Genomic DNA, 288,358 nt, shown 5'->3' on the forward strand with positions numbered 1-288,358 from the left:
CAAGTTTGAAGCTGTTATCGAACCGGTTTACCCCCATCAGGGTTCTGCCTTTGGCTAAGCAGAATGTGAACCTGTCTACGGTGATGTTTTTGTAGCGCATGGAATTGTGATCATCCCCAAAGCCAGAACAATTGAGTCACTGTAAGCTTGAATAGTGTCTGTTGCAGGAGTGAGAGAAGTTGGGAAGAATAACAATGGTAGAGTTCGTGGCTCAATATGGATGCTTTTGCATTCCTATCCATGAGAACTGACACTGAGATACCTATAAACTTTTCAGAGCATTCCTTTTTCCGTGATGGTATACATGTGTCGTACCTAACTCTTAGGAAGAGACTCCTCCATGTGTCAAACCGATGAAGTCCTCTCCTTTGACAACCTGCACACCTTTGTGAAGTGATTCCCATTTAAGCATGAGTTACCCTTTTTCCTTTGAACTGGACATAATATTGTGAATCCATGGGTACCCCCACAATTTGGGCACACTTTTGAGGGTATCTGATCATGATGGGCTCCCTAGCATCTCTGGGGAAATGTACATCATTCAATCATTATGGTTTTCTTTGACCCAGAGTATTTTTGAGAGCACCTATTACTGTATCAAAAGTAGATGTATCCTCAGTGAATTGCTCGAATGTTCGCTGGCCTTATACCCTGAGGCAATGCATGAGTAACACCTTGCAGGTTGCTGCTACATCCGGACTGTCCATCCCTGTAGCGAACAAGTAGGTCCTGAATGCGAGAATCCACAGCGTGAGTGGATCTCCCGGTGAAGGAGTGAAAGGTGAAAGATTAGTTTAAACTATTCTCTGTCTTCATCACCAATTGTTGTGTTTTAAGTGCTAGAGTAATGCAGAGAAGATACACCAGTTTCTATATCAAAACAGGAGTTTTAAGTGCCCTTAAAACATCTGCTTTCATTGTTACAGCTTCTTGCTTCAGTTTCATTTCTCTTCCTCAGTAACCACTGGACTGCAGTGGTTCAAGAAGTTGGCTCACCACCACTTTCTCAAGAGCAATTAGGGATGGGCAACAAATGCTGGCCTAGCCAGCGGCACCCACATCCTGTGAAAGAATAATTTTTTTAAAAAACCCAGGTTTGGCTAACATCACACAAAACAGAGAAGGAGTCACAGACAAACGTAATCAAACACCGAACGATTTAACAATTGAACACAACAGGCCCCAAGTTTGAGACTGAAACCGAATGACAGTTGCTGTAATTGGGGCATGTCACACATGTTTGTCAGTCTTGTGTCTGTTATAGGGAGGGGCTGTTCTCTGCTGTGGGTGGGGCCGGTGGGGGGGTGGGTGATACATCTGTGAGGCTATGGGCAGAATCGTCCCAGATTTGCACTAAGTGCATAGCAGGCGAGAAAAAGGACATTTTACCCACTGGCCCCAATGGCAGGTTTTCACGCCGTATCGTCTCAATCCCGCCCATTAATTATGCATTACCGGGAAACACACCGGGTCAATGCCGGGGCATCCTCTGATTCGCCTGCCCCGCTGTCCTTCAGTAAACTGGGTGCCGTATTTAAAGGCCGCCCCTGCAAAGAGCTAACATTCTTCAAGGATTAGGCAGCTGCTGTGAACTGATGGCTGCCAAATGAAGAAAACATGTTTCCCCCAGATTTAGCGACACCTCCCTCGAGTGCCTGCTGGACACAGCGGAGGCCTGCCACAATGTCCTCCAGCCCCGCTCTGGGCGAAGATCAGCAAGCAAGGTCACCAATTCAGTATGGGAGGCGGTGGCAGCGGTGGTCAGCCTTGCAAAAGAGGACAGCCATTCAATGCAAAAAGAGGATGAATGGTCTTATCTGTTCTGCCAGGGTAAATCACTCTTCTCATCACTCTCAACTCACACACTCAGAAACCCATCACACATCCACGAGGATTTCACACCTCAAGGGGCAACACCACTAACTTTCACACACACCCTCACATCTCCATCAGGCTCATATCCTCTGGAGCTTGGATCCTCATCCTGTCCATGACACAACTCACCACACAAACATTCCACTCAGTGCCATGCATCTTGCTCACACTCTCTCCATTTGCTTTCATGCAAGAGAAGGTGGCTCACAGCAGCAAGGAGAGGTCCCAGACCAGGGGGGTGGAGTGGCCCACATTAGGCCCCTCACTCACTTTGCGGAATGTGTCATTGCGCTGACTGGTGAGGACGTGAACCGTGCCTGTGGCAACTGTGAGGTCGGCGGCGAACACCCATGTGAGGATCCTGCACTACATCATCCCTCTCTCAATATAACTGTGAGTGCTCTCTCTCCTGCTTTTGACTCTGCTGCCATGCACTAATCATCTTTACTTTGGTTCACAGGGAGTTCTGCCAAGTGACTGACACCCTCAGCCAGCCAGTCCCTCAGCTCCATCTGGGTCCTCATCTCCAGCCAAGAGGACACCCTCTCCATTGAAGATCTGGAAATAAGCAGCCTAGAAGACCCATCACAGCGCTTACCCACACTGTCCACCAGCACAGAGACACACACCTCAATGGATCTAGATCTGGAGCAGGCTTGTGTTCACAATCTGGTGGTTATTGCACAGACTCCTGTTTGCAGCAGGAGGAGGCAGGTTCAGCTGAGCCCCCCGGCACTTGGAGGACTGCTGGGGAAGAGGCACCTGTGAGGTCTGAGTCAGATGACGAGCTTCTGGATTTGACCTTCCAACTCATCATGGAGTGTCAGCAGAAGGCAGAAGAACATCACACAGAGCTGTTGGAAGCCCTCAACAGAGTAGCACATGAGTTGGAGGAGTGCGTCCGCCTGCTCTCTGATGAAGTGGTGCCCACATGTGCGCATATGGAGGTCTCCATGGGATGTATGATGGACACCATGGAGACCCTAGTACAGCAGAACATGAGGACGCATTCAGACCTGCACTCCATCCTGGTAGACTTGGGTATGTTCCTGCAGTGATAATCCGAGATGGAAATGGGTCACCTTGACATCACTCCAGGTGCTCCTTTCCCTCAAGGAGTCAGGCCGGGCCCTCGGTCACCTGAAGGGAGGAGGAGTGGCAGCTGGACACCCCTGGATCATCCACTCAGGAATCTCAGAGGCTATCCTCTGCTTCTGACTCCCCTTCGCCGATGGATCCTCCTCATCCTCTGTCACCGCATAGAGAGCAATGGGCACACAAGAGAACAGCCAAAGCAAGCTCGGACCCTCAAGGCCTTGGCTCTCCAGAGGATCTATGCTGAAGTCATCAGAGGCAACAGGGCCAACCATTGCACAGGCTGTCACCACCCCTGCTCCGGATGTCAGGGCAGCACCTAGAAGAAGTGACAAGCCTAGAAAAGTTAAGAATTCCTGATCACAAGTGGTTGCACATTTGTCACTTTATAATTGGAAAACATATTCACTTTCACTGAGTACTGTGTAGTGGTGCCTTTCAGCTTCATTTACAGGCTTCGTAAGTCCTCTTAGCAGTTCAGCTGCACACAGACAGCCCACAAATGATTCTGGAGGGAGAGGTATGCATACATGACAGGGCCTTTTGGAACCTCGTGCAAACACTCTCCCACGCATGTGGATCCTTCCTCCATTACACTCATCTCAATGTCCTGTGCATTTTCAGTACTGCCTGTTGGGGTTCTCTTTCAGCTGCCCATCTGAGCTGACCTGTATCTCCGCCCACCCACCGATCATGCTCCCATGCAACCCCTGTTCCCACCCACCATGAGGCTCCTTTCACTTTCAGTTTTGCAAGATAGTTGTAGTGAAGTATGTCTTCAGCTTCCCCATCCTTTCCCCTCCCCCAGTCACCCATTTCCTCTCCCCATCACTGTTGACACCCCTGGCACCATCTTCCAACTCCCCACCGTCACCTACCAGATGTATAGGATGTCCAGGTGAACATGCACATTCCCTACCTTCCCAAGAATCCCACCCTCATCCTCATTGACCTCCCCAACTTCCTCCTTCCCACTCCCAGGGTGTGTGTCTGCCTCCGAGTCCCCACCATCCACCCTTATAGACCCTACTACTGCTATCGTCGCACCCTCACCCTCTGCTCCCTCACTTTGCCCTCTCTCACTCTCACTATTCCCTCCCACCACACAAGCCCTCATTTCGCTCCACAGGAGGCAGTCATTGACTCCACAGACCTCTCACTTGCATGTCCACCTGGACAAGCCACCCCCGCTCCTTCCTCCATGCTTACTCCTTCCTCCCCCCTTACTCCTTCCTCCTCCCAGATTCCTTCCTCCCCCGGACTCCTTCCCCCTGCGAACTCTTTTCTCCCCTGTGGACTTCTTCCCCTCTTCAAACTCCTTCCTCCTCGTGAAGTCATGCCCCCCTCCGAGCTCCTTCCTCCACCTAAAGTCCTTCCCCCTCCAAATTCCTTCCCCTGAACTCCTTCCCTTATACCTTCTACCTTCCTCCCCCTTATACCTATCTCTTCAGTTGCCACATTCTCCCCGTTACACCCTCCTCCACCCATGCTCCCTTTCCACTACCAACCTCATCACCCCCCCCCAGCAACATCATTATCCCCTTCCCAACCTCACAACCCCCTGACACCATCGTTCCCACCCCACCTCCCAACCTCCCCCTGCCCCCCCCCTTGCCCCCAGACACCATCGTTCCCCCCCTCTCCCAACTTCACCCCTCCCCCAGATATCATCATTTCCACCCCCACCCTCCCAACTCACTGCCCGGTACAGCTTCCTCTCCCAGTCAAACCTAGAACTTCTCCTCCCACTGCCCCCCATTCCCACCGGTACACCTTCCTCTCCCACTCACAGCAGGACCTTCATCTCCATCCCCTCAATGATCATCCATAGCAGACCGTGGCCAGGACACTGATGTCACGAAGTAGGCCCTCAGCAGTGACCATCCACCTTCCATGAGTTGCTTCGCGGTAAAGCCATATCCATCCACCCAGCATGCGATGCATGTGTTCCTATAGGATCCATTTGCTGTAGGGCTCCAGCATATTCTGCTCCGCAGATCTCCGCAATGTGAGCAAGGCTCTTTTGGTAAGTCCAGACTTCTGCATGTCACACTTTTCAAGACATGTTCTGCCCAGGCGCGTTTTCCCGCTGATATGGGTGGTAAATTTGATGTGGTGGGATGATTCTGGTGAGCAGGGCTTATAATGATATGCAGATGTATTGAAATGATGTTCCCAAAGATGGTGCGAAACCAATTTTTGGTCTTGCCGCCATATTGTCTGCTCATGCCCAACGCCAATGGGGACGGAAAATTCCGCCCTATATTTCCCACGCACTTTATCATTGATACTGCCGGAATTCAGCAGTTACATTATTTATTTAATGCGCAGAATATCGGGTAGTAGCCTATCTTTAGATGGTATTGTGCTGTTGCCTTAGCAAAGTATTTTATCTGAAACTTTCTTTTGTGTTCTTTGGATTAGGTTCAAGGTTTAAAATGAGCAACATTTTGATCTTTTTTTTGATCTAATATGTTCATTTTCTCCTGCTGTTTAAGCCAGATCACAGTTGGAGTATTGTGTGCAGTTCTGGGCAGCCAGTTACAACAAGGGTATCAGACCCATGGAGGGGGGCAGATTCACTCGGGCGATATCAGGGCCGAGGGGATGATATTTATAAAGAGAAGTCCCAAGCCTGCTCCAAATTCCAGATGACATTGAAACATTAAATAGCAATATACCATACTGGTGCCCTAGCTGCTCTCCCTCCATTCTGGCCTCTTGTGTATCCCCAATTTTAATCACTCCATCACTGGCCATGCCTTCAGCTACCTAGTCCCTAAGCTTTGGAATTCCCTCTCTGAAGCTCTTTGAAACTCCGCCTCTCTCTCTCCTCCTTTCTTGAAATGTACCTATTTGACCAAGCTTTTTGTCATCATTTTGTCCTGTTTTCTCCCTATGTGGTTTGGTGTTAAATTTTGTTTGATAATCGCTCCTGTGAAGCATCTTGGAATGTTTTACTTCATTAAAGGCGCTATTTAAGTACAAGTTGCCGTACTCTTAACCCAGTTGTAGGAAAAAGCCCTGAATAAGCTGACAGAACTGGTTCTGTCTATTTACCACCAATTTAGAGCTAATGGAGGCAGTTTCTTTATTCATTCATGGAATGTGGATGTCTCTGGCAATGCTGATATTCATTGTGCATCCCTAGTTGGCGCCTGTCCCACGGCGGGCCACCTTCCTGAATCGCTGAGATATAAATAAGATTGAAGTGACTCAATGACAATAGTATGGGAAATACACCGGTGTCACATTCTTGATCAAAGATTTGGAATGGGAATCACTACAGCAAAAGAGGGAAAAAAAATAGACCGTGTTCTATAAAATACAGAATGGACTGGTGGGAATTGACAGAAACAAGTACCTGGTATCCTCCAGCAATGACAAAACATAAGGTAGCCATCCGCACAAACTACAAAGACCATTTGTTTCCAAGACAGCGTATCAACAATCGTTCTTCCCAGATCAATCCCACAATAGAACAAGCTGCCAAAGGAAATAGTCACAGTCCCAATGCCCGAAATCTTCAAGACCCATCTTTAGATTATTTCCATTTAAAAGTTTTCATTATCAGAATTGCCTTTTCAGTAATTCATGCCTGGTTTAGCAAGCACCACCCACATAAATGTTGGCAGAATATGAATATTAGTCTGTGATGCAACTGAAGCAGAAGCAGAAGGAGCAGTTTGTCATGATTTGTTACAGTTTTTATACAACCGATTGGATCGCCGGACCACTTCAGAGGATGGTTAAGATTGGTGTGAGTCCAGAGTCACATATAGGCCCAGACCCGATAAGGATAGCAGATTGCCTTCCCTAAAGCGACATTAGTGATATAGTGGGGGTATTTTTATCTCACAATCTGACAACTTGTTGGTCATTTTTACTGATCCCAGATTTTATTTCAGAATTTTTATTTTCAGCTGAACTTAACTTCTCAAACTGCCATGGTGGGATTTGAACTCACATTTGCTGGATTACTGGTCCGGTAATATGATCATTGTCTAGCCACCTTCAAGCAACAGCAAAATATGGAATCCAGAAGCAATGAACAGAACAAACTTGTCCAAACTGCAGAAGAAATTTAATTAAGTAGAAAATATGGTTATTTGGAGTTGCCAGCACGTGTGTGAGCCGAAACTAGATGCAATCCTTTGGTAAGCAAGCTGAGAGCCTGGGGTCTATCAGAATGGACTAAAACTCTTCTCCCTTTTAGAGTCATGTATTCTCATCTTACTCGTTCCATGATAGATTCTTATTTTCATTTTTATAATGGTAACTCCCTATGTAAACTTGTCATTTGTCACGCTGTAATTATGCTCCTGCCAGTTCACACAGGCAATGTGCATTATAAATATAGGCATAGGAATCTATAATGGAAAAAAATTGCATGGGAGTGTATGCAGATTTTTCATACATTATAGATACATTAAATTTCTATTGAAGGATGTGTTAAAAGCAGTTTTATGATGATTTATGGGAAAAAAATGAAGGAAAAGGATGACCTGAGGAATAAAGAAATGACAGGAAGATTAGAATCTACTTAGGATCTTGCCTGTTTGCAGCTGTGACCCTTTACCTGTAAGAAATCTTTCCATGAGTTAGCTTTGTGCAACCAACTCACTACTAGTTAAGAGCAAAAAGATAATGGTCGGAATTGTCCCAGATTTGCACTAAGCGCAGTAGCAGGTGGGAAGAAGGACATTTTACCCGCTGGCTGCAATGGTGTGTTTTCATGTCAGATTGTCCCAATCCTGCCTCATTAATTTTGCATTCCCGGGAAACACGCCAGATCCCTGGCAGTGTGTCCTCTGATTCGCCAGCCTAGCTATCACCTCGGGCCTTCAGTAAATCAGGTGCCATATTTAAAGGCCGCCCTGCACAGCGCTAGCACTGTTCAAAGGATAGGAAGCTGCTGAGAACTGATGGCTGTCAAAGGGAGGACATATGATACCCCTAGATTTAGCAATGCCTCCCTCCCTGCAGATCGTGTCCCCATCCCATCCATGGCACCACTCACCACCCACACACATGCCAGGCATTCTTATCAATTGGCCTGGCAGGCATCCTACTTAAATTCTCTCCATCTGTGTTCTTGCAGGACAAGCTGGTACACAACCAAAGGGAGGGTCGCAGATGGTGGAGGAATGCCATGCCTGAAATTAAAGTCCTCACAGACTTTGAAAATAGAGTCATCCAGCTGGCCAGTGAGGATCTGGACCATTCCTGTGCTGACAGTGAGGTCGGCGGTGCTCAACCAAGTGAGGATCCAGCAGTGTAACGTCCATCAGACAGCCATACTGTGAGTCACTTCTCCTGTTCCGCAGCCCCCTGCCATGCACTAATTATCTCTCCTTGCTTGCAGAGACACACTTGGACAACAGTCGAGGGTCCATGACCCATGATCCAGAACTCAAGCCCCAAAAAACCTCAGAAGAAGAATCTGATGACACCTACATTAAAGACCCATCACAGCGCTCATCCACACCCTCCACCAGCACAGAGACACACACTTCGGTGCGACCCGGCTTTAGAGGAGCCTCTGGGGTCACAATCTAATGAGCACATCGCATAGTCTGATCCATAGCAGGTTGTGGCAGGGACTTCTCAGGTTTCTGCCATTCGGAGGAATGCTGGAAATCAGAAATCTGCTGAGTCCAAGTCTGATGGCAAGCCCCTGGACTCAATCATAGCTCAGTTGCTGAAGGTTATCCCTTCCTGATGTTCCCAACTTAAAGTCTAATGATGACCATGAAACCATTGCCGATTGTCGTAAAAACCCAACTGGTTTACTAATGTCCTTTAGGGAAGAAAATCAGCCATCCTTACCTGGACTGGCCAACGTGTGACTCCAGACCCATAGCAATGTGGTTGACTCTTCAATGCCCTCTGATCAAGGGTAGTTAGGGATGGGCAATAAATGCTGACCTAACCAGCGACACCCACATCCCATGACTGGATGAAAAAAAGGCTGCAAAGGCAAACTCGGGAACAACTGGTATGCATGTCCGCTGCATTCCTCAGATTGCAAAGCACAATGGAGGAGTCTGTCCACCTTCAGTCTGAGGTGATAGTACTGGCATGCTAATGCATCGAGGTGAACACTGGTAGGATGGCGGCCGTCACAGAGACTTTGGTTCAGGATATCGGTCCTGCACTGCTGCGCGGGCTGAACTCCATCGCTGATGCCACTGTTGGCCTCCAATAGTGTCAACAAGAGAGAAGTGCTGGGCGGCTCGATCTCACTCCAGCTTCCCCTTCTCCTCAAGGGGTCAGCCAAGGGCCCTTGGGCACCCATAGGGGAGGAGGACCAGCTAGTGCACACCCCGGGGTCATCCACCCAGGTGACTCCGGGAGTGTCCGGCCCATCTGAATCCCCACTTCCTGTGACCCCAGCAGCTCCACAGGCCAAGGAGGGTGCCACTGTCACACAGAAGGACCTCGAAAGCAGGCTGGGGCCCTCCAAGTCTCGACCCTCCATAGGAAGCTCGCTAAGGTAATCACAGACAGGGCATTGCAGTCAGCAGGCTGCCTCCACCTCTGCTGTTGATGTCGGAGGAGCACCAAGACATAGCAGCAGGGTTAGGAAGGTTAAGAAGATGTAGTTGCACAGCCAGGGCATGGGTGTTAATCACTTGTGCATAATGTTCACTATTGTAAATAAACTGCCCTGAATGTCTCCTTGCTAATGGCTCCGTGTTATGATGAACAGTGCTCATGTCACTCAGATGTGAAACCTTGGTCCCTGCACGAGATAAAGGCAGGTGTCTCAACCCAGGGCCTCTACACTGTGCTTTGTGCAACCTTCCCAGCACAATGATGGTGCACTTTCACAATCACTAGGCACATCAGTCATGCCTGCTCCTCAGTGGTGCTTATCATTGCTGCCAGGATGTCCTGGGTCAGTGGCACAGAGTTCCATCATACCTTCTGTGTGCTCCCACCCAGCACCTTTGAGGTGCAGCTGGCCCCCCATCTCAGACATTCACACAAACTATGTCCAGGGAACTGGTCGGTCATATCTGTCACCTGCTGCAGGATTTGGCCCCACGAGGATATGGAGGGCATCCAGTGTCAGCGGATGGTTCACAGTCATCTGCAGGAATGAAAGGCAGTGTCTATAGAACCAGGGTCTAGCGAGGCGCCTACGAGTGTTGGCTCGCTTGGCTCTTCAGTGGCGTGTGCTGGAGCCCCAGCTGCCCCTTCTTCTTGAGGGTGCTGCCCCTCCCTCTGCGCAGCCAGGCACCTCAGTCGCTCTTTTCTCCTTCGTTTCTCCTCTCTGTACGCCATGAGGCATACAGCTAGGTCACCAGGCTCCATGCTCCTGATGTTGTACTCCTAAAGGATGAAAGAGAAAGATGTGTGGGTTAGCTCGGGTGTACTAAGAATCTCTCTTGGTTAAGTCTGAAGGCCCCTTAACGCATGCCAGAGAGTGCTGGCCACCACTTGGATGGCTAGAGTTTAGTGCGTTGCATGGCTGCCCAAAACCCCAAACCTCCCCCCATTCCACCAGACCGATTGGCAGCAGCTTCACCCACTTGACTGCATCTGTGCTCTCAGCCCATGCGCAGGCACAGGCATTCTCCTAACCCATATTGCAAGGCTGCACTGTTAGCTTGAACCATGAGGGAGGCTGGTACAAACCTGAATAATAATATTGCAAGGGGCTGTGAGTACCTCCACCAGTGACTGTTCCATGACCAGCTTTCACAAAGAGATAGTACAACTTGCTTAGTCATCCAATTGTTCGCAGTCCACTAAAACGCTCAATAGTTTGCAGTCTGTGCCCAAGGGTTGAAAAGCTCAGGAGCAATTGGTGGCACTTTCATGCCTCTGCATTGCTTGAGTGGGCAGATAAGGTAGAGGCCCGACTCCAATCATGTCAATATGGCTGCATCTGAACTGTCTCAGCTGCGGAGGAATAGTCACTTTATACAAGGTTTCCCTAATATGTGGCCAATTCCCTCCCCAACACCCACCCCGGCATGTGCTTGTGCACTATCAGACCGGGCTGCCTTGCCTCACCACACCCCCCAAATCGTCTCAGATGCAATACAGACCTTGCCCACCACCCCCCCCCCCCACCCCCCACAACTTGCCTCAGATACAGTGCAGCCATTGCTGCCCCCCCCCCCTCAAACTTGCTTCACAGCATGCTGCCTTCTCCCCTCCAACTCACCTACACAGCAGTGCAGCCCCTGCCCCGGCATCACACTGTCAGCCAGCTGGGGAAAAGCGACTTGCCTGTGCCCTCGCCTGAATGCGTGGTGCCTCTTCCTTGAAGTCGAACAGGGGACCCTCTCAAGTGCTGCGCAACGTAAGCATGCACTCACCTCTGAGTTCCCTCCGAAGTTCAGCTCGCCAGGTGCACGCCTTTTAAATACTTTTGTGAAACTCATCAGTGTGCAATCCTGCCAACTTGCCCGGTAATCCAGTGTAGGGGGAGGATTCCGGTGGGCAGGGATTATAATTATATGCGGATGTATTAACATGCTGTTCCCGATGTCCAGGGGCGGGAAGCGCGGCCCACCATTGACGGGTGGAGCAGACAATCACAAACTGGTTTCGTGACGTCATCAAACCAATTTTTGGCCTTCCAGCCATATTGTCTGCTCATGCCCCCCATGTTCAAGGAAATGCCTTGTAATTGTAGTCATTGGGACATTAGACCATTTGAAATGGTAATTTTGAAATAGTTTCCTGGAAGGATTTAATTAGTTATTACTGACAAAGGAATCAATGGGATATAGTTTGCATCATTTCAGCGTAAACAGTTGCAGTCGTTTGGCCAGCTGAGTTTGCTCCTTTGATTTATCAGCAATCAGGTTTACCAATTCTGAATTTAAAGATTGTTGTCCCAATGTATACAATTTCCATGAAGCAATCTTCACAGTCCGAGGATACTGCTGAAGGAGTTAGTTAGGGTGGAATCATTAGGACAACAATCCTCGGCTGTTTCATCAATGACCTCCCCTCCATTATGGGGTCAGAAGTGGGGCTGTTCATTGACGATTCATGGTGTTCAGTTCCATTCACAGATTGTCCAATAACGAAGTAGCCCATGCCAGTCTAAATAGCATGACATGAGCAACACCCAGACTTGGGCTTGATAGGTAGCATTCACAACACAACAGTGCCGGAGCAATGGTCATCTTCAACAGGAGAAAACTCAGCTATTGCCTTCTGACATGGAATGGCACTACTGTCAACATCTCCGGGAGAGGGCCACACCATTCTCCTGGAACTCGCGAGATAGCTCCATTGCAAAAGTTGAACTGGACCAGACATCTCAAGTATGTCTCCAAGGGTAAAGCTTGGGCTATGTATTTTGCAATGAATGATGAACCTCAGAACTTTTCAAAGCCTTTGTACCATCTATAGGACACAAGTCAGAAGTGTGATGAAATACTCTCCACTTGCCTGGATGACTGCAGCTCCAACAATACTCAAGAAACTGAACATCATCCAGGACAAAGAAGCCTACTTGATTATGATCCCATCCAGTGCCTTAAACATTCGCTCCCTCCACTACCAGCACACAGTACCAGCAGTGTGCACCATCTACAAGATGCACTGCAGTAATTTGCCAAGACTCCTTTGACAGCACCTTCTAATCCTTACACTGAGAGGAACGAGGACGGCAGATGGACAGGACCACCACCACCTCCAAGTTTCCCTCCAATCCTCACACACCATCCTGACTTAGAAACATATCATTATTCCTTCATCACACTTATTCTACACAGACTGCAGAAACTCAAGAAGGCAGCTCATCACCACCTTCTGAAGTGCAATTAGGGATGCGTAATAAATGTTGGACTTGCCAATGATGCCCACATTCCGAGAATTGATTAGAAAAATAAAAGTCTCAGAGAAGCAGAATATGAGCTTGGCTGCTGTTCATGGGAGACATTTAGCAACAAACCCTAAATGCTTTGAACACTTTGATTTCTCCACTATACTGCAAGCCATTCTAATATTATGCAATAATTTCTGATAAACTATATGAGCAAGAGTAGGCTGCTTGATGCATCCAGCCTCTGGCACTATTTTGTTTGTCATGGTCACTCTTTACCTTTTATTTTATTTATTCATTCATGTGATGTGGGTATTGCTGGCAAAGCCAGCATTCATTACCCATCCCTAATTGCCCTTGAAACGGAAGTGGTGAGCCATCTTTGAACTGCTGCAGTTTATTCTTAATCCCAATTCTCTTCCCCTTTCTCCATTCCCATTTTTCTTTGCTGAATTCACTTTTAACTTGTTTGTCTTGAACTCTGAACTTTATGTCCCTTAATATTAGATATATCTGCTGCAGGATGCTACCAATGCTGCTGATAACTTGTACTAATGGTTGTAGCATGGTTTAGTCATTCTCTTGGAACGTTGCTTATTGCAATGGCTGGAAATAAACCATGACTATAAGTTTGCTGTATTTAAATAAACAATTGCATTTCTACAGAGCCTTCCATTGCCTCAGGAAGTTCAAAAATGTTTTACAGCCAATCAAGTACTTTTGAAGTGCAGTCACTGGTGTAACGTTGGAAAGTAGCAGCCGATTTACACACTGCAATATCTCACAAATAATGGGATAAGTAACTGGATAATCTGTTTTAATGACATTGGTTGAGGGATAAATATTCACCCAAACAGCAGAGAAAACTCCTCTGCTCTTCTTCAAAATAGTGTCATGGGATCTTTTACATCCACCTGAGAGGGCAGGTGGGCCTCACTCGGTTTAATGAATCATCTAAGAGGCAATGAATAGGAGAATAAAAATGGAATTCAATACTTGGTCTGCTAGCAATGGTTCAGAAAATGGGATAAATTGTTTAGTGGCTAATTTCAGTTTTACTTATATTAACCTGGTGATACCTGGGCTCCAAGGTTAAACTACAAGCAGAAATTATACAAACTAGGGTTGTATTCCCTAAAATTTAAAAGGTTAAGAAGTGATTTGATTGAAACTTTCAAGATATTAAGGGGAACTGATGGAGTAGATAGACAGAAACTATTTCAGCTGGTTGGGGAGATTAGGACTAGAGAGCACAGCGTTATGAGGATGTGCTTTTTAAAGATACAATTTCTAACTTTTCTTCTTCTGGCTAAAAAATGGGACCCTCTAACAACAATGGAAACTGCCCAGACAGCCACAATACACACAATTTTGCATTCTACCAAATGGGATTAAAAAAAACACAGTCACTCAGCACCCCATGGGGAGCATGAAAGACCCCATCCCATGTTGGCTTCACACCATCCTGAGACTTTTCAAATGTTTCTAAGATGAGACATCAAAAGGCAATTCCTTGTTCTGAAACAATTACTGCAGCAGACATGAGAAAATAGAACTCCTCTGGAATATACCACAAGCAAGGTCCTTACCAAGCAGGAGGGAGAGAACAAAAGCCAATGCTGTATTGAACACAGGCTGTCTGAAGCTGTGTACCCTCTCTGCCTCTCTCTCTCTCTCTCTCTCGGAAGTGCTGCCAGGTTCACAAAGTAACCATCCTGAGAAAAGAAATTTGCTGTGAATGGAGACCTTTTGGAAAAAATGTGGAAATCTGTTCCATACAACTACACGCAGGAAGACAACAGAACAAAAGAGCCACAACCATAGAATCACCACACTGAGAGCATCCAAGGAACAGTTCACTGTATTTTATTTATTTATTTATTTAGCCTGTTTAATTTTTCATAAACTGTAAAAATCTTATAAACCTATCCTCTTACTCTGCCATCTGTACTGGTGCTTTCACCCCTCCTCATGTAGTTGTAACAATAGTCCAAAAATTAGAGCCAGGCCTTTCAAGAGTGAAATTAGAGAATGCTTCTACACACAAAGGGTGGTGGAAGTTTGGAATTCTCTTCTGCAAATGCCAGTTGATGCTGAATCAATTACTTATTTTAAATCTGAGATTGATTGATTTTTGTTAACCAAGGGTATTAAGGATATGGAGCAAGGGCAGGTATATGGAGTTAAGTTGTAGATCAGCCCTGATTTAATTGAATGAGGAAATATGTGTGAGGCCTCCTCCAGTTCCTTATCAAATCCCTCAGCATTTTCTAAAGCTCTATAATTTTGAAATAAAGGAACCAAACAGATTCTCTCAAAGGCTAAGGAAAACATTTCTTCACATGGTCGTCTAAATGCTACAAATTCATCCCATCAAATTGAGCATACTGTAAATGCTCAAATTGTAGAATCCACCTTCAGCTGATAGAGTTACAGTTCTGGGCAGAAAAATTACGATGAAGCCACAGCTTTTGGGAAAAGGCTGAGGCCTTCAAATAATTAAGTTAATCAAAAGCACAAGAGTCAAATTGATGTTTAAATTGAATCATACAATTCTAAAACACGTATTCTTTGGTTCTTTTTAATTTTGCTTAAAACCTATTTGGACAAGAGAAATTTCAGTTACTGAGATTACTTTTTTTGTTTCTGATTTGTCAATGTCATGCCGAGAAGGCGTGAAGACAAAAAAAACCTTTAAAAATTGTTTCTCTTGTGTATTCTCTTGTTTAAATTCTGTTTTTAAAAATGGAGAAAGGCTAACTCATCAACTTCCTGGACTGTGACACCCCTTGCATTGTATGAACATGCCAGTGAAGCCAACACAAAGGACTAGTAAATGAGACATCTGCCCCAGCCAGCTCTGGACAAAGGCAGAGCTATTGTGACTCTTCATCTCCAACTTTGTGCTAATGGTTCTACAGTTATCTGCTCAAAATAAAGTACATCATTAACGGAATGGCTCAACTCCGAAACCACTCTGTCACATGACCGAGATTTGAGCTGTTTGAATTGCTTTACTTATACAACTTTTGGATTCTGTCTTCAGTTGTGGTTTAACCTCAGAAGAGTAAACCTGCTTCTGACCTCCATCTGTCTCAAAGTTGAATCTCCAGAAAAATCCTGTATTTCGCCTACAAAGTGAACTAATTTCCAGAATTCAAGAATACTTTGCTGCATCTTCAACTGCCTCAACTGAGCTCTTGGACCAAGACCAGGAATTCTGCCAGGCAAAGCCAACTGAAAGAGCCTTCATTGGACATTGACTTACTGATCTCTACTCATGTAAATTAATGTTAATATCTTTTTGATTTTCTTTTTAAGTAACACACAGTTGGTAACTTCTTTCCCTTTCTTTCTCTGCCTTTCTACCTTGTATGCTCATGAGTGTAAATGTGTGCCGCGATCCATCCAATGGGTTTTGAATGTGTTAATAATTCTAACTTTGTTTCACCTTAAAGAATTCGCTGTGGTGTTACTTTTAACATTTGACCTCATAAACCAGGATTTGGGAAACACACCACAGCTCATTTCAACAAGGGAAAGGATACTAAGGAAAACAAATTAAATCAGAAATTAAAAACACTGCTGTCACAGACAGAAGAAGGAACATAATAATTATTCAGTTCACCTCTTCCTTGTGTTCGTAACAGTCGAGTATTTCACTTTAAGTGTGAGAATGACGGTGTGACATCAAAATTGATGATAATACAATATGACAACAGGAAGTAGGGTGACAAGCAAGAAGTGCAAACTTGATCCAATATTTCTGATATGTACATGAATTGATACGTTCATTTTTATTCATTCACGGAATGCTGGCAAGGCCAGCATTTATTGTCGTCCCTAATTGCCATAGAGAAGGTGTTGATGAGCTACCTTCTTAAATATAAATGGCTTACGAGGCTATTTCAGAGAGCATTTAAGAGTCAGCTACTTTGCTGTGGGTCTGGAGTCACATACAGGTCAGACTGGGTAAGGATGGCAGATTACCTTCCTTAAAGGACATTAGTGAACCAGATGGGTTTTTAGGACAATCCAATAGTTTCATGGTCAGCATTATTATTCCAGATATATTTAATAGAATTTAAATACCCCAGCTGCTGTGGGGAGTCATGTGTCTCTGCATCATTAATCCCGGAATCTGGATTGCTAGTCCAGGAACAGAACTACTTGCTGTGTGAAAATTGGTGGAGGCAGGTTCTATTGAAGCATTCAAGAGGGCATCGGATGATAATTTAATTAGAAGCAATGTGCAGGGTTACAGGGAAAAGGCAGGAGAATGGCATTAAGTTAAAAAGTTCAGAGAGCTGGTGCAGATACGATGGGATGAATGGCCTCCCCCTAAACCATAACAATTCTGCGATTCTGTGATAACCACTATACTACTGTACCAGTATGTGTTACATTCAATTTTCCTTATTCTTTCTCAAACAAAAATAAAATCTACTGTTGGTTTGATGGATATATGTTGTAAAGTCTGATAACTCTTCACTGTGATCTAGGCAATGGAACCTCATCGCTCTGCTGTACCCAATATCCAGCACGGCTCAGGAATGCATCTTGAGAAACAACAAAATTGCTCAGGCTCTAAAGAGAACATTGTGGATGGTAAGAAAATCAGTAACAGCAAAACCTCTTTAAACAGCGAGTTTTAGGCACCCCAGCATTTTTCTCCCTTTTCTTGGCTTTTTTACAGAGGAGAGTTTTATTGTAGCAACGTGAATGCCAAGCTTAATCTCCACATGTAGTTTGAATTTCAGAAGCTTCTTACTGTAGTTATCGAATCGGAATGGAACATTGTAGGAAAATGTAAATAAAATGGCAAGCTTGGGAAAAATCACTTCTCAAAAAATAGAGAAGGCACTTTATTCCACTTGTATAGTAATAAGGGCATTATCACTGGTGATACCACGTAGGCCCTGCAAACATAACATTGATGTAGGTCTCACCTCTGAGTCAAAGTTATGAGTTCAAGTTCCACTCAGACTTAAGCACATAATCCAAGCTGACACTCCAAGAGCATCTCTGAGGGCTGTTGGAGGTGCTGTCATTTGAATGAACCCTCTCAGGTGGATGTTCAAGATCCCATAGGCACTAACCCAAAGAAGAGCACAAGAATTCTCCCCAGTGCCCTGACCATTATTCATCCCTCCAACAACATCACAAAAACAGATTTTCTGGTCATTATCATTTTGCTGTTTGTGGGACCTTGCTATGCAAAAATTGGCAGCTGCATTCCTTACATTACGACAGTGCTTACATTTCAAAATTACTTCATTGACTGTCAAGCACTTTGAGACTGCCCGAGGCTGTGAAAGGTGCTATATAACTGCAAGGTCTTTCTTTATTAATGCATGTGAACAACACCACTTTTGGTTACTACAGGATTTATCTTCAGAAACTCCAGTGAAGTAGATGAAGGTGGATGATTGGGAGACATCCAGTGAAAATTCAACTCCCCAATTTACTGTTGAGTTTACTGAATTTGTTGAGTGCTTACCAGCAAATAAAGCGTCAGCCATTGTGACAGCCATAAAACTAGTTTTTCAAATTTTTAGTCCACCTCCAATTGCCCTAGTAACACTGGATGCCAGAGGTGTGTAGGCACCCCCTGTGTGTAGCATTGCAAGGGCAAAACTGGTGGGAAACGAGTTGGAGAATGGATTATTCTTATTTGTGCAGCATTAGTATAACACCTATCCCACTTCCATGGGAATTTCTTAAGGGGCCAGATAGGATGAAACTTGGCATGAGGTCACGTCCCAAATTCTCTGCCCACTCCACACCCCATAACAACAACTTATATTTATAACGCCCTTTAATGTAATGAAATGTCCTAAGGTGTTTCACAGGAGCATTACAAAACAAAGCATGACACCAAACCTTATATGGAGATACTAAGTCAACTGACCAAAAACTTGGTTAAAGAGGTAGGTTTTAAGGAGCATTTTAAAGGAGAGGTTTAGGGTGGGAATTCCAGAGCTTAGGGCCCTGGGGGCAGAGGCATGGCCACCAATGGTGAAGTGATTAAGATTGGGAATGCATAAGAGGCAAGAATTAGAGAAGATACCAAAAATACATTTGTTTTCCAGTCCCAGCGGAATTTAGGGATTGAAGTGATTCTGTTTTTGTTGTAACTTAATTTTTCTGACATGTATTTTGCGCTAATCTGTCAAACCTTACAAGAGTGATGCACTGAATTATCAGTGCGTCATTTCACCTCACCCTCATGTCTTACTTCAAGTACAAGGACCATCATTCCAGAAATAACCACATTCATGAGAAGAAAAATCTCTTAGGTTGTGATTGGGTTAGATTGTGGAACATAAAACATCTGCTGCAAAAGGGCAACAGACTTCAGAGGATTAAAGAATGTGCCTACAGTTTTAGGTCAGTAAGGAAATGATGAAAGGATGAAATCCAGTTTAACCCATTGTTGTCATCAACCTGAATGTTCAGAACTTGAATCATCCTAAATCCACATCATCAATCCAAGTCCAGTTCACTCATCAGCCTCTGTGCTTGTAGACCTATGTGACCTATCTGACCTCACTATGGTCTTGTCCCTCCCTATCTCTGTAAATTCCTCCAGTGTCAAATTATGTTTGGTAATGATTGTGTGAAGTGCCTTGAGACATTTTACTACGTTAAAGGTGATATATAAATGAAGATTATTAATTCTGTATTGCTGAAAAAAGAGACATGCTGTTGAATCATTTTATCTTGCACTCGCTGGGACAGACAAAAGAATGCAAATTTTAAAGGGAGCAATAATTTATACTGCATTAGAAAAGGATGCTGATTGGTTGGCAAGTCAACTCTGGTCGAGGCATTGTCATGGAGAATGCAACAGGGAACTATTGTCCACTATGCTTTTGTTTAAATCAAAAAAGGCCCAATGCTTGGACATATTCCTTTTGCCTACAGAGGACCTGTCCCTGCATATGAATATTTGTAGTTCCTAGCAAGTATAAGTAAACCATGTTGTGAGCCTGACCAATAATCTTAAATTGGTTGTTAGTGTGATTCTTAGCAGACTTGGGACTGTTCAGCAAGTGCTATCCAATCGCGGGACAACCAATTTAAGATTATCAGTCAGGGTCTCAATATGGTTCACTTACGCTTGCTAGAAACAACATATATTCATACGCAGGAAAGTGTCCTCTGCAGGCAAATGGAACATGTCCAGGCATTGCATCCTTTTTGAATTAAACAAAGCATGGTGGACAATAGTTCCCTGGTGTATTCTCCATGGCAACACCTCTATCAATCAGATTTGAATTGCTAACCAGTCAGCACACTTTTCTCATGCAGGATAAATTGTTGGCCTTTGAAATTTGGTATTCTTGTGTCTGTCCTGATGGGCGGTAGATGAAAAGCTTCAACAGCATGTCTCTTTGTTTCAGCAATACTCAAATTCTGTGCAACCAAGCAACTATGATTATTACTTCTGTTTTGTAGCTGGTGGGTTTTGTGCTCATTGATATTAGTCCTGAGGATTGGAACATCTTTCCCACTTGGTGTTAGCACCAAGTCATTATATGGGTTGAATGAGGACTGGAGACCCCCCCTATTCAACCCATAGCCATGTAAGAAAGACTTACATCTATAAAACACCTATCATATTTCTCAATGTGACTCATGCAAGCTTGATATACACCCACTGTTGTTCTGTTGGAAAAGGTGGCAGCCAATTTGTGTATAGTAAGATCCCATAAACCAGAAAAGAATGACCAGTTAATCTGTTTTTCTGTTGTTCTTGGTTAAGGGGGGAATTTTTGCCAGGACACCCAGAGAACACTCTTGCTCTTCTTCAAATGAAACAACTCCAGTATGGTTACAACACATGACTACCAGGATGGTAGAAAGCAAACTAGAATAACCTTGGTTATTAAGGAAATCCTTGGGATCTTTCTGGTCCACCTGAACAGTTATACAGCCAGACTGATACAGTCAGGTGGTGCTTTTTGTGACAATCACTGTTTTTGGCAGATTTGTAGAAAAGTTGCATTTTTTTTGTTGCACATATGAGTAGTCAGGAAACCGGAAGTTTACATTAGTTGATTTTTAAGCAATTGGTACACTGCTGTAAGGAGGAATAACAGCAGATGCTCGAGAGATGAGTTGAGTTCATGCTGGGCAGGTTCTTTAGTATATTTTGTAACAGAATTACAACTTTTTATCAAATGGAGTTATAATGGAATTCAATAGTGGAGATACTGAGAGACTAATTATTATGGTGGGGAATACATACCTCGGGGCATAATCTTATAATTAGAGGTAGACTGTTCGGTGAAGATGTCAGATAGCTCTTCTTCATACAAGGGGCAGTGGAAATCTGGAACACTCTCCTGCAAAAAGCTATTGAGGCTGGGAGTCAATTGAACAATTTTTGACTCAGATTGGTAGAATTTTATTAGATTAGGGTAATGAGGATGAACAAAGAGTGGAGAAAAGGTGGTTAAATTGAGTTGAGGTTCAGATCGACTGAATGGTGGAATAGACTCGAGAAGTTAAATCGCCTCCTCCTGTTACGATATTCCCAGGAGTGTGTCAGTATTTACAGTGGTTTCCCGGGAATGTGTTAGCATTTACAGTGGGTCCCCAGGAGTGTGTCACTATTTACAGGGTTTCTCGGAGTGTGTCAGCATTTACAGGAACTGTGCTGGTTTTTACAGGGGTTTCCTGGGACTGTGTCAGCAATTGCAGTGTGCACGCAAGAGTGTCCCAGTATTTACAGGGGTTTCTTGGAGTGTGTCCCCTTCAATGTGCCAGTATTTACTTGGGTCCCCTGGGAGTGTGTCAATATTTACAGGGCATTCCCGGGGAGTGCATCGTTATTTACAGGGAGTTCCTATGAGTGTGTCGGTCTTTACAGGGGGTCCTCAGGAGTATGCCAATATTTACAGGGCGTTATGGGAATGTGGCAGTATTTACAGGGGTTTCCGACAAAGTAAAGTTTGAAATCCTCTGAGGGAAGTGCCAATTCATATATACAACTTTAAATTTTTAATGGCACAAATGGCGAGGGTTGATATTTAAAGGTACTGGATCAGGATTATCGATTTTCGGCTTAGAGTATGTGTGTGATCTTGAATTATGCAATTCATTTCTACACAAAAGACTGTTGATTAAAATCCTGGGCCTTTGTACACTGAGACTTACTGACATACAAGTGAAACTCTAAAGAAAGATCTCATCGTTGATAGAACTCAAGATCAAAAGCAAATTTATTAGAAACACGTCAATGGTAGAAACTGAATGGCCCTTGCTTTCTAAAGTACTAATTGCAGACCATTTAAAGAAGGATCAAAGTTAGCAGGCAAATTGTTAATGTACAGCTGACATATTTCTGAATAATTTTCCATGCCTAAAGAAGCTGAGATATCAGGCCTTGTAGAAATGTAACAGATGTTTGTCATTACCAGACGAGATACCATGGCCGTGTCTGGTTAATTAGCATCCCTTTGAGTGGCTCCATGCAGCGATTCAGTTGCCTGGTGATTGTTGCTGTGAGTTATACATGGTGCCAAGTGATGAGAATTAATATGGAGGTTCATGTGACTGATGTATTCACACATCAGATGATTTCCCCTTTCTCCCCAAGTACATTAACATCTTCAGATTTCTCTTCACTCCAGCCTGGCTGTAGATTTTGATAATTTCAATGCGGGTGACGATCTTTGTGGCTTGGCGTGTTGTTAACGTGGAGTCTGATTTGTACAGGGGGAGCTGAAGCAACACAACAGGAAGTGTCTAAAGAAGTGAATGATGACAGCAAGACTAAGGTAAGATCGCTTCATAAAACAATAAGATGAGGGCTTCAGCAAAAGTTTCAAATGCGCATAGGAATATGCTGCGCAATGTTTATTGACCCAGATTTTCCTGTCACGATTACAGTGAGGCTAATGGTGTTCATTTACTTATGCATGAACAGTACAGCAGCTTCAGGCAAGAGGTAGATTTGCTGTTAAACACGGAACTCCAAACGTCACTGTTCAAGGTCTGCCATTGCACCATTTTGCAAAAATAGCATCTTGTTGACTGCCTCAGCATTGAAAATTTTTGGATGGTGTGAAGTTGATCCATTTATGTGGTGAATACAAACTAAGCACAGAAAGTAAAGTCTTGCCTGTTTCCCGTTTAATGTACCGTTTAATATGATAAGTGTTAATCGACCTTTCTGGCAATGAAAATTAAGCGTGGAGTATTATCACTTCAGATTTTAATTGTGGTTGGAGATTTTTAAAAAATGTTTATTTATTCTTTCGCAGGATGTGGCATAGCTACCTAGGCCAACATTTATTGCCATCCCTAATTGCGCTTGAGAAGGTGGTGGCGAGCTGCCTTCTTGGACCACTAGAGTCCATGTGGTGTAGGTACACCCACAGTGCTGATAGGAAGGGAGTTCCAGGATTTTGACCGGCAACAGTGAAGGAATGGCGATATATTTCCAAATCAGAATGATGTGGCTTGCAGGTGGCAGTGTTCCCATGGACCTGCTGCCCTTGTCCTTCTAGACATCACAGGTTTGGAAGGTGCTGTTGAAGGAGCCTTGGTGAGTTACTGCAGTGCATCTTGCAGATGGTACACATTGCTGTCAATGTGCATCAATGGTGGAGGGAGTGAATTTTGAAGATGGTGGATGGTGTGCCAATCAAGTAAGCTGCTTTGGCCTGGATGGTGTCGAGCTTCTTGAGTGCAGTTGGAGCTGCACTCATCCAAGCAAGTGGAGAGTATTCTGTCACACTCCTGACTTGTGCCTTGTAGATGATGGACAGGCTTTGGGGAGTCAGGAGGTGAGTTACTCTCCACAGGATTCCGAACCTCTGACCTGCTCTTGCGGCCACAATACTTATATGGCTGGTCCAGTTCAATTTCTGGTCAATGGTAACCCACAGGATGTTGATATTGGGGGATTCAGCAATGGTAATTCCATCATGTCAAGGGGAGATGGTTAGATTCTCTCTTGTTGGAAATGGTCATTCCCTGGCACTTTTGTGGCACGTATGTTACTTGCCACTTATCAGCTCAAGCCTGAATGTTCTCCGGGTCTTGCTGAATGCAGACACTGACTGCTTCAGCAGAGTCACAAATGGTGCTGAACATTGTACAGTTATCAGCAAACATCCCCATTTATGACCTTATGATGGAGAGAAGTTGATGAACCAACTGAGGATGATTGGGCCTACAATCAAAATGTGAATTAAAAATACAAACCCTTCTTCTTCTTGTCTCTCTTTTTTGCTCTCTGTCAGTCCCATTTAATTTTCACTCTCTTTGGGCAGGATTTTCCAGTCCCACCTGCCACAGGACTCAAAATTCCTTCGCAAAGTCAATGGACCTTTTGCTGGTCCATCAAATAATCCATCCTGCAACTGCAATCCCATGGCATGCGGGACCATAAAATTTAGGCCTTTGTTTCTTTTTCTGTACCTGATTTGTTTGGGACTAGAGTCACATATAAGCCGAGACTGGGTGAGTTTTACTTCCCTAAAGAACATTAGTTGATTTTTCACCACAATCTGACAGTTTCTTGGTTACTTTTACTGAATTCAAATTCTCAAAGCGCCAGGGTGAGATTTGAACCCAAATTCTCTGGATTACAGGTCCAGTAACATAATCCACGATAACAACTTGCATTTATATGGCCCCTTTAATGGAATAACATGTCCCAAGGTGCTTTCCAGGAATAAAATTTGATACCGAGCCACAATAAGGAGAAATTCAGGCTGATGGCCAAAAGCTCCATCAAATAGGTAGGTTTTAAGGAGGGTCTTAAAGAAGGAAATAGAGGAAGAGAGGCTGAGAGGTTCAGGGAGAAAATTGCAGAACCTGGGAGCTGAAGGCACAGCCAGCAATGCTGGAGTGATTAATATCAGGAATGCACAAGATGCCACAAACACCAGAGTGCAGAGATCTGTTTGGAAATACACTAAGAAAGATGAACTGTCCAGAGTTATGTTATATGGTCATAGATTTTTTTCAGCACCATTTTTATGAATCCCTTTTCTTTCCAGTTTGAGATCTGAATAAATAGAATATCTAGAGGCCTGTTCTACTTTGAACACCCTTGTAAACAGTCTCTTAGCACCCGATTAACTAGCCCAGTTCCTTATTCTTTATCAATATTCTTTTTCTCTGGTGAGATTTGATGACGTTTTTGGGATTGTGATGGATTGGATGACTAACCTAATTTCACAAAGATGTGAGTATTGGCACACTGGCTTTTCCAACTCATGATCAAAGCAAGAAAGAATTGTCTATCACAATCTCAGAATATCTCAAAGTGCATTACAGCAAGTAGAGAAGAAGGGTGAGGTGGAGAGGAAGGAACAGTGAACAGGGTGAGGATAGGAGTGGAGCAGTGAAAGAGAGCTTACCTCCCTGGCACACAGAGGCTCCTCTTCCTGACCACTAACCAGACCTGCACCACTTCCTGTAACCTAAGGGATGTGACTCCTCCTGGATCAAACTATCCAGGTAACTCTTTCTCATCCCTGATGCCCCATAATGTCTGTACCTGTTTCACTCCTCTGCAGCACTTATCTGGGATTGGCAGTGAGTGTGGTGTGCCTCAACTGCAGCATGTTGGAGTTTGTGCTTCAAATATGAGTTTGTTTTCAAGGCAGGCCACAGTGTTTTTTAAAAAATATCCTTGTAGTGCTTCCTTTGACCACTATGACAATGCACCCCAGACACAAGCTCTCCACAGAAGATGCACTTTGGTAAGCAAGAGTCAGGCATTTTGACCAGCTCAACACAGTTGTGACTGTCTCGATATGGTGTGGATGCATGGCATGCTAGCTCAGGTGAGCAGCTCAGTGTCTGGTATTTTGTCCTGCCATCTGATCTTCAGCAGCTTCTGAAAATAGCTCAAGTGAAAGTGGTTGAGCTTCTTGGCATGACACTGATAAACAGTCCAAACCTTGCATGCGTAGAGCAGTGTAGGCAGGTCTATTGCTCTATAAACTTTCAATTGGGTAGGCTGACTTACTCCTCTTTGTTCCCAGACTAATATTCAAAATCTGTCAAATGGTACATTTGCTTTGGTAATTCTTGCATGTGTCTTGTAGTCAGTATAGACAGTTCAAGAGTGTACTGCTGAGATAAATGAACTTATTTACTGCTGACAGGTTTTGGTCATGGGCTGAAACCTTAGGCTTGAGATAGGGCTTTCCTGAAGCAGGCTAGTAAACTACTTCAGTTTTCTTTGTGCTGATCATAATGCCAAAGTTGTTGCGTGCATTAGAGAACAAGCCCATGCTACAATGCATGTCTAGCTCTGAACTGGCAGCTAGTGCACAGTCACTGGCAAACAGGAAATTATGAAGCATATCCTTGGAGACCTTGGTCCTTACACGGGGTCATTTCAGATTGAGCAGTTACCTATCCATGCGATATCTGATTTCAATGCCAGGATCACCATCATGGGAGGCATCGAAGAGCATGGCAGAGAAAAATATGCTAAAGAGGATTATCACACAGCCCTGTTTAACTCCATTAGTGAGTGGAGGCCTAACATTGTGGTAGGGAAAATACTAGAGTCTTAGGACACTTCAAAAATATCAACAGGATTAGACAAAGTCAACATGGATTTATGAAAGGGGAATCATGTTTGACCAACTTATTAGAATTTTTTGAGGACATAACTAGAAGAATAGATAAGGGAGAACCAGTGGATGTGGTATATTTGGGTTTTCAGAAAGCTTTTGATAAAGTCCCACATAAGAGGTCAGTGTGCAAAATTAAAGCGCATAGGATTGGGTGTAATATATTGGCATGGATTGAGAATTGGTTAGCAGACAGAAAACAGAGAGTAGGAATAAATGGGTCTTTTTTGGAATGGCAGGCGGTGACTAGTGGGGTAGTGCAGGGATCAGTGCTTGGGCCCCAGCTATTTACAATATATATCAATGATTTGGATGAGGGAACCAAATGTGACATTTCCAAGTTTGTTGACAACATGAAACTTGGTGGGAATGTGAATGGTGAGAAGGATGTTAAGAGGCTTCAAGAAAATTTAGACAAGTTGAGTGAGTGGGCAAATAAATGGCAAATGCAGTATAACATGGAGAAGTGTGAAGTTATCCATGTTGGTAGGAAAAATAGTAATATTTAAATGGTGATAGATTGGGAAATGTTGATGTACAAAGGGAGCTAGGTGTCCTTGTATACCAATCACTAAAAGCAAGCATGCAGGTGCAGCAAGCAGTTAAAAATGATATGTTGGCCTTCATTACGAGGGAACTTGAGTACAAGTATGTCTTACTGCAGCTGTACAGGGCCTTGGTGAGATCACACCTGGAGTATTGTGTGAAATTTTTGTCTCCTTACCTAAGAAAGAATATACTTGCCATAGAGGAAGTGCAGTGCAAGTTCACCAGACTGATTCTTGGGCTGGCAGGATTGACATATGAGGGGAGATTGAGTCGACTAGGTCTGTATTCATTGGAGTTTAGAAGAATGAGAGGGGATAACATTGAAATGTATAAAATTCTGACAGGGCTGGACAGAATGGATGCAGGAATGATACTTCTTTTGGCTGGGGGGTCCAGAACAAGGAGTCACGGTCTCAGGATAGAGGGTAGGCCATTTGGGACTGAGATGAGGAGAAACTCCTTCACTCAGAGGGTAGTGAAACTGTAGAATTCTCTACCACAGAGAGCTGTGGAGGCCAAGTCACTGAATATATTTAAGAAGGAAATAGATTTCTAGACTCTAAAGGCATCAGTGGGGTATGGGGAGAGAGTGGGAGTATGGCGTTGAGGCAGAGGATCAGCCGTGATCATGTTGAATGGTAAAGCAGGCTTGAAGGGCTGAATGACCTGCTCCTGCTTCTATTTTCTATGTTTCTATGGAAGTGGATCAGAAGACACACCATCATCCAAGATACATGTGAGCATGCTGTCATGAAACTGTTGAACCATTGTGATAGGACAGCCGAATTTCTCCATTACCTTCCAAAGGCCTTCTCATAAACTGTGAGGGTAAACTAGCAAGTAATGGACAGTAAAAGCTTCTTTAAATATATAAAAAGGAAGAGAGAGGTCAAAGTCAATATATGCCCCTTAGAGAATGAGGCTGGGGAAATAGTAATGGGGAACCAAGAAATGGCAGAGGAGTGAATAAATACTTTGCATCAGTCTTCACGGTAGAAGACACTAATAGCATTCCAAAAATACTAAATAATCATGGGAAAAAAGAAGGGGAGGAAATAAATACAATAACTGTCACTAGAGAAAAAGTACCAGGGAAACTAATGGGGCTAAAGGCTGATGGGTTGCATCCTAGGAAATAGCTGCAGAGACAGTGGATGCACTGGTAGTAATCTTCCAAGAGTCCTTAGATTCTGGAAAAGTCACAGAGGATTGGAAAACTGCCAATGTAACACCCTCATTCAAAAAGGGAGGGAGATAAAAAAACAGGTAACTATAGGCCACTTAGCTTCACATCTTTCACTGGGAAAATGTTAGAGTCTATTATAAAGGATGTAATAGCAGGGCATTTAGAAATACATAATATAATCAAGCAGAGTCAGCATGACTTCATGAAGAGGAAATCATGTCTGACAAATTTATTAGAATTCTTTGAGGCGGTAACAAACAGGTTAAATAAAGGTTAACCTGTAGATGTAATATATTTGGATTTCCAAAAGGCATTCGATAAGTTACCACACATAAGGATACTTAATAGGATAAGAGCCCATGGTGTTGGGTGTAGTATATTAGCATGGATAGAGGACTGGCTAACTAATAGATTACGGAGACTTGTGATACAGGGGGCATTTTCAGGATGGCTACCTGTAACTAGTGGAGTGTCACAGCAATCAGTGCTGGGGGCACAATTATTTACTATATATATTAATGACTTGGATGAGGGAAATTAATGTACTATCGCCAAGTTTGTGAATGACACAAAAATTGGTGGGAAGGCAAGTGGTGAGGGTGACACAAAGAGTCTACAGAAGGATATAGACAGGTTAAGTGAAAGGGCCAAAATGTGGCAGATGGAATATAATGTGGGAAAGTGTAAGGTTATGCACTTTGGCAGGAAGAATAAAGGAGATGAATATGACTTAAATGAAGAAATACTAAAGAAAGCTGCAGAAGGATTTGGGAGTCCTCATTTATGAATCCCAAAAAGCTGGCATACAAGTTAATCACGTAATTTGTAAGGCAAATGGAATGTTGGCCTTTATTTCAAAGGGAATGGAATATAAAAATAGGGAAGTCTTGCTAAAACTAAAGGCACCAGTTAGACCACACCTAGAAAATTGTGAACAGTTTTGGTCCCCTTATCTAAGGAAAGATATACTGGCATTGGAGGCAGCCCAGAGAAGGTTCACTAGGTTGATCCTGGGGATGGAGGGATTTTCTTATGAGGAGAGGCTGAGTCGGCTGTGCCTGAACTCATTGGAGCTTAGAAGAATGAGAGGTGACCTTATTGAAACATATAAGATTTTTAGGGGGCTTGACAAGGTAGATGCTGAGAGGTTGTTTCCCCTTGAAGGAGAGTCTAGGACCAGAGGGCGCAATCTCAGCGCAAGGGTGCATCTATTTAAAACAGAGATGAGGAGGAACTTCTTCTCTCAGAGGGTAGTCAATCTGTGGAATTCTTTGACGCAGAGGGCTGTAGAAGCTGTGTTGTTAATATATTTAAGACTGAGATAGACAGATTTTTAATCAGTAAGGGAATCAAGGGTTTTGGGGGAAAAGGCAGGAAAATGGAATTGAGGATTATCAGATCAGCCATGATGTCATTGAACAGCGAAGCAGACTCGATGGGCCGAATGGCCTACTTCTGCTCCTACATCTTATGGTCACACCTGACTATGAAGGGTACACTGAGATGTGCTACACTGTTGGAGGTGCCGTCTTCTGGATGGGGCATTAAACCAAGGCCCCATCTGACCTCTCGGGTGGATGTAAAAGATCCCATGTCACTATTTTGAAGAAGACAGGAGAGCTACCCTGGTGACTGGCCAATATTTCTCCCTCATCACAAAAACAGATTGTCCAGTCATGACTATATTGCTGTTTGTGGGAGCACGCTGTGCGCAAATTGGTTGCCATGTTTCCTAAATTACAGCAGTAACTACATTTCAAAAGTGGTCGTTTGGTAGTACAGAACTTGGATGTTGCTGGAAAAAGAGACATGTCTAAGCTTTTCATCCTGCATTCATCAGGACACTTGCAAGAATACCAATATAAAGGGAAAACAACAATTTATAGTGTATGTGAAGAGCGTGATGATTGGTTGGCAAGTGGTGTTGCCACGGAGAATGATGGACTGCCGGTTAACTGTCAAGCGTTGTTTGAAATTTAAACCAGGCAGCTTGACCCTGATTGGTCAAGGCATTGCCCTGAGGAATGAGTCAGCGAATGGCTTCACTTATTTTGTTTAGCTGAAGCAGGCGCAATGTATGTACGTGTACTTTTTGTCTGCAAAAAGGGCCCTGTGTATTAATATATATAGCTTCCAAAACACACAAATGCGCCACATTGTGAGCCAGAATGACAATCTTAAATTGGTTGACAGCGTAATTCTTAGCACACTGAGGATTAATCCTCAGTCGGGGGGGGGAATGCCAGGAGGTTGAGTGGGGGGATGGCAGGGTCAGACCTCCAGGGGATTGGGGAGAGTCAGGCCTCAGTGGGATGGGGGGAGTTGGGCCATGGGGGTGCGAGGGATCGGATCTTTGTGCAGCGGAGGGTCAGGGGTGTGGGGGGAGTGGAGTGGTCAGGCCTCGGGGGTGGGGAGGCGGGTTGGTGGGAGTGGGGATGGGGGGAGGTCATGCATGGGGAAGGTTGGGCTTCAGGGGCGTGGTGATGGGGCCTTGGGAGGGTGACTCGGGGATGGGGGTATGGCTGCGTAGGGGTGGGGAATTGGACCTCAGGAGGTTGGAGGATCAGGCCTTGGAGGGTATTGGGTCTCGGGAGTGGATGAATCCGGCCTCAGCGGGGCTGCCATGCCTTGAGGGGATGTGGGTGGGGTTGGGCCTCAGGGGTCTGTCAAGCCTTGGGAGGGGATGGACCTCAGGTGGGTGGGGGATTTGGCCTTGGGGGGGTGGGGATCGTGCCTTAGGAGTGTGGGGGATTCAGAATTTGTTGGGGGTATGGGAGAGGCGGGAGGGTCAGCCCTTAATAGGTCGGCCCTCAGAGAGACTGGGGGGGTGTTGGGCCTCTGCAGGGGGGTGGGGGGTGCGCCCCGCTACAGGGAGCTGGGAATCAGGCCTCGGGGCCTGTTGGGTCTTAGGGGAGGTTAGATCTTGGAGGGGTGTCGGGCCTCGGACATGGTGGGGGGCATCAGGTCTCAGTGGTGTGGTGGTGGGTGTTGGGCCTTGGAGGAGTGGGGGTTGAATCTCGAAGGAGGTGGGGTTAGGCCTCAGGGGTGGGGGGCATGGGTGGGGTGAGAGTTGGGCCTGGTGGGGGTGGGGGAAGAGCCTCCGTGAGGGTTGAGGAATCCCATGGGGGTGGGGGTAGTTGGCAGGGGCGTGGAGGCAGATGCCTAGGGTATCGGAGAGAGTGGGGAAGTTTGGTGGGGGTGCTGGGGTGAGTGCCCTGGGGGTTTGTGGGTGTGGGGGGATGTCCTGTGGGTAGGTCGGTGTGGCTATTTTCAATAGATACCCAGAAGTTAGAAGATGTTTTAATTCTTCTTAACATGGGTGATGTGGGGGTGTGGTCAGGCCATAGGGGAGAAACCGGGCCTCGGGGATTGGGAGGGCGGGGGGGGTGGGTGCTGGTTCGGGGAGTTGGACCTTGGTGGGGGCATGGTGGTTTGGGGGGTGTGAGGGGAGTGGGGTGGTCGGACCTTGAGGTTTGTGGAGGGGTAGGACCTCGGGAGGCATTGGGGCTTTGGGGATTATCGGGCCCTGCAGGGTGGGGCATCAGGCCTCGGGCAGTTGGAGGATCATGCTTCAGGGGGTTGGGGGGGTTGGGCCTCGGGGGATATCGAGTCTTGGGGAGCGTTCAGGCCTCATGGGGATGTCAGGCCTCTGACGTGGTGGGGGCTGTCAGGCCTCAGCAGGGGCGTGGTGTCTTGCCTCGGGGGGATGAGTGGGGGTTGGATCTCTGGGGAGTTGGACAGATTTGTGTAACTTGGCGTAACTCAGTTGGAACCATCTGAAGTTTGCAATTTTCGGATGGTTCCCAGTGCAGGGCAATTGCCCAGGGGAAGTTTGCACTTCTGGGAAATTGCTGAGCAAACCTTACCTGGGAACATACCGAAGGGAATTTTTGGAATATCATCCCCCCAATGTGATGCTAGGGCACTCAGAATTTACAGCCCAGACTGTTAGGCCACACTTTCTGGCTGCAGCACTTCCCAGACACTGTTATGTTGTTTGTTTGTGCAGTGAGATTAACGCATTTGGATCCATGAGTCTCCAGTGTAATACACAATAATTGTCAGTGACGTCGTCCTGTTTTATTCCAGATGATAGGTTTTTTTTCTCTCTGCCCTTTGTAATCTTTAGTTTCTCATTGATTTGTGAGATTGGATATTTTGCTCAGAAAGTGCTTGAAGCACTGTTACAGATTCTTAAAACTAAATTCTGAGCCATCTCAGGGTTACAGGTCAAAGGGGACTTGAGCTGATGATTTTATGTCAGCCTGTTTACAAAGAAGAAGTTTTGAGTCCGATTCCTTCGTATCTTGTAGATGAGTGACTCAGATGTGTCATGTTTCTCACCACATCACTTGGCATCCCTAACCACAACTTTTTATCAACTTTTAAACAGCTTGTGAAATACTTTCCAAGTGCTTACACAATAAAATATACATATAGTCAAAAAGCTAAAAATAAAAGACTGCCTTTCAGCTTCCCTCATCGTTCAGTGGGTTAATGGCCAGTGTGGTACAGAAGCATACCTGTTCAACCCTTGGCCTGCAATGAGCTAGGAGGCCTCTTCTTCCAATAGTGCTCATAGGATCTTTTACATCCAGATGAGAGTGCAGATGAAACCTTGGTTTAACATCTCATCTGAAAGACAGCACCAGTTGTAATCCAGCGCACATTCAAAAGTACAGCACTCCATTAACTACTGAGCCTCCAACAGTGCAAATCTCCCAGTACTGCCCGTGACAGTGCAGTGTTTTCTTAGTACTGCTCCTCTGAAATGCAGCACTCCCCTCAGTCCTGACCTTCTGACAGTGCAGCACTCCCTCAGTACTGACCCTCTGACAGTGCAGCACTTCCTTGTTACAGCTCCTCCAACAGTGCAGCATTCGAGCGGGACTGCCCCTCCAACAGTTTGTTCCTCAGTTCTGAGCCTCTAACAATGCAGTACTTCCTTAATACTGCTTATGACAATGCAGTACTTCCTCAGTACTGACTTTCCGATAGTGCTGTACTCCCTTAGTTCTGTCCCTCCAACAGTGCAGCACTTCCTCGGTACTGCCCCTCTGACAGTGTAGCACTTCCTCAGTACTGCGCCTCTGACAATATAACACTCCCTCAATATTGATTTCAACATTGCTGCACACCCTCAGTGCTGACTGACAGTGTAGTACTCCTGGTACTGACCCTTTGGTAGTGCACTTTATTAGTACCGATCCTCCGGCTGTTCAGCTTTCTCTCAGTACTGCCCCTCTGAACTCCAGAGGTGAAGTGAGAGTACCTGCCCTTGACTTCAAGGCAGCATTTGACCAAGTGTGGCATCAAGGAGTCCTACCAAAATGGAAGTCAATGGGAATCAGTGGGAAAGCTCTCCGCTGGCTGGAGTCATACCTAGCACAAAGGGAGATGGTTGAGGCTGTTGGAAGTCAATTATCTCAGTTCTAGGACGTCACTGCAGGAGTTCCTCAGGGTAGTGTCCTAGATCCAACATTCTTCATCAATGACCTTTCTTCCAGCATAAGATCAGAAGTGTGGATATTCACTGATGATTGCACAATGTTCAGTCCATTCGCGACTCCTCAGACACTGAAGCAGTCCATGTCCAAATGCAGCAAGACCTGGAAAATATCCAGATTTGGGCTGACAAATGTCAAGTAACATTCACGCCACTTAACTGCCAGGCGACCGTCTCCAACAAGAGAGAATCTAACCATCGCTCTTGACATTCAATGGCATTACCATCAGTGAATCCCGCACCATCAACATCCTGGGGGGTTAGCATTGACTAGAAACTGAACTGGGCTAGCCATATAAGTACTGTGGCTACAAGAGCAGGTCAGAGGCTAGGAATTCTGTGGTGTGTAAGTCAAGTCCTGACTCCCCAAAGTCTGTCCACCATTTACAAGGCACAAGTCAGGAGTGTTATGGAATATTCTCCACTTGCCTGGATGAGTGCAGCTTCAACAACACTCAAGAAGCTCAGGACCATCCAGGACAAAGCAGCCTGCTTGATAGGCACCCTTTCCACAAACATTGACTCCCTCCACCACTGCCGAACAGTGGTAGCAGTGTGTACCATCTACAAGATACACTGTAGGAGCTCACCAAGGCTCCATAGACAGCACCTCCCAAACACACGCCCACTACCATCTAGAAGGACAAGGGCAGCAGACACATGGGAACACCACTGCCTGGAAGTTCCACACTAAGCCACTCACCATCCTGACTTGGAAATATATCGCTGTTCCTTCACTGTTGCTGGGTCAAAATCCTGGAACTCCCTTCCTAACAGCACTATGGGTGTACCTACACCACATGGTTCAAGAAGGCAGCTCACCACCACCTTCTCAAGGGCAATTAGGGATAGGCAATAAATGCTGGCCTAGCCAGTGAAGTCCAAATCCCATGAATGAATTTTTTAAAATTGCAACCCTCCTTTAATACTGCCCCTCCAATGGTGAATAACTGCCTCGGTACTTTAATTGGCTGTAATTTCCTAATTACAAAAGTGACTGCACTTTAAAAAGTAATTCATTGTCTGGCCTTTTTCCCTTTCTGTCCTTCCTTTGCTGACAGCAAGCACACAACAATAAGTCTGAGTGTGCATGGGATAGTGTGGATGCAGCAAAGAGCCCAGGATCATGCTGCTGGTGGTTTTCTTGTGTTTTCTGTCAGAGGGTGCACATGATGCCAAGAACAGGCTGGGCAGTCCCACCCCATTCAACGTGTTTTTAACCCAGTCCCATGCCAGAAGATTGGGCACTGGGGGGATTGTGGCTCACGCTTGTGGGATTGAACCCTGGGGCAGTTTGAGCCCTCAGGAGAGAAAAGCACAACTGAACTCATTCCTTTCAGCGAACATAGCTTCAGTTAAAAAAAAAGGATGTGAACATTCTAAATTATGGCACATTATTTTTGTCTTCAAAGAGAAACAGATTTGCTGCTGCATAAACTTTTAACAATTTTTCTTCAGGTAGTTTTGTTTGAGCGGCCAAGAGAGAGAGAGGGAGAGTGAGAGGAACCGGGAAATGCAGGGAGAGGGTGAGGGGGTGGAAGGGAGAGACAGAGAGACAGGCACAATGAGCGAGAGTGACAGAGGATAGACAGTGTCAGGGGGCAGAGAGAGAGACACACAGACAGAAAAAGTGTGTGTGAGACAAAGAAAGAGAGAACCACAGGGGAGAGACAGTGAGAGGGAGAATCGGAGAAAGGAAGAGGGAGGGACAGGGAGGGGAATGAAAGAGAGATGTTTGGGGGGAACAGAGAGAGAGAGGTAAAGAGAGGGACAGATACAGGGAGAAGGAGCAAGGGAGTTAGAGACAGAGACAGAGGGACAAGGAGAGGGGAGACACAGACTGAAACAGCAAGAGGGACCGAGGGAAAGAGAGAGAGAGAGCGAGCCAGCAAGACCAGATGGAACATTGACCTTAAATGGTAAAAGCTCCCAGGAGTGAGAGAGAGGCTGGGCTCAGAATAGCAAGAATTAGTCTGCCACTCAGTTGTGTATACGTAGGGATATCCAAATAACCGGGATCTGAGGGGTTTGATTCCGCCGACAGTGAGCAGACTCGAGCTTCTTGTGTCATTTGCCGCTGACAAGGTATAGTACCTTTACCAGGAGTTTGAAAAAATAAATTGAAAGCAGCGTTCAGCTTTTAAAGATAAGATCTTGGTGATGGAATTAATTAGCTACATGTAATAGTTAAGCTGTTTTGAAAAAAAAGTCGTTACACTTTTTCATGTAGTTTAGTAGCTGTATGCGTTGTCGAGTGTGTTGCAATCCTCTGGGGGTCTTTGTGTAGCTTGTTGCTGTGTGTCAATGAAGAGAGACAGCAGGAATCAAACAGTAAAGGTTGTTCTTTATAGAGACTTGCAGGTACTGCTCTCTGCAATATAACCACACTGTGAACTGTAAGCGGATTGTACAAGAATGCAAACAGGGGCAAAACATATGGAGATTGGTTGCCTCTCAGCTGGATTGTGTGTTACCTATTCAGGATTCCCTGTCTTTTTAGTGGCACCTAGTTCAGTGCAAGGGCTCATCTCTGTATCCAAGAATTTACAACAAAGGATTGCAATGTTAACATGGGGATATTCACTAGTATCAAAATCTTGTGGCAATGTACTGCTCCCAAGTCCTGATGGCTCAGTGGGTTCATCCAGTGAATGGCTGAGCCATACGCAACCTGGAAGGTACCAGGTTGGGTCGCTGGTTTGTACAGAACCATTGGATCAGCAGTAAGTGTTGGGGCTTTTTGATGGGTAAGGGAGAACAATCCAAGGATTCCTCTGGCTACTCAGCGGCTGTGTTCAGACGCTCAAAGTTTATTCGTGTGCCGGGTAAGTTCTACATTCCTGTCTTCTCATGTATTTCCCTGAACTTTCTGGCATACTTGCTAGCAAGTTGCAAAAAATGAGGATCATAGAATCTTACAGCATAGGCAGAGGCTATTCAGCCCATCATGTCTGCACTGGTTCTTTGAAAGAGCTATTCAATAGGTCCCACTCCCCTACTCTTTCTCCATTACGCCCACAATGTTTTTCACTGCAAATGTTTATCCAATTCCTTTCTGAAAGTTACAGAAATAAATCTTTGCTGCAATGGATTCCTGCATTATCCTTTCAAAATCCATCCAGTTGAACAGAGTTAAAAAATCAGACCCATAATATGTTTCAGATGTTTGGACAGAGTATTACCAATGACAAGCTTTCCCTTATGCATCAATGGTTGTGGGCAGACCCATCAAAAATCAAGTGTCAAAAGCACTATCATCAGCAAACTTTTGACCTTATGATGGAGAAAAGATCATTGATAAAGCAGCTGAAGATGGTTGCCTATGAGGAACTCCTGCAGCAATGTCCTGGAGCTGAGATGATTGTTCTTCAACAAGCACAACTATCTTCCTTTGTGTTACATATGACTCCAACCATTGGAGTTTTGTTTTCCTGATTCACGTTGATTTCAGTTTTACTAGGGTTCCTTGATGCCACTCTCAATCAAATGCTGTTTTGATGTCAAAGACAATCACTCTCACCTCATCTCTGAAATTCAACTCTTTAGTCCACGTTTGGACCAAGGCTGTAATGAAATCTGGAGCCAAGTAGCCCTGCCGGGATCCAAACTGAGCATCAGTGAGCAGGTTATTGCTGTGTAACTGCTGCTTGATAGCATAAAACCTTCCATCACTTTGTTGATGATTGGGAGTAGACTGATGGAGCTGTAATAGGCCAGATTGGATTTTCCTGCTTTTTATGGGTGTGCATACCTGGACAGTTATATTGGAACAGCTTGGCTAAAGGTGCAGTTTGTTTCTGGAGCACAAGTCTTCAGCATTACACGTGGATGGTGTCAGGATCGGTGCTGGGACCCCAGCTATTTACAATATATATTAATGATTTAGATAAGAGAACTAAATGTAATATCTCCAAATTTGCAGATGACACAAAGCTGGGTGGGAGGGTGAGCTGTGAGGAGGATGCAGAGATGCTTCAGTGTGATTTGAACAAGCTGAGTGAGTGGGCAAATGCATGGCAGATGCAGTACAATGTAGATAAATGTGAGGTTATTCACTTTGGTAGCAAAAACAGGAAGGCAGATTATTATCTGAATGGCTATAAATTGTGAGAGGGGAATGTGCAATGAGACCTGGGTGTCCTCGTACACCAGTCGCTAAAGGTAAGCATGCAGATGCAGCAGGCGGTAAAGAAGACAAATGATATATTGACCTTCGTAGCGAGAGGATTCGAGTACAGGAGCAGGGATGTCTTGCTGTAATTATACAGGGCCTTGGTGAGACCACATCTGGAATATTGTGTGCAGTTTTGGTTTCCTTATCTGAGGAAGGATGTTCTTGCTATACAGGGAGTGTAGTGAAGGTTTACCAGACTGATTCCTGGGATGGCGGGACTGACATATGAGGAGAGATTGAGTCGGTTAGGATTATATTCTCCGGAGTGCAGAAGAATGAAGGGGGATCTCATAGAAACCTATGAAATTCTAACAGGACTAGACAGGGTAGATGCAGGAGGGATGTTCCCGATGGTGGGGGAGTCCAGAACCAGGGGTCACAGTCTGAGGATACAGGGTAGACCATTTAGGACTGAAATGAAGAGAAATTTCTTCACCCAGAGAGTGGTGAGTCTGTGGAATTTGCTTCCACAGAAAATAGTTGAGGCCAAAACATTGTATGTTTTCAGGAAGGAGTTAGATATAGCTCCTGAGGCAAAAGGGATCAAAGGATATGGGGAGAAAGCAGGAGCAGACTATTGAGCTGGATGATCAGCCATGATCATAATGAATGGTGGAGCAGGCTTCAAGGGCCGAATGGCCTACTCCTGCTCCTGTTTTCTATGTTTCTATAACCTTTGCAGTATCCAGTGCCTTCAGCCATTTCTTGATATCACATGAATTGAATTGGCTCAGGACTGGCATCTGTGATGCGGAGGACCTCAGGTGGAGGCCAAGATGGATCATCCACTTGGCATTTCTGGCTGAAGTTGGTTGCATCTGCTCCATCACTGATAATGAGGATTTTTGTGAAGCCTGCTCCTCCTGTTGGTTGTTTAATTGTTCACCACCATTCACAACTGGATGTGACAAAAAATTGATCTGACCTGTTGGTTATGGTATCACTTTGCTATCTATAACATCCTTCTTCAGCTGTTTAGCATACATGTAGTCACCAGGTTGGCACCTAATTTTTAGGTATGGCTGGTCTGCTCCTGGCATGCTCTCCTGCACTCGTTATTGAATCAGGGTTGATTTCCTGACTTGATGATAATGAGGGATATGCTGGACCATGAGGTTATAGATTGTGATTGAATACAATTCTGCAGCTGCTGTTGGCACAGTGCCTCATGGATGCCCAGTTTATAGATGCTTGATGTGTTCTGAATCTATCCCATTTAGCACAGTAGAGGGTATCCACAGGGTGAAGTCGGGACTTTGTCTTCGAATGGATTGTGTGGTGGTCACTCCTACAATATTGTCATGAAAAATGCACCTGCAAAAGTTAGGTTGTTGAGAACGAGGTCAAGTAGGTTGTTCCCTCTTGTTGGTTCCCTCACCACCTGCTGCAGGCTCTGTCTGGCAGATATACCCTTCAGGACTTAGCTAGTTCATTCAGAAATAGTGCTACCAAACCCCTTTTAATGATGGATTTTGAAGTACACCATCTAGAGTCCATTCTGTATCCTTGCTGCCCTCAGTGCTCCTTCCAAGTGGTGTTCAACATGGAAGAGCACTGATTCATTTGCTGAGGGGGAGCAGTGGGTGGTAATCAGCAGGAGGTTTCCTTGCTGATCTTTGACCTGATGCCATGAGACATCATAGGGTCTGGAGTCAATGTTGAGAACTCCAGAGCCACTCCCTCCCACCTGTGTAGCACTGTGCCGCCACCTTTTGTGGGCCTGTCCTGCTGTTGGGACAGGACATATACGGAGATGATGAGTGAAGAGTCTGGGACATTGGCTGCAGAGTATGATTTGGTGAGTATGACTATGTCATGCCCATGGGACAGCTCTCCCAATTTTAGCACAAGTTCCCAGACTTTAGTGAGGAGGACATTGCAGAGTCGGCTATTTGTGCTCTCATCGGGTCCTATTCCGTGCCTTGCATCCAAGGGGTCCGTCTAGTTTTATACTTTTGTTGATTTCTAGTGGTTTTGAAACAAATGGTTTGCTCAACTGGTTTCTCCTTCCTTCTGTGTAATAGTGAGATTTAGCTGTAGGTAGTTCATAGAATCAAATATGGAATTATATCAGATTAACAGAACAAAAAGAGGCCATTTAGATTAATGGGTTCATGCCTGTGCTTATGCTTCACATGAGCCTCTTCCCTCCTAACTTCATCACACCCTATCAGCATATCCTTTTATTGCCTTCCCCCTAATGTGCTTATCTAGCTTCCTCTTAAATATACTTAAATATATCAATGTTATTTGCCTCAACCACTCCATGTGATAGCAAGTTCCACATTCTCACCACTCTTTGAGCAAAGAGCTTTGTTTTGAATTACCTATTGGAGAACATGTAGCTTTCGAATATGTTCAGACATGACCTGGTAACACCATAATAGAGCAAAGAGGATTGTGCCCTGACAAAGTGTGCTCATAATTTTATTGGCAGAATTTAGCCCTTGTTGGGAGGGCTTGGTGAGGGCAGTTGGGAAGCTGACTGCTGCCTGCGATCGAGGCCGGACGGTGATTTCAAGTTGGCGGGCCAATTAAGGTGAAATGCGAGTGTCAGCGCTCAGCAGTGCCTGAGGGCAGGGGGAGGAGGGCAAGCGGGGCGATCATGAATTTCACGCATGTGCGCGCTTCAGATGAAAGAAAAAAATAAAGAAGTGAAAATGTAATAAAACATGTCCCTTCATGTGACTCTGTCACATGAGCAGGGACATGTTATTAATTAAATTTTACAAGTTTTATTTTATTTTTATTTGCTTTAGGAAACCTCATCCCACCTGTGGATGAGGTTTCCTAAAAAGTGCAAAGGCCGCTTGGCCTTTTCACCAGCCCGCCAACTGTAAAGTCGGATGGGCAGCGAAAAATGTCAGTCAATTGATACTTTAATGGCCTTAACAGGCCTTTTAATTGTTGGCGGGAGTGCTGCAGACTCCAGCACGCGCCTGCCAACCGAAATATTGTGTGATTGTGTGTTGACGTGGGGACGCTTGCCCAAGCAGGCGTGTGCCCACCCGCTGAACTAAAAGTTTTGCCCTATGTTATGGAATTAAGTAGAAATAAATAGCAATGGTGGTAGTGCTGGTTAGCTCAGTTGGGGAGATGGCTAGAGTGTGGTTCAGAATAACACCAGGGTTCAATGCTCATTTTGGCTGAGGTAGACTTGGGGCCTGCCCCCTTGGCCTGCCCGTGGTAAAATCTCAATGTAAGTCATGGTTCAATGACCCTTGAATAATCGAGGATGCTACCAAGGGAGGAAGAAACAGCAGTTACAACACAGAAAGAGGCTATTCAGCCCATCCAGTTCATGTTGGCCTTTACCTTCCAAGTGAGCAAATAGTTCTAATCACATTTATTTGTCCTGTTCCCATATCCCTCTAACCTTTTCTGTTCATCCACCTCTTCAATGTAATGCTGAATATTGACAGTAATTTCTGTCTCAAACGCAAACCCTGGAAGCTAATTCCACATCCTCATAACTCCCTGTGTGAAAATGTTTCTCATATCATGTCAGCCATGGCTCAGTTTATAGCCTCTTGAATCAAATCATTCTAGGTTCAAGTCCCAGTTCAGGACTTGAGCACAAAAATCAAGATCGACACTCCAGTGCAGTACTAAAGGAAGCTGCACTGTTGGAGGTGCCGTCCTCCAGATAAGGCGTTAAACTGAGCTGCATTTAAGAACATAAGAACTAGGAGCAGGAGTAGGCAATTCAGCCCCTCAAGCCTGCCCCGCCATTTAATACGGTCATGACTTATCTCATTTCGGCCTCAACTCCAATTTCCCATCCTCTCCCCATAGCCTTTCAACTCGTTATTAATTAAAAATCTGTCTATCTTCTCCTTAAATTTATTCAGCGTCTCGGCATCCACTGCACTCTGAGGTAGTGAATTCCAGAGATTCACGACCCTTTGGGAAAAGTAATTCCTCCTCATCTCTGATTTAAATCTACCACCCCTTAGCCTAAAACTATGGCCCCTCGTTCTAGAATGCCCCACAAGGGGAAACATCTGCTCCATGTCTACTTAGTCTATCCCCTGTGGCATTTTATGTACCTCAATTAGATCTCCTCTCAACCTTCTAAACTCCATTGAGTATAGGCCTAAACTGCTCAATCTCTCTTCATAAGTCAAGCCCTGCATCTCTGGAATCAATCTAATGAACCTCCTCTGAACTGCCTCCAATGCAACTACATCCTTCCTCAAGTGAGGGGACCAAAACTGTGCACAGTACTCCAGGTGCGGTCTCACCAATGCCTTGTACAGTTGCAACAATACTTTCCTATTTTTATACTCTATTCCTTTAGCAATAAATGCCAAAATTCCATTTGTTTTCCTTATTACCTGCTGTACCTGCATACTAGCTTTCAGTGATTTATGCATGAGGACACCCAGATCTCTCTGCACTGAAGCATTCTGAAGTTTCTCTCCATTTAAATAATATGTCGCCTTTTTATTCTTCTGACCATAAAGGATAACGTCACACTTATCCATGTTAAACTCCATCTGCCAAATTTTGGCCCATTCATCTAACTTGTCCATATCCATTTGTAAATGTCATATTTCTTCATTGCAACTTACTTTCCCACCATCTGCAAATTTAGCTATATTATATCACTAAATTATTATTATTTAGCTATATTATATATTATTATATTTAGCCATATTTCCTACATTACAACAGTGACTATACTTCTGAAGTATGCCATTAGCTGTAAAACACTTTGGGATGTCCTGAGGTCACGCTGTAGAAATGGAATTCCTTTCTCTTTTCTTCTACGCTTAAACATTTAATCTAGTATCAATGGCTCCTCATTGTTGACCCCTCAACTGAAAACAGTCTGCTTCTATCTACCTTGTTCTATTCTTTCATAGGACTGATCTTAACCTTCAGCTTTGGCTTCCTGTTATGTGTCAAATCTTTAATTGAAGTCAAACATAGGAACAAGAGGAGACCATTCAGCCGTTTGAGCCTGCTGCGCTATTCAGTATTATCATGGCTGACTTGTATTTTGACTCCACCTAATTGCCTTTGTTCCATAAACCTTAATACCCTTAAATAACAAAAATTTATCAATCTCAGTTTTAACATTTTTAATTGACCCCCAGCCTCAGCAGTGTTTTGGGGGACAGAGTTCCAGTTTTCCACTACCCTTTGTGTGAAGAAACGCTTCCTGACATCACCCCTGAACAGCTTAGTTCTAATTTTAAGATTATACCCTCTTGTTCTTGACCCTCCCATCAGAGGAAATTGTTTATCGTTATGCACACTATCCAATCCTTTAATATTTTTAAAGACCTTAATTAGATCATCCCTTAATCTTCCGTATTCAAGGAAATTCAGGCTTACACTATGCAACCTATCCTCGTTGCAACCTCATTAGTATTGCAACCCAGCAATGCTGCTAATATATGTCCTTCCTGGTTGAAAAGCAGAATGCTGCGGATGCTGGAAATCTGAAATAAAAACAGAAAATGCTGGAAATATGCAGCAGGTCAGGCAACATCCGCAGAGAGCGAAAGAGAGTTAATGTTTCAGGTTGGTGACTTGTTCTGATGAAGGGTCATCGACCTGAAATGTCTGTTTCTTTTTCCACAGATGCTGCCTGACCTGTTGATTATTTCCAGCATTTTCTGTTTTCATGTCCTTCCTGATGTTTGGTGCCCAATAGTCAATGCAATACTCCAGATTAGGTCTAATCAAAGCTTTATATAACTGTTACAAGAAGAGAAACAATTAACCTTGATGTTAAACAGTTTTGAATAAAATTTACAGCACAACTTGCTTTTATGTAGCACCTTTAATGTAGTAAATTGTTCCAAGATGGTGCACAGGCAAGTTAATTATATCTAAATTTGTCACTGAGCCACATATGGAGATATTAGGGCAGGCTAAAAAAGCTTGGTCAAATAAATATTTTTTAAGGATCACCTGAAAGGATGAATCATGGAGCAGGGGTGGGAATGACAGAGAGGCAGGGACGCTTAGGGAGAAAATTCCAGAGTTTATGACCTTGGCATAGGAATATAAGAAATAGGAGCAGGATTAGGACATACTCATTAGTCAATACTCATGACTGAACTTCAACATTTACTCCAGTTTCACCCCATCTCCATATCTCTTGGTTCAGCTGGTGCCCAAAGATTTATTGTTCTCAGTTCTGAATATACTCAACAACTGAGCGTCCGTAGCTCTCTGGGGTGGAGAATTCACAACCCTTGGAATTAAGATATTTCTCCTCATCTCAGTCCTAGTTGGCCAACCCTTTATTCTGAGACTGTGCACCATGTCCTAGATTCCCAGCCAGGGAAAACATCTTCACAGCAACTACCCTGTCAAGCTCCCTAAGAATTTTCTACATTTCAACATGATCATTTTGCTAAACTCCAGAGATTATAGGCCCATTCTACTCATTCCTGATAGAACAGAGGTCTTGTCCCAGAAATCCAACTGTGAGTCTACTTTACATGATCATCTAGGACAAATATATCCTTCTTTAGGTAAGGAGACCACACAGAACTCCAGGGGTGGACTCACCAAGGCCCTATATAATTACAGCAAGACTTCCTTACTTTTATACTCCAAATCTCTTGCTTTCTGTTCCTGCATGTTGACTATCTGTAATTCATGTACAAGGAACCCATTATCTCTGAATCCCAACATTTACTCATCTTTTAAAAGATATATTGCTTTTCTATTCTTCCTACTACGCATTCCTAAATTCACATTCACATTTCCCTACATTTTACTCCATCACTGTTTGCCCATTTTATCCCAATCACATAACTGGTTCGTTCCCTTTTGCTGCTTCTTTGCGTCTTTCTCGCGGTTTACTTTCTCAATGGAGTTTAGGAGAATGAGAGGCAACCTTATTGAAACATATAAGATTCTTAGGGGGCTTGACAGGGTAGATGCTGTGAGGTTGTTTCTCCTTGTAGGAGAGTCTAGGACGAGTGCGTAATCTCAGAGTAAGGGGTTGCCCATTTAAAACAGAGATGAAGAAGAATTTCTTCTCTCAGAGTGTAATTAATCTGTGTAATTCCTTACTGCAGAGGGCAGTAGAAGCTGGGTCGTTAAGTATATTCAAGGCTGAGATAGACAGATTTTTCATCAGTAAGGGAATCAAGGGTTATGGAGAAAAGGCAGGAAAGTGGAGTTAAGGATTATCAGATCAGCCATGATCTCATTGAATGGTGGAGCAGACTCGATGGGCCAAATGGCCTACTTCTGCTCCTACATCTTATGGTCTTATCTAGCCCTGTGTCATCAACAAAGTTGGATACATTACTCTCAGTCCCCTCATTTAATTCATTGATATGGATTGTAAATAACTGAAGTCCAAGTAGTGATCCTTGTGGCATCCAACTATTTACACATTGTCCTCTTGAAATGAGCCATTTATTCCTACTTTTATTTGTTAATTAACCAATACTCAATCCATGCAAATACTTTATCTCATTTGATGAACCTTAACCTTGCAAACCAACCTCTTGTGTGGCACCTCATTGAATGCCTTCTGAAAATGCAAATACACTGCATCCACCGGTTTCCCCTATCAGTGCTCTTCATACATCCTTTAAAAACTCCCAATAGATTTGTCAAAAACAATTTCCCTTTCATAAAAACATGTTGACTCTGCATAATCATATTGTGAATTTTCAAATGCCCTGTTACCATGCCCTTAATAAGAGATTCTAGTATGTTCCCTAATACTGATATCAGGCTGATTGGCCTAAAGTTCCAGAGGTCAGCATTGGAGGAATGGAGTGTTCTTGGAGGGTTGTAGGGCTGGAAGAAGTTACAAAGATAGGGAGGGGTGATTGTTCGGATCATTCCATCTGGGAAAGTTGATGGGAATGCAGCCTCAGAACTTTTGTGAGGTCAGATGAGATCATCTGCTGCACTTGTTTGATGGCTGAACAGACCAATCCTGGAAAGGTAAAGCCTGCCTCAAGTGCCACATGTGAAGTTGTCCCTTGCTGGTGATGCAGGATGGCTTCTGCTGATACACTGTTTTTCAGGGTTGGCATCTGCTTTAGAGCTTCTGAAACCACATGTTGTTATAGTGGTAAACTCCTGCTGGTGTCACCATTTACATTGATAGAGTTTCTCACTTGTGATTGATGTTTAAGGCTTTCATGGCTCTTTTGATAGCATCTTTGGATGTGAGCTTTGGGCATCATATTGGTCTTTTGACACAGGCTACCTCCCCATGTAGCATACCCTGGGGGATGTGGCCATTTTCATCCTGTGCACATGCCCAAGACAGCAAAGGGAGGGGTAAGGATGAGAATTTTAAATTGGAAATGTTGCTGTATTTATTTTGCTGAACTGGTGTCCACATTCCCAACAACACAACCTTGAAATCACAGTCACAGAACCTTTACAGTACAGAAGGAAGCCATTCAGCCTATCCAGTCTGCACTGCCTCTCTGAAAGAGCATTCTACCTAGTCCAATTCCCCTGCCTTATCCTGTAAGGCACATTCTTTCCTTTCAGATAGAAATCCAATTCCCTTTAGAATACCTCTCTTAGGTAGTTTGTCAGATTCCAACCACTCTTTGGGTGAAAACGTTTTTCCACATATCACTGTTACTCCTTTCGCAAATTATTTTGAATCTGTGCCCTCTAGTTCTTGATACTCTCTTGAGTGAGAACAGTTTCTCACTATTTACCCTGTCTATACCCCTCAGGATCTTGAATACCTCTATCAAGTCTCCTCTCTGCCTCTTTTCTCCAAGGAAAACAGTCCCAACCTCTCCAATCTATCCTCATAGCTACAGTTCTTTATCCCTGGAATCATTATTGTGAAACTCCCCTGTACATCCTTTCTCAAGTATGGTACCCAGACTTGGACACAGTACTCCAGATGAGGCCTAATTAGTGCCTTATACATGTTCAACATCACCTCCTTACTCTTGCACTCAATGCCCCAATTAATAATATCTAAGATAGTATATGCTTTATTAACTGCTCTCAACATGGCCTACCACCTTCAATGACTTATATACATATACACCGAGGCCCCTCTATCCCCACACCTCCTTTAGAAGCTCTCCCTTTATTTTATACTGTCCCTCCATATTCTTCCTGACAAAATGAATCACCTCACACTTCTCTGCATTGAACCTTATCTGCCACTTGTCTGTCCAATCCACCAATATGTCTATGTCCTTTTGAAGTTCAAGTCTATCCTCATCACAATTTTAGTATCATCTGCAAAGTTTGAAATCATGCCCTGAACACCACAGTCCAGGTCATTAACATATATCAGTAGGAGCAAGAGTCCCAACACTGACCCCTGTGGAACTCCACTACAAACCTCCCTCCAATCAAAAAAAAAGCACCCATTTATCACTGCTCTCTGTTTCCTGTCTCTCAGCCAATTTCTTATCCAAGTGCCTACTTTCCCTTTTATTCCATGAGTTAGAATTTTGCTCACAAGTCTGTTGTGTGGCACGGTATCAAATGTCTTTTGAAAATGCATAAATACCACAAGAACAGCATTGCCCTTATCAACCTTCTCTGTTACCTCCTCAAAAAACTCCAGCAAGTTAGTTAAACTTGATTTTCCCTTAATGAATCCATACTGGCTTTCCTTAATTATCCTGCACTTGTCTAAGTGATTATTGATTTTGTCCCAGACTACAGTTTCCATAAGTTTCCCTACCATCGAAGTCTGACTGGTCTGGCGTTGCTGGCTTTATCCTTGTACCCCTTTTTGAACAAGGATGTAACATTAACAATTCTCCTGTCCTCTGGCACTACCCCTGTGTCTAAAGAAGACTGGAAGATTATCACTAGTGCCTCTGCAATCTCCACCCTCACTTTCCTCAGTACCCTTGGATGCATCTCATCTGGTCCTGGTAACTTAGCTATTTTAGGTAAAGATAGCCTTTCTAACACCTCCTCCTTCTTAATTGTAAATTCTTCGAGTGTATCAGTTACCTCCTCTCTCACCTTGACTTGGGTAGCATCTTGTTCCTTTGTAAAGACAGATGCAAAGTAATCGTTTAATTCCTCCACTATTTCTCCTGCCTCCATGTGCAAGTCCCTTTTTTTAACACCAATCAGCATACTTTTTCTTTTACCACCCTTTTATTATTCATATGCTTATTTAATTTACAAATAAATACATGCAATTTTCAAGTTGCTTTTCTAAAGAGTGAATTTGAATTTGAAGAAGACGTGATTAAAAATAGACGCGGGACAGTATCCATCTCCTTGGACCTTTTGCATGTGTTTGTGCTTCTCTCGGAAGAGGTCATGTCTGAAGATTGAATTGTTAGCTCCCTTGATAGTGCTCATTTAATGCAATAGTTTCAGGGCTTGTTTCCAAATCAGTGGTCCGTGGGTTTGATTCCCAGGACTGCTTGTCAGAGTTGAAATCAAATACGTCACTTCTTGACCTTGCTTTTAGGTTGAAGGGACAGTGATCATGGAGCTTTTCACCTTGGGGGATAGAAAAATTGGACAGCTCCCACTTCCCCAACTCCTCCCCTCATCCTCACCCCTCCACATCCTCCCTCTAGAATCAAGCTCTTTTGCCAACATTACTCAGGAAGATGACATGCTGGGGGAAGGGAATCTGTGAAAGGTCAATAAGAATATAAACACATACAATTCAACCAAGAATTACATACAATAAAGCAGATGTTGCAATATGCATTTCCTGGTCTGTAATCATAAAATGTAACCTCAAAAATGCTCACACAAGACTGAGTGGCATTAGAACAGGGAGAAGAGAACTGGTCCCTTTGTGCTTTAATAGGAATGGTAATGTGCCAAGCCTCAAAACATTGCTCCTGTCTTATTTGACCCTAATCTGAGCTTCTGACCGAATATTAATGTCATCACTAAGACCACGTACCTGCACTTCCATAACATCACCCAACTCCACCCCTGCCTCAGGTCATAAGCTGCTGGAGTCCTCAATCATGGCTTTGTTACCTCCGGCTTTGACTATTCCAACACATTCCTGGCCGGCCTCCCAGCTATCATCCTCCTTAAACTTCAGGTCATCCAAAACTCTGCTGCCCATATACTAATGCACACCAAGTAACATTCATTTGTCACCCCTGCACCCGCTGACCTATACCAGCTCCTGGTCCAGCAATGCTCTGATTTTAAAATCCTCACGTTTGTTTTCATGGCCTCACCCCTCCCTATCTCTGTTTAACCCAGGAAAAAACACACAGAACACACAAAGGTTCCAGCTCAGGGATCCTTTATTCCACAGGTACCAAACATTGAAGTACATTCATGAAAAAGCTTATCCCAAAGAAACAAACTCCTTACCACAAAATACAGAAAAACGATTGGGAGCTCAACTCTTCTTCTTGAATCAGCAGTGTTTCATACTTGTTAGTTAAATCATGGGAGCCAAAATGCCTTAAGTTCAGCAGGGGTGCGGGTGGTGATCCTGAACACTTTTTCTTTCAACTCCTATCACTGCTCTTCAAATGGGCTTGGGCTTAAATCTGGACTCAAAATGCAGCAGAGAAACTAAGCTGAGAGCCAGCATGTGTGTATCATGCTATTGCTATTCCCCTCTGCCATGTAAGCCAAAATTACCTTGGCATCCAGACCACAAACAGTATCTACAACTTCTCTGGGCTCCTCAGACTCGGCAATTCTGTGTTGTCGAGACCATCCTCCTCGGTCCCTATATTGGCTGGCTGTCTGCTCCAGTTCCTCTCACCTGGTCTCCAGGCCCTGGATAGGTCTCAGGCCAATCTCTCTGGCTCCTGCTCCTTCCGCCCACGCTCCAGCCTGCTGCTTGTGGCCTCTGTCTGTGCCCCCACAATCCTGCTAATGACACCACTCCCTCCACCAAAGGGCCCATAGGGGCGAAACACTTCCCATATCCAGCACACACCCCTGCCATCACCACCTGCCGGCAGCGACCCAGCTTAAAGTCACCACAGCAACCATGGGGTCCAGTGTGAGACAGGGAGTCAACAGGTAAGTCAGGGAGACAGTGCATCCTTCCCATTATATCTGTAATCTCCTCCAGTGCCAGAATCCTCTGCAATTTTTGCGCTCCTCCAATTTTGACCTCACGTGCATTCCAATTTTAATCATTCTATCATTGGTGGCCATGCCTTCAGCTGTCTAGGCCCTAAGCTCTGGAATTCCCTCCCCAAACCTCTCAACCTCTCCATCTCTCTCTCTTCTTCTTTAAGACACTCCTTAAAACTTACCTCTTTGACGAAGCTTTATATGCCACCTAACATCTCCTTATGCAGTTCAGTGTCAAATTTTGACTGCTAGTGCACTTGTGTATCTTGGAAGCATGTGGGACAATTTACTATGTTAAGCTGTATAAATTATTGTTCAGTACTGCATTTTCAGATAGCTGAATTAATTGGGTCTATTTTGACCCAGTGAAGTGATGCCAAATGATTTTGATGCCCTGACCTGATTTAAATCTGCCTGGGAGCAAAACAGGCTACTCAAGTGAAACTTGCTGGATTGAGGCCTCAAGATTGAGCAGGACAGCTGACAGCAAAGTAGGATGTGTGGTGCAGAGTAGCAGGGGGTGCGAGGATTGGGTGTTCCATGGGTCTTGGAGGTTCCTTGTAGTAATTATGGTTTGATTAAGTGTGTAATGTACCTTTAAGAATAATACGTGTTAAGAAAGATCACATGATCTGTAGTAACCAATAGGAGGGTAGCACAGGCTACCTCAGCAGACAGTATAGAGATGGAGTTGGAGTTGAAAGCACACATGCAGTTTCTGCTGAGTATATTGTAAATGAACTTAATGTTTCCATCCGAGAGGTGTCTGCAGATCAACTCTATCAATAGTAGCAACTTGGCCACCACTCACAACAAACTCGTGATGAGGATAAAACAGGATTGAACAGGATAAATCAAGCCAGGAAGAAATTGGCACTGTACCTCACTGTACATCACTGTAAGTAGCAAGCTCCATTAGAAGTGAAGAAGTTATCCCGTCTCAAAATGCCACAATTTTGGAGAATTGATCCTTTTAAACCAGCCACAGACGATTGTTCTCATTACATAGAATATTCACATTCTTTTTTCAAGCAAATGAGATTACGGAGGAAGAGAAGAGGCCAGCGATCCTCTTAAGTACTTGTGGGAGCAAAACCTATGGTTTGATTCGAGTCTGATGGCACCCAGTGCCTCAGATTTGAAAAATTTCGATGAATTGGTGGACCACTTGAAGGTTCATTTCCAACCAGAGCCCTCAGTCATGATGCAGACGTTCGGGTTTAATTCACAAAATAGAGCCCTGGGCAAGACAATTGCATGCAAAGTGGCAAATTTGAAGCAGCTGGCGGAACATTGTGAGTTTGGTATGTTTCTAAACATCATGAGATCGTTTAGTGTGCGGTCTGAATGAGGACACTATTCAGCAAAGATTATTGTCTGAAGTGAATTTGGATTTCAAGAAGGCACTACGGATGGCACTGGCCATGGAAAGCACAGTAAGAGATTCAAAGGCAATGTAGGGTGTGCAAAATGGTGCCGACCTCCACATCAGGCAAGAAACCTCAGACGAGAAGGGAGTGAAAATGCAAGACTCTGCCGAGAAATGGGAAATAGCCCCTGCTAGCTGAAGAATAAAGAAAAATAACTTAGCAGCAAAGTCGTAGAATAATTTTAATTAAGGTGGAAACAAGCAGCCTTTTAGCAAATGGCAGTTTAAAAATATCGAATGCTACTATTGTCACAGAAATAGACATATGATGAGGCAGTGCAAGGAAAGATTTAAGCAGGTTTGTGTACAAAAGAAGAAGCCCAATGAAATCTACAATGTAGAAGAGCCTGAAACAACAAATTGAGATATTTACTCATTGTTTAACCTGAAAGTTGGAAAGACAGAACCAATATTTGTCACAGTGAAAGTAAATGGCAAACCTGTTAGAATGGAAGTGGACAAGGGAGCTTCCACTACAGTAATATACCTTCAGAACATACCTTCAAATATCTGACTACTGGTGAGTATCAATTAAGTTTAGAAGAAACAGCTGCCAAGCTCAAAACATATACGGGTGAAGACATTCACGTAAAGAGCATAAGCAGGGTAACTGTCCATTATGGAAGCCATTCGGCAAAGTTACCGTGGATGGTAGTAGCGGGTGAAAGGCCAAGCTTCCTGGGGTGAAATTGGTTAAAGGAGATTAAGTTAGAATGGGCTGAAATTTTCCAGTTGAGACCAAGTGGGCTACCAGAGCTACGTCGAGAGTACACCACCGCCTTCAAGGACGAACTGGAGAAAATCCAGGGCCTGCAGGCAAAAATTCATGTGGATCCAGAAGCAACCCCTTGCTTCATGAAGGCAAGACCGGTGCCATACGCACTGCGAGAAAAAGTCGACACCGAACTGCACAGACTAGAGAAACTGGGCGTAATAGAACCTGTGCAGTTCTCAGAGTGGGCAGCACCCGTAGGGCAACATCTTCCAGTCCCACGTCGTTTAGATTTTCAGTTCGGCCTATTAAGGCCATTAAAAAAGTAATTAACCTGAGTGATGGACCTGCCCGTCTAACCTTAAGGTTGGTGGGCAGGCCAGGAGCCCAGGCGGGCCTCAGAAAAAGCATGAAACCTCATCCATGAACGGTATTGGGTATTTACATTTTTATTAAAGGTTTCAATAAGAGTTATGGACATGTCCCAACTCATGTCACATGAAGGAACAAGGCAGGGAAATTTTTTAAATACCTTTATTCAAGGTTTCAAATCAGAGACGATCTCCCTGAGGCAGCACTTTGCCTCAGGAAGATCTATGTGTTTTTTCGCACGCATGGGCAAACGAGCGCACTCCTGGCTGAGGGAATCCCTCCCACCGCCCACACAGGGAGCGCATAGCACTTCCTGGGCAGACATCACGCTGGGTGGGCCTTAATTGGCCCGCCCACGCAAAATGATGGCCCCACCCGACTGGGGGCACTGATCGGAAGGCACTCCCGCACTTCCCCCCAACGGAGGGGCAATGTTGCCCATAGTCCCCGTCCTTAAACCCAACCAAAGCATCCAAATTTGTGGAGAGTTGACAGTTAATAAAGTAGCTAAGCTAGACAGGCACCCCATTCCAAAAATCGATGACCTGTATGCCAAGCTGGCAGGAGGGACAACCTACACAAAGCTTGACATGAGTCATGCTTATCAACAGCCTGAGTTAGATAATGCCTCCTGAGAATTTGTCATAATTAATACCCACAAAGGGTTGTACTAATATACACAATTGCCTTTCAGTGTCTCCTTAGCTTGCACCATCTTTCAGAGAACAATGGAAAGCTTACTTCAGGGACTGCCCCAGGTTGTGGTCTATTTAGACGATATATTGGTGACAGGATTCACTGAAAAAGAGCACTTTACAAACTTTCAGAAGACATCTGAAAACGTTTCTTGCAAGCTGGAGTGTGTTTCAAAAAAGAAAAGTGCACGTACCAAGCAAGGGAGGTAATCTCTTTGAGTCACTGGGTAGATACACAGGGCCTCCACTCGGTTGAGGAGAAAGTGAGAGCCATAAGAGAGGCACCTGCACCAAAGGACAACTCAGAGCTCAAATCATTCCTAGGAATGATCAATTATTGGGTGGTTCGTACCTAATTTGTCTACAGTGCTAGCCCCCCCTGCATTCGCTACTCAAAAAGAACCAATGTTGGTCTTGGGAGGCACCCCAGAAAGAAGCTTTCATAAAGGGGAAACATTTGTTGCACTTGTCCAATCTATTAGTGCATTATGACCAGATGAAACAATTGGTGCTGACATGTGACGCATCTCCCTACGGAGTGGGAGCAGTGCTCTCTCATCGGATGGACGATGACACAGAACGGCCAATAGGTTACATATCAAGAATGCTCACCATAGCGGAAAAGGGATACTCGCAGATAGAGAAAGGCCTGACAATCATCTTTGGTGTCAAGAAATTTCACCAGTACATACATGGCCACCATTTTACAATCGTTTCAGACCACAGACCATTGCTAGGATTGTTTAGTGAAGACAAGGCTATACCACCCGTAGCCTCAGCAAGAATACAATGATGGGCTTTAATTCTGGCAGCATACGAATATAGTTTCATACATAAGCTTGGTAATCCAATCGCACTCACTCAACTCCTTAGTTGTTTGCCTTTACTAGAAAATGATGAGCACGTCTCAGTTCCGCAGGAACTTGTTTTATTGTTAAATTTCTCAGATTCCTCGCCGGTGTGTGCTCGACAGATCAGAAACTGGACAGTTTGGGACTCAGTCCCATCTCAAGTCCAAGAACAAGTGCTGCATGGTTGGTCACTGGAGCCCGTATCTGAGGAAGTGAAACTGTACTTCAACAGAACATGAAATAACCAGCCAGGATGGCATCATATTGTGGGGATATGAGTGATAGTTCCTCCAAAGGGAATGGAGCCACTTTTAATTGAACTACACAGTGCACATCCCGGAATTTCCCGAATGAAGACCATAGCACACAACTATCTATGGTGGCCTGAGATGGATGGTGAAATAGAGGGCTAAATTTTCCCCCCATCGGTGGGGGGATGTTGATGGGCTGGCACGTGCAGGCGCGCTTCCAATTGGCGCCCTCGATCGGAGGCACGGCGCCATTTTACATGGGCGGGCCAATTAAGGCCTGCCCAGCGTGACATCCGCACAGAAGCGCTATGCTCTCACTGTGCGGGCAGGGGGGAGCCCCTAAAATTGAGAGTGCACTCTTTCGCGCACACACACGATAGAGTGCGCATCTCCTTGAGGCTAAGTGCTGCCTCAGGGAGATCGCCTCTACTTTCAAAAATATTAAAAATAGAAAAAAAAATCCCTTCCATGTCCCCTCATGTGACAATGAGTTGGGACATGTTCATAATTTCCAAAAAAACTTTATTAAAATTTTTAAAACCCTACATGAAACCTCATCCCGCCTGTGGATGAGGTTTCATGTTTTTTTTCTGCTTCCCGCCAGGGCTCATGACCTGCCTGCCAACCTTAAGGTTGGATGGGCAGGTCCACTAATTACTTTAATTGCTCTATCAATGGCCTCAATTGGCCATTGACATGTCGGCGGGTGTGCAGCTGATTTTGCTGCGCCCCCGCCTTCCTGAAAATTTAAATGGGGCTGGGTGATGTCAAGAGTTCCGCCCAATGTCACCGCGCGTCATTTTGCATGTTGACGAGCAGGCCCCGTGCCTGCTCGCCGACGGTAAAATCCAGCCCAGAGAGTCTAGTGAAGCACTGTGTGCAATGTCAGCAATTGCAAAATTTGCCAACAACAGCTCCGTTACACCCTTGGGAGTGTACGCCATTGCCTATGTTGGACCTTTCCTGGGAACAATGGTTCTGCTCATTGTTGATGCCCATTCAAAATGGCTGGGCATATGTGAGCTGAAGTCACCAATGTTGGCCACTACAATTGAGAAACTACGTCAAAGTTTTGCCATTCATGGAATACCAGAACTAGTCGTTCCCAATGATGGCACAGCATTTACAAGTGCTGAGTTTCAATGGTTTATCAGCCTCAACAGTATCGCTCGTGAAAACTGCACCATACCACCCTTCCTCAAATGGACTGGCCGAAAGGGTGGCTTCAAGATAGGCATGAAAAAGCTAACTGGCGGCTCCTTAGCAACCAAACTAGCAGTCTTTCTCTCACACAACAACAGGTGTCACACCCGTGGAGTTATTGATGAAACGCCATCTCAGGACGAGATTGAGCTTAATAATTCTAAATTTAGAGGGGAAGGTGGAAAGGAGTCAGGGAAGTCAGAAAGCTAGGCACAACTGGCAGTCATGAGAGGAAATTTATCATGGGTGAGCCGGTATACATGAAGAACTTGGGAGAAGGACCAAAGTGGTTACCAGGTGAAATAATTGCAGTGACTGGACCTCTATCTTACCACATAGAAGTGGAAGGCTGGATCATACGGAAACATGTGGACCATTTAAGAAAGAGAGAGATAAATCACCAAGATTTGGTTCCACCAGTGATCATAACCAGGTCTGTGTTTCCTGTTGAGGATACTTAACCCAGGACTGACATGTCTAATGTTCCTGTAAGAGTTGAGGATACAGAATTGCAAGTGCCCACCGAAGCACCTGATGTTCAGGCAACTCCAGTAAAGGAGGTTCCTGACAAAGAATCTGAAGTTGTGGAGCTGCAACGTTCCACACATACCAGGAAACCACCTGAAAGACTGAACTTGTAAATTCCTTACCCGGTGTAAATATTATGGTCTTGAAAAATATGTACTTGTAAATATAATAAGACAGCCAAATTAAAGGGAGAGTAACTATGATTTTATTTAGTGTATAATGTACCTTTAAGAATAATACTTGTTAAGAAAGATCACATGATCTGTAGCAACCAAAAGGAGGGTAGCGCGGGCTACCTCAGCAGAGTATATAGCGACAGAGATGGAGTTGAAAGCACACGTGTAGTTGCTGCTAAGCACATTCCTTTGGCCTCTCTACCTTTTGGCTAAGATCAAGTGTAGTTGTGAAGCACTGGATATAACCTGTCGAGCCCCACACCATGGGGTACGTAATACCGTTAGGGTGGCGGTGAAGGACAATGAAGGACGAGCACCCATGGATCGTGCCTTCTTCATCAAGCGAATCCTGTTGAAGTTGTGTGGATTTGAAGCTGCAAAGATCTATTGCCTGCAAGACTTCCTCAGCGCTGGATATTTCGACGTGACCTTCAGGAGTGTGGCTGCTTGCGTCAAGTTCCTGAAGGTGTTCAAGGAGAAGAGAGACCAGCCGCAGATGAAGATCCTGACGGTGGAGTCGCTCTTTGCTCTGCCATTGCAAAGGGACCGTGTGGTGACTGTGCACCTCTACAACCCCCATGTCCCTGTCGCCGATGTGCTCACCTTCCTCGCCAGGTACTTCGACAAGGTTGGGAGCTGCACCGAGGTTAAAGATGCCTTCGGGATTTGGACAAGCAAACGCCAGGTCAAGGTCACGCTCAAGGCCGATGGTAAGGGAGCCATCTTCCACCCTCCTTCCAGCTTCGCTATCAAGGGAAGCCATAGCTACCTTGTCTACGGTGGGCAGCTCCAACTTTGTTGCTCATGTGGCAAGTCTGGTCATGTGGTGGCCAACTGCAGTGCCATCCTCTGCAAGAACTGCAAACAAGAAGGGCACCAGACAAAGGACTGCAAACGGACTAAGTGCTGCAACCTGTGTGGCGAGGCAGGCCACCTCTACAGGACCTGTCCCAAAAGCTGCATCACTTATGCAGAGGCAGGCAAAACCAATGAGGGGGAAGCTGATGAAAGACTTTGTGTCTCTACTACCAAGGACACTTGCAACCCTCCAACCACCAAGGCCCCCAATGAGAACAATGAGACAAAGGAGGACATGGAGAGAGACAAGACGGAGGAAAAGATTGAGGCAGCAGACAGCCAATCAACTGCACTGCCCCCTGAAACTCCCACTCCTCAGGAGAGCAAATCAATGGAGGAGGAAGCAGCAGAAAATCAGCAGGGGGAGTGGCAGCTGGTAAAGAGACCCAAAAAGAATAACGGGCTAAGAAGGGACCAAGCCACTTCCCAGACAAGTGGCAAGAGGCATCTCCCATCTGACATGGATGAAAAGGGCAGCTGCTCTTCGGATGAAGAAGAGCAAGGGCGGCACCTACAGAAGAAGCGGCAAAGCTCTAGGGAGTTGGAGGACGAGACACCCAACCTCCAGAACATTGGAGACAATGAGGAGACCAGCGCACCCCAACTTTGCCTCAACTCGAAGAGGCCAGCGCACCACAGCCCCAGGAATCTCGGATCAGTGAAGCGCTCAGTGCACCCCAGCTCCGGGAAGCCGGGAGCAGTGATGCCCCAGAGGGGGAGAGGATCGGAGAGACTTCTTCAACAGAGAACAATTCAAAGCTCATTCCTTGCACGAACCCCCAGATGCCCCCTGAGCGGAACATCTCCAACGGGGTGGTTCAGGACAGTTTCCTCAGCCCATCCAAAGTGAGACAATTTGTGAACACTATGGGTATGTAGGAGCAGACCAAAGGTCTGGAATTCTCAAAGACAACAGGTTTGGTAAGCGATAAAATACTTTAAAATGGGTGTAAAGATTGTATCCATAAATGTGCATAACACTAAATCTACTACGCGATGTGTTGTGATGTTGGACTACCTTGCCGAGGTCAAAGCTGACCTGTAGTTTCTGCAGGAGTGTGCGATACCGCACCTCAGCTCCTACAGGCAGTGGTCACGATGGTGGTCCCATGGGCCATCGATCTGGTCGGGCGGAAACAACTCTTGTTCCTCCGGCCTGGGTATTCTGCTGCGGGAGGCAGCTTCACCGTCTCCGAGGTTAAGGAGGTGGTGGGCGGGCGCCTCCTCATAGCAGACATAATGTCCAAGAATGCTCCACTCTGGTTAATTAACGTGTATGCCCTGGCACAAAAGAATGAGCGGCTGGCGGTCTTTCAGCAGCTCCCACTGCTGCTGGTGACCTCCAGGCCAGTCATTCTGGGCGGTGACTTCAACTGCATCATCGATGCGGCTGGACGATCTGGCAGGGCCGACAGCAGATTGGACACTACATCCAGATCCCTGATGCAAACAGTTAAGGATGCCAAGCTGCACGATGTCTTCAGCAACCTGCAGACAGAGCGCTGCATAGGTACACCTGGTTGCGGCCTGACGGGTCCATCTGTTCCAGGATAGACTTCTTGTTTGTGTCCCGTGCGTTCGCGGTCAGATCCACCGACGTCAAGCCGATGTTCTTCTCTGACCATTACCTGCTTCTGGCTGACTGTCACTTAGAGGAAGACCAGAGAGTTGGCAGGGGGGCATGGAAGCTGAAGATTCAACTGCTGACCCCAGGGAACATTGAGGAGCTTGAGTGATTACAAAGATTGGAGAACCGTGAAACCCCTCTTTGAGTCCCTGACACACTGGTGGGAAGCGATCAACCATAAGACATAGGAGCAGAAATTAGGCCATTTGGCCCATCGAGTCTGCTCCGCCATTCAATCATGGCTGATAAGTTTCTCAACCCCATTCTTCCGCCTTCTCCCCGTAACCTTTGATCCCCATACCAATCAAGAACCTATCTATCTCGGTCTTAAATACACTCAATGACCTGGCCTCCACAGCCCTCTGTGGCAATGAATTCCATAGATTCACCACTCTCTGGCTAAAGAAGTTTCTCCTCATCTCTGTTCTAAAAGGTCTTCCCTTTACTCTGATGCTGTGCCCTCGGGTCCTATTCTCTCCTACTAATGGAAACATCTGCCCCACGTCCACTCTATCCAGGCCTTTCAGTATTCTGTAAGTTTCAATCAGATCCCCCCTCATCCTTCTAAACTCCATCAAGTATAGACCTAGAGTCCTCAAACGTTCCTCATATGTTAAGCCTTTCATTCCTGGGATCGTTCTCGTGAACGTCCTCTGGACCCTCTTCAGGGCCAGCACATCCTTCCTGACATACAGGGCCCAAAATTGCTCACAGTATTCTAAATGTGGTCTGACCAGAGCCTTATTAAGCCTCAGCAGCACATCCCTGCTTTTATATTCTAGTCTTCTCGAAATAAATGCCAACATTGCATTTGCCTTCCTAACTACCGACTCAACCTGCAAGTTAACCTTAAGAGAATCCTGGACTAGGACTCCCAAGTCCCTTTGCACTCCATATTTCTGAATCAAGGAAAACATCAAGAGGTTTTTCATCCTCAAAGGCATCCAGAAAGCTAGAAAGGAACAGAGGGAAATGTCCCAACTCCAGAAAAACATGCAGAACCTGCTCCGGCTGCAGTTGATGGGGGTCGATGTCAAGGAGGACCTCCAAGAGGTGAAGAGCCAGCAAGCCTCGCTCTTTGCTTCGGAGGCCTCCAAGATCATCTTCCGGTCCAGAGTCTGCTCCATGGAGCAGGATGAGACATGCTCATATTTCTTCTTCCAAAGGTACGCAGAGAGAGCTCTGTGATCAGCAGCCTGAAGGAAGAAGACGGCTCAGTAAAGTCATCGCAATCTGACATTTTGAGGATCAGCAAATCCTTTTATGCCGGATTGTATGACATGAAACCCATAGCACGGCCTCCCAGTCCTTCCTGTCCTGTATCATGGAGATCATCGATGACAGTACACTGGAGAGCCTGGACAAACCGCTAACTCCTGATGAACTGACTAAGGCCCTTGAGTGCTTTGAGAAGAGTAAGACTTCCGAAAGCGACGGCTTGCTGGCTGAGTTGTATTCGGCTCAGTGGGACTAGATCGGCCCAGACCTGCTAGAAGTGTACGAGAGTATGCTTCTGGCTGGCAGCATGTCGGAATCCATGAGGAAAGGCATCATCACCCTCATCTACAAGCACAAGGGGGAAATGGAGGAAATTAGAAATTGACAACCCATTTCACTGTTGAATGTGGACTATAAGATTCTGTCCAAGGTCATCGCCAATCGAGTCAAGTCCGCTCTGGAATTGGTGATCCACCCTGACCAGACCTGCACTGTGCCCGGCACGAAGATCTCTGACAGCTTTGCGCTACTCAGGGATATGATTGCCTATGTGCAGGACAGGGATGTGGACACCTGCCTCATCAGCCTGGATCAGGAGAAGGACTTTGACAGAATATCGCACACCTACATGATGGATGTGCTCTCCAAAATGGGGTTTGGGGAGAGAATTCACAACTGGATCCAACTGCTTTACACTAACATCAGTAGCGCGGTCTCAGTCAATGGGTAGGAATCAGATAGCTTTCCAATTAAATCTGGAGTCAGACAGGGCTGCCCTCTCTCCCCTGTCCTGTTTATGTGTTGCATAGAACCCTTTGCTGAGTCCATCAGGAAGGATCCGGGCATAAGAGGAGTGATGATCCCAGGCAGTGGAGGCTCTCAGTTCAAAGCCTTCCTTACATGGATGATGTTGCTATCTTCTGCTTGGATCCGCTGTCAGTGCGCAGATTGATCTACATCCACGAGCAGTTCGAACTGGCCTCGGGAGCCAAGGTAAATCATGGGAAGAGCGAGGCCATGTTCTTTGGGAACTGCGCTAACCGATCCTTTGTCCCCTTCACTGTCAGGGCTGAAGGTGCTGGGGATATGGTTCAGAGGGACCGGGGCAAGCATTAGAAACTGGAAAGAGCAAGTGTCTATGGTGCAAAGAAAACTGGGCATGTGGGAACGATGCCCTCTCCATTGTGAGTAAGAACCTGGTCATCAAGTGTGAGGCACTCTCGCTGTTGCTGTGCGTGGCGCAGGTCTGGCCCATTCCAGACTCCTGCGCGATGGCAATCACCCAAGCCATCTTTCGCTTTATCTGGAGGTCGAAAATGGATCGTGTCTGCAGGGACGCGATGTACAAGCCTCTAGATAAAGGGAGAAAAAACGTGCCCAACATCGTCCTCATGGCCACCTTTGTGTGCGGCTGCATCAAGCTGTGCGTAGACCCTCGGTATGCAAACACCAAGTGTCACTATGTGTTGAGGTTCTACCTGTCCCCAGTGTTGCGAAGGATGGGTCTGGCCATGCTGCCGTGGAACGCTCCAAGTAGTTGGACCATGCCGAACCACTTGTCCCTCGTGGAAAATTTATGCAGAGAAACACCTTTGACCACAAGTCCATCAGGCAATGGTCGGCACATAACATCCTAGAGGCACTGCGGGAAAAGGAGAGGGTGGATCCTGTGGGATGGTTCCCCGAGCAGACTGTCAAAGTCATTTGGCAGGATGCCTCATCACCAGAACTTTCCAACAAGCAACAAGATGTAGCTTGGCTGGTGGTGAGAAAGGTCCTCCCCATCAGATCCTTCCAACACGCCAGGAGTCTCACCCCTTCTGCACGTTGCCCTCGAGATGGCTGTGGTGGGGACGAGACCACTGTTCACCTTCTTGTGGATTGTGCCTTTGCAAAGAAGGTCTGGAGAGAGATGCAGTGGTTTCTGTCGAGGTTCATCCCGAGCAGTTCTGTGACACAGGACTCTGTGCTCTACGGGCTGTTCCCAGGGACACACACCGAGACAAACATCAACTGCAACTAGAGGATCATCAACTCGGTGAAAGACATTCTTTGGTCTGCCTGAGACTTGTTGGTCTTCCAGTGCAAAGAGTTGTCCCCGACCAAGTGTCGCAGACTGGCACATTCCAAGGTCCAGGACTATGTGCTGAGGGACGCACTAAAGCTTGGGGCAGCCGCCGCAAAGGCACAATGGGGAAAGGTCGCTGTCTAAGACCTTTCAGCCATAGTGCACCGAGGGGTTGGGAATTGTATGGACCCGTCAGGCTGTACAGCTCAAAATGAATATGTGCATGGAATACTAATTGTATTATAATTGTATTGAAGCCCCCCAGAGTGCAACATGATGTATGTTGATAGCTCCAATACCAATGCACTGTTTGTAATGACCATATTGAAATGATTGTAATATTCACTGATTGTATTGAAGCACCTGGTGATCCATGTGTAAAAGTTGAATCTGATTGTACTTTTTGTGATGGTGATTTAGAAATGTTTTGTAATGTTCTTCTAGATATTTTGTGAATAAAGTATATTTTTCAAAAAAAATATATCGTAAATAAACTTAGGCCTGAATCTTCTGGTCAGCATATGGGGGCAGGCCCCACTTGCCGACATGTAAAATGACGTGCGGTGATGTCAGGCATGCGTCCCAATGTTGCTGCGCTGCCAAACAGACCTTCAGTTTGGCAGGCACACACTGGAGTCAGCTGTGCGCCCACTGAACTGTCGAAGACCTATCCACGGACAGGATGAGGTTTTGTGAAGTGTTTATTAATTGAATAAAAATTTTTATTAAAATTCATTGATATCTCCCAGCTCATGTGACACTGTCACATGAGGGGACATGTCTAAATAATTTTTTTTTCTTTAATTTAGTTCTTCATAATTAAAATAATCTCCCTGAGGTAGCTCTGAGCCTCAGGGAGATTCCTGTGCTCTGTCGCGCGCAGGCCCCGACTCAGCCTCCTCCCCTGCCCGCACAGGGAGCACTCAGCATTTCTGGGTGCCTTAATTTGCCCGCTCACGTAAAATGGTGGCGCGCAGCCATGCCCGCTCCCGCTCAGCCCCCCCTGACGGGGAGAAAATTCTCCCCTTAATGTTTTCACCTAAGAAGTGTCTGCAGATCAACTCTATCAATAGTAGCAGCTTGGCCACCTTCACAACATTCCTCTTCCTCTATGGTCCACAAAAATTATGCAACACTTTACTCTGGCTGGGTCCCTTTGATCCCCCTGCTAGACAGTGTTTCTAATCAGAGCCCACATGGCACAGGTGACAAACAATGCAGATCTAAAGTGGCAATCAGGGCCTCATTACTTCATAAGACAATACAATTCAAAATACCAAACTTCCATGGTGGAAATTGAACTCACCTTCCCTGGAATATTAGTCCAAGCCTCTGAAATATTAGGCCAATAATATGACCAAGCTGCGGGGTTCATTTCTCAAAGGATATTATAAGAAAGATATAGAGACACTGGAGAAGGTGCAAAAAGGATTTACAAAAACAGTACCAAATTTGAGAAGCTATAGCTATTAGGAAAATTGAACAGGCTTGGGCTCTTTTCCCAGAATAGAGAAGGCTGAGCGAGGTGACCTGAAAGAGGTCTCGAAGGTTAGGATAGGATTTGATGAGACAGATGGAGAGAAGATGTTTCCACTTGTTGGAGGGACCAGAACTAGGAGCCATCAGAAAGTCACTAATAAATCCAAAAGGGAATTCAGGAGAAACTTCTTTACCCAGAGAGCAGTAAGAATGCAAAACTCGTTAGTTTAAGGAGTAGTTGATATGAAAAGCATAATGACATTTAACAGGAAGCTCGATAAATGAATGAGGGTGGAAGAAATAAAAGAATATGCTGACTGGGTTAGATGAAGTAGGATGGGAGGAGGTTCATGTGGAGCATAAATATTGGCATGGACTAGTGGGCTGCATGGCCTGTTTCTGTGCTGTAAATAACCACCACACTCTGCTTACTTGTGTGCATAGTTTTATATAGTTTTAAAAAACATGTATCCATTCCAATATTAAGTGCCAGTAATTAAAAGTGTTGGTAAATTGATACGGTGTGACAAATAAATAAACTTAATTTGTTGGCACCTTGTAAACCAAGGAAGGAGGCAGGAATTTGGCCTTCTGCCAATTTGATGCAAATTTAATTGGATTTAGCTCCAGGAGTGCTGAAACTGCAGAGGCATTGTGATATTGAAGAACTTCCCTGCTCTTCTTTGAAATAGTGTCATAAGACATAGGAGCAGAAATTGGCCATTCGGCCATCGAGTCTGCTCTGCTATTCATTCATGGCTGATAAGTTTCTCAACCCCATTCTCCAGCCTTCTCCCCGTAACCTTTGATCCCCTTACCAATCAAGAACCTATCTATCTCGGTCTTAAATACACTCAATGACCTGGCCTGCACAGCCTTCTGTGGCAATGAGTTCCATAGATTCACCACGCTCTGGCTAAAGAAATTTCTCATCTCTGATCTAAAAGGTCTTCCCTTTACTCTGATGCTGTGCCCTCAGGTCCTAGTCTCTCCTACTAATGGAAACATCTGCCCCACGTCCACTCTATCCAGGCCTTTCAGTATTCTGTAAGTTTCAATTAGATCCCCCCTCATCCTTCTAAACTCCATCGAGTATAGACCCAGAGTCCTCAAACGTTCCTCATATGTTAAGCCTTTCATTCCTGGGATCATTCTCGTGACCGTCCTCTGGACCCATTGGGATCTTTTAGGTAGATGGGACCTTGATTTAACAACTCATCTGAAAGACAGTACCTCTGACAATGTAGCACTCCCTCAGTACTGCAAAGAGAGTGTCAGCCTAGATTCTGTGCACAAGTCTTTAGAGTGGGACCCACACCTTCTGACTCAGAGGTGAGAGTGCTACCAATTGAGCCACGGCTTACACTTGGTTAAGCAGGAAGTAGGTTTGATTTTATAAACACTGTAATGTGAAATAGGGGCACCGGTTAGCTCAGTTGGCTAGACAGCTAGCATGTGGCTCAGAATAATGTCAACAGTGCAGGATTTGATCCCCATTCCATCAGAGGTAGACTTGAGGCCTGCCTCCTCACCTTGTACCATAATAAAATCACAGCATAAGCTGTGGTTTGGCAACCCTTGGATAATCAAGGACGCTATCTAATTTATTGCCCATCCCTAGTTACCTCTTGAGAAGGTGGTGGTAGATGTTTGTCTTGAGCCACTACCGTCGACATGGTGACATGGTGAAAGTGTCCCACAGTGCTGCTAGATCAGAAGTTCCAGGAGTTTGATCTCTATGCAGAGACTGGTGAGAATGTGGAACTCTCTACTACAAGGAGCAGGTGAGGCGAATAACCTAGTTACATTTAAGAGGAAGCTAGATAAAGTGGAAGGAATAGAAGGATTTGTTAATAGAGTGAGATGAAGAAGGGTGAGAGGAGGTTGTATGAAGCGTAAACATCTTTCCAAGTCTGAATAATGTGTGTGAGACTTGTAGGGAACTTGCAGATTGTGATGTTCCCATCGTTGCCATTTGGAATTAAAAGGTGACCATATTACACCCAGAAAATATAAATAAACAGAAAGATAAAAAAGCAGCACAGAATATTCAAACAGCAGCTGAACATGATGGGGGAGTAAGAAATAACAACATAAAAGTAATCCTTAGCACAGCAGAGCCAAGTGTTGATAATATCAGCTTGGCTCAATTGGTAACAATCTCACCCCCGACTCACTAGATTGTCAGTTTAAACCCCACTTCATATAATCCAGATACTGATAGATTTAGTGAGCCACTGGACAATTACAGAGTCCTTCACTTTGAGAAAAAAAAATTGCTTGAGGGGCTGTCTTTCAAATAAGGTGTTAAACTGAGGCCACGTCTGCCAATTCTTTGCTTTGCTGTGTCCCTCTTTGAAGATGCATGCTGGGATTCAGTTCCACTGGAATCAACTCTAGTGTACTTCCTGGGGTCTGTAGTTCATGTGTGGGCTGAGTCCCAACGAGGCCAAGCATCTCACTCTAATTTTGTCCTGCCAGTCTGCAGCACTATGTGTATGAAAAATAGAATTTGCATTTACATAGTGTTTCTCACATCCACAGCGTGTTCCAAAATGCTTCACAGGCAATCAGTTTTTGAAACGCATGCAGCCACTCTTAGCATGGAAATCTGTGAGATGAATTATCTTGTTTTTCACTAAATGACTACCAGATTTACTTATATCAATATTTCTGTTAAACTGTAGAGCCTTGATTGGGACACACTTGGAGGAGTGTGCATGGTTCTGATCTCCATTTTAAAAAGGATTTTTTTTATTCATTCATGGGATGTGAGCATCACTGGCAAGGCCAGAATTTGTTGCTGATCCCAAATTTTCCTTGAGAAAAGACGATGGTGAGCCATCTTTTTAAACCTCTGCAGTTCATGTGGTGTAGGTACACCCACAGTGCTGAAGAGATAGGCACTGGAGAAGATGCAGAATGATTTACAAGTTGGATAACAGAACTGAGAGGCTAGGCCCTTTTCTCCAGAAAAGACAGGCTGAGGGGTGACTTGTAGAGGTCTTTAAAACTATGAAAGGTGTTTGATAGGGTAGATGAAGAGGAGATGCTTCTACTTGCTGGAGAGACCAGACAGAACCAGGGGCAATAACTATAAGATAATTAGTAATATATCCAATAGAGAATTCAGAAGAAACATCTTTACTCAGGGATTAGTGGGGATATGGAACTTGATACCTCAGGGTGTGGCTGAGATGAATAGTATAGATGCATTTAAGGGGAAATTAGACAAACACATGGGGTGGAAAGGAATAGAAGGATGTGCTGATAGGGTGAAATGAAGTAGGGTGGGAGAGTGCTCATGTAGGGCATAAACAGTGGCTTTTCCAGTTGGGCGAATGGCCAGTTTCTGTGCTGTAAATTTGACGTAATAACAAAAGTGGCTGCATTTTATATGAGGAACGTGGGGCATTTCTGAGAGATGTGAAAAGGCTTCAAATAAATTGGAGTATTCCTTATAAAGTAACAAATTATGTAATAGTGGACAATGTGTAGTGTTAATGTCTAATTGTTGGAGCTTTGTTGATCTTAATCATTGCACAGAGTGAACCCTGGACCTTTGTAACTCACAATTGTGTATCCATGATTCTCTAATGGGTCACACGTACCATGAAACAATTTGTTTTAACGCAGCAGCCCATGGCAGAAATAAATGTAAAATAAGAAGCACATAGTTAGAGTTGCAACAGAAATTGATCAAGTTTGATCTCAGCTTTATCTTTATCCCTCCTAGAGGAATGGGCTTGTATCTCTAGAATCCGGTGCATTGGGTATCTGCTTTGAATTGTCAGTCACCATTCAAACTAACTGATTTCAGTCTGATGGCAGGTCATTCTTCTTCATTGAAGAGTGATCATCACTTGGGATCACCTCAAGGTCTGGCATAGGAGGCAAAAGAGAAATGTGGCGTTATCACTTAATAGCCAGGTTGTAAATTTCAGTCTTCAGGTCAGTGACTGTTTTTCTTTATTTAAAAACTATGTTTTTTACATTAGAAACACAATATAAATGCAAATTGTTATAGCAACTGAAGTGTGATGGAGATCTACTAGATGCAAGATTTTAGTGGCAGTCAACAGACTGGGATTAGATAATCAGTAGACTGGGAGTAGATTGACTTTACAAGAAAGAAGATTGAATTTTTATAGCAACTTTCACAACCTTGGGATGTTCCAAAGAGTTTTTCAGCTAAGTACTTTTCAAGTGTAGTCACTGTTGTAAATGTAGGAAACTCAGCAGCCAGTTTGTACAAAGCAAGGTCCCAAAAACAGCCATCTGGTAATGATTGGCTAACCTGTTTTAGTGCTGTCAGTTGATGGATAAGTATTGACTAGGATGTAGTGTTCAAATTGTTCTATTTGATTATGTGAATCTGTTTACAATTGATGCTCACTGTGCTTGATTGGCTAAGCCTAGGTGTGGACTCAGAGAAAAAGTAAATCAACTATAGAAAGAGCTGGAAGCTGGAGCTGAAGCATGGAGTAGATATTTTGAAGTGCTGTGAATAAAATCTGTTGTACACATAGAAACTTGTGTCATCTCTGCATAGCTCTGAAATATAAAATATACAACACAGGACACCAGTAAGAACTCCCCTGCTTCTTTCATTAGTTCTACAGAATCTTCTTCGTCCACCTTACAGAATAGATGGGACATCAGCTTAATGTCTCATTCAAAAGACAACCCCTCCAATAGTGCAGCACTCTCTCAAGACTGCACTAGGAGTGTCAGCCTAGATTATGTACTCAAGCTTCTGGACACAGCGGACTGGGAGAAATCCTTATAGACAGAGAGAAAACAGTCGGTAAACTGGAGGTAGACAAATGGTAGACTGACAGTAGACAGACTGGGAGGTGACTGACTTGTTTTCTCATTCTCAATCAGAGACACACCAGCTTGCTAAACAGTTTTATTTTCAGGGTTAAACTTTATTTTTGGAAGAACTATAATTAAGTTAAGATGTCATTGTGAATCATGCAGCTGTAATGTACCAAAATATTGCATTAAAAGCCAATTAATATAACAATAAATTTAGCTTTTTTTTAAAACACCCTATAAAAGTGACATTACCACTTGGATATATGAAACGTTTGTGTAAAGTTTCACTGGGCTGTGGGTCAGGCATGATTCCTTTCTTATGCTCTTGCAGGCAGATCTCCTGAGGTGTTGCTGATAGATGGAGTGTTCTTTTAACATTTCCTCATTCTGAGCTGGTGAACAGCACACAGTAGAGATAAAAGCAAAGAACTGCGGATGCTGGAAATCCAAAACAAAAACAGAAACAGAAATACCTGGAAAAACTCAGCAAGTCTGGCAGCATTGGTGGAGAAGAGCACAGTTGACGTTTCGAGTCTTCATGACCCTTCAACAACACACAGTAGAGGGTGTGGCTAGGTTATTGGAGCTCAGTAGAGTTGGGGAAGATGAATGAGGAGAGCTGAGGAGCTTAGAGGGTTGGTATAACTGGGAAAAGGATCTGAGCAAGCCGGGGTGGGGTGGGGTGGGGGGGAGAAAGGAACAGAGTGGGCAGTAAGGGTTGCTATGGGAGAGGAGAGCAGAAATTTAACATTAAAACCATCAGACATTGAGAAACATAGGGGCTTTCCTGTAACAACTGATAATGCTCACTCCAATTGCATATACAATGGCCCAGTCCTACCACTGTTTAAAGTAGATAGTACAGGCTGTGGATCTAATCTGAGCACCTCCGCAATCTGTATGGCTCCGTACTCAGGTTTCAGAAACATGGTGCAGGATTTTCAGATCGTCGGGCAGGCACGATAGCTGAGCCCAGGCGCGGCCGGGAAACAAAATTGCGCGTGATGACGCTGGGCGAGCATCCCGACGTCATCGCGCACTTGCGCGATATTTCGGTCGGTGGGCAGTGTGAGTCAGCAGCATGCCCACCAACAATTAAGAGGCTTGTTAAGGCCATTAAAGTGTTAATTAAGAGACCGCAATTTCACACTGGCAGACCAGCCAGCATGACACGCGTGCTGGAAGGCTCAGCACAGTGGGGATGGGGATGGGAGGAGGGCGAGCTGAATAATTTTAAAATTAAAATTAAAATTTAAAATGAAGATTTGGAAAATCTGAAAAAAATGTCCCCACATTGGACTCACTCACATGAACATATACATAATAAAAATTATGTCAAAACATTTTTTTTTAAATTAATGCCAGAAATCTCATCCTGCCCGTGGATGAGGCTTCTGGCCAATTTGCCTGTTCACCAACCGTAAGGTTGGACGGGCAGCGAAAAATCTCTCTTAATTAACACTTTAATGGCCTTAATAAGCCTCTTAATTGTTGGTGGGCACACTGCTGACTCACACTGCCCACCAACCGAAATATCTCGCAAATGCGCGATGACATCGGGATGCTCGCCCAACGTCATCATGTGCAATTTTACCCCCCGATCGGATCAGGCATCCGCTTGCCCGCGGGTCGTAAAATTCTGCCATGGTTTCATGGACTGGCTACCCAGGGAGGTCAAATGCTGCCATGGCCAGTTTGTAGAATCACAGAATGATAAAGCATGGATAGAGGCCATTCAACCCATCAGGCCTACTGCCAGCCTTTTGAAAGAGCTGTCCAATTAGTCTCACAACTTCCTGCTGCTTTCCCCAAAAGCTCTGTAAACTTTCTCCCCTTCCAAGTATTTATCCACTTGCCTTTTGTAAGTTATTTATGTACCTGCTTGCACCGTGCTTTCAGGCAGCACATTTCAGATCACAGCTCGCTGCTTTAAAAAAGAATTCTCATATTCTTCTCCTGGTTCTTTTAGCAGTTGTGAAAATGAAGTCAATACATGTGGTAATCTACAGGCCTGCACCAATAAAAAGTGGCCATGGAAAGCTTCAGGTTTGTTGCAAAAACCCACCTGCTCACTAACATAATGTCATCAGCTCCATATGACTCCTGTCCCACAATTCAAATTTTACTCAACGCTGCCTCTAAAACAGGTGAGGAAAACTCAAACTTACAAGTGAGTCTGGTCCAATATCCTGGCACTTGGTGTGGGCTGCATTCAAACAAAGTTAATTGGACACATTGGGGTAGAAGTCGGTTTACATTTTATCTTTTTTTGGCCATAAAATGGGCTCAATGTTAACCAATTTCTGAACAAGAGTTCCTGCATCTGATCCCTGGTAGCTGGATGAATTTAAAAATGTGAAGAAGGTCCACGTGCCAATTTCAGCAGCCAGAAGCAAAGCTTCTTCTCTAGTCAGGTGACACAGGACTGACGTATACATAAGATTAAAAGCCAAGTCTATTAACCACATTAGGAATTTGTAAAAGCTTCTCCTTCCACCTCAGCAGGAATTGCTGGTCCCTGCATGAACTCTGGCTCTCCCCCTGAAACCGAATTCCCCAATTCATAATCTGTAGCTTTCTCTCTCTCCATCCAAACTCCACTTTCCCAAACTTCCAAACTCCCTCTCCTTCTCCCATCCTGCCCCCAATCCCCCTGATCCCCAGTTTGCCTCTCGCTGTCTGCCTAAATCCAAATCTCCAACCACTAATCTGTCTCTCCTTCCTTGCCAAACCCCAAATCCCCGGAATCCATTCTCTAATCTCTCCCTCTACTCCCCAGCCCCATTTCACAGTCTCTTTCCCCTGAACTTCCATTTCCCTTCATCCTCTCCCTCTCTCTCTCTCTCTCCCCCTTCCCCAGGCCCCAATCTCCTGACCCCAAGTCACTAATTGGGGCAGATGTGGTATGACAGAGAGGGGCGCAGGGAGATGGGGTGGAGGGAGAGGGGGTGCAGGGAGAGGAGGAGCAGGGGCACAGATGTCTGCGATTTGAATGGTTCAGTTCAGCATTTCCACAGAATTAGATAGTTCCATGGGCAGTATGTTTTTCTCCCTGTTCCCAGGCCAGGCAGTGTTGGCCACATCTCAAGATACCAAAATATTCAGGAACGTGTTTACTCTGCTTGATATAGAAGCACACACCTTGCTTATTTTGATTGGAGGTTGGCATCAGTATTTCAGTATTCCCAGTATTTGGATACAGGACAGTGTAAACTATCCTTCAAAATAACACCTATTCCACACTGGGCAACCCCAGCCCTGCTAACAATCACTGAGGAAGATTGGCTAATGTGAATAAGATGCATAGAGAAATAGAAGCATTAAAAAGAAACATAGGAACATGAAGAGGCCATTCAGCCCTTGAGATGCTTCTGCCATTCAGTTAGATTATGGTTGATCAGTATCTTGATCCCATCTACCCGCCTTTGTTCCGAAACCCTTAATACCCTTGTGTAACAAAAATCTATCAAACTCAAGTTTTAAAATCTTCGATTCACCCCCAGCTCAACAGCTTTTAGGGGGAACAAGTTACAGATTTCCACTACCCTTGGTGGGGTTGAATGCCGCACCATCAACATCCTGGGGGTTACCATTGACCAGAAATTTAACAGGGCCTTCACATCACTCCAGAACAGCCAAGTTCTAATTTTAAGGTTATGCCCCAATGTAATGTTTTTGAAAATACAGTTACAATATTCATTCTTATACTGCAAATATATTTTTGGCGCATTTTATGAAACTGAATGTCAAAGTGACATTTTTGCTTCACTTCTAAGGACTTTGCCCCAACCTTTTGCGATCACCAGTAAACTAATACATTGATGGAATGTTTTAGTCTTAAGTAGCTGAGAGAATGTGTTCATGGCCCCTACAAATGAAAGAGTAATTTTATTGATGTTCTATTTCACCAAACGTGGCCTACAGCTTATGATTGTAAGAGTAAGAAAGAAAGACTTGCATTTATATAGCACATTTCATGGCATCATCCCAAGGCCCTTAACAGCCAACAAATTATTTTTTGAAATGTAGTCACTGTTGTAATGTAGGAAATATGGCAGCAAAATTTGCTGGCAGGCTGGTGTGTACCATTGCTATAAGTATAACCTTTAAAACGTCTGGAAAACTGGCCCTGCCACAAGTCACAGCAAAGTTCTACAAACATCAGTACCATAAATGACCAGGTAATCTGGTATTTGTGATATTGGTTGAGGGATAAATATTGGCATGAAGCACTGGGGAGAACTTCCCTGCTCTTCTTTGAAATTATGCCATGGGGTCTTCTACATCCACCTGAGTGGAGAGATAGGACCTCTGGTTTAATGTCTCATCCAAAAGACAACACCTCTCTCAGTGTTGCATTAGGAATGTTGCCATAGGTTATGGGCTCAAGTCTATGAAGTGAGACTTGAACCCATGACTTTCTCACTGGGAGGCAAGAGCATTACCCACTGTGCCAGTGTAAATGCCTAAAAAAGCTGTAGATCAAGAACACAAAACTCTGGCATATAGCCAAGTATTTGGTTATTACACAACTCAAAATATAAGTTCAAATTAGGACACTAGGTTCTTGACTCACAGCCCATGAATATAAATCCAAATCTTGAATGAGCTTTGCTTTAGATTTAAAAGATGAGCTTTGATCTGCATTGGAATGAATGAATGGACTTTGATGTGAATTGGATCTAATGATTTTTTTTTTATAATTATTAAGAGATGTGGATGTCAATGGCAAGGCCAGCATTTATTACACATCCTTGATCACCCTTGTGAAGGTGGTGGTGAACTGCATCCATGTAGAGTAGGATGCTCACAGTGCTGTTAGACTGAAATTTCCAAGATTTTGACTCGGCGACAATGAAGAGGTGACAACATAGTTCCAAGAGAGGATGGTACATGGCTTGGAGGGGAACTTGAAGCTGGTAGTGTTCACATGCATCTGCTGCATACGCCCTTCTAGGTGGTAGAGGCCACAAGTTTGAAAAGCATTGTTTAAAAAGCCTTGGCGAGTTACTGCAATCCATCTTATAGATGGTACAAACTGCTGCCTCTGTGTGCAGTACGAGTGGATATTTGAGGTTGTAAACGTAGTGTCAATCAAATGGCAGCTTTGTCTCAGATGGTGTCAAGCTACTTGAGTGTTGTTGGATCCGCACTTATCCAGACAAGCGGAGAGTATTCCATTATTATCCAGACTTGTGCCTTGTAGATGGTGGACAGGCTTTCGGGAGTCAGAAGGCAAATTATTCACTACTATTCACAGCTCTGAAGAAGATTCATATGGACTTAAAATGTTAACCCTGTTTCTCTCTCCACAGATGCTGTCAGACTTGCTGAGTTTTTCCAGCATTTTCTGTTTTTATTTCATATTTCCAGCATCTGCGGTATTTTACTTTTATTCACTGTAGAATTCCCAGTCTTTGACCTGCTCTTGTCATCACAGTATTTATATGACTGGTCCAGTTAAATTTCTAGTCAATGGTAGCCCCTGGGATGTTGACGGTGGGAGATTCAGTGATGGTAATATCACTGAATGTCAAGGGGAGGTGATTACAGTAGACTTTCTGATTGGAGATGGTCATGGCCCACCACTTGTGTGACGCAAATGTTACTTGCCAATTATCACCCCAAGTCTGATGTTATCCAATTCTTGCTACCTTCAAATATCTATTTACCTAATAAACTCCTCACTAATATCATTTCCTGGATGGTCATATCCTAATATTTAACTTCCACCAACTGTCAACTCAACTGTTGGAGTTTCCTCACTAGATATACTATGGTTATATGCCTTCGGTATGGTAGATAGATACAAGAACAACTTCCATTTATATAGCACCTTTAATATTGTAAAACATTCCAAGGCACTTCAAAGAAGTATTACCAAACTAAATTAGTCATCAAACCTCATCAGTCAATATTAAGGCAGGTGAATAAAAGCTTGGCCAAAGACGTAGATTTTAAGGATTGTCGATAAGAAGAAGGGACAGGTGGATTGAGGCAGATGTTTAGGGAGGGAATTCTAGAGCTTAGTGCCAAGGCAACCGAAGGCAAAGGCGCCAATGCTGAAGCAATAAAAATAAGGGATGTGCCAGAGAACAAAATGGAGTGGCACAGAGATTTCAGAGTTTGTAGGACAGAAGGCCCTGACTATAGATTGTGGGTTCAAGTCCCACTCCAGAGACCTAAGCACATAAATACAGGTTGACATTCCTAGTGCAGTACTGAGGGAGAGCTGCATTGATGAGATGTTAATCCAAGACCCCAACTGCACTTTCAGGTGAATGTAAAAGATACGATGGCACTATTTTGAAAAAGAGCAGGAGAATTCTCCCCAGTGTTTCAGCCAATATTTATCCCTTAAACAACACCTAAAAGACAGATTATCTGGTAATAATAATATTGCTGTTTGCAGGAGCTACCTTGCGCAATTTGGATGTTGCGTTTCCAACATTACAATGGTGACTACATTCCAAAAGTAATTCATTGGTTCTAAGCGGCTTTGAGCCACTCTGAGACAATGAAATGTGCTATAAAAATGCAAATCTTTCTGTCTTTTTCTGCACTGGTATTCATGTGGTCTAACTAAGGTAGGTGGAGACCAGAACTGGCAACAGTACTCCAAATCTGGACAAGCCCAGGTGTATGAAATCAGAACTATGCACAGTGCTCCAAGTGTGTCTGACCAAGGTACAACACATGTTTAACACAAACTCGGCTGTGACCACGTTTGGAAGAGGATAGTCATGAAAGGAAATGGTGATCACAGCAACAAGAGTGACTGAAACACTGGCAGCAGGAGACAAAACAGAGAAGGCAGAGAGATGATTCAAGTTCAAGAGAGTCGTGAAATATGTTGAAAGACATTACATGTAGTTTGGTAGGTCTCATGAAAAGGTTATGGTTCTTGTATAGTTAAACAGTAAATGTTTATGAACGACTTATAACTATATTATGTATATATAAAGGTCTAAGCTAGGAGCTATCTCCATGCTTGCCTCTACACACATCTGTCCAGTACAAGACTACCCTGTAGACCATATGGCCATAAGATGTAAGATCAGAAGTAGGCCACTTGGCCCATCGAGTTCGCTCTGCCATTCAATGAGATCATGGCTGATCTGATAATCCTCAATTCCACTTTCCTGCCTTTTCCCTTGATTCCCTTACTGATTAAAAATCTGTCTATCTCAGTCTTGAATATATTTAACGACCTAGCCGCTACACCCTCAGCGGTAAATAATTCAGGTCATGTGTTCCTTTACTTCACACTGTGAGTGGTGCAGTACCCAGTCCCACGTTAACTTTTTCTATGCCAGACCCTGATGCTACACCTCCCCCCAAGTCTTTATCCAATGTATTTACAATGCATTGCTGTTTACCCAACCTATTTACATTACTTCTACCAAGCCTTCCCCTCCCCACCGCCCCGAAGTCTCTATGTTTACAGCTTCAGGCGGTCTGGAGGCTTTATCATTTTCCCAGATCTTGTCTTTACAACATTTGGAGGAGTGATAGACTCTGTAGTACTGGGTAAACCTTGATAAATAGCAGGTTGCTTTGAATGTAGTTGTTCTAGCGTTTCGTGGGTTGATCTTAATTCTCTTTTTTTATTCTTTGTAGTTGAACTGCTCCTTTTCATCTCCTCATCTGGTGTTATTTATGGCCATTGGTTTATCCCATTCCTTACGAGGAGGACGAACTCACAGCTTGTCTATAGTGTTCATTCTGTTTTTCTTTCCACATGTGATTCACCGTGATGTACGTTAGGATGGAAGATGTCTCTTCCTATTGTGTAGGTGTGACTTACCAATGGGCTAGCCTTGCAGTTTAGCTTTCTGTGTAACAAAGTTCTCATTGATTTGCTCCTTTGCCACAATGAGATGTGCTGTGTTAGGTTGATGGCTGCTTCTCTGATTCAACATCATTTAGCTAATGGTTGTACTGGGAAGAGGTTTCAGCGTCCATGTCGTAGTGTCTTGAGGTATCTTGCCAACAGGTGTCAGAGTCAGAGGTTCAGGCTCTTCTTGCTGCTCGTTCATCTCTTGGCTATCTTCCTTTGAGGTGTCGTGGTAACCCTTTGAGTGATTGGCTGGTCTGACCAACGAGGATCTTCTGGCACCTGCAAAGAAAATGGACAAACCGGCTCTGCAAAGAGTGAGGACAATTCAGAGCTAAAGTCCCAGTTAAGAGTATCTTTTCTGTTGGTGTTATCAGGAACGTGCAGTTCTGTGTAATTGAAGACAGAGGTTGATTTGACGTCTTCTACTGTTTTAAGAAAGTTCAGGCATCTCTGCTCAGAAGAGAGAAAGACTGGTTATGGATGATATACATGACTTCAAAGAATTGTTTGCCTCCATAACTTAATGATTCCAGAATTATACCTGCAACCAGAAGTCAGATTCCCCCAGGCCCATAGAGTGATGTGAAAACAGAAAATGCTGGAAAAATTCAGCAGTCTGACAGCATCTGTGGAGAGAGAAACAGAATTAACATTTCGAGTCCATGTGACTCTTCCTTAGAGCTAAATAGAACTCTTCTCCCACGTTAACCCTTTCTATGCCAGATCCTTATACTACAAAATAAGCAACAACTGGAAAGAAAATAACCTGTACAGATAATTTAAAAAAACTACTGTTCCACTATTCAGCTTGTCATGCTCTACATTATCTCTAGCCCTGTTAGAATCCTGAAAACAGCAATTGTATCAACTTGCAACCTTCTCTTTTCCAATGAAACATGGCCAAACTACACAATCACTCCTCATAATCTAATTCCTCTTCCTTTAATCATTCTGGTTACTCTCTTCTAGTTGCAATCCTTTTTGAACTATGATGCACACAATATTGTAAGTCTAGTCACACCAATGATTTGTGAAGTATCAGAATTACCTCATTATTTTGACTAAATATTGACTTTTTAACACTTCCCAAATATTTGATTTGCATCACTCATTGCCAGTGAGTATTTTGGGACAGCTTTTCTTTCAGGATCTCAAACCAGGGGACAAGGCCTACGTTTAAAAGAGAGGAATTCAAAACTAATCTATGGAAAGAACATTTCAGTGACTGAATAGTCAATCTAAGGAACAAACCCTGGGGAAGACGGTAGAAGAAGAGAATGTCGATTCATTCCAATGCAACTTAGAGAGATTTCTTAAATTTATCAGTAATTTGGGACATGTAATGAGTGTTGTGTGACTTAGGAGGAATGACTTTGGGCCTATGGTTCCCAAAGTTCTCCATCACTGGGAGTTTTCCTCACTTCATGTCTGGGTCTGTTGTAGAAGAGATTGATCTCTGAGATTAGTCAGTGGCTCCATTATTGTTGGATCATGTGACTATCAGGATGGAAGAAAGTGAACCAGGTGAATCCTGGGTATGCATGTAGCAATTCCGAAATTTCCTGTATTTAGTAATTCAGGAGTGACGCTATATAATGTACATTTAAGAACGTGAGCAGTTTTATATACAAAATAAGACCCTCGGCAAGCTACAAAATAGTACAGCACAGTCATGTCAATTTTGCAGAACAGGATTTACACATTCTCCGAACAGTCCTCTCTGTTGCTCTAAGTTAAATTATTTGAAAAACTGAATTAACTTTATTTTTATATTAAATTTACAATCAATTCTCTTTTTGCTATACAGAAACAGGAAACAGATGTGTGGCCTTTATCTCAGGAGATCCTTGTCCAATTGCATCAACAGTCCCTTGATATCCACACTGGACTGTATATAGATCATGGCAGCTGGGGACTGCACACACCCCTTCTAGGTAAATAGAAATAACTTGCAATTCTAATGCACCTTTTGTAAATGCAGGACAGCCCAAAGAGCTTTCAGGCTGCAGGGCAACCTGGACTCTCCCCCAATTTTTCAGCAGGACCACTGCTCCACATAAAATTCAAGCCCATGTTCCTGAAGTGGGGTTTGACCCTACAGCTTCCTGATTCAGAGGTGAGAGGGAGTAAGAGCTACAGCTGAATGTCCTTGCTCATCCTTATTATTCCTGTGGTTTTGCAGATATCAGTAATCAGAGAAAAAATTGAGTCTAAGGTGTCCTTAGAAAGTAAGTAAGATCCAGAAGCCATGTACTGCTGTCTTTCTGATAGCTATCTCAACACGCCGATAGAGACACCTCTCAATCAGAGCACAGGATTAATTTCTGTTGTGCTTAATATCGCAGATGCCCTTAATCTAGAACATTTCTGGAGTTGTCACCAATTTGGAAGGTTAAAGTCTTTAAGACCGTTATCACTGGGTCAAAGTCAATTGGAAGGAGAGAATCTTTCACCACCAAAGGATCTTTTAACTGAAGAGACAGATACAGAGGTCACAAGCAGGTGAGACCAGAATTACATGTTAATTGCAGCTTATCCAAATCAGAATAAACAATGCCAGACAATGAAGTAGGCTATAATTGAAATGCTGTGGAAACACTAAAGCTTCCAATATCGAGCATGTTGCATTGAAGCAGCCACATTACCTCAGTACCACACCTTGGATAGTGCAGCACTCCCTCAGTATGACTTTTCAACAGTGCAGTGCTCCTTCAGCACTGACTCTCCAACGGTGCTGCATCCCCTCAGTACTGCTGCTCTGTCCCTCAGTAATGACCCTCCAACAGTGCGCTCCCTCAGTACTGCCCCCCTGACAATGCAGTGCTCCCTCAGTACTGCCCTGTGCAATGCTCCTTCAGCAGTGCAGCCCACCCTCAGTCCTGTACTGAGTGTCAGCCTGGGTTGTGTGTTCAAGTCTCTGGAGTAGGATTTGAAACAGAGGCAAGAGTGCTATACACTGTGTCATGATTGGACACTGTGCTGATTGGATTGGAGCCTAACAAAGGACGCTGGTTATTACAAAAATAATGTTATTTTGCTCAACAAAATCAGAGACAGAAATACCTGGAAAAACTCAGCAGGTCTGGCAGCATTGGCGGAGAAGAGCATAGTTGACGTTTCGAGTACTCATGACCCTTCAACAGAACTAAGTAAAAATAGGAAAGGGATGAAATATAAGCTGGTTTAAGGAGGAGGTGGGGGGGGGGTCGCTGTTAGGACAAGCAGACAGTAATATGTGGAGATAACCAAAAAATGTCACAGACAAAAGGACAAAGAGGTGTTGAAGGTGGTGATATTATCTAAAGGAATGTGCTAATTAAGAGCAGAAAACAGGACAGACAAGGTACAGATAACTCTAGTGGGGGTGGGGTGAAATAATACTAAAAGGGGCATAAAAGGTAGAGATAAACAATGGGTGGAAATATATTTAAAAATAATGGAAATAGGTGGGAAAAGAAAAATCTATATAAATTATTGGAAAAAACAAAAAGGAAGGAGAAGAAACGGAAAGGGGGTGGAGATGGAGGAGAGAGTTCAAGATCTAAAATTGTTAAACTCAATATTCAGTCCGGAAGCTGTAAAGTGCCTAGTCGGAAGATGAGGTGCTGTTCCTCCAGTTTGCGTTGAGCTTCACTGGAACAATGCAGCAAGCCAAGGATAGACATGTGGGCATGAGTGCAGGGTGGAGTGTTAAAATGGCAAGCGACAGGGAGGTCTGGGTAATGCTTGCGGTCAGACCAAAGGTGTTCTGCAAAGTAGTCACCCAGTCTGCGTTTGGTCTCTCCAATGTAGAGGAAACTGCATTGGGAGCAGCAAATGCAGTAGACTAAGTTGAGAGAAGTGCAAGTAAAATGCTGCTTCACTTGAAAGGAGTGTTTGGGACATTGGACGGTGAGGAGAGAGGAAGTGAAGGGACAGGTGGTGCATCTTCTGCGTTTGCATGGGAAGGTGCTGTGGGAGGGGGTTAAGGAGTAGGGGTGATGAAGGACTGGACAAGGGTATCCTGGAGGGAACGATCCCTGCGGAATGCCGCCGGGGTGGTGAAGGGAAGATGTGTTTGGTGGTGGCATCATGCTGGAGTTGGCGGAAATGGCAGAGAATGATCCTTTGATTGCTGAGGCTGGTAGGGCGATAAATGAGGACAAGAGGGACCGTATCATGTTTCTGGGAGGGAGGAGAAGGCGTAAGGGCAGATGCGCGGGAGATGGGCCGGACAGGGTTGAGGGCCCTGTCAACTACCGTGGGTGGAAAACCTCAGTTAAGGAAGAGGAGGACATGTCAGAGGAACTGTTTTTGAAAGTGGCATCATCAGAACAGATGCGACAGAGGCGAAGGAACTGAGAGAATGGGATGGAGTCCTTACAGGAAGCGGGGTGTGAGGAGCTGTAGTCGAGGTAGCTTTGGGAGTCGCTAGGCTTGCAATGGATATTGGTGGACAGTCTATCACCAGAAATTGAGACAGAGAGGTCAAGGAAGGGAAGAGAAGTGTCAGAGATGGACCATGTGAAAATGATGGAGGGGTAGAAATTGGAAGCAAAATTAATAAATTTTTCCAGGTCCCGACGAGAGCATGAAGCAGCACCAAAGTAATCATCGATGTACCGGAGAAAGAGTTGTGGGAGGGGGCCGGAGTAGGACTGGAACAAGGAATGTTCTACATACCCCATAAAGAGACAGGCATAGCTGGGGCCCATGCGGGTACCCATAGCCACACCTTTTATTTGGAGGAAGTGAGAGGAGTTGAAGGAGAAATTGTTCAGTGTGAGAACAAGTTCAACCAGACTGAGGAGAGTAGTGGTGGATGGGGATTGTTCGGGCCTCTGTTCGAGGAAGAAGCTGAGAGCCCTCAGACCATCTGGTGGACGATGGAGGTGTAGAAAGATTTATCTCTCTTTTGCCTTGTTTACCTTCATTGCTTTCCATTTCCCTCCTAGTGTTTGACAAGGTGTTTACTAAAACCCGCTTTCTCAGTGACTGTCTCCGTCTCCGACTTACCCCACGTGGATTTCAACTGAAATTCCATCCCTCATGTTTCGAACCCACCCGGATTACAGGTTTCTGCAGGACATACAACGTTCCTCGGATTGCTATTCCCATCACATTCTGAGATCCAGACTCAGTGCCATGCGCCGCCATATGAACACACTCGACCTCTCCTTCCAGCAGCACCGCCGTACCCTTTTTCAAAGCTGCGCGTGCCCCAGTCTCATTTTATTCTTCGTCTCATCCGACGCCTCAACAAGAAACTTTTTCTCTTTCTCTCAAGTGCTAAGGAACGCAAGCTCCAACAACTCATCGATACGTACACCCATCCAGGACCCTCCACCCCTGCCTGTCCCTCTGTCCCCATCCCGTCTTCCAATCCCAGCCCCAGCCGTGTATTCACTATACCCCCTGACCTTCCCCTCTCCGACACTGAACGTTCAGTGCTCAGCAAAGGATTTCGTTTCATACCTTTACGCCCTCATCTCAATGAATTTCGGGCTCGGCACGATGCTGAGCTCTTCCTCCGCCGCCTTCGTCTCCGTGCTCACTTCTTTGGGCAGGAGTCCTATCCCCATTCAACGGATCCTTTTACCCACCTCCAATATTCTCCCTCCACCTGGACCCCTCCCTCTGGATTCTTACCTTCTCTTGATCTTTTCATTGAGAACTGTCGGCGTGACATTAGTCGTCTCAATTTCTCTGCTCCTCTCACCCATTCTAACCTATCTCTCTCTGAACTTACTGCACTCCATTCTCTCAGGTCCAACCCTGACATTGTCATCAAACCCGCTGACAAGGATGGTGCTGTTGTTGTCTGGTGCACTGACCTCTACCTCGCGGAGGCTGAGCGTCAACTCGCAGACACTTCCTCCTACCTCTCCCTGGACCATGACCCCACCACTGAACATCAAGCCATTGTTTCCAGGACTGTCACTAACCTCATCTCCTCTGGAGATCTTCCTTCCACAGCTTCCAACCTGAGAGTCGCCCAACCTCGGACGGCCCGCTTCTATCTCCTACCCAAAATCCACAAACAGAACTGCCCCGGTAGACCGATCGTCTCAGCTTGCTCCTGCCCCACAGAACTCATTTCTCGTTATCTTGACTCCCTTCTCTCTCCCCTTGTCCAGTCCCTTCCCACCTATATCCGTGATTCCTCTGACACCTTACGTCACATCAACAATTTCCAGTTCCCTGGCCCCAGTCGCCTCCTCTTCACCATGGACGTCCAATCCCTCTACACCTCCATCCCCCTCCAGGATGGTCTGAGGGCCCTTAGCTTCTTCCTCGAACAGAGGCCCAAACAATCCCCATCCACCACTACTCTCCTCCTGGCTGAACTTGTTCTCACACTGAACAATTTCTCCTTCAACTCCTCTCACTTCCTCCAAATAAAAGGTGTGGCTATGGGTACCCGCATGGGCCCCAGCTATGCCTGTCTCTTTATGGGGTATGTAGAACATTCCTTGTTCCAGTCCTACTCCGGCCCCCTTCCTCAACTCTTTCTCCGGTACATCGATGATTACTTTGGTGCTGCTTCATGCTCTCGTCGGGACCTGGAAAAATTTATTAGTTTTGCTTCCAATCTCCACCCCTCCATCATTTTCACATGGTCCATCTCTGACACTTCCCTTCCCTTCCTTGACCTCTCTGTCTCAATTTCTGGTGATAGACTGTCCACCAATATCCATTACAAGCCTACTGACTCCCACAGCTACCTCGACTACAGCTCCTCACACCCCGCTTTCTGTAAGGACTCCATCCCATTCTCTCAGTTCCTTCGACTCTGTCGCATCTGTTCTGATGATGCCACTTTCAAAAACAGTTCCTCTGACATGTCCTCCTTCCTCCTTAACCGAAGTTTTCCACCCATGGGAGTTGACAGGGCCCTCAACCCTGTCCGGCCCATCTCCCACGCATCCGCCCTCACGCCTTCTCCTCACTCCCAGAAACATGATAGGGTCCCTCTTGTCCTCACTTATCACCCCACCAGCCTCCGCATTCAAAGGATCATTCTCTGCCATTTCCGCCAACTCCAGCATGATGCCACCACCAAACACATCTTCCCTTCACCCCCCTGGCAGCATTCCATAGGGATCGTTCCCTCCGTGACACCCTGGTCCATTCCTCCATCATCCCCTACTCCTCAACCCCCTCCCACGGCACTTTCCCGTGCAAACGCATAAGATGCAACACCTGCCCCTTCACTTCCTCTCCTTACTGTCCAAGGGCTCAAACACTCTTTCAAGTGAAGCAGCATTTCACTTGCACTTCCCTCAACTTAGTCTTCTGCATTTGTTGCTCCCAATGCGGTTTCTTCTACTTTGGAGAGACCAAATGCAGACTGGGTGACCGCTTTGCAGAACACCTTCGGTCTGTCCGCAAGCAATACCCAGACCTCCCTGTCGTTTGCTATTTCAACACTCCGCCCTGCTCTCATGTCTACATGTCTGTCCTTGGCTTGCTGTATTGTTCCAGTGAAGCTCAACGCAAACTGGAGGAACAGCACCTCATCTTCCAACTAGGCACTTTACAGCCTTCTGGACTGAATATTGAGTTCAACAATTTTAGATCTTGAACTCTCTCCTCCATCCCCACACCCTTTCCATTTATTCCCCCTCCTTTTTGTTTTTTCCAATAATTGATATAGTTTTTTTCTTTTCCCACCTACTTCCATTATTTTTAAATATATTTCCACCCATTGTTAATCTCTACCTTTTATGCCCTTATGGTATTATTTCACCCCACCCCCCCCCCCCCCAAGGCTACCTGTACCTTGTCTGTCCTGTTTTCTGCTCTTAATTAGCACATTCCTTTAGATAATATCACCACCTTCAACACCTCCTTGTCCTTTTGTCTGTGACATCTTTGGTTATCTCCACCTACTACTGTCTGCTTGTCCTAACAACCCCACCCCCACCCTTAAACCAGCTTACATTTCACCCCTTTCCTATTTTTACTTAGTTCTGTTGAAGGGTCATGAGTACTCGAAACATCAACTGTGCTCTTCTCCGCCGATGCTGCCAGACCTGCAGAGTTTTTCCAGGTATTTCTTTCTCTGTTTTTCTTTTGGATTTCCAGCATCCACAGTTTTTTGCTTTTATCTCAATGTTATTTTGCTGTTTGGAACTTGTAGGAGTAGTTGTCAAATTTGTTCTTTATGTAATTGTTACTTTTTGCTAATGTTAAGGAACAACTCGGACAGAACCCCATCCCAGGAGCTAGTTGAGGAGCAAAGATTGAGCCCAGATTCTGAAGCACAGCCTCCAGCACCCGCAGTGAGTCTGGAGTTTCCTGATCTCTTCCTCAAAAGTATAGATGATTACCAGCAACTTGATATAAATTCAGAATCTTTCAAATACTTCATCCATGTTTGGAATATGGCCCCTGTGACCATCAGTTCTTGGAGACTACATTCTGAATTCCACAGGGACGGGAGCAGTTTATTTAATTCACTGATCTTTACCTGATAGCATACTTTAGCTTGATCATCACCCACTGATCTTCATCGGTGCCTTTTACACTAATAACCCAAACATAACCAAATGCTTTAATGACACAATCGTATGTTGAAGCATTGTTAGAATCATAGATTCAAACAGTGCCAAACAAGGCCGTTCAGCCCATTGTTACTGTACTAGCTCTTTTAAACAGCTAGCCAATTAGGCCCACTCATCTACTCTTTCCCAATAGTCCTGCAAAACTTTTTTCAAGCGTTTACCCAATTCCAGTTTGAAAGTTATTGTTCAATCTGCCTCCATTGTCCTTACAGGCAGCACATTCAAAATTCACAACAACTCACTGCAGAAAAAAGAATTCTTTTCACTTTCACTTTGGTTCTTTTGCCAATTACCTTAATACTACGCACAAAAACAGAATTACCTGGAAAAACTCAGCAGGTCTGGCAGCATCGGCGGAGAAGAAAAGAGTTGACATTTCGAGTCCTCATGACCCTTCAACAGAACTGGGTGAATCCAAGGAGAGGGGTGAAATATAAGCTGGTTTAAGGTGGGGGAGTGGGGGGGGGCGGTGTTGGGTGGGGGGAGAGAAGTGGAGGGGGATGGTGTGGTTGTAGGGACAAGCAAGCAGTGATAGGAGTTAGTGAAACACTGTCTCCATCTGTTTAAAATCTTGAATTCAGTTGGGCTGGTGACTGGGGTATGATTTACACAAACAACAAAGGGTGGGTTGAGAACACAACCACATTTATAGTTTTTATCTGCCCCTATCACTGCTTGCTTGTCCCTACAACCACACCACCCCCCTCCACTTCTCTCCCCCCAACCAATACCACCCCCCCACCTTAAACCAGCTTATATTTCACCCCTCTCCTTGGATTCACCCAGTTCTGTTGAAGGGTCATGAAGACTCGAAGCGTCAACTCTTTTCTTCTCCGTCGATGCTGCCAGACATGCTGAGTTTTTCCAGGTAATTCTGTTTTTGTTTTGGATTTCCAGCATCCGCAGTTTTTTGTTTTTATACCTTAATACTACCTCAATTTTCTGCAGACAGTTTTTTTGTATGGAACATAAGGTTGGAAAGACATTTCTGCGGAGCCTGTAATTGGTCCGAAGTTGGTGAACTCATTCCTCCTGTAGCTTATTGATTTATGAAACACCGTCTCCATCTGTTTAAAATCTTGAATTCAGTTGGGCTGGTGACTGGGGTATGATTTACATAAACAACAAAGGGTGGGTTGAGAACACAACCACACTTATAGTCAACATATCAGATTTGCTGCTACCTATTGGATTGGATACCTTGTTACTAGGCAGATAGTTATTTTTTTCTTTCCTGGGACTAAATGGATGTCAGATTCTGACAGCCCTGGCTGAGGATGCTGTAAGAGTTACAGGTCCTTGGGAAACCACTTCTACTTTATTCTCAAACGGCTTGTTTTATTCCCCTATTTTTCGTCAACTTTCTAACCATACAATTCATCATTCCCAGCACGAGGAGGCAAGTAGCAGATTTGCACGAAGTTATGGATTGAGGGATCTGGTATTGGAAAAGAGGGGCCAGCTGAGAGTCATTCCCTGCCCTTGTTGCCAACCCTCACCTCTCCCCTGTGACCCTCTTCCCACCATCACACACCTGTGCCTAGGTCCCTCCTCGATCCAAGACCTCAGGTGGATGTAGTACCAGAAGCAGCCACCACCTCCTCAGTGAGTACAGATGAGTTGCTGGCCTCTGATTGGCCAGCAGTTCCTGGTGGGTGGGACCTCTGACACCCCCAGGGGCCTTCATCCTGGGGAAAGGCCCACTGTTGGCCTTTGAGGTGCCTGAGTGGCACAAGATGCAGCAGCTCTTCTTGAAAACAGGCACATCAGGGTCATATCAGCTTTCCATCCAATGGCTGAGACCCCTGTCACCTCCATGATATTCTGCCATGATGTGTGATATGTAGTTCACAATGTGTGTAATCAGACTGATCAGCTTTATTAACTGTAGAGGATACACAGATTCTGATACAAGGTGCCCTATATAAGGAGTTTATAGCTTTGGGATTTTATTTTACATCACAATCTCCATAAGTATCTGCATCAACCTTAGGGACTGCATCTCCAGGCTCTCCCAGTCTTGCTCGCTGTTTGTTTCTCTTTTCCCTTCCTTGTTTGTCTGTCTATACCTGTTGCTGTCTGCCTTACTGTCCATCTCTTTGTGTCATGGTCTCTCTGTAAAAACTTTCTTCTGCATTTTTAAAAATTAATTTACAGGATGGGGGGCCTAGACAGAGTCGATAGGAAGGACCCATTTTTCTTAGCAGAGTGGGCAATAACAAGGGAGCGTAGTAATTGGTAGAAGGGTTAGAGGGGAATTAAGGGGTAAATTTTGCACCCAGAGGCTGATGAAAGTTTGGAAATCACAGCCTGAAAGAGTGACCGAGGCAGAAGCTCTCATCACATTTAAAAACCACTTCAATATCCATCTGAGGTACTATAACTACAGGGCAATGTACCAAGAGCTGGAAGGTGGGATTAGGCTGGATAATTCTTTCTCATAGCACAGACACATTGGGCCAAATGGCTTCACTCTGTGCGGTAAATTTTTCAATGTTAATGTTCTGGGCACCGCAACATTGGCCTTGGAGCGGGTGTAGCACACAGTGACCAGATTATGGGGAGTAATTACATGGTTTGGGAATATAGGGGGTGATTTGATTGGGTGATTTTAAGATTTTGAAAGGAATTGAGGTGTAGCTCAGGACAAATGATTCCAGTGGGGATTCTAGGACAATGGACTTTACATTAAAATCACAGGAGGGTAGTTGGGGAACCCTTCTTCATACAAAAGATTGGTATAAGTCTGGAACACTCTTCCACAAAAATGCAGTAGGTGAATTCAATTGATCATTTAAAATCTGAGAATGATAGATTTTTGCTAGACAAGGGTGCAAAAAGATATGGAACCAAGGCAGGTGGATGGAGCTAAGAAGCAGATCAGCCATGATGTCATTGAATAGGAATTGAATGACTCAAAGAACTGAATGGTCCATTCCTGTTCCAATGTTCTGCAGCAGCGTACCTGGCCTGGCTTGAAATGACTCTCCCTAGGTCTTCCTCTCTCTCTGGCTTGTGCTCTTCACCTCCTTTATGACCACATTGTTGGAACATAGGAACAGGAGGAGAACACTCAGCCCACGAGTCTGTTCTGCCATTTACTTAGATCATGGCAGATCTGTATCTTAACTCCATTGACGTGCTTTGGTCCTGCAACCCTTAATACCCTTACCCAACAAAAACATATCAGTCTCAGTCTTAAAGATTCCAATTACTCCAGCCTCAACTGCTTTTTGGCGGAGGAGAGTTCCAGAGTTCCACTCCTTTTTGTGTGAAGAAGTCATGACATCACTCCTGAATGGCTTCTAATGTTGATGTTCTGCTCCATTCTTCTAGACTCCCAAAGGCAAAAATAGTTTCTCTCAATCGACCTGATCAACTTCTTTAATCATGTTAACCACCTCAACTTTTGAACACCCTTTAACCACCTATTGTTACAGGAGAAGGTCACTTCCTAGTTTGTCTTCTACCATTCACATGGTATAGTAGTAATAGAGCTGTTGACAAGGGCAAGTTCAGAAAATGACTGAGTAATCAAAGCGGGAGCTTAAAAAAAAGGATACTCAGAAATCGTATTCCCATTCTGTTTATTTTAATTGGAACTTGAAGCCTGGAATATATCTTCAGCCATGGTGCTTTAGTGTTCGAACAGCATGCTTTAACCTGAGTTTGACAGGCCTTCCCTTTTATATATACACAGCTATCAGAAGACGAAGATTTCACTCCGTGCTCCTCCCTTCGAACATTGCTGAGCTGTTTTGCATTGCCAAGGCCAGACCCGTCTTGCCCTTCTTTTGGCCCTCTGACTCGCAGTCCACATTGCATTGTAGCCCCCACCATGCCCACCTTACCTGAAGAAGAAGAAGGAAGTGAGGACCAGGACAGAATGCAGAATTTTTCACCCACTGTAAGAAACAATATACTGCAGAACTCTACCTATCTTTTTTCAGTTGTTGCTTCCAGGTTTGAATACATTACATAAGACGGCTGGCTAATCATCTGGCTAGGAAATGTGCTGAGATTAGAAGGATAAATACCGAGAGAGAGATAAAGGGGGGAAGGTGAAATGATTTTAACCTAGAGCAGCCTGTCCAGGAGCGGTATAGACCTCAAACATGTACAAGTAGCAAGAAGTGGTGCAAAGTCAGATAATTGAAGAGACAGAGACATGGAATATTTTTGAAGTGCCACTGTTGTAATGTGGAAAGCATGTCAGCCAATTTGTTTACACCAGGCCCCACAAACAATAACAAAATACATGACCAGCTAATCTGTTTCAGCAATATTGGTTAAAGGATAAATATTGGCCCAGAACAAGGTGAATAACTCCCTTGCTCTTCTTCGAAATAGTAACTGTGGGATCTTTTACACTGCTCAAAAGGGCAGACAAGGACTTGGATCATCTAAAAGATGGCACCTTCTACAATGCTGCACTCCTTCAATACTTCCCTGGAGTGTCAGATTGGGTTATGTGTACTCAAGTCTCTGAAGTAAACCGTGACCTTCTGACTGAAAGGTCAGAGTGCTACCAGTGAGCTTAGACTGACACTAGGTTATAGGTTTGTGATGACTTTAGTGTTACAGTTTGAATACTTTTGTACCAAACACACATTGCCTTCCTCCAGACCTGACTGACCACCCACGTGCCTGACATGCATTGGGAGAAGGCCATTTATCATTGGAAGTAGGTTTATCAGTTTCATATCTGATCGGCATATTTCAATGCTCACTAAAACCACATCTAAATTGCGCATTTCCTTTGAGAATGTGCAGTGTGATTATAGAGCTTGGTACTACTCAGCAAGCAGTCTCTACTTTAACCCAGGAATGCACTTTGTGAAAAAAGGTGCCCAGTATGTTGATTTCAACAGGCAGCTAAGGCTGTTAACTCTCCAATTGCCAGGATGAGTGCAGCTCCAACATTACTCAAGAACCTCAATGCCATACAGGACCACCACTTCCTCCACCACTGGCACATTGTGGCTGCAGTGTTGTATATTGTTGTATTATCTGTAAATATCCGTAAACAACTAGGAACTACTTAGCTAGGTATTTTTTGGGCAGAATTTTCACGTCGGCGTGCGGGGGCGGGCCCCACACACCGGCACGTAAAATGACGCGCGGTGACGTCATGCATGTGTCCCGATGTCACCACGTGCCGTCGCAATATTTTGGTGGGCAGGCCCGCAATGATCTCTGATGCGCACTTGCCATTAATTAACAGGCCACCTAATTGACGGCGATTCTTCAGGGCTCATGCGATCTTCAGGTCATCGCACGGGTGCAATGGGCAGGCAGGTAGGCCACATTTTTATAAACCTCATTCACGGGTGGGTTGAGGGGTGAGTGCAGTCGCAAGTGTTATTTCTCACTCATTTAATGCTTAAACTCACTGCTACTTGCCTGTAAATGTAGGAATACTTAAAACTCTTCACAGACACTTGGACAGGAGTGACAGTCTTCAGGTCAGGACTCTGGAGTAATCATCATTTTTGAGGCCTTTCTGGTTTCAGGAAGCCTTCCCTTAGCTTGGAAATGGGAGTTGTGCTCTCCATTGGAGGGACCTCCTCTGAGGAGGAAGGGAGGGCCAGAAGGGGGCGGAGGCCAGGAGTCCACATTCAGCCTCCAGGGGAGCCACCTTTGGGAGGACAGGTGCAGGCACAAGGGGCGCAGGGCCAACAGGAAGTCCAAGGTGGAAGGGACCACAGAAGACGCTCATGATGCCCCACTGCCATCCAAGAACAGAGGCCGAGCAGTGATACAATAGGAGCCATGCCTCCACAAGGGCTGTGGTAGAGAGAACCATCGGTCTTCTCAAGATGCACTTCCAATGCCTGGACCATTCAGGGGGCGCACTCTAATACCCCCAGATCATGTATCGCTGACAGTGATTGCATGCTGCGTGCTCCACAATCTGGCGCTGGAAAGGGGGAATGCTGTAGAGGAAGAAGATGTAGATGCAGGTACTCTGGCTGCACTTGATGAGTACAGTAGTGAGTCCGAGGATGAGCATGCACAGGAGAACGCTGAGGGGATAGACACTGTTCCGGGAGGCAGGGACACCCGGGAGGCTTTAATCCAATAAACCTTCAGCTAGCCCACCACAGATGGGCCTCCAACACAAGCCAGGGCTGCAGGCTCCATACTCGATACCTGAGAGCAACATCTGCCTGCTATGGAGCATTAACTATGTGCCTTGTCAATATAGCTCAAAGATAAACAAGCTACTCATTACATCATGGGTTCCCTTCCGCTGCAGAAGTAAGGAATCACCCTGAGCCATGCTCACATTTAAACATTTAATGAACTAACAAAATAAAGCAGAAAATAAACTGAATGCAAAGGTGTTCAGCATCACACTAGTTTGTCATCAACTCACAGCAGGGCAACATAAAACCATTAGTGAGAAGCCCATGCTGTCCCTAAGGTGCCTTAAGTTTACGTTTCCGGGTGCTACGTCTGGATGTTCCCCCCTCACTGGAACTGGCATTTGAGAAAGCCTGCTCACTCTACTGTCCTGTTGGCCTCAATGACTTTGGCGGGCATCCCCTGGCCCATGGAGCCTTTGATAGTCCCACCTGGGAGGGAGCGGCCAGTTCAATGGCTGGCATCTCCCCAGTCGCCGCAGCCTAATCAGATCCCATGGTCACTGGCAGAGTGGCGGAGAAGCTACTACCCTCGTCTGGAGTGCCTTGAGAGGAGTCCTCAGAGATGACAAGCAGCTACTGCGCCGATGTGAGGTCGCTTTGGACCTCCCTGCTCACCATTGATGGGTGGACACCGAGCTGGGATACTTGGTGCCCAATCTATCTCCCACATTGGCACTGACCAGCTGAGGCCAATGCTGCTGTGAGGGCTTGCAGGCCTGAACGCATTCCCAGGAGGCCCTGATTGTTCTCCTGGAAGAGCCTCTTCACGAGAGTCGCCACTCTCTCCATGGAGGAAGCATGCCATTCTGCCATGAGGCTCATTGCATTGGTGATGCTCCACGTGGATACCTCCAGTACAGAGACAATGCCACGCATAGCCTCATGTATCTTCTCCAGATCCTCCTGCATACCCTGCTGGACTTCCAGCTTCTGCTGCCTCAGGGACGACTCCAGAGGTACATCATCAGCCACTGACTGAGCTTGTGCCTGGTCCCCTGCAGTCCTCCAACTGCTGGCACCATGGGCGCTCTCTCTCTCCACCCGTACCTCAAGCAAGTGTGAAGTCCCCCCACTGCTGCAGAGCACTCGGACATGAGGCTCATTGCTTCGGTGATAGTCCGCTTAGACCCCTCCACCATGGACACCAAGCCAAGCACAGCCTCATGCATCTCCCCCAGATGCTACCAGGCACCAACTGAGCATGTGCCTTGTCCTCCTACTGCTGGCACCATGGGCACTCTCTGTCTCTGCGACTGTGAAGTGCCCTCACTGCTGTGCCCCAGGACACTAGCTGATGTTCTAATTCCCACTGAGGTGCTAGTATCTGCGCTGGTGCCTGCCTGGCAGAAATGGTGTCCCGCTGGTGAGTCTAATTGTTCAGAGCCCTCAAGTGTTAGAGGTGGCTCCTCCACCTCCTCCTCCCCGGCCTTGCTCTGGTGATGGTGAAAGGAAAAACAAGGACATTTGAATGGTTCAAGTGGAGACAATGTCAATGTGCATGCCTGGCCCCTGGATCAGTATGCGCTCATCCTTCCATAATCAATGGTCAACCCATGATGGAAGCATAAATCACTGAACATTCAACAGTGGGGTGGCTGCTGCTGAATCACACATGGTGACCTCAGTGCACGGCAATCTTACCTCCCCTTGGCACCCCAGCCTCACCGCCGCCGGTCGACCTGGGCGCATGGCGTGTATCCAGCTCCATCACCTCTTGCTCGTATCTGGTGATTATGGTCAACTGGGCCTGGCCTCCGTCAGTCCGCATCCGCTTGGCAGCATTGTGTGTGGTATTCTCCTGAAAAGGAGAGAGGAGCATTGATTAGTCCACCCTGTACCTGGATTGCCATCACATCCCTGCCACCCCCACCTGAGTGGGACATTGCAGGGCTCCAGTGAATTGTCACCCCACAGCTGCTGCACACTCACACCAAGTGCCAGGCCTGACCCCCCTTGCCCACATGCAGCCCCCATCACATTTGTCACCATACAGTTTAACCTTCCAAAGCCATGACGCACAAGCACGTGGAACACCAAGGGCAGCAGATGGATCAGTGCCCAGCCACCTGGAAGCTCCCCTCCCAGCATGTCAGCAGCCTGACTTGGACATGTTTCGTAGTTCCAGCACCACGCCTAGGTGCAGATCCTTGAGGTAGCCCCCAAAACAGTACTCTGGGTGTCAGTCTACCACATGCTGCTGGTGCAGAACCCATCTCAGCACAACCCTCTCAGGGTGAACTAGGCATGGGCAATATCTGCTGGCCCACTCAGCGAGGGTCACATGCTGTGAATTATTCAATGCTGTAACTGCACTCAGAGTTGGCGGGGGGTGGGGGTCAGGGGGGAAAACCTACCTGCTGTGTTAAGTGACCAATGCTGACATGGTACTCAGCCTACCCGAGTGCAAGAGGTCGTTGAAACACTTGCGGCACTGGACCCAGGTGCATTGCACCACATTGTGGGAGCTAACTATGTCTGCCACCTCCTCCCAGGCACGTTTGGTCATGGGGGGGGCGCCTCCTCCTCCCATCCCACAGAACAAAGACCTCCCGCTGTGCTGCCACCTCCTCGAGGAGGGCAGCTAGATACTCGTCAGAAAAGCGAGGGGCATAGTGCCCCACTGACCTACCCTCCTGCCTGGCCTGCTCACCAGCAGCACTCTGGGGAGCCCTTCTGTTTGCCATCATTCACAGCCTTTGCAAGGCTGCAGGAGTGCTACTTAAACAGGCCACCGGGTCGCCATTGGACCCAGCAGTCATTGCAGAGCCGCCACCACCCACCCACTCCCACTGTCCTCGGGAGCCACATTTCACACTGGGCAGGCCTTCGCCCGCTGCCGAACGGCCTGCCCAACAGGGAGAAAATTCTCCCCTTTATGTGTAAGTGTTCCAGGGGTCCACAGTACACAGCGGCACGAGAGGTGAAATGACGTGTACATAACCAGTTCAGTCTGGTTCTTCTTTTCAACCAGACAGCATGGCAAAATTAAACATAAAGAGCTTCTGATCTTTACAAACTTAAACTGTGATTATTAACCACACCTGGGAACGAAAATACAACAAGAACACATGGCATGGTGGCAGCAAGTGCCTGTGAGTAAACCTAAAGCATTTCAAATTAATTTGGTGCTGATTTGGAAAATTGACCCACATTAGTGCCAGGAGAAAAACTTAGTAACTGTGTGAAGACAAATGAAATGTTGACCGGCACAAAATGAATGCACTGTTACAGCCCACAATGAATTGGGAAGCTGATGATGGCATTTGCGAAATTTAAACAAGTAAGTGCAGATTGACATTCAGTAGATTTCTAAAAGACACAAAAGAGATGGTCAGCTACATCCTTCTGTGGGCAAGGGATATAGGATTGAATTTATTTAACAGCTGGGAGCTTACTGAAGAGGACAGCAAAGACCCAGACAATATTTTTGATAAATTTAGCACCCACTCCAGTCAAAATCAAATCATCGGATCTACCTGTATGAATTTTAAGGCCTCAGAAAGGAATTAGGCCAGCTGACTGATAGCTTTGTAACAAGATTAAAAAATGCAGCTAGAAAATGTAAGTTTAAGGACACAGATGGATCAACTAGTTTGGGGATCTGTACATCCTGAAGTACAGAAAGTCCTAATTGGGAAGGACGAGCTCACAATATCACATGCAGGCTGTAGACACTGCTAGAGCCACAAGCAGAGAGATGAAGACACTGACTACCCAAACAGCTAGAGAAAGGCAGCAGGGTCCATGCAGTGCAGCAGCAACAAAGTGAAGTACACCAAACAGAGAAAAGGATAGCTGTGGGTGAACGGGACTGAATTTTTCAAATGGTGAGATCTCACTTGCAGCCATCCGAAGAGTCGGTGGGGAACACATCCCCGTGGACTCTGAGTGCCCCGTGGCCATTTTACACTCGGATGAGTGTTTGGTGGCTGCAGGTGGGACTTCCGCCCATTACTCGGAAGGAAGTCCTGCCTTAGAGTGCCAGCCAATCTGATTAGCCAGCAGCTGTCCGGTCCCTGCAGCGAGAAGAGCTGAAGTGGACTGGTAAGAAAATGCAGGAGGATGCCTGAGACTGGGTCCGGACACCAGAGGCTAAGTAAGTTCAAGAGGGGTCCCAGGATGGGGCAGGTAGGGAAGGACTGGGGTAAGGGCAAGAAGGGGGCGATCGGGGTCTCGGGTGAGAGCCCTGGGGGAGGGAGGTCTGGAGGCTACTGGACTGATTTCAGATGGAGGTGCCCACCCCGCCCCCCTCCCCCCCCAACGCCCCCCTGCCCGAGACCTAACTCCATTGACTTTCGGGCCTCCCCCACGCAAGGTCAATCTCCCGCCAGCCTAAAAATTGAGGCTGGGTGGGAAGCAGCCCTCAAGCGGCCAATAATTGGGGCAAGGGCGGGCATGCCATCTGAGGCTTTCCCCGCCCCAGAGTAAAATTGCTGTATGGTCAGGGAGGACGGGAACTCAGAGGGAATCCCACCCCTTCAATTTCATGCTCCCCCCAACTAGGGGGGAGTGTAAAATTTTGGCCATGAATTCACAGACAAATGGAAATGAATCAACCTGCAGAGCTTGTGGGAACCAAAAGACAACAAGAACACATAGCACGTACCACCTACAAGATTCACTGCAGCAGCTCGCCAAAGTTCCTTTGACAGCACCTTCCATACCTGCGGCCCCTACCTTCACTGTTGTTGGATCAAAATCTTGAAATTCCACCCCTAACCGCGCTGTGGGTGCACCTACACCACATGGACTGCAGCAGTTCAAGAAAGCAGCTCACCACCACTTTCTCAGGGATATTTAGGAATGGGCTATAAATGCTGGCTGTGTCAGCGATGCCCATTTTTAAAAAAAGCCAGATCAGGGTCATGACCAGAACAAGAGCACAGTTAGAACAGTCAGTGTTTGTTTATAGCAGAGTCTTCCAGCATTGTTGCTTGTATGCTTCCTAGGTTTGGGGTAAATATGTCAATCAAGCAACACTCTCCGGAAACTGTGCTAAGAATGTTGTGTAGATAGTCCTCTTAACTTTCCGGAGCTTTATCAGTGAATAAGGATCAATGTTGTGCATGGCAGTTATTAAAGGGGATGATTACATCCTCAGTGTAAAGGTTTGGTACTTATCTTATTTTGTTTCACTACATGAAAGCACAGTATAAAGTCATTTACAACCTAAGGATGTCCCAAAGTGCTTTACAGTCAATGAAGTACTTTTGAAGTGTAGTCACTGTTGTAATATAGCAAACACCACAACTATTTTGCGCACAGCAAAATCCAACAAATTGCAATGTAATAATGTTTTACCTTTTACTGATGTTAGTTAAAGGATAAATATTTGCCCTGATCTTCTTTCATTTGTCACTACGGAATCTTTTATGTCCAGCTCAGAAGGCAGACTGGGCCTCGTCTTAAGTCTAGGAAAAGGTCCCTTGGACAGTGGCGCGCTCCTTCAGTACTTCACCGCTCTCCTCTGGTGAATCAAGCAAAGAGATCACATGGGTCAAGTGTTATCTACAAGGACACTTACCTTTTATATAATGGGATCTTCCCAGTCAGGAACAGGTCCACTTCCCTCTTGAAGGCACACAGGAGTAAGTACCTACCACACCAGCTGGCGACACATTCCACTGGCTCACTACTCTCTGGGAAATGAAAACCTGCCCAAGATCCAGTCTATTCACACTCTTCATTTTTACTGATATCCCCAGTCCTCCCCAATCTGTCAAATTGAAATAATCAGTAGGGACACTATCCAGCCATTTCATTGTGGTATAGACCTGTATCAGGTGACCTAAGCCTATATTGCTCTAAAGTAAACAGATAAAGCCTATACTGCTCTAAAGTAATCCTGGATAAAAGTTAAATACTGCGGATGCTGGAAATCTGAAACAAAAACAGAAAATGCTGGAAACACTCAGCAGGTCTAACAGCATTTGAGAAGAGAAAGACAGAGTTAACGTTTCAAGTCCGTATGGCTCTTCTTCAGAGCTAAAGAAAAGGTCCTGGAGACTATTTGAATAGCTGATATTCTTTAAGGTGGAAATCATTGTCTGTCTCTTCTGAACTCCTATGCAACACTGACCCTTGTTAGTGTGCTAAAAGCCCTGTACTGACCATGGAACTAATTGGCCCTGAACTTAAGGATGTAGCTCTCTCCTTTCAAGTCTGGTTTTATTATAAGATCCTGACTTTGTATTACTTGGTCCCTCTATTTGTTGTATTTTTAATCAGAACAGGTAGCCAAGAGATTGACCTCTGACCTAGGTTGCGGGGAGTTGGCAACTGGTTGTCGAATAAAGGTATCTGGCATAGCAAGGGTTAATGAGAGACTGGGAAATAGTACCACCCACAGTTTGATATAAATAGACACATGACCTGAGATTAGAGTCAGCTCTGGACTAGACAGAGACCTTTGTAGAAGCATGCATGAAGTTAGCTCATAGTTTGGGCTATACCCTATATATATGTATGTAGTTATGTGAAACAATAAACACTTATTGTTCAACCATACTAGACTCAGAACCTGATTTGATACATACTGAACATACAGCAGTGGTGTTCCCATTTATCTGCCACCCTTGTCCTTCTAGGTGCTGGAGGTCATGGGTTTGGAAGGTGCTGTCAAAAGAGGCTTGGTGAGTTGCCGCAGTGCATCTTGTATATGGTACACACTGCTGCCACTGTGGGCTGATAGTGGAGGGTGTGCATGTTTAAGGTGGTGGATGGGGTGCCAGTCAAGGAGGTGGCTTTGTCTGATCTGATTGAATAAAAACATGACGTGAGATATAGGAGCAGGGTAGAGCAAACAGCCCCTCAAGCCTCCTCTAATACTCAATATGATCATGACTGATCTTTGGCGTCAACTTCACTTTCACAACCACTGCTCATATCCCTTGATTCCCTGAGACCAAAAGTCTGTCTATCTCAGCCTTAAATATATTTAACAGTGGAGCATTCGCAAACCTCTGGGGTAGAGAAATCCAAAGATCCACAACCCTCTGAGTGAAGAAGTTTCTTCCCCTTCTCAAGGGCAATTAGGGATGGGCAATAAATGCTGGCCTAGCCAGTGGACACCCACATCCCATGAACTAATTTTTAAAAATCACCTCGGTCCCAAATGATTGTCCACTTACCCTGAAACTGTACCCTGTGTTCTAGATTCCCCAGCTCAGAAAAACAACCTCCCAGTTTACCCCATCTATAAGTAACCTCCTAACCATACTGAGCATGAGTGATCAGGGCCATTCCAACACTTCACATGTGAATCTTTACTGCGATGAGACCTGAAAGCCACCATAAGTCCAACAATTAGGATACACAATAGATCGGAATATTAATCAGCATCCCCCAGCTTATATAAGCTTGTCAACTTAAAATAAAGTATACTAAGTTAAATGAAATACTTTTGCGTTCAAATAGGTCTGAAATCCTGAAACACAAGTCAGAACCTAAAACTGCATCCGTTTGAATATCAAGCTCTTTCCTGTATCCTTACCAATAACGGTGCCTTGCTGGAAAGTTTGGAGTTATTGAGAGGAGGATAAATGTTTGGCCTGAGACCAGGCTTCTTGGAGGCAGTGGTAAGACTGAAGGAGAATTAATTTGAGATCCAGAGAGATAGCAAGCCAAAGACTGATGACTGTGAACAGTTTGTACTAGCTGGGAGATTTCATCACCACAGAACTGTGTGTTCTGGGAAGGGTGAAAAGTCACCAATTTAGCGACCTTTGTGCTTTCTTGTTTTTAAACTTTATTCTAAAATTTGAATGCATTAAAATTTGCAGGACTATGTGGGAAAGAGGGAGGGAGCAGGACTAATTGGATAGATGTTTTAAAGAGCCAGCAGAAGCATGATGGTCCAGATGGCCTTCTCTTCACTATAAATCTAAATGCTTTCCAAACTGCATGATTGTAAAGGCAGGGACATATTGGATAGATGTGACTATCACGAGTGAATGGTTTGGTTTACTTAATTGTGATTGGGTCTGGAGTTCTTCTGCACCATAAGCTCCCTCAAGCAAGGGCACATTCATTCAAATCTCATTGCACCAGTATCCAGCCCATGTCCTCACTGTGTTTATCACATTCTGACATTTTACCTGGATGAAAAAAATATGTCTTGGCAGTGAATTTTTAAATAACACCAGCTGTAAAATTGCAGGAACTATGTTTTTGAATGTTTGTTTTGCAAGAATCTGCTGTGACTCAGTAGGAAACACTCAACACATCTGAGTCAGTAGGTTATGGGTTCAAGTCCCATTCCAGAGACTTAGCACAGAATCTAGAATCTACACAGCTGGGCAGCACTGCTAAGGGAAGCATTGAAGGAGTATTGCATTGTCAGATTGGCAGTACCAAGGGATTGTTGCATTGTTGGAGAGACAGTACGTTTAGATGAGACATTAAATCAAGGCCCTGTCTGCTCTCTCTCAAGTGGATGTCTCTCAAGTGGATGTAAAAGATCCCACGACATTACTTTAAAGAAATATAGGGAGATTCCCCGGTGACCTGGCCAATATTCATCCTCAATCAACATCACTAAAAACAGATTATCTGGTCATTGATCTTATTGATATTTCTGGGATACCGCTCTGTATAAATTGTCTGCAACTTTTCCAAGATTGCAACAGTGACTACACTTCAGAAACTAATCAATTGACTGTAAATGATTTGAGACATTCTGCAGTGTGAAAGGTGCTGTATAAACTAAAGTCTTTGTTTTTCACAATCATGTTTGGCGGTGCAGTGTTATTGAGAGGATCAATAGTTAGTGGGAAAGTCTGGAGAGAGCAGTAATCTCAGAAACTCTGCGTTTTGGCATTTGCATTTTTATTGGTGTAAAAGGAGATTTCAGGCTATGAAAAATAAATCTAATTCCAGGATTTGCAGAGGCCATTTAAGGTTTTATTTGGATTTGTTTTGTTACTGGGGTGGAGAGAGTTAAATCTTATTTCTTTGAAGATTAATTATCTGTGTATTGAATCTGATTGCAGGTTGTGGGAGTTGATCCCAGGGTGATTGCGACACCAGCAATTGTCCTACCAGATGTCACCAGCTCTCCAGACAGGGAATTTGACCAAACAACACAGATAAGGTAAGCAACATGGAACCGGATATCTGTGGAGATTCTCCTAATTGATCACTGCAACAAATGGGGGGAAGCCCTAGATAAATGGCATAAATGGTGGATAATCTGGGAGGAACTCCCCAGAAATTAACAACCTGTTTGCTTGTCCCTCTCCTTCCCTGAAGGCAATGATTGTTGTTCAGGTCTAGTACGAGGGCTGTCGGAACTAGTTCAGTAACCAGCCTAAACTTCAGCTCATCATTGCACTCTCACCTCTGAGTCAGAAAGTCATGTTTTGGATTTCAATTCAGACACTTGAACACATAACCCAGGCTGACACTTGTGTTGTTATGATGATATAATCACCAATCACTCATAAGGGATTGGATAAATACGTTGTGGGTTCATTTATTAAGTCTAGGCACACGAGAACAGTTATACACAGGTATAGAGCTTGAAGACAACAGAGCTGTATGTATGTGCTCTGCTCAAAGCAAAAGTGAAACTAAGACTGGATAGCATGATAGTTTTCCTTCTTGTGATGTCATGCTGATATCCCTTATTGGCATATTACAACATCCCTTTTTCTTTTTAAAGATACTCCCCCACTTCCAAAGAAGAGTAACTATTTACAATACATGTTCACGTTTAATTGCTATTACATAAGTGCATAGAACTGATGAATCCTAAAGCATTAAAGTAATCTGCTTGAACGCCCAGATCTTGTAATGGTAATCTTATCTGGAGGTTTCTTTGATTGCTCACAGTCATCTGTGAGATTGTCATTCCTTGATGTTATTCCTGGTTGCATTTGGGATCTTGTCCTAATTGCAACACGATTGTACAGTGGTTGAGGAGCTGAAACAAATCTGATTTGTCCTCGGGTACACCTCACCTTTGTGCGCAGTGATTCGTAGGAACTTGGCTCTGAACAAATCCTTGTCAACTCGGCTGGTTGCAATGTACCTTCTGTGGGACCTTGGATGTGAACTTATTGTCCCAACTGTAAACTTGGCAATTCCGTACCCATATTTTTATCGAGCACATTGGTCTTCTTTTCTTGTAGATTGAAAAGTTGCTGTCTAGTTTCTGAGAGAGTAGAATGGGTAAGAGTAGGTAAATTGGTACTTACTGCTCTACCAAACATGAGCTCTGCCAGTAATGGAATAGCTGCACTTAAAAGTGTTGCTCTCAGATGTAACATTGCAATGTGTCGATCTCGCTTGGTCTGTCTACATTTGAGAATTAGGGATTTCACCATGTGAATCATCTGTTCGGCTAGGCTGTAAAATCTAGGGTAATGAGGAGAAGAAGTAGTGTGATCGATATTCCACTTCTCAGACAGGATGTGAAATGGCTTACCAATGAATTGTGAACTGTTATCCTTAATGATCTTTCTAGGCACACCAAATAAGTTGAAAATAGTACTTAGAGTGTGTGCAGCAGTTGTGCTTAATGTATTATGCAATTGTCAAATAATGGAGTACTTGGCAAGTAGTCAACTATGATGTTGAAGTCTGTCCATGCACAGGAAAGAGATCGGATGCGATTTTGGACCAAGGGTGGTTAGGAACTTCATGTGCAATTAATGGTGCTTTGAGCTGACTTGGCATTTGCTCTTGAAGTGCCTTGCATTTCTTGACGATGACTTCAATGTCATTGTTCATACCCGGCCAACAGACTGTCTCTCTTGTGAGTCTTCCTGTCCGATTGATGCCCAAATGTGAGCGATGAAGTTGTTGAAGAGCATCAGGCTGCAAAGATTCCATTATGATGACCTGCCTGCCTTTAAAAGTGATTCCCAGGGAATGCTTAGCTCGTCCCAATAAGGCCAAAATAGTCTCACGTGTCCGTGGACATGCTGAATTGAATCAGGCCATCCTACAATAATGGGTGTCCCCAGTTTCTGTAGTGTAGACTATTTCACCATTTCTTCTTGTAGCTGCTGGAATTTGCATTGCGCAAAATGTACTAGATCAATTTGGAGAACACCTTCAAGTTCAATGTCAATAAAGTCAACTTGTAAATCTAAGGCTATATCTTTTGTTTTCGTTGGGTTAAGCAATCTGCTTGGCTCCAATGTGATCATCAAGTTACCTGGCTTGTACCTAAGCTCACAGTTTTAACCATGAATCTTTATCAAGGGACATTGCAATCTTGGCGGTGCACTGCTTAGTGGTTTTCGCCAAATCATCTCTAGTGGATTGTGGTTGGTCTCTACCACAAATCTTTTGCCAAATTAAATTGCATGATTCCAAACACAAAAGCTAATGTTTCCTGCTCGATGTTGGAGTAGTTGAAATGATTACAGACAGGGATTTTGAAGCAAATGCAACTGGTTTGCTTTTTTGTAGCATGCATGCTCCCAGACCTTTCCTCCTTTCTGGAGAAGTTGGCACAGCCTTAATGTCCTCTATTTTACTTGGATCGAGACATATGCCAGCACTGGAATTAATAGAAACAAAGAAATTGATCTGCTCCACATTGATGGCACATTTCAGACTTTTGAACGCCAATCCTTCATTACATGCTGCTTGCATTAATAAATGCAGGATATGGTCATGTTCTTGCTTTGTTCTTCATGGTAAAATCGGGCAAAGTCAGCATGGTTTCATCAAGGGGAGGTCATGCCTGACAAATCTGTTAGAATTCTTTGAGGAGATAATGAGTAGGTTAGACAAAGGAGAGCCAATGGATGTTATCTACTTGGACTTCCAGAAGGCCTTTGACAAGGTGCCGCACAAGAGGCTGCTCAGTAAGATAAGAGCCCATGGTGTTAGAGGCAAGGTACTAGGCATGGATAGAAGATTGGCTGTCTGGAAGGAGGCAGAGAGTGGGGATAAGGGGGTCCTTCTCAGGATGACAGCCGGTGACTAGTGGAGTTCCGCAGGGGTCAGTGTTGGCACCACAACTTTTCACTTTATACATTAATGATCTAGATGAAGGAACTGAGGGCATCCTGGCTAAGTTTGCAGATGGTACAAAGATAGGTGGAGGGACAGGTAGTATTGAGGAGCCGGGGAGGCTGCAGTAGGATTTGGACAGGTTAGGAGATTGGGCAAAGAAGTGGCAGATGGAATACAACGTGGGGAAGTGTGAGGTCATGCACTTTGTTAGGAAGAATAGAGGCATAGACTATTTTCTAAATGGGGAGAGAATTCAGAAATCTGGAGTGCAAAGGGACTTGGGAGTTCTAGTCCAGGATTCTATTAAGGTTAACTTGCAGGTTGACGCAGTAGTTAGGAAGGCAAATGCAATGTTGGTATTTATTTCGAGAGGATTAGAATATAAAAGCAAGGATGTGCTGCTGAGGCTTTATAAGGCTCTGGTCAGACCACATTTAGAATATTGTGAGCAATTTTGGGCCCCGTACCTCCGGAAGGATGTGCTGGAGAGGGTCCAGAGGAGGTTCATGAGAATGATCCCAGGAATGAAAGGCTTAACATATGAGGAACGTTTGAGGACTCTGGGTCTATACTCGATGGAGTTTAGAAGGATGAGGGGGGATCTGGTTGAAACTTACAGAATACTGAAAGGCCCGGATAGAATGGACATGAGGAAGATGTTTCCATTAGTAGGAGAGACTAGGACCCGAGGGCACAGCCTCAGAGTAAAGGGAAAACCTTTTAGAACAGAGATGAGGAGAAACTTCTTCAGCCAGAGAGTGGTGAATCTATTGAATTCATTGCCACAGAAGGCTGTGGAGGCCAGGTCATTGAGTGTATTTAAGACCAAGATAGATAAGTTCTTGATTGGTATGGGGATCAAAGGTTACGGGGAGAAGGCGGGAGAATGGGGTTGAGAAATTTATCAGCCATGATTGAATGGCGGAGCAGACTTGATGGGCCGATTGGCCTAATTTCTGCTCTTATGTCTTTTGGTCTTCTTCTCACAACAGTTGTTTCAACTGCGATATAGATGTATCCTGGTACATATAATACAGTCCATGTGAGTTTGAAAGAGATCCTGGCTAACAGATAGCCGGAAAGGAAGTCATTGAAAACAGTATTGTCCAAATAGGGTATGAAATGCGGTGAACTCTTGGGATTTCTCCACAAGATGTAACTATGCTTGGCATCAAACTTCAAGAAAAATTTTGCACCTGAAAATCTCAGATTTAACTCTTCTAATGTGGGTATTTTATAAAAACAATGTTTCAAAGCTGTGTTTAAAAGTCATGGATCAAGCCATATTCTCAATGATCCATCCTTCTTTATGACAGATGTGATCAAGCTGTACCAATCTGTGTGCTCTTGTACTCATCTAATTATTCCGTCTTTCTCCATTTGTTCAGTTCATCCTTCAATTTGTCTTGTAAGTGGATGTTGCATTTAAATGGTGGATCAATTGGTGGACTTCCATTCCACCTGCAAGCTTCCTTGAAACTGCCTATTTTGTTGAAAAATTCTGGATATTTCGATGTTAGGTCATGAACTGAGGTGATAGGAGTAGTTTCTGAGGTTGATCTGCCTTGTGATGTCTGACAGATTCCATGATGTAGAACATCTATGATACTCAGGAGGATTGATTATCTTACACTCCAGGACTAGGGATCCCGCACATGGAATTAGTGAACCATTGTACACTGAAACTTGCATGGCAGTAGGTTTCACCGTGGCCCTCCACATACGTGGATACATGTCTTTTAGAATTAGCAGAGGTAGTATTTAGCACTTGCCCCTGTGTCAACCTTGCCAAAAATGAATAATTACTCATTTCTTTAGAGCAGATAATTTGAATCTTGGCAAATACTTTGGACGGTGTGTTGGCATCTATGTTTTTGTTGAGACTGATGAAACATGTGTTCACTGCTCTTTGTCTCATTATGCACGTCATTGTCATTTTCTAGTTTGTCAGTCACCTCATGTATATGTTTCTACTGGACCGGATGCTCATTCTTATCGCTTGAAGGTACCCATTGTGTACGGTCTGTTTGGATCAGCGCACGGCTCTTTGTAGTTGCATCAGCTTTTGCTCCAGTGAACTGCTGCTGCCAATGGCTCATTCTGCAGAATTGGTGAAAAGCTGGGCATTCCCTCAGTACATGCAGAAGGCCACATCTTCCACATGCCTTGCTAGGTTTGGGCGTTCTAGTGATTACGTCAACAATTAGGACCTGTAAGCTTGTTGACCTGCGAGGATCACTTCTTGTTTATGTCCAGCCTTGAATGGCTCTTCAATTCTATAAGTTTTGGGCTTGTCTAACAGATTTTTCTGTAAAGCTTCCATGGGAGTGGATGCGATTCAACAATTCTGTCTGCTAGCTTTATTTGAAAAATCACAGTATGTATTCCTTTCTCTGCAACTGCCGATGGTGCTGTATGGATTCTGTAGGCTGTTGTCGAAATGACATGAACTTTCGTCGATGAATATGGAAGTTTAACCTGATTCTGAATTGGTCTTCCAATGTAGTCCATATCTTTTGGGGATTCTTTAGCTCTTCTTCTGTTAATCCCGACGTGATCAGCCTATGTAGACCTTCATTCCCAATTGCTAGGTGAATTTTTATGGCTTGCTTGTCTAGTTCAGGCACACCTGAATCAAGGAACTATAGCTTGCATGATGTTTAAACATTTTGATTTTGGATAGCGGGCCAGCTGCATCCCAATTCAAACTGGGGAACTTTGCGGACATTCTGACAATGCCCTTTTGACCTTCCTTCTTCTGTAGTATCTGGGCTGAGATATGTTCTAACTGATTTTGCATGTTTTTCTGAAGCTCCGCCTGCGAAGATGAGTCATGGCGGGAATGTACCAAGGAGTAATGGCGTCTTTGCTTTTTATTCAAGTTATTGTTCAGCAATTCCTGAAGCCACTATTATAATCGTAACCTTCTTTGGCCCAATTTCTATGACCGTTATTTTTTTGTTTGACTCTCCCTTGCTCGCTATCGATCTGGCCCACAGCCTGGTCACTCGCCTTTCCTGGCTGAGCTAACCCAGTGCTAGCCTGCTTGACCGATGGAACTGGTAGGTTATGCAATGCAATCCCACAAAAAAGGATCTGTCTGCTTAACAGCTCTTTAATTGAGCACTAGCTCAGCACTGTGTATTCAAAGCTTTCCTTCTCAGTCAGCATACTGTGTTTTCAACAACTTTGTTGCAGTCTGAGCAAACCGTCAAGGGTCTTCTTATACCATGCAGCATGATCTAAGGCTGTACAGCATGTCATAACTGTGCTTAATCCTCCTGCCAGGCTGTTTGAACACCGCTGATCACCATGTCATGTTGTTATAAAGGTATAATCACCAATCGCTCATAAGGGATTGGGTAAGCACTTTGTGGGTTCATTTATTAAGAGAAGGCACATGAGAACAATTATACGTAGGTATAAGGCTTGTGTGTGTCTGTTCTCTGCTCAAAGCAAAAGTAAAACTAAAACTGTTCTGCTCATATGCCTCAAAGGCATATTACAGCCACACTCACCATACTGAGGGAGCTGCAAAGGCAGTACTGAGGGTGTGGTGCACTGTTGGAAAGGCAGTACTGAGGCTGTGCCGCACTGTTGGAGGGGCAGTACTGATGGAGCACTGCACTGTCAGAGGGGCAGCACTGAGGGAACACTGCACGGTCAGAGGGATAGTACTGAGAGGGGGCTGCACTGTTGGAAATGCAGTACTGTGGGTCTGCTACACCTTCAGAGGGGCAGTGCTGGTGGTCTGATGAACCGTTAGAGGAACAGTCTTTTGGATGAGATGTTAAATTGAGGCCCTATCAGCCCCCTCAGGTGTAAAAGATCCAACTGTACAACTTCAAAGAACAACAGGGGAGTTTTCCCCAGTATCCTGGCCAATATTTATCCCTCAACCAACATCTAAAACACATTATGTGGTCTTTTATTTCATTACTGTGTGGTTCAATTTGGTGGTGCCCTCAGCTGAGTCACAATACTGTGGGTTCTAGTCTCACTCCAGGACACGAGCAGACAACCTAGGTTGACACTGCATTGCAGTACTGAAGGAGTGTTGCATTAGTCAGTCATTGTTTGAACAAAATGTTTTTGCATGTTCAAGTGGACTAATCCAAGAGCAGTGTGTTCTCCAGACATCCTTCCAACATGCCCCCTTCACATATATATATAAAAACAAAAAACTGCGGATGTTGGAAATCTAAAACAAAAACAGAATTACCTGGAAAAACTCAGCAGGTCTGGCAGCATCGGCGGCGAAGAAAAGAGTTGACGTTTTGAGTCCTCATGACCCTTCAACAGAACTAGGTGAATCCAGGGAGAGGGGTGAAATATAAGCTGGTTTAAGGTGGGGGGTGGGGGGGTGGGGTGGGGGGGGGGGGGGGGGTGGGTGGGGTGTTGGGTGGGGGGAGAGAAGTGGAGGGGGGGTGTGGCTTTAGGAACAAGCAAGCAGTGATAGGAGCAGATAATCAAACGATGTCACAGACAAAAGAACAAAAGAACACAGAGGTGTTGAAGTTGGTGATATTATCTAAACGAATGTGCTAACTAAGAATAGATGGTAGGGCACTCAAGGTATAGCTCTAGTGGGGGTGGGGGGCATAAAAGATTTAAAAATAATGGAAATAGGTGGGAAAAGAAAAATCTATATAATTTATTGGAAAAAACAAAAGGAAGGGGGAAGAAACAGAAAGGGGGTGGGGATGGAGGAGGGAGTTCATGGTCTAAAGTTGTTGAATTTAATATTCAGTCTGGAAGGCTGTAAAGTGCCTAGTCGGAAGATGAGGTGCTGTTCCTCCAGTTTGCGTTGGGCTTCACTAGAACAATGCAGCAAGCCAAGGACAGACATGTGGGCAAGAGAGCAGGGTGGAGTGTTGAAATGGCAAGCGACCGGGAGGTTTGGGTCATTCTTGCGGACAGACCGCAGGTGTTCTGCAAAGCGGTCGCCCAGTTTATGTTTGGTCTCTCCAATGTAGAGGAGACCGCATTGGGAGCAACGAATGTAGTAGACTAAGTTGGGGGAAATGCAAGTGAAATGCTGCTTCACTTGAAAGGAGTGTTTGGGCCCTTAGACGGTGAGGAGAGAGTAAGTGAAGGGGCAGGTGTTACATCTTTTCGTGGGCATGGGGAGGTGCTATAGGTGGGGGTTGAGGAGTAGGGGGTGATGGAGGAGTGGACCAGGGTGTCCCAGAGGGAACGATCCCTATGGAATGCCGCCAGGGGGGGTGAAGGGAAGATGTGTTTGGTGGTAGCATCATGCTGGAGTTGGCAGAAATGGCGGAGGATGATCCTTTGAATGCGGTGGCTGGTGGGGTGATAAGTGAGGACAAGGGGGACCCCATCATGTTTCTGGGAGGGAGGAGAAGGCGTGAGGGCGGATGCGCGGGAGATGGGCTGGACACGGTTGAGGGACCCTATGACACGTTGATTGATCATTCATCACGTTTGTTGGGAGCTTGTTGTGCACAAAATGACTGCCATGTTCCCTATATTACAAAGTGACTAAATTTAAAAAAATACTCTGGTGGCTGTGAAGTGCTTTGGTTTATCCTAAGGTCATGAAAGATGCTATGGGAATGCAAGTCATTGTTCTCACTTCCTAAGTTGCCTTCAAAAACCACTTCTTCCTCCTGGGAGCAGTTTTGCTGCAACTGAGTGGTTTGCTGGCCACTTTAGGGACAGTTAAGAGTCACATGTCAGCCAAATTGTGTTAAACACATATGTTTCCTTCCTCAAAGGATACTATGAGCTAAATGAAGTTTTGACAACATTCACTAATGCCAGTTTTTAAATGTCCAGAATATTTTAAACTGAATGCACGTTCTCAAGTGCCCATGATGAGATTTAAAGTTATGTTTTCTGGATTATTAGCCCAGTGACACAACCCCTCCAAGTTTGCTATAAATTGATGTAAATGAGAAACAGTTGTGGTTCCAGTGCAGTGTCCTTTGGGGACCCCCGTTGGTTCCCACCATTCCTACACAACTCCTGTAACAAATACCAGCTGTGATCTGATCCAATCCCAAAGTTTACATGAAATTCCCAATTTCAAGCTCAATTAACAGCCTTTCATGCAGAACTTTGTTAAAGGCCATTAGGAAGGCTCTGTACACTATATCATCAGCTCAACTATTGTCCAATTGCATGTCGACACCTCAGAATAACCATGAAAAATAAATCATCAAACAGTAAGCATTCATGGGAATTTAATCTCACACGTACACACATTCATGCTCACACACATTAGGCAGAATTTTCCCGTTTGTGTGCGAGGGTGGGCCCCACATGCACGTGCGTAAAATGACGCGCGGTGACGTCAGGCGAGCGTCTCAACGTCATTGTGTGCCATTGCGATATTTCTTTGGGTGGGCACACATTGATCTCCGATGCGCGTCCACCATTAATTAACCAGCCATTTAAGGCCCTTGAGGCATCAATCGACAGCGATTTTTCAGCGTCTGTGCAATCTTCAGGTCAGCGCATGGGCGCAATGGGCAGGCGGGTAGGACACATTTGTATAAATCTCATCCATGGGTGGGATAAGAGGGCTCAGTGGGGTCGCGAGTGTTCTCTGTCAAATATTGATGTTTCAAAGTTACTGATACTTGCCTGTGTGATCTGTAATACTTCAAAACACATTCCAGCTGCTTGTTCTGGACTCATAACCTTCAGGTCTGCACTCTGCAGTGAAGAATATTTTTGGAGCCTGCATGTTTCAGGAAGCCTTCCCTTTGCCTGGGAATGGGAGCTGAACTCTCCACTGGAGGCACCTCCTCTGAGGAGGAAGGGAGGGCTAGAAGGGGGAGGAAGCCAGGAGTGCACATGCAGCCTCCAGGGGAGCCACCTTTGGGAGGTCAGGCGCAGGCACAAGAGGTGCAGGGCCAAGAGGTAGTCCAAAGCGGAAGGGGCCGCAGAAGGCGCCATTATCCTGCTGCCAGGGTATACAGGTGGCGAAACAGCTACCTCAATATGGCTGAGGTGCAGTGCCGAAGGAAGCTCCATTTCTCAAGGGAGACAGTCAACTATGTCTGTCAGATGATTGGGCCTGAGATCTCCGTGAACTGTGTGGGTGGACACCCCATGCCAGTGGCTCTAAAGATCACAGCTGCCCTCAATTTCTATGCCTCTGGCTTCTTCCAGGGCTCGGTGGGTGATCTTTGCAGTGTCTCCCAATCAGCTGTCTACACTTGTGTCAAGAAGGTTACAGCCACTCTGTTCAGGCGTGCATTGACCTTCATCCACTACCGTTGGGACCAGGCAAGCCAGACACAGCGAGCCAGAGGCTTCTCGGCCATTGCTGGCTTCCCCCTTCCAGGGTGCAATAGACTGCACACATGTGGCCATCAAGATGCCAGCAGGTGAGCTCGGTGCCTTCATCAACAGGAAGGGCTTCCAATCCATGAACGTGCAGATAGTGTGTGATCACAGGATGCAGATTGTACAAGTCTGTGCAAGGTACCCAGGCAGTTCCCCCGACGCCTACGTCCTTAGATACTCCCAAGCGCTGGGTCTCTTCGTGCTCTGGCCCGGCTAGATGGCTGGCTGCTGGGTGACAAGGGCTATCCCCTCAGAAGGTGGCTCATGACGCCTCTCCGTCATCCAAGAACAAAAGCTGAGCAGCGGTACAATAGGAGCCAGGCCTCCACAAGGGCTGTGGTGGAGAGAGCCATTGGTCTCCTCAAGATATGCTTCCGATACCTGTACCACTCAGGGGGCGCACTCCACAGATCGTGTGTCGCTGATAGTGGTTGCATGCTGCGCTGTCCACAATCTTACGCTGAAAAAGGGGGACGCTGTGGATGATGAAGATGTCGACGCAGTGACTGCAGCTGCACATGATGATTCCAGCAGTGAATCTGAGGATGAGAATGCACAGGGAAATGCTACGGGGGTAGACACTGACCTGGGCATACTCCAAGGAGGCAGGGAAACCCAGGAGGCTTTAATCCAACGAACCTTCAGCTAGCACACCACAAATGGACCTCCAGGACAAGCCTGGGCTGCATGCTCCATACTCGATACCTAAGCGCAAAATTTGCCTGGTTGGGAATGTTAACTAAGGTCCTTGTTGATAAAGTTGAATGTCCCACAAAACACTCATTACATTATTGGAAACCGTCCACCTGCAGAAGAAAAGAGGCACTCTCAGCCATGGTGACATGTCTGAATTTAATAATGCAACCAAAGAAATTTAATGAAACAAAATGACAAAGGTTCAAAATCACACCAACTCATAAAGGCCTCACTGCGGGCCAACACAAAAGCACTAGTGATAAACCTGAGGTGTGCCTAAGGTGCCTTATGTTAACATTTTCGGGTGCTCCGTCTTGGTGCTGACCCCTCGCTGCAAGTGGCATCTGAGACAGCCTGCTGACACTGCTGTCCTGTTGGCCTCGATGACCTTGGCAGTTGTCCTCTGGCCCGTGGAGCCTGCGCTGGCCTCACCTGGGAAGGAGCTGCCAGTTCCACAGCTGGCATCTCCCCAGTCGTCGCAGCCTCACCGGATGCAACGGTCACTGGCAGAGGGGCAGAAGAGCTGCCACCCTCATCCGGAGCGCCCTGAGAGGAGCCCACAGTGACGACAGGCAGCTGCTGTGCCGACGTGAGGTCGCTTCGAACCTCCCTGCTCACCGTAGATGGATGGACACTGAGCTGGAAAACTTGGTGCCCGGACTATCTCCCACACTGGCACTGACCAGCTGAGGTCAATGCCGATGCGAGGGCTTGCTGGTCAGAGCACATCCCCAGGAAGCCCTGATGGATCTCCTGGAGGAGCCTCTCCACGAGAGTCGCCACTCTTTCCATGGAGGATGCATAGCACTTGGACATGAGGCTCATTGCTTCGGCGATAGTCCGCGTAGACTTCTCCACCATGGACACCAAGCCAAGCATAGCTTCATGTATCTGCCCCAGATGCTCCCAGGCACCGACTGAGCATATGCCTGGTCCCCCTACTGCTGGCACCATGGGCACTCTCTGTCTCTGCCAGCTCGTCCAGCAACTGTGAAGTGCCCTCACCACTGTGCCCCAGGACACTAGCTGATGTTCTAATTCCCACTGAGGTGCTAGTATCTGTGCTGGTGCCTGCCTGGCAGAGATGGTGTGATGCTGGCGAGACTTCAGTGCCCTCAGGTGTGAGAGGGGGCCTCTGCTGCTCCTCCTCCTGGCCCTGCTCTACTGATGCTGAAAGGAAGAACAAGAACATTGGGTCAGTTAACGTGGAGACAATGTCTACCTGCTGGGTTAAGTGACCAATGCCAGCAAGGTACTCACCCTTCCTGAATACAACAGGTTGTTGAAGCACTTGCGGCACTGGATCCAGGTGCACCCCACCACATTGCGGGAGCTCGCCACCTCTGCCACCTCCTCCCAGGCACATTTGGTCATGTGAGGGGGCCACCTCCTCCCATCCTAGGGTACCAGGGCCTCCCGCTGTGCTGCCACCTCCTCGAGGAGGGCAGCATGGCAATCATCAGAAAAACGAGGGGCACAATGCCTCCCTACCCTACCCTCCCGCCTGGCCTGCTCAGCAGCAGTGCTCTGGGGAGCCCTTCCACTGACCATGATTTACAGCCTTTGAAAGGCTGCAGCAGCTTTTTAAAACAGGCCACCGGGCTGCCTTTGGACTCATCGGTCATTGCAGACCCACTGCCACCCGCCCACTCCCACTGTCCGCGGGAGCTGCGATTCACGCTGGGCGGGACTTAATTGGCCCACCCGCGTAAAATGGCGGCGCGGACCCGATCACGGGCAACGATTAGGTCTGTGCCCACCCGTGCCTACTCCTCACCCCCCACCAGCCAGAAAATTCTGCCCATTCAATAACAACAATTTGCATTTATAAAGTGCCTTTAAGGTAATAAAACATTCAAAGACACTCCACAGAAGCATTATAAAACAAAATTTGATGCTGAACCATGTAAGAAGATATTAGCACAGGTGACCCAAAGTTTGGTAAAAGAGGTAGGTTTTAATGAACAAGAAGAAAGCGAAAACAAAAACAGAATTACCTGGAAAAATTCAGCAGGTCTGGCAGCATCGGCGGAGAAGAAAAGAGTTGACGTTTCGAGTCCTCATGACCCTTCGACAGAACTAGGTGAATCCCCTCAGAAGAAAGCGAGGTAGAGAGATGAAGCTAAGGGCCTAAACAGCTGAAGGCATAGAGCAAATAAAATCAGGGATGTTCAAGAGGTCGGAATTAGAGGAACACAGATATCTCAGAGGCTTCTGAGGCTAATGGAGGTTACAGAGATAGGGAGAGGCGAGGCCATGGAGGGATTTGAAAACAAGGATGACAATTTTAAAATCAAGGTATTGTTTAGGTGAGCCAATAGCAAGCACAGAGGTGATAAGGTGCAAGTTAGGACACAGGCAGAAGAGTTTTGGATGGCCTCAAGTTTACAGAGGGCAGAATGTAGAGGACAGCCAGGAGTTGACATATTCAAGTCTAGAGGTAACAAAGGCATGAATGTAGGTTTCATCATCAAACAGCTGAGGCAGGGACGAAGTCAGGTGATGTTACAGATGTAGATATAAGCTGTGAATATAAGTGTGGCTGAAAGCTCATCTCTAGGTCAAGCAGCAAGGTTGTGAACAGTCTGATTCTGCCTGAGACAGAGAGGGATGGTGTAGGTGGCTCAGGAACGGAGTTTGTGATGGGGTGATGGGGACTGAAGACAATGACTTTAGTCTTCCCAATATTTAATTGAAGGAAACACTCACACACTTATACACCCACCACACACTCACCATTCCCTCGTGTTTATTTTCTCCTGCCCTCTACTGGCATTTATTCGCCCTCCCCTGATATTTATTCCCCCTCCCCAGGTGTTTATTCTTCTCTCCTAGTGCTTATTCCCCCTCCCTTCTATGTTTGTTCCTCCCTCCCCAGGTGTTGATTCCCCACCCCAACTGTTTATTCCCCTATCCCTGGTCTTTGTTCCCCCTCCCCAGTGTTTATTCCACCCCCCCATGGTGTTTATACCCCCCCCTCCACCCCCACCCCGGTGTTTGGATACTCTTTCCTCAAATGGGGAACAGGTCCCCATTAGATGTACGCTGCATGAATTTATTTAGTTTCTGATTGTGTTTGAACTTTTCTGTTGTTTTTTGCAGATCTCACAGTCCTATCCAGCGACGGTCCAGCAGGAACTCCAGAACCTCCTTGTCCTCAACAAGTTCCTTAACCTCTGTTGGTAAAATATTGTTTATATCATACTCACTGTCTTCAGTTATTAATGTTGCAATTGATTTTTCTATGTTAATTTATCATACTGATACAGCAGGGTTTTCTGACACTGTTTCTGTTTCTTTCAGTTTTCTCTCACCCTCTGTCTCTATCCTATCTCTCCTCTCTGTCTATGCCTCTAACTTTTTCCCTATCTCTCTGTCTATCTCTATCTTTCTGTTTCTTTTTCCATTCCAAGAGGACATGCACTTTTGGAGCTGGTTCTGAGGAATGAGTTGGCCCAAGTGGATCAAATATCAGTGGGAGAGCCTGAGGGGGACAGTGACCATTGTATCATAAGGTTTAGGCTAATCATGAAAGGACAGAGAACAATTCAGAGCAGGGATAGTTAATTGGGGGAAAGCCAACTTCGATGGGATGAGAATGCATCTGAGTTGAGTGAGTTGGAATCAAATGTTGGCAGAAAAGACAGTGGCTGAACAATATGGTGAGATATGGTGGGATATGGTGAGACAGTATAAAATAAAGGGAGAGCCTCTAAAGGACGTTCAGGAACAGAGGGACCTTGCTGTATACATACATAGGGCATCGAAGATAGTAGGGCACATTGAGAGAGCAGTTAATAAAGCATATAGTTTCTTAGGCTTTATTAATAAAGGTATTGAGTACAAGAGTAAGGAGGTGATGTTGAACTTGTATAAGACACTAGTTAGGCCTCACCTGGAAAACTGTGTCCAGTTCTGGGTGCCATACTTGAGGAAGGGTGTAAAGGCATTGGAGAGAGTACAGAGGAGATTCACAAGAATGATTCCGGAAATGAAGAACTGTAGCTATGAAGATAGATTGGAGAGGTTGGGATTATTTTCCTTGGAGAAAAAAAGGCAAAGAGGAGACTTGATAGAGGTATTCAAGGTCCTGAGGGGTATGGACAGGGTAAATAGTGAGAAATTGTTCCCACTCAAGAGAACGTCAAGAACTAGAGGGCACAGATTCAAAATAATTGAGAAAAGGAGTAAATGTGATGGAGGAAAAAAAAATTCACCCAGAGAGTGGTTGGTGCCTGGAACAAACTTCCTGAAAGGGTGGTGGAGGCAGGTTTGATTTTGGTATTCAAAAGTGAATTGGATTGCTACCTGAAAAGAGAGAATATGCAACGTTACGGGGGTAAGGCAGGGGAATGGGACTAGATGGAAAGCTCTTTCAGAGAGCCAGTGCAGACTCGATGGGCCAAATGGTCTCCTTCTGCACTGTGAAGATACTGCAGTACTGTAATTTACCCTTATCTGTCTCTCTGAGTTTCCTTTACTTTCCATCTCGTCTCTCTGACAATCTAATTCTCTGCATCTCTCTTTGCCCTCCTGTTGCTCTGTGTCTCAATTTCACTCTCCCTCTGATAGAAAATGAGACATAGACATCTCTTTTTCCTTTTCATGCTTTAACTCATAAATTATATAAATCTGAAGGACAATAGTATTAATCACAGCGATTCCTTCAATGATCCTTTAAACAAGGACAGACAAATAATAATAGGCAGGATTTTATTGGGCCAGTGGGGGGGATCTCAGCCACCAGGCTGGGTGTCAGTTCTGTGAGGGAGACCCAAAAGAATCAAATGCCCTCTGGGCACTTAATTGGCTGCCATCAGGCAAAGCACCAATGACATGACAATTGGGAAGATTGAAACCATTGTCTTCAGTCCCTGCCACAAACTCTGTTCCACCCCCTTGCAACTGTCTGAGGCTGATTTTAATAGGATCCAAGCTAGTTGGTAAAGCTGAAACCAAGACACAGAGCTACTTTTTATTGAGAGAGTTTATTGTCTTGTTGAGTCTCACAGCTCCCCTCCCTCACAACCCAGTGTCCCAGCTATCCCCTATTTGTATATTCTTATAATTACCAGTAAAATAAGGAATGAAACCAGATGGACCACTGGGCATCGACTTAGACACTGGAAACAACAGCAGCAAATCAAGCCTGGTTGACCCTGCAAGGTCTTCCCTACTAACATCTGGGGGCTTGTGCCAAAATTGGGAGAGCTGTCAACAGCCTGACATAGTGATACAGAATCATACCTTACAGATCTTGTCCCAGATATCAACATCACTATCCCAGGTTATGTCCTGTCCCACCAGCAGGACAGACCCAGCAGAGGTGGTGGCACAATGGTATACAGTCGGGAGGGAGTTGCCCTGGGAGCCCTCAACATCGACTCCGGACCCCATGAAGTCTCATGGCAACAGGTCAAACATGGGCAAGGAAACCTCCTGATGCTTACCAGGTACCGTTCACTCAGCTGATAAATCAGTACTCCTCCTTGTTGAACATCAATTGGAGGAAGCACCGATGGTGGTAAGGGTGCAGAATGTACTCTGGGTGGGGCTCGGTAGCACCACCACAGACCGAGCTGGCCGAATCCCAAAGGACATAGCTGCTAGACTGGCTCTGTGGCAGGTGGTGAGGGAACCAAGAAGAGTGAACCTGCCCGACACAAATACATAAGACATAGGAGCAGAAATTAGGCCAATCGGCCCTTCAAGTCTGCTCCGCCATTCAATCATGGCTGATAAGTTTCTCAACCCCATTCTCCCGCCTTCTCCCCGTAACCTTTTATCCCTTTACCAATCAAGAACCTATCTATCTCGGTCTTAAATACACTCAATGACCTGGCCTCCACAGCCTTCTGTGGCAATGAATTCCATAGATTCACCACTCTCTGGCTAAAGAAGTTTCTCCTCATCTCTGTTCTAAAAGGTCTTCCCTTTACTCTGAGGCTGTGCCCTCAGGTCCTAGTCTCACCTACTAATGGAAACATCTTCCCCACGTCCATTCTATCCAGGCCTTTCAGTATTCTGTAAGTTTCAATCAGATCCCCCCTCATCCTTCTAAACTCCATCGAGTATAGACCCAGAGTCCTCAAATGTTTCTCATATGTTAAGGCTTTCATTCCTGGGATCATTCTCGTGAACCTCCTCTGGACCCTCTCCAGGGCCAGCACATCCTTCCTGACATACAGGGCCAAAAATTGCTCACAATATTCTAAATGTGGTCTGACCAGAGCCTTATAAAGCCTCAGCAGCACATCCCTGCTTTTATATTCTAGTCTTCTCAAAATAAATGCCAACATTGCATTTGCCTTCCTAACTACCACATCAACCTGCAAGCTAACCTTAAGAGAATCCTGGACTAGGACTCCCAAGTCCCTTTGCACTCCAGATTTCTGAATTCTCTCCCCATTTAGAAGATAGTCTATGCCTCTATTCTTCCTAACAAAGTGCATGACCTCACACTTCCCCACGTTGTATTCCATCTGCCACTTCTTTGCCTATTCTCCTAACCTGTCCAAATCCTTCTGCAACCTCCCCGCCTCCTCAATACTACCTGTCCCTCCACCTATCTTTGTATCATCTGCTAACTTAGCCAGGATGCCCTCAATTCCTTCATCTAGATCATTAATGTATAAAGTGAAAAGTTGTGGTGCCAACACTGACCCCTGCGGAACTCCACTAGTCACCGGCCGCCATCCTGAGAAGGACCCCCTTATCCCCACTCTCTGCCTCCTTCCAGACAGCCAATCTTCTATCCATGCTAATACCTTGTCTCTAACATCATGGGCTCTTATCTTACTGAGCAGCCTCCTGTGCGGCACCTTGTCAAAGGCCTTCTGGAAGTCCAATGGCTCTCCTTTATCTAACCTACTCGTTACCTCCTCAAAAAATTCTAACAGATTTGTCAGACATGACCTCCCCTTGATGAAACCATGCTGACTTTGCCCTATTTTACCATGCACTTCCAAGTATTCTGACATCTCATCCTTAATAATGAACTCTAAAATCTTACCAACGACCAAGGTCAGGCTAATCAGCCTGTAATTTCCCATCTTTTGCCTCACTCCCTTCTTAAACAGGGAGGTTACATTAGCGATTTTCCAGTCCTCTGGGACCCTCCCTGACTCCAGTGATCCTGAAAGATCACCACTAACACCTCCACTATCTCTTCAGCTATCTCCTTCAGAACTCTGGGGTGTAATCCATCTGGTCCAGGTGATTTATCCACCTTCAGACCTTTCAGTTTTCCATCTGTCTATGACAGTATCAATAGGAGTGACCACTGCACAGTCATTGTGGAGATGAAGACCCATCTTCACATTAAGGATACCTTCCATCCTGTTGTGTGGCATTAGCAGCGTGCTAAATGATCTAGCAACTCAAGGCTGGGCATCCATGAAGCACTTTGAACCATCAGCAACAGCAGAATTGTACTCACCTACAATCTGTAACCTCATGGCCTAGAACATGCCCCACTCTACCATTACCATCAAGCCAGGGATCAACCCTGGTTCAATGAAGAGTGCAGGAGAGTATGCCAGGAGCAGCATCAGGCATACCTAAAAATGAGGAGTCAACCTGTGAAGCTAAAACATTAGACTACTTGCATGCTAAACAGCATAAGCAGCAAGTGATAGACAGAGATAAGCGATTCCACAACCAACGGATCAGATCTAATTTCCGCGGTCCTGCCACATCCAGTCGTGAATGGTGGTGGACAATTAAACAACACAGAGGAGGAGGTGGCTCCACAAATATCCCCATCCTCATTGATGGAGGAGCCCAGCACATCAGTGCAAAAGATAAGATAAAAGATTTGCAACAACCTTCAGCCGGAAGTGCTGAGTGAATGATCCCCATCCTCATTGATGGAGGAGCCCAGCACATCAGTGCAAAAGATAAGATAAAAGATTTGCAACAACCTTCAGCCGGAAGTGCTGAGTGAATGATCCATCTGGGCCTCCTCCGGAGATCCCCAGCATCACAGATGCCAGTCTTTATCCAATTCAATTCACTCCACATGATATCAAGAACCAGCTGAAGGCCCGACTGGATACTGCAAAGGCTATGGGCCCAGACAATATTCCAGCAATCATACTGAAGACTTGTGCTCAAGAACTTGCCGCACCCCTAGCCAAGCTGTTCCAGTACAGCTACAATACTGGTATCTACCCAGCTATGTGAAAAATTGCCCAGGTACACCCTGTACACAAAAAGCAGGACAAATCCAACACGGCCAAATACCACCCCATCTGTCTATTCTTGATCATCAGTAAAGTGATGTAAGGGATCATCAACAGTGCTATCAAGCAGCACTTGCGTAACAATAGCCAGCTCGTGGATCTTCAGTTTGGGTTCCGCCAGGGTCACTCAGCTTTAACCTCATTACAGCCTTGGTTCAAACATGGACCAAAGAGCTGAACTCTAGAGGTGGGGTGAGAGTGACTGCCCTTGACACCATGGCAGCATTTGACTGAGTGTGGCTTCAAGGAGCCCTAGCAAAACTTGTGTCAATGGGAATCACGGGGAAAGCTATTCACTGGTTGGAGTCATAACTAGCAGGTTGTGGTTGTTGGAGGTCAATCATCTCTGTTCCAGGACATCACTGCAGGAGTTCCTCAGGGTAGTGTCTTAGGTCCAACCATCTTCAGCACTTCATCAATGACCCTCTTTCCATCATAAGGTCAGAAGTGGAAATGTTTGCTAATGATTGCACAATATCCAGCACCATCACGACTCCTCAGATACTGAAGCAGTCCATGTCCAAATGTAGCTAGACCTGGACAATATCCAGGCTTGGGCTGACAAGTGGCAAGTAACATTCATACTACACAAGTGCCAAGCAATGACCATCTCCAAGAAGAGAGAATCTAACTATTGCCCCTTGACATTCAATGACATTACCATCGCTGAGTCCCGCACTATCAAACCCTGGGGGTTAGCATTGAATAGAAAATGAACTAGACTAGCCAGATAAATACAGTGACTACAAGAGCAGGCCAGAGGCTGGGAATCCTGCAATGAGTAACTCACCTCCTGACTCCCCAAAGCCTGTCCGCCATCTATAAGGCATAAGTCAGGAGTGTGATGGAATACTCTCCACTTGCCTGGATGAGTGCAACTCTAACAACACTCAAGAAGCCTGACACCATCCAAGACAAAGTAACATGCTTGATTTGCACCCCTTCCACAAACATTCATTCCCTCCACCGCCAGTGAACAGTGGCAGCAATGTATACCATCTACAAGATGCATTGCAGAACTCACCAAAGTTCCTCAAGCTGCACCTTCCAAACCCACAACCGCTACCAGCTAGAATGACACAGGTAGCAGATATATGGGAACACCACTACCTACAAGTTTCCCTCCAAGCCACTCACCATCCTGACTTGGAAATATATTGCCATTCCTTCACTGTCGCTGGGTCAAGATCCTGGAACTCCCTTCCTAACAGCACTTACACCTCAAAGACTGCAGCAGTTCAAGAAGGCAATTTACCAACATCTTCTCAAGGGCAATTAGGGATGGGCAATAAATGCTGGCCTAGCCAGCGATGCCCACATCCCATATATTAATGAAGAAAATAAACTAGTTAACAAATAAACTAATGAACAAATTAACAGCCCCTTAAAGAAGCAGTGTATAAAAAGACAAAACTTTAAAGGAAACTTCTAAAATTAAATTAAAATATGTTCCTGGGGCTGATGTTGCGTTACAGCCTCTGCAGAGCCCACCAGTTGCAGAACACCATAAGCATGCTGGCAGACGTCGCATGCTCCCTCTCCAGGACACCTGGATGTGAACGTAGCCACTGAATAGGGGCAGAGTGTCGGGCCTAACAACCCCCTAAAAATAGCACCTCCAACTGTGTACCACTCTCGGTACTACACTGGAGAGTCAGCATTGATTTTAGTGCTCAGATCCTGGAGGGGCACTTGAACCACAACCTTCTGAGATAGAGGCAAGGACGCCATCAACTGAGCCAAAGCTGATACCTAATTTAAACTCCCTGATGCCATGCTGGGATTTGAACTCATGTGTGTATAACATTGATCTAGAACTCTGGACTACTAACTAGTTCAGGAACATTACCATCAAGCTACTAAAGTCCCTAGTTCTAGATACCCTTAATATTTAATGGTAATGTTGCTGCTTGGTTTGGAACCAGGAATCTTCCGCCTATAAGCCATACATCTTATAGAAACGCTGCTTTCCCCTATTTATGCTCTTTTAACAAAACCATGAATCAATAAAATGACAAATCAATGGGGGTGAAAGCCTCTTCAGGGGGCACTGTAATAAAAATAAAACTTACAAAAGGAAACTTATCTATTGAAACCAAAATATCATTCCTCGGGCTGAAGATGCACTCCAGCCCCCGCAGTACCCACTGGTCATGGAAGGCATCCCTTTTTTATGTGTGCTCAAAGACAACACCTGTTTCTCTTAACTTTAATGATGTAATTGACACAGAAACATAGAAAATAGGAGCAGGAGTAGGCCATTCAGCCCTTCGAGCCTGGTCCACCATTCATTATGATCATGGCTGATCATCCAGCTCAATAGCCTGCTCCCGCTTTCTCCCCATGCCCTGGATCCTTTTCACCCCAAGAGCAATATCTAACTCCTTCTTGAAAACATATAATGTTTTGGCCTCAACTACTTTCTGTGGTAGCGAACTCCACAGGGTCACCACTCTCTGGGTGAAGAAATTTCTCCTCATCTCAGTCCTAAATGGTCTACCCCGTATCCTCAGACTGTACCCCTGGTTCTGGACTCCCCATCAGAAGCATCCTTCCTGCAGCTATCCTGTCTAGTCCTGTTAGAATTTTATAGGATTCTATGAGATCTCCCCTCATTCTTCTGAACTCCAGCGAATATAATCCTAACCGACTCAATCTCTCCTCATCTGTCAGTCCCGCCACCCCAGGAATCAGGCTGGTAAACCTTCACTGCACTCCCTCCATACCAAGAACATCCTTCCTCAGATAAGGAGACCAAAACTGCACACAGTATTCCAGGTGTGGACTCACCAAGGCCCTGTATAATTGCAGCAAGACATCCCTGCTCTTGTACTCGAATCCTCTCGCTATGAAGGCCAAAATACCATTTGCCTTCTTTACCATCTGCTGCACTTTAAATGACATTAACAAACCTTAATAATGTAATTGTTAGGAAATAGAGATAGTTTAAGTTAGTTGTAAGTGTATTTGGATGTGTTAAGAATAAGGTATATCTTTAAGTTTAAATTTAATTTATATTTTTTTCTATTTGTGGGTCAAAATGTGAAACCTGGGATCGAATATCATTTTTGAGTGGAGGCAGCAGGTCTAAAGCTTTGTTTGTATACCTGCACTTCTAATGAGATTTTTACGACTCTTGAAGGAGTTAAAGTGTTAAAGCCAACAAGAGTGGAGAAAAAAATCTGTGCTGTTGCCTAGCAACAGGGGTCCAGAGAGGGAGGCACCCCACCCCCCCCCCCCCCCAGACACACACACACACACACACACACACACACACACACACACAAAACTAAAGAAAAGCAGTTTGAGTTCAGGTGGAAGCAGTCACCAGTAGAAGCAGCCTAGCAGAGGGACAGATAGCAAGTCTCAAACTAAAGTTGAAGCCAGCTGCCAGAGAGCTGCATAGGGGAGGGAACTGCAGAGGAAGCAAAGAAACTAAAGAAGAAAATCCCCAAATCCAGGGGAATGGAACAGGAAAAGTCCCAAGAGGACAGTCTAGTCAAAGGACAGGAATCGGGGAGAGGGCCTGTTCTGTGGAAGTGAAAGTAAAGAGCAGAGATTAGGGTTCCTAGCTTCAAGCTTAAAGAGACGAAAGCTGCAGGACACAGATTTAAAGCAATATAGGGGCGCAAGAAGCCAGAAGGACCAAGGAGACAGCTAGTGGTCTGTAACTCTTTATCATGGGCATGTGAAGCAGTGGTATTCTGTTGGCACGCTGAGTCAGTGGGAGAGAGCGCATGGAAGAAAGCTTGAATCTAGGTGGTGACCCGGGGCAGAGGAACATCGGAAGGAGCGTTTGAAACCCTTGAGGTGAACCCTTGCGGAAGGCATCTGCCAGAAAGCGTTGTTTGGGAGAGAGCGAGCTGTTCAAGAGTGGAGATTGAAAACCCTCATGCAAAAGACGGACTTCAGTGAGACCAGTTGGCTTATGGTGTAACAAGGGTCTGGGGGGAGTTGAGGAGAAATCCATAGCATCTGTTTGGGGTGGCATCTGTCACTTGTGGTGGATTTTCCTTTCATCAGATGGGCGCGGCAGGCAGGCCTGGGAGCAGCCACGCAATGGTCTGCCGCCCACGATCAGGTCACGACCACAATTTCACACACGCTGGCCAACTAATGGAAAGGCAGCATGAAATGCGCGCTGATAACCTCAGCGCTTCCTTGGTGGGGGCGAGAGGAGCTCGAGCACTGAAATATGCACATGTGTCGGGGTGCGCTCAGTTAAAACTCCCAGAAGGCACAGAGCTGCCTCAGGGAGCTGAAGATTTTCAACAGGAGAAATAAAGATTTTAAAAATAAGGAAAACATGTTCCCACATCTGACTCTGTCATATGAACAGGGATATGTGAAATATGAGTTTTTAAAATGTTTGTTGATTTTTTTTGTCACTGTTCGAAACCTCACCCTGCCCGTGGATGAGGTTTTGTTAAAAATGCAATGGCTGTGTGGCCTATTCACCTGACCGCCAGCTGAACAGTTGGATGTGCAGCGAAAAATTCAATTGAATTATTTGATTATGGGCCTTAATAGGCCTCTTAATTGTCGGGGGGGCATTGCCACCTCTCATGCACAGCCACCACCCAAAAGATTGCAAGAGTGCCCGATGGCATCAGGATGCCTGCCCGACGTCATCACGAACTATTTCAGTCCCGTTTGGGTTGGGTGCGTGCCCACCTGTGGAATGAAAAGTTCTGCCCTTGGTTTCAGAGTATGGGATGCCTGACCACAGGTTTATATGGACTGTTTACTTACTGTGAACATTGGAGTACAAGATAGCTTTTGTAACTTGTGTTATCCTTACAAATCTGTATATGTCTGTGAAGGCATAGTTGTGGATGAAGGACAATTGTAATATAGTTCATCTTTTCTTGTTTAATAATTGTTTTATTCATTTGTTAAAAGTTCACCACCTGGCTCCTGTGACTGTTCAATAGTCACTCTCCATGCACCTAAATAAAAAATAAAAGTTAGGATCTATCAAACCAGGTTCCACCCTGGGATCTGACTTGTCCAGTAGTAACATCAGCTGGGATCATAACATAATTGAGAAAAGATTAACAGCTGAACCAGGCTGTTCACAACCTTAGTGTTGTATTTGATCCCAAGAGGAGTTCCAACCAAATATCAATATTATCACTAAGACTGTCCATTTCCACCTCCATAGCAGCACCTGACGCCACCCCTCTTTGAGCTCATCTGCTGCTGAAACACTCATTCATGCCATCATTACCTCTGGATTTAACTATTCTAATGCACTCCTGGCCTACCACCCACATTCTATCCTCTGTAAACTCGAGAGAATCCAAAACTCTGGCACCCATGGTTTAACTTGCAGCAAGTCCTGTTCACCTACATTGGCTCCCAATCAAGCAATGCCTCAAATTTAAAAACCTCATTCTTGTTTTCAAATTCCTCCATGGTCTTACCCCACCCTATCTCTGTAACATCCTCTAGCCTCACAATCTTCTGAGATCTCTGCATTCTTCTGATTCAGACCCCTTGAGCATCCCTGATTTTAATCTCTGCACCATTGGCGGCCATGCCTTCTGTTATCTTAGCCCTAAGGCTGGAACTCCCTCCTAAACCTCTCTAACTCTCTGCCTCACTTTGCTCTTTTAAGGCCCTCATTAAAACCTACCCCTTTGCCCAAGCTTTTGGCCAACTGTCTTATTGCCTTATGTAGCTCAATGTCTAATTTTGTTTTATAATATTTCTTTGAAGCACCTTGGAATATTTTACCATGTTAAAGGCGCTATATAAATTTACATTGTTGTTGATTGAGGTTGAATTGTTGATTGATGTTTCTTGCTGTTAGATGGTGATGGCCATGTCTATGATCTGGTCAATGATGAGTTACCGGATGTGCAGCTTTCAGACGAAGATAAGAAGAAAAACACTGAACTATTAGAGGAAGCAAAGAAGATCAGTGAGAGGTTTCTCACACGTCGATGCCGCCGTTCTAAAACCAGCCCTAACGATTCTCCACCAGGTAAACCGAGCTCTTCATAGCTGCTGGAAAACACTTTTGCTATCTTGTCAGGTGGTCACAGAGTAAATCTCCCTCTACACTGTCATATTAGACACTCCCAGGACAGGTGCAGTATGGGTTAGAATCAAAGTAAAGCTCCCCTTAGACCGTCCCCATCAAACAGTCCCAGGGCAGGTACTGCCTGGGGTTAGATACAGAGTGAAATTCCTTCTACACTGTCCCATCAAACACCCCCAGGCCACACATTAGAGATTAAGTAGTCAAATATAAAATTGTGAAGGTTGTGAACTAAAGAATGTTACTGAGACGTGGATAAGGATTTTGAAATTCATTTCTGGAGACCCAGGGAGTCAGTGATGTCTATCGGGAGTTTTGTGCAGATACAGCCACTCCAGAGGACCACTGAATGAGTTCCATCTATGGAGGTTGGCAGCATGGAGACCGGCTTTGAGAGCCCACAAAGCGATTCACATGGAAAAGCAAAAGTGTGAGCCATGTCTCAGTGGGTACAACTCTCACCCTCAGAAGCTTGTGGGTTCAAGTCTTACTGCAGAGCCTGCAGCACAAAATTCCAGGCTGACACTGCAAGTGCGGTACTATGGGAGTGCTGCACTGTTGCAAGGGCCATCTTGGATGAAATATTAAACCAAGGTCCTGGCTGTCATTTCAGGAGGTAAAAGATCCCACCACACTATTTCAATAAGAGCTGAGGAGTTCTCCCTTGTGTCTGAGACGAGATTTAACCTTCAACCAACGCCTAAAGCAGATTAAATACAAACAGAAAATGCTGGAAATGCTCAGCAGGTCAGGCAGCATTTGTGAAAGATAAAACAGAGTTAACATATAAGGTCAATGACCTTTCTGTCAGAACCTAAAACAGATTATCTGGTCATTTATTACATTGAAGTTTGTGGGATCTTACTTTGCACAAATTGGCCACTGCATTTCCTACACCTGCATCAGTGACTGCAATTCAGAAGCACTTTTTTAAATTCGTTCATGGGATATGGGCATAACTGGCTAGGCCAGCATTTATTGCCCATCCCTAATTGCCATTGAGAAGTTGACAGTGAGCTGCCTTCTTGAACTGCTGCAGTCATGTGGTGTAGGTACACCTACGGTGCTGTTAGGGAGAGAGTTCCAGGATTTTGACCCAGCGACACTGAAGGAACGGCGATATATTTCCATGGGCAGAATTTTACATCCAGGGCATTGTGGTTGGGTGTAAAATAGCGCGCGATGACTTCGGGCGAGTGTCGGGTAACATCATCGAGCAGTAGCACGATATTCTGGTCGGCGAGCGCGCGCCAACGAGAGTCAGCAGCACACCCGCTGACAGTTAAGGGGCCTATTAAGGCCATTAAAGCATTAATTAAGACGGATTTTTTGCTGCCTGTCCAACCTTATGGTTGGCAAACGGGTGAATCGGCCAGGCGGCCTTTGCATTTTTGAAGAAACCTCATCCAGGGGTGGGATGAAGTTTCCGACATTAATTTAAAAAAATAAAAATGTGAGTCCTATGCGCGGACATTTTTTTCAGATTTTCCGCACCTTTACTCGTGACTTAAAATCCTTCAGGTCCCTGAGGCAGCTCTTTGCCTTCAGGGAGCTTTCGCTGTGCGCTCCCTGTCGCCTGCATAGACTTCAGCGCTCGCCCTTCTCCTGAACCTACCCTGGAAGCGCTGAGCCTTTTCAGCGCGCTTTTCACACAGGCTGGCCGTTAATTGGCCAGCCAGCGTGGAATCGTGGTCAGGGGCCAAACACGGGCGGTGGACTGTTTCCTGGCCGCTCTCGGGGCTGCCTGCTGCTCCCGACCTGCCCCGTATATTTGACTGTAAAGTGCTTTGGGACATTCTGAGATTGTGTAAGATGCTATAGAAATGTAAGGTTAGGATTTTACGGCTCCTTCCGCCCGGTGGGAAATTATGGTCCCACCGAACTGAACGGAGATTTAAATGGCTCGCTGCATCCACCGGGGTTGGGTGGGGTTGGGGGGGTTAGTGGGGTGGAGAGTCACGCCATGGCTGGGCTGTGAAATCCTGGCTGGATCAGAATCCCAGCAGCATTGAATGGGGAGTGAACATTTAAACATTAGCCTGAATTTGAGAAATATGTCAAAAATTAACTTGCAGTGTTCTCACCGACTTCACTCCAGTGTTGTAAACCAAAGAACAAGAGGAACCCCTCAAACTTGTTCCGCCACTCAGTCAGATTGTGGCTGATCTGTATCTCCATACCAAATTGAGAGGTTTTACTTGGCCTCAATGAAATACAGTTTGATAGTAGAAAGGAGTTAATCACAAGCACAGTGATATTTGCAGTTCTCGCTAACTAGTAACAGATGCTCCCTTTGTCTAACCACCGTGGTTAGTAAATACCTGTTTCTGATTTCTGCAGCCTATCCTTGTCTGGTGAATTCTTAGCCTTGCCCATGGCATTTCTACATGATGTTTTTCCTTTTATTATTGCAGCACTCACTCCATCACGGACTCCGATAGTTTCCCCGAGCCCCTCCAGAAGTAACTCTGTGACCGTACAGCCGCAGATTGGTAGGTGTGCAGTGTCACTGCTTGCGTTATCGGGGGAGTGAGGCTTGTTTAGAACAGCACTCTGTATACTGAAAGGTTTCCAGACATCCCATTCAAAACAGTGCTTCTGACATATCTTCCTTCCATTGTGATTGACAGGGGCCCTCAATCGTGTCCAACCCATCTCCCGCACATCTGCCCTCACACCTTCCTCTTCCTCCCAGAACCATGATAGGTTCCCCCTTGTCCTCACTTTTCACCCCACCAGCTTCCGCATTCAAAAGATCATCCGCCACCAATTCCAGCATGATGCCACCACCAAATGCATCTTCCCTTCACCCCCCTGTCGGCATTCCGTAGGGACCATTCCCTCCGGGACACCCTGGTCCACTCCTCCATCACCCGCTTCACTCACACTTCCCTCAATTTAGTCTACTGCATTCGCTGCTCCCAATGTGTTCATTGGAGAGACCAAACGCAGACTGGGCGACCGCTTTGCGGAACTCCTTCGGTCTGTCCGCAAGCAAGACCCAGACCTTCCTGTCCCTTGCCATTTCAACTCTCCACCCTGCTCTCGTGCCCACATGTTCGTCCTTGGCCTGCTGCAATGTTCCAGTGAAGCTCACACAGACTGGAGGAACTTTAGGCACTTTACAGCCTTCCGGACTTAACTTGAATTCAACAACTTCATATAATGAATTCTCTCCTCCATCCTCACCGTCTTTTGATCCCCTTTTTCAAATATTTATTTCTTATTTTTATATATATATTTTCCCCACTTATTTCTATTATTATTTTTCAAACTTATTTGCATTCATTGTTTTATTCCCACCATTTAGCCTATTTTGATCTTTTCTCCCACACCTTCCCTTCCTCCCACCCCCACCCCCACTAGGGCCATCTGTCACTTGTTCATCCTGCTTTCTACTCTTAGTGTCACCATTAGTGCCTCCTTTAGCCAGTATCACCAACATCAACATCCCTTCCACCTTTTGTTTATGACATATTTTGCAATCTCTCCTTTGCCTCCACCTATCACTGGTCTTCTATCCAGCTTCACCTGTCCCACCGCCCCCCCCCCCCTTAAACAGTATATACTTCACCACATTTCTACTTTTCTTTAGTTCTTTAGAAGAGTCATACAAGCTCGAAAAGTTAATTCTGTCTTTCTCTCCATAGGTGCTGCCAGACCTGCTGAGTTTTCCAGCAATTTCTGTTTTTGATCCCATTCCTGTTTATATTTTCCTACCTCCTTCATAGAATCATAGAAAGTTACAGCAAAGAAAAGGACCATTCGGTCCATCAAGTCCATGCAATCCAACAAGGAGCCATCCCACTTTCCAGCTGTGGGTCCACAGCCTCCACTTCAATGAGTCATTCTCCACTATGGAGCATCTCCATTCATGAGTCCAGATAGTGAGTGTATGTAGGCCATCCCTCCATAGGGGTCATCATCAATGGCAAACCCAATCTGTCCTCACCAAAACAACCACACGCATCCTTCCAGCAGCATCCATTGTATGGTCTTGACAACAGATCCAGACTGATCTCCATAACCCTGGAGTACTGAGATCCATTGAATTAACCCATCACATCCCTGCTTGGATCAGCTCATTTTACACAGTCTGCCTATCAGTGTAAGCCAGGGAATGGTGCCAGGCAGTGCATGTACCCTATGAATCTTGAAATAATCATTCTGATGGAATTTTCAATATTGAATGGATATTTCTTGTGTATGAGAGGAGGTAGAAACACAGAAATTTTATTGCACTTAAATATTCAATCCCTCCACCATCAGCGCACAGTGGCAGCAGTGTGTATCATCTGCAAAATGCACTGCAGACTCATTTGACTGCACCCTTTTTAATATTTGTTCATAGGATGTGCGCATCGCTGACTAGGTCAGCATTTATTGCCCATCACTAATTGCCCTTGAGAAGGTGTTGGTGAGCTTCCGAACTTGTGACCTCTACCGCCAAGAAGAAAAGGCCAGCAAACACATGGAAACACATGGAACCTGCAAGTTCCCCTCCAAGTTACACACCATCCTGACTTGGAACTATATAGTCATTCCTTCACTGTTGCTGGGTGAAAACTTTATAACTCCCTCCAGTGTGGGTGTGCCTACATCAGATAGTCTACAGTGGTTCAAGAAGGGGGCTCACCACCACCTTCTCAAGAATAATAAGGGATGAGTAATGAATGCCTTGCCAGCTACAGCCACATCCTAAGAATGAATAAACAAAAGAAAAAAATGTTTGCCTGGTTTCACCTGGTTCATGAAGAAGGAGATGTAGTTGTGCACATTATCTAGGCTGACATTCCAGTGCAGTATGCTCTGTAAGGAAATTATTTTTTTTGGATGAGAGATTAAACCATGGTCTGTCTTCCCTCTAAAGTGAACTTAAAAGATCCCATGACGTTATTTTTAAGAAGAGCAGGGGAGTTCTGCCTGGGGCCATTATATATCCCTCAATCAATATTATAAAAACAGATATAAAAACAAAAAAACTGCGGATGCTGGAAATCCAAAACAAAAACAGAATTACCTGGAAAAACTCAGCAGGTCTGGCAGCATCGGCGGAGAAGAAAAGAGTTGACGTTTCGAGTCCTCATGACCCTTCAACAGAACTTGAGTTCGAGTCCAAGGAAGAGTTGAAATATAAGCTGGTTTAAGGTGTGTGTGTGGGGGGCGGAGAGAGAGAGAGAGGTGGAGGGGGGGTGTGGTTGTAGGGACAAACAAGCAGTGATAGAAGCAGATCATCAAAAGATGTCAACAACAATAGAACAAAAGAACACATAGGTGTTAAAGTTGGTGATATTATCTAAACGAATGTGCTAATTAAGAATGGATGGTAGGGCACTCAAGGTATAGCTCTAGTGGGGGTGGGGAGAGCATAAAAGATTTAAAAATATTTAAAAATAATGGAAATAGGTGGGAAAAGAAAAATCTATATAATTTATTGGAAAAAAAAGGAAGGGGGTGGGGATGGGGGAGGGAGCTCAAGACCTAAAGTTGTTGAATTCAATATTCAGTCCGGAAGGCTGTAAAGTGCCTAGTCGGAAGATGAGGTGTTATTCCTCCAGTTTGCGTTGGGCTTCACTGGAACAATGCAGCAAGCCAAGGACAGACATGTGGGCAAGAGAGCAGGGTGGAGTGTTAAAATGGCAAGCAACAGGGAGGTTTGGGTCATTCTTGCGGACAGACCGCAGGTGTTTTGCAAAGCGGTCGCCCAGTTTACTTTTGGTCTCTCCAATGTGGAGGAGACCACATTGGGAGCAACGAATGCAATAGACTAAGTTGGGGGAAATGCAAGTGAAATGCTGCTTCACTTGAAAGGAGTGTTTGGGCCCTTGGACGGTGAGGAGAGAGTAAGTGAAGGGGCAGGTGTTGCATCTTTTGGGTGGGCTTGGGGTGGTGCCATAGGAGGGGGTTGAGGAGTAGGGGGTGATGGAGGAGTGGACCAGGGTGTCCCGTAGGGAGCGATCCCTTCGGAATGCCGATAGGGGGGGTGAAGGGAAGATGTGTTTGGTGGTGGCATCATGCTGGAGTTGGCGGAAATGGTGGAGGATGATCCTTTGAATGCGGAGGCTGGTGGGGTGATAAGTGAGGACAAGGGGGACCCTATCATGTTTCTGGGAGGGAGGAGAAGGCGTGAGGGCGGATGCGTGGGAGATGGGCCGGACACGGTTGAGGGCCCTGTCAACGACCATGGGTGGAAAACCTCGGTTAAGGAAGAAGGAGGACATGTCAGAGGAACTGTTTTTGAAGGTAGCATCATCGGAACAGATGCGACGGAGGCGAAGGAACTGAGAGAATGGGATGGAGTCCTTACAGGAAGCGGGGTGTGAGGAGCTGTAGTCGAGGTAGCTGTGGGAGTTGGTGGGTTTGTAATGGATATTGGTGGACAGTCTATCACCAGAGATTGAGACAGAGAGGTGAAGGAAGGGAAGGGAAGTGTCAGAGATGGACCACGTGAAAATGATGGAGGGGTGGAGATTGGAAGCAAAATTAATAAATTTTTCCAAGTCCCGACGAGAGCATGAAGCGGCACCGAAGTAATCATCAATGTACCGGAGAAAGAGTTGTGGAAGGGGGCCGGAGTAGGACTGGAACAAGGAATGTTCCACATACCACATAAAGAGACAGATGATCGGGTCATTATCACACTGCTGTTTGTGGGAGCTTACTGTGTGTAAGTTGGCTGCCATGTTTCCCTCATTACAACAATAACTCCAAATTGGAACAATAACTTCAAAAGTACTTAATTGTCTGTGAAAAGTTTGGGGATGTCTTAAGGTTGTGAATGACACTATAAAAGTGCAAGTCCTTCAGTCTTATTTTTTTAAATGTCTTCCAGAGGGAGAGAGGCTTTGGCCTGCATGTAAAGTGTAACGAAAGATCTGATGTGAACCACACCCGCTAATGTAAACACTGTAATGATTCTGCCATTAGGTTCAGATCCGCCCACTGTAAACTGTGTAGGAATAACAGTCGTGCCTTCCACTCAAGCGGGGGAGAAACCTCCTCCACCACCCAACAGGGACAAAGAAATGAAGGTAAAAGATCCACGCTTGGAATAGTACAGATCTCCAGGGAGCTGCTGAAGGGGTGGGGGGAGATGCAGTGCTGAATTCTTGTTTTGCTAATTAATAGCTCACAAAGTTTCTACCAGTTCATGAGCTGTTTTGATTGAAATTAATTGGAACATAAATCCAACATTAGACTCCACCTTTGACCTGGATATGAGTAGAGAATAATAACTTTGATGGATAAACATCAATCGGATATGGGCTTCTGCAGCATACACAGTGATTTTCATCATCTTCAGACAACAAGAAACAATTGGGGTGATGTCAGTGGGCTAGTAATCCAAAGGCCCAGGCTATTGCCTTCAGGACACAGTTTCAAATCCCACCACAGCAGCTGATGGAATTTAAATTCAATTAATTGTAATGGCAACCATGAAACTACTCGATTGTTGGAACACTAATGTTATTTAGCAAAGGAAATCTGCCATCATTACCTGCTGTACAGGTGACTCCAAACCCACAGCAATGTGGCTGACTCTTAACTAACTGCCCTCTGAAATGGTCTTGCAAGCCAGAGTCAGTTCAAGGGCATTTAGAAATGGGCAAGAAATACCAGCCTTGCCAATGATGTCCATATCCCCTGAGAAAGAATTAAAACAACTACTGAAGTGTGACTATTCTAATTGGCAAAGCCCAGTGGGGTCAGTACCCATGAGAAATTTGCTTTTGCAATCCCTCTGTATTTAGTATAACCCTGTACTAAATTGATCTATGTAAATTGGGGGAGTTGATTAAGCCTTTAACATTCCTGTTACTTTACATCCTTTGGACATGTTAACATTTCCGATTGCTCTCCCCTGAGGATAAACAGTCCAAAGGCAGTGTGAAACTTTTGCTATTTGAAATTAAAAATATATTTATATTTTGGCCTGATTGATAACTGTGTTCTTCAGCAATCATATAATAACTCCTTTTATTTACGAATTCAGTTAAGTCACATTAAGCCTTTCATTATACCTAATAACTCAGGTTCTATTGTTAACTTCTTGATAGCTTTTTTTATTTATGAGCTGTTGTGAAAAACATCTGGGTCTGTTAGGCATCGATAGTGCATGAATTGTTTATTTTCACAAATCTTCCCCACCCACCTGGTCCTGAGTTGGATATGGTTGCTGCACAGTCAGCCCTTGCTCCAGCTCGCACCCACCTCCCCCTACTGCTCACACCCTGCACCTCCCACTCCTGCCCACACCCAGCATTTCCCCCTCCTGCCCACACCCAGCATTTCCCCCTCCTGCTCACACCCTGCACCTCCCCCTCCTGTTCACACCCTGCACCTCCCCCTCCTGTTCACAACCTGCACCTCCCCCTCCAGTTCACACCCTGCACCTCCCCCTCCTGTTTGCACCCTGCATCTCCCCCTCCTGTTCACAACCTGCACCTCCCCCTCCAGTTCGCACCCTGCACCTCCCTCTCCTGCTTGCACCCATGACCCCCTCCTGCTCACACCTACGATCCCCTCCTGCTCACACTCAACTCCCCTTCTGCTCACACAGACCTCTCCTCATGCTCACACCTACCTCCCTCTCCTGCTCGCACCCACCATCGCCTCCTGCTCACACCCATCTCCCCCTCCTGCTCAAACTCCATTCTCTAGTATCTCATTCTCTCAGTTACCCCTTTCATCTTGAATTTCATTTTAAGTTTCCCTACTCTCCCCATTACCCCAACCCCACTGCCTCTCTCTTGCTCTCACCCTACTCCCCACTACTGCACTCTCCCACTTATCCCATCCTTCTTACTCCACTCCTCCTGGCAGTGCCAGAGGTTCTGCTGCCCTCACTGTCATTGGAACATCTTTATAATTGGTTCCAGTTTCAAAACAATCCTGATTTCTGGAATGAATTGATCATGGATGCCAAACACAAAGTCACTAAAATACCGAGATAAAGAGGAGAGAACAACTCAATTTGGGGAAAACCTTTAATGGAATGACTGTAACGTTTTCACCCATTTGCACTTTGCAATTTGATGATGGAGATTGCAATGACATGCGTTGAGTTGAGTATGCACTTCAATGAGCGTGTCAGAGGTAACTGAGCCTGGGTTTTGAGGATCAACATCAATGGGGAAACAACGTTGGAGGAGTTACATTGCTCTTCAATCTTTCCCTTACTCCTTCCATATCCTGCAAGGCAACTCTTTGAAGAACAGGCAAGTTTTAATCCTCACCAATCATTAATATGTCCAAGCTACCTCTTAACTCTGCTGTTCCTGGCAAGACCATGCATTTGGAGGAAATGTTGGCTTCATAAGCTCCAATTTCAGCATCACAGTTGACTCCAGATTCTCATATAACTGACTTTGACACATTTGACATAAGGACGCTACTCCTAAATTCATTTTTCACACTCTCTGTACAAGTAGGCACTTGCACTCAGAAAAGAAGCAGAGATTTGTTTCTTATTTCCTGCATTAGTGCTCAGACTGCTTCACCGTTATGCATTGACCCTCCCTGTCGGTCAGCCCTGGTCCACTCTGGCGTGCTGCTAAACTCCTTGTCCATGCTGGATGTAAAGGTCCAACCAGAATAAGATGCTAACAGCTCCCCGGGGGAGACTGGGAATAGCTCTGGCCTATGACCTGTGTAGGAGCAGGAAGAGGTCCAACTGGTTCACCAATGTTCTTCTGGGAAGAAAATCTGCCTTTCTTATTCGATCTGCCGACTCCATTGACTCCAGTACTGTGAGTGTACCTACACCACATGGACTGCAGCGGTTCAAGAAGGCAGCACACCACCACCTTCTCAAAGGCAGCTAGGGATGGGCAATAAATGCTAGCCCAGCCAGCAAAGCCCACATCCTGTGACAGAATAATAAAAAAAATTTTTTTTTTTAAGTTAGACGCCGAGATTTATCTGCCCTTTGAAGCGGCCTAACAAGCTGCCCAGTTGTACCAAACCTGAACAACTTGGAATGAGCTATAAATACCGACCTTGGCAGCAATGCCACATCTGAGCATTATTATTTTTTTAAATGGCACTGTATTACCAGTAAGCAAATTATCTCAGTTTAATAAACTTAATAACATAACTCGTGTAGTCTTTAGAAAAAAAACCCAAAGCATGCTAAGAACAGTCTCTCAACATCACCTATCTGCTTAGTTATAACTGTGAGGCTAACAGACTCGATTTTGGGGACTTGAGATGGTGAAACCAAATTCACTACGTCTGTGGGGTAGACATGGCAATAATGTCTTTGAGATGGATTTGCATGTTGTAACTCCATGATCTATGACCCTACCTGAAAGACATATTTCTTTATTGGTTTTCTAGCTCTGGTAGTTCATAGAAGTGACCTTCATATTTTAGCAAACAAACCTTTGAAGTTGGCAGGAAAAGTTGGGAAGGATGTTTTTAACAAGAACCTAGGGGATCCTGGACTTCACTGATAGAGGCATAGAGTACAAAAGCAAGGAAGTTATGCTAAACCTTTAAAAACACTAAGCCTCAGCTGGAATATTGTGTCCAATTCAGGGCACTTCACTATTAGAAGAATGTCAAGGCCTTGGAGAGGGTGTAGAGGAGATTTTCCAGAATGGTACCAGGGATGAAGGACTTCAGTTATGTGGAGAGACTGGAGAAGCTGGGGTTGTTCGCCTGAGAGCAGAGGTCAAGGGGAGATTTAAAAGAGGTGTTCAAAATTGTGAAGGATTTTGTTAGAGTAAATAAGAAGAAACTGTTTCCACTGGCAGAAGGGTTGTTCACCAGAGGAGACAGATTTAAGATAATTGCCAAAAAAACAGTGATGACATGAGGGAAAAAAAATTATGTAACAAGTTGTTAGGATCTAGAATGCACTGCCTGAACGGACAATGGAAGCAAACTCAATAATAAGTTTCAAAAGGGAATTGAAGGAAAAGCATTTGCAGGAATTAATTGGACTGCATTTTAAAAGAGTTAGCACAGGTTTGATGGGCTGAATGGCTTCCTTTGGTGCTGTATCATTCTATAATAAGGATTTTTCATTTTCTCTATTGAGAATACAAGGTGAAAGGCCATGGCTCATCTGGCAGAATGTCACCACAGTTGAAGTATGGCATATGTGGTTAAATCAGGGATTAGTGATTATGTGACACAGAGTTTGGTTTTTGAAATCTTACTGAATGTCAGTGGAAAGGAATGGCAGAGGAACTAAGAAATTCAATGTGTTTGAAGTACTGTGAAAGAATGATCTGTAGTACAATTGTGCACAAGCCTTTTATTTCAATATGGTCAGAATGCATTGGAAGAAGTGTTTGAGGAAAACAGCTACAGCATCAGAGGAGCAAGAGAGGAAGATTTGGAACATTGACCATGACATCTAATATAATAAAGAGAAGGGAAAGTTGCAAAAAAGAGAGAGATGGCTTGCCTATCACATGGCAAGCTTTGTTCCATGTCTGTTCAGAGAATTTAGAAGAGGCAACCATTTTAAGTTTTGGGCAGACTTGGATCCTTGCAAAGAGTACTGAATCATTGAAGTGTTTAGCATCAAAGAGCTAACTTGACTGAAGGTTCTCAGATTGAAAGTGGTGTGAGAGATCCATTTGAGGCTGGGGCAATGGGGACAGGGCAGGAGTAGTGGGACTAATTGGATAGCTCATTCACAGAGTTGGTATAGATAGGCATGGCAGTCCAAAATGGCCTCTTTCTGTGTTGTATGATTCTAAAGGAGTTAGTGAGGCCAAAACTATCATTCCAAATGAAGGGTAGAGGCACCAGATGAAAAAAGTAGACTTAGTGCAGAACAAACTGACATAGAAAACAACAATAAGAAAGATAATAGGAATCATTGGCAAAGTGTCCTCTATTGTCAAGGTGGCTGATAGGATCACAAGGATTGTGGAGGAAGTTTAAATTAATGATTACAGTAGTGTGTTATGTTATCAATACAATTTCTATTGGTTACAAGCTTAGAATGACTCAGTGTTTATTGGACAGATCCCTCAATTCTTGTGCAAATTTCAAATAATATTAATTAGGTTGTGAGCTGTAGTCTGGGGACCAGTTCTTAACAGCGATAGCATAGATACTGAAGGTTGCTTGGAACGTGCTGAATCAGGTTTTTGTACTTTCAATGCACAACCTCGGTGTCACAGTAACCTTGCCTTGTTTTGGTGATATAAGATCTCATTCGCTTATAGCTTTTGGAAGTCCCTGGCACAAGAGAACAGGACATTCAACTAAATTCTGAGGTTAGTTCTGCTACTATTTGAATCATTTCATTATGGTTTCATGAGCAACACCATTTTTTGACTGACTTCCTTTTAATCCTAAACCATTGTATTAGAAACACACAAGAAAATTATCCCCAACCAGAAAGACTGTGGAAGCCAGAAAATCATCTCCAGCAGCAACGGGTTCCCAAGTCATTCTCTTGGCAAAGATATTGGAGGCATCAGTCCAGCCAAATGATCCTGCTTCCCTGGGAACTGATGCCTGCAGAGAATTCAAGCTATTGGACAAGAGTGACTGTGTCAAAGCAGACCCCAACACTGATACCAATGGGGCAGAAGGTGAGTTGGGCAGTCCTACAAAGCTGGGAGCTTTGGAGTGCAAGGCCCTTCCTTTAAGGCCCTCTCAGCTTCTGGTTTCTGAATTAGTTTCTTCGAAGCCAGCCCTCGAAAGCACCGAGCAGGCCATCCCTCGCATCAGAATGCCCTGCAGGGCTGAAATCAAGTCATTTAGCTCACAGCCTCTTTTGCGCGCTGTTTCCTGGGAATGCCTGGAAGCCGATGAGGAACTAAGCTCACCACCAAAATCACCCCCCAAGACTGCAGAGAGATTCGGGTTCAACAATGTGTTTGACTCCAGTCAACTGAAAGCATCTAACTGCAAGGACCTGCCTGCCCAACCGAAGATGCAGAAGCTTGCCAAGCTCCGAGAGGTAATATTGTTGCTTATTTAGAGGGCTTTCTGCAGAGAAAAGATTTACATGCTGAGCTCTGAGCATATCCCTTCAAAGGGCATCAAGGGGCTATCACATATGCTTTCTACTGTGATCCTGCAAGCATGACATAGGCAACAAACAAAACTGGTAATGTCTTGCCTTAACCCAAGAGATTGTGAGCGCACATTGCATGTGCTTCTTATCACCTGCCCAGTTACACCGTGCCATCATTAATTGACGGGACATAAACTGATACATAGCAGAGAGTGAAATAAGGGAAATCAGCGAAGTTTTCCATTATTGTTTCCTCGATCTGCTGTTATTCACATGTCCGACTCAGAGCTGCCTTTGCAAGAGCTTGCAACCTACACCGATAAACATCTGTCATATATTAAAAATCTTATATCTCTGTGCACTTTCTGTCTGCAAAACTCATTTCTTGCTGCCACATTTCTGTCACAATTTGGTGTCACATTTTTTCCCCATTATCAATTTCAGCATCCACATTTATAATGGGAGCTGTCTATGTAAACTCATCATGCTGTAATTACACCCAGCCACCAGTGATGGCACTGCAGTGTTGTATAGTTTTTCACCTCTCAGCTTCCAAGTCTGTATGTCAGGTAATGTTCTGCACTCCAACCAGCTCCACATTTCTGCTTAGCAAAATGCTGTAAGTTTTAGCTTTCTGACTGCAAATAATAAGATATATAAGTTATTAAAATAAGGAGAAAATGTATGACTTTAAAATGGTTGAACTGTATCAGTGTGATCACCCTTCTGTACCTTAGTCTTGACTCTGTCTGCAACCAGTTTGTAAAAAAATATATTGCTAGAGAATTTTAGGACAGTGCATTTTTTTTAAAACAGTGCGGTTCAGGGAAACTAACAGGTAAAACTTGGCTTCTCTCCTCCATTTATAACATCTTGTATCACATCTGGAACACTCCATCTGAAAAGGTAATGGAAACTGATTCCATAAATAATTTTAAAAGGGAGTCGGACAGGTACTTGAGGCTGAGAAAATTACAGGTTACGGACAAAAAGTGGGAACGTGGAACGAAACATGACTACTCTTTAAGCTGGCAGAGGCATGATGGGCCAAATGGCCTTATCTGGTGTTGTATGTTTCCATGATTCTATCCCTCAGAAACATCTCAAAGTATTTTCAATTCAACAAATTACTTTGAAACAATTTGATTATGCTAATGTGCACTAAATACAGCAATAATTCAACAAAAGTAAAGCCCCAATAAGCTCCATTGAGGGAATAGACCAGTTGGTCCATTTTTGATGGTGTTGATTCAGTGGGGATTGTTAGCCCAGGCATTGAGAAAATTCTTTATTGTTCAAGTAGTGCCATAGAATCTTTAATGAAACCTCTGATTACTGAATCTTCTGAAACATGGCCCTACTGAGAAGGCAGCTTCCCTCAGTCCAGCCCCTCCGACAGTGCAGCAATCCCTCAGTACTGCTTCTCTGATAATGCAGCGCTTGCTCAGTACTGCTGTTCCAACAGTTCAGCACTCCCTCAGCACTGCCCCTCCAACAGTGTAGCACTCTTTCAGTACTGCTTCTCTGATAATGCAGCTTTCCCCCAGTACTGACAGCATCTGTGGAGAGGAATACAATTAACGTTTCGAGTCCGTATGCCTCTTCAAAAATAGAAGAGAGGTGAAATATAAGCTGGTTTAAGGGGGGGGTGGGACAAGTAAAGCTGGATAGAGGGCCAGTGATAGGTGGAGATTGCCAAAAGATGTCATAGACAAAAGGACAAAGAGGTGTTGACAGTGGTGATATTAGCGAAGAAATGTGCTAATAAGTGACATTAAGGGTAGAAAGCAGGACGAGCAAGGTACAGATAGCCCTAGTGGGGGTGGGGTCGGGGGAAGGGATTCAAATAGGCTAAAAGGTAGTGATAAAACATTGGATAGAAATACATTTAAAAATAATGGAAATAGGTGGGTAAAGAAAAATCTATTTAAATTATTGGAAAAAAGAGGGATCGGAAAGGGGGTGGGGATGGAGGAGAGAGTTCATGATCTAAAGTTGTTGAACTCAATATTCAGTCCAGAAGACTGTAAAGTGCCTAGTCGGAAGATGAGGTGCTGTTCCTTCAGTTTGCATTGAGCTTCACTGGAACATTGCAGCAGGCCAAGGATGGACATATGGGCATGAGAGCAGGGTGGAGTGTTGAAATGGCATGCGCCAGGGAGATCAGGATCATGCTTGCGGACAGACCGAAGGTGTTCCACAAAGCAGTCACCCATTCTGCGTTTGGTCTCTCCAATGTAGAGGAAATTGCATTGAGAGCAGCGCTGCTTCACTTGAAAGGACTGTTTGGGCCCTTGGATGGTGAGGAGGGGGGAAACAAAGGGGCAGGTATTGCAGCATCTGTGGTTGCATGGGAAGGTGCTGTGGGATGGGGCTGAGGTGTAGTGGGTGATGGAGGAGTGGACCAAGGTGTCCTGGAGGGAACGATCCCTGCAGAATGCCGCCGGGAGGGTGAAGGGAAGATATGTTTGGTGGTGGCATCATTCCGCAGGGATTGTTCCCTCCGGGGCACCCTGGTCTACTCCTCCATTACCCCCTACACCTCAACCCCCTCCCACGGCACCTTCCCATGCAACCGCAGAAAGTGTAACACCTGCCCCTTTACTTCCCCTCTCCTCACCGTCCAAGGGCCCAAACACTCCTTACAAGTGAAGCAGCATTTTACTTGCACTTCCCTCAACTTAGTCTACTGCATTCGCTGCTCCCAATGCGGTTTCCTCTACATTGGAGAGACCAAACGCAGACCGGGTGACCGCATTGCGAAACACCTTCGATCTGTCCGCAAGCATGAACCAGATCTCCCTGTCGCTTGCCATTTCAACACTCCACCCTGCTCTCATGCCCACGTGTCCATCCTTGGCCTGCTGCAATGTTCCAGGGAAGCTCAACACAAACTGGAGGAACAGCACCTCATCTTCCGACTAGGCACTTTACAGCCTTCCGGACTGAATATTGAGTTCAACAACTTTAGACCATGAACTCTCTCCTCCATCCCCACCCCCTTTCCGATCCCCCTTTTTCCCAATAATTTATATAGATTTTTCTTTTCCCACCTATTTCCATTATTTTTAAATGTATTTCCATCCATTGTTTTATCACTACCTTTTAGCCTATTTCGATCCCTTCCCCCCACCCCACCCCCACTAGGACTATCGTACCTTGCTCGTCCTGCTTTCTACCCTTAATGTCACCTATTAGCACATTTCTTAGCTAATATCACCACCATCAACACCTCTTTGTCTTTTTGTCTATGACATCGTTTGGCAATCTCCAACTATCACTGGCCCTCTATCCAGCTCTACTTGTCCCACTCCCCCTTAAATCAGCTTATATTTCACCTCTCTTCTATTTTTCCTGAGTTCTGTTGAAGAGTCATACAGACTCGAAACGTTAACTGTATTCCTCTCCGCAGATGCTGTCAGACCTGCTGAGTTTTTCCAGGTATTTTTATTTTTGTTTTTGTTTTGGATTTCCAGCATCTGCAGTTTTTTGCTTTTCCCTCAGTACTGCTCTTCTGACAGTGCAGCACTCTTTCAGTATTACCCCTCCAACAGTGCAGCGCTCACTCAATACTGACCCTTCAACAGTGCGGCACTTCTTCAGTACTGCTTCTCCAATAATGCTGCGCTCCTTCAGTACAGATTCTCTGATAATGTAGCACTCCCTCAGTTCTGCCCCCAACGGTGCAGCACTCCCTCAGTACTGCCTCTTCAAAAGTGTATGCTACCCCTCTGACAGTGCAGTGCTCCCTCAGTATTTCACTGGATCTGCCTGCTGTGTGTATTCAGATCAGAAGCCTATCCTTTCTGAACAGGGAATGACAGGGTAAATGCGCACACAAAACAGAGCACAGAGCAATTGCTCCGTCATAGTGTAAACAATGTCAAAGTACTGACAGTTTTAATATAAAAATGGTGCTGGAAACACTGAGCAAGTCAGGCAGCATCAATGGAGTTAGAAACAGAATTAATATTTGATTATAACATTTTTTTATGAATAGTCATTGCCTGAAATGTTGGACTGAATTTTGTGACTAGCCTGCTGATCCCAACGTTGGGATAAGCTCTAAGTAAGCAAACCAGAACTAGCTATGGCAGGATGGCGACCAGGTTCTAGAGTCGTGAGGTCCAACCAACATGGCTCATGAGTAGGACTGCTGGACACCACTGCAATGTGGGCAATGCCTAAACACCAACAGAAGTGTCAGAGGCACCATGGAGACACCTTCAGTAGGAGGTAAGCGATTGCCGCTGCAGCAGAGCCTTCATGATGTGGCTTCAAAGTCTCCTGCTGCCTGGGGTTAGATCCCTTTTATGAATTATTGCCAGCAAATAAGGTTAAACCCTTAACCCTCAAAGTTCCTGCTGTGAAACCGCATCTGATTGCTTTTTGGGCTTTTAACATAGCGAGGAGCCCCTGTGTCCCAGGGAAAATCTCAAGTTGCCTGAAAAATCACAGATAAGTGGTTTATTGCCAGCTTCTGTTGGACCTGCTAGTCTGCCCCCAGGAAAAGCCCACAGAGAGGGGAGGGGGGTATACCCATTAGGGAGGGGACCTGATGCACAGCTTTCCCAATTTCCTCACACCCCATGTTATATATTCACTGGTTGGTGTTTATTTTATATGTCTAATTTATCTCAGAGCAATGCAGAGATGAGATTAGTTCCAAATCTACAACAGTTTATTTACAGTACTTGTACATATCTCAGAACTCACAGGATTATCTACACATGGGGCCAAATTTTACAGAGTTAGGGAAACTCTGTGGAGACATGAAATTGGCAGCTAGCATCCATTTCTGAGATTCCTGACCCCAATCCCCAGGTTTCCAATTTTCAGGAGTGCCTTTTAAGTGTGCGGGCTGATTCGGGACACAGGCTCACACCTTGCACTCCCGAACTGGCCGGCTCCATAGTGGGGATGGGCATGCCCTGTCCTTTGCAATTTTCATGAGGTCAGGCTAGCTTTTCAAAGAGTCTTGGTTCAAGGTACCTCAGAGGTGTCATGAACCATAGTCTGCATCAGGGAACCTTTTGAAAGATAAGATCAAAAAGTCCTTCTCATGCCCCCCATGCCAAGATATGGCCCCCAACCACTCCCTAAGGCCCCTCATGACCTCATGCCAAGGTATGCCCCCAACCCACCCCCTATGGCCCCTCATGCCAAGTAATGGCATTTCATGCCCATTCACCCACCAAATATAGAACCAATGAATCTTATAGTGACAATAGGATGTGTAAAAAGCTTTTAAAACAGTCATTCATGATAACTTTCCGCTTTCTTAAAAAACTTTTTTTACAAAAGGCCAATTAAAGTGTTAATCATCCTGACCCTTAAAGGTATCTATAGCTGAAACTGCCAGCACTTGAAATTTCTTTTTCTTGTGTAAATAAACATTGTGCAATTGACAGAAGAGATCAGAGAGCCAGATCTATCAGTCAAGCAATGTTTTCCCAGGAGCTCAGGGAAAATATTTCCCCCCCATCCTGGGGGGGGTGGGGGGGTGGGGGGGTGGGGTGCGGGGGGTGGCGGGGGGGTTGGTGTGTGGTTTGTGCAGGGGTGGGCGGAGTTGGGCACGAACCCGATCAGTGTCCCTAATCGGGGAAGCACCGCCATTTTGCATGCACAGGCCAATTAAGGCCCGCCCATTGTGATGCGTGTCCAGAGATGCTGTGCACTCCCTGTGCGTGCGGGGGAGGGGATTCCCTGAGTGGTTCCTTCACGCATGCTCGCAAAAGAGTGTAGAGATCTTCCTGAGGCATGAATTAAAGGAAGGAAAATACTTTTGAACATGTGCCCTCATGAGCTGGGACATGTCAAAGAATTAATGTAAAATTTTTATTACATTTCAAAACACTCCATGAAACCTCATCCTGCCCATGGATGAGGTTACACGAAAAATGTGAAGGCCGCCTGGGCTCTTCGCCTGCACACCAATCTTAAGGTTGGACAGGCAGCTCATTTAATTGAGTTAATGACTATTTAAATGGTCTTAATAGGCCTTTGACAGTTCGGCGGGCATCCCCAGCGTCACCGCGCATCATTTTACACTTTGGCGAGTGGGCCCCGACCCCGCTCGGAGACTGGAAAATTCTGCCCCAGGTGTTTCAGTAAACTAATGACTTTCTGGGCTCTCAGCCAAGCCTCAATGTGCATTCTTGGCTGACAGCCAAGAAATCCTATATTTATCACCCCAATTCTGGTCTCATCCACACCGTAAACATCTTCTCATTTGACTTCATCCATCCAGAAGGATCCTAACCTGTCAGTCACCCTCTTTTTATAGTATCTGATTGTTTCCAAACGGGTTCCAGAGTTTTCATCTCTTCCTGGGCGATGAACAAGTGTTGATCACTCTGCCTGTGAAGAACTGCCTGACCCTATATGGCCCATGTCCATTTTGCATCCCTCTGAACAGCAGAAGCAGAGATAGATTAGTAGGGGTGGGGGAAGTGCTCGGGTCTTTGTCCTGTTGCTGCATGGGCAATACATTGATGCTGCTCATCACTGTCACCAACAACCAGTAGATCGTGATGATATGACAGTGAATTTATGCTCCCCCTTCACCTCGCACTCGCTCCTGCCCCATTCTCTCTCCCACCCATTCATTCTCCCTGCCCACCCAGCTCTCACCCTTCTCAGCCTTTTCACATCATCTCCCTATATTGTGTTCACCATTGCCCATTGTACTCAGCACTCAGTGTCAATTAGGTACCCAAGGCTCAGTAAGGCCTCATTTCTATGGTGAGGTCTGCTGCTCATAATATGGCTCCATGGGTGTGAAATCCAATGGCTGAATGATTCAGGGACTCCAATCCTGCCAGTGTTACGGAAATGTCCCCAACGACCATTGCATAAGAAAATTCATGCAATTCTCTGATGGTTTATTTTAAGGGTGGTCTGGTTTAAGGGTGGTCTGGAGCATGCAATAGGACCAGAAGATGCTGGAAACATTCAGCAGGTCCGGCAGCATCCGTGGAGAGAGAAGCAAAGTTAATGGGCAGGATTTTCCCCTCATGGTGCGGGCGCGGCGGGCAGGCCGAGACACGGCTGCCATGTGGTCTACTGCCCGTGATCAGATCCCAACCGCAATCTCACGCTAGCCAGCCAATTGGCGGCCAGCCGGCATGAAACACGCGCTGAGAGCCTCAACGCTGCCGGGGTGGGGGCGGGAAGGGCGCGAGCGCTGAAGTGTGCGCATGTGGCGGTGGGGTGCGCTCACTGAAAGCTCCCTGAAGACACAGAGCAGCCTCAGGGAGCTGAAGATCTTTAAAATGAAAAATGAAAACTTCACAAATAATATAAACATGTCCCCACATGAAGAGGGACATGTTAAAAATGAATTTAAAAGTTTTTTTTAATTCATTGTTGGAAACCTCATTCTGCCAGTGGATGAGGTTTCACAAAAATGCAAAGGCCAACTGGACAGGCAGCGAAAAATCCTACCGAAATATCACGTCTGCACATCGAGCTGAAAATCCTGGCTAATATTTCAGATCTTGATGAAAGGCTACAGACCTGAAATATTAACTATATTTCTCTCTCCACAAATTCTGCCAGACCTGCTCAGTGTTTTCAGCATCTTCTATTTTTAATTTAAATTTCCAGGATCTCCTGCTTTGCATGTCTTAGATGTGGGTGTCACTGGCTAGGCCAGTATTCATTGCCCATCCCTAATCGCCCTTGTTCAGAGGGCATTTAAGAGTCAACCGCATTGCTGTGGGTCTGGAGTCACATGTGGGCCAGCTAAGGATTTCCCTCCCTAAAGGGCATTAGTGAGCCAGAAGGGTTTATACGACAATCAGCAATGTTTCATAGTCATCAGCAGACTTTGAATTTCAGATTTTTCAGTGGATTCAATTTCCACCATCTGCCGTGGCAGGTCTCTGAAATACTAGTCAGGACAATACCACTATGCCACCACCTCCCTCCATTGACCTCAAAAGGCTGATGTGATGTTGACACTGTCCTCCAATGCCCATCTCTGAGTGGAATGCCGCCTTAAAGGTAGCACAGCCCTTTACTAGCTGCTGCCCCCAAAAAATCCTATCACCACAGTGACATCAGCAGTCCCCATGTTCTGTGCGGCGCAAGAGTTTACTTGGCTCCCAGACACAGGTATTATTGCCCCTTGTGTATCTTGGTATTTTGTATCTCTCTTTTACAGCTGTCCCTTCTCTTATTCTCCTATTCTCTATAATTTCAGTGTTCAATACCAAGGAAATAGATGCTGTCCAGGTCATGGTGAAAGAGGAGGTAGTTCAGACACTTGAAGGGTTTAAAGTTGATAAGAAGGAGGTATTGGATAGTCTGTCTGTACTTAAAGTTTATAAAGCATCAAGACCGCATGAGATGCATCCAAGGATACTGAAGGAAGTGACAGTGGAAATTGTGGAGGCACTGGCCGTAATTTTCCAATCTTCCTTCGACTCAGGGGTGGTGCCAGATGACTAAAGCATTGCAAATGTTGCAGCCTTTTTGAAAAAAGAGTGTAAAGATGAGCCCATCAACTACAGACCAGTCAGTTTAATCTCGGTGGTGGGGAAGATTTTAGAAATGACAATTCGGGACAAACTAGTATTCACTTGGGCAAATGTGGATTAATTAAGGAAAGCCAGCTTGGATTTGTTAAAAGAAAATCATATTTAACTAACTTGCTTGAGTTTTTTTGATGAGGTGACAGAGAGGGTTGGTGAGGTTAATGCTGTTGATGTGGTGTACATGGACTCCAAAAGGCATTTGATTAAGTGTCACTCAACAGATTTGTGAGCAAAGTTAGAACTCCTGGGGCAGAAGTTTTAGGTCGGTGGGCGGGTGCGATTGGCGGGTCCAGGATTGGCTGTGGAACGAACCGCCGAATGCGATTGGCCCCCAACTACGATTTCATGCTGGCTGGCCAATTAACAGCCAGCCAACGTGAAGCACGCACTGAGAAGCTCAGCGGTGTTGGGGTGGGGGCGGGAGGAGGGCGGGCACTGACATCAACTCGGGTGTGGGCGAGCACTGACAGAAAGCTCGCTGAAGGCAGAGAGCTGCCTCAGGGAGCTGAAAACCTGAAAAGCATTAACTAAAGTTTTTAAAATCAGGAAAAAAATGTCCAAGCATCACAATCAGTCACCCGAACATATACACGATAAAAATGCTGTCCGTAGATTTTTCTTTTTCTTTCATTTAATAACGGAAACCTCATCCCGCCCTTGGACGAGGTTTCACGAAAAATGCAAAGTCCACCTGGCCGATTCGCCCATCCGCCAACTGTAAGGTTGAATGGACCACGAAAAATCAGAGACAATTGCACCTTTAATAACCTTGTTGGTGAGTGCGCTTCTGACTTTTGCGCATGCCCGCCAACCGAAATATCGCCCAAGCGCAGGATGACATCAGGACGCTCGCCCAATGTCATCTCGCACGATTTTGTGTCCGATCGGGTCGGGCATGCGCCTGCCCGATCAGCATAAAATTCTGCGCATGGAATAAAAGGTACAGTAGCAACATGGATACAAAATTGGCTGCGTGACAGGGAACAGAAGAGTGGTGGTGAACAGTGATTTTTTTGACTGGAGGAAGGCTTATAGTGGAGTTCCCAGAGATCAGTGTTAGGACCACTGCCCTTCCTGATATATATTAATGATGTAGACCTCAGCGCAGTTTCAGAATTTGTGGGTGATACTAAACTTGAAAGTATTGTGAACCATGACGAGGATAGCATAGAACTTCAAAAGGATATGGACAGGTTAGTGGACAAGTGACAGATGAAATTTAATGCAGAGAAGTGTGAGGTGATTCATTTTGGTAGGAAGAACATGGAGAAACAATATTAAGTGAAGGGTACAATTCTAAAGAGTGTGCAGGAGCAGAAGGACCTGGGTGTGTATGTGCATAAATCATTGAAGATGGCAGGAAAGGTTGGCAGAGTGATTAATAAAGCATACGACATCCTGGACTTCATCAATAAGGGCATAGAGAACAAAAACAAGGAAGTCATGTTAAACCTGTATTAAACAATGGTTCGGCCTCAACTGGAGTATTGCTTCCAGTTCTGGGCACCACACCTTAGGAAATATGTGAAGGTACTTAAGCAAGCACAGAAAATATTCTCAAGAATGGTTCCAAGGATGAGGATCTTCAGTTACACAGAAAAATTGGAGAAGTTGGGACTGTTCTTGGAAAAAAAGGTTGAGAGGAGATTTTGTAGAGATATTCAAAATCATGAGGGGTCTAGACAGAGTAGATAGGGAGAAAATGACCCCCATTGGTGGGAGGTTCAAGAACCAGAGGGCACGGTTTTAAAATAATTGGCAAAAGGAGCAATGGCAACATAAGGAAAAACGTTTTCATGCAGCGAGTGGTGAAGATCCAGAATGCACTGCCTGAGGGTGTGGTGGAGGCAGGATCAATTGAGGGTTTCAAAGGGGAATTGGATATTTATCTGAAAAGGAAAACATTGCAGGGCTGCAGGGAAAAGGCAAGGAAGTGGCACTAGGTGAATTGCTCCTTCAGAAGGCCAGCACAGATACGATGGGCCAAATGGCCTCCTTCTGTGCTGTAACCATTCTATGATCCTAAGATTCTATGGTTTCTGTCTCTCCCTGGCATGCGCCTATGTTCCTTTATCTGTTTTTGTTGTGTGCGTGTGTGTGAAAATGTGTTGGAATAATTATCCTCTCTGCGCTTTCACATTTTCTCTCCCCATCTTTTTCTCCTTTCTTGTCTCTATCAGCACCTCCATCCCTTCTCTCTCTCCTCCCCTTGCTGTTCCCCATCCTCATGCTCTGTTCCTTCTCCAATTTTCCCTTTTATCTCCCACTCACCTTTCCCTAGTTCTACCTTTGTTTACTCTCCTAGTTCCACTTCTCTTTCTCCCATATGATAATTACAACTGCGCAACACCTTGCAACTTTTTGCTATGCTTAAGAAGCTATTTAAACACAAGCTGTTGTTGTGGTTAGCTTAGATTGTGATGTCTCGGAGACAGCATCTTCTCTGCTGGAGGCTCAGGAAATAAGAGGGCAATTGCCAAGGTGTTTTTTCCCTGTATTTTTGCCACATTTTTTGGCTGTTCCAATAGACAGCTTTATTGGGAGGTAGGGCAGCAGCATGTGAGGTTATACTGTCTACTGGGCAGGGCGAACCTGCTTTCTCAGTCCCCTGTTGGAAGGTTTTTGTGCACAGGATTTTGCCTTTAGTTACAATGTTTGCAGTGTCAGTACTAATGATTAACAAATTATCTTTGGTAAATGTGCTATTCCTCTTTGATGTATAAGTTGCATTTAGTACATGTTGAGGAACAATGTGTGACAAACCGCCTGATTTAAAAGCTAAAGTAGAAATGTAATCTGACATCATGCCTGCTGCACCTCACAGCTTCCTGTACAGTTTATAATCTGTGAACCTAGGACAGTCATTCGCTACAAGTGATGCCTTGTGGCTAAAGCACAAAAATCACAGAGGCAATTAATACGTTTGTGTGATTTATACACTGGTCTTTATGGTAATTGTAAGATGTTTTACAATATTTGTGGGATTTCTTTAAATCAAAAGATGCAGCATTTTAGTGCAGTCCCACAATAGCCATTTTGCTTGGCTGGGAATCTCTTTCTGTATGTTGAAATGCAGCCTCAATAATTCCAGGAGTAAAGCAATCTCCAGTGCGAGACAGGTAAAAGATTTCTCTTTATTTAACCAGGAAAATAAAATGATGAGGAACCAAAACCTGGCAGCATTGAGATTACCGGATCTCAGTGAAACAATCGAGCAGGATAGAGGTAAGAGGCAGCAGCTGAACCAGGCACAGATTTGTGTATGTGTGTGTAGTGGGGGTTGCATTTGTGAGTGTGTGTGTATTTGGGAGTTTGTGTGTGTGCTGAGGTTGCATGTGTGGGGAGGGAGGCCAGGAGTGTTTGTATGTATGTATATGCTGGGGCGTTCTATGTGTGTGTCAAGGTTGTGTATGTGTGTTTTTGTGAGAGTTAAGATTAGGGAATGGTTGGGATGTTTGTATCTGTGGGTGTGGTGAGGGTTTGTGTGTATGTGTGTTGGGGGGTGATGCAGTTTGGGGCATTTATTGTGTGTGTTAAACAGTTGAGCAGTATATTAGTAAGTAACAGATGTATTGCACAAGCGTTGCTCTCAGACTAATGGAAAACATTGATTGCCCTGAGGGGGTGGAATCACCTGTTATATAAGAGACGTGAGCTGTGTTGAATTAAATATTTTTAATTTCTTTGCCCAGTGAAAATCTAATTAATTTTGTTGATGTTGTCCCTGTGCTCAATAGCTCTGAGATTAACCCCTGGGGAACCAGAGGGTGAACAGCATCACAGTTTTGATGGCGTTCTGGCCCTTTTCATTGCAAACCATTAAACACCTCCATGTTCATGTTCCTATGCTGCATGCACATTGAGTAAGTTCAGAACCTTTTACTTTTGCCATTTAGAAAGGTCTAACAGTTTATGGAAACTTGTTACTGCAATATGTTTTTAAGGTCCTTCTCCTACTCCCTGCCCAGCAGCCGATGGGAGTAAAGGCAATTCCGACATCACACCAAATATTCCAGACTCACTGCTGCGGAAGCTGAAGGTTCACAGGTCATTGCCCGGAGGGTAAGAAGTTACAGCTTCTGAGTGACAGACTCTGCTTTCAAATCTTTACCCGTTTCTCTCTATTTCTATCTCTCTGTCTCTCTTTTTCTAGCCCTCTATCTCTTTATCTGCCTCTCTCTCTTAGTCCCTGCCACTCTTTGTCTCTGTCTCTCCTCTCTCTCTATCTCCCTTCTCTGTATCTCACTCTGTCTCTGCTGCAGTCTGTCACTCTCTTACTGCCACTTCCTCTGTATCTGTTTCTCAACTCTTACCCTTCCACCTTTATCTCTCTTTCTATATTTCTCTCATTTCTTTTCCTCTGTCTCTCTCTTGGTCCCTCTTTCCTGTCCCTTTCTGAATCTCTCTCTCTCCCTACATACTCTTTCTGCCCCACTTTTCTTTGGCTCTGTCTTGCTTTCTCTCTTTCTGTCTCTTTCCCTCATTTCCTTTCCATCTCTCTTTGTCCAGTTGCCTGTTTCTCTTTGTCGCTTTCCCTCCTTCTTTCTGTCTTTCTCTCCCTGCAGTTATCTGTCTGTCTGTCTCTCCCATTTTCTCTTCTCTCTCTCCCTCTTCCCCAACTTATTGTTCTCTCTATCTCTCTCTTTCTCTCTTTCATACAGTCAATTTCTCTGCTTCCCATAACCTTGTGTTTGAAGAGTACGGATGTGAAGAGGTCACTGTCCTAGGCCTGTTACTGATGAAATTCATGACCCACTGGTTAGCAGGCAGGAGGACTGATCTCAGTGAGTTTGGCAAGAACAACAGCAATGATTCCATTCAGACAACAGAGCTGCACAATCTGATAGCAGAGCACATTAACCATTTAAAACATGACATTCATTCATAACAACAGCTTGCACTTATATAGACCTTTAATTGTATTAAAATGTCCCAAAGCACTTCACATGAGCATTACCAAGCAAAAATTAACACTGGAGATTTTAGGACAGGTGACCAAAAACTTGGTTAGAGAGGTAGGCTTTTAAGAGTATCTTGGAGGAGAAGAGAGAGGTAGAGAGGTGTAGGGAAGGAATTCCAGAGCTTAGGACCCAGGGAGCTGAAGGCATGGCTACCAGTAGTGGAGTGATGGAAATTGGGGATGCTCAGGAGACCAGAATTGGAGGAGTGCGGATATCTCAGAGTATTGTAGGGCCAGAGGAGATTACAGAGAAATGGAGGAGTGAGGCCATGGAGAAGTTTGAAAACAAGGATGAGAATTTTAAAATCAAGGCATTGCTGGACTGAAAGCCAATGCATATAGCGAAAACAAAGTAATGGGTGAACAGGACTTAGTATGAGATAGGATACAAAGGCAAGGATGAGGGTTTCAGCAGGAGATGAGCTGAGGCAGGTGTAGATTTGGGTGGTGTTACAGGGAAGAAAGTAAGACCACAAAGAACCAATTCAACTAATACCAGAACTGAGGAGTTATTTCAGGAAAGTTTGAAAAGGCTGGGGCTCCTTTCTTTAGAACAAAGAAAGCTGAGGGGTGACCTGATCTTGAAATTATGAAGGCGTTTGATAGGGTAGATGCAGAGAAGATGTTTCCAGTTGTGGGACAGCTCAAAACTAGATATAAGATAGTCACTTATAAATCCAATAGGGAATTCAGGAGAAACATTTTTTCCCTGGAAAGTGCTGAGAATGTGGAACTCACTACCATAGGAAGTGGTTGAGGTGAATAACATTGATGCATTTAAGGGGAAGCTCGATAAACACATGAGCAAGAAAGGAATGGAAGGATATGCTGATGGGGTTAGAAGAAGATGATTGGGAGGAGGCTCATGGAGAATAAACACTGGCCTTGACCAGATGGTCCTAGGGTTGCCAACTCTGGTTGAGACATTCTTGCAGGTTGATCATGTGACATTCTGACCACAAGATGCATGGCCATGTGATGCCTAATCACATGTCTTCTGCAAATGTATTTCAATTACCTTATGAAGGTTGCGTCCCCTGTAGTTGAGTATTTTCGCTCTTGGTTTCATGCCATCAGCTGTTCTGCAAAAAATTCCAAAAACCAAGAGGCCTCCTGTGATCAGTGGAGGGGAAGTCAGTTTGGGTGGGATGGGGAATCTGAAGAAACCCCCATTTCAAAGACCCTCATTTCACAGCCCCCCTTGATTGTCGCAACTTTGGTGTTTCAAAGTGACTTGACTGCTTCCACTGCCATTACTAAGTATTGAATTTTTGTGCTCATTGTAATTAACTTAATAAATTCTGTGAAGCTTGTAACAGCACTGTTGTACCCAGTGTGCTCTGCAGCTAGTGGGAACTGGAAGTCCCTTTTAAATCAGCTTTCCCAACTCAGTGATTGACTTAAGTCTTATGGTTAAGTTAAAGAGTACCCCAGATCTTACACCCATTTCGCAGCCCTCTTGATTGTCATGACTTCCCAATTCCCACTTGCATCGTTCCAACTCTCTGGGGTGACGTCACCTAGCCTAAGGCAGCCAATGGTGTTACAGGATGGGGGTTGGGCTGGGCTAGAGGTGGGCAGGGCTGGGGAGTGACACATTGGAGCAGGAAATGTAGATTGCTGACCTTCCAGGCTGGCAGAGGCAATGCTCGGAGAGCAATCCCTGAATCTGGGAAGCTACTGGTCATTCCAGGAATGTTGGAAATCCTAGTTGGGTTGAATGGCCTATTTCTGTGCCATAGCTTCTATGTAACTTACAATTACTCTTTTTTTCTTGCAGCCTGCCTCCTCTGACAGAAAAGGAAATCGAGGTGGGTGTCTTTTGTTTCCCTGCCAACAGCGGTTTGTACTGTGCTGGAGTATAACTCCACTAAAACATCCTCTTCTCATTGAAAATGTAAACCCACACGAATATAAATGTAACAAGTCTCCCATCAAAGGCCCTCTCAAAGTCTCCTGTGGCTATTTATGACGTGTCTGTTTGCCTGAATGTCGAAGGGCAGATTCTCAACTGCAGAAAATCCTGGCATCAAGTCAGCAATAACTGGCTGGCTTCTCAATGTTGAACGAGGCTAAAAATCCCAGAACTAGGATTCAGCAGTCTGAAGAAATCCATTCCTAAGCTGAGCGACATATTTAAGCATATTTTTTGCAACACTCCCACCACCCCCTAAGTGTGGGATCTAAATTCGATCCCCACAGTAAGGGAATGCTCTGAGATAACAACTGTAAGGACAACGTAAGGACAACTTACATTTATATAGGACCTTTAACTTCAAAAATGTTGCTTATTCACAGAGGCATAGTTAAAACACCCAGACAAAGAGGAAGAGATTATGAGGGGTGACCAACAACCTAGTCAAAGACAAAAGCAGAGAATACTGTGGATGCTGGAAATCTGAAATAAAAACAGAAAATGCTGGAGATACTTAACAGGTCAGCGGCAGAAAATGGCACTGATACAGTCATCAATGTACCAGAAGAAGAGTTGAGGATGGGGGCCTGAATAGGACTGGAACAAGGAATGTTCCACATATCCTACAAAAAGGCAAGCATAGTTAGCACCCAAACGGGTACCCATAATAACATCTTTTATTCGGAGGGAGTGGATGGAGGTAAAGGAGAAGTTGTTTAATGTGAGAACAAGTTCAGTCAAGCGGAGAAGGGTGGTGGTGGATGGAGACTCGTTGGGCCTCTTTTCAAGGAAAAAATGGAGAGCACTCATCTGTCCTGGTGGGGGATGGAAGTGTAGAGAGGTTGGGTGTTCATGGTGAAGAGGAGACAATTAGGACCAGGAAACCGTTAAAATGATGGAGGGTATTGGATAAGTCACAAATGTAGATGGGAAGAGACTGGAGAAGGGGAGAAAAAATATAGTCAAGATAAGAAGAAACCTATTACATTTCTAACTTTCCCCAGTTCTGATAAAAAGTTCACAGACCCTGAAACATGAACTGTGGTTTCTTTTTCCACAGATGCTGCCAGATCCGCTGAGTATTTTATGTAATTTTTATTAACTCAATCAAAGAAGTGGGTTTTAAGGAGGCCTTTAAGGAGGAGAGGCAATATAAATGAAATGGTCCAATTTTAAAGGAGGTGCAGAAAAGACCAGGTTGTATGTACATAAATCTTTGTGAGTGGCAGGATAAGTTGAGAAGGCTGTTAAAAAAGCATAAGGAATTCTTGCCTTTATTAATCATGGCATAGAGTCTAAAAACAAGGAAGTTATATTAAACCTTTATAAAACACTGTTTAGGATTCAGCTGGAGTAATGTGACCAATTTTGAGCACCACGTTTTAGGAAAGAAGTCAAAGGGCAGAATTTTGCCCTTGGTGGGCATGCGGGCCCCACCAGCTTGGCGGCGGGTGGACAGCCGACCACCGCCACCAAAACGGGGCCCGCCGCCATTTTGAGTGGGCGGGCAAATTAAGGCCTGCCCGACGGGAAGCGTTATGCGCTTCCTGTGTGGGGGAGGGGAGGGAACCCCCATCTGTCAAAGTGCGCGCATGCGCACGAAAGAGCGCACTGCTCCCTGAGACTAAGTGCTGCCTCAGGGAGATTAGTGACAGTGCTTCAAAACTTAAAAAACAGAAAAATAAAAATATTATTGACAATGTCACATGAGATGGGCCATGTTAATAAATTTCACATTATATTTATTAAAGTTTTTAAAAAGGAACATGAAGCCTCATCCCACTAGTGGATGAGGTTTCATGTTTTTTCTATTCCCTGCTGGGCTCCTGGCCTTCCCGCCAGCCTTAAGGTTGGACGGGCAGGGCCTTTACTTACTTTAATGACCCTATCAATGGCCTCAATTGGTCATTGACAAGTCAGTGGACGGACAGCTGATTTCGCTGTCTGCCCGCCTTCCTGAAAATTTAAAGGAACTGGGATGACATCCCAGGTTCCTCCCGACATCATCCCGTGTCATTTTCCCGTCAGCAAGCAGGCCCCACCCCCAAATCGCCAATGGGAAAATTCAGGCCAAAGTCTTGAAGAGGGTACAGAGGGGATTTACTAGAACAGTACCAAGGATGAGGGACTTCAGCTGTATGGAGAGACTGGAGAAGCTGCGATTGTTCTCCTTAGAGCAGAGAAGGTTAAGGGGAGATTTAATAAGGGTGATCAAAATCAATAAGGAGATACTGTTTCCAGTGACAGGAGCATCAATAACCAGAAGATACAGATTTAAGGTGATTTGCAAAAGAACCAAAAGGGGGAAAAGGATATTTGCCTACACAGTCGGTTGTTATGATTTGGAATGCACGATTGAAAGGGTGGTAAAAGGAGACTCAATAGTAACTTTCAAAAGGGCCTTGGGAAAACACTTGGAAAGGAAATATTCGCAGGGCTTTGGGGAAAGAGCAAGGGGAAGGGGATAATTGGATAGCTCTTTCAAAGAGCTGGAATAACAGGCTGAATGTCTTTCTTCTGTGTTGTAAAATTCTACTATTGGAGAGGGTTTATAACACAAGGAGGAGAGATATTATCTGTACTGCATCACTCCTGCCTGTCCCCCGCCTGTCCGTCGATATACAGGACTCTTAATCTCCAGTCTTATTTGTTTCCTACAGAACACATTTATACAGCTCTCCCTGGCATTTAAAAATGACAGCTACACACTGGAAGCAAGGCTGGGTCTGGCAGAGAGAGAGAGAAACCTGGCTGAGGAGAACACAGAGAAGGAACTCGAAAACTTCAAAGCAGAGATGAAGGTGAGATGCATGGCCCACAAACTCACTGATATTGATTGAACCATTGAACCAAAGAAAATTACAGCACAGAAGGAGGCCATTTGGCCCATCTTGTCCATGCCAGCCCGAGGACACCCAGGTGCCCTTTCTACTCCCGCCTTCCTGTACCCGGCTTATAGCCCTGCAGCTCACAGCACTTAAGGTGCAGATCCAGGTACTTTTTAAAAGAGTTTAGAGTTTCTGCCTCTACAACCAACTTGGGCAGCAAATTCCAGAAACCCACTACCGTCTGCATAAAAAAGCTCTTCCTCATGTCCCCCCTACACCTTCTGACACTTATCTTGAATCTATGTCCCCTGGTTCTAGAATTCTCCACCAAGGGAAACAATTTTATCCTGTCCACTCTATCTATTCCCCTCATAATTTTGTACACCTCAATCAAGTCACCTCTCTGCCTTCTTTGTTCTAAGGAAAATAACCCCAACCTATCCAATCTCTCCTCATAGCTACACTTTTCTAACCCTGGCAACATTCTTGTAAACCTCCTCTGCACTCTCTCCAGTGCTATTACGTCCTTCCTGTAATGTGCTGACCAGAACTACACACAATACTCCAGCTGTGGCCTCACCAGTGTTTTATACAATTCCAACATTATATCCTTACTTTTATATTCTATACCTCTGCCAATGAAGGAGAGCATTCCATGGGCCTTCTTTACAATCTTGTCTATTTGAACTACTGCCTTCAGGGACCTGTGTACTTGTACACCAAGATCTCTCACTTCATCTACCCCTCTTAGTCTGTTCTCATTTATTTTGTAATCCCTGTAACTGTTTGACCTCCCTAAATGTATGACCTCACACTTCTCTATGTTAAAATCCATCTGCCACTTTACCACCCACTCCACCAACCCATCTATATTGTTTTGGAGATTATGGCTATCCTCCACACCATCCACTACTCGGACAATCTTTGTGTCACCTGCAAATTTCCCAATCGTGCCCCCCACATTCAAATCCAAATCATTAATATATAACACAAACAGCAATGGTCCCAACACCGAGCCCTGTGGAACACCACATGAGACAACTTTCCATTTGCAAGGGCATCCATCGACCATTACCCTTTGTTTCCTGTTACAAAGCCAACCTTTTATCCAGTTTGCCACATTACCCTGAATCCCATGGGCTTTTACTTCCCTGATCAATCTGCCATGTGGGACCTTGCTAAATGCCTTGCTAAAATCCATGTACACAACATCCACTGCACTACCTTCACCAACCCTTCCTGTCACTTCCTCAAAGAATTCAATCAAATTTGTGAGGCAAGAACTTCCTTGAACTGCACACAATTGTGACATTTTAAATAATATGCCTAGTGGGAAAGAGGCTTGGTGGGGTCAAATGCCCGTTTCATTCCACATCCTTTTTTACACCCCACTAAACTCAGCAGAGTGTAAAATTGGACTCTCAGCAAAACCTCTGTCCCATTACCCTCACCCTTTGCACCCTGGGCATGTGAGATTTATATGACTCCATTAAGTTTTGTATCAGAGTCTCCCTTAGGACACAATTCAACCAACAATCTGTGTGCGCTCTGCTGTGATCATTCAGTGTGTGGATGTCTGGGAAAAGGAAACTATTATTACTGAAAAGAGACATGTCAAAGCTTTTCGTTTTGCATCCATCAGGATACTTCACAAAAATACCAATATAAGGGAAAACGACAATTTATACTGTATGTGAAGAGAATGTTGATTGGTTAGTAAGTGGACTTTGATTGGTAGAGGTGTTGTCATGGAGAATGTGCCAGTGATGGTGATTGACAGTTAACTGCCAAGCATTGTTTGAAATTTAAACCAGGCGGCTTGACTCTGATTGGTCAAGGCATTGCCCTTAGAAATGAGTCATCAAATGGCTGTCACTCATTTGGTTTAGCTGAAACAGGGACAATGAGTGTACGTGTTCTTTCTATGTATATGTGGCTTCCAGTACACATAAATGCGCAACACTGTGAAGGTGATTTGAAATGAACTCCGTTCTTTGACCTACTAGTTGAGAAATCTGCCAGGGGGTTCTCCACCCCGGTCTACTGCAAGTCTACCTTCACTGGTCAATATACATGTTGGGATTCTTACAGTTCCATATGCTATAAGGTTGGTCTTATCGGCAACCTTATAAATAGGGCCCGAAGCCATTTGCTCACCAGGCAAGCTTGATGCTGAAATAGGGCACATGAAAGGTATCCTGCAGGAAAATGGCTAATTTTTCGTACTGTATATCACACAAATTCATGAACAGGCCTAAGGCCATTACTTTTGGTCCTGAGAAATGCCCAGTCTACCTCAGATTACCCTGGAAGGGCAAGATAGCTTAAATATTTGAGTAACAGGTGAAGTTAGCTATTTCACACCGCTACTATGCAGTAGTAACACAAATGGTATTTGCCACTAACAGGATGCTGCCGTCAAAAAGACGTTCTGCCTATCACACAAATAAGTAATGTTGTATATGAATTTCAGCACCACTGTGATGCTAGGTATGTAGGCCGTACATCCCAAAGACTGGCAGATCATAGCATGTCCCAGCTGCTGCTTGCAATGGGCAAGATACAGACCGCACCCAACCAACCCGTGCTTGCAAAACTCAAAGCACAGTGTCCAACATTAGATGTGATTCCATGACTGGACAACATTTGCTAAATAATTCTCAATGTGCTAAGAATTACAGTGACAACCAAGCAGCCGGGCTTGCAGTATGGTGCATTTGCGTGTACTGGAAGCTACATATATTAATACACATGTCCCTGTTCTTTGCAGCAGAAAGAACATGTGTACACATTGTACCTGTTTCAGCTAAACAAAATAAGTGACAGCCATTTGCTGACTCATTCCTTAGGGCAATGCCTTGACCAATCAGAGTCAAGCTGCCTGGTTTAAATTTCAAACAATACTTGGTAGTTAACGGTCAGTCACCATCACTGGTGCATTGTCCATGACCTCTACCAGTCAGAGTTCACTTGCCAACCCATCAGCACTATCTTCAAATACAGTATAAATTGTTGTTTTCCCCTTATATTGATACTCTTGCAAAGTGTCCTGATGAGTACAAGACAGAAAGCTTTGACATGTCTTTTTTCAGCAATGCTTAAGTTCAGTACTACCAAACAACTATTGAAATTGTATTAAACAATTTGCATTTATATAACCACCTTTACCGTAAAACATCCCAAGATGCTACATGGGCGAGTGATCTTTGACACCCATCAGATATAGGGATATTAGGACAGTTGACTGAAAGCTTGGTCAAAGAGGCAGATTTTAAGAAGCCTCTTAAAAAATGAAAAAGAGGAAGAGAGATGGAGAGGTTTAGGGAGAGAATTCCAGAGCTTTGGGACTTGGGATCTGAAGGCACAGCCATCAATGGCGGAGCAATTACAATCAGTGATGCTTAAGAAGCTAGAACTACAGGGCCAATGCATAGCCTGTGAAGTGCTTTTTTAAATGTAATTACTGTTGAATGGAGGAAATGTAATAGCCAATCTGAGCCAGCAAGCTCCCAAAAACACCAGACCAATCATTTTGTTTTAGGTGTTAGTTGAGAGATAAACCATGCTGTGGAAACTACCGAGGTATTTCCCTCTTGTTCAAAGCAGGGAAAATCCTGACACATATTTTCCTGAATCACCTACTTCCTGTGGCTGAGGAAATCCTCCCAGAGACAGTGTGGCTTCAGCCCTTCAAGAGGAGCCTTTGACATGGTCTTTGTTGCCAGAAATTCCAAGAAAAATGTCAAGAACAACACCAGGAACTCTTCATTCCATTCATCGACCTGACCAAAGCATTTGTCTCAGTAAAACACAAGGCTTTGTGAATGGTGTTCCACAAGTTCGGATGTCCAAGAAACTTCATCATAATCCTGCAATTGTTTCATGATGATATGACTGCAAATGTCTTGACTTGGAGGTATGAAACAGACACCTTCAAAATCTGGACCAGGGTCAAGCAAGGCAGTATGATAGCCCTCATACTATTTACAATCTACCTGACAGTAGCTATTCACCTCATCAAGGATCATCTGCCCTCTGATGTCAGTATTAAATAGCACCTAGATGGAAAACTCTTCAACCTCAGTTGCCTCCATGCCAAAACTAAACTGACCACCATAGACGTACATGATCTACAGTGTGTGGATGACTTCAGTGTCATTGCCCAAACTGCCCCAAATTTGCAAGCCACTCTTGATCTCTTCAGTTCTGCATATAAAGAACTTGACCCATCCTTGAACGTTGCCAAAACAAAGCTCACATATAAACCCACACCTGGTCATCCAAATCTCCCCCCTCCCATATATCTTGAAGGAGAGACTTTGGAATATGTTGAGTACTTCCCATACCTGGGCAGCCACCTCTCTCAAAAGGCCACAATTGATGAGGAGAATCAACACCATCAACAATTATGTCAGCTCAGCATCTTCCAAACTACAGCAGTGAGTGTTTGACAACATAGACTTCCAGAAGTTAACAAAAATCCTACAGACCACTTGTTCTCACCACACTCCTGACTGCAATGAGACCAGGACAGTGTATCAGCAACCCCTAGAGCAGTAGAGAAATTCCATCCGCAATGTCTACACTGTATCCTCCGGATTCAATGGGAGGACCATTGAACAAATGCTAGTGTCCTTCTAGAAGCCAACTCCACAAGCATTCAAGCAAAACTCCTGCAAAATCAACTTCAATGGACTGGACACTGTGTCCGGATGGTGGAAAAGCATTTTCCCTGCCTGGTTCTGTTTTCTCAGCTTTCAAATGGTCAATGTTCCAGGAGAGGACAAAGAAAACACTTCAAATGCACTCTGAAACTCTTCTTGAAGACTCTGAAGGTTGCCTTGAAGCGCAGCAGAATTGACACTTATAACTGTGAGAAGCTTGCTGCCAATCATTCAATATGGCAACAATTTATGTCCATCAACTTACGTCGAGCTTTGAGTCACAGCATCCTAATGATGAGGTAGAGCAGTAGCAGAGAAGGAAAGAAAAGGAAGCAAATACTGCATTCCAGATCCTATTACCTTGTGAGCCAACCTGCCCCATGTGTCCATAGACCTATGGGCTGATAACTGGCCTATTCGGTCACATGAAAACCCATGGCAGAAACTCACGACCTTGAGTGGATGCCATCCTTGAACTGAGGGACAGCCAACAATGACAAAGGATAAATGTTGGCCCAGGACTCAACTGGTCAGTGAATTGTATGTAATCCCAGCTACAAATGGAGTGACATTACTGGGGGACAATGTACACTCTTGTTACGTTGATTCAGCAAATGATTTCCAAGTGAAATATAGCAAAGTTAAATTTTTACAGCAGCATTAAAGTAGGAAAACATCCCAAGGTACTTCACAGGAGCATAATTAGGCAAAATTTGATGCATTAGCTCCCCATCTGGGCCAGAGGAATTTTGATATTCAGAAGAGTAGGGAAGTTGTCCCCAGTGTCCTGGCCAATATTTATCCTTCACATAGTACCAATCAGAAGTATATTATCATTAATCACATTTCTGTTTGTAGGATGTTGCTGTGCACAAATTGGCTGCCATTTTTCCTACATTCAAAAGTACTTCATTGGCTGTAAAACACTTTGGGACATCCTGAAATCGTGAAAGATTCTTCTTTGTTTTTCTTTTACTTAATTCCATCTGTCTTGCAGTCTTCCGCTTCGCTCTGGGTGAACTCTGACCGAGACGCCCAGCAGAGGCTCCTTGAGACCATCACCGTACTGCAACGCTTGGCTATCAGGCTCTCTGGTCGAGCTGAAATGGTGGGGGCCGTTCGACAAGTAAGTACTGCTGAATAATTAGAAGAATTTAGTTCACGCAAACCCTTCTTTCTCTGATATGTGTCATCCCACCTTCTCCCCGTCCCTCGATCTCCTCTATCTCTAGAAGGGCATCTATACCCTATCAGCCCATTTGCACTATAGTCTTGGAAGTTTGATCACGTGACATCAGCAAATATTATTGCATTTACCCTCTAGAGGTTGCGTCCCCTGTTGTTAAGGGTTTTGCTCCTAATTTCACATTGGCAGCTGTTGTGTGAGAAGCTCAAAGAACCAGGAGGCCTCCTGTGAGCATGGGTAGAGAAAACTGAGGCAAGGGGAACCGAGAGAGGGGAAATGGAGTGGTGGGGTTGTTGTCAGGGGGAACCAAGGAAAAACAGAAAAACCGGCATTTATATGGTGCCTTTCAGGATCATCGGACATCCAAAGCACTTTAGAGCCAATGAAGTACTTTTTGATGTGTAGTCACTATTGTAATGTAGAGGGGGGAGGGAAGAGGGGAAACTAAATCCAACCTAAACTCTCTCCAGTCTTTCCTCATAACTCAGCCTTAGGGGAGGTATAACCACAGCTTTAAATACCAGATCTCCATAACTGTCAAAAGAGCAATCAGTCACTAATGTAGAGCTCATCACCTTTAATATCAGTTTTCCCTCTCTGTCATCAGATTTAGATGCTCAACCTGTAACTGCACTAACAGGAACATTAGGAATAGGATGAGACCATTCAGCCCCTGATTTGCCATTCAGTTAGATCATGGCTGATTTTAATTTCATTTACTCGCCTTGGCTCCATATCCCCTGATAAGCTTGCCCAACAGAAATCTATCAATCTCAGTCTTGACAGCTCCTTTGACCCGCGGCATCCATGGCCTCTAACAGGAGAGAGTTGCAGATTACCCCCTCCACTTTGCATGAAGAAGTGTTTCCTGATATTACCCCTGAACGTCCTAGCTCTAATTTTAAAATTATGCCACATTGTTCTGGACTCTCCCGTCAGAAAAAAACATTTCTGTTTATCTCCCCTATTAAATCCTTCTTATATTTTAAACACCTTGATCTAATAATTCCATAATCTTTTATATTCAAGGGAATGCAAACCAGGTTTATGCAATCTGTCCTCATAATCAAACTCTTTTAGTCCTTTTTGCAGTGTCAGTCATGGCTTAGTTGGCAACATTCTCACCTCTCAGTCACTAAACCCTGGGTTTAAGTTCCACTTCAGGCCTTGAACACAAAATCTAGGCGGACACTCCTGTGCAGTACTGAAGCAGCGCAGTACTGTCGGACATCGGCTTAGCCGATGTCCCCCCTGCCTGTTCGGGGTGGATGTAAAAGATCCCATGATGCTACTTTGTAGATGGTGCAACTGGAGAATCCCTGGTGTCCTGGGCAATATTTAACCCTTAACATCACAAAAACATTATTATTATCACATTGTTGTTTGTGGGAGTTTGCAGTGCATAAATTGGCTGCTGTTTTTCATACATTACAACAGTGACAACACTTCAAAAATACAATATTGGCTGTGGAGCATTTTGAGATGTCTTGTGGTTGTGAAAACATACAAATTAGGACCAGGAGTAGGCCACTCGGCCCCTCAGGCCTGCTCCACCATTCAATAAGATCATGGCTGATCTGATTATAACCTCAAACCTACATTCCTGTCTGTCCCCGATAACTTTTCACACCCTTGTTAATCAAGAATCTATCTAGTTCTGCCTTAAAAATATTCAAAGACTCTGCTTCCACTGCCTTTTGAGGAAGAGAGTTCCGTAGACTCACTACCCTTTGAGAGAAAAAGTTTCTCCTCATCTCGGTCTTAAATGAGCGATCCCCTGTTTTTAAACAGTGACCCCCAGTTCTAGATTCTCCCACAAGAGGAAACATCTGCTCCACATCCACCCTGTCAAGACCTCTCAGGATCTTAGAGGTTTGACTAACTCTTCTGAATTCCAATGGATACAAGCCTAACCTGACCAGCCTTTCCTCTTAAGTTAACCTGCCCATTCCTGGCATTAGTCTAGCAAACCTTCTCTGAACTACTTCTAATGCATTTACATCTTTCTTTAAATAAGGAGACCAGTACTATACACAGTACTCCAAATGTGACCTCACTAGTGCTTTTTACAACTGAAGCATAATTTCCCTACCTTTGTAATCAATTCTCCTCACAATAAATTATAACATTCTACTAGCTTTCCTAATTACCTGCTGTACCTCCATACTAACTGTTTGTGATTTATGCACTAGGACACCTAGATCCCTCTGAATCTCAGAGCTCTGCAATCTCTCACTATTTAGATAACAAGCTTCTTTTTTGGTTTTCCTGCCAAAATGAACGATTTCACATTTGCCCACATTATCCTCCATTTGCCAGATCTTTGTTCACTCGCTTAACCTATCTATGTCACTTTGTAGCTTCCTTATGTCCTCTTCACAATTTACTTTCCTACCTACCTTTATGTCATCAGCAAATTTAGCAACCATTCCTTCAGTTCCTTCATCCAAGTCATTTATATAAATTGTTAAAAGTTGAGGCCCCAGCACTGATCCCTGTGGCACACCACTCGTCACGTCCTGTCAACCAGAAAAAGACCCATTTATGTCAGCTCTCTGCTTCCTGTTAGCTAGTCAATCTTCTATCCATGCCAACATGTTACCCCCTACATCATGAGCTTTTATTTTCTGCAATAACCTTTGATGTGGCACCTTATCAAATGTCTTCTCGAAATCTAAGTACAGTACATCCACCGGTTCCCGCTATCCACAGTACATGTGACTCCTACAAAGAACTCTAATAAATTGGTTAAACATGATTTCCCTTGTACAAAACCATGTTGACTCTGTCTGATTGCCTTGAGTTTTACTAAGTGCCCTGATCAAAACATCTTTAATAATATCTTCTAACATTTTCCCTATGACAGATGTTAGGCTAACTGGCCTGTAATTTCCTGCTTTCTGTCTCCCTCCCTTTTTGAATAAATGAATTGTATTTGCTATTTTCCCATCTAATGGAACCTTCCTCGAATCTAGGGAATTTTAGAAAATTAAAACCAATGCATCAACTATCTCACTAGCTACTTCTTTCAAGACCTTAGGGTGAAATCCATCCAGACCTGGGGATTTATCAGCCTGCAGCCCCAACAATTTGCTCGATACCACTTCCCTGGTGATTGTAATTTTCTCAAGTTCCTCCCTCCTTTCCATTTCCTGATTTACAGCTATTTCCAGGATGTTACCTGTGTCCTCTATAGTGAAGACTGAAGCAAAACACCTGTTTAATTCATCCGCCATCGCCCTATTTTCCATTATTAATTCCTCAGATGCACTTTCTATAGGACCAATGCTCATTTTGTTAACTCTGTTCTTATTTAAATATCTATAGAAACTCTTACTATCCGTCTTTATATTACTAGCTAGCTTCCTCTCATACTCTAATTTTTCCCTCCATATTAATATTTTTGTCACAAGAACAGAAAATGCTGGAGAAACTCAGAGCTGGAGAGCTCTCCACAGAAGCTGCTAGACCTGCTGAGTTTTTCCAGAATTTTCTGTTTTTGTTTCAGATTTCCAGCATCCGCAGTATTTTGCTTTAATCTTTTTGTCATTCTTTGCTGTTCTTTATATTCTTTCCAGTTTTCTGACCTGCCACCCACCTTTGCGTAATTATATGTTTTTTTCTTTAAGTTTCATACTGTCTTTAACTTTTTTAGTTAACCACGGATGGTGGGCCCTCCCCTTGGAATTTTTCTTTCTCATTGGAATGTAAATATTCTGTGTATTTTGAAATATCCCTTTAAACGTCTGCCACTGAACTTCTATTGACATATTCCTTAACCTCATTTGCCAGTTCACTTTAGCTAGCTCTGCTTTCATGCCCTCATAATTGCCTTTATTTAAATTTAAAATACTAGTCTTGGATGCACTCATTTCTCCCTCAAAATGAATGTAAAATTCAATAATATTAATATTGCTGCTACCTAGGGGTACCTTCACTTGGAGGTTATCAATTAATCCTATCTTGTTGCTCAACACCAGGTCTAGTATAGCCTGCTCTCTGGATGGTTTCAAAACATGCTGTTCTAAGAAACTATCCCACAAACATTCTAGGAACACCGCATTTACGTTACCTTTGCCCATTTGATTTTTCAGGTCTAAAAGTAGATTAAAATCACTTATGATTATTGCTATATCTTTCTAGCAAACTCCCATTATCTCTTCTTTTATACTCTGTCCCACCGTGTAGCTACAATTAGGGGGTCTGTACACCACTCCCACAAGTGACTTCTTGTCTTTATCATTCCTCATCTCAACCAAACCACTAATACATGCTGGTTTCCTGAACTTAGGTCATCCCTCTCTCATGTGCTAATACCATCACTAATTAACAGAACCATTCCTCCACCTTTTCCTAACTTCCTGTCCTTCCTAAATGTCACATACCCTTCAATATTCAGGTCTCAATCTATGCCATCCTGTAGCCATGTCTCTGTAATGACTATCAAATCGTACTTATTTTTTCTATTTGCGCTATCAGTTCATCAGTTTTGTTTTGAAAGCTACAAATGTTTAGATACACAGCCCTTAGTTTTGTCCTTTTGTTATTTTTATAGCGTCTAGCCTTATCTGCTGTTTTACTCTTAGATTTGTACTCTCTTTCCCATCCTGTCACAGTTTGTTTATCATTTTCCAAATTAAAACTTGTCTCTCTTGCCTTGTCTCTACTCTTCAATTTACCACATCTTCCGAAATTTGATCGCTTGCCCCAACTATTCAGTCCCTAGTGAAGACACCAGCCCCATCACGGTTTAGGAATAGACTGTCCCAACGATACAGATCCTGCGATAAAAGCAAAATGCTGTGGATGCTGGAAACCTGAAACAAAAACAGAAAATGCTGGAAAAATTCAGCAGGTCTAGCAACATCTGTGGCGAGAGAAACAGAGTTAACATTTCGAGTCTGTATGACCAGCTCTGAAAAAGGGTCATATGGACTCAAAACGTTAACTCTGTTTCACTCTCCACTGATGCTGCTAGACTTGCTGAGATTTTCCAACATTTTCTGTTTTTGATATAGATCCCACTTTCCCCAATGCTGAGGCCAATGCCCCACAAACTAGAACCCACTTGTCCCACACCAGACTTTTAGCCACACATTCATTTCTCTAATCTTATTTGTCCTATGCCAATTTTCACATGGCTCAGATAATAATCCAGGAATGATTACCTTTGAGGTTTTGCTTCTTAATTTGGTGCCTAGCTCGTCATACTGAATGTGCAGAGCCTCCTTCCTCACCCTGTCTATGTCGTTGGTACCTGCTTGGACCACGATCGCTGGATCCTCCCCACTCCCACTGCAAGTTTCTCTCCAGTTCTGAGCAAATGTCCTGAACGCTGGCACTGAGCAGGCAACAAAGCTGTCTGGACTCTTGCTCTTTGCTACAGAGAACAGTGTCAATACCCCTCACTATATTGTCCCCAACTACCACTACGTTCGTTTTTGCTCCCCCCACTTGGATGACTTCCTGTACCACAGTGCCATGGTCAGTTTGCACATCCACCCTGCAGTGTCTGCTCTCATCCAAACAAGCGAGGGAACCTCAAACCTGTTGGACAATTGCAGAGGCTCACACTCCTGCCCTCTGGGTCCCCTTGCCTGCCTCATTCGCAGTCATACCCTCCTGTCCCTTGCCATTGACAAATCAGAAGACCCTATCCTAAAAGGTGTGACTACATCCTGGTATAAAGCATCCAGGTAACTTTCCCCGTCCCTTTTGTGTCACAGAGTCTGCAGCTCAGCCTCCAGCTCAATGACTCTGAGCCAAAGTTCCTTAAGCTGTAAACACTGCAGGCATCTTTACCCTGGATCACAATGTTATCCAGGAGTTCCCACATGCTGCAGCCTTGACACATCACCTGTCCTGCCCTCCTTAATGTGTTTTAAATAATTACTTAATTATATTAACCGTCTATTTAATGTTGCTTTCTTATATATTTTATTAACTTTACCATCAAATTATGTACTATTGTAAACCTTAGGGATAGAATAGAACTTATCCACTTACCTGATATTGACCAAACAGCTAGCACTTTTCCCTGTAGTAGAGCAAGAACCAATTCTCATGGGGTGAGAAAGATAGAGGAAATGAACAACTCCTTCTCCCCCTTCAACAAACTGCCCTCTCACCAAGCTCCAAGGGAAGAATTTTCCCATTGGCAAGCAGGGGCTGGGCCCACTCGCCAATGCGTAAAATGATGCACAGTGACGTTGGGTGGGCATTCCGACATCACCACGCATCATTTAGATTGTCAGTTTGGCAGGCGCGCAGCCAAATTGTCAAAGGCCTATTAAGTCCATTAACAAAGCTGTTAAGAATGCCGCTTGTCTAACCTTAAGATTGGCGAGCAGGTGAAGAGCCTAAGCAGCCTTTGAATTTTTCATGAAACCTCATCCGTTGGTGGGATGAGGTTTCATGAAGGGTTTGTTAATTTAATAAAAACTTTTGAAAAAATTAATGGACATGTCCCAGCTCATGTGACAGTTTCACATGAGGGGACATGTCCTTAAAATTATTTTTCAACTTTATTACATTTTCCAGAGGTTGAACTAATCTACCTGAGGCACCTCTGTACCTCAGGGAGATTTCTGTGCTCTTTCGCGTGCATGCAAAAGAGCACAGGCCCCGACTCAGGGGATCCCCCTCCGCCCGCACAGGGAGTACACAGCACTTCCGTGTGTGCGTCACGCTGGGTGGGCCTTAAATGGCAGGCCTATATAAAATGGCGGCGCGCACCCAATTGGGGACGCCAATCGGGTTCGCGCTCGCTCCCACCCGCCACTTTCACAACCCCCTCGATGGGCGGAAAATTCAGCCCCAAGTCTTCACTCAGTGGGCAGGATTTTACCGTCGGCGAGCAGGGTCGGTTGACGTCAGGCAAAACCCCCGACGTCACCCCACCCCATTTAAGTTTTCAGGAAGGCGGGGGCACAGCAAAATCAGCTGCATGCCCACCAACCTGTCAATGGCCACTTTAGGCCATTGACAGGATCAATTAAGCAATTAAAGGACCTGCCCATCCAACCTTAAGGTTGGTGGGTAGGCCAGGAGCCTTGGCAGCAACTAGAAAAAACATGAAACCTCATCCAGCCGTGAGATGAGGTTTCATGTAGGGTTTTAAAAATTGTAATAAAGTTGTAATGGAAATTATGAACATGTCCCAACTCATGTGACATTGTCACATGAGGGGACATGTAAGGGATTTTTTTTTCTCTATTTTTAATACTTATAAAAGTCGAGGTGATCTCCCTGAGGCTGCACTTAGCCTCAGGGAGATGGGTGCTCTCTTTCGTGCGCACGAAACAGCGCACTCTCGATTTTAGGGCTTTCCCCCACCCGCACAGGGAGCACGTAATGCTTCCCTGCGGACTTCATGCTGGGTGGGCCTTAATTGACCTGCCCACGTGAAATGGCGGTGCAGCCCACGATTGGGTCAGCTCCGCCTGCCCAACAAATGGAAAATTCAGACCAGTTAATCAGCTACACTCCGTTTGCCAAGGCTGCAATAAGGAACCCTGAATTTATAGTAAAAGTGCTGTATAAATGTATGTCTTTCTTTCTGGTATCATTCTGATGAATCTGCATTGCACCCCTCCAAAGCTGATATATCGTTCCTGAGGTGCAGTACCCAGAACTGAATTCAGTTACTCCAATGGGGTCTAACCAACATTCCAAATAACTCTAGCAAAACTTGCACCCCTTGTATTCGAACCCTTTTGAGATAAATGCCAACATTCCACTCGCCTTTTAAATTACTTTTTTGTCCTGTTTAGACCACACCTAGAATACTGTGAACAGCTTTGGTCCCTTTATGTAAGGAAAGATATACTAGCATTGGAGGCAGTCCAGAGAAGGTTCACTAAGTTGATCCTGGGTATGGAGGGATTTTCATAGGAGAGGCTGAGTAGGTTGGGCCTGTATTCATTGGAGTTTAGAAGAATGAGAGGCGACCTTATTGAAACATATAACATTCTTAGGGGGCTTGATAGGGTAGATGCTGAGAGACTGTTTCCCCTTCTGGGAGAGTCTAGGACCAGAGGGCATAATCTCAGAGTAAGGGGTCACCCTTTTAAGACAGAGATGAAGAAGAATTTCTTCTCTCAGAGGTTAGTGAATCTGTGGAATTCTTTACCACAGAAGGCTGTAGAGGCTGGGTCGTTAAGTATATTCAAGGCTGAGATAGGCAGATTTTTAATCAGTAAGGGAATCAGGGGTTATGGGGAAAAGGCAGGAAAGTGGAGTTGAGGAATATCAGATCAGCCGTGATGTCAGTGAATGGTGGAGCAGACTCGATGGGCCGAATGGCCTACTTCTGCTCCTACGTCTTATGGTCCCTGACCACTAGTTTTTACTGATTTCTGTATTCAGATTCTTAAATCTCTCTGATCCTCCACTGCTCCTTGTTTCTCACCATTTGGAAAATACTCTAATCTATCTTGGGTCCAAACTGGATGAACTCACACTTTCCCACATTGGAATCCATCTGCCACAGTTTTTACCCACTCATTTAAACTGCAAAAATGACAATTTGCATTTCTATAACGCCTTTAACAGAGCAAAATGTCCCAAATCGCTTCACAGGAGCATTATCAAACTAAGTTTGACAACAAGCCACATAAAGCGACATAGTTCAGGTGGCCAAAAAGGGATGGTTTAAGGAGGACAATGAGGTAGTGAGATGGAGAAGAGAAGGGAGGGAATTCCAGAGTTTAGGACTCCGACAGCTGAAGGCACAGAGCCAATGGTGGAGTGATTAAAATTGGGGTATGCAAAAGGCCAGAATTTGAAGAATGCAGATACCTCAAAGGGATGTAATCTAGCAATGTCCCTTTAGCATGGAGTCTTTAAGTGTGCCCTCTGGTTAATCTGAGGGTATGTTGCATGTTTACAGGAGAAACGAATGTCCAAGGCCACAGAAGTGATGATGCAGTACGTGGAGAACTTGAAGAGAATGTATGAAAAGGATCATGCTGAGCTAACGGAATTCAAGAAGCTGGCTAATCAAAATTCAAACCGTAACTACAGTCCATATGGAGACAGTAACGGTAGGAGCACTTAGTCCTATCTGGCTTTCCGGGTCTGGCATTTGGTTTGTGACCAGCAGAGAGCTCGCTCCAATATGTGCTTTTCAAAAATCCCTCCATCCTCTTTTGACCACGCTGATTCCTGGATGGGACACTGTTTGATGGGTTTGACCACCTTGAGCAGTGTGCAGTCCATTCAACTGACCAAACCTGATCTTGTCCATAAAGCATTGGGCAATAAACAGCACTCAACGAAAACCCTGGCCAATTTGTATTTCTGCCTGTCTTCAACTTGACCTATTGTTGTACCCTAAATGCTGCCTCAATTGAGATTGGCTAACTCAGTTTTATCCAGGATCTAAAGGGATCTTAAAGGATATGGGGAGCAAGCAGGAGAGTGGGATTAGACTGGGTGGGATAAAACACTCGCCATTCCATCTCCTTCTTCAAAGTTGGTGTTTGGTATTCAGTCACTGAAATGCTTGAATTAAATTTAAGTGAAGTATTGAGTGCTGAGTGAGCAGTCACTCGCCACAGAAGGAGTGCTCAAAAAAATCTGAGAACGAGTTCTCAAAATTGGGAAGAGTTCTTGTTGCTTTAGGATATGTATTTTTATTCCTCAGAGTGGGATTAAAACTGGGCAACTTCAAAGAGAGTTCCAAGAGAAACAAAGCAAGTGACAGGCACTCATCCAACTATTACATTCTTTAAATTCTCCAGGCGGGCAGCCAACAATAAGCCAGGCAGGAAAAAAGTTCGTAGCATCAAATCACCAACAGTAGGTGGCAGAATTGAACTATCCAAAGGAAGCCCCATCATTTCCATGAATCGTTGGCAAGATTTTCCCCCTCGTCCTGGGCTGCTACCTCACACTCACCCTTTACTTTATCAGGTGGAAACTAACAGGCTGCACAGCCAGAGACAGGAATCACAATACCTGCCTTTAATGTGAGAGGATTTTTAATTATAACATTGGTGAGAATCCCTACCATCTTTTCCTCAGATCTTGAATGCAGTGAAAACAAAATGCTGAGTTCCAAACTGTCCTTTCACTTGTACACTTTTTCTTAAAATCTTACAGCACAGGACATAAGAACATAATAAATAGCAGCAAGCGTAGGCCACTCAGCTCCTGAACCCTGCTCTATCATTTAATAAGATCTTATGATTGATCTTCAACTCCACCTTCCTACCCAATCCCCATATCCCTTAATTCCATTCGTGCCCAGATATCTGCCGGAACAGTCTGACTGTTCACAGTCTTCTCAGGTGGAGAATTTAAAAGATTCACAATTCTCTGAGCGAAGAAATTTCTCCTCATTTCAATCCTAAATGGTCAACCCCTTTTCCTTAGACTGTGGCCCTGCATTCAAGATTCCTCAGCCATCCCTTTCAGAGGTTTATATGTTTCAATGAAATCACCTCTCATTCTTGAAAACTCTAGGGAATATAGGCCTAGTTTATAGAAGGAAGCCCATTTGACCCATTGTGCCTAAGTTGACTCTTTGAACAAACAAGTCTCACTCCCCTTGTTCTTTCCCCATAGTCCCGCAAATTTTCCTCTTCAAGTATTTATCCAATTCCCTTTGAAAGTTATTATCAAATCTGCTTTTACCACAATTTCAGGCAGTGCATTCCAGATCACAGCAGTTCACTGTGTAAACTTATTTTCCTCATCTCTTTCTATCCTTTTTGCCGGCTATCTTATGGCTCTGTGGTTACTAACTCTCTGGCCACTGGAACCAGTTTCTCCATATTTACTCATCAAATCCATTCATCATTTTGAACACCTCTATCAAATTTCCTCTCAACCTTCTCTACTCTAAGAGGAACAACCCCAGCTTCCTTCACATTTGTTTTTTTTTTATCCAATTGCAAGAGCCAAGAACAGCCAAGAGTCATTCCTTGGAAATGTACTATTCTCCTGATTCAGCATTATCCCCACAGATTGCAGGTTCAGTGTGATCCAGATGGACTCAGCCATGGTCTCTGGCAAGACTGATGTAGGGGTGTTCAGATGGTAGATGGCTGGATGGTCACACAGATACCCTGAGAATTGGGCATCCACCCGTTCACATTCAGGCCACTTGGCCCAATTTGTGCTTCTATCTCATTTTCTGTGTCGTCCTGTTTGGAATTTGCAGGGCTAAAGGGAAAGAGCAAAGTGAATGGGACTAATTGGATAGCTCTTTCAAAGAGCTGGCACAGGCATGATGGACCTAATGGCCTCCTTTTTGCTGTATGATTGGGAAAGGGTTGTATTTAGCGCTGATGTCTCATTGGTGAATAAATCTTCAATTCAAGTATTTAGCTCTCAGTAAATGAGATATTTGGGAATTAATGGGAGGATTGGGATTTGAGGTAAAATGTGGCAATGAAGGAAAATTTCAGGGACCAACTCCTGGTCTCCATGAATTAATTCTTTTATATTTTCTTCTTAGATGATGGAGTCCCCAGAACAGCCCGATCTATGTCGCTCACACTGGGAAAGGTAAGAGGTCAGACCAAGGAAGCCACTTTAATGTTCAAAGGGGTTATTGTGGATCCAGCCATTCTTGAAACAGTTATTGAACACCAGCCTGCCATTTCAGCTGTTGAAATTTCCCTAAAGCTCTCTCTCTCTGTTCCAATCTACATCCTGTTCATTGTTACTCATAGATAACTGACTAGCAAGCAGAAGGAACTTGCACTGTATTCATAAGAATCTTATTGCATCAACAGGATGTCCCAAGGCTCTTTAAAAACAATGAAGTACTTTTGAAGTGCAGTCACTGTTGTAATTTAGGAAATGCAGCAGCCAGTTTGTGCACAGCAAGCTCCCACAAACAGCTATGTGATAAATGACCAGATAATCTGGACATTTTTTTGGTGATAGCTATTAAAGGATAAATATGGGCCTTGGACACAAGGGAGAACTCCCCTGCTCTTCTTCAAATTGTGGAATCATTTACATCCACCTGAGAGGCAACATCCAATAGACAGTGGAACAGTTTTCTGTCTTTGGCTAGGCAATAATCTAGTGGAGTGGGCTGCCCTCCAGTTGGAAATTGCTCCCAATGGTCATTCCATTGAGATGGAGGCTAGACTAATCCTTGGATTTACAATTCACAGGCATAGATTCCTTTAAGACCAATAAATCTCTTCCTGAATAGGTCCACGAGCAAATGAACCATTCTCAAAGGCCACCCTGGTCAATTCATTCAGGAGCCAACTCCCTGCTTTAATATCAGAACCAGTGATTTGGTCAAATATATGATGTGATCTCCCTACAATACTGCAGCGACAACACTTTGAAAGTACTTAATTTGTTGTAAACTAAGGACTTCCTGAGGTGGTGAAAGACGCTGTATTAAAGCAAGTTTTTCCTTTCTTTTTTTCATCAAGTTGAGTTCTTGATTGATGGGAAAGAGTGACCTTTAAAATCCACTTTCAGCTAGTCAAACTTGCCTACAAAGTGAAACTTGGGAGCCAGAAAATGAGCACAGAGAAATGAGAGGAAAGAATCAAGAGGACAAGCGGATTCAAATTAAACCGTTTTAAACTGCTGCATTTTTTGTTAAACTTATCTTTTAAATGTATATTTTAATCTGACATGAATCATGCAGCACATGAAGAGGCCATTCAATCCACCTCTTTAAAAGAGCCATCCAATTAGTCCCATCATCCTCATTGCTCTTTCCCCATTGTCTTGCAAATTTCTACCTAGGCTAAAATTAGTCATAGATTTGCCACTTATATTTCAGTAACGGTATTACTGAATTTTTAGTGCTCATCAAAAGAAATGTTATGGATCATTCCAGAAAGGCTGGATCTATGCCCAATAGAAGGGCTGCATGATTGGTTGATGTTTAGCTGTATGTTGTGGTTGCTTGATTTCAGGGACTAGGGGAATGCACATATTGTTGAAAATAAAGAATATCATTGTGATTATTGTAGTTTGTTGGAGGCTCAGTGTTGCTGGTCCTTCTTCCAAGACACTCTAGCGTAAAAGTGACTGCCATCAACATTAATGAGAGAACATGCAACACTGCTATTTTAAGGGAATCATAAATCCATTTAAACTAAAGCAGATTTAGAACCTCTGTTCAAATAGGTGGGGAGTTTTGCAGCACATTAAGCATTGTTTCACTGATGATAATTATTACAGCAGTCTCTCACCCTGACAGACTCCTTACCACCTCAGTTGTAACCCATTCACTCAGCCACAGGCTGAGAGATCGATTTGATCCCGCAGATACCAATATTAATGGTGGGGAAGTTGTTCTTGAATGATAGCTTGTCGGGCATCTGTTTCTCACTTTGTTCAATTTTCTTTTCAAAATGTTACCCTTTGATTTTGCCCAAGATAAATTACACCCCCATTGACTTGTTTCTCACTGTGGTGGGTTTAACCATTAAAATAGTGTGTTGTGTTGTGTTTTGCTTCCTGTAGACTGTACCTCGCAGGAGGGTCAGTGTGGCAGTGGTTCCAAAGTTCATTAATTTCCCTGGGCAGCCTGCCATCGCTACCATGGTAGGTCAACAATTTGTCTTTGAAAACTGATTATCGGAATGTTGATTAAAGTACAAAAGATAAAAAGAACTCGTGTTAGGATGCCATATTACAAATAATTTATAAATTGCAGAGAATTAACTCGAATTTACATCACAAAAACACGTAATTTGAGCTAACAGGTCTATGTCAGTGTTTATGCTCTTCCATCCCAACTTCATCTCACCCTAAAAGAAGAACCTTCTATTCCTTTCTTCCTCATGTATTTTCCTAGCTTTCCTTTAAATGCTTTAAGGCTATTCACCTCAACTACTCCATGTGGTAGCAAGTTCCACATTCTCACCACTCTTGGTAAAAAGGTTTCTCTTGAATTCCCTATTGGACTTATTATCTTACATTTATAGCCCCTAGTTCTGGTCTCATCCACAAGTGGAAACATCTTGTCTCTGTCTACCCTATCAAAATGTTTCATAATCTTAAAGGCCTCTATCAGGTCACCTCTCAGGCTTCTCTTTTCTAGCGAAAAGAGCCCCAACCTGTTCAGTTTTTCAGTCTTTCCTGATAGGTATAACCTCTCAGTTCTGGTAGCATAGAAACATAGGAGTAGGCTATTCAGCCCCTCAAACCTGCTCTGCCATTCAACTAGATCATGGCTGGCCTTCTACCTCAATGCCATTTTCCCGCACTGTTCCTTTATTCCTTGATATCTGTAATAACTGGCAGTCAATCAACCTCTGTCTTGAACATACTCAATGACTGAGCCTCCACCGCCCTCTGGGATAGAGAATTCCAAAGATTCACCATCCTCTGGGTGAAGAAATTCTTGCTCATCTCAGTCCTAAATGGCCTTTCTTATTCAGATACTCTGTGCCCTGGTTCTTGTTGTATGTCGTATGTTCAGTGAGTCTCAAGAAGAGGTTCTGAGTCTTGTATGGTTGAACATTAAGTGTTAATTGATATCACATAACTATGTGATATCGTTATTACGTAACTTAAAGGGATGACGGTGGAAAGGCAATGGCAAATATTCAAAGAGCACATGGGTGAACTACAACAATTGTTTATTCCTGTCTGGTGCAAAAGTAAAACAGGAAAGGTGGCCAAACCATGGCTTACAAGGGAAATTAGAGATAGTATTAGGTCCAAGGAAGAGGCATACAAATTGGCTAAAAAAAAACAGACCTGAGGATTGGGAGCAGTTTAGAATTCAGCAAAGGAGGACCAAGGGATTGCCTAAAAAGGGGAAAATAGAGTTCGAGAGTAAGCTTGCCGGGAACATAAAGATTGACTGTAAACATTTCTATAGGTAGGTGAAGAGAAAAAGGTTCGTGAAGACAAATGTAGGTCCCTTACAGTCAGAAACAGGGGAATTTATAATGGGGAACAAAGAAATGGCTGATTAACTAAATACATACTTTGGTTCTATCTTCACAAAGCAGGACAAATTAAATGCCAGAAATGTTGGGGAACACAGGGCTTAGTGAGAGGGAGGAACTAAAAGAAATCAGCATTAGTAGGAAAATGGTGTTGGAGAAATTGTTGGGATTGAAGGCCAATAAATCCCCAGGGTCTGATAATCTACATCCCAGAGTACTTAAGGAAGTGGCCTTAGAAATAGTCGGTGCATCGGCGGTCATCTTCCAAGATTCTATAGATTCTGGAACAGGTCCTACAGATTGGAGGGTAGCTAATGTAACCCCACTATTTAAAAAGGGACGTAGAGAGAAAACAGGGAATTATAGACCAGTCAGCCTGACATCGCTAGTGGGGAAAATTCTGGAGTCCATTATAAAAGCTTTAATAGCTGAGCACGTGGAAAACAGTGGCAGAATCGGACAGAGTCGGCATGGATTTACGAAAGGGAAATCATGCTTCACAAATCTACTGGAATTTTTCGAGGATGTAATTAGTAGAGTTGATGAGGGGGAGCTAATGGATGTGGTTTATTTGGACTTTCAGAAGGCTTTTGACAAAGTTCCACATAAGAGATTAGCGTGTAAAATTAAAGCGAATGAGATTGGGGGTAGTGTATTGAAATGGATAGAAAACTGGTTGGCAGGCAAGAAACAAAGAGTAGGAATAAACGTGTCTTTTTCTGAATGGCAAGCAGTGACTAGTGGGGTACTGCAGGGATCGGTGCTGGGATCCCAATTATTCACAATATATATTAATGATTTAGATGAGGGAACTAAATGTAATATCTCCAAATTTGCAGATGACACAAAGCTGGGTGGGAGAGTGAGCTGTGAGGAGGATGCAGAGATGCTTCAGTGAGATTTGGGCAAGCTGAGTGAGTGGGCAAATGCATGGCAGATGCAGTATAAATGTGTTGTTATCCACTTTGGTAGCAAAAATAGGAAGGCAGATTATTATCTGAATGGCTATAAATTGAGAGAGGGGAATGTACAATGAGACCTGGGTGTCCTCGTACACCAGTCACTGAAGGTAAGCATGCAGATGCAGCAGGCGGTAAAGAAGGCAAATTGTTGGCCTTCATAGTGAGAGGATTCGAGTACAGGAGCAGGGATGTCTTGCTGCAATTATACAAGGCCTTGGTGAGTCCACACCTGGAATATTGTGTGCAGTTTTGGTCTCCTTATCTGAGGAAGGATGTTCTTGCTATAGAGGGAGTGCAGCGAAGGGTTACCAGACTGATTCCTGGGATGGCAGGACTGACATACGAAGAGTGATTGAGTCAGTTAGGATTATATTCGCAGGAGTCCAGAAGAATGAGGAGGGATCTCGTAGAAACCTATAAAATTCTAACAGGACTAGACAGGGTAGGTGCAGGAAGGATGTTCCCAATGGCAGGGGAGTTCAGAACCAGGGGTCACAGTCTGAGGATACAGGGTAGACTATTTAGGACTGAGATAAGGAGAAATTTCTTCACCCAGAGAATGGTGAGCCTGTGGAATTTGCTACCACAGAAAGTAGTTGAGGCAAAAACATTGCATGTTTTCAAGAAGGAGCTAGATATAGCTCTTGGGGCAAAAGGAATCAAAGGATATAGGGAGAAAGTGGGAGCAGGCTATTGAGTTGGATGATCAGCCATGATCATGATGAATGGCGGAGCAGGTTCAAAGGGCTGAATGGCCTACTCCTATTCCTATTTTCTATGATTCTATGTACATATATATTGCGTATAGTCCAAGCTATGAGCTAACTCCATGCCTACATCTACACAGGTCTCTGTCCAGTCCACAATTGAGTCCAGTCTCAGGTCATGTGCCTCTTTACATCACACTGTGGGCAGTACTGTTTCCCAGTCCCACATTAATCCTTGCTATGCCAGGTACCCTTATACTTAAGTTCTAGACTCCCAGCCAGGGGAAACATCCTTCCTGCATCTACCCTTTTGAGCCCTGTAACAATTTTGTATGCTTCAATGAGATTACCTCTCATTCTTCTAGAGAATACAAGCCCAGTCTCTTAGAACATAGAAAATAGGAGCAGGAGTAGGTCATTTGGCCTTTGAGCCTGCTCCGCCATTCAATACGATCATGGCTGATCCTCTAACTCAACGCCCTCCCCATACCCTTTCACCCTTTTAGAACCTAGAAATCTATCTATTTCCTTCTTAAATATACTCAGTGACTTGCCTCCACAGCTCTCTGTGGTAGAGAATTCCACAGGTTCACCACCTTCTAAGCGAAGAAGTTTCTCCTCATCTCAGTCCTAAATGGCCTACCCCATACCCTGAGACTGTCACCCCTTGTTCTAGACCCCCCCAGCCAGAGGAAACATCATCCCTGCATCCAGTCTGTCCAGCCCTGTCAGAATTTTATATGTTTCAATGAGATTCCCTCTCATTCTTCTAAACTCCAATGAATACAGGCCCATCCAACCCAATCTCTCCTCATACCACAACCCTGCCATCCCAGGAATCAGTCTGGTGAACCTTCGCTGCACTCCCTCTATGGCAAGTATATTCTTTCTTAGGTAAGGAGACCAAAACTGCACACAATATTCCAGGTGTGGTCTCACCAAGGCCCTGTACAACTACAGTAAGACATTCTTTCTCCTGTACTCAAGTCCTCTTGCAATGAAGGCCAACAAATCATTTGCCTTCTTAACTGCTTGCTGCACCTGTATGCTTGCTTTCAGTAATTGGTGTACAAGGACATCCAGGTCCCTTTGTACCTCAACATTTCCCAATCTATCACTATTTAAATATTACTCTACCATTCTGTTTTTCCTACTGAAGTGGATAACTTCACCCTTATCCATGTTATACTGCTACTGCCATGTATTTGCCCATTCACTCAACCTGTCTAAATTGCCTTGAAGCCTCTTAACATCCTGCTCACCACTCACATTCCCACCAAGTTTCATGTCATCAGCAAACTTGGAAATGTTACATTTGGTTCCCTCATCCAAATCATTGATATATCAGGCATTTTCAGATTGTTGGCAGGCACAGTGGGCGGGCCCAGGAGTGGCCAAGAAACAGGCCGTCACCCGCAATCTTCCCCCCCACCGACCCCACCGTACACGATTTCACATGGCTAGCTGATTGACATCCAGCCTGCGTGAAAGGCGTGCTGATAAGCTCAGCACTCCTGGGATGGGGGTGGGAAGAGGGTGAGCGTTGAAGTTAGCACAGGCACAGGGGAATGCACAATGAAAGCTCTGTGAAGGCAGAGAGCTGCCCCAGGGAGCTGAAGAATTTTAAATCCAAAAGTAAACGTTTTGAATTTCCGAAAACAGTTTCCACTCATAAGAGTCACTCACGTAAACATTTTGATGATAAAAATTTTGCCCAGACCTTTTTTTAAACTAATATTGGAAACCTCATTCTGCTCTTTGATGAGGTTTCCTCAAAAATCCAAAGGCCGCCAGCTGATTCGCCCGCTCGCCAACTGTAATGTTGGACGGGAAGCGAAAAATCCATGTCAATTACTACATTAATGACCTTAATAAGCCTCTTCATTCTCGGCAGGCGCACTGCCAAATCTTGCCCGCGCCCACCGACAGAAATATCACACAAGTGCGCGATGATGTCGAAATGCTCACCCGACGTATTCGCGCACTATTTTAGGCCTGATCAGGTCAGGCGCACGCCCGCCCATGGGACATAAAATTCTGCCTATGATGTGAATAGCTAGGGCCTAAGCGTTGATCCCTGCTGTACCTGACTAGTCACCACCTGCCAGGCCAAAAAATTCCTACTGTCTGCAAAACGATTCTCAATCCATGCCAATATATTACCCCCAATCCCATGTGCTTTAATTTTACACACTAACCTCTTATGTGGGACTTTATCAAAAGCTTTCTGAAAATCCAAATATACCACATCCACTGGTTCTCCTTTATTTATTCTGCTAGTCATGTCCTCAAAATATTCCAGTAGGTTTGTTAAATATGATTTGCTTTCATAAATTCATGTTGACTTTGTCTAATCCCGTTGATATTTTCAAAGTGTCATGTTATCACATCCTTTATAATGGACTCCAGCACTCTCCCTACTACTGATGTTAGGCTAACCGGTCTGTAATTCACTGTTTTCTCCCTCCCTCCTTTTTTAAATAATGGGATTACATTTGCCACCCTCCAGAATCTACAGAATTTTGGAAGATGACAACCAACGCATCCACTATTTCCATGGCCGCCTCCTTTAGTACCCTGGGATGTGTATTATCAGACCCTGGGATTTATTAGCTTCCATTCCCATTAATTTTACCAGCACTTCTTTTTTAGTAATACTAATTTCCTTCAATTTCTCCCTCTTACTAGACCCTTGGTTCCCTAACATTTCTGGGAAGTAATTTGTGTCTTCCTCCGTAAAGACAGAACAAAAGTAGTTGTTTAATTGCTTTGCTATTTCTTTGTTCTCTACTATAAACTATCCCATTTTGGACTGTAAGGGACCTACATTTGTCTTCACCAATCTTTTTCTTTTCACTTACTTGTAGAAGCTTTTACAGTCTGCTTTTATGTTCCTTGCAAGTTTACACTCATACTCCAATTTTCCTCTCTTAATCAATCTCTTAATCCTCCTTTGCTGAATTCTGAACTGGTCCCAATCCTCAGGCTTCCTACTTTTTCTAGCAAATTTATATTACTCCTCTTTGGATCTAATACTATCCTTAATTTCTATTGTTAGCCATGGTGGGGCCGATTTTTCTGTTGTGTTTTTGTGCCAGAAAGGAATGTATAACTGTTCCAATGCATACACTCATTCCTTAAACATTAGCCATTGCCTATCCACCTATGCCTTTTAATGAAGTTCCCCTATCTATCTTAGCCAACTCACGCCTCAGACCTTTGTAGTTTCCTTTGTTTAGATTTGGGACGCTAGTTTCGGATCAGACCACTTCACTTTCCATCCAAATGAAGAATTCTATCATGTTATGGTCATTGTTGTCTAAAGAACCCCGCACAACAAGGTTATTAATTAGCCCCTTCTCATAGCACAAACCAAGTCTAGGATAGCCTGTTCCTTAGTTGGTTCCTTGACGTACTGGTCTAAAAAAACCATCTTGCACACACTCTAGGGCCAGGATTTCCCAGTTGGCGAGCAGGCTTAGTGAGGTTGAGCGGGAGCCGGCACGAAACGGACCGCCGGCCGCAATCAGGCCCCTACCTCGTTTTCACGCTGGCTGGCCAATTAAAGGGCCAGCCAGCATAAATCGTGCGCTGCAGGGAGGTGGGGGGGTGGGGGGGTTGGGTGGGGGAGGGGGGGGGAAGGAGAGCGAGCACGGAAGTTCACACATGCGCCTGGATGCGTGCAGTAAGAGCTCCCTGAAGCACAGAGCTGCCTGAGGGAGCTGAAGATTATTGAAATAAAAAGTCAAGAATTTAAAATGTAAAAAAAAAAGTTTGAAAGTTTTTAATTTTTTTAAATCCCTAATCGAAACCTCATCCCGCCCGTGGATGAGGCTTAGCAAAAAATCCCAAAGGCCGCCTGGCTGATTCCCGCGCGCGCCGACTGACTGAACTATCGCACGAGTGCATGATGATGTCGGGACTCTCGCTCGACGTCACCGCGTGTCATTTTATGTTCGTTCGGGTTGGGTGCGCGCCCACCCAACGAGCAAAATGTTCTGAGATAAAGGCAAAATACTGCGGATGCTGGAAATCTGACACAAAAACAAAAAAATGCTGGAAAAGTTAAGCAGGTCTGACAGCATCTGTGGAGAGAGAAACAGAGTTAACGTTTTGAGTCCGTATGACTCTTCTTCAGAGTGAAATATTCTGCCCCAGGAATTCATCCGCCGCAGTATTATTGCTAGTTTGGTTTACCCAATCTATATGTAGATTAAAATCACCCCTGATTACTGTAGCACCTTTGTTACATGCATCTCTAATGTCCTGTTTAACGCTGCCCCCGACCTTATCACTACTGTTTGGAGGCCTATAGGCAAATCCTACTAATGTTTTCTGCCCGTTGTTGCTTCTTAGCTCCACCCAAACTGATTCTACATCTAGATTTTCTGAGCCAATATCCTCTCTCACCATTGTACTGATTTCATCCTTAACTAGCAACACCTTTTCCTTTTTGCCTGTCCTTCCTAAATATTGAGTACCCTTGGATATTCCCATTCTTGGTCACCCTGCAGCCATGCCTCCGTAATCGCAATCATATTGTACCTGTTCACATCTATTTGTGCTGTTAATTCATCTACCTTATTGCGAATGCACCATGCATTCATATACAGTGCCTTTAGACTTGTCTTTTTAGCATTTTTACAAGTTTTTTTTGTACTATGGCCCTATTTGCTACGAGCCCTTGTTTCCTCTGCCTTCCACTTTTGCTTTCTACTTTTCTGTCTTTCATTTCTCTCTTTATTTCCCTCTCTTGTGTCTCCTTGCTCAGGTTCCCATACCCCTGCCACTCTAGTTTAAACCCTCCCCCACAAGTACAAGCAAATGTCCCTGCGAAGGGTATTGGTCCTGGTCCTGTTGGAGTGCAACTCGTCCAGCTTATAACAGGTCCCATTTCCCCAGAATATGTCCCAATGCCTCAGTAATCTAAAGCTCCCCCCACCCCCCCAACCCCACCCCCACCCCCACACCATGGGCAAAATCTTCTATTCAGAGGGCCGGGACGGGGCCCGCTTGCCAACGCGTAAAATGATGCGGGGTGTCGTTGGGTGTGCATCCTGATGTCACCCTGAGTCATTTAGATTTTCAGGTCAGCGGACGTGCAGCCGAGTTGGCTGTGCGCCTGCTGACCTATCAACAGCCTATTAAGGCCATTAAAAAACTAATTGAAATCATTAATGGACCTGCCCGTCCAACCTTAAGGTTGACGGGCAGGCTGGGACGACTGGCGGGCTTCAGAAAAAGCATGAAACCTCATCCACAGCAGGGAACACATAGCATTTCATGGTGCACGTCACGCTGGGCGAGCCTTAAATGAGAGGGTGCACTGATCGGGAACCCACTCGCCCACACCCGCTCCTGCACATCCCCCCCCACCCCCCAACAGGGGGGAAAATATTGCCCCATCTCTCCAGCCACACATTTATCTGGTCTATTCTATTCTGATCTCGCTAGCACATGACACTGAGAGTAATCCTGAGATTGCGACCTTTTAGGTCCTGCTTTTTAATTTATTTCCCAGCTCCTTATATTCTGCTTTCAGGACCCCATCCCTCTTTTTACCTATGGTGTAGGTACCAATATGAACCATGACCTCTCCTCACACTCTCCCTTCAGAATGTCAGTGACATCCTTGACCCAGGGAGGCAACATACCTTCCTGATGTCACGTCTGTTGCCGCAGAAATGTCCATCTGTTCCCCTTATGATAGAATTCCCTATCACTATTACTCCCACTCTTTTTTCTCCTCCCCTGTGCAACTGAGCCACTCGTGGTGCCACAAACTTGGCTCTTGCTGCATTCCCCTGAGAAGCCACCTCCCCCAGCAGTATCCAAAATGAAAAATCTATTAGAGAGGGACCCGGGGACTCCTGCACTGCCTGCCTAGTGCTTATTCTTTGTCTGGCGTTCACCATTTCCCTTTCTGTCTCTGCATTCTTTACCTGTGGTGTGACCACCTCACTTTACATTCTATCCACGAAGATCTCATCCTTGCAGATGCTCCACAGTAACTCCAGCACAACTCCAGCTCCAATTTTGAGTAGCTGCAGCTACAGACACTTCCTGCACACATGGTCACCCTGCATACTGGAAGTGTTCCTAACTTCCCACATCGCAGAGGGGGAGCTTTCCATGTGGCCAAGCTGCCCTGCCATGTCTTACACTTAAATTACTCTCTTTACTTTTACTTCCTCTAAATTAGAGAATATTAGGGACAGTAGAAATACTCATCAGGTCCTACTTACCAAGACCACCGCTCTTCTTTCTGAGGAAAATTAGAAAATGAGAGGATCACCTCCTTCCCTCTTCACCAAACTCCTTCACTCACCAAACTCCAACTTAAGCACTTTAATGCAACCCAAAGCAGCACTTTAGTGCAGGTCTCCTTAAACTCTCCTCATAGGACAGTCCCGCCATCCCAGGGATCAGTCTGATGAAATTTTGTTGCACTCCCTCTATGACAAGTATATCCTTCCTCAGGTAAGGAGATCAAAACGGTACACAATACTCTAGATGTGGTCACACCAAGGTTCTATACAACTGCAGCAAGACTTCTTTACTCCTGTACTCAAATCCTTTTGCATAAAGGCCAACATACCATTCACCTTCCTAATTGCTTGCTGCATGGTAGCTCTCAGTGATTTATGAACAAGGACACCCAGGTCCCTTTGGACATCAACACATCCCAATCTCTCACCATTTAAGGAATACTCTGCATTTTTGTTTTTCCTACCAAAGTGGATAACTTCACATTTTCCCACATTATATTCCATCTACCATGTTCTTGCCCACTCACCTAGCCTGTCTAAATTCCCTTGAAGCCTCTTTGCATCCTCCACACAACTCATATTCCCAACAAATTTTATGTCAACTTGGAAATATTATATTTGGAATAGCTGGAGCCGAAATACTGATTCTTGTAGTTCCCCATTAATCACAGCCTGCCAACCTAACAATGATCTGTTTATTCCCACTCTCTGTTTTCTGCCCTTTAACCAAGCCCTAAGTCTGTGCCAGTATATTACCCCCAATCCCATGTGCTCTAATTTTGCTCACTAACCTTTTGTGTGGGACCTTACTGAAAGCTTTCTGAAAATCCAAATACACCACATCCACTGTTTCTTCCTTATCTATTCTGCTAGTTAGATCCTCAAAAAGCTGTAACAGGTTTGTCAAAGATGAGTTCCCATTCATAAATCCACATTGACCATAAATCCAATACTACCATTATTTTCTCAGTGTCCAGTTATCACATCCTTTAGAACAGATTCTAGCATTTTCCTTATTACTGATGTCAGGCTAACAAATATGTAGTTCCTCATTTTCTCTCTCACTCCTTTCTTAAATAGTTACATTTGTTTCCTTGCAATCTGCAGGAACCATTCCAAAATGTATAGAATTTTGGAAAATGATCACCTATGCATCCACCATCTCTACAGCCACTTCTTTCAACACTCTGGAATGTAGATTATCAGGTCCAAGGAATTTATCAACTTTCATTTTTCTTTGCTAATCTTTTCCTTTTTACATACCTATAGAAGCTTTTACAGTCCATTTATATATATCTCCCCTGTTTACTTTCATATTCTATTTTCACTTTCTTTATCAATTTCCTGGTCCTCCTTTCCTGAAATCTAAAATGCTCCCAATGCTAAGGCTTACTACTTTTTTTGATAGCTTTATAAGCCTCTTCCTTTGATCTAATACATCCGTTAACTTCTCTTGTTATCCATGTTTGGATCACTTTTCCTGCCAGGTTTTTGTGCCTTAAAGGAATGTAAGTTTGTTGTAAACCATGTATTAATTCTTTAAATATTAATCATTGCCTGTCTACCATCACATCTTTCCCAATCTACCAGAGACAATTTACCCCTCACCTTAGGGCAGAATTTTATGTCCCTCGAGCGGGCGCGCACTCGATCCAATCGGGCGTAAAATCGCATGACAAGATGTTGGGCGAGCATCCCAACATCATCGTGCACTCGAGCGATATTTCACTTGGTGGGTGCATGCAAAAGCCAGAAGCACACCCACCGACAATTTAGAGGGCAATTAAGCCCATTAACAGCACAACTTTGCCTCCGATTTTTCATGGCCCGTCCAACCTTAGAGTTGGCGGACGGGCGAATCGGCCAGGCGGACTTTGCATTTTTCATCAAACCTCATGAAATAAAATTTAAAAAAGCACCTGTGGGCAGCATTTTCATCAGCTGTATTTTCAGGTGTTTGTTTGTGATGCATGGAGAGTTTTTTTTCAGCTTTTAAAGCCTTTATTTCAGCTTTTTCAGGTCTGCAGCTCCCTGAGGCAGCTGTCTGCCTTCAGGGAGCTTTCTAGCAGCGCCCAGCCGCGCCCACGGAAGCGTCATCGTCTGCCCTCTTCTCGCCTCCACCCCGGCAGCGCTGTGCTATTCAGCGCGCGTTTCACGCTGGCCGGCCATTAACTGGCTAGCCAGTGTGAAATTGCAGTCGGCTGCTGATCATGGTCGTGGGCCCACTGATCGGGCGCACCCGCCAGAGGTAAAAATCAGGCCTCAGTTTCCTTTTAGATTTTAAGACCCTAGTTTCAGTTTGAAAGCATCCTTGTGAATCGTTTTTGCACTTTTTACAGTACCTTTATATCCTCTTTATAATATGGAGATCAGAATTGTTCAGATTATTCTAATTGTGGTCTAATCAAGGTTCTATATAAATTTAGCATAATTTCCCTGCTTGTCCATTCTATCTCTCTAGAAATGAATCCCAGTGCTTTGTTTGCTGTTTTTTATAGCTTATTGACATGTATCACTACATACAGTAATTTGGATATCTGTAGCCCCCAGATCTTTCTGTTCCTCTTCCCCATTTAGGCGCTTATTTTCTGATGAGTTTAGGGCCTCCTTATTTATCCTACTAAAATGTGTGCCCTCACAATTACTATATTGAAATTCATTTGCCAATTACATACCCACTCTGCAAGTTCATTAACGTTCCTTCTATTTTGTCACTTGTTTTTTGCTAATTGCCAGTTCAGAATTGGAAACTTTGTGGAAGAATGAAATAACGTGACTGCTCATTTCTCCCATTCTTATTTTCATTGGTATTTGCAGAAGTAATTAAGCTTTATCTTTAAACAATATATATTTGAATGGCTACAGATAAGGTCTCCTTACTTAAGGAGGGATATTCTTGCATTGGAAGCATTCAGAGAAAGCTCATAAAGCCAATTCCTGGGATGAAGGGGTTGTCTTATGAGGAAAGGTTGAGCATGTTCGGCCCATACTCATTGGAATTTAGAAGAATGAGAGATGATCTTACTGAAACAAATAAGATTCTGAGGAGATAAAAACAAAAAAACTGCGGATGCTGGAAATCCAAAACAAAAACAGAATTACCTGGAAAAACTCAGCAGGTCTGGCAGCATCGGCGGAGAAGAAAAGAGTTGACGTTTCGAGTCCTCATGACCCTTCGACAGATCTGTTCTGTCGAAGGGTCATGAGGACTCGAAACGTCAACTCTTTTCTTCTCCGCCGATGCTGCCAGACCTGCTGAGTTTTTCCAAGATTCTGAGGAGGCTTGACAGGGTGGATGTTGAAAGGATGTTTCTCCCTGTGGGGGAATCTAGAACTAGGGGACACAGTTTAAAAACAAGGGGTCTCTCATTTAAGATGGAGATGAGGAGGAATTTCTTCTCTCAGAGGGTCATTAGTCTTTGGAATTCTGTTCCCCAGAGAGCAGTTGAAGCTGGGTCATTGAATATATTCAAAGCTAAGTTAGATAGACTTTTGATCTACAAGGAAGTTAAGGTTTATGGAGAGCCGGCAGGAAAGTGGAGATAAGGCCACAATCGGATCAGTCATCATCTTATTGAATGGCGGAGCAGGCTCAATGGGCTGAATGGCCTATTCCTGATCCAATTTATTATCATTTCAAAAGGAAATTGGATGGGCAATTGAGGGAAATAAACTTGCTGGGCTATGGGGATAGAGCCAGGGAATAGAATTGACTGGATTGCTCTACTGAGAGCCAGGATAGATTCAACGGGCTAAATAGCCTCCTTCTGTGCCATAATGACCTCATGACTCTAATATGGATTGCCAGAAGACACTTGATGAAGTGCTTAGCAAGTTGTATTCTCATAGGTTTCACTACATAGAAATAACATAGGCACACGTTACAAAAACAAAATACTGCAAATGCTAGAAATCTGAAATAAAAACAGAAAAAGAAAGCAGTCAGCAGGTCTGGCAGCAGCTGTGCAGAAAGAAACAGAGTTAATGTTTCTCCCTGTGTTCTGGCAAAAGGTTATTGACTTGAAACATTAACTCTGTTTCTCTCTCCTGTATCTGACCTGCTGCGTTTTTGCAGCATTTCCTGTTTATAGCACAATATTTTATCACGTTGTGTGTGTGTGCTGTGATATCATTTAAGAAGAGCTGCTACCCGTTGTTGTGGAGGCCTTTGATGCTTTATCTCTCACTGTCTTAATTGCTCTGCATTGGGATACTTTCAGCCTTAGACTCATACTCTTCTAGCTGTGCTAAATGTCTCTCTGCAGCAACTGGTGTCTTAATTAAGCATGATCTAGCCCAGTTGCCTTCACTATTTTTCAATTAAGGGCCACTTTAGCAAAAAACCTGCAATGTGAGAGTCACATTGACTACTAGACTATCATTGCTTACTATTCCAGTAATTCACTTGAGCCAAAAAAATACACAGCACCAATGGCTGAATACTCTGCTAGTTCTATGGTAGTTGCTATGGTAATACAACTGTTACTATACAATGCACATACCTAGATATACTTATTGGTGCACATTGTAACATGTGGTCAATGTGACATATAAAGAAGGCTGATTTTTGATAGGCTTGGTGCACATTTTTTAATGTTAAAAATAAATAGGAATATAATGCTGGGTTGGGCTCCGGCTCGCTCCTACCCTCTGAGGATAAAGCGGTTACTGAAAATGGATGGATGGAGTCAGGAAGCTGCACTTAGTGTCGATGGGAGACCCCCGCCACTGGTTTGAGGGTCTTGCAATGAAGAGCACTGATATAGCCTATCAACTCTGTGGGTCAATGTTATATAATTCTATATGTGTCCATCGTTGTGGGGATTGCGGTTGGAAGGTATAATCTTATTCTTGGAGATTTACAGCGGGTGTCTAAAATTTCAATGCTGAGCTAAAGTTCCCGAACCGTCTCTTCAAACAAAGTTCAGTTAACAAACAATCTTTTCCTTTGTTATATTTTCTTCCTTTGTAGGCCGAGCCGAATAACAGCAGCAGCTCTAACACCATCACCACCAACACCACCACCAGCCCCAGCAGCTCCAGCAGCATCAATCCCAGCAGTTCCAGTGGGATCAGCATACATTCCAGTCCGACACTGGCTCCTCTTGTGGAACAGTGAGTACAGCACCAGTGTATACAATACCAGTGCTTAAAATCACCACTGAATTCAGTTTCATCCTAGAGGTTTTTATTATTTATGCATTCTCAAGATCTGGGTGTCGCTAGTAAGGCTGGCACTTTGTGCCAATCCCTAGTTTTCCCAAGAAATGGTGCTGGGCCTTTCTCTTGAACCTCTGGTCTGATACCGAGTGACTTGCTAGGTCACTTCAGAGGTGCACTTAAGAATCAATTACATTGGTGTGGGACTTGAGTCACATACAGACCTAGACAGGGTAAGGACGGCAGGTGTCCTTCCCGAAAAAACATGCATGAGCCAGATGGGTTTTACGACCATCTGGTAGTTTCATAGTCACCGTTACTCAAAGTAGTTATTTATTTCAGATCTTTTAAAAACTGAATTGAAATTCTCATATTGCCAAATCCTCTAGATTATTAGTTCAGGCCTCTGGGTTACTAGTCCAGCAACATAACCACTATCCAATATAACCACTGCCCCAGCATATCAGTGTAAAAATTAAGGCAGAAGCATTTGCAACAATCTTCATCCAGAAGTGCTGAGTGGTTGATACATCTCGGCCTCCTTCAGAGGTACTCAGCAACACAGATGCCAGTCTTCAGCCAATCTGATTCATTCCACTTGGTATCAAGAAACGGCTGAAGGCACCAGATAGTGCAAAGGCTATGGTCCCTGGCAATAGCACTGAAGACTTGTGTTCCAGAACTTGCCATGCCCCTAGCCAAGCAGTTCCAGTACAGCTACAACACTGGCATCTATCTGGCTATGTGGAAAATTGCTCGGGTAAGTCATATACATAAAAAGCAGGACAAATCCAACCCGGCCAATTACCACCCCATCAGTCTACTCTCGATCATAAATAACGTAATGAAGGGGTCATCAGGTGGCACATGCTTAGCTGATGCCCAGTTTGGGTTCTGCCAGGCTCAGCTCCTGACCTCATTTATAACCTTGGTTCAATCATGGACAAAAGAGCTGAACTCCTGAGGTGAGGTGAGAGTGTCTGCCATTAATATCAAGGCAGCATTTGACTGAGTGTGGCATCAAGGAGCCCTAGCAAAACTGGAGTCAATGGGAATCAGGGGGAAAACTCTCTGCTGGTTGGAGTCATACCTAGCACAAAGCAAGATGGTTGTGGTTGTCATCTGAGCTCCAGGATATCTCTGCAGGAATTCCTCAGGGTAGTGTCCTCAGCCCAACCATCTTTAGCTGCTTCATCAATGACCTTCCTTCCATCATAAGGTCAGAAGTAGGGATGTTTGCTGATGATTGTACAATGTTCAGCACCATTCGCGACTCCTCAGATACTGAAGCAGTCCATGTCGAAATGCAGCAAGATCTGGACAATGTCCAGGCTTGGGCTGATAAGTGGCAAGTAACATTCGTGCCACACAAGTGTCAAGCAATGACCATTTCCAACAAGAGGGAATCCAACCATCGCCGCTTGATGTTCAATGGCATTACCATCACTGAATCCCCCACTATCAACATCCTGGGATTACCATTGACCAGAAACTGAACTGGTCTAGCCATATAAGTACTAAGATAAAAGCAAAATACTGCGGATGCTGGAAATCTGAAACAAAAACAAAAATAGCTGGAAAAACTCAGCAGGTCTGACAGCATCTACGGAGAGGAACACAGTTAACATTTTGAGTCCGTATGACTCTTCATCATTTGTTTCAGTTAGCCATATAAATACTGTGGCTACAAGAGCAGGTCCGGGGCTAGGGATCGTGCGATGAGTAACTCAACTCCTGACTCCCCAAAGCCTGTCCATCATCTACAAGGCACAAATCAGGAGTGTGATGGAATACTTCCCACTTGCCTGGATGAGTGCAGCTCCTATAACACTGAAGAGGCTGGACATCGTCCAGGACAATGCAGCTCGCTTGATTGGCACCACATCCACAAACATTCACTCCCTCCACCACCGACACACAGTAGCAGCAGTGTGTACCATCTACAAGATGCACTGCAGGAATTCACCTTCGACAGCACCTTCCAAACCCATGGCCACTACTATCTAGAAGGACAAGGGCAGCAGATACATGGGAACACCACCACCTAGAAGTTCCCCTCCAAGCCACTCACCATCTTGACTTGGAAATATATCACCGTTCCATCACTGTCACTAGGTCAAAATCCTAGAACTCCCTCCCTAACAGCACTGTCGGTGTACCTACACCACATGTGCTGCAACGGTTCAAGAAGGCAGCTCATCACCTCCTACTCAAGGTCAACTAGGATGGGCAATAAATATTGACCCAGCCAGCGAAGTCCACATCCTGTGAATGAATAAAAAAAAAAAAACACCCCCACACCTCTATCAAGTGTCAAAACAACAGCCCCAGGGGCTGGAGCACCTCTAGATCCTGAAACTCTGCTCCTCGAGATTTCCCATTTTGAGCTACTTCTCGGGGATTATTTACACTACAGTTGCCAACTCTGACTGGACACTTCTGGAGATTTGGTCATATGACCTTTCGCCTCCAACTAGTCCCACTTATTCAAATAGTCTTCCTTACGTCTCCAATATTTTTAATACTATTAAATTAAAGTGTTCAAAGATAATTGAAACAAAAACATTTTTTAATGCAAATATGATTTTTGCTCAGTGCATTGCCTTGAAGATTAATCTTTAATTCCTGCATCCTCCAAGACAATCTTGGAAGATTGGTAAACCCTAGCTCCTGCACACCAGCAAAGATCCAACCTAGTTGGGAGCAAAGTTTGGAGAAGCAGGGCTATAATGCTATCTTTACTGAAAGCTAGTGAACAATGCAAAATGTAGTTAAAAAGCCAAATATAATGTTGGTCATAATTTCAAGAGGAGTGGAATACAAAACGCTGGAAGGCTGGATGTTACATTGCAGTTGTACAGAGCTCTGGATGGATTCCACCTGGAGTAACTGTTCAGTTCTGGGCAATACACCTCAGGAAGAATATATTGACCTTGGTGGGGTTCAGCGCAGATTCACCAGAATGATACCAGGGTTAAATCATGAGGTCAGGTTGCATTGACTAGGCTGGCATTCCCTCGAGTATAGATTATAAAGGAGTGATTTAATTGAGGTGTCCAAAATGATTAAACAATTTGGTGGATAGAGAGAAACTATTTCCTCTGGTGGGCAGTCCAGAACAAGGGGGCAAAACCTTAAAATTAGAAGCAGGTTTTCAGGGATGATGTCAGGAAGCACTTCTTCACGCAAAGGGTAGTGGAAATCTGGAACTATCTCTGCCCATAAGGCTGTTGAAGCTGAGATCAGTTGAAAATTCCAAAGCTCAGATTGATATATTTTTGTTGGAAAACATATTAAGGGATTCAGAACCAAGAAGGGTTAATATACAAATCAGCCAAAATGGTGGGACAGGCTCGATGGGCTAAGTAGCCTCTTCTTGTTTCTATATTTGTAAGCTTACCTCCTTTCCACATTGGAATGCAGATCCATTTTGGTGCCATGGGATTGTGGATTTATTCCTGATTTGCCAGTTCATCTTGTTTGTCTTTTGGGTGTCTAGAGGTTTGGAAAAGGGTCTCTTATTGGTGCTGCTGTCTCATTGGTGGATAAATCCTTGATTGGAGCATGGAGATCAGGTATCGGTAACTTGATATCTGACAATTAATGACAGGTATTTGACATCAAGGGGCTTGGATAGTTAGAACATTAAGTAAAGTCCTTCAGTCATTTCATAGTCAACTAAAAATATAATGATGTAAGATTTTTCCAGACACTCGTTTGTTACCCTCTGACAGGTAACAGATTTGCTGTTTTTATTCCTGTAGACCTGCCGTCATTAAAGAAGTGACTGGAATTAGCTCACCCTTAATCCCCCTCCCTCCAGTCAACTGGAGAAGGCGTTGGTCATGGCTCAGTGGGTAACACTGTCTCACCTTGGAGTCAGACAGCTGTGTGTTGAATCCATTTCAGCGACCAGAGCCCATAATCCAGGCTTGTACTCCCACTGCCAGTACTGAGGGAGTGCTGCACCATCTGAAGTGCCGCCTTTCAGATGAGCTGCTAAGTCGAGGCCTGTCCGCCCTCTGAGGTAGATGTAAAAGATCCACTGTACTCTTTGAAGAAAAGCAGAGATTTCTCCCGGGAGTCCTGGAAAATATTTAAAAAGCAGCATCACAAAAAAACAGGGGTCTGGTCATTACCACGTTGATGATTGTGGGATCTTGATTGGCATAAATAGGCTGCCACATTTCCCACAATACAGCAGTGACCACAATTGAAAAGTACTTCATCAGTTGTAAAAGGCTTTGGGACGCCCTTTATCATGAAAGGCAAGTCTTTCTTTCAAATTGTTTAACTGAGCTGTGTTGAGATCACCATCCCTTGTCAATCAATGTTGCTTGTTCAAAAGTTGGGAGGTGAGCATCTTAACTTCCAACCTACCTAGCAAAAGCAAAAGAAAGAAAAGGAAGAAAGGTTTGCAATTATAAAGCACTCTTCATGACCACCATATGTCCCAAAGTGCCTTAGAGCCAATTAAGTACTTTTGAAGTGTAGTCACTATTGCAATGTAGGAAACATGGCAGCCAATTTGTGCACAGCAAGTTCCCGCAAACAGCAATGTTATAATGACCAGGTAATCCGAATGATATTGATGTTGATTGAGGGATAAATTTTGGCCAGGACACTGGGGATAACTCCCCTGCTCTTCTTCAAAACAGTGCCATGGGATCTTTTACACTCACATGAGCAAGCAGCTCATGTTGGTTTAACATTTTATCTGAATACTGCAAATTTGATTTTTTTGTACTCAAGTCTGGAGTGGGACTTGAACTCAGAACCGTGTGACTTACCAATGAGCCACAGTTGACACTCAAGGTACTGGGTATTCCGAATGATCAGCACTGGGTGTACTTTGTTCTTTCCTTTTCTCCTTTTCTGAGTCAGTGAAGCTGAATTCTTTGTTTTCTGTGTACATAGTGGGAAACAGAATGGAGATAAGGAGAATGAATGTCCTACTCCAGGAGATGTCCAGCTGGTCAAGGTCGAGATAACTAGCTCAGAGACAAAAGCCAAGATCGAAGAGGAAGCTTACAATAAAGGGTGAGATTCTCTTTGTGCCTGGAGAGAGGTTATGAACAGAATGGAAGGATATATACACGATAGTACAGCATCCACCCTCACAATCCACATAGTGTGGGCTGCTAAATGTTGAGACTCCTCACTAGACTTCCAGATATCACAACAACCGCTCTTCCCTCCAGACAGTCAGGATCCTGGGAATCCTATTTAGTGCCTTTTGGTAAAACTTTAAAAGAATGCTTCTTGTTCTTCAGCTCAGCTGCTTGATCTGTTCTCCTGTCAACCATCCCCAGCCCCTGCAATTTTCCCTCTCTCCTGCTGAATTTTTCTATAAATCTCCACAATGGAATCTAGGGGAGCCTTTCCTAGAACAATATAAGTTCTTTGAGAGCCCCCTGTGTAGAACATCACATCTTATTCAGGATCCATTAATGGTCCACTGTCCCTTCTTCTGCTCCTGAAATTCTTTGGGTCGAGCAATGCCTCAATTTTAAACTTCTCATCCTTGTTTTAAAATCCCTCCATGGTCTCACTATCTCTGTAATCTCCTCCAACCCCACAACTTCTGAGATCTCTGCACTCAATGCTGGTTGTTATTTGTTCCTTTGTAAGGTCAGTAGGGAAGGGCATTGAAATTTTGGTGGGATAAATGCCTTCTTCTTCTTCGGGTAATTTGCTTCCACTCAAGTTTGATGGGTTCTGAGATGGCTGATAAGTCCAATGCATGATCTGCAGACTCTGCCATATGTGGGGCAGATGGTGCTTGAAGGGTTAGGTAGATGAGTTGTTGGGAAGTTTGTGTGCTCTCCCAAATGCCTCGACTTCACCTCTGCATGTTCCCGACGAAGTCCCTCAATGCGTTTCAGTGCCTTCCCAAATTGAACCTTTTCCATTTCAGTCGGTCACAAGCCATGGGTCTGTGGGTATGTTTGACCTCTTCAGGGATACTTTGAGGGCATCCCAAAAGCATTTCTGCTGTCCTCCTGGGAGTCTCCTGCCATGACAAAGTTCCAAGTGGAGCAGTTGCTTTTGGTGTCTCGTGACAGGCATACGAATGGCATGTTCTACCCAATGGAGCTGGTTTTGAGTGATTAATGCCTTGATGCTGGGCATGTTGGCTTGGGAGATGATGCTGCTGTTGGACTGCCTTTCTTGCACTAGATTTGGAGGATCTTGTGAAAGCACCACTGTGCTTTGAGGTGCTCACTGTAGGTTGCCCAAGTCTCCAAGTAAGGTTGTCTAAATACCACAGTGGGGAGGGCTGCACTAGGTTGGAGCAGGAATTCAGATTTATACAGACACTGCACCCAAACTGCACATGGCAACCAACCCAACACCACTTTGTTTATGACTAGTGAAATGTGCCAAAGCAATCCACTTCAAGGTTGTGCAAGGCTTTATAAACTGTTTCTGTCTCCAAGTTACCAAGAAGGTTTGAAAGCTCATCTCAGCCAGGAGCAGGAGTTGCAGGATGCCCCTGAGAAGGTGGAGGGGCAGAACATGGAGAAACAGTCAAAGCCAAGCTTCAAAGAAGAAAGGAAGTACAGGTGGGTTTCATCACATTGGATTCAGTTAGAACAAATCATTAATACTGCCAAGTGGGGTTTACTGGCTTCCCTCAAAGAAAGGAACCTACCACCCTAACCCTACAGGTGACTCCACTCACCAATGGTGTGCCACCACATACAGTTTGGCAAACCACATGGAAGCTGTCCAGTTCTGGGCATCATGCCTCAGGAAGGATATATTGACTTTGGAGGGGGTGGCAATGAAGATTCGCCAGAATGATACTGGGCTTTAAAACATTAGATTATGACGTGAGGTTGCACAGACTAGGGTCATGTTCCCTTTAATATAGAAGATTATTAATTATTAATTGAGAGGATTGAAATGCTAAAAGAATTCCAAAAGCTAGTTAGAGAGAAACTATTTCCACTGATGGTGAGAGCCCAGAACAAGGGGGCATAATCTTAAAATTAGAGCGAGGCCCTTCAGGATTGATGTCTGGAACCATTTCCTGATTCAAAGGGCTGTGGAAATCTGAAACACCCTCCCCTAAAAAAGCTGCTGGATCTGGAGGGGAAGTGGGGAGTAGGGGTGCAGCAGAGGTCACTGGAGTTTTCCATGGAGCAAAATCTGTAGATTTTGTTGGGTAAGGGTATCAAGGGAAATAGAACTAAGCCGGGTAGATGGAGTCGAGATAAAGATTAATCATAATCTCATTGAATAGTGGAACAGGCCTGAGGGTCCAGATGGCCTCCTCCTGTCATTAAACCAAGAAGAGGCAATAAAAACATTAATTTAAGAAATGCAGAGGCCTGGAGAATATCCCCTCTCAGCTCAGTTGTTTTTTGGTCATATTTTACACGTCCTTAGCCTGCGTACCTATTAACGTCTGGATGCTTTATTGCAATCAGTGCTTGCTGAAAGTCAGCAATGTTAGAATGTAGTACTCATCAACAGTACATGTAGTAGGCCAATTTGGATTGAAGTCTGCAATATGGAAGGAACTCCTTGAGTGAAGAGATAATGAAACTTTCATGCTGATAACATCAAAACACTGATTAAAATCCCCACTTTGCCAGATAACAAGCACACCAACTTCATCATTTCCTGTAAAGAAAAACTGGAACCTCATTTACTTTCCAAACTCCATCCTCTTCTCTCCTCACATCCCCATCCTCCCATTGCAGCCTAATTGCTGAGTTTGTGCTGTGCTGTTGCTGTTAGTACACAAACTGAACACTTACTGCCTGCCAGCAGGGGATGGGGGTAGGGGCTACTCACTAGTTTCTCTCAGTCCCAGGGTCACTCTGCCGATTCAAGGAAATGCTGTACGAATGCAGGGCACTTTGCTCTTGGCTCCACAGAGGCTCGTGTCCGGTCTGTGGGCACATGGGATCTGGCTCAAAATCAAAGAGAAAAATGCATCCAAGTTACCCAGAGAGAAAAGATGGTCACTAATCTTGAAACAATAAATTTAAAAAAGTGTATCTCTCTGTCTGACTCTGTCTGTCATTCTGTTTCTCTCTTTCTTTCTCTCTATCTTGCTGTCTCTCTTGCACTCCCTCTCTCTCTGTCTCTCTCACTCTATCCCAATTTCTATCTTTGTTACTTCTTGTTAATATCCGTGTTTTCAAACTTTCTCCCTCTTTACCTGTTTCTGTCTCTCTGTCTCGGTCTCTCATGTTCCCTCGCTCTCTGCCTCCTTGTCTCCCTCTCTCTATCTTTTTCTGTCCCTCTGTTTTTTGTTCTCTCTTGCTCGCTCCCTGTCTCTATTTCCCTTGCTATCTCTCTCTTTCTCTCTCTCTCTCTCGTTTCCACCCTCTGTCTATTGTTTTCATTCAATCTCTGTATTCTTGTCTCTCTGTAATCCTTGGTCCCTTTTGTTCTCTTTTACACTCTCTCTCTCTCTCTCTGTATGTCTATCTTTCTTTGTCCCTTTGTCTCTTTCTCTCTGTCTCACTCCTTCCCTGCCTCTCTCCACCTTTTTCTCTTTCTTTCTTTCTCTACTCCTCTCTGTCTCCTGTCTATCTCCTCTCTGTGTGTCTCTTTTTCTATCTCTCCATCTGTCTGTCTATCTCTCTCCCCTCCCTCTTTTCCTCTCTCTGACTCCCTCTCTCTTGATCTGTCTGTCTGTCTTGCTTTACCTGTCTGTCTTTCTGCCTTCTCTCTCTGTTTCACTCTCTTTCTCTTCATTCTCACACTCTCACTCTGCCTCTCTCGATCTTTCTATCTCAATCCCTATCTATCTCCCTCTCTCTGTCTCTCTCTCTCTTCTTCCCCTTCTCGCAGTAAGTTTGAAGAAGTTTCAGAACTGATCGACAGACTGTGCCCGAAGTGTTTGAAACATCGCAGTGTGATCTGGATTGTGGGGGCTGTAGTCCTCTTGTTTGCTGTTCTCATCAGCATCTTCACCTCTCTCCATTATCCGTGCGAAGATCTTTCGAACACACCTAGCGGGAAGAGCAGCTGCTCATCGGTGCAGAAATACCTCTGGCCTTTCTCAGGACCACGGCACAAGAACCGTGCACAGGTGTAACTGAAAGTGAAGCCTCTCTGGGGGAACGAGAGTGCGAGTCATTCCACAATTCTTACCATCAGGAGACAGCTTTAACGAGGTTTCCATAGGCATATGAACACAGGCATGTACAGAGGAAGTCTTCAATACCATCGTTGCGTGAACCATCAACCCACAGAGTGACTGGCTGCCAACTTGCAACTGGGAACAGCATAGCACTAAGTGATGTAACACTCAGAGATATTCCAGCTATTTAACTTTGCACCCTAACAAGGCATTTAATAATTTTATTGTTTCACTGTATGTTTGAATGTTATTACTGATAAAGGGGTTGTAAGTAAATATTCATACTTCTGAACAATCACAAACCTTTTACTATTGTGTGTCTGTGAGTGAAGGACAAATCAGTTTATCAGAAATAGTTTTTTAGTAACTATGTTGTTGTTTTCATCGACAATTTCTTACCTGATTTTCAGTTTAAGAAAAATAAAATCCACCTTTAATCCTTCATGAAGAATTACCCAAAACAGGAGAGTCCCGGAGTTGGTTGTGATCAAACTGCTCCATGCTCTAGTCAGACCCACCTTGAGCACTGTGTCATGTTCTGGTCATGGAGACAGAAGAACAACATTCATACATTGAAGGCAGAGCAGAGCATGAGTCTGACAGCATCAGAGGGTTTGAGTAATGAGAAATACTGGAGAGACTTGGGTTTGAAAGAAGAGAACTGAGAAGTGATCTTGAAGAGTTTTCTAAAATAAATAAAGACTGCAAATTAAGCCAGGGTAATGGGATAAGGGAGAACAAGTTCAAACTAGTAAATGGCAAAACCAATACTGATTTCCTTGCATAGAATGATGTATGCACATAGAACCATAGAAAAGTTACAGCACAGAAGGAGGCCATTCAGCCCATCTTGTCCATGCCAGCCCGAGGACACCCAGGTGCCCTTTCTAATCCCACCTTCCTGTACCCGGCCCATAGCCTTGCAGCTTACAGCACTTCAGGTGCAGATCCAGGTACTTTTTAAAAGAGTTTAAAGTTTCTGCCTCTACCACCAACTTGGGCAGCGAATTCCAGACACCCACTACCCTCTGCATAAAAAAGTTCTTCCTCATGTCCCCCCTACACCTTCTGACACTTATCTTGAATCTATGTCCCCTGGTTCTAGAATTCTCCATCAAGGTAAACAATTTTATCCTGTCCACTCTATCTATTCCCTTCATAATTTTGTACACCTCAATCAAGTCACCTCTCAGCCTTCTTTGTTCTAAGGAAAATAACCCCAACCTATCCAATCTCTCCTCGTAGCTACACTTTTCTAACCCTGGCAACATTCTTGTAAACCTCCTCTGCACTCCCTCCAGAGCTATTACGTCCTTCCTGTAATGTGCTGACCAGAACTACACACAATACTCCAGTTGTGGCCTCACCAGTGTTTTATACAATTCCAACATTATATCCTTACTTTTATATTCTATACCTCTGCCAATGAAGGAGAGCATTCCATATGCCTTCTTTACAACCTTGTCTACTTGAACTGCTGCCTTCATGGACCTGTGTACTTGTACACCAAGATCTCTCACTTCATCTACCCCTCTTAGTATAAACCCATTTATTTTGTAATCCCTGTAACTGTTTGACCTCCCTATGGGACAAACTTTTGGGCAGGGTAGTGGGAGATAACAACTCTGGGGTCAGTTTACGGATAAATGGGTGCCATGATGGGTAAGGGGAATCTATAGAATGTCTCTGGATGGGCTCAACTGTTCTTCCACATTCCCCTCATTCTTGTGATGTTCACCTTTAATGATGACTTTAAGAGTGATGAGTTTCATGTGTTAATAGAATGGCAATATGGCACTTCTAATTGTTGTGCCTCTCAAGAAGGTACATGAAACAATAAACAGAAAATGGAAAATAAGAACACAACTGAAATCCCCAGAGAATCAGACCCATTCCGCTTTCTCCTACTCAAGCTCACTCTTTCCCAGGATTTTAAACCAACTGATGTTCTCACCTTCTCTTCCTCCCACAATCTTGACTTTTAGAACCCAAACATTAATGACACCTGACTTCACCTTCCCACTTTGATCAACCTGAATGATGCCCTCCACTCTTCACCTGAGCATTCCTCACTGGAAATTAGATGGAGGTAGGAGCATTTTCCTCATCTTCTGCTGTAGCTATTGTGGAGAATTGACATGTGAGGAAAGTAATCGGGAGAAATCCTGGCAAATTTTACCACCTCATTTTAGTTGGTGTGAGCAGAAGTCAGTGCCTTTTCTAGACTGGCCTTGTCCAGTTCAGGGGCAAACCTGGGAGCAACTTTGCACTTTCGTCATGCTGGTTCTAAAAGTATATTACAACCAAGAGAAGAAAACAAAGACAACAAAGACACTCAGCTGAGCTAGCTGAGTGGCAAACGTACACAATCCACTTTTTTTATTCATTCATAGGATGTGAGCATTGATGGCAAGGCCAGCATTTAATCCCCATCCCTAGTAACCCATTGAGAGGTGGTGGTGAGCCACATTCATGAACTGCTGCAGTCCATGTATTATGGATACAATTACATTGCTGTTAGGTAGGGAGTTCCAGGAATTTGACCCAACGACAGTGAAAGAATGACAATATATTTCCAATTCAGGATGGTGTGTGGCTTGTAGGGGAACTTGCAGGTGGTGGTGATCCCATTCATCTGTTGTCCTTGTCCTTCTTTGATATAGCAATCAATAGCTTGGAAAGTGCTATTGAGGAAGCCTTAGTGAGCTGCAATATTACATCTTTTAGATGGTACATACTGCCAGTGGTGGAGGGAGTGAATGTTTAAGTTGGTGGATGTGGTGCTGGTCAAATGGGTTGCCTTGTCTTGGATGGTGTCAGATTTGCTGAGTGTTGTTGGAGCTGCACTGATCCAGGCAAGTGGAGGGTATTCAATCACATTCCTGACTTGTGACTTGTAGATGGACGACAGGCTTTGAGGAGTCAGGAAGTGAGTTACTTGCTGCAGAATTCCCGGCCTCTGACCTTATTTTGTCGCCACAGTATATATGTGGCTGGTCTAGTTAAATTTTTGGTAAATTTTCTAAGCATTTTCAGCCATCATGGCTTTAATTAATAGAAAATTTAAATAATAATAAGTTAATGTTGTGTTGCATTGAATCTTATGCTCAAAATGCCAGATTAATAACTGAGTGTGCACTGGCTGTGATGGTAAGGCCCTTGTTTTGTTGATCAGATGATTCCTAAATTTAATATTCCTGTTTTAAAGTGCAATATTTTTGAGCAGTTCCATTGATTGTGCAGGGTTCTTCCTCCATAACACTGAGTGCATTTGTAACAGGAGCTTTTGAAAGTAACACAATAATATTCTTCTTTCGTGTCTGATTGTTTGTATATTATATCCATATCCCTGTAAAGGTTTGCACCTTTAAGCTAACACATTGTACTGTATAGTTCCACATACTTGATTTTGTTAAAATAAAGTTGTCCTAAAATGTTTCTGTGTAACTTGTTTGATTAAAGAGTCTTTTTTTATTTGGAATCTTAAAGAGTGTTCATCTCATTGTGCCTGTGCCAGTTCTTTGCTACAGTAATCCCAAACTAATCTCACCGCCCTGCTCTCTCCCCAATTCAAAACTAATCCCATTCTCTTTTATTCATTCATGGGATGTGGGCATCACTTACTAGGCCAGCATTTATTGCTCATCTATAATTGCCCTTGTTCAGAGGAAATTTAAGAGTCAACCACATTGCTGATGGGTCTGGAGTCAGATGTAGCCCAGAGCAGGTAAGGGCAGCAGATTTCCTTCCCTAAATTGCCGATTAACCTTTTGTGTGGGACCTTATCAATTGCAGTGAGTAACATTGCACTTTCAGAGCATCAGTACTGAGGAAGTGCTGAGGAGACACCTTTTGGATGAGAAATTAAACTGAGGCCCCATCCCTCTCAAGTGGGTATATAGGGTCTTGTTATCTATATTTTGAAGAACAGGAGAGTTCGCCCTGTGTCCTATGTCCAATATTTCTTTCCCCAATCAACATCATTGAATCAGATTACCCAGAGGCAGTAGGATTAGTTTGGGATTGATACAGGACTATGGGGAGAATGTGAGGAAGTGGATCAGTTTGGGAGTGATATAGAGCTGTGGAGGCAGTGGCGTAGTGGTATTGTTACTGGACTAGTGTTCCAGAGACCCACAGTAATGTTCTGGGGACTTGGGTTTGAATCCCACCAGGGCAGATGGTGAAATTTGAATTCAATAAAAAGCTGGAATTAAAAGTCTAATGATGACCATGAAACAATTGCTAATTGTTTTAAAAACCTGAAAGTTGGTGGGCAGCCGAAAAGGCCAAGCGATCCTTGTGCTTTTTAAGAAACCTCATCCACGGGCGGAAGAGGTTTCCTAAAGCGAATAAAAATAAAATAAAACATTTTAAATTTAATTGACATGTCCCTGCTCATGTGACCGAAGAGACATGTTTTATTACATTATTTATTTATTTATTTTTTTAAATGCTTCGTCTCCCTGGGGCACATTATGAAGTATGCACTCGCGCGCATGTGCGAAGATCATGCTCGGCCCGCTCACCATCCTCCCCCCCCACCAGAAAAGCGCTGCCGCTCACGTTTCATGCTGGGAGACCCTTAATTGGCCCGCCAGCGTGAAATCACCTTTCGGTCTCGATCACCCGACAAGGGTGAGATTCCGCCGATAAGGGAGGAAATGAATAGTAGGTATGGTGATGGAGTGAGATGAAGTGGGATGGGCGATCATGTGAAGCATATACCAATGGGGCCAGACGGGATGTTTCTGTGTTGTAGTTTTGATGAACTGTTTGTATTTTAAGACATGGGACAATGAGCTAGTGAGAGGTCACTGAGTGCTGTATAGTAAGGATATAGTTCTGGACGGGTGTAGTTAGGGTATGGTCCTGTGGATGGTGGGTGGAGGTGGGTGGTGTAATGAGGGTATAATGCTGAGGGATGAGGTAGAGTAAAGATGTGCAGAATTATGCCCTCTATGTAGTGAATTACTGGTGAGGTTAAGATTTCCTGTGTATGTGTGGTATCAGATAAATAACAGGCACCAATATGCTATCTTCACGATCACTACTGAAGTTGCAAAAATTTTCTAAAAAAAAGTCTGAGCTTGTGACTTCACTGGAAACAGTAATGAGTAATCTTCCTGGCCTGCTGATATGTCGAAGTAAGTGGATGCTGGTGTCTGCCCTTGAGGAACCTAATCACAGAATGGACCTGTGAGATATGTAAATTCCCCTCCCCCCACCTCCACCTCTCTTTCCCCGTTCCCTCCTGCCCCTCCCTTTCCCTCCTCCTCCCTCTGCCCCATAGCCCTTCCTTCCCCCATCAATGCTCTCTTCCTTCCATCTCCTTCTCCTCACTCTCCCTTTCCCCCTCTGCCTCACCTTTCAACTTTCCCTCCCCCCCCTTCCTCCACCAACTCCCTCTCCCACTCCCTATTCCCCCTTCACCGCCCACCATGGGTCTCAACATGGAGTGTTTCTGCAAGGCTCTGACTGCCAAGCAGTCTCAGGGTTTTTGATTGGCGCAGGGAGCTTGCCTGAATTACCATGTGGTGATCGAGTGTAAATGTATGGGCTGGGCCTTGGGCCTCTCCAAACCTAGTGCCACTATTGCTGCTGCTATCATCATGCCCAGTTTTGACACTAATGAATACAGGGGATGGGGCATCTCTTCAGCGAGTGTGCAAATCCTTTATAAACCAGCAGCCTCTTGCATTGTTGCACTATCCATTCTTCCTTGAAACTCCATATGACCTATCAACAGAGCCACAAAGCCACAAACTCCAAAAATATTACTTAATTCCAGCAAATCAAAAGCTGACACTGTGCCTCTTTGGAGTGGTTTTGTACAGATAATCGTGACAGGAATGGGTAGTTTAGACACTCCCCTCGCACCCCAGTGCGGAACTCTGAAACAAAACCTCAGAGCTGGGCTAGAAACTAACCCAACAACCTCAACTTGCATTTATATGGTGCTTTCCCATATCAAAACACCCCAGAGAGTGGTTAGAATAAGGAACTCACTACCACATGGAGTGTTGGACTTGGAAAATGTAGCTGCATTTGAGGTTAAGTTAGATAACCACATGAGGGTGAAAAGAATAGAAGAATATGTTGATAGTTAGATGAAAAGGGGTGGAGAATCATGTGGTACAATTGGCCCTTTTGGTAATTCTATGTAGTAAAAACCTATTAATGTAAAAAATGCCTCAGTGAGAAGCTGTCTGATCTCCAAACACTAAATTGACTATTGTGCAGTTGAGAGGGCAGAACAAATACCATGGACAAGAATCAATATGAACCCTCATATGCATACAGGGCACCCCTGGATGATGTTCCCCACCCCGCACCCCCCCCCCCAACTTTCCTTCTCACCTTTTAACCAGTTGTTTCAAAAGAACTTCCTTGCACTAAGCGACAGAAGTCTGACACTCAATCCTGAAGTCACTGCAAGCTTCACTGCACGGCAGCCTTGTTTGATTTGTGGTTTGTCTGGCTCACGACTTATATTACTCTTCATAAAATTCAGCTTGTGTTTCTCTCCACAGATGCTCCTGACCTGCTGAGTACTTCCAGCATTTTTGTTTTTATATCAAATCTCCAGCATCTGCGGTATTTTGCTTTTGGCCTAAATTGAGGGCTCTGCTTGTATATGGACAGTGGATAGGAAGTTGGTGGAAAGCTTATCCTCATCATTTTGGTTTCACTATTCACACCATAAAACACCTTGTGAAAGGTGGTTGTGAGCTCTTTTCTTGAATTGCTGCAGTCCCCGTTATGTAGGTACACCCATTGTCTATTAAGGAGAGAATTCCAAGATTTTGACACAGTAACAGTGAAGGAACAGTGATATATTTCCAAGTCAGGATGGTGTGTGACTTGGAAGGCAACTTTCAGGTGGTGGTGTTCCCATGTGCCTGCTGCCCTTATCCTTTTCGGTGGAAGAGGTAGAGTTTGGAAGATGCTGTTGAAGGAGTCTTGGCAAGTTGTAACTTGTAGTTGGTACACACTGCTGCCACTGTGTGTCAGTGGTGGAGGGAGTGAATGTTAAAGGTGGTGGATGGGTGCTAATCAAGTGGGCTCTATGTCCTGGATGGAGTCAAGATTTTTGAGTGTTGTTGAAGCTGCTCTTATGCAGACTAGTGGACAGTATTCCATCATACTCCTGACTTGGGCCTTGTGATAGTGGACAGACTTTGAGGAGTCAGGAGGTGAGTTACTCACTGCAGAATTCTCATCCTCTAACCTGCTCTTGTAGCCACAGTATTTACATGCTAGTCCAGTTCAGTTTCTGGTCAGTGGTAACCCTAGGATGTTGATGGTGGGTGTTTCAGTGATGGTAGTGCCATTGAATGTCAGGAGACAGTGTTTAGATTCTCTCTTGTTAGAGATGGTCGTTGCCTGGCACTTGTTTGGCATGAATGCTACTTGCCATTATCAGCCCAAGCCTGAATGTTGTCCAGGTCTTGTTGTATGCGAGCACACATCTCCATTTCTGACCTTATGATGGAAGGAAGGTCATTGATGAAGCAGCTGAAAATGGTTGGGCCTAGGCCTGAGGAACTAAGAGTTTTGCCCTGATTCCCATTTCCTTTAATTTTACTAGGGCTCCTTGACGCTACACTTAGTCAAATGCCGTCTTGATGATAAGGGAGTTACTCTCATCTCCCCTATGGAATTCAGCTGTTCTGTGCATATTTGGCCTGAGGCTATAATGGGGCACCATTGTCCCCACTCTCTCCCTTTTTGCCAGATAGAACACCAATTGGCCATTACTAGGCTGGAGGCAGGAGTTCCGCCCCTCAGCAGCAGGAAGTCCTGCCTCAGCAAGCTTTCAGTTGATCAAAGGTTGACAGTTCTCAATGAATCAGTAACACCAGTGAGAGTGTAGCCACCGCCAGTACTGCACTCAGGCAATGAAGAGGTGAGCTGCAATGGATCAGCACTTAATAAGCGTTTGGGCGTCAGCAAGGGGGTAGCGGCTGCATTTTGAAGGACCATGTGGGGGTGGCAACCAGAGGCAGTGTTTACACCTTGTGGCGGTAGGGGAGGGGGGGGGGTGGGCAGGAAAGCATCCAATGGGCCTGGGGGGGGGGAGGGTGTGCTAATTAAGGAGGGAACCCCTTCCCCTGCCCACCACCAGCCATGTAGGAAAATCTGCTGGGCTGGCTGTTTGGCCTGGGCCTCTCCCCTGCTGGTTAAATGCCAGCAGCAGCGGGATGAGCTCCTTAAGTGGGCAGTAAGTGCCTACCTGAGGGCCTCAATTGGCTCACAGGCTGGTGGGCACCCAATGCCACCCTGGCCCCTGGTACAATTGCAGTGAGGGCAGAGGTTGATGGTAGGTGGGATATAACGAGCCTTCCTGTCTTCAAACTCGCCAGCGGGTGGGTTATAAAACCCTGCCAGAGGTCCGAGATCTCGAGACAGAATGCAGCCCTTAAGCTGACATTTCAGGGTAGTACTGAGGGAACTCTGCACTGTTGGAGGTGCCGTGTTTCAATAGGACATTAAAGTAAGGCCTTCCTCTCCTTGTGGGTGGTAGAAATCCAAAGAAGAGCAGAGGAGTTCTCCTCAGTGCACTGGCTATCATTTATCCATCAATTTATATCCCAACAAAACAGATTAATTTGGTCATTATCATATTGCCATTTATGGGATCTTGCTGTGTGCAAATTGGATGCCATGATTCTTACTTTACAACAGTGACGGCCCTTCATTGGCTGTGAAACACTTTAGGACATCCTGAGGTCATGCAAGGTTCTATAGCGATGTAAGCCTTTCTCCTTCTCAAAGTCTTTACAAGCTTTTTTCAAATCAATGAAAAAGTATGTACTTCTGATGCTTTAAGATGGTGCATGAATTTCAGAAATTGTGTAATTAACTGGCTGGCTAATTCTGATGTAATTTCATTCATATGGTGAGTTAAATGAGTTGGTGTGATTTCCTGTTTCCTGTCACCAAAGGGAGGAGGGTGTGCTCAACACTCGGTCGCAGTCACGATCTCTGACTTGGGTGTTACTGGGAGGCAGTGGCTCCTCTGTGTAGGCTTTGTGATTTACAGGGAAAACTGGATATGGAGTGGGGAATTCTGACACTCATTGCCTTGAGCCAGACTTTTCTGATTATGACTCAAACTTTGACCGATGTTGAAGGTAAGTTAATCTATTTTTCGATTGGACAGATGAAGGAATCCACTCTGATAGATCAACTCAGCGAATGAAGTTGCCTTGTGGTGTCTTTAATTGTTGACTGTGGGGCAGGAGATCCTCTTTTTGCATGACTTAATATTAATATATATATATTTTATATATATAAATATATATATAAATTTTGGAATAATCTGAACTTTTTTGAAACGAAGTGATACATTTTCTGCTAACCAAAAAAAATTACAAGACTTTAGGCAAATCTGTGAAGACTCTGTAGAATGATCTTTAAGGCTGGTTTAAAAGGGGGGTGTGGTGAGGTATTGTGGAGCAGTGGGGAGCCAGGAGCTCCAGGTTCAAGTCCTACTCCAGGACTTGATGGCCAGGGAAGGTGTGTTCATAATGCGACCAAATAGGTTGAGTGTCAACTTGTAAATCCTTTCAACATACTGCCAATAAGATTGGGAAAGATTCCTGGTCAGCCATATGATGGAAAGGAAATTGGAGACTCTACCATCACGATCCATAGCTCCAGGCTACAAGATGCATGTAAAAGTGTATGTTGCCACGGTACCTGGGACTCCTTGGGGAGCTTGTTGGCCCAGTTGGCCAGCCAGACGGCCAGTGTGAATCAGATTGTGCCGGCAGCATTGGGTTCGAACCCTGTTCTGGCTGGGGTGGATTTCGGACCTTCCTCCTTGCCCTTTCCGCGGCAGGGGGTTACAGTGCAGTGGGTTTGACCTGCCATCCGGCAGAGAACTCAGGCAGAAGAAGGAAGGGTACACAGAGAGAGAACATTGATTGCACTGAAACAGATGAGAAATCTGTAACCAAAGTCACAAGGGCCGGGAGTTCTAGCAGAAATATAAGGATAAGAACATAAGTAAGTGAGAATAGTGAAAACCCCACAGGCAGCAGTTTGGAGATAATTTAAAAAAGGATTTGAAGAGATAGGTTGGCAATGAAAAGGCAGATTTATAGATGGTAAGAGGTCTTTTAGTTACATAGGCAAACGTTGGAGCTGTGAAAATCAAGATAAATCATTTAAGGGGTGAAACTTGGGTAGAAATATTATGGAGGGTATGGAAATAACAAATGCAGAATCACAGAATTTTATGTGCATCCCATTGTATCTGTGCAAGCTTCAAAACAAGTATCACCAGCCCTGCTCTATCACTTATCTTTCCCCCATATCTTCCGCTGCTTGAGATATTTTATTTTTTATTCATGGGATGTGGTCTTCACTGGCTGGGCCAGCATTTTTATTGCCCATCCCTAGTTGCCCTTGAGAAGGTGGTGGTGAGCTGTCCAAGTGCAACAACACTTGGCTTTTATATAGAACCCATAATGTTATGAAATGTCCCAAGGTGCTTCATATGAGTGTTTTCAAACAAAAGTTCATCCTTAGCCACATATGAAATAATTAGGGCAGGTGACCAAAAGCTTGGTCAGAGATATAGGTTTTAACCAACAACTTAAAGGAAGAAAAAGGAGTAAAGAGTTGGAAAAGTTTAGGCAGGGTTAGAACTTAGACTCTTGCAGCTGATGGCATGACCATCAATGGTGGAACATTAAAATCAGGGATGTTCAAGGGGCCAGGTTTGAAAGAGCACAGTGATATTGGAGGGTTGTGGAGTTGGAGGAGATTACAGAGCTACAGATATAGGGAAGGGGCGAGGCCTTAGAGGGGTTTGGAAACAACGATCAGAATTTAAAAATCGAACATTAATGGACCAGGAGCCAATGTTGATCAATGAACACAGGGAAGCTGGATGAATAAAACATGGGGTGAATTAGGACACTGGCAACAGATTTTGGATGAACTCACATTATTGGACTAAACAATGGTTATAGTCTCAATCATTCCCTCAGTTAATTAGATTCTTCATGAATGAAGACCCCATCAATCACTTTGTCTCAGAGTTCCATAAACCAAGTGAATATGAGTCTTTTTCTTCATAATAGTATTGGAACAGGAGGGATCTGTAGCGTTGGGACGGTCTCCACCTGAACCAATCTGGGACCAATGTTCTATTGAAAAGGGTAAATAGGGTGGCCAACAGGACTTTAAACTAGAAAGTCGGCGGGGGAGGTGAAGGGTAAAACTCCAAGAAGTATGACTAACGGGAAACAAAGCAGCAGGTTAGCTTGGGGGGGGGGGGGGGTGGCGTGGGGTGGGGGGGGGGGGGGGGGGCGGTTGGGGGGAGGGGGGGGGGTTTGGGGGGCGGGTGGGGGTGGAGGGTGGATTCAACTTCATGGAAAATTATGAAAAAACTGAAAAGAAAGGAGAGCCCAGGAGAGGCTATTAATGTCCCCAGAACACAAAATAGGACAGAGTGTTTGGAAAGGGCTAGGAATCTAACTTCAAGCACATCAGATAAAGGGACAACAATGTGAAAGGGGACGGGAAATACAGGACTGAAGGTGTTGTATCTGAATGCACGCAGTATATGAAATAAGGTAAATGAGCTTGTGGCATAGATTGAAATTGGCAGGTATGATGTGGTGGGCATCACGGAGACATGGCTGCAAGGGGATCAGGACTGGGAGCTAAATATCCAAGGATATACATCCTATTGAAAAGATAGGCAGGTTGACAGAGGGGGTGGGGTTGCTTTGTTAGTAAGAAATGAAATTAAATCGATAGCAAGAAATGACGTAGGGTCAGATGATGTAGAATCTGTGTGGGTAGAGTTGAGGAACAGCAATGGTTAAAAAACCATAATGGGAGTTATGTGCAGGCTTCCGAAGAGTAGTCAGGATGTGGGGCACAAGAAACACCAAGAGATAGAAAAGGCGTGTAAGAAAGGCAAGGTTACAGTGATCATGGGGGATTTCAATGTACAGGTAGACTGGGAAAATCAGGTTGGTAGTGGATCCCAAGAAAAGGAATTTGTGGAATGTCTACGAGATGGCTTTTCAGAGCAGCTTGTGGTGGAGCCCACTAGGGAACAGGCAATTCTAGATTTAGTGATGTGTAATGAGGCAGATTTGATAAGGGAGCTTAAGGTGAAGGAACCCTTAGGAGGAAGTGACCATAATATGATAGAATTTACCCTGAAATTTGAGAGGAAAAAGCTGGAATCAGATGTAACGGTATTACAGTTGAATAAAGGCAACTACAGAGGCATGAGGGAGTAGCTGGCCAGAATTGACTGGGAGATGAGCCTAGCAGGAAAGACAGTAGAACCGCAATGGCAGGAGTTTCTGGGAGTAACTTGGGAGACACAGAAAAAATTCATCCCTAGGAAGAAGAAGCATACTAAAGGGAGGACGAGGCAACCATGGCTGACAAGGGAAGTCAGGGACAGCATAAAAGCTAAAGAGAAAGCATACAATGTGGCGAAGAGCAGTGGGAAACCAGGGGAAGCCTACAAAGACCAACAGAGGACAACTAAAAGAGAAATAAGGAGGGAGAAGATTAAATATGAGGGTAAACTAGCCAGTAATATAAAGGAAGGTTGCAAGAGTTTTGTTAGATATATAATGGGTAAGAGAGAGGCAAAAGTGGACATTGGGCCGCTGGAAAATGACACAGGAGAAGTAGTAGTGGGGAACAAAGAAATGGCGGAGGAACTGAATAGGTACTTTGCATCAGTCTTCACGGTGGAAGACACAAGTAACATCCCTAAAGTTCAAGAGAGTCGGGGGGCAGAGGTGAGTATGGTGGCCGTTACCAAGGAGAAGGTGCTAGGAAAACTGAAAGGTCTGAAGGTGGATAAATCACCTGGACCAGATGGATTGCACCCCAGAGTTCTGAAGGAGATAGCTGAAGAGATAATGGAGGCGTTAGTGGTGATCTTTCAGGAATCACTGGAGTCAGGGAGGGTCCCAGAGGACTGGATGGGTGAAAGAATAGTGGAGTGGCCTCCTTCGGTGCTGTAAGATTCTATGATTCAATATTTGGTGGTTAAAGGAAAGGGGAATAAAGGGAAATGGGAACAAGATGGGTACATGGCTTTAAGGCACTGTTCCCATTTAGGGTAAACACCAACACAGACTGGTTGGGTCAAATCGCCTGTCTCCACATTGTAATTTCCATGCAATTGTACGAAATTCCAAGAAGCTTGAGGCAGATGGGAAACACATAGAAAACCAAGGAAATGAGGGGAACTAAACCAGGTCTGGGCTCATATTTTTAGACATTTTAAAATACAGGAACTATAAGTGATGGCTGAAGGATAATGGAGATTATTCCAATGTTCAAATAAGGAATGAGACATGAACCTATCAATCGTACGCCATTTAAATTAACATCCTTTACATTCATACAAGGAGTGTTACATCTGCCTCCATTCTTCATCTAAACAACACAAAGGAGATAAGAGATAAGCAGGACGGATGTTGAAGCAATAGCTCATGCCTTGTGTTAGAGTTCTTAAAGAATATCATTAACTTAGTTGAGAGCTAGCCAGTGCTTTTAAGAGATTTTAAGGGATTTTAAACCCCACACAACTTCCCCACCCATCAGTGCCCAGTGTTAATTGTATACCAATTGTGCTTAATTATATGCAGGAGAAGGGAATTAATTGGGGTTTCACTTGAGCACATATAAAGAAATTCTTACTGAAACTGTGGGCTGGTTGAATTAGGAGGTGTATGCTTGTAATGTTTTGCTCTGTAAATAAATACAAGACAATGTAAATATTGGCTCCTGCATCATCATTCACCAACTGACTGTATGGAAATTCAACACCTGGGACAGAAGGTATAGAGCGTGGGGGAGGAATCAGAGTAGCATTCCGCACATAAGACCCATGTCCACTTGACACCCCACACTATCTTTAGAAGACCATATTGGGTCAGTCTGTGAAGCTTTTGACCCAGGCAAGCAATAACCCCATCAAAACGCAAAGGCCAAGTTCTGATAATGTCATTCAGATCACATTGAGTTTGTTAATCAGAATATTTTCAGCAGGGTAACATTAAAAAGGCAATCTTATCACAGAGACAGTTACGTTCACCTCGCTTTATATGTGAAAAAAATCTTTTAAGAAAACTGTATTCAAGTTTTTAAATAATTTTATTGCTGCCATGTTTAATGAGTTTGCAAAGCTACATTTCGAGATCATTTTGTTTGGAGCTGTGAAAGAGCAGATAGATTTAGGACCCCATGTACAGAAATACTTCAAAGCTAGTGGACAGCTGGTACAAAAATAATTTAGGGGTGATGTCAGGAAGCACTTCTTCACACAAAGGAAGTGAAAATCTGAAACTTTCACCCCTAAAAAGCTGTTAAGGCTGGGCTTCAAACTGAAAATGTCAAAAGTCGGTTTGATAGGTTTTTGTTGGGTAAGGGATTAGGGGTTAAGGGTTGCAAAGTGGGTAAATGGAGTTAAGATACAGATTAGTAACAATCTAATTGAATGGCAGAAGAGGTTTGAAGGGCTGAAAGGCCTCTTCCTGTTCCTGTATTCCTATTAAAAGTTTTAAATATTAAAAAGGTGGCAGAAATGCATCACTATTCCGATAAACAAAAAATACCCCCTCTCCTCAACTCAGCAACCAGATTGATACTGGGGCAGATTTGTTTGTACATCCTGTGACAATTCTCTTCCACATTTATCAATAAATGCACCTACACGTTTTGAAAAAAATATATAAACATTCTCTGCGATGTACTGAAGCTGTTAATTATTACAACGATTGTGTGAAACATTTGTTTCTATTCAACAGTTTAGAATAAGTCTGTGCTACTTTTCTATTTAAATTATTTAAAAACTAATCATTTTGTACTCCATCTCAAAGTGGGAAAGAGAGGGACTTCCTCAGGATAGAATCATAATGGGCTAAATTGTGTAGCGCCAAAATTGGGCACAGGGATCATGATGTGCGATTATCCCCATAATTGATTGAAGTAATGCTGGCAGTGCACAAGCTTCCATGAACGCACTGTTCAGGGCTGCAAGCCTCAGCAAGGGGACAAGGTTTGTGTGAGGCTAACAGCACTTAAAGCTAGCCTGCAATATTTAAGGCCAGGTTGCCAATGTATCAAGAATTCTATGTGCATTGTTTTATGCACCAGCTAACAAAATCCTCACTTGAGTCCTCTGCAGCAGAATTCCGGTGTGCCCTCGTCCTCCAGGGAGCTGCCTTGGGTGCCATCCTTTCTCCCTGATCTGCTGCAGTGGTGGCTGAGTGTGAGATGGAGTGACAGTGTTTCTTTGTCCTCCTTAACAGGGAGGTGTTTTCTGGCTGCAGCAAATGGCTGGAACTGATTGGACATTATTTGAAAACCTTCAGGAAGGACCCAAAGTGGCAGGCAGCTGCCCCCAGATTGCTGGATGCATGCTGGAGTCACTGGTGTGGGAGATGGATGGGAAGAGAGAGTTTCTCTTGCCTTAGGGAGTCAGCAGGCTGTCCAGACATATCTGAGAGATAGTGGAAGCAGGTTTCCATGGACATCAACGTGGAGTTTCTCCCTGAGAACCCGGATGCTGTTGCAGAACAAATTCAATGACCTCACGTGAGTAGTCAAGGTCAGTGAATGCATCCTTACATGCTATATCTATCAATTGTACCACAGGCCTCAGACTCTGCTCTGGTCACAACACCCTCATCACTCAACAATCAACAATCCCTATCAACCCCGACCTAAACTTCACATTTGTAATCTTCGCCTCATTCTCACACACTTAGCACTGCTGCAAGCTGCACAGTCACATCTTGTAACTGCCAGCTACTCAACTGTGGCAGCCATATCACCTAAATACATTGCACCAACTCACTGATATACTTCCATCACTCTTTTAAGATGAGCTAGCCCATATTAGATGGAAGCAGCAGCAAATTGGCAGAGAGCAGGTACAGCCGCATGTGCTGACCCCTTCGAAGCTGAGGGAGTATTGTTGAAGCCATCAAAATTGATGGCCTGCTCCTGCCCCACACTCATCCTACAAATTCCACTTCATCCTGCTCCCAAATTCTAGTAAGACTTGCAAGCTACAGATGGTGTAACTCTGCACCTCTTGCCCCAATGTCCTCTCATTCCAAAGCCCCCCATCTGCATTTCCACTTTCAGATATCTAAGAACCGCTGCCTGGGCAGTCAGTGGTGCCTGAGGGTCCAGAGGGATAGCAGACTGAGGAAGAAGAAACACTGTCACTCGATCTTGCACTTGGAGCTACTGGCTCCTGCAGCAGAGTAGGGTGTAGGATGGGAAGGGTACTGGCTCCCTGGAGGACGAGATTACACAGGAATTCTGCTGCTGAGAACGCAGCTGATGATTTTGTTGGCTGGTGTATGGAAAAAGGCTGATGGGCATGCAAATAGAAATGTTTGATGCATTGGCAGGCTTGGGCCAGAGCCTGTTGCGATTGTCAAGGAACATGGAGGAGTCCAGCTCCAACATGAGTCTGGGCTTTGTGCAGAGCTTGGAACTCATCCTTCTCCTGTGACTCTATTATCGCACTAGAGAACCCAAGGCTGATGGCTGATGTCTCGGCTTCCATTGCAGTGCTGCAGTGGAAGTTCAGACTGAGGTCATGAAATCTCAGATTGGTGCCATGCAGACGTGTAGGTTCTCAGAGCAGTCCAGCAACCTGTGCTCCAGCAGATTCCTAGGATTGCTGAGGTGCCACTCCACTGGAGTGGCAGTGGTTCTGTGGAGCACAAACCTGCTATCCGCTTTCTGATGGCAGCATTCGTGCTCCCATTACTGTCATTCTGCCAGTGCCCTTGCTTTTGACTCCCAGCAAACCAGCCCAGGCTCCTGTTTCCGAGCCAAAATAATGCAGTCCGAAGCTCGAGCGTGTCCTGCAAGGCCATCTCAGTTTCTCCCATTGGAAGTCAGCAGCCTTCCACCAGCCATGCTGCAGACACTGGGATAGCACTTCATAGGAGCACTAGGACAGGCACAGACACCTGCAAGACAGGCATTCCATCCCCTCTTAGGCAGTCCCTAGGGATCGAAGATGACTTGCTTCCACTCTGGTTCGATGGGTTCAGAGATGGCTGATAAGTCCAATGTACAATGTGCAGACTCTGCCACATGTGCAACAGGTGGTACTTGAAGGGTTGAGTAGGTGAGGTGTTTGGAGGTTTGTGCATCCTCAGGCGCCTTGACTTTGCCTCTGTGTGCTCTTGAAGAAGTCTCTTGCTGTGATTCGGTGCCTTCCCAAACAAACCTTTTCCATTTTGGTCAGTCGCAAGCCAGGATCTCCCATGAATCAATGGGGAAGTTTTATCTCTTCAAGGATGTTCTGAGGACATCCCTAAAGTGTTTCCACTGTCCTCCTGGGAGTTTTATGCTCTGACTGAGTTCTGAGTAGAACAGCTGCCTCAGGAATCTGGTGTCAGGTGTACGAACAACATGTCCTGTTTGTAGGATAAAGGGTTAACAAATGGGCTAAGTTAATATATGACATAGAGGATGATGTATTACTGACATGTCAATCACGTGTTAGTCTCTCTCTCTTGAGAGAGAGAGATAGAGAGAGAGAGAATCATGCCTAGAAGTAACATGCCTATTCTGTAACCTGTGTAGATGTAGTACTAACAAACAAGTCTTAAGCAGATACTAGAGTATGTCAACAGTCTGTCTATGAACCAAGTCCCACACCAGAGTCCAAAAACATGGTGGCAGCAGTGGAGACATCGATGTAAAAAAAAGCATTGGTGTTATGGCACAGCCAATGGTAAATGCTGAGCTGCTCAAATCCTAGAGGATTTGTGTGTCTTTTGAGATGCAGGCTTTGAATTCAGTAGTAATAAGACCATTGAGTCTTATAGGTTTCTTACAAAACTAAATTAAACCTTTATTAATAGAAGAAATGATTTGAAGCACATACATAGATCTACAAATTACTACAATGATAACTTCTAAATCCCCTAATTAATCTAACCTCAGTTACACCACTGTTAAGGCAACAGTGAAACACATAGATTTAAACAGACCCAGGCAAAGCACACACCCTGGACAGTTAAATTCAAAGTGAAGTTTTGCAGACAGCAGCTTGAGGCTTAGATGCTGGAGACTTTTCACACTTGTTAAATCTTAGAATGCCTGCCCTTACAGACAGCATTCTTTCCCTTAAACATATTTTCCCCTTTGAATGCAAATTCCCATTGTTTCACTATGTCTTTGGACTTTACCTCTCTAATAATAAAAAAATCTGTCATGGTACCAATTTTACCGGCAATCGTTGAGAAAAATAAACACACTGTTTCTTAACTTCTCCTGGTTAGGTGAAATATTTCACCCCTCTCTTTTGAATTCAAGCTAGTCTGGTTTATTTAAAAATGCAAATGTTCCCTTTACACCTTACATTCTAAAACTTCCCCATGTTTATCTACTTAACATTTCAAACTTAGCTTATCTTCTGATACATCAAAGCCTTCAGACCAGCTGCCTTTAATTCAATTAAGTCACACACACACACAAAACACACACACACCACTATTACTCTACAATAAATTCCAATAACATTATGAAAATTGTTATATCTTCCTTACAACTGGTGTTATTGAAGGAACCACGGAGTGAAGAAACCTTTGAAAGCAGCTTGTAAAAATTCAGTGGAAGAAGGAGGCACAGTGGAGAAAGGTAATGATGACCATACTTAGTGAGCAGTCCCTGCCATAGCTCTGCTCATTTGACTGTCTCGAGGGCCTGCAGAGGTCAGCATATGGGGTTATGGGAATGCCATTTTCTTGATGCACCGGGAATCAAGCCTCCACAAGGAGGAGCAAAGGCTTCAAGTTACTTCCTTTCTTTATGCAGTAGGTCCAGGAGCAGATGATATTCTCCTAAACCAGGGAGCGCAGGAGTCACCGCAGCCTTTTAAGTCCATTCTTAAAGGCTTTAACATTTATTTTAGCCTGAATCAAAACTTAGTAATTTGAACAAGCATGTTTTGACCAGCGATTACAATGACCTGGAGAATCGATTGAATTATTTCTAACTGACCTATATCGTCCAGCTAGTTCTTGCGGATACGGGGCACTGAAGGACAAACTAATCCATGATCGCATAGTCTTGGGTGTCTGGGATGATAAATGCTCCAACTTTCTGCAGACGAAAGGTGACCTTACTTTGGATCAAGCAGTCCAATATGTGAGGAAGGCCGAACCCTTAACCGGGCGGTAATTCAGCGCAACTCTGAGGCTTCGCGTGGCTCCGCAGATTGGGTAGGTCCATGGGTAGTGGCCCCAGCCACATGAAAGCCTGCCAGAAAGGCAGCAGCCCAACTCACGCAAAAGCCTGCCAAATTGGGCAAAAGGCCACAAAAGAAACATCAGCATAAATGTCAGGACTGCCCAGCAAGGGGCAGGGGATGCTTCCAGTGTGGCAAAACAGGACATTTCAAGCATTTCTGCAAATCCAATAATTTTAATTGAAGTGAAATACAAGGAATTATTTGTTAAACACATTCTATCTGAGAAATGAAAGATCAAGACAACAACGAAATATGAGTTCCTAGAAGAAGCTGTCTTAATTCAGACTATTGATCAGTTACAATCCAATTTCAAAGCTTTGGTACTACTTTTAAAATTGATACTAGCACTGCTGCTAACGTATTAGCAGATGGCTTCAACTGATGACATAATAATAATAGTAATAACAATAATAATAACTAGACATCAAGTTACAAGGTCCAGGCAGCATAGACCTTCTAATCAAAGGCAGAATTATTGCTCCTCTCTGTTATAAGGGGAGACAGATGGTTGATTCTCTCTATGCTCTTCACAATTAAGTATATCTTTACTGAGTGGCGATGTTGCCATACTCTAGGAATCCTAGAAAAACCAGATGATGCTCATCATTTGAACAACTATCTCTATTAAATCTCCTCTTAACATTCTTTGCTCCCTAAGGAGAACACCCCTGGCTCCTCCATGTAACTGAAGTCCCTCATCCCTGATACCTTTCAGCAAATCTTCTGTGCTCCCTCTTCAAGGCCTTGACATCCTTCCTAAAGTGTGGCACCCAGAACTGAACATAGTGCTCCAGCTGAGGGAAAACCAATGACCTATAAAAGTTTAACATAACTTTCTTGCTTTTGTAAAAGATGTATGAACATTTAGAGACAAATATACATTGATTCAGGTTACATATTTCAGCGTACAGAGGATTCAGATGAAAACTATCAATTTCCAGACTACTGGTAGGATTGGGGGCCTGTATCCCACACACTCCTCAGTGGCCAGGCTAAGAATAGCACTGCCAGTGGCTGGGAGCAGATACCTGGCCATCCTCTCTACCAGCAACTATATTCTTTCCATGCCTCTTCCCTCCTTCAAAGGCTGCAACAAAATTGAAATGAAAAGAACCTGAGATCTGAGAAGATAACAAAATCTCAACCTCCAAAACCATGGGTGGGATTTTTCCAGCCCCGCCTGCCACCAGGATCGTCTGGTCGCGCCGAAAGTCAATGGACTTCTGGCTGGGCCACTGACTTTTGGCTGGGCCCCTGACTAAACCTCTCCACTTCTCTACCCCTCTCTCCTCCTTTAAGTCACTTATTATAACCTATCTCTTTGACTAAGCTTTTGGCCACCTGTCCTAAAGTTCTTCTTTGGCTACCCTGTCCATAATGCTCCTGTGAAGCACCCTGGTATGTTTTCCTGTGTTGAAGATACTATATAAATGCAAGTTGCTGTTATTGGGTTTAATAAACGATCTAACGTCTGAAAACTTCTACTTTTGCAGCATTGTGTTTTGAAGTTATAATTGGTTTCAAAGCCCGACAATTTCTCCATACTTTTCAATATTACCTTCGGCTGAGTTAGCCCTTTTCATCATCAGAGAGAGGAGACTTTATTCCATTTGGTAGGTGTTGATTTGAATCCTATTCCCGTTTCATGTCTGATGATGTTGTTTCTGTTGCAGATATTGACATTAGTAAATGTCGAATCATGGGGATTTTCCACATTCGCTTGAAAGATGGTTACAGACTGTCACAGGCTCAAGCACGTAACGCTTGCACCCGCTTTGGCACAGAGCTGGCAACGAAGTCACAGGTAGAACAGGCACAACAGCAAGGCTTCGAAACATGCAGGTGAGTGGCACCTGATCGTAAAATCACCATCCTCACTGGCTAAACAGTCCACGAATCTCATTTGAACCCAGGTTTACCCCACTACCTATATTAAAAGCAAAATACCAAGGATGCTGGAGATCTGAAATAAAAAGAGAAAGTGCTGGAAAAAAACTCAGCAGGTCTGGTAGCACCCATGGCTAGAGAAACAGAGTTAACATTTTGAATCCAATATGATTCTTCTTCGGAACTGAACCCTACTACCTGTTGTCTGAAATATAAAAACAGTACTGTGCAAAAACTGACTGGCTTCCCACATTGTCCTTTAGTAGAGATGGCTCAATGGATTGGCAGACTCCTGTGGTAAGGATGATTCAATGAGATGGGCATTAAACCACATCCTCCTCAATATCCCAACTGATGGTGGAGATCCCATCAACAGTTTGCCCTAAATACTAATGGGGAAAGTGGGCCGGAATCAAGGCAGGTTCAGGATTCTGAAATCCAGCCTCAACCATCTTGGAGCAAGGTTTTCTTAATCCACCTTTATGAATCCTCAACGAAATGATTTTGGTGGTCTCGACTCAGCCCCTATTGGTCAAAGTCCAAAGCATAGACTGATCCTCCTCCCCCACACTTACCATTAATCAGTAAACAGATATAGGAGCTGTAAAATGGTTGATGTGGGAAGTAGGAACTAAATTAAATTTAGCCCATGTGACCAGAATACAAATATGTCTCCTATTAGCCAGTTACACTGAGTGATGCTGACAGATGCCTCAGGCTTACCTGTTGTCTTCTCCAAAAGATACAAGAGAAGAAAGAACTTGTAATTATATAGAATCCTTCATGACCTCAGGATGTCCCAAAGTGCTTCACAGCCAATTAAGTACTTTTTGAAGTGTAGCCATGTTGTAATGTAGGAAACATGGCAGGCAATTTGCACACAGCAAACTCTCATAAACAGCAATGTGATAATGACCAGGTAATTGGGACGGGGCCTGGTTTAACATCTCACCTAAAAGATGATATATCTGAAAGTGCAGCACTTACTCAGTACTGACCCTCCAGAGGTGCAGTGCTCCCTCAGTACTGCCCCTCTAACTGTCAGTGCTCCCTCATTAATGGCCCTACAACAATGTAGCACGCCCTCAGTGCTGCCCCTCCAACAGTGCAGTACTACAGTGGGGGTGACAACCAAGATTATGGGTTCAAGTCTCTGATCACTGCCTCAGTCCCGCATCCTAACTCTCTGCTCTGCCCTCATGGGTATTGAATCTGGAAGGAGTTACTTTACAAAGTTTCATGGGGTTATTTTCTGTGTCTCTCGTCTAGGTATGGTTGGGTGGATGATGGCTTTCTTGTTATTCCGAGAATCAGTTCAAAGGAGCAGTGTGGAAAAAACGGAACAGGCGTATTAACCTGGAAAGCTGATCCTGATAAACAGCACGATGGTTATTGCTTCCGGAAGAACGGTAACTGGAGATCACTCACAATAGAATTAGATTTTTTAAGACCTTAATGCAAGCATTGCCTGAAGAGACTGAACATTAAGATGACTGCACAGGAAGGATGTGCCAATGAGCAAAGATAATTAAATGAGAAATGTATAGAAATCATTTAAAACTAGTGCACAGGTATGAAAATCAATGAAAAGGGTGAATGGAACTCTTAAGGAGACTGGAAAGAAATGGCAGTTATGTTATAACACTCAGGGCCACTCAGCTCCTGGCTTCATTACAGCCTTGGTTCAAACATGGACAAAGGCAACTCACCACCACCTTCTCAAGGACAACTAGGGATGGGCAATAAATGTTGGCCCAGCCAGCGAAGCCCACATCCCATGAATGAATTAAAAAAAGAGCTGAACTCCTGAAGTAAGGTGAGAGTGACTGCCCTTGACATCAAGGCCGCATTTGACTGAGTGTGGCATCAAGGAGCCCTAGCAAAACTGGAGTCAGTGGGAATCGAGGGAAAACTCTCCACTGGTTGAAGTCATACCTAGCACAAAAGAAGATGGTTGTGGTTGTTGGAGGTCAATCATCTCAGCTCCAGGACATCACTGCAGGAGTTCCTCAGGATAGTGTCCTCGGCCCAACCATTTTCAACTGCTTCATCAATGACCTTCCTTCCATTATAAGGTCAGAAGTGGGGATGTTCATTGATGATTGCACAATTTTCAGCACCATGCATGACTTCTCAGATACTGAGGCAGTCCACGTCCAAATGCAGCAAGACCTGGACAATATCCAGGCTTGGGCTGACAAGTGGCAAGTAACATTCACACCACACGGGTGTCAGGCAATGACAATCTCAAACAAGAGAGAATCCAACCATCAACCCTTGACATTCAATGCCATTACCATCGCTGAATCCCCCACTATCAACATCCTGGTGGTTACCATTGACCAGAAACTGAATTGGAATAGTCATATAAATACTGTGGCTACAAGAGCAGGTCAGAGGCTAGGAATCCTGTGATGAGTAACTCAACTCCTGACTCCCCAGAGCCTGTCCACCATCTACAAGATACAAGTCAGGAGTGTGATGGAATACTCCCCACTTGCCTGGATGAGTGCAGCTCCCACAACATTCCAGGAGCTTGACACCATCCAGAACAAAGCAGCCGGCTTGATTGGCACTACATGCACAAACATCGACTCCCTCCGCCACCGACACACAGTGGCAGTAGTGTGTACCATCTACAAGATGCACTGCAGGAATTCACCAAGGCCCCTTAGACAGCACCTTCAAATCCATGACTACCACCATCTAGAAGAACAAGGGCAGCATATACATAGGGACATCACCACCTGGAAGTTCCCCTATAAGTCAGTCACCATCCTGACTTGGAAATATATCGCCGTTCCTTCACTGTCACTGGGTCAAAATCCTGGAACTCCCTTCCTAACAGCACTGTTAGTGTACCTTCACCACATGGACTACAGCAGTTCAAGAAAGCAGCTCCCATTACCTTCTCAAGGGCAACAAGGCATGGGCAATAAACGTTGGCCCAGCCAGCGAAGCCCACATCCCATGAATGAATAAAAAAAATATAAATAGTTAAGATCAGTATTACGTCTGGAGTAACTGTGTTCAGTTCTGAGTGCTACACCTCACAAAGGATATTTTAGCCTTGGAAGGGATACAGCACAGATTCACGTAGAATGATACCAGGACCAGGATACAAGGTTAAATTATGAGGACAAGTTGCATAGACTAGGCTGGTATAAGAGATGGTTTAAGAGTGATCAGGGTAAATTGAGAGAAACTATTTCTTCTGCAGGGAGTCTAGAAAAAGGGAGCATCAACTTAAAATTGGAACGAAGCTGTTCAGGGGTGATGTCAGGAAGCACTTCTTCACACAAAGGGAAGTGAAAATCTGGAACTCTCCCCACCACCCCAACCACACCCTTAAAAAAAGCTGTTGAGGCTAGAGGTCAGTTGAAAAATTCAAAGCTGAGATTGTTATATTTTAATTGGGTAGAGGAGTTAAGGGTTACAGAGCCAAAGCAGGGATATGGAGTTCAGTTACAGGTCAGCCAGATCAGATCTAACTACAGCAAAGAAGGTTAAGTGGAGACCTAATAGAGCCATTCAAAATTCTGAGGTGTTTTGATGGAGCCAGCAGGGAGAAACTGTTTTCTCTGCTAAGTGGGTCGGTAACCAGAGGTCATAGGTTTAATATCATTTACACAAGGACTAGAGGGCTGACGAGATTTTTTTACGCAGCGATTTGTTCTGATTTGGAATGTGCTGCGTGAACGGATGGTGGAAGCAAGTTCCACAATAACTTTCAAAAAATAACATACTTAAAGAAGACTAATTTGCAGGGTTATAGGGAGAATGCTGGGGTTTGAGACTAAATTGGACAGTCCTTTCAAAGAGTTTAACTAACTTACTTGAGTTTTATGATAAGGTAACAGAGGGTTGATGGGGGAAATGTGACGTAGATGGACTTCCAAAAGGTATTTGGTAAAGTGCCACACAACAGAGTTCTGAACAATTAACTCATGGGATAAAATATCAGACTTGGAGACAAAATTAGTTAGTCACGGAAAACAAGGAGTAGTGATGTTAAAAGCAAAATACTGCAGATGCTGGAAATCTGAAACGAAAACAGAAAAAGCTGGAAAAACTCAGCAGGTCTGACAGCATCTGTGGAGAGAGAAGCAGAGTTAATGTTTCGAGACGGTATGACTCTTCTTCAGAGCCAAAGAGAAGTAGAAATGTGATGGAATTTATATTGTTTAAGGGGGTGGAGCAGGTAAAGCAGATAGAAGGTCAGCGATAGGTGGGGGCTAAGGGGACATTGACAAAGATATCATGGACAAAAAGACAAAGGGAATGTTAATGGTAGTGGTAAGGACTAAAGATGGTGCTGGTAGTGGCAAAGGTGAGAATGTAGAATGTGTAAATAGCAGAACAAGGGCCAGCACTGTGAGAGAACAACCTAGAACAAGTGATAGATGGCCCTTTTTGGGAGGGTGTGGGTTGGAGGAGAGGGTAGTGGTTGGGGAGAAAGGATAGAAAAAGGGATTAAAAGGGATTAAAAAGGGACAAAACAATGAATAAATGAATAAAATAAGTAAATAAAAAATAAATAAAATAAGATTAAATTTTTTTTTAAAAAAAGGATATAAAAAAGGGGTGAAGATAGAGGAGAGAGTTCATGGTGTGAAGTTGTTGAGCTCAATATTCAGTCCGGGAGGCTGTACATTGCCTAATCAGAAGATGAGGTGCTGTTCCTCCAGCTTGTGTTGGGCTTCACTGTAATATTGCAGCAGGCCAAGGACAGACATGTGGGCATGAGAGCAGGATGGGGTATTGAAATGGCAAGTGACAGGGAGGTCTGGGTCATGCTTGCGGATAAACCGAAGGTGTTTACACAAAGCGGTCACCCAGCCTGCGTTTGGTCTCCCCAATATAGAGGAGACCATTGGGAGCAGCGAATGCAGTAGTGTTGCTGCTTTTCATTGAAGGAAGGTTTATAATGGAGTTCCTCAGGGGTCAATGTTGGGACGTCTGCCCTTCCTGATATACATTAATGGCCAAAACCTTGGTTTACAGGGCACAATTTCAAAATTTGCAGATGATATGAAATTTGGAAGTATTGTGAACCATGAGAGGATAGTATAGAACTTCAAAAGGACATAAGTTGGTGGAATGGATGGACAAGTGGAAGATCAAAGTTAATGCAGAGAAGTGTGAAGTGATTCATTTTGGTAGGAAGAATACAGAGATACAGTAGAAAATAAAGGGTACAATTGTAAATGGGGTGCAGGAACAGAGGGGCTTGGGCGTATGTGTACATAAATCATTGAAGATGGCAGGACAGGTTGATGGAGTGGTTAATAAAACATTGGGCATCCTGGGCTTTAACAATAGGGACTTTACATTAAACCTGTATAAAGTACTGGTCAGGGCTCAACTGAATACCGTCTCAAGTTCTGGGCACCACCCTTTAGAAAGGATATGAAGGCATTAGAGAGGGTGCAGAAAAGATTCCCCAGAATGGTTTCAGGGATGAGAAACTTCAGTTACCATATATACTCGAGTAATAGTTGATCTCATGAAAAAAATCAACCCCCAAACTTTTGCCAAGATATCTTAACTTTTCATATATTTTGTGTATAAGTCAGCACTTCACTCACAAAATCTTCTGGTACCATGCTCCATATTACATCATTCCATCATCAGACAAGACACTTTTCCCATTGAATTAATCATTATTCTGACAACAAATGATTACCAGTATCTTGCCTGTTGCTCCACAGCTCACAGTAACTGCACAAACCCATCGAGAGCTTGGAGAGCCTTTTCTGCAATCTGCAATCTTCCAACACCATCATGCGTGACCAAGAGCGACGGCATACAGTACACAATGATCCCCTGAGTCTAAGGTGACACGGACCTCAATCTCTCTGCTCTGGCGGTACAGATCAACCATGTTCTCTCCCTTTCTCACACATGGATTTTTAAAGGAGGGAAAAGTGGCACTGGATATTTCTTGCATTTTTACAGAACTATATAGACAATGCTGACTGTAAGCAAATTCTGGGAATCAGAACGATCAGCAGTTTCAAAGCATTGACAATGGACATTACAGGGAGAACAAGGAGGAGAATATAACTTTAATAAACTAAAAGTAACAAAACTAAAAATATAACCCTTAAAATTCTTGGCAAAAGCTGATGTACTACCGTAAACAGTTTTACCAGTAAATAGATTTAAAGTGGAATATGACAATTGATACATGGATTTCAACCCCATAAAATATTATTCATATATAAGCCAACCCCCTACTTTTTGCCTAAAAATTTGGTCTAAAAAAATCAAATTTTACATGAGTATATATGGTACATAGAAAAATTGGAGAAACTGGGGCTGTTCTGTTTGGAGAAGAGAAGGTTGAGAGGAGATTTAATGGAGGTGTTCAAAATCATTAGGAGTCTGGGGAGAGTGGATAGGGGGAAATTGTTTCCATTGGTGGAAGGATCTAGGACCAGAGAGCACAAATTTGAAGTAATTGGCAAAAGGAGCATTAGCAACATGAGGAAAAACATTTCACACAATGAATGGTTAAGATTGGCAATTGGCAATACTGCATGAGAGTGTGGTGGAAGCAGATTAAATTGAGGTTTCTAAGGGAATTGGACCATTATCAGAATAAGAAAAAAAATTGTAGGGCTACAGGAAAAAGGCAGGGGAGTGGCACTAGGTGAATTGCTCCTTCAGGGGCCCAGCACGGGCATGATGGGCTGAATGGTTTCCTTCCATGCTGTGACCATTCTATGATTCCATGATTGAATAGCCTCCTGATTGCAAGACTCTATAACAGGCATGAGGGACTGAAAGGCCTCTTCCTGTATCTGTGTTGCAAATACAACTTGAAGCCATCGTTGCTGGTTTCGTTATCAAAGCTGGCTGTTTCTTGCTTGCAATGTAGAGTCATCTGTTGTGTGTTCTAACTTGGCTGTGGAGCCTGATTGCAGGCCTGCATGGCTTTCCACAGTCTGGGCTCAGATGAATGATCTGATTTTGCTGGGACTGCCTGAACCTTCAATTTCTAGCCTTTTGTCCTTAGCAACGTCAAAGGAAACTACAGCACTACTTTAGACTGCTCCCAAGGTAGCTCTTTCTGGTGTATTTTTCTCCTAGCCCATGGTGGATATACCACAACTTGAGGCAGCCAAGGACAAATGGCATCTTTTTAACAATTTAGTAGCTCAAAGTAGGCAGCAAAATGCAGATCCCAGCAAGGTTGGATAGAGCAGAGCAGAAATTTATAACCGTCAAGGGGGGTTTTAGAAAGTGGTGTTGGCTGTCATAAACCAATGTTGAGGAAGAGCCCGGAAATGTTAAGTAGAGAGAATTGGATTGTTGCTCTAACAAGAGGAATATTAAACGGTATCGAAAGAAGTAGACTGTGGGATTAGAACAGAACAGGCAAGTTGGACTGAATGGCCTGTTTCTTTTTGTATTTGTTCATGGGATATGGGCATCGCTAGCTTGGTCAGCATTTATTGCCCATTCCTAATTGCCCTTGAAAAGGTGATGGTGAGCTACCTTTTTGAACTGCTACAGTCCATGTAGTGTCGGTATACCCACAGTGCTGTTAGGATGGGGGTAGTTCTATGATTTTCATAGAATCACAGAATCAAGCAGTGCAGAAGAGGCCCTTTGGCCCAATAAGTCTGCACCGACATGTGAGAAACATCTGACCTACCTACCTAATCCCATTTACCACCACTTGGCCCATATCCTTGAATGTTATGACGTGCCAAGTGCTCATCCAGGTACTTTTTAAAGGATGTGAGGCAACCCGCCTCCACCACCCTCCAGGCAGCGCATTCCAGACCATCACCACCCTCTGGGTAAAAAAGGTTTTCCTCACATCCCCCCTAACCCTCCTGCCCCTCACCTTGAACTTGTGTCCCCTTGTGACTGACCCTTCAACTAAGGGGAACAGCTGCTCCCTATCCATCCTGTCCATGACCCTCATAATCTTGTACACCTTGATCAGGTAGCCCCTCGGTCTTCTCTGCTCCAACGAAAACAACCCAAGTCTATCCAACCTCTCTTCATAACTTAAATATTTCATCCCAGGCAACATCCTGGTGAATCTTCTCTGCACCCACTCCAGTGCAATCACATCCTTCCTATAATGTGGTGACCAGAACTGCACACAGTACTCCAGCTGTGGCCTCACCAAGGTTCTATACAACTCCAACATGACCTCCCTACTTTTGTAATCTATGCCTCGATTAATAAAGGTAAGTGTCCCATATGCCTTTTTCACCACCCCACTAACATGCCCCTTCGCGTTCACAGATCTATGGACACACACGCCAAGGTCCCTTTGTTCCTCAGAACTTCTTAGTGTCATGCCATTCATTGAATACTTCCTTGTCAAATTACTCCTCACACATTTCAGGGTTAAATTCCATCTGCCACTTATCTGCCCATTTGACCATCCCATCTATATCTTCCTGTAGCCCAAGACACTCAACCACACTGTTAACCACCCAACCAATCTTTGTGTCATCCGCAAACTTACTAATCCTACCCCCCACATAGTCATTTATGTCATTTATATAAACGACGAATAATAGGGGACCCAGCACAGATCCCTGTAGTACACCACTGGACACTGGCTTCCAGTCACTAAAGCATCCTTCTGTCATCACCCTCTGTCTCCTACAACTTAACCTATTTTGAGTCCACCTTATCAAATTACCCTGTATCCCATGTGCATTTGCCTTCTTTATAAATCTCCCATGGGACTTTGTCAAAGGCTTTGCTGAAATCCATATAAACTACATCAACTGCACTACCATCATCTACACACCTGGTCACCTCCTCAAAAAATTCAATCAAATTTGTTAGGAAGGACCTCCCTCTGACAAAGCCATGGTTACTATCCCTGATCAAACCTCGCCTCTCCAAGTGGAGATAGATTCTCTCCCTCAGAATTTTCTCCAATAGTTCCCCTACCTTTGATATGAGACTCACTGGTCTGTATTTTGACCCAGTGACAGTGAAGGAACAGCTGTATAGTTCCAAGTCAGGATGACATGCTTTGGAGGCGAACTTGCAGGTAGTGTTACGATGCATCTGTTGCCCTTGTTCTTCTATGACTTGAAGACATCTTTTGGATATGGAAATGTAATGCTTTGAAGTGTGAGACTTTGATGTGTGATAGTGAAAGTGTGATGCCCGCATTCTGACATGTATGCACAGGCAGGCACAAACAAGTGTAGTCTTTGGAAGAAATAGGGTTAGAGTATGGAGAATTTTGACCAGGGTATAGAGTAACCCCATTTTAAAGTCATGCATGCTCTTCTTATTTTTATAAATTGCATTGTTTTTGGAATTATTCATTATAGTTCAACAACACTTTGGGAAACACAGAAATAAAATTGGCTGGAGGACAGACTAAGGGGGCGAGCAGATGAAGAACCCAGGAGCTACAGAACCCAGGAGCTACAGTGCCATTACTGGTGGGAGGGTGTAATCACAGCATGACTTTGTTACACGGACAGTTTCCATATAGAATGTGGACAAAGGAATTTTATTTCTTTCATGGCATGTGAGCATCACTGGCAAGGCCATCCGTAATTGCCCTTGAGAGGGTGGTGGTGGGCAGCCTTCTTGAACCACTGCAGCCAATCCTGTGTAGGGTCCACAGGGTTATTAGGAGGGGAGTTCCAGGTTTTTGACCCAGCAACAATGAAGGAATGGCAACAGAGTCCTGAGTCAGAATGGCGTGTAATTTGGAAGGGAACTTCCAGCGATTGTGTTCCCATGTGTCTGCTGCGCTTGTCCCTCTAGCTGGTAAAGTTTACATGTTTGAAAGTTGATATCAAAGAAGCCTTGGTGAGTTGCGGTGGTGCATCTTTTATATGGTATATACTGCTGCCACTGTGCACTGATGATGGAGAGAGTGAATGTATAAAGTGGTGGATGGTGTGCCGATCAAGCGGACTGCTTTGTCCTGGTTGGTGCCAAGCTTCCGGAATGTTTTTGGAGCTGCAGTCATCCAGGCATGTGGAGACTATTCCAGCACATGCTTAACTTATGCTTGTAGATAGTGCACAGGTTTTGAGAGTCATGAGGTGAGTTACTTGGGCTGCTTCAGTATCTCAGGATTCACAAATGGTACTGAACATTATGCAATGGTGGGTGAACATCACTACTTCTGATCTTATGATGGAGAGAAACTCATTGGTGAAGTTGCTGAAGATGGTCAAGGAATTCCTGCAGTAATGTCCTGGGGCTGGGATGTTTAGCTTCCAACAATCACAACCATCTTCCTTTGTGCTAGGTATGACTCCAACCAGAGAACTCCTGATTCCCATTGACTTCAATTTTGCTAACATTCCTTGATACCACACTCAGTCAAATGATTCCATGGTGTCATGGGCAGTCACTCTCACCTCACCACTTGGGTTCGCTCTTTTGTCCATGGTTGGACTAAAGCTGTAATGAGGTCAGGACCTGAGTGGCTCTGAAAAAACCCAAACTGAGCATGTTGGAGAAAGTTATTATTGTGTAAGTACAGTTTGATGCCATTGTTGACAACACCTTCTATCACTTTGCTGATGAACTAAGGCTACAATGAGATCAGGCGCTGAGTGACCCTGGCGGAACCCAAACTCAGCATCAGTGAACAGGTCATTGCTAAGCAAGTCCTATTTAATAGCACTGTTGATGACCCCTTCCATCACTTTACTGAGGATCAAGAGTAGACTGGGTGGTGGGCCAGGTTGGATTTGTCCTGCTTTTTGTGTACAGGACATACCTGGGCAGTTTTCCACATAGCCAGGTAGATGCCAGTGTTGTAGCTGTATTGGAACAGCTTGACTAAGGGCCCAGTGAGTCCTGGAACACAAGTCTTTAGTACTACTACAAGAAGGTTGTCAAGGCCCATAGCCTGTGCTGTATCCAGTGCCTTCAGCTCTTTCCTGATATCCTGTGGAGTGAATCAAACTGGCTGAAGACTGGCATCTGTGACGGTGGGAACCTCCTGAGGAGGCCGAGATGGATCATTCACTCAGCATTTCTGGCTGAAGGTGGTTGCAAATGCTTCAGTCTTGCCTTTTGCACTGGCATGCTGGGTTCCTCCATCATTGAGAGTGAGAATGTTTTTAGAGCCTCCTCCTCCAGTTTGTTCTTTAATTGTCTACAATCATTCTGACTAATGTGGCAGGACTGCAGACCATTGATCTGATCTGTTGGTTGTCAGATTGCTTCGCTCTGTCTATTACAAGCTGTTTAGCATACATGTGGTCCTGTGTTGTAGCTTCATCAGGTTGGTACCTCGTTATAGGTATGCCTGGTGCTGCTCCTTGGATGCTCTCCAGGGCTGATCTCCTGTCTTGATGGTAATGGTAGAATGAGGGATATGGCAGGCCATGAGGTTACAGATTGCAGTTGAATACAATTCTGCCACTGCCGCAATGGCTCACAGCACTTCATGCATGTCCAGTTTTGAACTGGTAGGTCTGTTCAGAATCCCCCACATTTAGCACAGTGGTAGTATCACACAACAAGATGAACAGGATCCCAAGTGTGAAGATATGACTTCAACTTCATAAGGACTGTGCTGTGTTCACTTCTAACAATACTGTCACGGAACGATGAATCTGCGACAGGTAGCTTGGTGAGGGTGAGGTCAAGTGCGTTTTCCCTCTTGTTGGTTCCCTCAGCGCCTGCAACAGGTCTAATCTAGCAAATATGTCCTTCAGGTCTTGGCCAACTCAGTCAGTAAGTGGTGCTACCGAGCCACAAATTTGACATAAAAGTGTGACCAAAACTTGACAACAAGCTGCAAGACTTTATGGACGGAAAATATATATAGATGTAAAATGTTTAATGTCAAATTGCACCATAGCAAGTTGAGGAATTGAATTTAATAGATTTAGTGATTTGTGGACTGGAGCAGATGAAAATGACCATGAAATCTACTAGAGTGTCATAAATCCAAATGTTTCATTAATGTCCAGTCTGTGCCTAAATGTGACCCCAGTGCCACACCAACACATTTGACTCTAAATACCCCCAGGACACCAAGAGTTAGGTATACATACTGTCTTCTCCATGTCACCCACGTCTCAGGAACAAATTAAAAATACCATCACAACAAAGGGCTCTCCAGAACCCATTTTATCGAATGAATGGAACTGGTGCTCAGCTTTTTAGGAATGAGCAGCAAGCGCTGGCCATGCCAGCAACAGCCGCATCGCGTGAATGAATAAAAGAAAAAATATTCTAACCCAGCCAACATACAGTGGTGATCCCACTATATGTAGCTGCGGGAATTGAAAGAAACAAATTACAAAAACGGCCAAAAAAACAGGAAGAATCTCATTATCAGCAGGATGCAAAGATTTTGCACAAGTCAGGAGTTCCAAAGTGTTCTCTTCCTTCTTTAGTTTAGATCTCAGAGGTGATTTAACTCTGCCATGTCAGTAACTTCCCGCATAGCTTTGTGTCTCTGTATGACCCAACAGTTGGCAACTCACTGACCTCTTTGTGCAATGTTGATATGTGATGACATTATTATGCATGTGTACACCATTTAATATAATTTGCTTTGTGAATCACCTCCCAGCATTATTGTTATAAACAAGTAATTTCAGTTTATATAGGAATGGGAGGCCATTCAACCCCTTGAATCTGTTAATCATTCAGTTAGATCATAGTTGATCTGTATCTTGACCTTATCAGCCTTGATTCCATGTGGTTGGATTAATTCAGAATTGGTGTTGTTGATCATAATGCTGTACATCTACAGCATTTTCTTCCTTTTTAAAATTTTTTCCCCAGGTGCATGCATCTGTTGTGCATCCCTGGTTGCCCATCCTTAGTAGACCTTCTTCTTGTGGTAATGGTGCTCATTATTATGTTATTACTGAATGATGGGCCATTTCAGAACTCATTCAGAATCAACCGCATACTATGGACTGTGTAAGGACAACAGGTTTCCTTCCCTGAAGGATATTCGTGAACCAATTGGGTTATTATGACAATACAACAGCTTCAAAGTCATTTTTCTTTTGGTGGCTGTCCTCTCCTTTTTTGACTCTTTACTGGTTCCAAAGACACGGGTTGGCATTTCAGTGCCTCTCCAATTTCCAATTCCTCACCTCCATGTCTTGACAGTGATTGTTGGCAGGCCATTTAATCATGGGCCAAGACATCGGGAGATATACATCAGGTCAATCAGCAGCTGCGAAGAGAAAAAACATTTCGGGTACATACACAGATCCATCTATTCGCTGCTCACGATGAGGTGTCGTATACACTGAGGAGGCTAAAAGCAGATTGGGCGATAAATTTGTTGAACACACCTGTTCAGTCTGCATAAAGTTAAAATACTGCAGATGCTGGAAATCTGAAACAAAAACAAAAAATGCTGGAAAAACTCAGCAGGTCTGACAGCATCTGTGGAGAGGAAGATGGAGTTAACGTTTCGAGTCCGTGTGACTCTTCTTCAGAACTAAAGGGAATTAAAAAAAGAATATCCAGCATGGTGCATAACAGGGAGTTTGTTTATTCCTGTCCCTTTTGAACTAGGTCCCCAAATCCAATCTCATTCACTCTGAACTCTTCCGCTTTGGATGGTGGAAATTCCACATTTCTACTTCCCTTCAGCTCTGAAGAAGAGTTATACAGACTCGAAACATTAACTCTGTCATTCTCTCCTCAGATGCTGTCAGACCTGCTGAGTTTTTCCAGCGTTTTTTCTTTTTGTTCTGTCTGCATGCCTGATCCCAAACTTCTGGTCGCTTTCCTTTTAATTCTCCACCCTCCTCCCACGCTGATCTCTCTGTCCCTGGCCTGCTGCAATGTTCCCATGAAGCTTAATGACGCTCGAGGAACAGTACCTTTCAATTCGCAGCCTTCTGGATGCAAGACTGATTTCCAGCAATTTTAGATTGTAACCACTGATCCCATTTTCTCAGACAGCTGGTGCTGGCAATGATTCTGCTGTTGCCATTTGCAGCTCCTCTAGACCCATCTTTTGTTTCTTAACTTGTCCCATTACCATCTCCTTTTGCTTTACACCATCATCCCTTTTGTTATTTAATCTCTCCCGCCTTCCACCCTCTCACAGGCCTTCCATTGTTCTTTCCTCCCCTCCTCTCTTTTCTCTGAGTCAGTATTTGCTTAAAATCTGTTACAAGTCTAACATTTTCCAATTCTAATGAAAGATCAACAATCTGAAATGTTAACTCTGTTTCATTCTCCATGCTGTCTTTCTCCAGCATTTTTTGTTTTATTTGTGATTCACAGCCTTTTTCTGTGTGAAAGGTGTCTCTCAATTTCCACCATCCAAAGCAGAAAAGTTCAAAGGGAATGTGATTAGTTTTGGAGACATAGCTCAAAAGGGACAGGAATAAACAAACTCCCTATTTTACACCATGCTGGATTTTTTTTTTATCAATTTACTATTTGTCTGGCATCACTGTCCCAGGATTCCCCTGTATCTGCTCATAACTCACACCCTCCCCACATTCTGGATCACTCTTGTGGCTTTTCTCTATGCTGCCGTAAGGTACCACTGCTCCCCTCATGCTTCAGTGATACAGCTCGTGGTTTTGTAAGAGAAACTCCAGGACTCAGCAATGCATCTGCGAGCTCGCAATGTAAGTGCTGCGGCACAAACCTTCAGCACCAAGCTCATTGTTTTTACTGGGTTTCTGGCAGGAGTGCCTCAGGACATTCATCTCCCCATTTCTGGAGATTTCGGTATAATCTGGGAGAGTTAGCGACACAGGATATAGAACTAGATCTTGACATTTTGCTGGAGTGTGAAACACTTAATAGATAGCAAGTCGGTGGATCATTACACATCACTCCCTGTTTCATTTCTCTTTAAGTCAACTGGGCGCGATGTGAAACAAGCTGCTTCCTAGCTATAATCGATTTAACACTACCACGCAATGTCAAATTACGCCGTTGTGGTTTCGTGGGTCAGAGTAACAGGGAAATGCACAGGTTCAAAGCTTTACAACAACTTGCATTTATATAGCATCTTTAATGTAAAGTGTTCCAAGTTGCTTCATAGGAGTGTTAGCAAACAAAATTTGAAATTGAGCCACATAAGGGTATCTTAGGGCAGATGACCAAAAGCTAGGTTAAAGACCTGGATTTTAAGGAATGTCTTAAAGGAGGAGAAAGAGGGGACTAGAGAGAGGTGGAGAGATTTAGGGATGGAATTAGGGCCCAGGCAGCTGAAGGAATGCCGCCAATGATGGAGCAATTAAAATCTGAGGTGTTCAAGAGGCCAGAATTGGAAGAGCGGAGAGATCTCAGAGGGCTGTAGGGCCAAGGAGGTTACAGAGGTAGGGAGAGGCGAGGCAATGGAGGAATTTGAAAACAGAGATGAGAATTTTAAATTCAGAACGGTCAGACTCCAAGCCAATGTAGGTCAGTGAGCAGAGGGGGTGATGGGTGAACAAGACTTGGCTTGAGTGAGGAAACGGCAGCAGAGTTTTGGATGAGCTGAAGATTAGAGAGGGTGGAAGATGGGTAGCCGGAGGACAGGCATTAGAATAATCAAGTCCAGAAGGAACAAGAGCGTGGAGGAGGGTTTCAGCAGCAGATGAGCTGAGACAGGAGTGGGGATGGGCGATGTAATGGAGTTGGAAATAGGTAGCTTTGGTGATGGAGAGGTTAGGGGTCAGAAGCTCAATGGAGGGTCAGGCAAGATGCAAAGGTTGTGAAAGGTCTGCTCAACCAGAGATAATGACCAGGAAGATGGAATCTGTGGCAATGGACAGAATTTGTGGTGGGAACTGAAGACAATGGCTATGGGAATCCCAATGTTTAATTTATAGTAGTGGCTGGGAGATTGATTGTTGATTCCTGGAGGCTCTCAGACAGTCAGGGAGGGTTGGCGACCCTTGTTAGAGAAGGGGTGGGGGTGGGAAGAATTCCTCATAGCCTGGTGCTTAATTTGCAAAAAGTATTGAACTCAGCAGATTTCCAGCCTCTTAAGAGCTTATTGTTTCTCTTTTTACTTGTGCCAGCTTTCAAAGAAGAATTTCAGATGGGTGACAGTTTTTTGAAAGCTGATATTTCCCTCTGTTTATTCTCGATTTCTGTCTGCTCATCATTCCCAGGTTCACTTCCAAATTTAATTTCTTCACATTTCAATTCATCATTTGGGCTTTTTCTTCCTTATCATCTCCTTTTCCATTCACTTTTCTTCCTCTCTCTCGTTCCCCGTTCATATCCTGTTCCTAAATAACAATCTCCCGGCTTTAAAACAGTTTATAAAAGTGTGCCATTTATACAAAGGATTTTTTGATAAACAAACCTGACTTTGAGAAAAAAAATCTCTTAAAAAGGGCTTTTTTTTTAATTTTAAAAACATCAATGAAAGCAGGAACATGGAGGTTGAGAGTTTTAAAGGTAATGATGGCAGACAGATCAAGCTTTACTTGATTCAGCCTCAAAATTGGTGAAATTGATTTTGGGCAAGAGTCCAGAATAGACAATAGTGAATTATCCACCTGTTTTACACACTGTATGGTTTTTGATTCCATCAACATCAATGATTTTCTATTGCCACTTCACCACTTCTGCAGCACAAGGCAAATTTTATTCCTGGATTATGTTGGAATGTTAATGTCTGTTAAACTGAGAAACGGATTCCCTTCCATTTCTAGCCTGATATGTACAGGTTCAGATCTGTTTGGACACTTAGCTTTCTTGACACCGCACCCCCCACGCTCCAACAACCCCCCCCCCACCCCCCACACGCCCCCAACAACGCTTTTCTCCCTTCCTTCATCCTGTCCTGAAGGTCTTGACCCTATTAATTATCCTTTGCCCACTAACTCCCTGCTCCATCACTGCTTTATCTTTACTCCTGGATCTTTTTTCTCTCAACTTTGCTCTTTGTTCCTTGACCCTTGGACTTGAGAGTCCAGCTGTGACAAAGTGGGTAACACTCTGGGTAGAAAGTTGCGGGTTCAAGTCCCGCTCAGAAACTTCAGCAGATTCTAGGTTGACACTCCCAGGGCAGTATTGAGAAGGTGCTGCACTGTTGGAGATCATTCTTGCACATTAACTAAGGTGCTCTCTCAGGTGGATGTAAAAGATCCCACAGCACCATTTTGAAAAAGAGCAGATGAATAATTCCCAGCATCCTGGGGAGAATATTATCCTTCAGCCAACATAACTGAAAACAGATTACCTGGTCATTATCATGTTGCTGTTTGTGGGATCTTGCTGTGCACACACTGACTGCTGCATTTCCTACATTACGACAGTGAGCATACTTCAAAAATAAAGTACCTAATGGACAGTGAAGCATTTTAGGACATCCTTGGCTGTGAAAGGTGTATAAAAATGCAATTCTTTCTTTTCTTTGAAACATTGCTCTTTAATTCCTATTGTTCAGCACGTTCCTCCTAGCCTCTCGCGGTCCACTGGTGTCGCTCCATATGGCAGAAACCCTGTTGAAGCGTCAAAGTGGGATTTCCAGCAAAGTAATGACAACAGTGTAAGAGGAGTACAGAGAGAGAGACAGCCTGACACTGATTGGAATAAAAGGGACGAGCTTCCTGAGGAGCCAGGCATCATGCCCAATTAATATTAATGAGGCCCAGGCCCAATTTCGGGCCTCCATCAGGCCTCCTGGTTGAAGGTGGGGGTGGGGTCTCATTTCGTGCATACGCCATTTCAAGTCAGGGTATAGCAGGGTCACTTGAGACCTCAGGGGATTAACTGTCCGTGTCCTTTTGCAAGTCACCCCAGGCCAAGGTAAGGATCCCATGCTCAGGGTTACGAGCCATGGCGAACAGCAGAACCAACAAGTTTTTGGCAGTGATGGCAGAAGAAGGAAAAGCCAGTTCAAAATTTTCAAATCCCAGTAAAAATCAGTATTACCGGCACCATTTTAAGGCGCACAAGACCAGTTCAGACAAGTTTTACTGGTACCCTTCATTTCCAAGTTTTACTGGTTCTTCCTTGGCTGCTTACAGAAGTGGGATCCTCTGGGAAGAGGACTTTATTTCCTTTAAGCACATATGAAGAAGGCAATAGGAAACCACCTCATGCTTTTTTTTCCCTAGTCATGTCGTTCATTGAAGTTGAAAATGGCAGGCTCCTGCAAGCAGCTGAAGAGGAAAGTGCAAGAACTCGAGGCATGGAGAACTGAGCAGACTACTACCATCACTTCAGGTCTAAAAGACAAGCCTAGAGAAATTCCCATCCAAGTGTTTCTGACAATGCAGCACTTTCTCATTACAGCACTGACGTGACAACACAGTTTACATCCTGAATTATGGACAGTATAAACCGTTAATTAGAAATGCACAGATTAATCAGGGACAGTCAGCATGAATTTGTTGAGAGAAGGTCATTTCTGATTAAATTGATTGAATTTTTTCAGAGGAAACAGTCAAAAAGGGTAGTGCATTTTGATGTGGTTTACATGGATTTAAGCAAGGGTTTGGACAGGCTGCACACGGCAGAATGGTCAGAAAATTTAAAGGCTATAGGGTCCAAGCAAAAGTGGCAAGTAGGACCTAAAATTCACTCACTGGCAGGAGACAAAGGATCAACATGTGTGTTGGTAACTGGAAGACTGTTTCCAATGGGGTTTCGCAGGCTTAGTACTGGGTCCCTTGCTTTTCATGGCGTGTATTAATAATTTAGACTTAAATGTCAGGAGCATGATTAAAAAGTTTGCGGATGATAAGCAAATTGATCGAATGGTTAATAGTGAAGAAGAAATAATAGCAATAGTGGACTACAGGATGGTATCAATGGACTGGTCAGGTGGGCAGAAAAAAGAAAAATGGAATTCAATATGGAAAAGTGTGAGGTAATGCATTTGGGGAAGGCTAATAAGGCAAGGAAATACACAATAAATGGTAGAATATTGAAAAATGCAGAGGAACAGATGGATCATGGTATGCATGTCCATAGCTTCTTAAAGGTGGCTGGACAGGTAGATAAGGTGGTCAAGAAGGTTTGTGGGATACTTTCCTTTATTGATTGAGGCCTGGAGTACAGGAGCAGGGAGGTTACGCTCGCACTGTATAAACCACTAGTTAGGCCACAGCTAGAATACTGTGAACAGTTCTGGTCACTACATGACAAGAGGGAGATGATTACATTAGAGAGTGGATAGAGGAGATTTACGAGTTGGTTGCCGTGACTGGAGAATTTTAGTGATGAGGGAAGATTGGATAGGCTGGGGTTGTTTTCTTTGGAATAGCAAAGGCTAAGGGGAGATTTAATTGAGGTGTTTAAAATGATAAGGGCCTAGATAAGTGGATTCAAAAGGAGCAACAGCAGAAAGGTCAGTAATCAGGGGCATAGGTTTAAACTAATTGGTGAAAGAATTAGAAGGGGTTTGAGGAGGAATTTTGGTGGGAGTCTGGAACTCACTGTCTGAAAGGGTGGCAAAGGCTGAAACTCTCATTGCATTGAACAAATAATTGGTTATGTGCTTGAAGTACCATAACCTATAGGGCTACGGACCAAGAACTGGAAAGTGGATTAGTAACTTTTTTCCGGCTGGCACAGATTGGATGGGCTGAATGACCACCATACATGCCATAAATTCTCTATGTTTCCATGTTGAGCCCATAGGGCTGAATCTTCTGGCTGGCGTGTGGGTGGCGGAGCCCGCATGTCAGCGCTAAAAATGTCGCGCACTGACATCGCACGAGCGTCCCGACGTCAGCGCACAGCATCGCGATGTTTCGGTCGGCGGGCGCACTATGCAGCGGGACGCGTACCCGCCATTAATTAAAGGCCTCGTTAAGGCCATTAAGTGACCAAGCGACCAGGATTTTGAGGGGCCCGTGCGAACTTCGGGTCGGCGCACGGGCCCAATGGGCAGGCGGGTAAATGATTTTTTTCACAAACCTCATCCAGTGGCGGGATGAGGTTTGATTTCGGTTTTAAAAAAAGTTCACTAAAGTGTTTGTGTTCTTCATTAACATGTCCCATCTCGTGTGACATTTTCACATGAGGGGGACATGTTAATGATTTTTTTATTTTTCTATTTTTAATGTCTCACAGACTTTCAGCGATCTCCCTAAGGCAGCACTTAGCCTCAGGGAGATGTGCGTTTTTTTCGTGCGCATGCGTGAAAGAGCGCACTCTCGGAGTTGGGGAATCCCCCCCCACCCACACAGGGGGCGCATAGCGCTTCCCGTCGGGCGGCCCGCTGGGCCATGTAAAATAGCAGCGGGGCCCGTTTCAGCGGCAGCGATCGGCTGCCCGCCCACTGCCAAGTTGGTCGGGCCCACCCGCCCATCAAGGGCAAAATTCTGCCCATAGTCTTCTAATCCAGAAGAGGGTGTGTAATCTACTGAAGCTGATCTGGAAAAAGGACAGAGCTTTGGGATTAAAGTATTAGCAATGCCATTACTCACGAAATTGTACAGAGCAGATGTAATGGTTGAAGTGCCTACTCCTGTGTTCCCTGGTTTGGTTCAACTATTTTCATTTAATTTCAACAAAACTGCCCGACAAATATTGCGTTCAGTTCTGGGCACCACCCTTCAAGAAGGCTGTTGGCCTGAATGAGTACAGCATAGATTCACCAGAATGATACTGGAATAAAGACCTTAAACTATGAAGACAGGTTGCGTAAACTAGGCTTGTGTTCCTTTGAGTCAATAAGACTAAAGGGTGATCAAATTGAGGTGTTTAAACAGATAGGAGAATAGAGTAGATAGAGATAAACTATTTCCTCTGATGGAGAGTCCAGAACAAGAGGGCACAACCTTAAAATTAGAGCCAAGTTGTTTAGGGGGGATTTCGGGAAGCACTTCTTCACACAAAGGATAGTGGAAATCTGGAACTCTCTCCCCCACAATGGATGCTGAGGGTCAATTGGAAATTACAATACTGAGATTGATTGATTTTTGTTGGGCAAGGGTTTATCAAGGGTTATAGAACGTAAGTAGGTAAATGGAGTTAAGTCACAAATCAGGCATGATCTATTTAAATGGTGGAACAGGCTCAGGGGCTGATTGGTCTCCTCCTGTTCCTTTGTTCCTAGGCAGTTGGTTCTTCACCAAGCAGCAAGTAACTGTACAATCTTTATTTAATGTCCAACTTCACCTTTGTCCTTTCTCCAGATGCCCAGAAGACGAATACCTGTGAGCCATTAATTATGCAGACCACAACTGTCATCATGAATCCAACAAAAATATTATTAATGCACCTGGGTTCCACTGACATGAAAACTGTAACAGAATCCAACTCTGAACCTACCCCCTTACCGGACACCAAAACAACTCGTGTACCTCGGGAAACAAATTCCTTTTTGTCAGCCTGGATCAACACAACTGCTCTTTCATCCACCTCCTCAGAATTGCTCAGTACACTAACTACAGCAGAAGACCACAAGCTGTCGAGCGACTGGATCATCTGGGGTGAGATTCTAGGAAATTGAAATTCATTCTTTCCTATTATAAAATCTAAGTTAAACATCTGAATGCTGTAATGTTTAAGGTGGTGTCCTTCAAGTGAGAAATCAAACAGATCCTGTCCTGTCAGGAATTGTATTCCAGAGGAAAAACAGAGCTTTAGCCAACTTTCCTCCCTCATTCAGTGGTAGCAGGAAAGCTGCCTATCCATTCACAGTGGGTTCCATCTATTATTGCTTATTCCCTCTTTCTGTATAAAACAATGCTATCCCCAACTTTTTAGACTGAGAAACTTAAGGTGGAGTATAAATGCCCACATAGATTGGCGTGGCTTCTAAGTGTCTTTATCTAGGGCACCATCAAAGAAGAAACAGCAAGGTAAATCAGGAATTGGTGATTGGGTAACAACAAGCATTGAGTTTAAAAGCCTCATGATTACAAGGGATAAGGAGGGTCTTCTAGAGTTCTGAGGTGCTGTGCAGGACATGATACAATGAATCCTGCTTCCAGATGAGGAAGGATCAAGGAAATTAAATAAATTGATGCCTATAGCATAGAAAAAAGATTAACCATTGTTTCATTGACCAACTTTACAGCTGCATTATCCATGGAATGTTTAAGGGTGATTGTTTTTACATTAGGAATCTGAGATAGCCCCTGGACAAGAATGAGGTGAATAACTTGGGTGGGTGGGGTGTTAGTGGAACTGAATGAGGGAGGAATCTTGGTCAAGTTCATCTTCAAAAAGTTCTACACAATCCCTAATATCTAGCTCACAGGGCCACTGTTTGACTTCTTGTCTGAAGGGTAGAATCTGCAACATTCCCTCAGTGCTGCATTCGAGTGTCAGGTTCAAGCCTTAATGTGGGAATTAAATCCACAACCTTAGAAGTGTTACAAGCTGACATATCTCAAGTGTTTGTGATGTACTTTGCAGAGATAATGCCATATCTTTACACAACAGTTTGACTGGGAATCTCCTTGGCAGAGTTGTTCCCACTCTGTCACCATTACTTTGCTGGCAAGTCTGTTTATATATATGAATGAAGATTTACACTGCACTTTCAGCAAAGTTACAACAACCGAGTTAGAGCAGTTCTAAAAAAATTCCCCTCTTATGCTCATTTTATTCTCCACTGACTTATAATCATGATTAGGCTGATGGATCACAGGGGCACATGCAAGAGGCGAGATTTTCTTCTGCAGAGTCGGGAGAATTCCAGGCTCCATGAACGCCAATTTCTAAAAATGCCTGACTGAATGTCAGATTTTCATTTCGGGGTGGCAGGGTTCCCTGGCTTTGCGCTGGGCGATACCGGAATGAGTGTGGAGGATTACGGGTAAGGAGGCAGGATATGCGGAAGGCCTGCTTCCATGCTCCAGCACTAATGTTGAAGTTTAATAAAAAACAGAAAAACATAAATCAGCGCTCCAGCCCCTCACCCCCACCCCCCCACCCCCCTACACTCCCCATGGCCCTTCCATGCAACCCAGCCCACCTCATGCCCTCTGCTCACCCCTCATGGCCCCTTACACCCTCCATGCCAACCAATGCTGCTGTCCACTTCCCACCCCTGTCTCCTCTCCGAGGCATAAGTGGAGGCCACTGCCTGTAACGCAAGTAGTCCGAAATCCATGCTGAAATGGGTGGGTTGCCTGTGGAAGGGCATCCGGCATCAAGAATTCAACTGAACTACTGAAATGAAGTCCGAGGCCCCGTTTCAGGCCAGGCTTGGGCCTTACTGTGAGCATGTGCAATGGTGATTCCTGGCCCAGAAATGAGTCTATTATGAACCACTCATGAGCTGAGATAATTAAAACTCATGATTCACTTTTTTAAACTAACCTGTGGGAAAAAGCACCATTATCCAACTCTGATTACATGCTGAGTGTATCATGCAATTCATAGAATATTACAGCACAGAAGGAGGCCGTTTGGCCCATTACGCCTGTGTTGGCTCTTTGAAAGAGCCATCCAATTAGTCCTATTCCTTTACAAAAATAATCTAGCATCCGCAGTTTTTTTGCTTTTATCTTAGTCCTATTCCTTTGTTCTTTTCCCATAGTCCTGCAGCATTCTCCTCTTTGAATGATTATCCAATTTCCTTTTGAAGGTTCCCATTGAATCTGCTTCCACAGCCCTTTCAGATGGTGCACTGAAGATCACAACTAGGGTTGCAAACTTTGGCTGGTCATATTCCGAGAGAGATCGGTGGAAGTGACATCACTGAAGGTTTATTCAGTGAAATTGGGATTATTTTAAAGCAGGAATTTTGAAAAAAGATGGAAAGAATTTTGCAGACTTTGCCTTATTTATTTTAATCGCCTGGTGGATTCAGTGCCACTTTCTGAGCTGGAGCCAGAGGATTCCAGACACGGACTCCTGCCTGTCCTCCTCCCCAGAATCGTCAACTGCAGTGGTACCTGGCCATGGAAGCAGACCGGGGCTCACTCTAGGCTTCTGCCCAGGAGCTAGGATAAGCCGAAGCAGATGACACCCAGTATCATGGATCCAGCTTTCTCCCCTCTCCTCAGCAACCTGTCAGTCGGTGCTGCTGGGATAGGGGCAGGGGGCGGTAGAGCCGCTGGATGCCTCCTTGCATCTCCGCTCCTGTGTGGGACTCCAATTCAGCATCCAGGCCGGTCAAGTTCTTGCTGGAAACCATTATGATTCTGATGTGTTTGGTGGGGGTAAGGGCAATTACAGGTTTGCCATCAGTGACTTCTTGCTCATTCCTTCTGCCTGTGTGCACAGGTAGATAGGCAGGTACAAGCTACCTTCTACTCACTGTCCTTTTCCATTGCTGCTGCACTCTGCCAGGTTCACTCACTGGTTACACGCAGCCCCGATCGATCATAGAAGTTCAGGAACAGAGCACAGACTTCTCTCTACACTTGTCTATCACTGTTAACTGAAGTTAATCAGCCTGATAGTCCACTTCTGGACTTAAACATTTTACTGCCCGTTAAAAGGTGAAATCCATCCCTTGTTGAGGGGCTGTTATTTCCTTTACAATTTAACAGTATTTCTTACCTGAGAATGCACAGTGGCGTTAAGTGTGACCCAGCAGACTGAATCTCAAAGCAGGGCATCATCCTTCAGTGAAATTCAAACCCCCACCAATCCCATCGCAGCCCACCCAAAGTCCCAGCCAACTGGGGTCCACTTGGCGGTTTTTCTGGTTTTTGATTGGATGTCACTGCACGGATCCAGCTGTGACTCAGAAGCATGTGACTGATTTGCTTAGAACAGTGTTTTAACAATCATCGGAATGCTTTCTTTGGAGATTGATGCTGATTCCAAGAGACTCCAGTCCAATCCAGGAAGGTTGGCATCCCTAATCCCGACAACTCGCTGTGTAAAAATATTTCCCCTCATCGCCCTTCTGAATCTTTTGTCAATTGCCTTAAATTTTTATCCTCTATTTACTGGCCCTCCTACCAATGGAAACAGTTTCTCTTTATTTACTCCATTGTAATTTTGAACATCTCTACTAAATCTCCCCTTAACCTTCTCTGCTCTAAGGTCAACAACCCAGCTACTCTAGTCTCTTGACGTAACTGAAGTCCTGCAACTGAACATTTGTTTCATTTTGAAGTTTATTAGCTTAGACCATCTTATTTATTGTGTGATTAATACTTGCCTCTTTGTGAACTTGCAGTATTGGGTATGGTGGTGATCGGTTTGTTTGTGGTCCTCGTGGCTGTTGGAGTTTGTTACCTCAGAAAGTAAGTGCTCTCTAAAATCAAGAGCATTGCTTGCCAAGTGGGAAGTAGCATTGTTAGAATACATTGAAGATCACTAACTCAACTTTATATTGGGGGAGATGTACGCTGAGCAACACTTAAAGGTTGGAGGTTCAACTTGTGGTGTCATTTGCATAAATATATAATAAACATTAATATTAGTATGCTTAGTTGGGTGCATGGGACCTCAAACATTGCACATCACAAAACTGAATGCACCATGATTCAGGAAGGCCAAAGCTTCTAGCCTTTGGAATATTGGGACATTATTGGCTACTGGCTCCACAATACCCCAGTTTTTTTTATCTTAATGCCCTTCAGGAAAGGAAACCTCCCCTTGCCCTCCCCACCCAGACTGTCTTACATGAGCCTACAGACACAGAGCAATGTGATTGACTCTGAAGTGGCCTCAGTTGTATCAAACTTGCAGTGATTCAAGAAGGTGACTCATCACCACCTTCTCAAAGGTAATAAATTCTGGACTTGCCTGTGACGCTCACACCCCATGGATAAATAAAAAAGATCCCACTGAGATTATCCACATCCATTAGATAGTTTGTGAGTGTGAAGCAGCAGGAGTCAAATAAAGGTTAGTCACCAGAGATCAGTCAATATCGAGTCAACAGCAACTTGCATTTATATTGCTGGGAAATTTACGTCAATTAATTAAATGAAATTTGCAATGAAAAGCTAGTGTCAGTAACAGTGACAATGAAATTACCAGATTGTCATAAAAACCCATCTGATTCAGTAATGTCACTTAGGAAACTAAATCTGCCATCCTTACCCAGTCTGGCCTACATGTGACTCTAGACCCACAGCAATGTGGCTAACTCTTAACTGCCTTTGAAATAGCCCAACTAGCCACTCAGTTGTATTCAAGAACACAGCTCATCACCATCTTCTGAAGGGAAATTAGGGATGGGCAATAACCGCTGTCCTTGCCATCGACACTCATATCCCAATGAATATTGTTTTTAAAAATCCCTCCGTGGCCTGGACCCCCTCCCTATCTCTGTGATTTTCTACACTTGCAGCAGGGATTGCTCTTCAAAAATACTTCACTAGCTGTAAAGTGCTTTGAGACATCTGGTGGCTGTGAAAAGTGGGTTTATAAATACAAGTCTTTCTTCCTGTCTTCTTTATTTCCTCCCCACTGCCTAACCCCTGATTATGGCATTTTGGCAGCCGTGTCTTCAGGCACTCAGTCCCCTCCATTCCTCTCCGCCTCTCAACTTTCTTTTAAAACCTTCCTTCAAACCAACCTCTTCAACCAAACCTTTGTCATCCATTCCCAACCTCTCCTTCATTGGCTAAGCTCCTATCTTTAGCATTATATTTCTGTGAGGCACCTCGGGATATCTCCTCCAGTTGCTAAATCATCAGACTGCTCATCTGACATCCAGTTAAATTAAATATTGGGAAGACTGAAGCCATTGTCTTTAGTCCCTGTTCCCTAGCTACCAACTCCATTCCTCTCCCTGGCAGCAGTCTGAGACTAAACTAGGCTGTTTGCAATCTTGATGTCATATTTGATCTCAGTTTGCACTTCCTCCTACATATTCAAGCCGTTGCTAAGACCACCTATTTCTACCTCTGTAATATCGCCCGACTCCAGTCTGACTCAGCTTCTCTGCTGCTAACACCCTCACTCATGCCTTAATTATCTCTAGAGACAGTATCAGAACCTATCAGTCACAAATGACATCCTATATGACTAGACAAAAACAAAAATACCTGGAAAAACTCAGCAGGTCTGGCAGCATCTGTGGAGAGGAGCACAGTTAACGTTTCGAGTCCGAATGACCCTTCAACAGAACTGAGGGTCATTCGGACTCAAAACGTTAACTGTGTTCCTCTCCACAGATGCTGACAGACCTGCTGAGTTTTTCCAGGCATTTTTGTTTTTGTTTTAGATTTCCAGCATCTGCAGTTTTTTGCTTTTATCCTGTATGACTAGGATGTGTCTGCAGCCTTTGACCACACCATCCTCCTCCACCTCCAGCTGGGTGGGACAGATCTCAAGTGGCTGCATTCTTATCTATCTAATCATAGCCGGAGAATCACTTGCAATGGCTTCTCTTCCTGTTCCTGCACCGTTACTTCTGATGTCCCCCAAGGATCAATCCTTGGCTCCCTATTTCTCACCTATTCTGCTCCTTGGTGACATCATCCAAAAGCACAGCATTAGTTTCCATATGCATGCTAATGACACCCAGCTCTACCTCAAAACCACCTCTCACGACTCCTCCACTGCTGCTAAATTATCAGACTGCTTATTCAACTTCCTATCAGTAGGTGATCCGAAACTTCCTCCAATTAAATAAAGACTGAAGCCATTGCTTTTGGTCCCCCTCTAAACTCTGTTCCCTTGCTACTGACTCCATCCCTCTCTATGCCAACTGTTTGAGATTAAGCCAGTTTATTCACAACCTTGGAGTCACATGTGATCCTGAGATGAACTTCTGACCTCATTCGTGCCATGTCTAAGTTTGCCTATTTCCATCTCCATAACATTGCTTGGCTTTGCCCCTGTCTCAGCTCATCTGCCGCTGAAACCCTCATTCATGCCTTTGTTACCTCTAGCGGTGACTATTCCAACACACTCCTGGCTGGTCTCCCTCATCCCACCCTCCATAAACATGAGGTCGTCCAAAACTCTGCTGCCCGTGTCTTAACTTGCAGCAGGTCCTGGTCCTCTGTCACTCCTGTGCTCGCTGACCAACATTGGCTCCTGGTCAAGCAATGTCTCTATTTTAAAATTCTCATTCCTGTTTTCAAATACCTACATACAGCCTTTCCCCTCCTTATCTCTGTAACCTCCTCCAACACCACAACCCACCCAAGATATCTGTGCTTCTCTAATTCTGGCCTCTTGTGCATTCCCATTCATAATTCCTCCACCATTGGTGGCTGTGCCTTCAGTTGCCTAGACCCTAAGCTCTAGAATTCCCTCCTTATACTTCTTGTCTACCTCATTTGCCCCCTTTAAGACACCTCTTAAGATCTTCCTCTTTGATTAAGTTTTTGGCCATTTGACCTAATATTTCCTTATGAGGCTCAGTTTCATACTTTGTTTTCTAATGCTCCTTTGAAACACCTAGGGAAGTTGAATAATATTAAATGAGTTATTGTTGTAGACTTGACTATTCCAATTCCTGGCTGATCTCCAACATTCTACCTTCTGTAAACTTGAGGCAATCCAAAACTGTCCTAACTCACACCAAGGTCCTCCTTCTTATCAGTCCTGTGCTTGCCAATTTACATTTTCCCAGTTAATTTAAAAATTCTCAGAATTCTCATTCTTGTTTTCAAATCCATCCATGGCCTTGACCCTCCCCATCTCTATAATCACATCCAGCAATAGAGCCCTCAGAGATAGCTGCATCCTTTAATTCTAGCTTTTTAAGCATCCCTGATTTTAATTTCTTCATGCCATGCCTTCAGCTGCCTGGGCCCTAAGGTCTGGAATTTCCTCCCTACAGCTGTCCATCTCTCTCCTCCTTTAAAATGCTCCTTAAAACCTACCTCCTTGGCCAAGTTTCTGGCCATCTGCCTTTGGCATGGTGCCAATTTTTTTAATGCTCCCATGATGCGCCTTGAAGCTTTTTATTCTATTATGTGTGCTATATAAATACAAGTTATTGTTATTTCTCTATGTTAATGGTACTAAATGCAAGTTGCTGGTGTCTAGGGCATGAAAGGATTAAGTGGCTCTTTGCTATAGAAAGGAGAAAAAAAAGTCACATTTAAAAGATTTCTGCTCTGTCGCCACTTTACACTGCTCAAAATGATATGGAAGTGTGGGGAAGTCTCAAGCTCTTATGATAGTTCCCAATCTGCACATGATTAATGCTTATATCTGTAATCTTTAGACGCAAGAAGAATTTTTCATATTTAACTGGGTATCCAAAAGAAGCCATTGAAGCTGAAGTGTGGACTAATAACCTGACAGAGAACAGTTCACCATGAGAAGACATGAAGCAAGAACCCCAAATAACAAACCATACAATTGTATCCTCCAATGTCAAGCAAGCAAACTAATCCAATAAATATTAAGGTCAAGGAAGTGGGATTAAAATTCGTTTTTGATAGAATTACATAGAATGTAAAGAAACAGAATGTAACAGAAATTGAATGTAAAGCTCAGAACCAGGCCATTCGGCCCAACTAGTCTATGCTGGTCTTTATGCTCCACGTGAACCTCCTTCCACCCTCTTCAGCTAACCCTATCAGCATATCCTTCTATTAAGGTTGCTTCATTGTCCAGCTTTAACGTCAACATTAATAGATATTCATACACATGCTCATTAGTTGAAAGATGAATGATCAGAGAAAGTAAACAATTACATAAAAGCATCTGATTCAACACTTAATTACACAGAATCTAACACTACTAATCATAGAAGCAGGGCTTATGCTTTTAACATAATGAATCTCAAAGTCTGTTTTGATCACTCTGCTGTAATTATTGTTCTGGGTGTTTGAACTGTTTAGTTGAAGATCATAAGATATACCTGGCTCAGGGTTTCTTTGATGATTTTTTTGCCTTTCCCAGGAGATTATAAAGCAAGGGGAGAAGGGAGAGTAGGGGAGATTGGGGAAGAATGAAGGGAGAGTAGAGAGGGGGAAGAATACGGGTGGAGAGTGGGGGAATGTGTAATGGAGAAGAATGATGGGAAAGAGTGGGGAAAAGGAAAAAGTATTAAGTCATGGTGTTATGGCCATCATGGCGTGGGGCAGGCTTGAAGAACTAGCTGGTCATTTTCTGCCCATCAATTTTGTGTCACATTGTGAACATAACATTATCTTAGGAAAATTTCTTAAGGAAGGAAATAAAAAGAGTCGTGACTGAGGGTGATCATTAGGCATATCTCCCAGTGCCCTAACTCTGCCATTATATCATTCATCTCCATGGTGTAGTACTGATAATCTGACATGCACTAGCAGTAGCACGCCCTCAGGTCCAAATTTATGCGTTGTTACACTGTGTCATGGATGATTAGTCCCTGCCAATGTTTCCTTACAGAGTTACTAGGTCCTCTGAGCTGTGAGACAAGATCTATTATCTCCACACTCTCCTTTTGATTGGTTTAAGAGCAATTTTGACATGAAGATAGATCATTGGTCCATCCCCTCTCTTCTCAAGCTGTAACATGTGTAACAAGATCCTAACTGAAAGGAGAAAATAACATGCAAAATGGGGATGATCACAATCAATTAAAAATAACTATACCTAAAGTGAAGTTGGTTAAAGGACAGGAATGATTGGACCAAGACATGAAGATGTAACCCAGTTCCAATAAACTGCCATATTCTGTCCTTATTTTTATATATTTTTTATTATAAATTCTCATTCCACATGGGGAGATGGCATAATTACAATTTAGCAAGTTTACATAGAAAAAATGTCATTATAAATTTGGAAATATATAATTTAAAAAAAACTTGACAGGAGGTGTAGATGTAATATTATAATACATTTTGAAGATGAACATGGTCTTAATTTTGATGAGATTCTGTCATAAACCCATATGCAAATTGAAAAATTGTCACAAACCACATCCCCTCTGCAATCAGCTTTTTTGTAAAATATATACATTTTTTTAAAAAATTTCAAATCTTACTTCCTTTTTTTTAAAGAACTGGGTTATATCACAGCAAATTGTGGTTGGTTCATTTACTTTAGGCAATGTGTAATATAGATTGAATTTTAAAATCCAATTAAATGAATTGTATAACTTGTATTGTTAGAGCAAAAATCTTTCTCTAGCTGGAAATCTTTTATGTAAAATTTTTCATTATCAAATGCTTTTTTTCAGATCAAACAATGTATTAGCAAAATCTGCCCAAACTGATTGCTCAGACTATGCTTTTATTTCTAGTTATTTGTATTTGCTCGACTTCTGCTGAATTAAAATAAACAATTTGAATCTAATGTTGGTATTTTCATGTGATGAATTGAATTGCAAACAATCAAATACATCAGTGAAAAGAATCTTTAGATCAAAACAAACTTACAAACAAGTAAGCTGTGTTATGGCTGTTCCCAAATGAAACACTATACAGTTGCTTTTCTGCAATAATAATTCCCTGCATAGGTCTGCTCTGGCTGCTGCTGAATTGTACTCAGCTTTGCTAACCACTCTGCTGAGCTCACCTGAAAAGTTGGCAGGGAATGCATCCCTGCTGTTACCGGCTGCCACATAGACATTTTACGCATGACAGGGCATTAATTGGCTGAGGGCAAGACCCCATTTTGGGGAGAAAGTCCCACCTTAGAGTGCTGCCAGCCAATCAGATGGCTGACTGCTCTGTAATCCCAGCAGTGCCTGGTTCAAGCGGTGGCCATTGTCAGAACTATAGCCAGTTGCTGAAGAGAAGGATCTAATGGACATTACCTGGAAAATCTCAGCAGGTCTGGCAGCATCGGCGGAGAAGAAAAGAGTTGACGTTTCGAGTCCTCATGACCCTTCGACAGAACTTGAGTTCGAGTCCAAGAAAGAGTTGAAATATAAGCTGGTTTAAGGTGTGTGGGGTGGGGGGGCAGAGAGAGAGAGAGAGAAGTGGAGGGGGGGGTGTGGTTGTAGGGACAAACAAGCAGTGATAGAAGCAGATCATCAAAAAATGTCAACAACAATAGAACAAAAGAACACTTAGGTGTTAAAGTTGGTGATATTATCTAAACGAATGTGCTAATTAAGAATGGATGGTAGGGCACTCAAGGTATAGCTCTAGTGGGGGTGGGGAGAGCATAAAAGATTTTAAAATATTAAAAATAATGGAAATAGGTGGGAGAAGAAAAATCTATATAATTTATTGGAATAAAAAAGGAAGGGGGAAACAGAGAGGGGGTGGGGATGGGGGAGGGAGCTCACGACCTAAAGTTGTTGAATTCAATATTCAGTCCGGAAGGCTGTAAAGTGCCTAGTCGGAAGATGAGGTGTTGTTCCTCCAGTTTGCGTTGGGCTTCACTGGAACAAAGCAGCAAGCCAAGGACAGACATGTGGGCAAAAGAGCAGGGTGGAGTGTTAAAATGGCAAGTGACAGCGGGGTTTGGGTCATTCTGGCGGACAGACCACAGGTGTTCTGCAAAGCGGTCGCCCAGTTTACGTTTGGTCTCTCCAATGTAGAGGAGAACACTCCACCCTGCTCTCTTGCCCACATGTCTGTCCTTGGCTTGCTGCATTGTTCCAGTGAAGCCCAACGCAAACTGGAGGAACAATACCTCATCTTCCGACTAGGCACTTTACAGCCTTCTGGACTGAATATTGAATTCAACAACTTTAGGTCGTGAGCTCCCTCCCCCATCCCCACCCCCTTTCTGTTTCCCCCTTCCTTTTTTTTCCAATAAATTATATAGATTTTTCTTTTCCCACCTATTTCCATTATTCTAATATTTTAAAATCTTTTATGCTGTCCCCACCCCCACTAGCGCTATACCTTGAGTGCCCTACCATCCATTCTTAATTAGCACATTCGTTTAGATAATATCACCAACTTTAACACCTATGTGTTCTTTTGTTCTATTGTTGTTGACATCTTTTGATGATCTGCTTCTATCACTGCTTGTTTATCCCTACAACCACAACCCCCCCCCACTTCTCTCTCTCTCTCTCTCCGCGCCCCCCCCCCCCCCCCCCCCCCCCCACACACACACACACACCTTAAACCAGCTTATATTTCAACTCTTTCTTGGACTCGAACTCAAGTTCTGTCGAAGTGTCATGAGGACTCGAAACGTCAACTCTTTTCTTCTCCGCCGATGCTGCCAGACCTGCTGAGTTTTTCCAGGTAATTCTGTTTTTGTTTTGGATTTCCAGCATCCGCAGTTTTTTTGTTTTTATCTAATGGACATGTTCTGTTCCCCCTTCTTAAATATAGGAATTACATTAGCTATCCATCAGTCCTCTGGCAGTACACCTTTTTTAACAAATTATTAAATATAAGTAGTAATGTCTCTGCTATCTCTTCCCTAGATTCTTTTAAAATACATGAATGCAATCCATCCTGACCAGGAGCATTATCCTTTTTGAGTTTGTTTTGTTTACTCAATACATCCCCTTAATTATTTTAAAAGCATTTATCTCATTGCTCATCTCATCATTCAATGTCATGTCTGCCTGTTTTATCTCCCTAGTAAACACTGAAGCAAAATAATTATTTAACATTTCTGCTATCTCTGTAACGTTATCCGATGTATTATCCTTTCTATCCTTTAATGATCCTCTTCTCATCACAGCCTTCCATTTTTATCAAAGTACCTGTAAAATATTTTATTATTTTGTTTCATGTTCCTTCATAATTCATTTCATAGTTCCTCTTTGCCTTCCTAATGAAATTTTTGACTTTTCTCCTAATCTCCTTGCATGCTTTGTTATCATGAACCCTCTGCACTCTATGTGTTTAATATATACCTTTTTCCTAACCCTCAATTGCTCCCTAATGTCTTTATTCTTTAATGAAGTCTCACTTGTGTTGTTTGGTCTTTTTTTTGTAGAATTTTTCCCTACACTCTGTTGAACACCATTTAAATTATTGTTCTACATTGTTGTTTGCTAATATCGTTGCCTATTTTATTTTCCTAGGTTCTATCCTCAATCCCTGAAACTCAGCTTTTCTCCAACCTATCAACCTGTTTTTGTCATACTTAAAGCCTTCTTTATCATCATCTGAAAGCACTTTGTATGATGGCCACTATTGCCTAGGTGTTGCCCTACTTTTACTCCTATCTGGTTCATTCCCCATTACTAGATCTAAAACAGTCCATGTCCAAATGCAGCAAGACTTGGACAATATCTAGGCTTGGGCTGACAAGTGGCAAGTAACATTCATGCCACACAAGTGTCAGGCAATGACCATCTCCAACAAGAGAGAATCTAACCATCGCCCTTTGATGTTCAATGGCATTACCATCACTGAATCCCCACTATCAACATCCTGGGGGTTACCATTGACCAGAAACTGAACTGCAATAGCCATATAAATACTGTGGCTACAAGAGCAGGTCAGAGGCTAGGAATCCTGCAACAAGTAACTCACCTCTTGACTCCCCAAAGCCTATCCACCATCTAGAAGGCACAAGTCAGTTGTGTGATGGAATATTCCCCACTTGCCTGGATGAGTGCAGCTCCCAAAACACTCAAGAAGCTGCACACGGTCCTGGACAAAACAGTCTACTTGATTGGCACCACATCCACAAACATTCACTCCCTCCACCATCGATGCAAAGTAGCAGCAGTGTGTACCATCTACAACATGCACTGCAGGAATTCACCAAGGCTCCTTCGATAGCACCTTCCAAACCCACGACCACTGCCAACTAGGAGGACAAGGGCAGCAGATAGATGGGAACACCACCACCTGGAAGTTTCCCTCGAAGTCACTCACCATCCTGACCTGAAAATTTATCTCCGTTCCTTCACTGTTGCTTGGTCAAAATCCTGGATCTCCCTTCCTAAGAGCATTGAGGATGTACCGACACCATATGGACTGCAGCAGTTCAAGAAGGCAGCTCCCACCACCTTCTCAAGGGCGATTAGTGATGGGCAATAAATGCTGGCCCAGCCAGCGAAGCCCACACCCCGTGAATGAATTAAAAAAAAGCAAATCTTCCCATGTTGGGCTTTTTACACATTAGGTTAGAAAGGAGTTCTGTACACATTGTAGGAACTCAATTCACTTATCCCATTTACCTAGTTCTTCTATCCAATTAATATCAAGGTAGTTAAAGTCCCCCATTATTATTATTCTATGTTTTACTCGATTTCCTAGTCTGTCTGCATATTTCTTTCTCTACCTCCCATCCATTATTAGGTGGACAGTACACTACATGTATTAGCATGATTGATCCTTTACTATCTTTTATCTCTATTGTCATGAATGTGTAATTATGACGTTATAGATTTTGGGAAAAAGCTAATCTTCCTTTTTATATGGACACAAGAAGCCTTATAAATGGCTGCCAAAAATCACCTGAGGTTTTTAACTGCAATGTGGTCAGGCTTCCAGAAAGCTTCAAGTCAGAGGTGGGAAACCATTTTCTTATCAAGGGCCACTCACACTTGGACAAAATCAGTCAACCACCCCACACACATAAAAACCAGCTTACTTTATTTTTTTTAGAGAGAATACAGAAATGTTCAACTCACCCACTGCTTTCATATGATGGCTGAGTTTGCTTTTTCTTAATGAGCCTTAATGAGTCTGCTGGCACTGATGATATTGCTACTTGCAACTGGCTTTTCTCTCTCTCTTTCTCCTTTCCCACTTTGTCTCCCCTTCTCTCCTTTCCCACTCTGTCTCTCTCTCCCCCTCTCCTTTCCCACTCCGTGTCACCCCCAAACCTGCCCAGGGCAGTGACTCAACAACCCAAGGCTCCAGCTAACTTCCAATCTGAGGCTGCACCTAGGCCAGCATCCGCAGTTTTTTGCTTTTATCCCTGCTTTAAGTGGATTGCAGGCAGACATACCCAGACATGAAAACAGTTCTGAAATTCAATGAGTCCTCAAACTGACAATGGCTTACCCTGAAGTTGCGAAAACCTTGGCCCCATTTGAACACTGCAGCTAATAAGGGGACTTTGGATTGTTAAATGGGATTAACACTTGCCTTATTTGAAAGATGACTTGGCAGTTTGTCCAAATCACATGATAGCAGCCACTTTAAATTTTTGAACTGTATAAAGACAAGCTAGAAATAGCTACTTTGTGTGTAGATTCCCAAGAAAAACTCTGAGAAACAACTTCAGAGAGGTTTCTTGGCCAAGGGAGGGCAAAGAGGTTGGTTTTAAGAAATCAACATCTGTTTCTGCCGGAAAAGTCCAGGTAATCTGCAAGTGATGTAAACATAGAAGTAATGAGGAATAGGAAACCCTCTCCCTCCAAAAGCTTGCTGAGTCCATCTGAAAAAAAAAGCAAACGCTGACTGGTCAACTGCAGAAACCATCACAGCTACTAAGCAAACCTCACATTTCAACCCCTTCGCTTCAGAAAGCAGGAGCTCAAGCAACAGGCCTGCAATAATAACTCACAGAGACTAATTTGAAATCTCATCTTTAAGTATCTTTTTATCTTTATCTGCTTTTAATCTTTGTATCTATATTTTAGTTGATAGCTTTATCACTTTTACCTAAAGATCTTGTGGCAGTTGTTCTTGTAATAAACTAACCTTTGCCTTGTTTAAGACTATAGCTTTTCTGCTGGGTTATTTTTAAATTGAACCATTCATAAATTAAAGAGGGGGCTACGGACACAAAAACAAATTCTTATCTCTGGGCTACTTTAAGAAAATGCCTTTTATGTGGTCATGACACTATCCATTTGGATTCTAATTTTGTCTTGCATCCTTTTTCCTACTGCCATTATGTTATCCTGAATAAGTACAGCTTCTCCATGTCTGCTTTTTAGCCTCTCTATCTTTTCTAAATATGTTTTACTCTGCAGTGTTTAATTCCAAGACCTTACTTTTCTGTAGCCATCACCCAACTCTGTCCTTGCTTCAGATTATGTTCTGCTGAAACCTTCAATAATGTCTTTGTTACCTCTGAACTTAACTATTCCAAAGTGCTCCTGACTAGCTTGCCTAATTGACCCTCCATTATCTTGAAGTCATCCAAAACTCTGTTACCCGTATCCCAATCTGGACCATGTCCCGTTCTTCCATCTCCCCTATGCTCAATGACTGACCTACTTCGGCTCCTGGTTAAGCAATGACTTAATTTTAAAACTCTCATCCTTGTTTTCAAATCCCTCCAGGTGCTCGCCCCTCCCTATCTCTGTAATCCCCTACAGATCCACAATGCTCCGAAATTCCTGCGCTCCCCCAATTCAAGCCTCTTGAACATTTCCAGTTTTAATTACTCCACCATTGGTGGCCGTGCCTCCAGCCACCTGGGCTGTCAACTCCTGAAGACCTTTTCTAAACTTCTCCATGCACCTCTCTATCCGCCTTTACAATGCTCCTTAAAACCTACCTCTTTGACTAAGTTCTATTGAAGGGTCATGAGGACTCAAAACGTCAACTTTGCTCTTTTCCGCCGATGCTGCCAGACCTGCTGAGTTTTTCCAGGTAATTCTGTTTCTGTTTTTGTTTTGGATTTCCAGCATCCACTGTTTTCTGCTTTTATCTTTGTCCAAGCTAGTGGTCATCTTTCACTAATATCTCGATCCTTATATGGCTTGGTGACAAAATTTGTTTGCAAACGCTTGTAAAGCATTTGGGACTCTTTAATACATTAAATGTGCTTTATAAATGCAAGTCGTTGTTGGTAATACCGTTCTACAATCGCACAGTTATGATGGGGAACTCACTCGGTGTGGAATTGTTGGGAAAAAACTACACCTTACTGCTCCATGGTGTTCTCAGTGTCTGTTTTATAGAACATAGTGCAAATGAACACTGTGTGGCTTTAAGGCAGCCAATTTTTGCTTAATGATATTTATAGAAGTTATATTTATATTTAACGCTGTCAGATCTCTCATGGCATTGCTCATAATCAGTAACCAGGTTGTTAACAACAAAGCATGATGAGGAAAATATTACAGGAGCAAATGTTACAGATATAAAAATGATACATTATATTGATGACTTTTAGTATATTAACAGTAAATTACCCATGGTGTTGCTTACAGTCAGTTGGTGAACCTAAGTTCTTTCATGGACAAATGGAAATAAAGTAGGCTTCTGAAACCTAATAAATGAATCCATCTAGTGTTCAGATTACTTCATGACACTGGACAAAGCAACACTAGGAAATGCTGGCAAAAAATTGCAACCAAAAATTGTGACTTTTTTTTAATTCTCTCACAGAATGTGGCTGGGCCAGCATTTATTGCGCACTCTTAATTGCCCTTGAGAAAGTGCCTTCTTGAACTGCTACGGTCCATGTGTTGTAAGTACACCCACAGTATTGTTAGGAAGGGAGTTCCAGGATTATGACCAACGACAGTGAAGGAATGGTGATATAGTTCCAAGTCAGAATGATGTTTGGTTTGGAGGGGACCTTGCAGGTGGTGGTGTTTCCATGCTGTCCTTGTCTTAGATGGTAGAGGTCATGGGTTTGGAAGGCGCTGTTGAAGGAGCCTTGGTGAGTTACTGGAGTGCATCTTGTATATAGCAAACACTGTTACCACTGTCCATCGGTGGTGAAGAGAGTGAATGTTTAATGTGGTGGATGGGGTGCCTATCAAGTGGGTTGTTTTGTCCTGGATGATGTTGAACATCACGAGTGTTTTTGGAACTACACTTATCGAGGCAAGTGAGCTGTATTTCATCAAACTCCTGACTTGTGCTTTGTAGATGGTGGACAGGTTTTGGGGAATCGGGAGGTGAGTTACTCAATGAAGAATTTCCAGCTTCTGACCTACTCTTATAGCTGCAGTTGTTGTAAGGCTGGTCAAGTTCAGTTTCTGGTCAGTGGTAACCCCCAGGGTATCGATAGCGGGGGATTCAGTGATGGTACTGCCATTGAATGCATGGGGAGATGGTTAGATTCTCTTATTGGAGATGGTCATTGCCTGGCACTTGAGGGGTGCAAATGTTACTTGACACTTCTCAGCTCAAGCCTGAATGTTCCCCAGGTCTTGTTGCATATGGACATGGACTGCTTCAGTATCTGAGGAGTCGTGAATGATAGTGAATACTTTGCAATCATCAGTAAACATCCCCACTACTGACTTTACGATGGAGGGAAGATCATTGATAAAGAAGCTGAAGATGGTTGAACCTAGGTTACTACCCTGAGGAACTCCTGCAGTGATGTCCTGGGACTGAGATGACTGACCTCCAACAACTACAACCATCTTTCTTTGTGCTTTCTATGACACCAACTGGTGGAGAAACCATCTAATAAACTAGAAGCCTGCCATGCGGGACACCAGAAACCACAAACAATACCTGTAATCAGTAAAGGCGCATGACCTTAATCTGTGTCTAATCTTTGTATGTGTGTGTTTGACATTATATTTAATTTGGGCTAAGTGTGTGAGAATAAATAACCTTTATTTTTAAACTCACAAAAGCCTGCTGCTGGATTATTTAATTGGAATACACACTCTAAGAGTAAGAAAACACATACCTCTTTGCATACAAAACATACCTACCAGGGAAGTAAGACAGCATGCACATTCTGTCCATGACACAAGCCTTTTGAACCACTGTAAAGAAGTTGCTCACTATCAGCTCTTCTGAGAAAGTAGGGATCTGCAATAAATGGACTTTGAGAATAAAAAAAAGTTGCCTTTGCATAATCAAAGATTTGTTTAGTCTTCATAATGTAACTATTTTTTGGTTTCTAATGTGCATTGGGAAGATTGTGTTGGCTGACCCAGTAATCTGGGATATTCCAAATAACCTTAAAAAGATCCTCAAACAACTTTCATTTGAGACATAAATCTTGAACAATTAGTGCTGGTGCCATCAACTAAGGAAATGGCAGAGATTGAGCCTTATGTTGTAAAATATTTAATATCCGGAGACAGCTACTTGAAAAAAGAGCAAGGCAATCTTGTCACTTCAATCTGTACAGTTCCCCTCCAAATCACCATGATCCTTATTTTGAACTATATCACCTCCCCTTCATTGTAACTGGGCCAAGATTCTGGTGCTCCCCACCCACAACCACACCCCCGCCCCCCCTCCAAATGCTGTGGGTGTAAATACACACACAGACTGCAGTGGTTCAAGAGGGCGGCTCATCACCTTCTCAAGGGGAATTAGGGATAGCTAATAAATGCTGACCTTGCCAGAAATGCTCAAGTCCCATGAATGAGTATTTTTTGTTTAAAAAGTTAACTCACCTCCAAATCACTGTCAACACAATCACCAGCTGCCCTCAGCTAATTTCCTTGATAAAGGTTAGACATCTTGCTGTTTGAACAAAGATATTCATTTGCTCAGTTAAGCTACAGTGTGTTTGCACACGAACAGGAGAGCGAGCACATCCTGAGTGGGGCACAGCCAGAGTGGGTATTCGGAATTTGGTGCAAAGCGGGAATTGAACTGGTAAGTCTTTCTCTTTAATTTTTGTAAGTTCAGTAGTCTAGTTAAAAGGTTGGTAAGGTAGCTGACTCAGCTGACTGTGCGACAGTTAACTGTCAATCACCTGAAGCCTGATTAGGGCCTGAATAGGGGTTAATTACTATTTGAAGCTTAACTAGTGGTGAGTTAAGTCAGCTCTATTTAAGAAAGGGTCTACCTGGAAGCACTCTACAATGTGCTTGCACACGAACAGGAGAGCGAGCACATCCTGAGTGGGGCGCAGCCAGAGTGGGTATTCGGAATTTGGTGCAAAGGGAATGAGGTGCTCTTTGCACTTTTTCCTTGCTATCCAACTTCTTAAACCTTCAGAGCGTGCTGCAACAGTAGAGGCTACAAGGGAAAGGAATCACTGGTAAGTAGTGGTTAAGGTATTTACTATTTTAATTGCTTATAGTTTAAGATCTTTTTGTGGTTTGTATATTCTGCAGTAACGAGGATCAGGAAAGAAGGGTCCTAGAGTAATTGACTTAAAAGGTTTAATTTAAAGGGATAAGTCATGGCAGGAGTGCTCAAAGCCGTGGTGTGCTCCTCATGCTCCATGTCAGAAGCCGGGGACATTTCCAGTGCCCGGGACCAGCATGGGTGCAGGAAGTGTGCCCAGCTGCAGCTCCTAGAAGCTTGGGTTTCACAGCTGGAACGGCGGCTGGGGACACTGTGGAGCATCCATGAGTCTGAGAGCATCACGGATAGCACATTTAGAGAGGTGGTCACACCGCAGATGAAGGGACTTGAGGAAGGAAGGGAATGGGGGAACCACCAGGCAGTCCAAGAGAAACGGGCAGGTAGTTCAGGAGTCCCCTGGGGTCCCGCTTGCAAATCGGTATTCCGTTTTGGAGGTTGATGAGGGCGCTGGTTCCTCCAGGGAGTGCGGACAGAGCCAAGCTTCTGGCACCATAAGCAGCCTGTCTGTATAGGAGGGGAGGAAGGGAGGAAGAGCAATAGTAACAGGGGATTCTATAGTCAGGGGAACAGATAGGCGCTACTGTGGCCGTCAATGTGACTCCAGGCTGGTATGTTGCCTCCCTGGTGCCAGGGTCCAGGATGTCACTGAACGGCTGCAGGGCATCCTGAAGGGGGAGGGTGATAAGGCAGAGGTCGTGGTACATGTTGGTACCAATGACATAGGTAGAAAGAGGGATGAGGTCTTGCATCAAGAATTCAGCGAGTTAGGCAGTAGACTAAAAAGCAAGACCTCTCAGATTGTAATCTCTGGATTACTCCCAGTGCCACATGCTAGTGAGCTCAGAAATAGAATAGCACAGATGAATATGTGGCTAAAGAGTTGGTGCAGGAGGGAGGGTTTTAGATTCCTGGATCACTGGGATTGTTTCTGGGGAAGGTGGGACCTGTACAAACGTGACGGTCTACATCTGAACCAGAATGGGACTAACATCCTTGCGGGTGGGTTTGCTAGTGCTGTTGGGAGGAGTTTAAACTAATTCGGCTGGGGGAGGGGACACAGAATGTTAGCAGAATAGGTACACATCATAATACAGTAAAACAATCAAGTCAGAGGGAGTACAGCTGCAATAAGCTTCAAGGCAGTAAGGCAAGACTCTACTTTAATGCCAGGAGTATTACATGTAAAACAAATGAGTTAAGGGTGAGGATTGACATGTGGAATTGTGATATAGTAGCCATCACTGAGACGTGGTTGAGGGAAGGGCAGGATTGGCAGCTCAACATTCTGGGATATAGAATCTTCAGGCGAGACGGGAGGGGGTAAAAGAGGAGGAGGGATTGCGTTATTAGTTAAGGAGTCAGTTACTGCAGTAAGGAGAGATGATATCTTGGAGGGGGCATTGACTGAAGCTTTGTGGGTAGAGCTTATGAATAAAAAAGGGGCAACCACATTATTAGGTGTTTTTATAGACCCCCAGATAGTCAGCGGGAAATTGAGGAGCAAATATGTACACAATTTGTGGAGGTGTGTAAAAACAATAACGATAGGGCAATTATATTAGGTGATTTCAACTTTCCCAACATTAATTGGGATAGACATAGTGTTAAGGGCTTGGATGGATTTCTTGAAATGTGTACAGGCAAACTTTTTAGGTCAGTATGTAGAGGATCCAACAAGGGATGGTGCAGTGCTGGACCTAATTCTGGGGAATGAAGCTGGACAGGTGGCTGAGGTGGTGGTGGGGGAGCATTTTAGTGATAGCGACCACAACATGGTACAGTTTAAGTTTGTTATGGACGTAGAAGTCGACAAGTTGCAAAAAAACGTTTTGAATTGGGGGGGAGTGGATTTCAGTAAAATAAGGCAGGATCTGACTAAGGTAGACTGGGAACAGTTACTTGTGGGGAAATCTACAGAGGAACAGTGGGAGGTGTTCAAAAAGGAAATGGGAGGGTACAGGCTCCACATGTTCCCTCTAGGGTGATAGGAAGGAGTAACAAGTCCAGAGAACCATGGATGGCCAGAGATATTCAGGCTATGATGAGAAGGAAAGGAGAGGCATTTAGCAGGTTCAAGGGAAGCAGATCAGCAGAGGCATTAATGGAGTACAGACAGTGCAAGGTAGAGCTTAAGAAAGCAATTAGGAGAGCAAAGGGGGGATAAGAGAAAGCTCTGGCTGGTAAAAGTAGGGAAAATCCAAAGATATTCTATAAGTACATCAATGGGAAGAGGATAACCAGGGAAAGAGTAGGGCCCATAAGGGACCAAGGGGTCGATCTATGGGTGGAGCCAGAGGACATCGCTAGAGTGTTGAATGAATACTTCACATCCATCTTCACCCAAGAGAATGAGGATGAAGGTATCGAACTCGGGGAGAGAGATTGTGAAGTTCTTAAGCAAATTGGTATAGGGAGTAACAAGGTTTGGAGGTGTTGGCAGGCTTAAAAGTGGATAAATCTCCAGGTCCAGATGATTTGTGCCCAGACTGCTGAGGGAGGCAAGGGAGGAGATCGCAGGGGCTCTGACCCAAATTTTTAATTCCTCTCTGGCCATGGAGGAAGTGCCAGAGGACTGGAGAACAGCTAATGTGGTTCCGCTATTTAAGAAGGGTTGTAAAGATAAGCCAGGGAACTACAGGCCAGTGAATTTCACATCAGTGGTAGAGAAACTATTAGAGAAATTTCTGAAGGAGAGTATCTATCTCCACTTGGAGAGGCAAGGTTTGATCAGGGATAGTCAGCATGGCTTTGTCAGAGGAAGGTCATGCCTAACAAATTTGATTGAATTTTTTGAGCAAGTGACCAGGTGTGTAGATGAGGGTAGTGCAGTTGATGTAATTTAAATGGATTTCAGCAAAGCCTTTGACAAGGTCCCACATGGAAGACTTCTAAAGAAGGCAAAGGCACATGGGATACAGGGTAATTTGATAAAGTGGACTCAAAATTGGCTTATTTGTAGGTGGCAGAGGGTGATGACAGAAGGATGCTTTAGTGACTGGAAGGCAGTGTTCAGTGGTGTACAACAGGGATCTGTGCTAGGTCCCCTATTATTTGTCATTTATGTAAACGACATAGATGACTATGTGAGGGGTAGGATTAGTAGGTTTGCGGATGACACAAAGATTGGCCGGGTGAGGATGAGTGTCTTGGGCTACAGGAAGATATAGACGGTCAAATGGACAGATATGAGGCAGATGGAATTTAACCCTAAAAAGTGTGAGGTAATACACTTTGGAAGGAGTAATTTGACAAGGAAGTATTCAATGAACGGCATAGCACTAGGAAGTTTTGAGGAACAAAGGGACTTTGCATGTGTGTCAATAGATCTCTGAAGGCAAAGGGGCATATTAGTGGGGTGATGAAAAAGGTATATGGGACACTTGCCTTTATCAATGGAGGCATAGATTACAAAAGTAGGGAGGTCATGTTGGAGTTGTATAGAACCTTGGTGAGGCCACAGCTGGAGTACTGTGTGCAGTTCTGGTCGCCACATTATAGGAAGGATGTGAATGCACTGTAGGGGGTGCAGAGGAGATTCACCAGGATGTTGCCTGGGATGAACTTTTAAGTTATGAAGAGAGGTTGGATAAACTTGGGTTGTTTTCGTTGGAGCAGAGAAGACTGAGGTGTACAAGATTATGAGGGGCATGGACAGGGTGGATAGGGAGCAGCTGTTCCCCTTAGTTGAAGGGTCAGTCACAAGGGGTCATAAGTTCAAGGTGAGGGGCAGGAGATTTAGGGGGGATGTGAGGAAAACCTTTTTTACCCAGAGGGTGGTGACGGTCTGGAATGCACTGCTTGGGAGGGTGGTGGAGGCGGGTTGCCTCACATGCTTTAAAAAGTACCTGGATGAGCATTTGGCAACATCATAACATTCAAGGCTATGGGCCAAGTGCTGGTAAATGGGATTAGGTAGGTAGGTCAGATGTTTCTCACATGCCGGTGCAGACTCGATGGGCTGAAGGGCCTCTTCTGCACTATGATTCTGTGATTCTGTTCAATGTTTAGTGCTGGGAGTTATAGATGTTCTCAGCCAAATAGATTTTTCCTCCTTTGAAGATGTATACAGCCAATGTAAACAGTACATTTCTTTCAGATTTTCATATCATTTGCCTGCTCAAAATTAGGCACAATAACAGCACTGCAAAGCAATGTCATGTCAGTTGTAGCTCAATAGGCAACACATTTGCCTCTGAATAAGAGGTGGTGGTTTTAAGACTCAGCTCAGAGACTTAAGCACAAAATCTAATCTGAAGTACCGAAGAAGTCATATTGGACTTGGAACAGATGCTGCCAATCCTACTGATTTTTTTCCATCATTTTCTGGTTTTATCTCAGGTTTCCAGCAATCACAACATTTTGCTTTTATTACAGTACTGAGCAAGCGTCGCAATGTCAGGGGTAAGCACTGAGGGAGAGTTGCAATATTGGAGCAGGAGTGCTGCATGTTGGAGTGTCAGGAATTGAGGCAGCGTCACACTGTTGACTGGTCACTACTGGGAGAGTGCTGCATTGTTGCAGGGACATGTTAAATTGTGGCTCCACCTGCCCTCTTAGCTGGATACAAACGGTTCCATGGCCACAATTTGAAGAAGAATAGCTGAGGTCTCCCTGGTGCCCTGGCCAATATCTATCCCTCAATCAACATCACTGAAATAGAATATCTAGTCAATGTTGATGTGGGATCTCGCTGTGCACAAACTGGCTGCTACGTTATTTACATTATATCAATACCTTGCCAGTAAAACGCTTTGGGAAGTCCTCATGTTGTGAAAATTGCTCCATGATTGCAAGTTCTTTACTTTTAAAGTTTCAATGTGCAAACTGTCTAAATTCTTACCCAATCCGGATAACATTGACAACACAAACAGAATTACCTGGAAAAACTCAGCAGGTCTGGCAGCATCGGCGGAGAAGAAAAGAGTTGACGTTTCGAGTCCTCATGACCCTTCGACAGAACTCGAAACGTCAACTCTTTTCTTCTCCGCCGATGCTGCCAGACCTGCTGAGTTTTTCCAGGTAATTCTGTTTGTGGTTTGGATTTGCAGCATCCGCAGTTTTTTTTTGTTTTTTTATCTCCGGACAACATTGACTTTATCTCCCATTCTCAGATCTGCTCTTCTCCATTGCCGCTCCCTCGGACTCTGACCACGCCCTCTGTGACGTCACCGCGCACTCATGCGTGCGCGCGCCGGCTGGGCAGCGGGAGCGGGGACGGCGGAGCCGTCTGGAGGCCGGGAGCGCGGAGCCTGAGCAGGTGAGAGCGCGGCCTGGGCCCCGGGTTCAGGGTCCGTCACATCCCGTTGCACCCCTAGCCTAGCCCCGGCGGCCCCGCCTGGATTCACTGAGAGTCCAAAGCCTGGCTCTTAGAGACTGAAGCCCCGCCTCAGAAATCAACCCCCCCCCCCCACTACCGGACTTAGAGAGGCCCTACCCCCTCCCTATTCCCACCAAACCCTCTCCCCTCCCCTTCAGTTCAGATGCCTCCCCCCCGCCCCATTGCCCTGGGATGCATTGCCCACTCCCCCTCCCCGCCCCCTAAGCCCCTTCCAGGACGTGAAGCTCCCCAGGGCGAGATGCTTCCCCCCCCCCCCCCCCGGCAAGGGCGAGATGCTTCCCCCCCCCCCCCCCCCAAAGGGCGAGATGCTTCCCCCCCCCCCCCCCAGGGCGAGATGCTTCCCCCCCCCCAGGGCGAGATGCTTCCCCCCTCCCCTTCCCCAGGGCTGAGATGCCTCCCCACCATTGCCCCTTCCCGTGGAGAGAGATGTTCCGCCCCACTGTTTCCCCCTTTCTGTGGGGAGAGATGTTCCACCCCCACCATTTCCCCCCCCCACCGTCCCCCCCCCCCCGTTTTCTCCCCCCACCCACCCATTGTTTTCCCCCCACCCACTGTTCCCCCCCCACTGTTTTCCCCCCCCACTGTTTTCCCCCCCCACTGTTTTCCCCCCCCACTGTTTTCCCCCCCCCACTGTTTTCCCCCCCCCACTGTTTCCCCCCCCCACTGTTTCCCCCCCCCACTGTTTCCCCCCCCCACTGTTTCCCCCCCCACTGTTTCCCCCCCCCACTGTTTCCCCCCCCCCACTGTTTCCCCCCCCCACTGTTTCCCCCCCCCCACTGTTTCCCCCCCCACTGTTTTCCCCCCCCCCACTGTTTCCCCCCCCACTGTTTTCCCCCCCCACTGTTTTCCCCCCCCCACTGTTTCCCCCCCCCACTGTTTTCCCCCCCCCACTGTTTTCCCCCCCCCACTGTTTCCCCCCCCCCACTGTTCCCCCCCCCCACTGTTCCCCCCCCCCCACTGTTTCCCCCCCCCACTGTTTCCCCCCCCCACTGTTTCCCCCCCCCACTGTTTCCCCCCCCCCCCACTGTTTCCCCCCCCCCCACTGTTTCCCTCCCCCCCACTGTTTCCCCCCCCCCACTGTTTCCCCCCCCCCCACTGTTTCCCCCCCCCCCACTGTTTCCCCCCCCCCCACTGTTTCCCCCCCCCCACTGTTTCCCCCCCCCCACTGTTTTCCCCCCCCCCACTGTTTTCCCCCCCCACTGTTTTCCCCCCCCCCGCCCCCCCCACTGTTTTCCCCCCCCCCCCGCCCCCCCACTGTTTTCTCCCCCCCGCCCCCCCACTGTTTTCTCCCCCCCGCCCCCCCCACTGCTTTCTCCCCCCCGCCCCCCCACTGCTTTCTCTCCCCCCCCCCCCCCCCCCCCCACTGCTGCTGCCGCCATTTCCTCCTTCCCCTGGGGGAGATGTTTCCCTTCGCCATCCCAGCCACTGCCATTCTTCCCACCCCTCGCATCCCCTCCCTCCCTCCCTCGCATCCCCTCCCTCCCTCCCCTTGCTTCCCCTCCCTCCCTCCCTCCCTCCCCCCCTCCCCTTGCTTTCCCTCCCTCCCTCCCTCCCCTTGCTTCCCTCCCTCCCTCCCTCCCTCCCCTTGCATCCCCCCTCCCTCCCTCCCCTTGCATCCCCCCTCCCTCCCCTTGCATCCCCCCTCCCTCCCTCCCCTTGCATCCCCCCTCCCTCCCTCCCTTTGCATCCCCCCCTCCCTCCCTCCCTCCCCTTGCATCCCCCCTCCCTCCCTCCCTCCCTCCCCTTGCATCCCCCCTCCCTCCCTCCCCTTGCATCCCCCCCTCCCTCCCTCCCTCCCCTTGCATCCCCCCTCCCTCCCTCCCCTTGCATCCCTCCCTCCTCCCTCTCCTTGCAGCCCTCCACTTGCATCCCTCCCCCCGTCCCTCCCCTTGCATCCCTCCCCCCTCCTTCCCCTTTGCATCCCTCCCCCCTCTGTCGCCCCTCCCCCTCCTGCATCCCCCCGCATCCCCCCCTTACCCTGGGTGGGAGACCCCCACCCACACCCCCACCCCTCCCCCTGGCATCCTTCCTCCCCTCCCCCCCCCGCATCCCTCCCCCCCGCATCCCTCCCCCCCGCATCGCTCCCCCCTCCCCCCCGCATCGCTCCCCCCTCCCCCCGCATCGCTCCCCGCTCCCCCCCGCATCCCTCCCCCTGTATCCCTCCCTCTCCCCATATCCCTCCCTCCCCCCGCATCCTTCCCTCCCTCCCCCCGCATCCTTCCCTCCCTCCCCCCGCATCCCTCCCTCCTGCAGCCCTCCCTCCCTCCCACCTCCCCCCCGCATCCCTCCCTCCCACCTCCCCCCCGCATCCCTCCCTCCCACCTCCCCCCCGCAACCCTCCCTCCCTCCCTGCATCCCTCTGCATCCCTCCCTCCCTCCCCCCGCATCCCTCCCCCCTCCCCCTGCATCCCTCCCCCCTCCCCCTGCATCCCTCCCCCCTCCCCCTGCATCCCTCCCCCCCTCCCCCTGCATCCCTCCCCCCTCCCCCTGCATCCCTCCCCCCTCCCCCTGCATCCCTCCCCCCCTCCCCCTGCATCCCTCCCCCCTCCCCCTGCATCCCTCCCCCCTCCCCCTGCATCCCTCCCCCCTCCCCCTGCATCCCTCCCCCCTCCCCCTGCATCCCTCCCCCCTCCCCCTGCATCCCTCCCCCCTCCCCCTGCATCCCTCCCCCCTCCCCCTGCATCCCTCCCCCCTCCCCCTGCATCCCTCCCCCCTCCCCCTGCATCCCTCCCCCCTCCCCCTGCATCCCTCCCCCCTCCCCCTGCATCCCTCCCCCCGCCCCTTGCATCCCTCCCCCCGCCCCTTGCATCCCTCCCCCCGCCCCTTGCATCCCTCCCCCCGCCCCCTGCATCCCTCCCCCCGCCCCCTGCATCCCTCCCCCCCGCCCCCTGCATCCCTCCCCCCGCCCCCTGCATCCCTCCCCCCGCCCCCTGCATCCCTCCCCCCCGCCCCCTGCATCCCTCCCCCCGCCCCCTGCATCCCTCCCTCCCGCATCCCTCCCTCCCGCATCCCTTCCTCCCGCATCCCTTCCTCCCGCATCCCTTCCTCCCGCATCCCTTCCTCCCGCATCCCTTCCTCCCGCATCCCTTCCTCCCGCATCCCTTCCTCCCGCATCCCTTCCTCCCGCATCCCTTCCTCCCGCATCCCTCCCCCTGGCATCCCTCCCCCCCGCATCCCTCCCTCCCCTCCCTCCCTCCCCCTGGCATCCCTCCCTCCTGCATCCCTTCCTCCCGCACCCTCCCTCCCTCCCCCCCACATCCCTCCTTCTTCCCTCCCCGCATCCCTCCTTCCTCCCTCCCCGCATCCCTCCCTCCTGCATCCCTCCCCTCCCTCCCCGCATCCCTCCCTCCCTCCACCCGCATCCCTCCCTCCCTCCACCCGCATCCCTCCCTCCCTCCACCCGCATCCCTCCCTCCCTCCACCCGCATCCCTCCCTCCCTCCACCCGCATCCCTCCCTCCCTCCACCCGCATCCCTCCCCCCCGCATCCCTCCCCCCCGCATCCCTCCCTCCCGCATCCCTCCCTCCCGCATCCCTCCCTCCCTCCCGCATCCCTCCCTCCCTCCTTCCCCACCCCACATCCCTCCCTCCCACCTCCCCCCTGCATCCCTCCCACCCCTCTCCCCTCCCGCATCCCTCCCTCCCTCCCGCATCCCTCCCTCCCGCATCCCTCCTTCCCCCCCCGCATCCCTCCCTCCCGCATCCCTCCCTCCCGCATCCCTCCCTCCCGCATCCCTCCCTCCCGCATCCCTCCTTCCCCCACCGCATCCCTCCCTCCCACCTCCCCCCCTGCAACCCTCCCTCCCACCTCCCCCCCCCCGCATCCCTCCCTCCCACCTCCCCCCCCCGCATCCCTCCCTCCCAACTCCCCCCCCCCGCATCCCTCCCTCCCACCTTCCCCCCCCCGCATCCCTCCCTCCCACCTCCCCCCCCCGCATCCCTCCCTCCCACCACCCTCCCTCCCTCCCACCTCCCCCACCGCATCCCTCCCTCCCACCTCCCCCACCGCATCCCTCCCCCCTCCCCCTGCATCCCTCCCCCCTCCCCCTGCATCCCTCCCACCCTCGCATCCCCTCCCTCCCTCGCCTCCCTCCCTCCGTCCATCCATCCATCCCTCCCTCCCTCCCCCCGCATCCCTCTCTCCCCCTCCCGCACCCCTTTCCCCTGGGTGAGACGCCACCCCCTGCCATTTCCCCCTCCCCGAGGTGAGCTGTGCCCCTCCCCCTTGGTGAGATGCCCACATCATTCATCTTCCCTTGCAGTGAGCTACCCTCACCCTAGGGTCAGGGGGAAAGAGATTCCTCCCTGTTATGGTGTAGTGTTGAGTTTGTGTCATGGGGGTGTTAAAACAATTGGCTTAAAACTCAATTAATCCCTCCAACTCCTATGATCTCCTCATTTCCAGTTGTGAAAACAATTAGTTACAGCAGTGAAATATTTTCATTTTCGGTCTGCGCTGATCATAAACTACTTCTATTGTTTGTGGTTTTTTAAATCCTGAATTAGGATTATTCCTCACTTCCATGTTTCTTTGCCACATATTTCATTTGTGTTGCTTTACCATGTGTTGTTCGTCCAGCAATTTAATATGAGAAAGATCTTCTATTGGTACGGTGCTGTTCATGTCCTCCTAAAGTTGTTATGTAGCCAATTCACACAAAGCAAGATACTGAAAAGAACAGTGAGATGAATGGCATTTAATTTATTCTGGTGGTGATTGGTGTTGTCCAGAACATTGGGAGAACTTGCTGCTCTTCTTGACAGTGCCATGGGAACTTCAAATACAAGTCTTCAGTTTACCATTCTTCCAAATGATGACACCTTTCACAATGCAGCAGTGACCCTATAACAATGCTGCATTCCCTCAGTACGAACCCCCCGACAAAGCAACGGTCCCTCAGTACTGACCTTCTGACACTAGCACTCTCTCAGTATTGAGCCTTCAGCAGTGTGGCGCTCCCTCAGTACTACCCCTCTGACAATATAGCACTCCTGTAGTACTGCAGTGAAGTCAAAGGCTATATTACGTGCTAAATTCTTGGATTGGGGCTTTAACCTTTTGACTTGTACCCACTTATACTCTCAATAGGCAGCTAACCATTTATACTGGGAAATTAATACTAACCGTCTCTATGAAGAGGAAGTCAATTGTAAAGGTTCCATTTCAGTCAGACTCGTGTTCAATACCTATGATCTCTCCACACATTTTTAGAATGTAATTATTGCGATTGTTTAATCCCTTAAATTTGCTGATTTTTACGGCTGAGCTGAAACTCAGTTCTTCCAGCAACAGCATCTCAGTAATGTGCATGGCTTCTAGAATCAAATAATAACAAAAACTTGTATTTATATAGGTCCTTTAACATGGTAAAATGTTCTGTTACGTTTCACAGGAGTGTTATCAGACAAAGTTTGACACTGAGCCATACAAGGTGATATTAAGCAGATGACCAAAAGTGCAGGAGGAGGCCATTTGGCCCATCATGCCTGTACTGGCTTTTTGAAATCAGTCCCACTCACCTTCTCTTCCAATAGCCCTGTAAGTTTCTCCTTTACAAGTATTTACTCAATTCCTGTACTTCTGAATCTGCTTCCATCACAGTTTCAGGTTAATCAGTTCCAAGTGTAAAGCAGCCTGCTGGGGTTTTGCCTTCCTTGTATAGCAGTCAAGTCATGCTGGTACCAGCCTGCTGACTGTCAGCAGTGGGAACATTATAGCAACATCGTCCTGGCTTAGACTCTTGCCCACCTAGCTCTGTAAACTCCAGAACAAACACAGAATTACCTGGAAAAACTCAGCAGGTCTGGCAGCATCGGCGGAGAAGAAAAGAGTTGACGTTTCGAGTCCTCATGACCCTTCAACAGAACTAGGTGAATCCAAGGAAGGGGTGAAATATAAGCTGGTTTAAGGTGTGTGTGTGGGGGGCGGAGAGATAGAGAGAGAGAGAGAGAGGTGGGGGGGTGGTGGGGGTGTGGTTGTAGGGACAAACAAGCAGTGATAGAAGCAGATCATCAAAAGATGTCAATGACAATAGTACAATAGAACACATAGGTGTTAAAGTTGGTGATTATTATCTAAACGAATGTGCTAATTAAGAATGGATGGTAGGGCACTCAAGGTATAGCTCTAGTGGGGGTTTTTTTTTAATTTTTAAAAAATTTTTTTTTAAATAATGGAAATAGGTGGGAAAAGGAAAATCTTTATAATTTATTGGAAAAAAAAAGGAAGGGGGAAACAGAAAGGGGGTGGGGATGGGGGAGGGAGCTCACGACCTAAAGTTGTTGAATTCAATATTCAGTCCGGAAGGCTGTAAAGTCCCTAGTCGGAAGATGAGGTGTTGCTCCTCCTGTTTGCGTTGGGCTTCACTGGAACAATGCAGCAAGCCAAGGACAGACATGTGGGCAAGAGAGCAGGGTGGAGTGTTAAAATGGCAAGCGACAGGGAGGTTTGGGTCATTCTTGCAGACAGACCGCAGGTGTTCTGCAAAGCAGTCGCCCAGTTTACGTTTGGTCTTTCCAATGTAGAGGAGACCACATTGGGAGCAACGAATGCAGTAGACTAAGTTGGGGGAAATGCAAGTGAAATGCTGCTTCACTTGAAAGGAGTGTTTGGGTCCTTGGATGGTGAGGAGAGAGGAAGTGAAGGTGCAGGTGTTGCATCTTTTGCGTGGGCATGGGGTGGTGCCATAGGAGGGGGTTGAGGAGTAGGGGGTGATGGAGGAGTGGACCAGGGTGTCCCGGAGGGAGCGATCCCTACGGAATGCCGATAATGGGGGTGAAGGGAAGATGTGTTTGGTGGTGGCATCATGCTGGAGTTGGCGGAAATGGCAGAGGATGATCCTTTGAATGCGGAGGCTGGTGGGGTGATAAGTGAGGACAAGGGGGACCCTATCATGTTTCTGGGAGGAAGGAGAAGGCGTGAGGGCGGATGCGCGGGAGATGGGCCGGACACGGTTGAGGGCCCTGCCAACGACCGTGGGTGGAAAACCTTGGTTAAGGAAGAAGGAGGACATGTCAGAGGAACTGTTTTTGAATGTAGCATCATCAGAACAGATGCGACGGAGGCGAAGGAACTGAGAGAATGGGATGGAGTCCTTACAGGAAGCAGGGTGTGAGGAGCTGTAGTTGAGATAGCTGTGGGAGTCGGTGGATTTGTAATGGATATTGGTGGACAGTCTATCACCAGAGATTGAGACAGAGAGGTGAAGGAAGGGAAGGGAAGTGTCAGAGATGGACCACGTGAAAATGATGGAGGGGTGGAGATTGGAAGCAAAATTAATAAATTTTTCCAAGTCCCGACGAGAGCATGAAGCGGCACCGAAGTAATCATCGATGTACCGGAGAAAGAGTTGTGGAAGGGGGCCGGAGTAGGACTGGAACAAGGAATGTTCCACATACCCCATAAAGAGACAGGCATAGCTGGGGCCCATGCGGGTACCCATAGCCACACCTTTTATTTGGAGGAAGTGAGAGGAGTTGAAGGAGAAATTGTTCAGTGTGAGAACAAGTTCAGCCAGACGGAGGAGAGTAGTGGTGGATGGGGATTGTTCGGGCCTCTGTTCGAGGAAGAAGCTAAGGGCCCTCAGACCATCCTGGTGGGGGATGGAGGTGTAGAGGGATTGGACGTCCATGGTGAAGAGGAAGCGGTTGGGGCCAGGGAACTGGAAATTGTTGATGTGACGTAAGGTGTCAGAGGAATCACGGATGTAGGTGGGAAGGGACTGGACAAGGGGAGAGAGAAGGGAGTCAAGATAACGAGAAATGAGTTCTGTGGGGCAGGAGCAAGCTGAGACGATCGGTCTACCGGGGCAGTTCTGTTTGTGGATTTTGGGTAGGAGATAGAAGCGGGCCGTCCGAGGTTGGGCGACTATCAGGTTGGAAGCTTGGATCCCCAGAGGAGATGAGGTCATGACAGTCCTGGAAACAATGGCTTGATGTTCAGTGGTGGGGTCATGGTCCAGGGAGAGGTAGGAGGAAGTGTCTGCGAGTTGACGCTCAGCCTCCGCGAGGTAGAGGTCAGTGCGCCAGACAACAACAGCACCACCCTTGTCAGCGGGTTTGATGACAATGTCAGGGTTGGACCTGAGAGAATGGAGTGCAGTAAGTTCAGAGAGAGACAGGTTAGAATGGGTGAGAGGAGCAGAGAAATTGAGACGACTAATGTCGCGCTGACAGCTCTCAATGAAAAGATCGAGAGAAGGTAAGAATTCAGAGGGAGGGGTCCAGGTGGAGGGAGAATATTGGAGATGGGTAAAAGGATCCGTTGAACTGGGAGAGGACTCCTGCCCAAAGAAGTGAGCCCGGAGACGAAGACGGCGGAAGAAGAGTTCAGTATCATGCCGAGCCCGAAATTCATTGAGGTGAGGGTGTAAGGGTATGAAACTAAGTCCTTTGCTGAGCACTGAATGTTCAGCATCGGAGAGGGGAAGGTCAGGGTGTATAGTGAATACACGGCTGGAGTTGGGATTGGAAGAAAGGGTGGGGACGGAGGGACAGGCAGGGGTGGAGGGTCCTAGATGGGTGTTGGTGTCAATGAGTTGTTGGAGCTTGCGTTCCTTAGCACTTGAGAGAAAGAGAAAAAGTTTCTTGTTGAGGCGTCGGATGAGCCGAAGGATAAAATGAAACTGGGGGCACGTGCAGCTTTGAAAAAGGGTACGGCAGTGCTGCTGGAGGGAGAGGTCGAGTGTGTTCATATGGCGGCGCATTGGCACTGAGTGTGGATTTCAGAATGTGATGGGAAAAAAAAATTTTTAAAAAAACCCCACTAGTGCTATACCTTGAGTGCCCTACCATCCATTCTTAATTAGCACATTCGTTTAGATAATATCACCAACTTTAACTTTAACACCTATGTGTTCTATTGTACTATTGTCGTTGACATCTTTTGATGATCTGCTTCTATCACTGCTTGTTTGTCCCTACAACCACACCCCCCCCCAACCGCTCTCTCTCTATCTCTCCGCCCCCCACACACACACCTTAAACCAGCTTATATTTCAACTCTTTCTTGGACTCGAACTCAAGTTCTGTCGAAGGGTCATGAGGACTCGAAATGTCAACTCTTTTCTTCTCCGCTGATGCTGCCAGACCTGCTGAGTTTTTCCAGGTAATTCTGTTTTTGTTTTGGATTTCCAGCATCTGCAGTTTTTTTGTTTTTATCTCTGTAAACTCCAGCTCATGCAAATCTCAGCTTCCTGTTTTCCCAATCCCCCACCAAGTTACAACTTCATCCTTGTGATTCAACCCTTGTTCCCCACTAACTCTGTAAATTCCTCCATTTCAACAGCCCTCTCTCCCTGAACACTGGTTCCTTTGACTCTGCCCTGTTGTGCACTAACTGTGCCCTCAACTGGAATTTCCCCCCTCTCTCCCCTGTTCAGAACTTTCTCACGCTTTGACCATCCCTCCTAATCTCTCCTCCTGTGGCACAGCGTCCATTTTTTCATGCCTTTCTGAGGTGTTTGGGGCCGCTTTTCTACATTAAAGTGTTTATTTAAATACAATATAAACAGAAAATGCTGGAAATACTCAGTGCCAGGCAATATCTGTGGAGAGGGAAACAGAATTAACATTTCAAGTTGAATGACCTTTCATCAGAATTGGTGGGAAAAAAATCTTGTTGATCTTAAAAATGAAACTTGCAGAGACAGTTTAATTTATTTTAAAGTTAAATTTGCTTCTTGGGCACAAACAACTGAGAAAATGCCTGTGACAACAGCTTCTCTCTGCACCCTTTCTGACTGATCTCAATTATTATTCAAAGGATAAAGCAGCTATGCCATTAAAGGATTGCCATCATTGTCACCTGATCAGTTGAGACTGCTACTTTCAATTCAAGGATGTGTTTTATAGTTATTAAAGCAAACTCACAATGAAGAATTTTCTTTCGTAATTAATTTTCTTGCTGTTGTGACAGTTATTTCCACTTGAAGATAAAAGTTGTCTGTCCAGCAAAGAGAAAGATAGGAACTGGAATAGGGCATTCAGTCCCCCAAGATAGTTTCACCTTTCAATAAAGTTATAATTTATTTGGATCTTTACCTCAGTTACCCGCCCTGGTTCCATAATGGGATAAGATTATCTGTTGATTATCACATTGTTGTTTATGCGAGCTTGTTGTGTGCTAATTGGCTGCCATACAACACTGACTAGTTTGGCCTAAATAGCCAAGTGGTTATGGTACTGGGTTTGTAACCCCAAGATCAAGAGTTCAAATCTCACAATGGCAAACTATGAAACAATGTAACTTCATCTGAAACAGATGGAAACAGGTTTGTACTCAAAAGAGTTACAAAGGGAGGCCTAAATGGCCAAGTGGTTATGGTACTGGGTTTGTAACCCCAAGATCAAGAGTTCAAATCTCACAATGGCAAACTATGAAACAATGTAACTTCATCTGAAACAGATGGAAACAGGTTTACTCAAAAAGAGTATCAAGAGTTCACTTTCCTAACGATCTCGTGGAGGTAATTGTGGATTCAGTTGGTTTCCTGGTACTGAGGAGAGAAGGTGTGTGGTATTGGTGTTGCTGCTCCTCAGTGTTTCAACTGTTTCTGCTGCTGCCTTTGGGGTTGTTGCTTCTGCTGTGTGCTTCTGCTGCTGCTCCTCCAGTGCTGCTGCTGCTGCCTTGCCCCTGTGCTGCTAAAGGAGAGAGAGGGAGAGAAGAGAACAGTTGCTACTGTTGCTACAGGACAGGAAGGCCAGGAGGCCAGGACTGAGTTGGAAAACAACATCCTAGGTGGGTGTCTGAAATGTGTATTTTTGTTTAAGGTGGGGGCAATTAAGGACTGTGTTTTTGTAGGGGGAGGCAAGAAGACTGCCAGAGGAGTTGGGGAAGGAAGAGCGGGAGGGTGTGTGTGTGTGCTGAAACCATCTTTCTGCCACCCCTCCCCCCAACCCAGCCCTTTTCCCAGTAAGGCCAGCAATAGCTGGTGAAGACATCGCCTCCCCCTGCCTGAAGAACATCAGGCCCCCACCCACCGTCCATCCACCATCGAGGACACCCACCAGGACATTTACCTCTTTCCCTCCTGTGCCTCCCTGTCTTTTACTCCTCTCCCTCCTCTCCTCTCCTGCCTAAAAGAGGGGAGGTTGTTTCTACCTCTCTCCCCCACCCCCTTTCCTCCCTATATTTCTAAAAAAAATAAAAAGAAAAAAACAAAATGGCCAATCCTTCCCGGGGTGGGCGTGGCTCTGGCCCTAAGGCCAATTCACCATCACCTGTGGCCGGGCCCTCGAGGGCTAATGTGGAGGCGGTTTTGTCACCGGTGGCAGGGCCTCAAAAAAAGAAAACTTATGCGGGGGTGGTTGCTTCTGCGGCTCCAGCTGCTCCCGCTGCCCTGTCACCTTTCCGCCTCCTGACCAGGGCCCTTGGGGTAAAGAGCTATGCTCACCCTGAAATGACAATAGAGGCCTGCGTAAAGGCTATGGCTGGGGTCGTCGGCCCCTCAGCCATTGTCGCGGCCTCTAAAATGTATGGGAAGGCCATATTCTTCTTGAGGTCCGAGCGGGCGGTGCACCTCGCCCTGCAAAAAGGACTCACTGTGGGCGGGACTTTTCTGGCGGTGGACCCCCTTGAGGCCACCGCCCAGAGAATTATTATTTCGAACATCCCGCCTTTTCTATCCAGTGAGCTCCTCCTCCCCCACCTTAATAAATTGGGGGAGGTCAGGTCGGGGGTTGCACCAATCCCGCTCGGCCTCAAAGACTCGGCCCTCCGCCATGTGTACTCCTTCCGGCGCCAGGTATTTGTCCGCTTGGCCCAGGAGGAGTGCCTGGAGGGGGCCTTCGTTATCAATTTTGAGGGGACCGCCTATCGGGTCTTCTGGACCGTGGAGGGCGTGCGGTGCCATGCTTGTAAGGAGGCGGGGCACGTGAGGAAGAACTGCCCCGCCTCCAAGGCTACGAGCCCCACCCAAGTGGCCACGGCTGGCACCGCCCCTCCTCCCCCCGCCACCACTCCATCTCCCTCCCCGCAAGGGGAAGCGACGCCGGCGGCCACTGCCATCTCGGCTGCCGGTGAGGCGGGGGGAGAGCCCCCACGCCGTAAGAAGGCGCAGAGGAAGACCCGCAACCTGGAGGCGGCCCCTGAAACGCCCCAAAACCCCCAAACACCTGCAAGCACCGGCTCGGGGGAAAAGACAACATCCGGCCCCGGCGTCGTGTCCGCGTGTGCTCCCGGGCCCGTGGGTGCTAAGGCGCCGAGTGCTGGGCCCGGCGTCGTCCCTGCGCGTGCTCCCGGGGCCGGCGGGGAAGGGACGCGGGACCCCGAGCCGGGGTATCTAACACCCAAAACCCAGAGAGTGGAGTGTCCGGGAGGGCTGGACAAGGAGGAGGGGGCCTCGGAAATGGAGGTTTCCCTAGCCCCCAGCCTGACCCGGAAGAGACGTCACGCTTCGGAGGAGGAGGTGGGTGATGCCCAAACTGAAGAAGTTGGGTGTGTCCCTTCCCCCGATGAAGAGGTGGTGGCGTCTCCACCAAGTAAAATCTCGCCCTGTCCTCTGGGGGAACTCAAAACCCCTGCACCGACTCCCACCACTATTACCCCTGTCAACCTGCTGCAGTCCCCTGAACAGGGCCCCTCGGGGGTGACTGAAGGCACCTCCCTTGAGGTGGTGCCCGACTCAGAGACCCTCGATACCCCCGAGGTACCTTCTGGCTCATCGGGGGACTGCAACTTTCAAAATTTAAAAAATGTCAACGGGTCATTGGGTGGCGGCGAAAAGGAAGGCCTTCCCGCTCCCTCCCAAACCTTAGCACCGGGCGTCCTAGTTTTAGGTCAGGAGCTTGTCCTGAGCTCCCCGGACGACCCGGTGCCGGGAGGAGAGCGGGCATCAGAACTGCCGCTGCCCTCTGACCCAAAACGTTTAGAGGAGACCAGAGAGGACCCCTCTGGCCTTGATCCTGGGGGTGGGATCGAGGTACAGGTGGGGCCAGCTGGCAGCTCCGAATCAGCCCCCGTACTCAATGCGGGGGAGGGGTCGGAAGCTGGAGGCGACGACCTGGAGGAGGACGGGGTGTCCGTGGTGAGCGCTGGAGATTACGCTGAGTCGCTCTCAAGCGAGGCGGTGGATCCCCTGGTGCCCTCCACTGACTCCCCCCTCATCCCCCCAAGGGAACTCCGGGACTTTTTGGCGAGTCATCGCGGTCGCCGAGACAGGGTTCAGTTGGCCTTGGACCGGTGGCATTCTTTTCCGCTGGTGTTCTGGTCCACTCGCGAGGCTCTCAAGTCTCCTGAGTTGGATAGGAACGCGCGGCGGAGGGTCCAAACGTTTCTCGCTGGGCTCCTGAAGGAGAGGAAGGACTAAAAAGTCCTCTTCTTTTTAATGACTTAAGGTGAAGGTTTGATGTACCTTTGACAATGAAGACGACTATAGCCAGCCTCAACATCCGCGGCAGCAGGGCCGCACAGCGCAGGTTCCAGAACTTCTCGGTCCTCAGGGACGGGAAGTACGCGTTGTGCTTCCTGCAAGAAACCCATACCGTTCCGGGAGACGAAGCCACGTGGCTCCTGGAGTGGCGAGGGGGGGTCTACATGAGTCACCTAGCCTCCAATTCTGGCGGGGTGGCTATCTTGTTGGCCCCGCATTTTCAGCCGGAGATCTTGGGGGTCAAGGAGCCAGTGCCAGGCCGGTTGCTGCACCTGACTGTGCGTCTGGGGGGGGCGGTGCTTCACTTTGTGAATGTGTACGCTCCTCTGGGCACGCAGCAGCAAGCGAGCTTCTTTGAAGAAGTGTCCACTCATCTCGGCTCCATCGACGCTGGCGAGTGCATCGTCCTCGGGGGGGATTTCAATTGCACCCTCGGGGTCCGGGACCGTCACGGTACCCCGCACTGCACGCGAGGTGTGAGTAAGTTGCGGGACCTGGTCAGGTCCTTCGACTTAGTGGACGTCTGGCGAAATCTCCATCCTGACTCCAGCGTGTTCACCTTTGTGTCACCTGGAGTCGGAGCGTCCAGACTCGACCGCCTTTACGTTTCGAAGGCGTACGTGTCCTGCGTTCCGGCTGCTTCTATACAGCAGGTTCCGTGCACAGACCACCGTCTGGTGTGGGCGGAGCTCACTTCGTTCTGCGCTCGGACGGGGTCCGCGTACTGGCATTTTAATAACCTGTTGTTGGAAGACCAGCGGTTCCTGGACTCGTTCCGTCGCTTCTGGACCGGCTGGAGAAGGAAGCGGGGAGGCTTCCCCTCCTTGAGGCTATGGTGGGACGTGGGCAAGACTCACGTCCGAGTTTTCTGTCAAGAGTACGCGAAGGGGTCGACAAAGAGACGCAAATCCAGGGTCGAGGAGTTGGAGAAGGAGGTGCTCGACCTGGAGGCACGTCTCCGTCAGCCCGACGCGGACCCGGCCCTGCGGTCGGTGTACGATGAGAAGAAGGGCGCGCTGCGGGACCTGCAACTGGTCGGGTCTCGGGGCGCGTTCGTGAGGTCGCGGATCTGTTTCCTTAAGGAGATGGACCGTGGCTCTCCCTTCTTCTACTCACTGGAAAAAAGGCACGGGGTCCGTAAGCAGCTCTTTACGCTGCTGGCCGACGACGGATCACTTGTCTCGGATCCGGAGGGCATCAGGGCCATTGCCCGAGATTACTACACTGCCCTTTTCTCTCCGGATCCGTCCAGTGAGGAAGCTTGCAGAGTTTTGTGGGAGGACCTGCCGCAGGTCGGCCCGGAGTGCGCCGGAAAGCTCGACTCCCCTATAAGTCTGGGGGAGCTGACCGGCGCACTCGACGGTCTTTCTAGGGGCAAAACCCCGGGACTAGACGGGCTGACCGTGGAGTTCTTCAGGGCGTTCTGGGACGTCTTGGGGAGCGACTTCGCGGGGGTCCTGGGGGAGAGCATTGCTACCGGGGAGATGCCCCTTTCGTGGCGCAGGGCCGTGATTGCCCTGCTACCGAAGAAGGGGGATCTCCGCCTTCTTAAAAACTGGCGCCCGGTCTCCCTCCTCAGCACGGACTACAAAATCTTCGCCCGAGCCATGTCTTCTCGGCTCGGCACCGTGCTGGACCACATGATCCACCCTGACCAGTCCTACACCGTCCCGGACCGAACCATTTATGATAACATCCATCTGGTCCGGGACATCATCCACCATTCCCAGAGGGCTGGTCTGTCGAGCGCCTTCCTGTCTCTCGATCAGGAGAAGGCGTTCGACAGGGTGGATCACGAATACTTACTCGGAACTCTGCGAGCTTTCGGGTTCGGGACGCATTTTGTCGCCCGGATCCGACTTCTGTACACTGCCGCGGAGTGTCTAGTGAAGGTTAACGGGTCCCTGACGGCGCCCCTTCGCTTTGGGAGAGGGGTACGTCAGGGCTGCCCCCTGTCTGGCCAGTTGTATTCTATTTGCGTGGAGCCTTTCCTGCGCCTCTTGCGGAGGAGGTTGTCGGGATTGGTTCTGCGCGGGCCGGGCATCGGGGTGGTCCTTTCGGCTTACGCCGATGACGTGCTCCTTATGTTTAGTGACCCGGCTGACCTGCGGAGGATGCGCGAGTGCCAGGAGGTCTACTCTGCCGCTTCTTCTGCCAGGATCAACTGGGGTAAGTGTTCTGGACTCCTGGTCGGTCAGTGGCAGATGGATCCCCTACCCGAGGAGCTCAGGCCTTTCACCTGGAGCAGGACCAGCCTCCTCTACCTGGGTGTCCATCTCTGCCCCGCTGAGGAATCCTGGCCGGCAAACTGGCAGGAACTGGAGACGAAAGTCACCGCTCGCCTGCGGCGCTGGACAGGACTGCTCCGAGTGCTATCTTACCGGGGTCGAGTTCTGGTCATAAACCAGCTGATCGCCGGCATGTTGTGGTATCGGCTGGTCACTTTGACCCCTCCCCCGGACTTTGTCACAAGAATCCAGAGATTGTTAGTCGACTTCTTCTGGGACAAAAGATTGCACTGGGTCGCTGCCGAGGTTCTGAGTCTCCCGCTTAGGGAGGGTGGTCAGGCGCTAGTGTGCCTACGCACACAGGTGGCGACTTTCCGCCTTCAGACCCTGCAGCGATACCTCTACGTTGAGCCTCCTCCTAGATGGTGTGCCCTGATGACGTATTTCTTCCGTCAGGTGCACGGCCTGAATTATGATGTGCAGCTCCTGTTTATAGAACAGCTGGGCCTCGGTGGCTCCTTGCAGGCGTTGCCCGTCTTTTACCAGGACCTGATCAAAGTCTGGAAAGTGGTCGCCTCGCGACGCAGCTCTCCCCCGTCAGGAGTAGCGGCTATCGTCAGAGAGCCGCTGCTCAGGAATCCGCCCCTCCGTCCTTTTCAGTGGTTGGCGGAGAGGAGGGCTGTGGCCGCAGGGGTGACCAGGATCGGGGACGTGCTGGGTGGCGGAGGACTGGGCTGGATGCTCCCGCAGGAGTTGGCGCGACGCGCGTCTGTGAGTGTCCAGGTCGCAGCCGATGCCATCCAAGACCTGAGAACGGTCGTGCTCGGACCCGACGTTATTTTGGGTCTTGAGGTGGCCCAGGTGCGCGGTGGTCTTCCGTCTGAGCGTTCCCCTGTTCGGACGGAATTCCACATTGGCCCCAAGCCCCGAACCCTCCCTCGGGTGCTGGTGCCCCGCAATATGAGCCGCCTCGGGGACATGCCCTCTGTGCCTTTTGGCACAGCAAAGAGGGGCTTTTTGTATGGACTGCTGCTGCACACCTTCCATTTTCTCGCCCTTGTCCGTCGACCGGACACGCCCTGGCGTGCCTTGTTGCCGTCCGGCGGCGGAGGCCCTCGATGGGAGGCCCTCTACGGAGGTGTCCTCCCCCTTTCTATCGGGGACCTGGGTTGGAGGGTGTTGCATGCAGCAGTCCCTTATAATAAGAGGATGCATAGGTTCACGGACTCTCAGGACACATGCCCTTTTTGCGGTCTTGTGGAGTCCGTGGACCATGTATACATAGGGTGTTGTAGGCTGCACTCCCTTTTTAGTTATTTGAAAAACCTTTTATTGATGTTTTGTTTGCACTTCAGCCCCACGCTCCTGATCTATGGGCACCCGGTGCGGAAGGGGGTCGGGAAGGAGGAGGACCTCCTCGTGAACCTGCTCCTGGGCCTGGCCAAGTTGGCCATTAACAGGTCCAGGCAGCGGGCGATCGACGGGGGAGTCCCGCCCGATTGTTTGTCCCTCTTCCGCGGCTACGTTCGCTGCCGGATGTCCCTGGAGAAGGAGCACGCGGTGTCTGCTGGCACTCTCGAGGCCTTCCGTGCTCGGTGGGCACCGCGGGGACTGGGGTGTTTTGTTGACCCCTTTAATCACATTTTGATTTAAAGTTTGTAAGTTTCCTTTAAAACTTTGTTCTTGGTTTTACAGCTGACCTGAATTAGGGGCTGTGCCTGATTTATCCCAATTTTGTTGATTTGGTTTTCATTTAAAAGATTATCAAGAGTTCAAATCTCACAATGGCAAACTATGAAACAATGTAACTTCATCTGAAACAGATGGAAACAGGTTTACTCAAAAAGAGTATCAAGAGTTCAAATCTCACAATGGCAAACTATGAAACAATGTAACTTCATCTGAAACAGATGGAAACAGGTTTACTCAAAAGAGTATCAAGAGTTCAAATCTCACAATGGCAAACTATGAAACAACGTAACTTCATCTGAAACAGATGGAAACAGGTTTACTCAAAAAGAGTATCAAGAGTTCAAATCTCACAATGGCAAACTATGAAACAATGTAACTTCATCTGAATAGGAACAGATGGAAACGGGTTTGTACTCGAAAGAGTTACATCTTCTTTAGGCTATGGCCATACTAGTCTGAAAATGCCCGATCTCGTCTGATCTTGGAAGCTAAGCAGACTCAGGCCTGCTTAGTACTTGGATGGGAGACTGCCTGGGAATACCAGGTGCATTTGGCTTAAGCTTAGCCTAAATAGCTAAGTGGTTATGGCACTGGGTTTGTAACCCCAAGATCAAGAGTTCAAATCTCACAATGGCAAACTATGGAACAATGTGACTTCATCTGAAACAGATGGAAACGGGTTTGTACTCGAAAGAGTTACATCTTCTTTAGGCTATGGCCATACTAGTCTGAAAACGCCCGATCTCGTCTGATCTCGGAAGCTAAGCAGACTCAGGCCTGGTTAGTACTTGGATGGGAGACTGCCTGGGAATACCAGGTGCAGTAGGCTTTCACCGTCTGGTGTGGGCGGAGCTCACTTCGTTCTGCGCTCGGACGGGGTCCGCGTACTGGCATTTTAATAACCTGTTGTTGGAAGACCAGCGGTTCCTGGACTCGTTCCGTCGCTTCTGGGCCGGCTGGAGAAGGAAGCGGGGAGGCTTCCCCTCCTTGAGGCTATGGTGGGACGTGGGCAAGACTCACGTCCGCGTTTTCTGTCAAGAGTACGCGAAGGGGTCGACAAAGAGACGCAAATCCAGGGTCGAGGAGTTGGAGAAGGAGGTGCTCGACCTGGAGGCACGTCTCCGTCAGCCCGACGCGGACCCGGCCCTGCGGTCGGTGTACGATGAGAGGAAGGGCGCGCTGCGGGACCTGCAACTGGTCGGGTCTCGGGGCGCGTTCGTGAGGTCGCGGATCTGTTTCCTTAAGGAGATGGACCGTGGCTCTCCCTTCTTCTACTCACTGGAAAAAAGGCACGGGGTCCGTAAGCAGCTCTTTACGCTGCTGGCCGACGACGGATCCCTTGTCTCGGATCCGGAGGGCATCAGGGCCATTGCCCGAGATTACTACACTGCCCTGTTCTCTCCAGATCCGTCCAGTGAGGAAGCTTGCAGAGTTTTGTGGGAGGACCTGCCGCAGGTCGGCCCGGAGTGCGCCGGAAAGCTCGACTCCCCTATAAGTCTGGGGGAGCTGACCGGCGCACTCGACGGTCTTTCTAGGGGCAAAACCCCGGGACTAGACGGGCTGACCGTGGAGTTCTTCAGGGCGTTCTGGGACGTCTTGGGGAGCGACTTCGCGGGGGTCCTGGGGGAGAGCATTGCTACCGGGGAGATGCCCCTTTCGTGGCGCAGGGCCGTGATTGCCCTGCTGCCGAAGAAGGGGGATCTCCGCCTTCTTAAAAACTGGCGCCCGGTCTCCCTCCTCAGCACGGACTACAAAATCTTCGCCCGAGCCATGTCTTCTCGGCTCGGCACCGTGCTGGACCACATGATCCACCCTGACCAGTCCTACACCGTCCCGGACCGAACCATTTATGATAACATCCATCTGGTCCGGGACATCATCCACCATTCCCAGAGGGCTGGTCTGTCGAGCGCCTTCCTGTCTCTCGATCAGGAGAAGGCGTTCGACAGGGTGGATCACGAATACTTACTCGGAACTCTGCGAGCTTTCGGGTTCGGGACGCATTTTGTCGCCCGGATCCGACTTCTGTACACCGCCGCGGAGTGTCTAGTGAAGGTTAACGGGTCCCTGACGGCGCCCCTTCGCTTTGGGAGAGGGGTACGTCAGGGCTGCCCCCTGTCTGGCCAGTTGTATTCTATCTGCGTGGAGCCTTTCCTGCGCCTCTTGCGGAGGAGGTTGTCGGGATTGGTTCTGCGCGGGCCGGGCATCGGGGTGGTCCTTTCGGCTTACGCCGATGACGTGCTCCTTATGTTTAGTGACCCGGCTGACCTGCGGAGGATGCGCGAGTGCCAGGTGGTCTACTCTGCCGCTTCTTCTGCCAGGATCAACTGGGGTAAATGTTCTGGACTCCTGGTCGGTCAGTGGCAGATGGATCCCCTACCCGAGGAGCTCAGGCCTTTCACCTGGAGCAGGACCAGCCTCCTCTACCTGGGGGTCCATCTCTGCCCCGCTGAGGAATCCTGGCCGGCAAACTGGCAGGAACTGGAGACGAAAGTCACCGCTCGCCTGCGGCGCTGGACAGGACTGCTCCGAGTGCTATCTTACCGAGGTCGAGTTCTGGTCATAAACCAGCTGATCGCCGCCATGTTGTGGTATCGGCTGGTCACTTTGACCCCTCCCCCGGACTTTGTCACAAGAATCCAGAGATTGTTAGTCGACTTCTTCTGGGACAAAAGATTGCACTGGGTCGCTGCCGAGGTTCTGAGTCTCCCGCTTAGGGAGGGTGGTCAGGCGCTAGTGTGCCTACGCACACAGGTGGCGACTTTCCGCCTTCAGACCCTGCAGCGATACCTCTACGTCGAGCCTCCTCCTAGATGGTGTGCCCTGATGACGTATTTCCTCCGTCAGGTGCACGGCCTGAATTATGACGTGCAGCTCCTGTTTATAGAACAGCTGGGCCTCGGTGGCTCCTTGCAGGCGTTGCCCGTCTTTTACCAGGACCTGATCAAAGTCTGGAAAGTGGTCGCCTCGCGACGCAGCTCTCCCCCGTCAGGAGTAGCGGCTATCGTCAGAGAGCCGCTGCTCAGGAATCCGCCCCTCCGTCCTTTTCAGTGGTTGGCGGAGAGGAGGGCTGTGGCCGCAGGGGTGACCAGAATCGGGGACGTGCTGGGTGGCGGAGGACTGGGCTGGATGCTCCCGCAGGAGTTGGCGCGACGCGCGTCTGTGAGTGTCCAGGTCGCAGCCGATGCCATCCAAGACCTGAGAACGGTCGTGCTCGGACCCGACGTTATTTTGGGTCTTGAGGCGGCCCAGGTGCGCGGTGGTCTTCCGTCTGAGCGTTCCCCTGTTCGGACGGAATTCCACATTGGCCCCAAGCCCCGAACCCTCCCTCGGGTGCTGGTGCCCCGCAATATGAGCCGCCTCGGGGACATGCCCTCTGTGCCTTTTGGCACGGCAAAGAGGAGCTTTTTGTACGGACTGCTGCTGCACACCTTCCATTTTCTCGCCCTTGTCCGTCGACCGGACACGCCCTGGCGTGCCTTGTTGCCGTCCGGCGGCGGAAGCCCCCGATGGGAGGCCCTCTACGGAGGTGTCCTCCCCCTTTCTATCGGAGACCTGGGTTGGAGGGTGTTGCATGCAGCAGTCCCTTATAATAAGAGGATGCATTGGTTCGCGGACTCTCAGGACACGTGCCCTTTTTGCGGTCTTGTGGAGTCCGTGGACCATGTATACATAGGGTGTTGTAGGCTGCACTCCCTTTTTAGTTATTTGAAAAACCTTTTATTGATGTTTTGTTTGCACTTCAGCCCCACGCTCCTGATCTATGGGCACCCGGTGCGGAAGGGGGTCGGGAAGGAGGAGGACCTCCTCGTGAACCTGCTCCTGGGCCTGGCCAAGTTGGCCATTAACAGGTCCAGGCAGCGGGCGATCGACGGGGGAGTCCCGCCCGATTGTTTGTCCCTCTTCCGCGGCTACGTTCGCTGCCGGATGTCCCTGGAGAAGGAGCACGCGGTGTCTGCTGGCACTCTCGAGGCCTTCCGTGCTCGGTGGGCACCGCGGGGACTGGGGTGTTTTGTTGACCCCTTTAATCACATTTTGATTTAAAGTTTGTAAGTTTCCTTTAAAACTTTGTTCTTGGTTTTACAGCTGACCTGAATTAGGGGCTGTGCCTGATTTATCCCAATTTTGTTGATTTGGTTTTCATTTAAAAGATTATCAAGAGTTCAAATCTCACAATGGCAAACTATGAAACAATGTAACTTCATCTGAAACAGATGGAAACAGGTTTACTCAAAAGAGTATCAAGAGTTCAAATCTCACAATGGCAAACTATGAAACAACGTAACTTCATCTGAAACAGATGGAAACAGGTTTACTCAAAAAGAGTATCAAGAGTTCAAATCTCACAATGGCAAACTATGAAACAATGTAACTTCATCTGAATAGGAACAGATGGAAACGGGTTTGTACTCGAAAGAGTTACATCTTCTTTAGGCTATGGCCATACTAGTCTGAAAATGCCCGATCTCGTCTGATCTTGGAAGCTAAGCAGACTCAGGCCTGCTTAGTACTTGGATGGGAGACTGCCTGGGAATACCAGGTGCATTTGGCTTAAGCTTGGCCTAAATAGCTAAGTGGTTATGGCACTGGGTTTGTAACCCCAAGATCAAGAGTTCAAATCTCACAATGGCAAACTATGGAACAATGTGACTTCATCTGAAACAGATGGAAACGGTTTGTACTCGAAAGAGTTACAAACACACTAGTACTGGATAGAGCGAACTTTATATGGTACAATGAGGATGATAGTCATCTGAATAAAGATCATTACCAATAAAGATCAAGAGTTCAAATCTCACAATGGCAAAACTATGAAACAATGTAACTTCATCTGAATAGGAACAGATGGAAACGGGTTTGTACTCGAAAGAGTTACAACACTGACTAAACTTCACAAGTACTTCCTTGGCTGTAAAGTGCTTTGGGATGTACCAAGGCCAT

The 288,358-nt window shown here is 45.3% G+C and overlaps 3 protein-coding genes, 1 non-coding gene and 2 pseudogenes across 10 annotated transcripts in view; all 6 read left to right on the forward strand.

Annotated features, from left to right (window-relative positions):
- Positions 1 to 35,613: 35,613 nt before the first annotated feature.
- mrvi1 (murine retrovirus integration site 1 homolog) lies at positions 35,614 to 199,969 on the forward strand. Of its 6 annotated transcripts, none has more exons than XM_041196555.1 (24): positions 35,620 to 35,705; positions 77,745 to 77,871; positions 78,283 to 78,439; positions 84,114 to 84,201; positions 88,184 to 88,390; positions 99,623 to 99,723; positions 113,718 to 113,797; positions 124,674 to 124,847; positions 127,319 to 127,396; positions 131,832 to 131,935; positions 137,093 to 137,143; positions 137,239 to 137,835; positions 149,579 to 149,657; positions 150,377 to 150,494; positions 153,173 to 153,203; positions 155,968 to 156,108; positions 161,797 to 161,925; positions 170,876 to 171,029; positions 173,450 to 173,499; positions 175,441 to 175,521; positions 189,787 to 189,929; positions 194,892 to 195,014; positions 196,415 to 196,540; positions 198,789 to 199,969. In XM_041196555.1, the coding sequence occupies exons 5-24, from the start codon at positions 88,322 to 88,324 to the stop codon at positions 199,033 to 199,035; spliced, it is 2,676 nt and encodes an 891-aa protein (XP_041052489.1). In that variant the 5' UTR covers positions 35,620 to 35,705; positions 77,745 to 77,871; positions 78,283 to 78,439; positions 84,114 to 84,201; positions 88,184 to 88,321; the 3' UTR covers positions 199,036 to 199,969. The 6 variants fall into 6 exon arrangements, with proteins under 6 accessions (XP_041052491.1, XP_041052489.1, XP_041052493.1 ...); XM_041196559.1 differs by having other exon boundaries at positions 198,935 to 199,969; XM_041196558.1 differs by having other exon boundaries at positions 198,793 to 198,920.
- An 8,095-nt stretch (positions 199,970 to 208,064) lies between these two features.
- Positions 208,065 to 251,287, forward strand: LOC121282966 (lymphatic vessel endothelial hyaluronic acid receptor 1-like). The gene is made up of 6 exons (XM_041196815.1): positions 208,065 to 208,217; positions 220,042 to 220,210; positions 221,525 to 221,664; positions 241,312 to 241,608; positions 245,265 to 245,331; positions 249,225 to 251,287. Exons 1-6 carry the CDS (start codon positions 208,139 to 208,141, stop codon positions 249,319 to 249,321), a joined length of 849 nt encoding a protein of 282 aa, XP_041052749.1. The 5' UTR covers positions 208,065 to 208,138; the 3' UTR covers positions 249,322 to 251,287.
- A 14,673-nt stretch (positions 251,288 to 265,960) lies between these two features.
- Positions 265,961 to 288,358, forward strand: part of rnf141 (ring finger protein 141) — a 47,550-nt gene continuing 25,152 nt past the window's right edge. Inside the window, exon 1 of one of the 2 annotated variants that reach the window (XM_041198378.1) lies at positions 265,961 to 266,047. The gene's annotated coding sequence lies outside the window, so the exon portion shown is untranslated. Of the gene's footprint in view, positions 266,048 to 271,523; positions 271,667 to 288,358 lie in introns of those variants that run through there. The other variant, XM_041198377.1, reaches the window with a different exon arrangement.
- LOC121283726 lies at positions 283,855 to 283,973 on the forward strand (annotated as a pseudogene).
- LOC121283696 lies at positions 284,128 to 284,246 on the forward strand. Its single transcript, XR_005944342.1, has one exon. It is a non-coding gene; the product is annotated as a 5S ribosomal RNA (ribosomal RNA).
- LOC121283728 lies at positions 287,851 to 287,969 on the forward strand (annotated as a pseudogene).

The sequence above is a fragment of the Carcharodon carcharias genome, chromosome 10, assembly GCF_017639515.1.
Source record: "Carcharodon carcharias isolate sCarCar2 chromosome 10, sCarCar2.pri, whole genome shotgun sequence".
Taxonomy (NCBI): domain Eukaryota; kingdom Metazoa; phylum Chordata; class Chondrichthyes; order Lamniformes; family Lamnidae; genus Carcharodon; species Carcharodon carcharias.

Excerpts from the sequence above, each read along its gene's own strand:
- mrvi1 (XM_041196557.1), top strand. The coding sequence starts at position 88,322 with ATGCCCACCTTACCTGAAGAAGAAGAAGGAAGTGAGGACCAGGACAGA. Across the intron at positions 88,391-99,622 it reads TGCAGAATTTTTCACCCACT|GTTGTGGGAGTTGATCCCAG; the intron begins GTAAGAAACAAT and ends ATCTGATTGCAG. Across the intron at positions 124,848-127,318 it reads CCCTAACGATTCTCCACCAG|CACTCACTCCATCACGGACT; the intron begins GTAAACCGAGCT and ends TTATTATTGCAG.
- LOC121282966 (XM_041196815.1), top strand. The coding sequence starts at position 208,139 with ATGGAGTGGGGAATTCTGACACTCATTGCCTTGAGCCAGACTTTTCTG. Across the intron at positions 208,218-220,041 it reads AACTTTGACCGATGTTGAAG|ATATTGACATTAGTAAATGT; the intron begins GTAAGTTAATCT and ends TTTCTGTTGCAG. Across the intron at positions 245,332-249,224 it reads GGAGTTTGTTACCTCAGAAA|ACGCAAGAAGAATTTTTCAT; the intron begins GTAAGTGCTCTC and ends TGTAATCTTTAG.